Source organism: Mercenaria mercenaria, chromosome 8 (assembly GCF_021730395.1).
Source record: "Mercenaria mercenaria strain notata chromosome 8, MADL_Memer_1, whole genome shotgun sequence".
In the NCBI taxonomy this organism is placed as follows: domain Eukaryota; kingdom Metazoa; phylum Mollusca; class Bivalvia; order Venerida; family Veneridae; genus Mercenaria; species Mercenaria mercenaria.
Window position 1 is genome coordinate 80021699 of NC_069368.1, and position 288358 is coordinate 80310056.

At 34.6% G+C, this 288358-nt stretch overlaps 2 protein-coding genes across 4 annotated transcripts; both read right to left on the reverse strand.

Annotated features, from left to right (window-relative positions):
• Positions 1–1321: 1321 nt before the first annotated feature.
• LOC128558913 (keratin, type I cytoskeletal 9-like) lies at positions 1322–24924 on the reverse strand. Its single transcript, XM_053549207.1, has 2 exons — positions 24743–24924; positions 1322–1922 (listed from the first exon to the last, which is right to left on the reverse strand). The coding sequence occupies exons 1-2, from the start codon at positions 24922–24924 to the stop codon at positions 1322–1324; spliced, it is 783 nt and encodes a 260-aa protein (XP_053405182.1).
• Positions 24925–63368: 38444 nt separating this feature from the next.
• Positions 63369–232794, reverse strand: LOC123565995 (mesotocin receptor-like). Of its 3 annotated transcripts, XM_045359791.2 has the most exons (7): positions 232657–232794; positions 230458–230542; positions 197101–197149; positions 180537–180589; positions 78000–79529; positions 73775–73789; positions 63369–66079 (listed from the first exon to the last, which is right to left on the reverse strand). In XM_045359791.2, the coding sequence occupies exons 5-7, from the start codon at positions 78483–78485 to the stop codon at positions 65366–65368; spliced, it is 1215 nt and encodes a 404-aa protein (XP_045215726.2). In that variant the 5' UTR covers positions 78486–79529; positions 180537–180589; positions 197101–197149; positions 230458–230542; positions 232657–232794; the 3' UTR covers positions 63369–65365. The 3 variants fall into 3 exon arrangements, with proteins under 3 accessions (XP_045215726.2, XP_045215725.2, XP_045215729.2); XM_045359790.2 differs by lacking the exons at positions 230458–230542; positions 232657–232794 and adding an exon at positions 197653–197782; XM_045359794.2 differs by lacking the exons at positions 73775–73789; positions 230458–230542; positions 232657–232794 and adding an exon at positions 197653–197782 and having other exon boundaries at positions 63373–66079.
• Positions 232795–288358: the final 55564 nt, after the last annotated feature.

The window sequence follows — 288358 nt, forward strand, 5'->3', positions numbered from 1 at the left end:
TTCAGCTACTGTTTTTAATCACTGTTCCAAGCCACTTCAGATTTGAAACAACGGTTTGCAAATAAAGAGAGCCAATGTATGTATGTTGATGTCGAAAATAAAGCCCAAGGCACAAATAGGGACTTTCTTTATCATGAAACCGTCATAACTGTAATCCAAATCCAAAAAAGAACTAGAGCGTAGTATGATTTTGGTCAGATTAACTTCATTCTATGCTACTAATCTTCCCTTTCTATGAGTCTAAGTATTTAAAATGAGAAGAAAAATATATTACGAATTTTGATAAATTTTTCAGTGTCACGTGGAGAAGTAGGTAATATTGAATAGAAATATATCAGTGACACTTGAACTGTTACACTTGAATAGTCTGTGTTATTACTTATCAGCTCAGCAAAGGTTGCTGTTTGCCTCATTAGATTGTAAACCCCGATTAATATGAACTGATTGACAAAATAACTCATTTCAATACTAAAGATCTAGTTCTTCAGTTAAAAAACTCAAAGCAATGCAAACATATCATTTAGCTTTTTTATTTCTTTTTTTTTTTTTTTTTTTTTCATGCATTAATATTGGAGTAATGTTGTTTTTTCATCAAATCATAAACGCAAGTAGCACTGAGATTAAAGAGACAAAACCACAGAGTGATGCTAAAAATAGTGGTAATCAGCTTACGTATTTGGAGTCTTCCTGTTCTTTGAGATCATTGAGTACATTCAATTTTATTGTTATAAAATTCCGCTTAAGCTATTGCAAGTGGATCTGAGGTTTATAGCATATTTCATTGTCTTTCATGAACTGATGCAATAAAACCGAGTCTGCTATTATTTTGATTAGTTGTTTTCTATGCTTTCTAAGGAAGCTCAGTGGTCCCGAGTTATTAAAAACAAGCTTTCTCGTGGCCACATGAAATAAAAAAAAAAGTTATCTCGTGGCCACGAGATATAAAAAAGAAAAAAAGCTATCTTTGTGGTCACGAGATATAAAAAAAGAAAAAAACAAAAAGCTATCTCGTGGCCACGAGACATAAAAAAGAAAAAAAGTAATTTCGTCACCTCGAGATATAAAACAGAAGAAAAAAAAACAACAAAAAAACAAAAAGCTGCCACGAGATAGAAAAAAGAAAAAAAAAGCTATCTCGTAATCACGAGATATAAAAAAAGAAAAAAAACAAAAAGCTATTCCGTGGCCACGAGATATAAAAAAGGAAAAAAAGTAATTTCGTCACCACGAGATATAAAAAGAAGAAAACAAAAAGCGGCCACGAGATATAAAAAAGAAAAAAACAACAAAGCTATCTCGTGATCACGAGATAGAAAAAAAATCAAATGGTTCTACTCTCACCAATATCAACGCTACCACCACTACCACTACCACCACAACTACCAGCACCACTACTACCAGTACTAATACTACGACCACAACCACTACCATCACCACTTTTACTACTACAGCCACCAACACTAGTACTACCACCATTACCAATACTACGACTATCACCACTACTACTACCACTACCACCATCACTGTAACTACTACCACTGACACCACCACAACAACCACTACTACAACGACCACCACCACTACTACTACCACTACCACCATCACTGTAACTACTACCACTGACACCACCACAACAACCACTACCACAACGACCACTACCACCATCACTACTACCACTACCACCACCATCACTATTACTACCACTACCACCAACACCAATACTAAGACGACCACAACCACTACCACCACCATTACAACCACCACTACTTCTACTACCACTACTACGACCATCACCACTACTACTACCACTATCGCCACCACTACCACCACCACCACTTCTATTACTACCGCTGCTACCACTACCACCACCACTACTACCACCACTACCAATACTACGACAACCACCATCATTACCACCACCACTACTGCATATTTTTGTTATATTTCTTTTTTATATCTCGTGGCCACGGGATAGCTTTTTTTCTTTTTAGCTCACCGACACGGTGAGCTTTTGTGATCGCGCAGCGTCCGTCCGTCCGTGCGTGCGTCCGTAAACTTTTGCTTGTGACCACTCTAGAGGTCACATTTTTCATGGGGTCTTTATGAAAATTAGTCAGAATGTTCATCTTGATGATTTCTAGGCCAAGTTCGAAACTGGGTCACGTGCGGTCAAAAACTAGGTCAGTAGGTCTGAAAATAGAAAAACGTGACCTCTCTAGAGGCCATATTTTTCAAAAGATCTTCATGAAAATTGGTCAGAATGTTCACTTGATGATATCTAGGTCAAGTCTGAAACTGGGTCACGTGCCTTCAAAAACTAGGTCAGTAGGTCAAATGATAGAAAAACATTGTGACCTCTCTAGAGGCCATATTTTTCATGGGGTCTGTATGAAAGTTAGTCAGAATGTTCAACTTAATGATATCTAGGTCGGTTTCGAAACTGGATCACGTGCGGTCAAAAACTAGGTCAGAAGGTCTAAAATAGAAAAACCTTGTGACCTCTCTGGAGGCCATATTTTTGAACGGAACTTCATGAAATTGGTCAGAATGTTTACCTTGATGATATCTAGGTAAAGTTTGAAACTGGGTTACGTGCCATCAATAACTAGGTCAGTAGGTCAAATAATAGAAAAACCTTGTGACCTCTCTAGAGGCCGTATTTTCCATGGGATCTGTATGAAATTTGGTCTAAATGTTTATTCTGATGATATCTAGGTCAAGTTTGAAACTGGATTAACTGTGGTTAAAAACTAGGTCAGTGGGTCTAAAAATAGAAAAACCTTGTGACCTCTACAGAGGCCGTATTTTCAAATGGATCTTCACGAAAATTAGTCAGAATGTTCATCTTGATGATATCTAGGTCAAGTTCGAAACTGGGTCACGTGCCTTTAATAACTAGGTCAGTAGGTCAAATGATAAAATAAACCTTTTGACCTCTCTAGAAGCCATATTTATCATGGGATCTATATGAATGTTAGTCTGAATGTTCACCTTGATGATATCTAGGTCAAGTTTGAAACTGGGTCAACTGCGGTCAAAAACTAGGTCAGTAGGTCTACAAATAGAAAAACCTTGTGACCTCTCTAGAGGCCATACTTTTGAATGGATCTTCATGAAAATTGGTCAGAATGTTCACCTTGATGATATCTAGATCAGTTTCGAAACTGGGTAACGTGCCTCAATAACTAGGTCAGTAGGTCAAATAATAAAAAACCTTGTGATCTCTCTAGAGGCCATATTTTTCAGTGGATCTTCATGAAAATTGGTCTGAATTTTTATCTTGATGATATCTAGGTCAGGTTCAAAACTGGGTCACATGAGCTCAAAAACTAGGTCACTCTGTCAAATAATAGAAAAAACGACGTCATACACAGTTCAAAACTGGGTCATGTGGGGACAGGTGAGCGATTCAGGACCATCATGGTCCTCTTGTTTATATCTCGTGGCCACGAGATAACTTTTCTTTTTCTTTTTTATTATCTCTTAGCTTTTTTATCTCGTGGCCACGAGATGACTTTTTGTTTTTTTTCTTTTTATATCTCGTAGCTACGAGATAATATAAAAAAAACTAACATGTCCCCTCTAAACTTCCGTAGCTTTCAAACTTTATTCATTACCACATAAGCAACCTTTAAGTGCAGAGCAGTAGCTACAAAAAGTACAAAAGCCTCCTGGCATTTGGATTCAGTTTTTTTGTCGTTGTTGTTTTTCTAATGGCTCGCATTCAATTTTACTACAACGGAATTCCGCTTAAACTGTTAGTGGGCGTGGGGATGGGTTGTTCAACATTGCTTTCTCTCTCAAAAACATACTCAATAAAACCAAGCCTGCTATTATTTTGCTTGATTGTGTTCTATGCGTATAACAGAAAATGAGTGTAACATTTTTTGTTACAGAAAGCTTTATCCGGAGACATGTAGTTTTTGGCGCCATATAACCTATACTTTGTTGGTGCGCCGTAAAACCCAAATAAACAAATAAATACATTACTAAGGCTGAGTGTAATTATGGTTAATCACCGATATCACATTATCATATGTCTGTCTGCGTGAGCTTTGCTGAGCAGTGGAATATGTATAGATATTTTCAATCATTTTGCTCTATATATCCTGATAATGGAGGACAGAAGAAGCGTGATTTGCATTCCCGATGGACAGAGACGAATCAACAATCATTCAAATTTGGCAGAAACCATGAACGTTGTATAGCAACAATGCTGTTCAGATAAGAGAAGTGAGATTTACTATTTGGAGGCTTTATCTAAGATTTATCTATATACTCCATAATCCTATATACTATTTGTGGCGGGTTTGCAGCTGGCTATATACAGGATCTGCAGGTATAAAACTTTATTCGAAAATTGTGACACTTAAGTAACGGCTCCGAGTAACATATACAGGTGTATTTATTACTATTTAAAAAAACGTCGTATCTACATCAGAATTTTACACTTCAACGTAGTTATCTGCTTATCTCTGACAGCCTATATTAATAGTTAAATATGATTTCCTACACATAACAACATTATAAATAAACTAATATAACATTGACAACATATACTGCAATTTCTTTCCTCTCCGTCTTCTTATTTGTGTATAGGCGTCTCTGTTTCATCCTTTCCCTTAGATAGAAACCAATCTGTTTGCTGGTTATCAACTGATAACTCCACACCTAGTTGTTTTGATTATGTTTAGTGTTCGATGCCATCCGCAACTATTCAACTTTATAGTCAACCCCAAGAGGATACTCAATAAGTTACAGACCGGCAACTGCGTTGAAAGTTGCACAGTAACATCTCCCGGAAATGTCCTTATCTTTTGTGAATAAATTAAGTTTTTCTAGAACATTTCAAATGTGCGAGTACAAGACATATCGAAAGTTCATTTCAATCTTACTGTAAGATAAACGTTCCGGTAGCCTAGTGGTAGAGCGCCCGCTTCGAGTTCTTGAGGTCATGGGTTCGATCCCCGGCCGCGTCATACCAAAGACGTAAAAAATGCTATTAGTAGCTTCCTTGCTTGGCGCTCAGCATTAAGAGGTCAGATCGGTGTCAGTATTATGTGACTGGGTGGGGTATCAAGTCACGTGTCTACGGCGTGATATTCCAGAGAAGCAGCACTATAAAGTTGGGCACTGTGCTCCCTGTTACATTTTATATGACTGGAAAATTGTTGAAAAAGACGTTAAACCCGCACACACACAGACACCGTATATTAATCAATGGTTATATTATTCACATAATGCGAATACTGATTATTTATTTATGCAAATGAGTGAATTGAAGTATTCATATGACTTAACCTCCTGTTTAGCTACACTGTGAAATTTCCATTGTTATTTGTTTTCTTGAAGATTTGGAAACCCAAACAGTATTATTGTATTTATGGTAAGTTTGTTTTTACATGTTTTAGAGCATTATTTGTTTTCTGTAATGGAGCATTATTTTTCGTCGCATATTTATTGCAAAATACTGGCGTCCATTCAAGTTGAATGTTAAATTTATTGGTCTTTTCATTTACTATATAGAGGAAGTTTATAAAAAAAAAACGAATATTATGGACACATACATTCCTTTTCGTCAGTATGAAGTTTTTTTTTTAAATTATTTAATCGAAATATCCATTTGGTTATTTGACGGTATAGGAAAATGGAAAAATTGGAAACTCCACAGGTCGTTCAACACGACAAAAACGAAAATGTTGCAGGCAAAGTTTTCATTTTGTTCCATGAAGGGGGACCGTTAGGATCTTGGGAACTAGGTATTTCGTGTTTAAGATCAGGCGTTGGAAACCCAAACAGTATTATTGTATTTATGGTAAGTTTGTTTTTACATGTTTTAGAGCATTATTTGTTTTCTGTAATGGAGCATTATTTTTCGTCGCATATTTATTGCAAAATACTGGCGTCCATTCAAGTTGAATGTTAAATTTATTGGTCTTTTCATTTACTATATAGAGGAAGTTTATAAAAAAAACGAATATTATGGACACATACATTCCTTTTCGTCAGTATGAAGTTTTTTTTTAAATTATTTAATCGAAATATCCATTTGGTTATTTGACGGTATAGGAAAATGGAAAAATTGGAAACTCCACAGGTCGTTCAACACGACAAAAACGAAAATGTTGCAGGCAAAGTTTTCATTTTGTTCCATGAACTAATTAACATAATCAGCAAATGGTCGCATTTTGCTATCGTTTTGATAACTGAAAGAAGTTAGCTTTTATTTTTCATCGGTATTACGTACAGATAATGTCTTTATATTAGCAAATTGACAAGTCTTTGGCGTTGTATATTTGAATATGAAGACATTTAATAAACAACGCCTGATCTTAAACACGAAATACCTAGTTCCCAAGATCCTAACGTTTCCTTACAAGCAATGAGTTGTAACGGTCCCCTGTAACTTAAGAGCATTTTGACACTACATTAAACTAAAACATTATTTGATATGATTGTATGGACACGTCTGCTTTTTCTTATGTCGCAAAGAGGTAATTAGCGTTCAGTCCAATATTTTAAAGTTCCTACAATAAACATAATCACGCATGTTCACATTTCCCTCGACATTAAAATTATATTTATTTCTATCTTTGTAACGAAAACGAATACACGTATAAAACAGAAACCCATTCATTTCGGTAGTTTTCCTAAATGTAAATTAAACACGTATGTTCAATTCATCTTTTAAATAAAGTAAACGATAAAATGTCAGGGTAGATTTCCCGGAAGCACAGAGCACCCCAAACACAGCCATAGAGCCATGCATCACAAAGTAGGCCAACAAAAATAGAAGCTGTAACGGAAAAAATGTTGTAGGCGGGTTGCTTCAAAAATCCAACAACAAGTACATTATAATTATATGCAAACTACAGAAAAAACAGGGTGGGGTGGTCAGGGGTAGATAAAAGGTTTGGATGTCGGGGGAAGGTGGAGCAAGGATGAATAGTCAACAGGGAAACAAAGAAAAATATCAAACAGGGAGTGCCACGCACCAAAAGCGCAGCCTCCTCAAAACGAACCCCCAGCACGCAAACGCGTGCACCACACACACACTCAAAGCTTACACATCAAGACAAAACGAACAACACACACACACACACACCCAAAGCCAACACAGCCACGTTTCCTAAATGCAGTATTCCTACAGCGTAAACCACGGCAGCGCAGACAGGCACGTACAAAAGAAAGAAAAAAACACACACAATTAACATACACAAACAAACAGACAAGTAAAAAGAAACTCTGTGGGGCCCCGGTCATGACAAACACGCACTAATACACATATACACACATAAGGAAATAAACAACAGTCGGGCACCGACTAAGCACGGCTGGCGGTCAAAATTATGGTGGGCACGATAACTTACAGTAAAGGAGAGAGGCAGTAAATGCAACGGACGGGGGGGGGGGGGGGGGGGGGGGGGGGGGGGGGGGGTAATGGTGGTAGTGAGGAGAAAGAGGAAAGAAACGAGAACAATAAACCAGACAACATACATAATCTCGACGATGCCAAAAAAAGAGAAAAATATTAAACAGGGAATGCCATGTTCTAAAAACGCCGCCTCCCCAAAACGAATCCCACAGCACGTAGCCGTGCACACCACAAACAAAACAAAGACAAATATCAAACAGGGAATGCCACGTACCAAAATCGCAGCCTCCCCAAAACGAAACCTACAGCACGCAGACGTGCACAATAAACACACACACACACACAAAGCCAACACGCGAGGAAAAAACGAACAAACAAAGGAACACACACACATACAAAGCCTACACAAGAGAACAAAATGAACAAAGGAACACACACACACATACAAAGCCTACACAAGAGGACAAAACGAACAAACAAAGGAACACAGTGGAGCACGGTTAGTGGCAAAAACACCACTGGGGAGCTTAAACCGGTTTATGGTGCGCACCCAACCTCACTCTTACCCCCACCATGTTCCAAAGACACGAGACAGTGTAAATAAAAGTAATCCCCAGGTGAATCTCTAACACACGTAATGGAAACAAAAAGGCATGGCATGTAAAACACAAAAATGCTCGTGTATAAAAATATAAAAAGCAAACCTTTAGAACCAAAAACGTATGTACTCAATGCCTTTTCAGAAGACAGAGAAACAAGAGAAACACCCTTAAGGGCCCGACGAAACAGGCCAGAAGACAGATATCAAAACAGTTCAGTCCTGGTAGGATTTAAAAACTCACACACACACACACACTCGCATACAAAGCAAACACACGAGGACAAAACGAACAGATAAAGGAACACAGTGGGGTACCGCCTTGGAACGGTCAGTGGTACAAACACCACTGGGGAGCTTAAACCGGTTTATGGTGCGCACCCAACCTCACTCTTACCCCCATTATGTTCCAAGGACACGGGACAGTGTAAATAAAAGCAATCCCCGCCATTTGGATCTCTAACACACGTAATGGAAACAAAAGGCATGGCATGTAAAACACAAAAATGTTCCTGTATAAATATATAAAAAGCAAATCTTCAGAACCTTAAACACATGTACTCAATGCCTTTGCAGAAGACAGAGCAACAAGATAAACACCATTAAGGGCCCAAGAAAACAGGCCAGAAGACAGACATCAAAACAGTTCAGTCCTGGTGGGATTAAAATCTGCTTACCTCTTTTAATAAAACGTTTTATAATTTTACTAAATACAGTTGGAAAATTACCATGGCCCAAGATCTTACCAAATTTGTAACCCACATCCCCATAAAAACAGGGTTTTGAAATACTTTCTCGCAGAAGTGTCTTTAAATTACTATTGAAATTTAAAACCAAATCAAAATTACGATAGTAACATTTAGCAAAATATTTACGCTATTTGTGACAACGGTAGCCTTGCTGAAAAAGTTTACTTGTAATATATTGATTGCGTTCATTGAAATCCTTGACATGACTACACGCTCTGGCAAAACCGAATTAATTGAGAAATATATACCCCATAAGATGTAGCCTGAGGTACATCCCCATCCAAACTGGGGAAATTTACACTACTGAAATTAAAATCATCTCTCTTGTCATAAATTTTGGTATGTATAATGTTGTCATAAATAGAGAGATGTAAATCTAAAAATGAAGCATCGGTATCCGAATTGTTTTAATTAACTAAAGCTCCCGGGGATAAATAGGATCCACCAATTGACCAAAAAAAATGGATTATTCATATTAAGAATATCATCCAGATAGCGTGATGTATTATTGAATGCAGTTGTAATGTCTGCCTGCGTATCTAGAGAAAGTCTCAACGTAAAGTCTCTTTCATTACAATATTAAAACAAGTCTGCGACAAGGGTTGCACAATTTGTTCCCATTGGAATACCAATTACTTGTCTAAAAACTGCATTCCCATTTGTTGCATTTTCCATTACTGCCCATGAACAGACTCAATCAAACCGAGTCTGCAATTTTCACTGTTTGCATTGTTTTCGGTGCTTCCGAGGGATCTACTTTCCAGATCTTATCAAAATTGCATGCGAGAAATGTAGCATTCTCCCTGGCAAAAGTCTTTTGAATAAGAGCAGTTAGTTTGTCATTTATTAAATCATGTGGTAAAGTGGTATGTACTCAATGCCTTTGCAAAAAACAGAGCATCATGAGAAACACCCTTTAGGGCCCGACGGCAAGAAGACAGAAATCAAAACAGTTCAGTCCTGGTGGGATTTGAAAACTGCTTATCACAGTCCTCACCCTCTTCCGTCAGACACAATCAAAGAGAGAGGCGTAGTGTCCAACTGTAAACGGGTTGAACACTAAACATGCGGTATGTCTCAAAACAGTTGGATCGTAACCTCTTTTAATAAAACGATTTATAATTTTACCAAATACAGTTGGAAAATTACCATGACCCAAGATCTTACGAAGTCTGTAAACCACATCCCATAAAAGTCGGGTTTTGAAATACCTTCTCGCAGAAGTGTCATTAAATTACTGCTGAATTTGAAAACCAAATCAGAATTATGTTATAAAATTTAGCAAAATATTAACGCAATTTGTAATAGCCTAAACCTTAAAAGAGTATCATTCTTTTTTCTTTTTAATTCTCAAGTCTTAAGTATTACCCCCTAATATGACCGAAACCTAACGACAAAACACTAAATAGATTCAGAAATCGTATCCGATATTCAATTTGAGATTATTAAAAATACAATGACTGAAATTTCTTCCATGCCAGACATGGTTTTCCCATGTTTTTGCTGGTGCAAGAAAACCCGGGACGTATGATGACTCACGTGCTGTTATTTATCAATGAACTCGTAAATTCATCGCTACTACAATAACAAAGTGCTTCAGGGAACGTGCTTCTATTAATTGAAGAATACTGCATGCAAGAAAAAGAATCTAACACTAGTTGAAGGTGCGGATAGAAATAAATGGCTCTCTGGTAACTTTATCTACTTTCCGGATTTTATTTATTTTTTTTTTTTGTTACCGCCTAATTACTTACGCTCAAGCAAGATATTTCTATCCGCGTGTTCCTTTGTTTGTTCGTTTTGTCCTCTTGTGTAGGCTTTGTGTGTGTGCGCGTGCATTTGTGTGTGTTCTTTTGTTTGTTCGTTTTGTCCTCTTGTGTAGGCTTTGTGTGTGTGCGCGTGTATGTGTGTGTGTTCCTTTGTTTGTTCGTTTTGTCCTCGTTTGTTGGCTTTGTTTGTGTGCACGTGTATGTGTGTGTGTTTGTGGTGTACACGTCTTCGTGCTGTAGGTTTCGTTTTGGGGAGGCTGCGATTTTGGTACGTGGCATTCCCCGTTTGATATTTGTCGTTTTTCAACCAGTGATAGATTTTTATATTCACGTACCACAACAAAGATGTTTTAAAAATCTATGCATATTATGACAGAAAATCTTGAGGGATTTTTTCAAATAAATGAAATAATCTAGTTCAGCATAATACAACAAATCTCGTTGCGTAGAAATTACAGTTGTTTCATATATTCCTTGTATCTTAACTTGATTAAATAAATATAGTTTTAGTAGTAGAGGTAGAAATTAAAGTAGTAGCAGCAGCGGCAGCGACAATAGCAGCATCGGAAGTAGTAGTAATAGTTACTGTAGTAGTACAATGTAGCAGCAATAGCAGTAGAACATTATCAGATACAGGCTAACAAACAAAACTGCCAAACCAACAGTATGTACAGTTGAATATAATATGAAAGATTCCATTGGAAGAAATAAAAAATAATCAACCACGTTTATCTTATACATTTCTTCATTTGCTCCAAGGCACCATGAGATAGGTTGACAAGGAGAGTTACCTTCAACAATTTGCACTACAGAACACTACAGAAATGGTATTTTAACAGACATTTCCAAATATAAAGCAGAGAAATGGAATTGTTGTACAAAGAATTAGGTTGTAAGATGAATTAAACCACTTGAATAAAACATAAACGATGTTTGGCGTTGATATCCTTTACATACTTAAGCGATGCAAATAGTTTGGGTGGTTTACAAACTTCGAAAGATATTGGGTCATGGTAATTTTCCAAATGTATTTGGTAAAATGATAAAACGTTTTATTAAAAGAGGTTACGACCCAACTGTTTTGAGACATACCGCATGTTTAGTGTTCAACCCGTTTACAGTTGGACACTAGCTTCCCTCTTTGATTGTGTCTGACGGAAGAGGGTGGGGGGGACTCTATGATAAGCAGTTTATAAATCCTACCAGGACTGAACTGTTTTGATATTTGTCTTCTGGCCTGTTTCGTCGGGCCCTTTAGGGTGTTTCTCTTGTTGCTCTGTCTTCTGAAAAGGCATTGAGTAGATACGTTTTTTTGTTCTTAAGGTTTGCTTTTTATATATTTATACACGAGCATTTTTGTGTTTTACATGCCATGCCTTTTTGTTTCCATTACGTGTGTTAGAGATTCACCTGGAGGGGATTACTTTTATTTACACTGTCCCGTGTCTTTGGAACATGGTGGGGGTAAGAGTGAGGTTGGGTGCGCACCATAAACCGGTTTAAGCTCCCCAGTGGTGTTTTTGCCACTGACCGTTCCAAGGCGGTGGCCCACTGTTTTCCTTTGTTTGTTCGTTTTGTCCTGATGTGTTGGCTTTGTGTGTGTGTGTTCATTTGTTTGTTCATTTTGTGCTAATGTGTTGGCTGTGTGTGTGTGTGTGTGTGTGTGTGTGTGTGTGTGTGGTGCACGCGTCTGCGTGCGTGCTGTGGGTTTCGTTTTGACGAGGCTGCGTTTGCTTCCCTCTTTGATTGCGTCTGACGGAAGAGGGGGAGGACTCTATGATGAGCAGTTTTTAAATCCTACCAGGACTGAACTGTTTTGATATTTGTCTTCTGGCCTGTTTCGTCGGGCACTTAAGGGTGTTTCTCTCGTTGCTCTGTCTTCTGAAAAGGCATTGAGTACATACGTTTTTGGTTCTTAAGGTTTGCTTTTTATATATTTACACACGAGCATTTTTGTGTTTTACAAGCCATGCCTTTTTGTTTCCATTACGTGTGTTAGAGATTCGCCTGGAGGGGATAACTTTTATTTACACTGTCCCATGTCTTTGGAACATGGTGGGGGTAAGAGTGAGGTTGGGTGCGCACCATAAACCGGTTTAAGCTCCCCAGTGGTGTTTTTGCCACTGACCGTTCCAAGGCGGTGCCCCACTGTGTTCCTTTGTTCGTTTTGTCCTTGTGTGTTGACTTTGTGTGCGCGCGTGTGTGTTGTCCTTATGTGTTGGCTTTGAGTGTGTGTGTGTGTGTGTGTTGTTCGTTTTGTCCTGATGTGTAAGCTTTGAGTGTGTGTGTGGTGCACGCGTTTGCGTGCTGGGGGTTCGTTTTGAGGAGGCTGCGCTTTTGGTGAGTGGCACTCCCTGTTTGATATTTTTCTTTGTTTTTTTGGTGCGTAGCATTCCCTGTTTGATATTTGTCTTTGTTTTTTATGCGCACAACCGTGTTGTTTGTGCCGTGTGGCGGCCGTAAAAAGTTTCCCTGTACATTCTATCAATGTTGTTATATTTTCATCTTTCAGGGATTGTTATTCGTTCTAAACTTTCGGCCTCTGTCAAGATGAGAAGTATCTTATACCGCGTTGAAGGTTCTGTGTTCACTGACATTTGGGGCCATGCTTGGGACCTCCAGCGCCTTCTTTAACTGTCGCTTAACATTTTCACTTAACGAATTGAAACTGATGACTGATCTACCCGAACGCCACTTTTCACAGAATGGTATTACAATTATTACATTCCATGAGAATATATAATAGAGTACCGAAATTAATTCTTTCACCTCTTCGGTTACATTCTGCATCTTCTGTTCATCTGCCTAAAGATACCAGTACTTTTTAAGACATACACCATCGATCAGCCTTTCTCCACTTAAGCTACATTCTGTTCAATCATTTTATATTCCACTTACTAGTTTAAATTATCCAGCTGTTTTTCGTAATAATCTACGTATTTGTATATCACCTTTAACTTCTACTATACTGAAGAAATATAAAATTAAACATACGAATTTTCCACAGAGATGTAGAGAGTACCGTTCTATTTACAAATGCAATTCTAAGAGGTGCGGTTGTTGCAATCATTTATCGCACAGGTCTACAATTACCTCAAACGTTAACAGCAGAACTTTTAATACGGTACTTAACTCTGACGTTGATTGAAATACGTCCCACATGATATATGTCTTCACTTGAAACGCACCCAATTGTGGTATTCGGTATGTTGGCCAAACTGGGCGTTCTTTAAAAATTTGTTTCCGTGAACATTCATACAAAATGCGAAGTCGGAACAAGTTTACTACATTTTTATACCAAACAAAAAAAAACAAAGAAAAATATCAAACAGGGAATGCCACGCACCAAAAACGTAGCCTCCTCAAAACGAAACCCCCAGCACGCAGACGTGTGCACTACACACACTCAAAGCCAACACATAAGGACAAAACGTACAAACAAAGGAACACAGTGGGGCACCGCCTTGGAACGGTCAGTGGCAAAAACACCACTGGGGAGCTTAAACCGGTTTATGGTGCACCTAACCTCACTCTTACCCCCACCATGTTCCAAAGACATGGGACAGTGTAAATAAAAGTAATCCCCTCCAGGTGAATCTCTTACACACGTAATGGAAACAAAAGGCAAATTTTATTATCGTAATTCTGATTTAGTTTTAAAATTCAATAGTAATTTAAAGACACTTCTGCGAGAAGGTATTTCTTAACCAGTTTTTTATGGGGATGTGGTTTACAAACTTCGTAAGATCTTGGGTCATGGTAATTTTCCAAATGTATTTGAAAAGATTATCAAACGTTTTATTAAAAGAGGTTACGACCCAACTGTTTTGAGACATACCGCATGTTAAGTGTTCAACCCGTTTACAGTTGGACACTACGCTTCCCTCTTTGATTGCGTCTGACGGAAGAGGGGGAGGACACTATGATGAGCAGTTTTTAAATCCTACCAGGACTGAACTGTTTTGATATTTGTCTTCTGGCCTGTTTCGTCTGGCCCTTAAGGGTGTTTCTCTTGTTGCTCCGTCTTCTGAAAAGGCATTGAGTAGATACGTTTTTGGTTCTTAAGGTTTGTTTTTTATATATTTATACACGAAAAAAAACAAAGAAAAATATCAAACAGGGAGTGCCACGCATCAAAAGCGCAGCCTCCTCAAAACAAACCCCCCAGCACGCAAACGCGTGCACCACACACACACTCAAAGCTTACACATCAGGACAAAACGAACAACACACACACACACACACACATAGATGTGTTCAAACATACCCCTTCTTACTGCGAATGTAAAAACTCAAAATTTTGCTATTCAGATGCGGGTCATGTCATCACTGGTAATTTTGATATTATTAAATATAATCTGAAAAGTAGATCCCTCGGAAGCACCGAGAACAATGCAAACAGTGAAGATTGCAAACGTAAAAGAACGTTTGAAAAAGACAAACGTATTCGTAATTTATTCTTTAAAGGACCTAAATATAGAAGTTCTTCAACTATTGATTTTAATGCTTGTCGTGGTCCATCGAAACCTTCTGTGTTAAATGGTGCCGTCGTGAGAACGCTGATCCCAATGCATTAACGTCTTGGAAACGAAATATTTTTAACATTGTTGATTCTCGAATAAAATTTTATCAAACTAATGAACACCTACTTCCACCAAAACCCAAGTTTACTTTAAGACATTTGAAAAAAGAAATCCAAGAATTTCATTCTAAGTATGTCTTAGTTCCAGCAGACAAGGCGGCCAACAATATTATCATCATTTGACGCCTACATTATATTGACGTTTTACAAAAACGAACTAATTAGCACTAAAACTTATACATTGAGTCCTTCTGTTGAAAATAAGTTGGTCACTGATCACATCACTGAAGTTTCTAATTTAAAAGTTCGTATAGACGATCAACAAATTAAACTACCGACAATGTACTGGATTCCTAAATTGCATAAACAACCATATAAAGCTCGCTTCATCGCTAATTCAAGCTCTTGTACAACTACAAATATTTCAAAACTATTAACATCATGTCTAACTGCTCTGAAAGCCCACGTGGAAAGATACTGCGATAAAGTATACGAAAACTCTGGTAAACACTTATTTTGGTCGATTAAAAATTCTGGCGAAATCTTGGATAAGTTTAAAATTAATAATTACAAGGTTTCTACAGTCAGTACATACGATTTTTCTACTTTGTATACCACTTTACCACATAACTTAATAAATGACAAATTAACTGCCCTAATTCAAAAGACTTTTGCCAGAGAGAATGCTACATTTCTCGCTTGCAATTTTGATAAAGCCCTTTTTTACTAGCAATATTATTAAACATTATACAATGTGGACCTGTGACGAAGTTTGTAAAGCCCTTTCCTTTTTATTGAACAACATTTACATCAGGGTTGGGAATGCAGTTTTTAGACAAGTTAATGGTATTCCCATGGGAACAAATTGTGCACCCTTTGTCGTAGATTTGTTTTTGTATTGTTATGAAAGAGACTTTATGTTGAGCCTTTCTCCAGATACGCAGACAGATATTATAACTGCATTTAATAATACATCATGCTATCTGGATGATATTCTTAATATGGATAATCCGTTTTTTGGTCATTTGGTGGGTACTATTTATCCTAGGGAGCTTCAGTTAATTAAAACTAACAATTCGGATACTGATGCTTCATTTTTAGATTTACATCTCTCTATTTATGACAATATTATACATACCAAAAATTATGACAAGAGGGATGATTTTAATTTTAGTATTGTAGATTTTCCCCATTCGGATGGGGGTGTACCTCAGGTTACATCTTATGGGGTATATATTTCTCAATTAATTCGGTTTGCCGGAGCGTGTAGTCATGTCAAGCATTTCAATGAACGTAATCAATATATTACAAGTAAACTTCTTCAGCAAGGCTACCGTTATTACAAATTGCGTAAATATTTTGCTAAATTTTACTATCGTAATTCTGATTTAGTTTTAGAATTCAATAGTAATTTAAAGACACTTCTGCGAGAAGGTATTTCTTAACCAGTTTTTTATGGGGATGTGGTTTACAAACTTCGTAAGATATTGGGTCATGGTAATTTTCCAAATGTATTTGGTAAAATTATAAAACGTTTTATTAAAAGAGGTTACGACCCAACTGTTTTGAGACATACCGCATGTTTAGTGTTCAACCCGTTTACTGTTGGACACTAAGCTTCCCTCTTTGATTGTGTCTGACAGAAAAGGGGGAGGACTCTATGATAAGGAGTTTATAAATCCTACCAGGACTAACTGTTTTGATATTTGTCTTCTGGCCTGTTTCGTCGGGCCCTTTAGGGTGTTTCTCTTGTTGCTCTGTCTTCTGAAAAGGCATTGAGTACATACGTTTTTTGTTCTTAAGGTTTGCTTTTTATATATTTATACACGAGCATTTTTGTGTTTTACATGCCATGCCTTTTTGTTTCCATTACGTGTGTAAGAGATTCACCTGGAGGGGATTACTTTTATTTACACTGTCCCGTGTCTTTGGAACATGGTGGGGGTAAGAGTGAGGTTGGGTGTGCACCATAAACCGGTTTAAGCTTCCCAGTGGTGTTTTTGCCACTGACCGTTCCAAGGCGATGACACACTGTGTTCCTTTGTTTGTTCGTTTTGTCCTGATGTGTTGGCTGTGTGTGTGTGTTCCTTTGTTTGTTCGTTTTGTCCTAATGTGTTGGCTGTGTGTGTGTGTGTGTGTGTGTGTGTGTGTGTTGTGCACGCGTCTGCATGCTGTGGGTTTCGTTTCGAGGAGGCTGCGTTTTTGGTGCGTGGCATTCCCTGTTTGATATTTGTCTTTGTTTTATATTAAACTTTTTGAGAGGTTCCAATAATTGCATAGTTACTTTAGACGATTTCACATTAGACAAAGAAATCTTTGTTGAAAACCACACTGCATTTCATCATTTTTTCTCATTAACAGTTTTCACAAAATTCATAATCACATGAACAAATGTCTGTGAAACTGACGTTGTATCGTTATACTTCTTAAGAGTGCAATCTGGCATTAAATTCCTTGGTGCCGTTTACATGTTAAAGATTGTAAAGTTCTATCATCAAGGTACGCAATGATACCAAACAAATGAGAAGGCCTAGCACACTCATGAGAGTACCGAACTTATAATCAGGGCAGTTAGAAACAAATGCCGACACCTGACCCCTTGCAATGTGTAGATATACCGAGGTGCGAATACAGACTATGAGGATCAGTATCTGATTTACCGCATGAGCGCGCACACATACAGCACTTCATACCAAGCGTCATAGGAAGTGTGCATATGCAAAATTGATTGGACAGGGACATAAATATTTTGATCAGCCTACTTTTATGAAGAATATGAGAGGGACAGAACCAACGACTCCCATTTTTAATACACAAAATACATTTGTGAATGTTACTGATGACGACAACATTTCTATTTTGTATACATGTATTCTGAATTGAACAATAAACGTATCTTGTATGTCTGGTGTTGAAGGATCAACGGTGGTGGCGGCTCGTAGGAGAATATTGTCATTCTAGGGAGAACTGCACTTATGACTTTGAAATCCTATTAAATAATTTTCTAAATGAATGTGTATGGTTTTCTGGGTTTTAAATGATACCTTTTACTTCGCAAAAGTGACATGTACGTCGTTTTCGGAGTCATGATAAAAGACGATGAAAATCGCTTAATTTAAAAAACAAAGAAAAACATCAAACAATGCCACGCACCAAAAAAGTAGCCTCCTCAAAACGAAACCCCCAGCACGCAGACGCGTGCACCACACACACACATACACACACACACACACACACACACCCAAAGCCAACACATAAGGACAAAACGAACAACACAGACGCACACAAAGCCAACACATAAGACGAAACGAACAAACAAAGGAACACAGTGGGGCACCGCCTTGGAACGGTCAGTGGCAAAAATACCACTGGGGAGCTTAACCCGGTTTATGGTGCACCTAACCTCACTCTTACCCCCACCATGTTCCAAAGACATGGAACAGTGTAAATAAAAGTAATCCCCTCCAGGTGAATCTCTTACACACGTAATGGTAACAAAAAGGCATGGCATGTAAAACACAAAAATGCTCGTGTATAAATATATAAAAAAAACAAACCTTAAGAACCAAAAACGTATGTACTCAATGCCTTTTCAGAAGACAAGAAGTATTTCAAGTAATCTCTATACATTCTGCTAAACACCCACAAATTACATGGATCATCATTGTAAACAGTTGAAGGCTATGGTCATTGTTAATCTTGGAGAAGGTTTCATACCTAACAAATTCATGTAAGCTGCGCTTAACTAGCGATTTCCATTGTGATAACTATGGAAATTCAGCCTTATATACAAACATATGGAGATAGCGCGATAGTCCTTATTTTTAAAAAAAATCACATTATTTTATACAAATCTGGAATAAACCCTGAAGAACGCCGCGGGCAGTTCATTTACGAGATCAATCTATTTATAAATATGATCTTAATCATATGCGTAGGAGCTGGGTTTAACTTGGGGGAGGTGGGGGGGGGGGGGGGAGGGGAAACCTTTTCGACAGGGGGCCCGGGGACTGGCAAGGGATCTCCGGTACATTCATGACAAAGCCTTGTCCAGGGGCCAAATGGGTCGCAGGCCCCCTCAAGCACCTATGTTTTAGCAATCATTGAGTTATTCTGAAGCATTTCTAATGAACCATTGTGTTCGTTTTAAAACTGAAATGTAGGCCTATTTTATGAAATGACAAATTCATTGTAGAACTGACAGATAAACAACTTTGAAAATGACATGTAGGCTGTTCCTAATTCCGGTACAATCAGCTAAAGAGAATTAGATTGTTAAGTCTCTGTTGCGTCATGGTTGAACGCAAGTAAGTTTTCAATCTGCGCAGCGCTGCAAACGATCTTTTTGTAACAGGAACAGTTCAAAACGGGGCGGTGGGGGTGGGGGGGAAGGGAACGGGGCATAGATATATCAAAACTTTAAAAGAAATGTTGGTACCGAGAGGTCGATACCTCTATAGGCGTATGACTACGCGCTAAACTGTCTGCAGTGAACTTAAACAGTCAACATATGTATTGTTCTAATCAAGCGTGCCATGTTTTACAGTCTTCGGTTGAAGCCCTGGATATACAATTAAATAGTGGTGCACTTGCCTAATTGTGATATAATGTTGTGGAAATATTATTTCCCTTGAATAGACAATGAAAAATGTAAATACATAATAATAATACTTAATCGTTTTTTGCAGGCGCACAAACCGGAACTGTAGTGATGCGCTCGATATTATATTATTTTTATAAAATATAATCGGACAATCATCGGCGCGTACGAGGTTGCAATACTTACCTTACGGAAAGAGACAGGTTAGAATGCAAGGAAGGTCAGATGCAAATTCAGAAATCGGGTGGGGGGCAGTTCCCCCGGCTCCTACGCCTATGTTAATACTCTTTGAATTATCAACCATGCTTAGTTGTCCAAAGAATAGTTTCTTCTTGTCTGTGGGTTTCAATCGAGAACATTCCGATGAATTTCAAGGCAATTAGTTCTTGCATGTTTTGCATACACTGCGTATGTTGTATGCACTTTCTATGTGTCTTTTTTTTGTTTGGTAGAGATGGTATGTCGTGCGCTAGAGCTAAGCTGTTGAGCACTGGAGATAAAATGTATTGCGTTGTAGACAGAATGTTGGACGCTGCAGATAACATTCCGTGCATTTGTGATAATATAATCCTAACAGTTAAAAATATGTCTGTGTCTTCAACTCATTTAGATTTGAAGATTGAATACTGCTTAAGCCGGTGCTAGGGGGCGTGAGCAGTGTTGCATATTCCATTACTGCTCATGAACAGACTCAATAAAACCGAGTCTGCAATTTTCGCTGTTTGCGTTGTTCTCGGTGCTTCCGAGGGATCTACTTTCCAGATTTTAAACATACCATCGCAATAAATATGGAAATGCATGCACCGTCATTATATTCATATATGCATGTTTGTATTTTTATCCACAGATATAACTGCTTCCTTGTTTATTTCAGATATATAAAAGAGTTTTGCAGATGAAGGACTTGGTACTGTTTAGTTTCTCAACATGACCATTTCGGCCTGGGTGGTTCCAATACTCCCGCTTTCATAGCCTTGGGTCTAGTATAATCACCCCTTGGATATGGTGCCTGCTTTTTAATTTTGTCTTTTGACAGTTCCTGTGATATGCAGGCTCCATAACCTCAGATCCCCTTTCTAAATTCCAGTTTGTTTAGTTCTGTCCATTGTTTTCTCGTTTGGGGCAAACCCATTACTTTATCTGGGGACCAAACGCCGCTTTTCATGGAATTACACACCACAACCCGTGTATCATTGAAGGTTCCATGTTCATCGCCGTTTTAATACATCTGCGGATGTCTCTAAATTGCTTTTTGTACTTTTAGCATGTGTAAATGTTGGTTGAGTTTTGCTCAACCCGGGGCTAGAGGGCGTGGACGGTGGCATGCATTTCCACTACCGTCCATGAACAGGCTCAATCAAACCGAGCCTGCAACATTTTCGTTTTGTCGTGTTGAGCGACCTGTGAAGTTTCCACTTTTTCTATTCCGTATAACGGAAACATCTTTATCTATTTATTTATATTGGTGGGTTAACGTCACGCCGACACAATTTATAAGTCGTACGACACAATTTATAAGTCGTATGGCGACTTTCCAGCTTTGATGGTGGAGGAGGCTCGGTGAGGGGCAAGTGAATTGAAGTCGGCGACATTAACCACTCGGCCATGGAGGCCCCCAGAAACAATTTTAGCGCCTTGATAAACATTCACTTAAACCAAAGCAGTCTGAAAGACAGCTATATTCCCCGCCGCTGTTATGAATAGTGAAAGGGTTTATGGTATTGGATGGAAGCATTGGCGTTGTTTATTATACTTTATAGCCCATGTATGACGATATCAATGAATTTGAAAATCCTTCAAGGGGTTTACGAGATACAGTGCGGACACAAAATGGAAGGCTCAAACCTTCGACCTTGAGTTGTGACCTTGAACCAACATTGCTGACTCATGATTTCTGCACATTGTCTTGATGAGATGATCATTTGACCAAAAAAAAACAAAGAAAAATATCAAACAGGGAATGCCACGCACCAAAAACGCAGCCTCTCCAAAACGAAACCCCCAGCACGCAGACGCGCGCACCACACACACATACACAAACACACGCACACACACCCAAAGCCAACACATAAGGACAAAACGAACAACACAGACGCACACAAAGCCAACACATAAGACGAAACGAACAAACAAAGGAACACAGTGGGGCACCGCCTTGGAACGGTCAGTGGCAAAAACACTACTGGGGAGCTTAAACCGGTGTATGGTGCACCTAACCTCACTCTTACCCCCACCATGTTCCAAAGACATGGGACAGTGTAAATAAAAGTAAGCCCCTCCAGGTGAATGTCTTACACACGTAATGGAAACAAAAAGGCATGGCATGTAAAACACAAAAAATGCTCGTGTATAAATATATAAAAAAAACAAACCTTAAGAACCAAAAACGTATGTACTCAATGCCTTTTCAGAAGACAGAGCAACAAGAGAAACACCCTTAAGGGCCCGACGAAACAGGCCAGAAGACAACTATCAAAACAGTTCAGTCCTGGTAGGATTTAAAAACTATTTGGACTCGGTGTTAGAAATGTATCTTATTACAAGCTTTTCAGTGAATTATCGAAATACTGCAGTGAAATATACCTGGTATTTTGACAGTGAGAAATCATCAAATATATTTTTCACTGGTAAGAAACTATAAAATGGATAAATTCAGTTAAAACATGAAATAAAAAGAAAATTTGTTTGTTTTACATGTAACATCAAACTATCTTCTACTCATGAACACCATACCTTACATTTTTACTTATGGCTATGCCTCTCGTAAAAATATTACATCTGACGTTCACTCGTGAAATTTACACTGAAACTAAGAAATAGCCTATATATAAAGGAGTGTTGCACAGTTCACTACCCTCTCATGAACAGGCTCAAATTGAGTCAGCTATTATTTTGCTTGGTTTCGTTCTAAGCTTCCAAGGAATTTTCTTACGTTTCCTTGTCTTTTACCAAACTAAACCTCGTGATACCGACTTGAATGGTAGAGCCATTTACGGGCAGCACAATCCAAAGGATGAATACCGCCTATGGAAAGTTTACTAGTTAGAAATGACTCGCAAACACATTTTTGTGAAACAAAGTTAAGTTGTTGTCGATTAAATGTTGATAATTGATAAAGGAGTTCTCAAAGCATCCCAAGAGTCTGGATCAGTTTTACTTGTTAATTGAGCTGTCTGAAATGGTCATTTGCCTTTTTCAATTTGATAATTGATAAAGGAGTCCTCAAAACATCCCCAGAGTCTGGATCAGTTTTACTTTTATTCCAAATGGATGGAAATACTGAAGGTGCTTCAGTGTTTTTTGGTGATATTACAAATTGCGTAAATATTTTGCTAAATTTTACTATCGTAATTCTGATTTAGTTTTAAAATTCAATAGTAATTTAAAGACACTTCTGTGAGAAGGTATTTCTAAACCCGTTTTTATGGGGATGTGGTTTACAAACTTCGTAAGATATTAGGTCATGGTAATTTTCCAAATGTATTTGGTAAAATTATAAAACGTTTTATTAAAAGAGGTTATGACCCAACTGTTTTGAGACACCGCATGTTTGGTGTTCAACCCTTTTACAGTTGAACGCTACGCTTTCCTCTTTGATTGTGTCTGACGGAACAGGTGTAGGACTCTATGCTTAGTAGTTCTTAAATCCCACCAGGACTGAGCTATTTTGATTTCCGTCTTCTGGCCTGTTTCGTCGGGCCCTCAAGGGTGTTTCCCTTGTTGCTCTGTCTTCTGCAAAGGCATTGAGAACATGCGTTTTAGGTTCTTAAGGACTGCATATATATATATAAGAGCATTTTGTGCCTATTCTTCCTTGTTTTTCTGTTGCCTTTGCGTATGTTAGGGTTTCACATGGTGGGGATAACTTTTATTTACACTTTCCTGTGACTTTGGAACATGGTGGGGATAAGAGTGAGGTTAGGTGCACCATTTATAGTTCTTTGTTGCTTGTTGCAAAACGGTGTTAAACCATAAGTTGTAAATATTTTTGGTTGGATTTAACGTCGCACCGACTCAATTATAGGTCATATGGCGACTTTCCAGCTGATAGTGGAGGAAGACCCCAGGTGCCCCTCCGTGCATTATTTCATCACGAGCGGGCACGTGGGTAAAAGCACCGACCTTCCGTAAGCCAGCTGGATGGCTTCCTCACATGAAAAATTCAACGCCCCCAGTGAGGCTCGAACCCACATCGATGACGGGCAAGTGATTTGAAGTCAGCGACCTAAACATACTGCATACTAGCTTAAACGGCAGCTGAAACAAAGTTTATCTATACACTATATTGTACGGCTTGTTAACCCTCGCTGATAAAATAATCACTACAGCAGAGGGAGTGGGCCAATTAAGAGAGGCGTTGACAAGTATAATGGAATTTTACACAATTTTATGAGAATTTATCAATTTTGTACGCACTTTAGCGAGAGAAAGTCGCATGTTATACATGCAGTTTAATGTTGTTTAGAGTCAGCTGGTGGCTCTATTAACGAAGGAAAGTTTTGTTTCTTGATTTGGTTGTTGGAGATTGGTGGCGCACATTTCATTGTACATAATTGTTGATTTGTTTGGTGAATATTTTGGTTGTTTAGTTGCGGTTTTGTTTGAAGTTGATACTCCGGTTATTGGCGGTTGGAATTGTTAGTTATGTTGCGAATTTAAAGTTATAATTTGGTTGGATGTTTGAATTCGTGTGTTGAGGGTATGTTTTGAGTTTCGACTCGCTCGAGACCGGCACGCCCCAATTTTTTAGACGGAACAGATCGTACGCGGACTCCTCTCCGACTTGCATTTTCATGGTAATCCAAATTTTCCGACCCCTAACTAGGTGCACGAGAAAGTAAGACTGCCTCAGATGATAATTTGGGTCAGTAACAGTGAACTGAAACTGCTGGCCGAAGTGTTTCCGCACACTCATCTGGGTGTTTCCATGGATGACTCAACTTTTGGCGTTGGTTTCTTATAGGTCGGACACGATGTCCTGGACCGTAATGAGAGATTTCGGAAGCCTGCCATTGATGAGCGCGTCGATGGCCGTACCAAATAAGGTTTTGCTCATACTACCAATCAACGCCAGCGGGGTAGAGCGCTTGCCTCTTCTGCGGACCACCTTCAGCTCCGGCTTCGGCAGGGCGTTGATATTCAGCCTGGCGTACTCCACTAGTTCCTGAGTCTTTTGTAGGATGTCCCTGTGAGCCGTCTTCAGTACGGCTGCCGACGTGTTAGGAAGCTTGTCGTAGAGGACACGAGGCATAATATTGTTAAAAGAAAAATAAAATCGAAAAACATCCAGCGCTGGCGAGACAGTCCAATCGGAAAGTGACACAATAATAAGTGTATAAAAGGTAATTAAACTGATATATATATTGTCATGAAAAATATGTCGGCGCGCGAGAAAAATTGAGGGGGTGGGGGCTGTTTTTTTTTTTTTTTTTTTTTGGTTTAAACATATTTTATTTTGCAATATTTTTACAACATGATTATAGATATACAATAAAGGATCGGACAGGAAGCTTTATAAGCTTAAGGTTGTCCTCTCCGTCTTACAACAATTCAGTTGCATTGGAAAAAAATACAAACGTTTACTAAAGAATATAACATAGTTGTAAAGTAACTATCTATAAAGATATCCGTAGTTGGAGATACTAATATAAAAAGAAAGAAAAAGAAACAGAAATAGTAAGAAAATGACAACAAAACGTGAGGCAATTACAAGTTGGAGTTACTATCACTTAACACAGTTAAAAGGGTTTGATATGCTATTTTTCACGTAAGCTATTTCTGATATATTTTCCTCTTGTAGATCAAAATCTTTTGGATTAACAATGTAACACTGAACAGCAGTAAATATTTCTACGTTGGATTCATCTGCTAGGGTAGGATTACCTTGTAAGATAATATTTAATGTTGGAGTACAAAACTGGGATATGATATTGAACAATTGTATTCTTAAGTGAGAATACCTCCGGTATATGAAAAATAGTGATAAGGCGTTTCTGCATCCCCGGAATCACAATTTGGGGACTCAATAATGTTTTAGCATGGAGCTCAGAAGATAGAGAGCTGCATTGCGTACGTAGCCTTGTATGAAGTATTTGAGACTTTCTTACTCCTGTCAGAAAGTACTTTGGAGCAGTAGGAATGTCATTATTTAACATACGCTCAAAGGACGCTAGAGAACAAGCATTACGTATTTCGTCTGGAAGAGCGTTGAAGTCCCGTATGACTGATGGAAGGAATTAATTGTAATAAAATGCAGTATGTGTGAATAAAGTCTGAATATTTTCAGCATTTCTAAGAGGGTACCTGTGGTGTCTTCCTACATTAGATGGAACAAGGTCTGAAAGATAGGATGGTGTGAGGTTATTTTTCATTTTATAAAACAGTACTTACTTTTTTTTTTCCTTCTGTAAGCAAGGGTTTACCAACCAACTTCAGATAAGAGTTTGTCAATAGAAACGAGTTCCGTTGTTCCAGTTACTATTCTTGCTGCTTCATGCTGAATTTTTTCAAGTTCCAGTTTTTCATTTTGAGTGCAATTGTCAAACAGTACGTCACCATATTCAAGAATAGGTCTAATGAATGATTTGTAGATTACCTCAAGAATTTCTGCCTAGCTGAAATTTTAACTTTTCATGACATATATTCGCAGCCAGGCTTTCTTTGTTATGTACTCAATTTGTGTAGTCCACCTAGGATCATTTGATAGAAAAATACTTTAAATGTTTATGATTATGGACTTCGTTTATTTGTTGACCCTGCATTAATAGTGGAGGATGATAAGCTCTATTTTGTTTGCGGGAAAACAATAACGACTCAGTTTTAGAAGGGTTAAAGTTCACTAGCCATCTTGATACCCAGTTTGAAATTTTATTAAGATCTGAATTTAAGATAGCAGAAGCAGTATTTGGATTTTCAACTACAAAGGCTCGTATCATCTGCAAATAACCTTATATGAGCTTGGATATCTAGGACTATGCCATTGATCTAGATTAAAAATAAAAGGGGCCTAGGATTGATCCTTGGGGAACCCCTGCAGTGATTTCTTTTTGAGATGATTTACAGCCAGGGAGTATAACACATTGTTTTCTATTATGCAGATATGAGGAATACCAGGATAATAAGGATCCAGAGATTCCAATAGACTTAAGTTTATAAATGAGACCCATGTGCCAAACACGGTCGAATGCCTTGCTTATGTCACAAAATATAGCCCTTATCTTTTTACCAGAATCAATAGCTTGTGAAAATGAATTGTGGATATATGTAAGTTGGTTTACTGTACAGTCACCCGGAACAAAACCAGACTGCAGGGGAGAGAGGATGTTATGTTCATGAAGAAAATTGAAAGTATGTTTGAACACAATTTTTTCAAACACTTTATTGACAGTACTTATGAGAGAAATAGGACGGTAGTTATTTACAAGAAAAGGATATCCAGACTTAAAAATAGGTGTAACGTAAGCGTTTTTTTTTCCAACTGTTTGGAACTGTAGAAATATGCAATGAGTAATTAAAGAGGTCACACAATGGGCCGGATAGTTCTAAAGAAAGCTCACGAAGGATACGATTATTAATACCATCAGGGCCTGCAGCTTTACCTAGTTGAAGAGATTGTAAAACAGATATTACTTCATCTGGGGAAATAGTAATACTAACAAGGAGGTCGTGATCAACAGCTTGTAGGTGTGGCAGCGGGGGTGCTGAGTTCTCAGCTATACATGTCTGACCAACAAAAAAAATCATTCAACAAGTTGGCTTTACCAGGCATATCTTCAATAATTTTATCATCATAGGATGTAAGTAAGCTGAGTCCAATCTTATTTTGTTTATTTATTAATGAATTAGCATCAGTAGTAGAAAATTGTGGGTCACATGGTGTTCAGTTGAGTCCAGATGTGGTTGAAGTATTTACATTAATGTTTGCAGATGATGTTGCCCTTGTTTCCGACACAGTGGTAGGATTACAGAAACAATTAAATGCTGTGCATTAATATTGTATAGATTGGCATCTTTCTGTTAATATTAGCAAGACAAAAGTAGTAGTATTTAAAAATGGTGGTCAGTTGTCAAAAAATGAAAAATGGTTTTATGAAGGTACTCGTATTGAAACACAAAATTCTTTTATGTATGTAGGTTTACATTTCACATGCCGTATGTCATTGTTTAAAATGGCTGATTGTATGGCTTCAAAAGCTAAAAGGGTTATTGTTTCCCTCTTGCAGAGTTTTAATGATGTATTACCTATGTCACATAAAACATATTTTAAGATATTTGATACTAAAGTTGTACCTGTACTACTTTATGAGTCTGAGTTGTGGGGAATCCATATGATGGAAAATACTGAAAGAGTACATATATATGCATGTAAACGTTTCTTAAATGTTTCCCTTAAAGCATGTAATGAAGATATTATGGGAGACTGTGGTCGATATCCTATGTATATTGTAGCGCAAAAAAGATGCATTAAGTACTGGATCAAGATTTTAGAAATGCCAGACTGTCGATATGTGAAAAAAATGCTATAACATGTTATTAAACGTAATTTGTACAGTAATGGATTTGGATATATTTGGGAAAGTCAAAAAGTAAACAATCAAAATGTTTACATGTATACTTATTTGCAACGTCTTAAAGACCAGTATCTGCAAATGTGGAACACAAAATGTGCTGAGAATAGAAAATTAACATATTACCATGTATTTAAGACAAATTTTGATGTCGAAGCATATGTAGATGCTATAGACAGAGTTAAGTTTAGATCAAGTCTCGTCTCTCTAAGATCATCATCTCACCAACTGTTAATAGAAAAAGGAAGAAATTTAGGTATACCTAAAAATGATAGATTATGTTTTTATTGTAAAAATTATGTCGAAGACAAGTACCATTTTATACTTATTTGTCCAATATTGAAATATACGACAAAAATATCTGCAAGGAAAATATTTTAGATACCCAAATGTTAATAAATTTTGTATTTTGATGTCAAGCACCAATGCTAATATTATAAGAAACTTGGCAATGTACATATATTATGCATTTAAGTTAAGAGCGGAATATAGTGACAATAGGTAATATGAAATTTGTATAATATGCGACGAACTGAATAATTACTATATTATTTTTGTATTATATTTAATAGAATGTCAGCTGGGTATCACACAAGTACAAACTGTATGCATGTATTGTATTAGCTTAGCTATGTAAATATTGTGTATATGGGCCGGATGCCTTCATGCTTGTTGAAATAAACTAAAAAAATAAAAATATGACAGGGGAGGAATAGAGGTAGATGTATATGCTTTTATGAAAAATTTCAAAGAAGACCACCAACTTCTGTTGGTTTGGGATTCTGATTTTAACCTTTTAGAAAGAAGATCCAACTGTTGACTCTTTGCAACACGGATTTTATTATCTATACTATTGCGGAGGTTTCGAAATTTTTCCCAGTGATATGGAGTGTTTCTTTGTCTTGCCTTTCTATAGTAACGTTTACGTTTCCTAATTAATAATCTGATTTCATTCGTGAACCAAGACGGTTCACCCTCTATGATCAGTACTTGTTGATTTTTGAAAACGTAAGGCAGATATTTTATATATAAACTTCTTTGACTGTCAAATAATACCGTGGTACAGCCAGACCACACGCGCAAGAACTAACTAATTTAACCCTTAATGTGTATGTTAGTTTCTGCTACTATTTTGCTTGGTTGCATTTCACCGATATGGGTTCGAGCCTTACTTGGGGCGTTGAATTCTTCATGTGCTGGCTTACGGAAGGTCGGTGGTTCTATCCAGGTACCCGCTCGTGATGAAAAAATGCACGAAAGGGCACTTAGGTCTAGCTGAAATGTCGCCATTTGGCATATAATTGTGTCGGTACGACGTTAACACCCCACCCCCTTCCATCTCCCACCAAAAAAACAACAAAAAACATAATGTACAAAAAAGTTAACATTATCTTCGTCATATTCATTCCGTTGCTCCGGGGCAATAATTTCTATACAAGTTCCATGAAACCATTCGTTGCAAAAGTCGCACTGAATCCAGCCGATTTCGTCTTCCTCGACTTCACTTTTTCCTGTTTTCTTCTTCTTTCAATTTCTTTTCCTTGTAGTACCTGATGACCTTTTACAATTACTTTTTCCCTTTTTTACTGCCCGCTTAGCTCAGCAGTTAGAGCATAGATCTACGGATCGCGGGGTCGTGCGTTCGATCCTCGGGCGGGCCGTATGTTCTCCGTGACGATTTGATAAAAGACATTGTGTCTGAAATCATTCGTCCTCCACCTCTGATTCATGAGGGGAAGTTGGCAGTTACTTGTAGAGAACTGGTTTGTACTGGTACAGAATCCAGGAACACTGGTTAGGTTAACTGCCCGCCGTCAGGGCGGAGATCATCACTAATCGGTGTGTTATCTAAATATCTGTAGTTAAAGCATCAATCAATACTTATCACTAACTACCAATCTAAAAACATTACACGAATCACGAAAGTTTCATTTTAAACGTTTTCATAATCCGAAAAATGTCTACCAGTGACGAAGACGTATCTGAGGTAAGTTTACAATAATATGTGTACATTTAATATGAACAACGAATATAACAGTTACAAAAGCTGAAACAAAATTGTCCTTTCCTTGTTGATGGCATTTAACTTGTAAAATAATTGAACAACAAGTTATTGTTTCAGTTTTTTACACCTTGCATTTCACATTCCTACTCGTTGTCCGCCATTTGGTAAAGTAAAGAATGTAACAAGGCTCGTGATTGGCTACATTTACCGATTTCATCAGACTCACATCAAAAGATCGCCAAACTACGGAAAACCAGTAGGGACATAATTTGGCGATTGAATTATAATTTAATCAGTGTGCACATTATATAGATTTTAAAAGTTTTGACTTGTACCATGGTCATTATTTTTTTTTCTTATTATTGAAGTGTCCTCTAAAGTTGTAGTGCTTTTTTATATAAAAAAAGTAAATTATTTTATCCTTACTAATGTCTGCATGAATTTTAAACAATATTCGTACATAATATGTAAGAAAATGAAACACGACAGATCATTCAACACGACGCCAAGGAAAGTGTTGCATGCTAGATTGATTATGCCTGTTCGTGGAAGCTGGTGGAAATGCAGGCTTCTGTCCGCACACTGTAGGCCTAACCCCAGAAATCAACACACAATTTATTGAAATACAGTTTAAACAAAATTATAGTATGCAAAACTTGTTAATATAAAATAAGCTGAAAACTACCTTGCGTCAATATATTTTTGGACGTTACTTTAATTTGGTATAAAATTTACAGTATTTTTACATAAAGCATACGTATTATATATATTCAACGTATATTTATTGTGCCTATAGGCCTAACTTACAAATATTTTCTATGTACCTAGAGTATTGTTGAATATGCTGGCAAGAGGCCTAGATGCCAAAGCTCAACTGCAAAGCCCGAAGAGGCCCTAAAAAACATCACCGTGGCAAAATGAACACTAGTGTATTTGAGAAAGATAAAACCAAAAGATTGGGAATCTTCAACAGAAGAAAACACAATTAAGTATAAACTGCTAAAAATAATAAGTCTTTCATGTTTTCTTTAAAAATATGTTAACGATGACACAACCACAATACATAAAGGGAGTAATAATAATATTTTTTGGCAAAATTTGTTTACTTAATTATACGTACGTTACATTAGCACAATGTTGGTTGGGAAGCCAGGATAGGAACATTATTTTTTCAAAATAATTCCATTAAAAATGGTACATGTATTAGAACAATGTGAACATAAATAAGTGTAAATGATCAGATGCTTATTTTTGGAAAAAACATGTATGACTTTACTTAAATGTTATTAACCACCTTAATTCGATATATTATTTTCCATTATCTTTATATACGCACCAGTACAACACTATAACATAAAGTCTTATCAATCTTACACCATTTCTTATAACAAACGCACTACATTTTATGAAATAGATGTTTGACAAAGTCATATTATATGTCTATATTTCAGGGAGACTGTCTTTCAAAAGTCTGTGGTTCCACAGTTGTTTGCTGTATTAAGCCATATGATGGAGCATTTACCGAGGTGTTTGACCCCAAAGAGAAAGCTGAGCGTATACTTTCGGCAGTGGTCAATAAAAAGAGAAAAATGGTATGTCAATGTCATTCTCACACTCTTTCTTAACGTAAATGGGTATCATTGCCTGTTTTACATTTTTAAATGTAATAAGAACTGTCAACTTGGATGCTGTTACGACATACATCTCATGTTTAGAAATTACACACAATTTAATAAGTTATGCTTGTTGCTAATACCTAAAAATATTTAATAACTGTTTTAAAATTAAATAAAATAACGGTCGCTCTCAATATTAAATGTTTCTTTCCCAATTTGTTAATATTGACATATGAATTGTATTAATTCAACTAAATGAATAATTGGAAAGGATGTATCTGTATATCGTGTGATAATTATTCTCACTGCTTATTTCTTACTTATGTGCCATTGTAAAGAAACATATAATCAGGTATGAGTCACATTTCAGGAAACGGTACATACCATGTTTTGTATAAAGACAATAACGGACAATATATTTCATTTATAGAATGCATCTTCGGCGGATCAGGTTGCAGGTAGTTCAACTTCCACACATGTACAGGTAGCAGGTGAATCAACTCCCACACATTCCATACAGGTACAGGAGGCGAGTAACTCAACTTCGACACAGGTATATCTATTCATAAACAAAGTTAAAATTGTGACAAAATTTATAATATAAACAAAACTTTAAACACCGTTACAGTTATAGTAAAAATTTACTACGTAGGCTACTTAAGAAAATTATAATTAATTCTTTTCATTAATATATTAAATACTATTTTCGTTCATATTTGATATCATCATTAAAGACTTTTAAGACCGATTATACAATTTTTTTCTTTCATTTAACAGCAATCATTGTCACCAGTGAGAGAAATACCGCAGTCTCCCAAGTCGTTCGCCGTCATACACGACAATGAAGAACATAAGGGTATCCAGTGTCAGATACCCGGGGAGACATTACCATTTGCAGCAGATAATGATAAATGTTGCCGATTGTGTATGAAAGGAGAAATGCCTAAATATGGAATGTGGGTTGGATGTGTTTACGAAGATAATTGTATACCAGGTTCTTTTTGGGTGCATGAAAAATATTTAGGTTTCAGCGGCCTTACAAAAAGTATCTTAAAAAAGTTGGGATGGCTATGTCCACAACATAGAAAATATTAAATATTTCACAATGCATACATGGTGCTAAATGTCACATTGACGTGATGTGACATAATATTGTTATTATCTCATCATTCATAGTCTTATTATATATTAATATGAAATAGTACCAGTCTATTCCAAATTCTTCACAGACTCGAACATCTGTAGCACTTCTTTATGAAAAGTCAGATAGGGCTTTTTAGCTCACCTGCCACATAGTGACAAAGTGAGCTTTTGTGATCACCTGTCGTCCGTCGTCAGTCCGTGCGTCCGTCCGTCCGTCAACAATTTCTTGTCTGCAGGATAGTGGTTTCATGTGTGACTTCACTTTAACCAAACTTGCACACAACTTGTATCACCATAAGATCTCGGTTCCTTTCTTGAACTGGCCAGATCCCATTATAGGTTCCAGAGTTATGGCCCCTGAAAGGGCCAAAATCAGCTATTTTGACCTTGTCTGCGCAATAGCAGCTTTATTTATAATTTGATTTTTACCAAACTAGCACACAACTTGTATAACCATAAGATCTTGGTTCCTTTCTTGAACTGGCCAGATTCCATTATGGGTTCAAGAGTTATGGCCCCTGAAAGGGCCAGAATTGGCTATTTTGACCTTGTCTGCACAATAGCAGCTTCATTTATGACTTTATTTTAACCAAACTTGCACACAACTTGTATCACTATAAGATCTTGGTTCCTTTCTTGAACTGGCTAGATTCCATTATGGGTTCTGGAGTTACGGCCCCTGAAAGGGCCAAAATTAGCTGTTTTGACCTTGTCTGCACAATAGCAGCTTCATTTATGATTTGAATTTAATCAAACTTGCACAAAACTTGTGTTGCCGTAAGATCTCAGTTACTTTGTTGAAGCGGCCAGATCCCGTAATGGGTTCCAGAGTAATGGCCCCTGATAGGGCCAAAATTAGCTATTTTGACTTTGTCTGCACAATAGCAGCTTCATTTATGATTTGATTTTAATCAAATTTGCACACAGCTTGTATCACCACAAGATCTTGCTTCCTTTCTTCAACTGGCCAGATTCCATCATGGGTTCCAGAGTTATGGCCCCTTAAAGGTCAAAAATGGGCTATTTTGGCTTTCGCAGCCATATAGAGACTTCATTTATGATTTTATTTGATACAAACTTCCAAAATATCTTCAACAACAATAAATCTTGGATTCCATGAGAAATCAGATCCAATCGTAGGTTCCAGAGTTATTTTATATCTGATTACCTCCCCTGATTGTAATCAAAATGGATTTATATCAGTAAGTACTTATAGGACTTATTTGAAATTTCATTATTGTCATTGGTTGGACTGAGCCAATCAGGGTAGATAACTATGGACTGATTTTATGTCAAATTACCTGTCTTTATTTCAAATAAAAATGGGTATATATTCGTTACTAATGAAGATACTGATCTGAAATTTCATTTATGTCAACAGATTTATTTGGCAGATCCTTCTTTTGTTCACTTACAATAATTTTCTTTTTGATAATTCCCTTTTACGTTACTACAAAATTTTTATTTTTAGCAACCTTTTTATTATTAGCCGTAGGGAAATACCGAGGCCACTTTTCTGTGGTTCAACATGGATGGTACCTCCAATTTTTAGGTGTATTTTGACATATCTGTACCTTGTTATAATTTTTTTCTTTTTAGTTAAATTTCCTTTATTTTTCCTGTTCTTTGGACTTAGATATTTTTCTGAGGAACTCCTTGTCCTCAAGTGCAATGATAACAGGTGAGCGATATAGGGCCATCATGGCCCTCTTGTTTGTTGATTTCCTTTTGCCATTTTTTACTCAAGTGGTCAGCCTCGCTATCTTTTCCATTCTAAAATTTAATGAAATACATATTTTAATAGATTTTACTTTTTTTTGGATATTAAATAATTACATAACATTAAATAAACACATGATTTAAAACTATTTATATATTAATTTATTTCTTGTTTGTCATTAAGGAATTTGTTAATAAAATATTAATATGTAGATGTGTTACAAGTTTTACATAATTTTTTATATAATCGTATTATTTATTACAATCTAAAGAGTATATTACCTCTCTCATTTGGTTGATCAGCTGTTCTATTTCTGCTGCAATGAAGTGTTTTCTGTCGATCTATGTCGAAATATTTCGATTTGTCTTCAGGTGTAACAAACACCTTTTCGCACTTGTAAGTGTCAGGAAAATTGTCGCAATAACTAGAATAAAATATTTTTTATATGATATATCTATAATTTATAATACTGACATTTAATTATTTAAATTCAACCAATTTTATATCATATAGGAATTATTACAAAATGTCAGTTTATAATTATTTAAACAGGTAATTCTTATTAAGCACTGTGTATTATTTTACTACATTTTTGATATATTAAAATATTACTTAAAAACTAGTTAATGATTTAAATTAATGATATGTTTGTATACTTGTAATCGACTTTCTGTTTTCTTCACATTTTTTGTCATAGTTTAATATGTCAGGATCCAGTTTTTTCCCAGTCATTGACATCAACGTTTCTTTTCTAAGAAAACCTTATTCTCTTATTCCGCGCCTCCATTGTTGTATTTCTAAATTGTGCTTCCTGTTTCTGAGAGAAATAACATATATTCATATATCTGGCGACTTAAGGTATTGGACCCCTAATAGCAATGTTTAAAAAATGGCATTTGCTTGGTATATTCTTAAAGTTGACCATGCTTCATACTCTGTGTTGCAAATTTTAAACAACTTACCGTGCCGTTTTTTGTAAATTTTGTACATTTATGGTATTTCTTCAAACTCAAGAAGAGATAATTCAATGTGATGGCACACTATTCTAAAACGTTTGCAGAGATTCATTACAGCATAATTTTGATAAAAGAAACATCAACTATTGTTAAACAATTATAAAACACACAAGTGTTGGGTGCTCAAGTAAAACATCTAATGAGACAGATTTTAACTCTAACATTGAAAAATTAAGGTCGAATCCTGTGGGTCTATTTGAATTTTGCTCACTTCATTCAAAAATAACCTTGGGGCAATAGTAAAACTACATGACATTTCTTCCACTTATGTAATCTAAAGAATGAAGGCCAAATAGAGAACTTTACGCACGTACTCATTATTTTTAAGATGTCTAACTTACCCCTCCTGATTCAGAGGTAAATTCACATTGAACAGCAAATAATCGCTTATAAAATGAAAATTTTCCACTTTTGTACAATTGATTCATAATTAGTCTTGAAAGAAGTAAAAACTTACTAGAAAAAAGGAAAACATGGGAAAAAAAATTTTGGTCCGAGTGGGTTTGAACCTACGCCCCCCTGAAAATTGCAGTCAAAGAAGGTTTATGGTAGGAATTGAATACTCTTCAAAAAGGAGATACTCTATTACGGGTCCAATATCTTAAGAGGCCAATATCAGTGTGATAAGTAACTTGTGCATATTTATCTGTACAAATTTAGAAATTCATGAATATTGGAGTTTCAGGCTCTGTTACAAATTTAATTTGTAATTATTTCCTTAAGGACTGTTATAAATATATAATATATGTATACAGAAGGATCATATATGATCAATGATTAATGAAATAAAATACCTTATGTTATCTACACTGTTGTCTGCGAAGTCTGTTAACGTCCTAAGTTCTTTCATCTGAAAATAAACAAAACGTTTTCCACTATTAAATGTGTTACATTAAAGTATTTACAGTAATATATTTCATATCATTTACGTGTACAGCAGTGTTGCATACACGTAATTATAAAACAATTTAATGTAAACATATCATTATTACAAAATGTATCGATCATATACATTTGTATTATGCAAACCTTAGCTGCAAAATTACTGAGAAAGTTTAAATAATAGGTACATATCGATGTATTTGTAATATCTTTTATGAAATATAAATCTCCTGTACTATTGTATTGGTTAAAACAAGGTTTTAAATATAATTTATTATGTATTAAAATATATAAAAAATTAAAGTATTGGACATATGAATTTTCATTCCATTAACAAATGCCATGACATAGCGTCGTAAGCAATATAGCATTAAAGCTGTATAGACCAAAGTTCAATATCCGTGAAATAAAAATTAAAATTATAAGCCGCGTCATGACAAAACCAACATAGTGGTTGGTTACCAGCATGGATCCAGACAAGACTGCGCATCCGCGCAGTTTGGTCATGGTCCATACTGTGAAATCATTAATATTCCTGGGTTACTATTTTTCGTTGATTTCGTGGTTGAGTCAATCCACAAAATTTTATCACAACGAACAAGTATAATTCCAATTAATTTTCTGTTTATTAGTTGAAATCCACTGTTTTATATCCACACGAAATTGCCGATTTCAACTAAACCACGAAATTTAAAGTAACGGTTTCTGTACTTGCAATAGCTTTGAAAGCGAACAGCATGGATCCTGAACAGACTGCTTGGATTCACAGACTGGTGACCTGGATTCCATGTTTATGGCAAAAGCACTTAAAGTTGGTTCCCTCTTGGCGTGGCTCATATGTATTAAGTGACGTTACTCCCAACACCAACATCAAACGAATACATTGTAGAAATTTTAAGCATATAAGAAAATACTGAAAATGTAACAAATGAATAATATAGAAGTTATTTTAATTCGTAGTAACAGTGGTGATATAATTGATGGGTTTTCGTTTGAATACTATAATGTGACATCCATTTTCCATTGTTAGCAATAACAATTCGCCTGCATGCAACTAGTTAAGAGCAACAGATTGTTTACAATGTCTCCCAGATTATTTCTGTAAATATAAAAGTGCACCAGTATTTGTGAAGGTTTAGTGAGTGACAATATATTTTCCCTATCCACTGTCATTCATTATAAACCTTTTCCATACTAGGCAAATATCTGTATACTCTTAGCCAACGCCCTTCGCTCGCAGCTCCAGCTGGCATCCACATTTTGGTTAAACGATTTTTGGCTTCGAGTATGAAATCACCTCCTTCTTCTTTGCTGTCTTGACCAGTAACAGACATGCAGCTCATGTCTCTAATAAAAGTTTTTATTTCACTTGGACAGTTCTGAAATACTCTTCTTCTATATTCAATTTCTTGGTACTGTGTCATATTTAACCCATAGAATAATGTAGATAATTTATGCATAGAGCATTCAATAATGTGATGATTGTTTCGTCTTACTCCTATTCGGAATAGATGAAGGGCAAACAGATGTCCAAATATAAATTTGTACATAAGCACGTAAGTTGGTGATTTGCTGTTGGATACATATGAGAAAAATCCAGATACTGTACATTCTATTTTATGTTTCAAGCAGTGCCTTACGTATATTACTACTATTTCTCGAGCAAATCCATGGAGACATATTTGTAATATGCTCCAGGACTTGTGGTGATTGTTTGCGTCTTCACAAAACGCAAGCGCTTTTGTTAAAACAAATCCCAGCATATTTGCCAACTTACATAATACAACGTTCCACATCAGTTTAAACATTGCCTTCACATAATTAATTTCATAGTGTCCAAGACCAGGGATTAATAGAATATTTTCATAAACTTTACATTCATAAACGTCAATGTTTTCATGATTGTCTTCATCATGTATATGTTCAATGAAAGAATATTTTTTGGAAAATTTTTGAAAACAAACACAACATTTAAAATGATTTTCAATTATTCTACTGCCAAGTGTAAATGGCAAGCCATCGCAGCGAACAGCTATCCAACTTCTGGATGATATTTGTTTCACATGATCAAAGACGTCAGAGACTGCGTCATAGCTGCACGGGTTGACAAAAAGGGGCTCTAACAGAGTTGTGTCACACAAACCTTTAACATTAGAAGGTACAGAGTCGTACGGATTGAATTTTCTTTCAGTTTTTAACAACCCGTGCATTAATTCAGGTGACTTTTCGTTTTTCTTTAATACATCTACGTTGTCACTAATATTTTCAGATGTAACAGTTTGGTCTGATAGAACTTCTTCTATAATTGTTTGTAAAAAATTATTTCTGTCCTGTCGAAAATCAGTTTCACGTGTGGTATTGTCTAAAAATATATCAAATTTAATTTGGATATCGGTAATCCATTTTACTGGAGACAAATCTGGATTTTTTTGGATTTCATAATCCACCGGGGGACTTAAATATAGTAGAGTTATAACAACACTCACAAGTGCCTTACAATTATAAATGACATCCCATCTACGAGACAATATTTGATTATTATCAAAAAATATTACACCATCACCATTTGATGGAATACATACATCCGATGAAGTGTTTCCATCAATAAAACGCTTCATTGTTGAATAAGAACCACAAGAAGAGAAGCTAGAAATGAATTCTATCAATGTTCGTTTTCCAGTTATATAATATGCCATCAAAATTAGGCAAAAATTCAAACATCTAATGTACTGATCCAAAACCAGTCCTAACACATTTTCTATCACAAATAAACATTTATTATTCACATCTTTTTTATTTCCTGACAAAGATTGGAAAAATTCGTTAAAACATTGTCAAATGAATTTATTTCATCATGTACATTTAATTTTTCCATATTTTCCATATTTCTTTCTTTACTTTCATAAGTATTTTTCACCCGCCTACCTAGGCTCTCTCCAAATGCAGTAGCTAAAAGCAGCAAACTTTCACAGATACTACAAATACTTTTGGACCAGGTTTCTATCATTTCTAACTCAAAAAGCATTTCTCTAACTTCTTTGGAGACACTTTTACCGTCCTTTAAAGATTTCATATTCATGGGCATGCCCTGATATTGTTCTTTTTTACTTAATTCCTCATGCCCTTTACAGCTGCAAGTAAGCTTTCTTTTCCCCATTGTATCTACATGAAAAAAATAACAAACAATGATAACATTAACCTGTTTACTAAAATTTGTAAGAGTTATTACGCACTTTCACATACAAATATTATATATGAGCCTTGCCAAGAGAAAAGAATCATACGGGCTTTACGACTATCATGGACCCAGACCAGCCAGCAGCTCCGTGCAGTCTTATCCGGATCCATGCTGTTCGCTTTCAGAGCCTTTTTCAATAGGAGAAACCTTTAGCAAAGCAAACAGCATGGATGCCTACAAGACTGCACGAATGCGGAGGCTGGTATGGATCCAAGTCGGTTGCAAATCCACTATGTTGGTTTTGTCATGACGCGGCTCATATATTGTAATAATCTTGGTTAATTACATGCTCTAATTTATTTAGAAAAGTGAACAGTTCTGTCTGAAGTTGATTTTCGGTCCACGAAGTGGAAATATGGGTATTTTGCCATAACTTTGTTTTACCACTTCCCAAATGGCCGTGCGCGCGCGCGTGTGTGTGTGTGTGGGGGGGGGGGGGGGGGGGGGAGGGGGAGATATCCCTATCAATCTGGCCTTACGTGTTACGAATTTAGAGAAGTGGTTCTATGTTATAAGGTTTACAAGTATACATACATCATAAAACATGCATATTGTACAACAGAAAAGTGCTACAAACATTAATAAAGTAGAATGTGTCTATAAGACACATAGTGTCCCCACTCCCTTCCTATTAGAAAATTTGTCACAAATAAGGGGAAATAATTCCAATTTTTGCAGTCTTATGGGGATAATATACCCTTAAGTAACATTTTAAGAGAAGGATTCACTATTTTAGGCCACATATTTTCTGACCTATGAGCATCAGAAACCCCCAAAAAATTACTATTTCGGTTATTTCAAGACACGTAACTCTTTTATAAGGACTAAAATTCTCAAGAATAATGCCTAGTCTGCAAGATCACATCATGATAATGACTCGAGCAATGTTTCATGAATTTACATCAAAAGCTTTTTTCCGCTAGGGACATTATTGCGTGAAAATATATCGCTATTTAATTGGTTATAACTTTAAAAACAGGGTACGGAACCTGCCAAATAATAACAGGTCAGCAAGTTAATATCACGATAAAGACTCATGCAAGTTTACATCCATTTATATGATGTTTTTTTGAGGTACATTCATCACAAGATGAAAATGTGCATATTTAAGTACTTCAGGGACAATAAATATAGAAATAGGGATCGCAGGCAGAACAAAATATGAGGTGCGCAAGATCATATTATGATAAAGACTCATGCAAGGTTTTATCCATTTATGCCTTCGTGGGCACACAAAAAGTTACAACATAAGCTATTTATAGTATAGTTACAACAAATGGAACTAATTATAGTTTCATGTGAATGACACTCCGTTTCTTGATTGTGCATAGTTACTTAGAAGTCCCAGTATGCATGAAAAATAATTCCTCCGGACAAAGTAATTATTGTATTTGAACTTTTACCTTTAAGTGTGACCTTAACCTTTCACCTAGGGACCAGGGTCTTGCACGAGACATTACGTCTTGTAATGTTGAACATATATACCAAGTTACATGAAAATACCATCATGCATTAAGAAGAAATTATCAGGACAAACTTCTATTTTACCTTAGACCTCATGGTATGACCTTGACCTTTGCGACATTGTAATGACACCCCTTCTTATTGAAGTTAACATCATGTCAAAAAAAAAAACAAGATTGGTCCATCCATGTTAAAGTTATGGTCGGAACAAAATTGGACGGATGCACGGGCGAACGCACAGACGGACGAACGCACAGTCGGACACACGCACATACACAGAGCCCGAGAGGGCTCACCAATTAAAAAAAATAAGATTTTGACTTTAACCTTGTAGTATAACAGAAAAGAGTTTTTTGTTCATACTGAAAGTTTAATAAAATAATTTATAACAAAAGAGTGTTTTGTCAGTATTTATGCACGATGGGCGGTTATACGTCGGACGTAATAAAATTTGTACGACGTATTGCCGCCCAACTGCATAGTGTTAAAACACGATTTTGCTATGGACAGGCTACGACGCCCTTACGGCTTCCCAGCAGAAAGGAATAATGAAAAAATGAAACAGATGGCCAATCAAAGACCTCTTTAAGGCGATACATATTATCATCTGAAAAAAAGGTCTTGCCGATATGAAGGCTGCCGCACGGCCATGGTGCGGCCGCTGTGCACCTGGGGTTTCGTGTCCGGATTCATTCAGTATTGTAGGAGTTATGGCCCCTGACCTAGGAAAAAATTGTCATTTTAATGTTTTGCGCGCATTTTGTTTTCCCAAAGTTGATCTGTGTCTTTTGTCATGTAGTGGGGGCATCTATGTCCCATGGACACATTTCTAGCTTCATCAACAGTTTCATTTTCAAGAGAGTTCACACATGCAATTAAATCGTCACTTTGTCGAAATATAGTTTCGAGATTAATGTGACGCGTCAAAGCGCTACTGAACGATCCGATTCAAAGCAATATTTACCAGCTTCTCCTTACAGTTCATCTGGAACTAGGAGAAGCTGGAAAAATCACCCTTAAATATTACCTCAATAACCCCAAAATACCTTTCATTTCGTCTTACTGACCTACAAAATAAATCTACAGTTTCAAACATTTTTCGCTAATCATAGAACATTCATCGACAATAAGGCTATCACAGGACGTAATGCGCTGCCTTGCCTGTGCATATCTCTCATCACTACAGACCTGCTTAACGAGCTCCTTTGTCTAAATACCACCATCCCCTAATCCACACCATCTATGTTGTGCCAATGCAATACGTTAATTAGTTGCAGCAATACCGGTATTACACGTAACAGAAACGATTTTCCCACGCTTTCTCATATCCGCAAACGTTGAAAGAAAAAACGGTTTGCCAGTGCCACCCTGACCAGTTAAAACAACGTTCGTTATGGATGCGGCCGCATAAAAACCTTGATTCGTATTAAACATTATTAAATCAAAAATAAAACTTAACACTTACTGTATAAATATTACAGTAGCTACTGTAGCGAAAATATAAACGTGGGAAATGACCGTCCGGTGCAGCTTTTTATTTCGTTAGTATAATTATGCACCGTCTATTTCCCGGCTAAATGGGCAGCGCAACGCAGTGCCCAGAACCATTCTCCTATTGCGAAAAACTGTAAACGAATCAATAATGGGTTTTCCTCATATTGAAGATTTTGAATACAAACTCTTACCCCGTTTGAAAGGGAATGCAACTGCCTATTGACTGACCCTAGAAAGTTGCGGTAAGTGTTTTATTAGATACTTAATCGATGTAGAATTGTTTTGTGTACATTTCGAAGTAAGTTGTCTTGCGTTTTTCGGAGCATTGATAGTATATGGGAGTTTTTTTTAAACATGTTGAAATTGTAACAGAAGTTGTTGTATGATCGAGACATGTGCTCAGTTAGTTTAAAAAGGCAAAATAGATTGGCTGATGGTTCGCAGGGGCGGATTGGGAGGGGAGGGATGCTAACCCCAAGGGTATGTTCTTACAAATTGAATATAGAACACAGAAATGAATTTTTACAGGAAATTACCTAGACTTGCCTTAACTGAAATACTGTTGCAAAAACGGTGTCAAACCCAAACTGCAATTCTCTATCAAGTACTACTAGCACAGTCATAAAATTCTTAATAAGTAATTGAAACTTTAAGGTACTTCCGTCATCTTTAATTTAGAATGACCTTCATTTGCGGTTTGAAAAGATAGTGAACCAAAACTTTCAAACTTTATGCAGCTGTTCCATAGCACAAAAATAGTTCAGTTTGCAAGACCTCAACAAAAAGTAGTTGTATAAAAAAGTAAAACTGCATTTCGGAAATAAACAAAGTAGATATGTTACATGTAATTTTCCAAATTTTCGGTAGCGTTTATAGATCCTTTCTAATTACTTTATTAAAAATTTATGAATGACAAAAGCTAGTTCAAAGTTTCAATTAATGAATAGGAGAGTTGGCTTACTGAATAGAACTAAACTTATTTCAAAATCTGTTTTCAAATCTAGCCATTGCATTTAACGAACAAATATGTTGCCATTCTGAGCATACATAAAAGTACAAGGTGTGGACAAGATGATTTTCTATGTATGGTGTACCAAACTTCTTAATATTGTAAGACAAGTCTCAGCCACAAGGTGAACAAGATTTAGCAATGATCCAAAATTCGTTTTAAGGATTGTGCTTTAATTTTATACTGGAATTAATGAACTTAAGCGCTGACTGTCTCACTGAAAATTTGGCGGAAAATAGAACTTTCGGCACTTTTTTGCGATAACTACCGGAAATGCTAAACGTAACTTTTACATACATAGATCTACGTAAATGTATATTTATACTTATATATACAGTCTTTACATCGCCTTCAAAACATTTGCTATATCATGATATATTGAAATATTTTTCGAGAAAATCTTGAAACATCGGGCCAGTGTATTTCCGCATACTGGTCCGGGGACAAGCTAGGCCGTACTTTAAAGCCAGGATAGTATGGTTATCAAAACTTTTAAGCCGGGTGTATATAGGAATCCAACATTAGATGTTTTAAGCGTCGTAAACTAACCCATTTTGATTTATCCATGTTTCGTAAAACTTAAGAATTTATGCAGGATGTTAATACACAGTGAGAATACTTAGCAGAAAAATGTGCAACCCAATATTGGAAATGGTAACACAGTTTGTGTTAATGTGTAAATCTAGATAACTATGAACAATTAATAAGTTTTGAAAAAATATATTTGCAATCAGTTGAACCTTTCGCACGAAAAACCTGGTGATTAAAATCAGAAATAATTCTCATTATAGCCTCAATTTCTTATCAAACTGTTTTTACTTCCATACAAATGCTGCTTGACATCATAAAATATACATTTGTTACCTAGTCTTGCTGTCGGCTGTTATTTCAAACACACAATATAAAAGTCATTAATAAGCTGTCATATAATATGAATATGTTGGTGTTTAGATACGTTTTAGCTTGTGGCCATTGCCCTGAAACAATTCTGGCATGTAGCAGATAACTGGAATCCTCTTCTGAAATATAAACATGGTAACATACATTGTAAGCAGAGAGGTTTAGTTAAAGTGTAAACGAAATTATCTTCTCAAAGCTATTATTATTGAAGGAATACTTTAAATATAATGTTAAAGTACAGTTATGTTTACATTTAAGCAACTGACCAATATTGGCATCAAGATATTCTGTTCCCAAGCAATTATATGATATTTGCAAATATAATTATAAATGAATTCAAATTGATGCATACGAAATTTAACATTTTGGTTACTTGTTAAACACTAAATATTTCTAGTTTTGGTACCAATAACAAATTAGCTCAGGGGCATAGCATACTGTGAAACAGATCTTTTTGCCGTGTTGTTTCGAACTCAAGAGACGTTCTTTCTTTGTTAAATATATTTACGTTAGTTTAAATGTTTTTCATTTACTCTAAAGTTCTAAAGACATGGATAATGCAAAAAGTATAGCTGTGAGACAAATATAATATAAGTTAATTGCAGATAAACATATAAAGAGGAAGTGATATATGAAAATATGTTAAATGAAATAAAATCTGTTAGAAGATCCTTTGGAAGCATAGAACGCAATCAATCAAAGCAACAGCAGACTCAGCTTGATTGAGCCCGTCCATGACAGGCAGTGTAAAGCCCATGCCCTCTAGCACCGGCCCAAGCGTAACTATATTACATACATATATATCTAAGTACAAATTATCAAAAAGGAAACGAAGAAAGAAATGGGAATAGGAAGGAAAAGACAAAAAAGGAGATCTTTATGAGGACTCAATCTATAAAAGAACGTTTTGATGATGTTGATGTTTTGCTACTTGTATCTACATAACACCCTCCTCAGCTACTTGCAATATACATTCAGGACAGTTAAACGGAACGAAATACTGAAATATACCTGTCAAGTAATACAGAAGTAATGGTTGATTTATCAATTATATAATATATAGCTTTCAGCTTGCCCTGAAATCAGACTTTTAGAAAGTCTGAAACAAACCTGAACTATTCAAGTCCAAATATAATGAAATCAAGTCAACTTAAAAGGACTATTAAACCTACTCTAGGAGAATGGCATCAAGGGAACAACTATTCGCAGGGAGGAAGTTGTTCTTTCTCGTTGCCGAATAGGTCATACTCGTTCAACTCATTCTTATCTTTTGGATAAAGAAAGATCAACCTGAATGTGTACCATGTCAAACACCGCTATCTATTAAACATATTTTAATCGACTGTGTGAACTGTGCTTCACAGCACGGTACATACTATGACGTTCAATCTTTGAAAGAGTTATGCCCCCCTTCGAAGAAAGAGGGGTATATTGTTTTGCAGTCGGTCGGTCTGTAGACCAATCCGTTTCCGAGAACGCTTGGGCCTTGAAAGTTGAAAGGGAGGTTGGTCATGACCAGCAGATGACCCTATTGATTTTGAGGGCAGTATGTCAAAGTTCAAGGTCACAGTGACCTGGAACAGTTAAGCGGTTTCCGGATGATAACTCAATATTGCTTGGACCTAGGATCAGGAAAATTAATAGGGAGATTGATCATGACCAGCAGATGACCCCTATTGAGTTTGAAGTCATTTGGTCAAAGTTCAAGGTCAGATTGGCCAGGAACAGTTTAACGGTTTCTGGACGATAACTTGAGAACGCTTAGGCCAAGGGTCATGAAAGATGACAGAGAGGTTTATCATGATCAGCAGATGTCCTCTATTGATTTTAAGGTCAGGTCAGTAGGTCAAATGATAAGGTTACAGTGACCCGTAACATTTAAACCATTTCCAGACAATAACTTGAGAATGCTTTGGCCTAGGATCATGAAACTTGATAGGATGGTTGGTCTTGGCCAGTAAATGATCCTTGTAGATTTTGAGGTCTGTAGGCTAAAGGTCAAGGTCATATTGACCCGAAACAGTTAAACCCTTTCCAGACAATACCTTGAGAACGCTTGGGCCTAGGATCACTAAACTTGACAGGGAGGTTGATCATGACCAGCAGATGACCCCTGTTGATTTTGAGGTCAATAGGTCAAATGTCACATTGAACCAGAACAGTAGAACTTTTATTTACAGTGAGCAAATAATTTCTGTTTCTTGTTTGTGCAATTGCTGAATGCCTCAAGGGGGGCATTTCGTGTTCGACGAGCTCTTGTTTGAAAAAGTTTTAGTTGGAATATTTTATCCTTTTTAAAGCAGATAAGGATTTATCATAAATCTGAACATTTCACATCTTTATTCACATTTTTTGCACTATTATTATGTTTGCAACTGATATATATGTATATACATTTTTACGTAAATGATTAAAGATATGCTTTACAATTAACGTTTTCAATGTACCTTCTCGGCGATATATGACCTTTTTGTTTCGATTCGTCGTAAAACCCAACTCACTAACTCACTCACTCACTTTAGGAATAAAAATACAAAATCCTAATGTAATACTTTATATTTGCTGATAAATATACAACACTCTTATGTTCCATCTGTTTGTTTTCATTAGGTGATTATCTACATACCCCATCATAACATAAAATGAATGCTAAAAGAAAACTGTATTATAATTGGTCGATATCACAGATTGTTGTAAAATTGCGTTGCTTCGTTATCTTATTTAATAATCGCTGCTACTGCCTGCGTGCATAGACATTATGCAAAAAAAAACTGTTCGCCGTCTTTAACACCATTGTTTTTTTTTTGTATATGATTGTAAATGTATGTTGGAAACAGGCGTAGTATAGCTTGTACGCTTGCTTAGAAGAGTACACCTATAATCCTCCGATATAATGCGTATTTATGAAACATATTGTATGTCAGCGAGTGTGACGATATTCCTCAGAGATGTACATTGATCTAAGAAAACATGTCGTGTGTCGTTCTGGTCTGAATTATTTTTCAGCGTTGATGTCCTTTAATGTTGCCATTATTTGTTTTTATCACCCGCCGAAGGCGGAGGGATATAGTTTTGGCGTTGTCGTCCGTCCGTCTTTCACTAGGCATAATCTTGGAACGGTCAGTGGCAAAACCACCACTGGGGTGCTTAAACCGTTTAAGGTGCACCTAACCTCACTTTACCCCTACAATGTTCCAAATCCACAGGATTGTGTAAATAAGTTATCCCCACCAGGTGAAACCCTAACATACGCAATGGCAACAGAAGGCATGTCAAGTCTGCTATTAGTTTTTTATGTTCCCTAAATCTGCTTCTGAGTTTATTAACTATCAAGACAGCAGTCTTTTAAATTCCGTTAGGCGGCCGTAATAAGTCGTCCCGTACTTGAACTCAGTGTGATTATATTTTCTGTTCCTTTGGGAAATCCGGGCATGTATATATGTATAACAAACCGGTGCTAAGGGGTGTAACAGGTATCGTACATTTTATAACCTCTAATAAAAATACCACGTCTATCTGAGTATTTCATTACTTTGCTTGGTTGCATGAATTCTCTTCAGCTTTATTAGCTATCAATACAGCTGTTTTAATCACCATTTGGTTGTCGTTACAAAATTCCCTTTACTTGGTGCTATTTGTTTCTTTTCTTTTGGAACAAGGATTTGTTACCAGATTTTATTTGTAAACCTGTATAACAGTATTCTGATTAAACCGGTAAAAGCAGACATTTTCGCGAGGGTTTAAATTTTGCAATATTTCCGATGCCCTGCATCTGGCGAAAAATAATCTTCGCGTGCGTTAATGTTTACCATTTCTATAATTCAGATAAAAGTAGTAATTGACCCAGCGAAAATATGTGTTTTACAGTATTTCAGTACCTCTCATTAACAGACATGTCATACCGTACTGTTTTATAGTACCTTGCTTTTATTATTCTCTTCGTCAAAGGATTTTCTTCAGGTTTTATTTAGAGCGAGTTAATTTAATCTAAACGTGATAATTTTTTACAAGGCTTAGCGTAGATTTGAATGTATTTAGAATTGATCTTACACAGCTTTTGCCAGATGCTTTCTTTTCTAATGTGATATGCAAGCCTACCGGTAGTTGACATCGAAAGGTTGCTGGATTCTGTACGAGTACATACCTGTTATCTACTTGTAACTGCCAACATCCCCATAAGAATCATACGCCCCGCCCGGGGATCGACCTCGGGACCCTGCGATCCGTAGATCTGCGCTCTCCCTATAGATCTAAGCGGGCGGGCTAGGAGTTGTGTGATTGGACGAATCCAATCATTTAACCGATATACAAAAGGGAAAGAAAACGGCCACTTTGGTCAGGATTAGTTGTGAATGGTTAAAGTATTGGTATGCATGTCCATTTTGTAGTTAAAGAATGATTTTTTCTTAAATATAAGGAATAGTGTGTTTATGTAGTTAACAGCTGGATATAAAATACATAATTTATGACTGTTTAAGCGTCTTAACACATGTCTAATAATCCGATGTGTTGTATACCCAGTCGGTAACTTCATTATTACAATTTATTTCTTATATTTAAAGACTTTTTTCTCTTTCTTTCACTTTGATCTATTTGGTCTATCTTTTAAATATACAGATTTCTGGAACCACAAAACCGTCAACTGTACAAGACATCTTTCCTTCTCTAAGTAATCAATACATCAGGGCACTTGCTTTTCCTTCTTTAAGTAAGCAGTGCAGTCAGGGCACTTGCTTTTCCTTCTCTAAGTAATCAATGCAGACAGGGCACTCGCTTTTCCTACTTTAAGTCTCAATGCAGTCAGGGCTTGCTTTTCTTTCTCTAAGTAAGCAGTGCAGTCAGGGCACTTGCTTTTCCTTCTCTAAGTAATCAATGCAGACAGGGCACTTGCTTTTCCTACTTTAAGTACTCAGTGCAGTCAGGGCTTGCTTTTCCTTCTCTAAGTAAGCAATGCAGTCAGGGCACTTGCTTTTCCTTCTCCTCAAGTAATCAATGCAGACAGGGCACTTGCTTATCAATCCTCCCCTTTTGTATGTTGTTCTTTTTCATTCGGCCTCAGAATGTTAATTTTGCTGCTAATGTAAATGTAGTTTTATTAAAATTATTTACTTGTAATTTTAAATCCATAAATCGACGAGTATTATGAGAGACATGTCGGGACTTACATTCAGATACCTTTAAAGTCTTGTTCTTTAATAATAACCGTATACAAGGATTGAACCCTGAAAGTCCTATTGAAGGATAGATATACGGTGTTTTAACACACTATCTTGTATAAAATATAGACTGGTAACAATACATCATAGCACTCCGAAGGTAAGCCGTACGCTAATTGTTTCCACAGGGACTAGTATTTATCAGAAATTGCTTAATAGGTTTGCATAAAATGATGATACAGACTTATATAACGCCCCAAGAGAACAATTAATATATGATAGCAGTTATAAGTCTGGAACGTTTTCCATTTGAAAATGGTTAATTTATAATGTGATACAATATATAGCAATATACACATAGGTTCAACTCTTTATTCAAACTTTTCGAGCCTATAAATATCATGTGTATGCATGCATGTTTAAAGTAGATATTTACCACATAAAACTTGACTTGGGCTACAACATTGCGAATGTATTATCCGTCCGTATGGTCTTTTTTTTTTCTCAAAAAAAGCAACGGCAATACCTCAGTATAGACTATTCAACGGAAAATAAAACTTAGATGTATTGACGAATTTTGGGTCCATTTTCATCAATTTTTATTAATGATGAAAATTATAATGGTCAATACATTATGATCACGAAATAGAACGATTTTGATAATTGTAAAGATTATAGTTCATTATTATGATAGCTATAGTTCTATCAAAAAATCTTAACAATAGACTTTTTGGTGTGTGCTGCAAACAATTTAAGTTATTCGAAAGTAGATAGTTACCTTTCTGAGGCTTAAATTTAACTACTTGTCAAGACTAAGTTATGTTGATCTACACGTGGAACCAATATATACTGGCATGATGGTCAACTTGCTAAGTTTCTGCATGACTTAATATGGAACTACAACTTCTACACAAATGACACGTGGCTTCCTGTTTGTCTTGAACGTAAATTAGTCCCTTTCTGTTATCCGCCGTTAAATCTTCAACGCCTTCATCGCATGTTTAAGCTCGCTGTTTAGTGCTAAGGACTGCTCAGAGACAAAACTGGTGTCAATAACCTTTAGTAATGTAAGGCATTCGCCGGTATCTTGTTTCCGTAAGTGTCGAAACCACTATAAAAAGCAATATATTTGTGCGATACTTTCCGGAAGTAAATACATTGTTTGATGGCAAAAATACATTAGAAAAACGTTCTTTACTGAATATAGCGTTTTATTTTCCATATTGTTGTTTTGCTTTGTACAAAAAAGTCAACTTGAACATGTTTCGTTCCTTAATATTCAAACACAGGTCTACCAAATCTTTATGTCTAAAGCTCTTATCAAATATAACACATGATCTGATCGTTTATGATTAAAATAGATGACTGTGTTCATTTAAATTGTGTCCGAGCATAACAATTCACAGATACGCAGTTGATCATACTTAGCGGCAGGAAAACAGTAAATTACAGGCATATCTATTACATTACGAATTCTTTGTTTTTATTCTTTGATTTGCTTGACACAAAGATTTAGGTACGAAACAACATGGACACTTAGTGATTTTAAATTTAAACAATAGTTTAAATCATACTCCTCAGCACTGTTCTATAAATACTAGTATCTAATCATAAAGAAGCAAAATAAATTGCCCGCTTTGGTAAGCTTACAAAGGAAATTAAGGAAATTGAAAATTGTGTTGACTACATACATGTATATGAGAAAGTCCGCTTTGACATTGTACTTAAGAAACCCGTTTCTATATGAGCTAGGCGGTGGAGGAAATTGACTGCTATCTCGATACATTGTAAACAGTAAGTGAAAGAAGTCATGAAGTTTAAGTTACTTTACAATTCAGCTTGTTCGAGGCTTTCTTATATATGTAATGAAATAGTACTGACATGACTAATCACAAACTTCTGATTTCATTTATTCTGTGTATTTGTTCAATTATTGTTTTAAGTATATGTATTTTCTTTCTAAGTAATTTTCTTTCTGAGTATTTTTTTTTTTACATAAATGAGTTTAGATATGCTTTACATTTTTACATAAATGATTTAAGGTATGCTGTACAATTGGCGTTTTCAATATAACTTCTTCTCGGCGATTTTGTCTCGATTCGCCGTAAAACCCAACTCACTTACTCACTTTCTGAGTAATAGAAAAGTGCAATCTACTTCAATCGTAGTATTTTCAAATGTTATACTAATGTGATAGCCAGGCGATATCATTTTCATTAAATACACTTGAAAATGTCGGATATGAAATCATTTTCAGAATAAACCATTTCATTTACAGTAAATTGTAGCAGAAATTTATAAAACACTCCCGACTTTCAAAACTGCTCAAAGGTTTAAAAATAGGTGATACGATTATAGTTGTAAATCAGTAGAGTAGCGTTTTGATTAAACGTTATATATTATAAAGTCAGGGTTAATGCCTAGTTCACATTTGGCATGCGATACGTCTTCGGAGCCCGTAGACTGCCCGTATCCTCCTTTCCGTGCGGAGACAGGAGGCGGTAGTCCGATTTTCGTACGGATTCATGGGCTCCGCAGCCTCTACAATTTTGTTTTGCGAAAAGTTATACAAATTTGAAAAAAAAACGTAAGCCCGTACACATGACGCAGATGCCATTGCACAATATCCGCACAGGCATCGTTAGGGGGCCGTGCGCTGATCGTGCAGCAAACGCACGATTATTCGTGGACATGGAACCCAAAAGAAATCGTACGGAGATTGTAGACTCGTGGGACCTTCGCACGTCCCTCGCACAGCTGACGCAAGGTTGCCGCTCGCTGCCCGAGCAGTAGCAATGAAATCGCACGGATATTGAGCAGTCGTCGCGCGGCAACCTTACAGCCGCCGCACCATTGCCGTGCGGCGGCCTTGATATGGGAAATACATTTTTCAAATGGTTATATATATATATTGGCCATCTCCAGCATGTTTTTATTATTCGTCTCTTCAGAGAAATGATAGTACCACTAAGACTCAGAGCGGCATACCAGCGGTTGCAGTTTTGCAGTTTAGGCAGGTCAGGAGAAGAGAGCAGGCAACCCTGGCCGTCCTTGATACTGTAGGCTTACTTATTTTAGCGGTGTACTAATAGCAGCGCTTTTAGCGCTATCGCACGTGCGCTAATTCATGTCCGCGCATTAATTTGTCCAAGCATTTTATGTACATTTTCATTTGATGATGCTTTTGCAAAATAAATACTCTTGAGAGTTTGCACTAGTTACACTGCTTGCTAATATTTTAAGTTTCGTATGATATTCCTGTTTATTGTTCATATTATTATTTTAAATATATGATCATACGAAATAAAAAATTTAAGCTTGTAGTTTGTGATCAAGTTGTTATCGATTTCCGTATCATCTTCGGGCATGTCCGTTGTTGCAGTCGCTCGTTTACGGAAAGGTGTGAACGTTTGTATTAAGACACAATGCATGTAGGACAAAGGGGATTCAATGATTAAAATGTGTGACAATCTCGTTTTATTTCAGCAATTATAACTAGTATACAGAATATAAAACAAGCAGATTATTATAATTAAATACAAGAAGATATTTACGGTATTTAAATAAATCGTACTTTCTATAGCCCGCTAACAGTGAAAAAAAGTTGATTTCATAATCAATATGACGTATAATTACAGCAGAAACACATTACATAAAAATTGCCGACGGTTAAGTTTATTCCGAATATTTTCGTGAATCTCCTTAAATCTCCGAGAGCCTCATCTCGGACAGCGCTAAAATTAGAAATTAGCGGTCTCGCGAGAGCGCTAATTCACGGCCACGCATTAATTAGATATTTCACCAAAAATTGCGTTTGCGCTAAATTTTTGCCGCGCTAATAAATGTACGCCTGCAGTAAGCAGCAGGCCAGACAGAGGCACCTTCACTATGTCTTCTCCGCGCAGTCTCTGCACGGAAGCCGTACGGGCGTCGTACGATTTCCGTGGAAAGCTTGTGGAGACTGCATGGCAACTGCACTGAAATTGCACGATTTCTGTATAATCCCCGCGCAGCATCCGTATGGATTTCTCCCGGCCTTCCCCCAAGAGCCTGTACAAGAAATGACACGATGCTCGTATATAATGTGAACATATACGCCGTAGCCAATAGCAACCTACGATGCCCAAAAGCACCGCACTAATTTATCGCACGGTGCCCGGGTGAAATGTGAATTAGACAAAAGTGAATGAATGTGCATTTTAATTAATAGGAAAAAAATGATTTAGCTCAAAATATAGATTTTCTTTCCAAGGAAATGTCATAAACCGACGTCAAATATACATGTATGAGGATATAAGCAGCATATGTCATCAAAATGCTAGTGACCAATGATGACTGCTACTTGTTTTGTCACATGCAGAGGTAATTATAAACAAAAGAAAGCTCTACAAGCCCAAAATGCATTGAAAGTAAGAATGCGGGGAACAGTGCCGTAAGATATTTAGCTGCAGCCCCAATGTCTTTAAATGAGAAAATTAATCTATTAACCCGATAATTTCATCCACGGCCGTTAATAGCTACAAACATTAAAATGGTTAAAGCTAAAAGTAGTATAGGGGCCGGTTTGGGGCAACGACTGCGCATGCGTGAGAATGACGTCATGCGCGGCGGCCATTTTGAATTCTATTTTAAGAATGACATCATCTTTCTATTTTAAGAATGACTTCACTCTGCTATTTATATCTCCCAGATGTATATAGAGCTGACTTATATACTAGGGCGTGATCGCGCACATTGAGGGTCAGGTGCTCAGCCCTAGACGGGGAGATGAAAACAAAAAAGCTATATATTAATAATGTTTAATTAATAATCATATAGATTTATCTATAACGTAATATACATAGTATGGTAATCAAAGAACTTATTAATGATAAGCAAAATATTTATTTTATTTTTAATTAAAACCATTAAGCTTTATTTAAGATAGCTACGTTAGAAGTAACATTAACTGAAAATAAAGTATTACTTTCTTGCTTACGATGTTTCCTCCTTGGCGTCTACTGACCAAATGACTCCAATCATAAGCGTATTATTCCTAAATGCGCATGCTCGGATCTATTTTTACAATGACTTCATAAGCTATATTTAGATAAGGTCATGAGTGCATCAAACGTGATCATGGTCAGAATGTCTAGCGTGTGTTGATTTAAGGCCGGATAGACGGACAATAAAAAGTAAACATGTCAAAGTTAATCCCTTCAAAGTCGCCACAACGTCTGGCGTGTTATTATTTAAGAGCGGATACGTTAACAATAGCCTATTCAACTGTCAAATTTAATCCCTTTAAAGTCGCCACAATGTCTGGCTTATGTTGATTTATGGACGGATGCATTAACAAAGGCCTATTGATCTGTCCAAGTTAATCCGTGTATTGAGTACGGGAAGGGAGGTGACATCAGGTCTGGGTCGCATATGGACCGAAGTGCCTCTTTCATACCATCAATGATATGATGTTAAAGAACATTTTTCTTAAACAATTGCCAACATTTTTAATGACCATCCAGAGTTTTAGAACCAGTAAAGGGCTTTTTTAAGAAGGTTGTAAAATCATTAAAATAAGACGTTTTACGGTCCATTTTTACATTTTGGGTATCTGACATTTTTGAAAAGCCCAAAGGGTGTACTTTACCATAAACTAGGAAATGAAGTCATTAAAATTTCAAAGTCATAGTACAGACTCGGGACCGGTACCGTTAGAAAGATCTTTTTGAGTACGTTCAGAAAATATGTACAATTACGGGTCTATCTCTATCCGTTTTCCAGATATTGAGGTTTAAACCAGAATCATTCATCCGGAAACACCCGGCTTCATGCCTTTATTATTAAAGATAACCTAGGCATGTTGGGTATCTAACTGAAGGTCTCGACTAGTACTATAAGTTGGTACACTCAAACCGGAAGTGAAATCAATCACGCGTAAAATTCACATTTTCTGCGCGTCCCTAGACTCGAACCTGGTCAAGTAAGGTACCATTGGAAAGGTCTTTACAAGACGATTCGACACACAAGTACACACACACACACACGCACACGCACATACACACACACACGCACACACACACTAACACACACACGCACACGCGCAAACACACACACACAAGCACACGCGCACGCGCATACATGCACGCACGCACACACGTACACGCCATTAAACAATATATGTAACATCATCAAAATATTCAAAATTATCAAAATCTTTCGTGCCTATTACCCTAGTAGACAGCCCACGACGTAAGAAATATCGCCAAAATATGACCCAAGATACTATGGAATGGAACACCTATACATTTTAAAATGAATAACTATGAACTCGAGGAAATGTTAAAAGAGTACCCTGTGACAATATGTGCTGCGGATCAACTTCAGATACGTAGAGGACAATACGTCATCTCAAATACAGACACGAGCCAGGGATCAGGAAAACATTGGGTGGCCTTTTATTTTCCAAAAAAGGGACACGACGAATTTTTCGATTCACTAGGTAATAGACCAGAGCACTACAAAGTTCATTTTGAGCAAGTGTTAAAAAAGCGTTACTGGATGAACTTCAGTCAAATACAGGATACAGATTCAAACATATGCGGGCTGTATTGCCTATATTACATTATGAACCGATGTTCTGGACGAAAAATGAAGGACATTTTAAAACCGTTTGATGTGTATTGCAAGAAGTTGAATGATGACTTTATTTTGTCTTATTTTAGTTGATACATGTAACCTGTATTAGTGATAGAAGCTTTGGCAATAAAAGATTGAAAGAACAATATGTCTTTGTTATTTATAACCCATACTTCTGAATTTGATTTGAAAGAAAAGATGAAGCGTTAGTAGGTGTGATGGTGTACACAAATAAAACAACAAATTCTTTTATCTATTTTATTTCTTCAACATCGTTTCACAAATTGATATCATGCTTCGCAGTAAGCGTCTCTAGCAGTTCTAAATGAAGAATTGCATCAATAATATCTACAGATTTCGTAAGTAAAATAAGATTATGTTTATTAATTTTCTCTTGGACTGGAAACCAATCGTATAGAAATTCTTGGCCACCACCTCGTATCGCATCGTTGACATAAAGCGCTATTTCCTCGTTCTCAGGAATATAAGTCATCCAGTTACTTTCACTGATCGCCTCAATACTCAAATTCATTATATGAAATCGAATCATGTCGACTAAAGTGTCTTTAAAAGATATAAAAGTGCTCTTTTGCTTTAACCACTGTTTTGTGCCTTCTTGGGGAAACTTTTGTGCTGTTATTTTACTAAGAACCATTCTATACGGCTCATAGTCCAACATGTAATATAACGGTATGTAGGGTGTTTCTGCACAGTCGGAAAATATTTTTCTACAGAGATCCGATGATAACACATCCATCATTTATTCTTTGTAAAACTGTCTCTTTAGTCTGTCCTTCATACACATTTTGATCAACACAAATCAGCAACGAATTCCAGTCAAACACGCTTTTAAATCTACCAATTTCTGTTTGCATGATGATCACAGAGCATAGTAAGTACATCTATGTAGATATTTTCGGGTCCTTCAGGTTCCGTACTGATGTTACAGGAGCAATAGGAATTTGGTTGCAAGCTATGTTCGCATCACTTGAGTTCTATTTTCGGATGATATTTGCTCATGTAGTTTCGAAGCATGTACATCCATGTGGAGTAATTCATATCGAATTCGATTCTCGTTTTTGTTATGTCCTTGTACTTAACATAGAGACACCCTTTCGCTTCCAGAAAGTCGCGTAAAGCACACTCAATGTCTATCAAATAATGACCGCCAGGCAAACTTTCCCACATGTCCCTATATGGATCATCAGTGTGAATGATGGAGAAGTCTACATTTAAATTCGTCCTGTTTCTTATATAGGCTGTTAATAATTCTACAAAAGTGTCTGTGGAAATCCCAAGATGCACTTTACTGAAATGCGCTTCATAAATCCATACTTTGTGATGTATTGGACACACTTCCTTTAGGTCAGCAGCGAAGGAATTCATAATATTCTCGAATACTCAGGAACTATTTTCCATGATTTCAGTTCTGAGGTCAGAATGATTTTGTCTGATGAATGCGCTATTATATACTTTTCATTTGAGGTATCTTTTAGTAACAGTGGTCATTTCTATTGATTCTGATTGGTCAATTAAAAATAGTAATACTGGTTTAAACTAGTCAAACGTGAACCGTCAAAGAATGGACAAGTTGCAAAAAGTACCTTTGTTAGAGGATTAAATCTTTATGTCAATAGTTCTATTGATAAATTCAATATCCATTATACTGCGTCCGGCCTTAAATAAATACACGCCAGACACTACGACGACTTTAAAGGGATTAACTTTGACAGTTGAATAGGCTATTGTTCACGCATCCGCTCTTAAAAAAATAAACGCCAGACATTGTGGCGACTTTAAAGGGATTAACTTTGACATGTTTACTTTTTATTGTCCGCCTATCCGGTCTTAAATCAACACACGCTAGACATTCTGACCACGATCACGTTTGATTCACTCATGACCTTATCTAAATATAGCTTATGAAGTCATTGTAAAAATAGATCCGAGCATGCGCATTTAGGAATAATACGCTTATGATTGGAGTCATTTGGTCAGTAGACGCCAAGGAGGAAACATCGTAAGCAAGAAAGTAATACTTTATTTTCAGTTAACGTTACTTCTAACGTAGCTATCTTAAATAAAGCTTAATGGTTTTAATTAAAAATATAATAAATATTTTGCTTATCATTAATAAGTTCTTTGATTACCATACTATGTATATTACGTTATAGATAAATCTATATGATTATTAATTAAACATTATTAATATAGCTTTTTTGTTTTCATCTCCCCGTCCAGGGCTGAGCACCTGACCCTCAATGTGCGCGATCACGCCCTAGATAGGTATATAAGTCAGCTCTATATGCATCTGGGAGATATAAATAGCAGAGCGAAGTCATTCTTAAAATAGAAAGATGATGTCATTCTTAAAATATAATTCAAAATGGCCGCCGCGCATGACGTCATTCTCACGCATGCGCAGTCGTGGCCCCAAACCGGCCCCTATACTACTGCTAAATTTTAAATTTGTACTGCCTCGCAGATTTATAAATGAGCATAATTCATTTTCCTTACATCTGAGCGTTAAAAGATAATCACTTTTAAAAAGCGATCAAAACTATGTATTTACATAACCTAGCGCCTAAAGAAAACTAGTTTAGATAGACAATTCCGTGGTCGGCCTATACGATTCTATTCGGTGCAATGGATAAATTTTCATAGGTAGACTTTGACCAAGGTTGCACGTGCCAATTGGCACATACCAGCTGTAGTAGAACATACAGTACATGTACATGGTGGGGGTAAGAGTGAGGTTGGGTGCGCACCATAAACCGGTTTAAGCTCCCCAGTAGTGTTTTTGCCACTGACCGTTCCAAGGCGGTGCCCCACTGTGTTCCTTTGTTTGTTCGTTTTGTCCTCTTGTGTAGGCTTTGTGTGTGTGCGGGTGTATGTGTGTGTGTGTTTCTTTGTTTGTTCGTTTTGTCCTCGTGTGTTGGCTTTGTGTGTGTGTTTGTGGTGTGCACGTCTGCGTGTTGTAGGTTTCGTTTTGGGGAGGCTGCGATTTTGGTACGTGGCGTTCCCTGTTTGATATTTGTCTTTGTTTTTATGTACTTCTCAGAAGTTTGCAAGAATAAGTCCGCTCTAACAACTTCTAGGTCAAAGAGACATTATTACACTTCGATCTGTTTTATCAGATTAATTTCATGCTGCAAACAATGTAATTAATTAACATCGACAAGTCATCTTTTCAAGAGCTTCCATAAGCATTCTTAAGAGCAGCTAACTAGATAAGCGCAGTCTACTGAAGTAAACTTTAAATGATTTTGTCACATGCAGCTAAATATTCTAGTGTTTTCCCTCTGAAACAGAACAAAAATGTCGACAAAGGCATCACGTTAGTGTTGTCAGTCACTGCAGATCTGTTCAATTAAAAGTTTCCATTTGTATCGTTAATGTGCATTAATTTATCTGACAAGACAAATCTCAATTAATGGAAAACATTTTTTTCTTTCTAATAGAAACAGCTAACGCTTTGAGCCAGAGATGAGATGTCAATTATATTGTGAAAGTTTCGGCGTATTCTTATTGCTAATAATTTTAAAGTATTTCTCAAGTATGTTCAATACAACATCAGTAAAGTGGGTTAATTATTTTCATTTTCCCGCTTTCGCTCATTCTTTCAAAACAATATACATTTTTATTTCTCGGGGTCTCCGTGGCCGAGTGGTTAAGGTCACTTGCCCCTCATCGATGTGGGTACGAGCCTCACCCGGGGCGTTCAATTCTCCATGTGAGGAAGCCATCCATCTGGCTTACGGGAGGTCGGTGGATCTACCCAGGTGCCCGCTCGTGATGAAATAATGCGACGTTAAACCTAACAAAATAAATACATTTTTATTTCTCACACATCACATGTATTATCACGTATTTTCTATGCAACCTCTCTAGAGCGTTATGCAGAGGCTGCTACTATAAAAAGTGAACGTCCACGGAACAAAGTGTTTAAAATTTTGGACGTAAAGAATTGTATTCCTGTTAGAATATCTATCGACATGCGTCTGTACGTCAATAAACCAGTTTAAACCTCCTGAGTCTTAAAATGCAGAGGCTGCTACTATAAAAAGTGAACGTCCATGGAACAAAGTGTTTAAAATTTTGGACGTAAAGAATTGTATTCCTGTTAGAATATCTACCGACATGCGTCTGTACGTCAATAAACCAGTTTAAACCTCCTGAGTCTTAGAATAAATCGGATTTATTATTTTGTATTTGAAAGCTTTGTTTCTTAGACAATTCATGACAAGAATATACTTTTGGTTAGGCAAATAAACACAAATTACAAATCAGACTGAATACCATATAATTTTACAAAATTTGTGGCTAAAGTTATACTTTGATAAAATTTATCTTATCATTTTTATTAATATAATCTTGGTATAAAATGCAGACAATAAAATTATAATTTGTTTATGTTTTAGTGAAATTAAATATTCGGAGTCCAACAGCCGCAAATGGCAACCAATAGGTATAACCCGATGTAACTTTTGTTTTAATACCAAGAACTGATCAATCTGATTTTTTTTTAAAGAAATATGCGTCAACAGTGATAATGAGTAGTGTGTTTATGGTCACTTGATAATTGTAATAAATGAGCAGTATATTACATACTATATTTTTATTCAAAAGTCATGTTTATTTTCATTAAAGGTTGTGTCGCAATATTATTAAGAATCGCACAAACCGTCCTTAAACAAAAAAAATGATGGCACTACACGAAAAGGTATTCTTTTTTTTTTAAATGTTGGAAAAATAAACTTGTTATACACATTTTTGAACATACTAGTCTTTGCGGCTAGGCAAAAGCTTCTGTAGTTTTCCCGGAATGTTGGTCTCTGGATTTAAATCGAGGGAAATGTAACTAAAAATCGTAGGATATATTCAGGGCATATTGCAAAAATAGTACTATTTTCGTATAGTGTCTGCATATTTGTTTATGTACGATTCAATGCGACCCCACTACTCGACCTTTTATAACCTCATTGTCTTGTTTGAATATATCAAACCATGGTTATGATACATGTACATGTATGATGTTTTACATAATCAATAACCAAAATAAAACAATAACAAAAATAAAACAAATGTCGAAGGAATGTTTATTAATACACCTTTGACCAATCTTGCTACGCAAATAATGGTAATTAAATGTTTCTGTTTGTCAAAATTCAAGGTTTTTTTTTCTCACCAGTTGATAGGCAAACATTAAATCATTTCGTTTGCTTAACTTTCTTGCGCGGAAGACACAAAGGTTCAGAACATCTCGAATACGTCCAAAGATGTAATTCAGACGATAGAAGTTTCTGGCGAATATAGCAGCTAGAAATAGTCAAGGTATAAAATTGCACGACTGTGTTTCAGAATGACTCGTACAACAGAATTACCTTCAGAATGAACAATTGCATGCATGGGCATCGGCAACAACTGAAACACTGATTTATTTTCGTGCTCGTTTCCATGTTTCTATTTCCACGTTTCTAATTGTGTTGGGTCTCCTCGGCTGAGTGATAAAGATTGATGACTTGGAATCACTCGAGTCCACATGGTTCTGAGACGAAATCATGTCACTCTATGAAAAGCACTGGAACCACTGCCTTACCCTGGTTTTATTTTAAGAGACGACTAATAAGGTGTGAACACACAGTTCTGCTGTATTGAATGCTGTATTCCACCAGGTATAAATTTTGATTCCGTAATAATTATTCAAATCTTTATTTCAATTAAGATGAGATGGTGGTTCGAAACAATCCAGCTGACTTACGAAAGGTAGGTGGTTCTACCAGGGACCATCCTGTGCCTGAAACGATGTCCTCCTTCACTACCAAGGTCTGAAACAATCGCCATATGTCCAGAATTATCCCTTTCCCCCACCCCACAAACAATTAAAAAAACAACATTAGTCGCAAACCTCCGCTAATAATACATAATCATATACTATATGAAATCATTTGTAGGCATAGAATGCAGCAAAACAGTAACATACGCGGTATGATTGAGTCTGTTCATTTAGGCTAATTAAGCACAGGTTTAAATTCTGTTATACATATGCATTGAATATACTCTCAAAATGACTGGAAACTATTAAAGCTTCTAGGAGTCTAAGTATGTGCTTTCGAACGATGTGGTGTCCTATCTATCTGATAAACGAATGATGTTGCGTTACAATTATTCAAATGTTAAGTGTTTCTTTACATGCATCTAAAGGCACCGAAAGAATAGATGCTCATATATTAATACATTGTAGATCGTTCTCTGTTGAATAAGCCACTTATTGCATACCCTTTTTTCACATTGTCGATAATTATTTCAGATTGACTGGTGAATATACCTGTCTACCTTTTATCAAGGTTTATTGAATATCTTTAGCTAAATTTGGCAGTATATACTAGTACCTAAAGTAAATCCTTTTACACAACAAATAAGAGGCTGCGGAAAAATGTCTCATGTTATGGTAGTTAATAATACTTAGCAAATGTTTTATTTACGTTGCAATATTTCTGCTCAATTGAAGATTTAAATATGGACAAAAATCGAGACCAATTAAATTTTTACGAGCTCTAACGTTTAAGAGATAACAGACATTGGCCAAAGATACACTACTTCAAGTCTAGAGGATCGTTACTCGTAAACCTACACGTTTTAAAATATAGATATTGTTAAACACACCAATGGCTTATTTCTTTGTTCTGAATTTTGACAGTACAAGTGCTCATTTGAATACAGAATGAAATCTTACATGTACCCGTACAAGTATGAAACTGACACGTCTCTATTGCCCGTAAATACATATCGAAGACGGAAGTGCAATGCTATAAACCCATCATGTATGCGACTAAAGAAATGAATATCAGTACAAACGCTACCAACAACTAGAATTTATTTTATCAGCATGTTTATCTACATGAACATATAATTGCGATGAAATTCTTAGGGCCTGGCCTCCATTTTGTATACGACAGAAGAAGAAACGTTTAAAATAGATATCAGGACATCATTGCTATGTTTCTAAACCCTTACCCTGCTATATTCTATAATGAACTTGTCTGTTCATCTTTCAATTTGGACAGTACCATTCACTGTTAAACGGGATACTTACCAAAAAGATACTGACTGAATGGCGAACAGTGCATATCTTTCCGTGCAGTCTGATCATGATCTACATTGGTCGCAAAGGCAGAACCAATCGTGTCCATCATCATAAGGGTTAAGAAGGTTCTGAAACTTGGTTACTAACAAATTATATGCTTTAGAAATACACTAGAACTAATTTGTTTTACTAATTTTTGTATTCAAAACTGAAAAGCGGTTGTAACAGGTTACCGAATGAAAACGCCTAAATTTTAAAACCTTATATAAATAGTCGTTAAGTACGAGTTCCTCCATTGTGTATGTGTGAAAGTGGTGGGAAGGGTTTTATTATATTCCCACTGTGAAATGTTTTTGTCTTGATTTATCATTTTGTAAAACAGAAAATAGTTTACAAGCAATAAATTCATGTTCTAAGTTTCATGATATGAACAACCTTCAATTTTAAAGAAAAATCATGTCTAGCCAAAGTATGGAATCCAGTCGATTTAAATCATATATTTTGTTTTAATACTTAACTTACTATGTATCAGATAAAAAAGCCACTTTAATCATTAGCTTTTTTATTCATTCATGCCTCCATTACACATTTTTATAACTACCATAGGCTAGACATAACAAACAAACAAGTAGTTTACATATTGACATAATTAAATCAAGCTTTGCGAAAATGAAACTCAGCGAAGTGAACGCAACAACCAAAGACAGTAGTGTGATCTATGATCTGTTTATATGTCAACAAGAAAAAATGTATGCAATCATTAGCAACCCCCATATTGGTCAAATAAATGATTTACTTTCTTAGTGAATTCACCTAATAGACATAGTACGATCTAGTCTAGTATCGTACAGGTTAGTGAAATAAAATTTTGCAAATCTTTGGCTGTTTATTGGTTGTTAAGCTTAGCATTGATAAATTGAATAATTCGTTAAAGAAAACACTAACATATTCGTCAATAGTAATAAAACTTTAGTGGCTCTAATTGTTTTTTTAACTGTTTCATACTTTTATTTTCACACAGGTATTTGAAGACCTTGGGCAGTTAGCAGTTCACCTGCAATCTAGTAGTCCCAGAATTTGCATACACTGGAACAAAATTGTAAAAACAAACAGATTGGTAAGTATACGAAAAGCAATGCGAGAAGAGTTGCAGTTTTTGTGTTACATTTATTATATTTGCACAATATTCATTAAACCGGAGTACTTAATCTAAAAATAATTATTAGACTGGTTCGTAATGAAACCTAAAAACAATATGTAACGTGATAATAAATCGTCGGAAAGACCGAGATCAGTAGCATTTTATTAACTTATCGTTCAACATAATGTTATAGTTTAATTGCATCCTAATGTTACATTGCAGTTTTAGAGATCACTAAAGGAGCATAATGTTTGTTTCATATAAAAGCAATAATTTTCAAAACTAAGGCTTTGATTGCGCATTAATATATCAATAGTTATCAAGTGAGCATTTTCCTCTTCGTTAAAACAGACATTATAGAAATCGGATCTCGGATCATGAGCACAGACATCTTTGGGAATTCTTATCTAGATTAGGTGGAAAATGAACATGACTATAAAAGAGACGGCGTTGCAAGCTTAATGATACCGTATTCCCTTATTTCATTTTGCGATCTAATTTAACGAAGGAATAATTTAGACACTTGACCTCTTTGCAAAAAAATGATCTTAAGCCTCAAAAGCAATTAAAGTAATTTGAAATATGCACTCATACTATTTTCCCTCAGTTAATGTTTGATGCACGACAACACCATCCTTATCTACCATGACACATAACTTTCATCTCTAGTTGGCTATCGGTCGTGTCTTGACGGAAAAACGGATTTGGGTTCACATTGTTTTTACGAAAAGTTGAATGTGAGGTAACTCCTGTTGTACCAGTATTACACGATTGTTGGTTCCTATAAATTGGACTTCCGGATTTGTTGCAATTACACAACATCTTAAGCTTGTTAAACTGCACATTAAAAAGTAAAAATACATAGGGGTTTGTGGCCGAGTTACATGCTGCCATTCCTCCTAGAAGTGCATACAGTTTCTTTGATATAATACAGTGATCTCCATAACTCATAATCATTTCAACAATAAAATATGGCATTGTGCAAATTATAAATGTCAAAATGATCACAAACGTCATTTTAAGAGTCTTTAGTTTCGCTTTTGGCAAAGAGCTCGAATGTGTGCTCTGCAGACAAACCTTTCCTGGCTTGTATTTGACGCTATTTTGGTTCGCTTTTCGTGATATCTTCATAAATATTCTCGTATAGCAAACAATAAGCATGATTAAAGGAACAAAGAACACGATGATAAAATTCCAGGTCACCCATATCTGTCTGTGTAAAAGCGGAAGGTTGCGAAATATATTTTCGCAGTATGTTTTTCCTTCAACAACGTTTGTATGGAAAATGCCCATGACTGGTAATGACATCACAAAGGCAAGAGCCCATCCCGCTCCTGCCATTTTCCAAACCTGCAAATAATGAAATATATGTTTGTTAATGGAAGTATTGGACTGAAACATGTCAAAATACAGTCCATGCTAGACATATGTTGAATACTACTTTTGCCTTATCAAGTACAGAGGACTGTGCTCATTTCTTTCTAGAAAAAAAAGTGTTTAAATTCTTTTTATTTATAATTCATCAATTTTGACATTGTATACAATTGTTAAGTCGAACTTGTCGACTATAGAATAAAAGAACGTATAAAATCGGTCTATGTGATAATTAATTGCACATGGCAGTTGTCCGTAGTGTTCTCAAAAATGAACTTTTCCGTGAACTTTAAACTTAACAGGTATCACTGAAGGAGAATAATACCCTCAGACGCCGCTTTGATAGAGGGAAAGTAAAGTGTTGTGATCTTTACTTTTGACCTTCAAGTGTAGCCTTACCCTTGGACCTAGTTACCTCATGTCTACCTTTGTCTCCTTTAGATGAAGTCAACAGTTCATGCTTTTTCTATAAATATCCTTCCAGTAAATAAAGATATATGGAACGGACACGAATTTAAGCTCTTTTACCTGTGACTTTGACCTTAAACTGCGTGATTCAGGTCATTTGCAATGCATATCGTCGCAATTGTTATTTGTTTTATAAAATAATTCATGCGATTTATAAGATAAAGAGCGGACCTGGAGTTTAGCTATTTGAGATTTGACCTCCAAGAGTAATCTTGGACCTAGTGACCTGAACTGTGCACTCTGCACATCGTCTAAATCAGGTAAATAACTGATGGTACTTTATAAAGCCTTTCCAGCGGCTTCAAAGATTTGGAGCGGGTACGACGAACGGACAGACGGACGAACCGAAAGATCCGTCGACATGCGGGACTCCAATAAAGTCCCTATATACTTTGTAACTAGAGTATGATACTTTTCCAAAACGTTTGCTGCTCTTATAGGTCTTACGTTGTCATTGTTTTAGTATGTCATACACATAACTACAAAAGTGGTAAGGCAGATTTTTAAATCCGTGATTTTAACTAAGGTGAGGGCTGTATTTACATTTCCATCTAAAAAGAAACGTCAAATTTGTTTTGTCGTCACATTAGCACAGTTTTGAAAGTCAGCATTGTACCTACGATATATTACTAATGTTTTCACTGTATTTGAAATTTATGGTTTTCTCCAAAATCTATGTAAAATCACAATTTCCGGGAAAAAAATATAACAAGAAACACTGCGACCAAGCACTAAGCTTAATTCAATAATAAAATTCAGTTTAAATGTAATGGAAAGTATATTACAAAAAATATCACAAAACTACTGCGATGCTACACAACAGTTTGATGTAAAATTAATAAAAATCTGTACCGCAGATATATCTATAATAGCGTGAACCAGAGATGAATACCAGCTAACGAACTAGTCTAATAGATTTCTTAAATATTTCCCTAAAATAAAGTAAAATCATTTGGATCCAAAAAGATCAACAATGGGCAAAGAAACGCTGAAGTCAAGCCTACAAGTTGAGAAAATGAATTCTTAATTCGTCGCGCGCAATATAAAGTATCCTTATTCTTATTTTGCAAAACACGTTAAACTATTCGTAACACGTTTTCCTTATTTTTTCCCCAAATGTGATCTAACCAAAGACTTGTGGTGATTGGAAGATTTCACTTAAAATTACCCTTTTTAGATTAGAATCGAAAGCATAATGAATCTCAATTTAAGCCCTTTGTAATTGTATTATAACATTGTTAGTTTGAGTATCACTGTGGTGACATCTAGCAGTTTTGAACTACTAGACAAACCTTCCAAGCGATGCATGGCTCGAGTTTGAGTGGAGTCGAAATATTGAAACTCGCCTTTTTTGCACTCGTGTATTACTTCGAAACTGGAAATTAACTGTTATATTTTTGAGTCCTTTAATAAAACAAAACATTTTTGAATTTATTAAATGCCTCACTTATATACAGAGCGCAACTGAGAACACAACACAAACACACCCACCCGCTTAGCTCAGTAGGTAGAGCGTCGGTCTACGGATCGCGGGCTGGGCGTATGTTCTCCGTGATTATTTGATAAACGACATTGTGTCTGAAATCATTAGTCCTCCACCTCTGATTCATGTGGGGAAGTTGGCATTACTTGCGAAGAACAGGTTTGTACTGGTACAGAATCCAGGAACACTGGGTTAGGTTAACTGCCCGCCGTTACATGACTGAAATACTGTTGAAAAACGGCGTTAAACCCCCCCCCCCCCCCCCCCCCCAAAAAAAAAACAAAAAAAAAAAAACAAACAAACAAACAACACAAACACAAAATAAACGAAATTTGTGCAACAAAACGAAATCCAACGGAATAGAAAGCTAACTAGCAACAATGACGTCACAATTGATTTTAGGCGATTGACAGCTTGACAACAAGCTTATTACATTTATTGTACTTACTTTCAGATTTTCCTGATCAAACAGAAATATCACTGAATTGAAACAATGTACCACATCATCATTTATACACTTAAGCATTTTTTAACCAGTAATGAAATAAGTTCTCAGTAAATTGGTAAATCACACATTTCATAAACATTTACCCAATTCTTGCTTAAATCTACTTTCCTTCATTGGATCCGCCCATGTATTAACGGAAGAAAAGTCGTGTATTAACAAGACAATTCAAGTTCTGTTTATACATGATTTTTATTTTTGGAATGCTGTGTCAGGCCCGAATATTTATTAATGCGCCGCAGTTTATACTCTTTAAAATTGGCGTTAGGAAACCGTTCGTCGATATTCGTGTATGTATTCAATCGCATGTAATGTTTATTTCAGGAATCAAATCAACGATTTTGGGAAGTGTCGATTGACATTTTTTTATTCAATACCTCATATATTTTATATAAATCTTGGAGGCATGTCAACACGTTGAAAACGGTTCGCACTCAAAATAACTTGAATGCAAAATTATTATTTTCGAAATCGTGTTTTTGTTTACCGAATTTTTAAGAAATATGCACAAGTATGGGTAATTTCATGTGTATAAAAACAACAATTTTAATATGCTTCTTTCTTTTAAAACACGCTTACGCTTACATGACGTCACGTTAACGGGCTATGACGTCAACGTTTTTGTTGCGATCAAGAAAGAGCGGGCTACTATATTTTAGCTTCTGTTTTTGGTGATGGGCATATTAGAATCGAAATAATGTATAGAAAAATCGTGTTTTACTTTAATACACTCAAAGTCGGATATACGTCGCCAGAATGATTATTCCGCGGACGTAAAACCTCTTTTTCGTGTATTTATAACGTTAAAACACAAATTTTCTATACATTATTACTCAAGTACAAAATCGTTAAAAATCTTGAACACATGCTTTTGGTATGTTGTTGATTTGTGGGCCCCAGTTAAGGATATTTGAAACATGTTCACTTGACAATTTGCATCAACAACAGAATGGTAAATAAAAATTTTGTACCGGTTTCGTAAAGTCATCACATATGAAAACAATACATTTAGTCTTCGTGGCATGTTTTTCATGCAAGATTAGCGACAATAAACATTTCCCCTTGTGTATTAACGTTTGCAAAAGCCTTTGAGATATTTGTGACCTCGAACTTCGGTCTCAATAACACACTTTCCCACGGGCTTCTGTAATTGTTGATGTACAAAAAAACCTTTATTATCCTTATAAAAAGACATCACATTACGCTGAATTAATCCTTATCCCAAATGGGAGTAGACAATTGTTACGTAACTTATGCTGACAAACTGAGTGTCAAAACCCCTATTGTTTATTTGTTTCAGTTTCATTAGGCGCCATTACCTAAGGCACCCTTGTCAAACAATAATTGATATTGATAGATTAGTTCGAAAATTATACAGAGAAAAATATCCAGTGATACAATTTACTTACAAGTGCGAAAGATATTTTCCCAAATGAAAGGTTTTCAGGAAGTTTCAATTAATAACAGAAACACTAGATGGGCCTGTTAGTAAATAAAAGCAAGAACTTTACGTTTGAGCACAATGCAATTACGTTTGCTCGTACAATAAAAACTGTCGTCGCTTTTGATTATTTTTAATTGAACAAATCACAAGACCATTAAAAAAATCTATAAAACATAGAGCGCAATCAGGCAAAATTAATAGCAGACTCAGTTTTGCCGTGTCTGTCCCTGAAAGGTCATAAAATGTGCAACACTCTTGACAGCCCTAGTTTCGTTTTAAGTGAAATTTTATAAAAGTAAAAATGAGTGTGCTCCATGATCACAAAAGACTAAAAAATATTACAACACTGAGTCCATTATAGTAAAATAAATGAATGTATTCTGTGATCCCAAAGAACCAGAATATGTTACAACACTGAGTCTAAGACAGAGCGTCTAGGAATACAGACAAGAGTGCATGTTCCCCAACAAATCCACTATCTTTCAAAGCTGCTTTATATGCAAGTCAGTCTGCAATACGCGTAAGATAATAATATTATGGTACTGGGCCGAAATTTGCATATATGCTGAAATCTCTGTTATCAAGTCTTACAAATCAGCAGTGTCATTTCAATTTTTTAACTGACTGGGACCAGAGAATCTATATAGTTTCTCTTTGAAAGTTACTTGGCTTATGAGGGCGCAAAGAATTTATTGAGGTAAAGTAGAAATAAAAGGAAATAATTAAAATAAAATGTGTTTGATCTTATATTTAACTGGCATGTTCTAAAACGCAGTACGCTTATACATATGCGTGATTAATATAAGAAAAATGTCAATTATAGTTGTACACAGGACCTTAATAAATGACTGGCCTTTCTTTTGTTTTAATTGTTTGTGTTAATGTATTGAATTTACAATAATGATTGCTTCAGCCGGATATAGGCCGGTTATATTACTAGACAAAATGTCCGAACCTTAAACTAATTCCAACATGAAGTTTTATTGTGTGATTTATAATCTTTAGTTAAGTGTTCAATACAGGAAAAAAAGTCCTCAAAGAAATCCAAGCCACACTCTGAAAATTAGGTGATATTTAAGGGCAGCTTCCTTTAGATTTTAATTGTACAAAGTATTGCAAATTTATCGACAAAAAATCAATTAAACAAAATATTAGTATCATTTCTTTATTCACATGGATGCATTGCATAATAAAAGAGGTTCAAGAAGCATAAATAATTGTCGTAACTGTTTATGAATTTCGAGCAAATATTGATATGATCAAGTCTTCCACCCATCTGAAGTAACATTGTGAATCCATTTTTGTTTCACGAATCCCCTATGAATGTGTTTTTCTTTCTTGTTTCTGACTTTGAGATACACATGTTTGGTGTTTAATCTTTAAACTCCAATACCGACGAGTTTGTTTAAGAAATATGTATGTATAATAAATTTGGTTAGATATTATGTTCTGAATTTTGACACCTATGTTCTGAATTTTGACACCCCAGCGCTTTATGACAGTAAATTTATTTATTTATTTTGTTGGGTGTAACGTCGCACCGACACAATTTTAGGTCATATGGCGACTTTCCAGCTTTAATGGTGGAGGAAGGCCCCAGGTGCCCCTCCGTGCACTATTTCATCACGAGCGGGCACCTGGGTAGAACCACCGACCTTCCGTAAGCCAGCTGGATGGCTTCCTCACGTGAAGAATTCTACGCCCCAAATGAGGTTTCGAACCCACATCGATGAGGGGCAAATGGTTTGAAGTCAGCGACTCTAACCACTCGTCCACGGAGGCCCCTTATGACAGTAAAGATAGGCTACCAGTAAGTGCTAGAGATCTTAAATTATCTTCTTTTTTGTGATATTCAAGGAATACATGTATCTGTAGTTTACCAGTAGAAGAACAATACTGCATATGGTCCACAGTAACGGCAACAGTAAGTATTAGATGTAGTCGTTACTTCAGAATTTCAGATGCAATATCTCAAAAATGTGCTTTGATATTTTTGAGGACTTTGTTCTATATTCCACACCAAAAACTTTATTTTGGAATTAGTTTTACCCTAAAAGTTAAAATGACCAGCCAAATATGTTCTACAGTAAATACCGTGTTCACACAATCAACTTTTAAACGATAGTGTGAATTTAATCAAAAGGAAAATTAAAAAGGTTTTCTGTTCTTCAACGTATATAAAAATGAAGCATATCTGAAAAATGCAAACTAGTGTTATCTGTTTTTGTTTTGTTTTAGAAATTGCTCAATTAACAGTCTATACATCTCCAGGATATATTATGTAGCCTGGATTACGTTTCAGTTAAGGTAGCTTTATACGTTTGAGATATTTGATAATGATTAAAGTGAACCGCACATTTTACGCTAATTTTAAGACATTATTTTGAATTATTTTACGTATGGGATGTTTTAAAATCATATTTTAGCTTTAGAAAGATTGTAACAATGCGATTGTAATAAATTTATTCAAAGGCTGCAATTAATTCATAAAATGATTTTCATTTCCGAACGCCGAATCCAGGCCTTACTCTACGTTTTCCGGATAATGACGTTACGCTATCTCTTCCGGTTTATCAAACGTGCAGAACTACCTTAATTCTTTTTAAACCATGTAAACTACCTGCCTAATCTCAAATAAAACCAACAAAATACAGTTAATTTTATATTGGTGTCAACTGAGTACAAGTAAGAGGTGAGAAACGTCCTGCTCTACGGTACTCCAACTCTAATATTCAGAAAAGGGAAACTAACATTCAATGAATTGAAATAAGGTAAAGAATTTATAGAAATAACTGAAATGAAAAGGAAGCATTCAAATGTAGGTGCATACAAATAAACATTTATTTTCATTTGAGGTTGTTGACTGATAACATGAAAACATAACAAAAGGTTTCATAATCAATTCATAAGAAAAAGCTATCCGACTGTTAGAAAAATAGATTCACGGGCGCAGCCAGCGTGTATTTGCTACATTTTTTGGATCTGGTTATAATTAAACAACAAAAATAACCCCTTTCAGATCAATAAATAAACGAGAAAGAATACATATAATATGATTCCATAGTACTTTTTCAGGAAAAACATTAAATTTACAGTGAGCATTTATCATGAAAAATCGTGAATTTTTCTTAATATATATATAGTGCTGAGGCAATTTAACCTTTGACGTTTTCTTGTTTATTCTCGTTTCTATATTATCATTTTACAAAAATAAATAGTTTTGATAAACTTTACCTTAAAATAAAATTTACAGATTTTATTACACATGTACAATTAGTGTATATATCTGACACGTTCTATTTCTATTGAATCAATGACCTATACATTTTAAATCTGTATTTGATATGGCTACAACTGCACATTGATAGATGTCACAAAGCAATAAGAATAACCTAGTTTAGAAGGAGTTATTTTTTCCTGCGATTTTCCTAGGGTAATGTGTTTGATTCAGTTCATCAACAACATTCAATTAAAGTAGCCTTTTGATTAAATATATTTTCTTGTGGTGGATAAAAGCTAATAATTGATCTTCTTTTTTCTAAAGCAAGTAGTAAACACGATGTTAAACCCAACAAATTCACTGTTTGCTTTGACAATGGGTTGTTTAGTTTTAATAACACTCGCATGCTTTATAAAGTGTAAGGGGTTTATAGTCTAAACATATTCAGTCTAAGATACAAAAAGGCATATTTGTCCTGAGAGTATGCTCTAAATATGTCAGTGTTAGCTAGTACATGCATATAGTGCAATGTTATGATGCCTTGTACTTACATACGCTCGCTTCCGCTGAAATGTTTTAGTAATACGTTAATGTACTAAACTATCTTCATTTAACATCCATTATATTATGTATTACTACAGGGGGCGGCGTGCAGAAATGTCATTCTTAAAATGATCAGTGTTTCAATTTCTACAGAGCGACAGGGGTTTAAAATATGATTTTAACTGTTCTTACTGAAATTAAACTGAATAGAAATATATCAAGTTTCTGCGAACGTTCGGCAAAATGCTGACCTTTATCTTGGCGTATGTAGTATTTTTGTAGTGATGGGTCTAGGTATATTTGCGATGATAAATATTTGTCTTGCCGGTAGTTGTCATATTTCGACAATAAAATCTAGATGTGTGTTTGTTTTGTTGGGTTTAACGTAGCACCGACACAGTTATAGGTCATATGGCGATATTCCATCTTCGATGATGGAGGAAGACCCCAGGTGCCCTTCGTGCATTATTTCATCAAGAGCGGGTACCTGGGTAGCACCACCGACCATCCGTAAGTCACCTGGATGCCCTCCTCACATGAAGAATTCAACGCCCCGAGTGAGGCTCGAACCCACATCGGTAAGGGGCAAGTGATTGGAAGTGAGCGACCTTCATCACTCGGCCACGGAAGCTCCAGAAATCTAGATGAGCAACAACGTGAGGAAGTAGTTAGATCCCCTAAATGGTCTATGAAATGAGTACCCAACTTATGCGCACATTTGTCAAAGTACAAATGTACTTAATGCGAAGACTGGAAAGATTTTAAAGATAATTAAGAAATGGAAGTTTTAGAAAACCTTGAATATTTCATAATCAATATTCTTAATATCAGCTGTCTTCTATGTCAGTCTGGACATATTATTCTTCTATGACAATCTTGACATATAACGATTTTTCTGCTATAAGATATGGAGATAAGACGAACTGACAAGGAAACAGACAACTAATAAAGAAACAAAACAAACAAAATGCAAATAAGGCTTACTAATTTTTTTATTTTTTAAAGAAAGCCTAGTCAACCTGCCAAACATAAATTCATATAAAAAATATTTGAGTTATATTTTACAAGTATATAACTGTTGTATTCATTACAAAAAGAACAATTGTAAGACTATAAACGTTTTGAATGAAATGATTATTTGATACAATGTATGTCGTTTATTTTCCCTAATACGCAAGTGCCCTCAGACAGAATCTTATTAATTACGGTATTTTTTCACGTTTGATAAACCGAAAGTGATGCCGTAACGTCAATTATCCGGAAAACGTAGAATAAAGTCTGGATTCGGCGTACGGAAATACAAATCATTTTATGAATTAATGACAACCCGTGAGTAAATTTATTACAATGTCGCTGTTATTATCTCTCTAAAGTTAAAATATGTTAATTAAAACATCTCACATGTTAAATAATTCAAAATAATGTCTTAAAATTAGCTTGAAATGTGCGGTTCACTTTAATCATGGTTACATATCTCAAAAATAAACACACGGACCTATATATTTTATTTCACCACATTATAGACCATATGTTTATTTACGACTGTGAGAAGTTTCATTAAAATCTGCATTGAAGAAAAATTTCTATCCGCGAAAATGTTATGAAAGTTGTGAATTTTCCAAAGACTGCCATTATGAAAAATTGCGCGATGTTCAAATTTTTCAAATCAGTCTAGCAAAAAAATCAAGCACATTACCCGATCTTTTTTATTTGCTGAATGTTCTAAGTGTATTTTGAAGTTTTGAAAAATAAGGGTTTAATCTAATTTTACATTGTAGCAAAAATTTCTACCCAAAACGTGCAGAACTACCTTAAAATGAAATAATATTTTTTTTTTCTTCTACTTTTACAATTACAAGAAGTACATTAAAACATGGGGTGGTTTATACATTTCAATTTGCATCTCGCGTGAACCACTGTTGTTAATTGTTTGGAATACACACGAACGTGAACAAATGGTAGACAAAAGGTCAAAGACTTCAATTATTAACAGCCATTTTTGTCCAGCACTTATTTAAGTACAGCGTCAACTGATTTTAAATAATCTGAAAAAAATGTAAATTAAATAGGGCGATCTTCATAAATCACTTCATTTTCAAAACACTCTTTTGCAGTTTGCAGTGACTTAAAATTCGTTTAACTAAATGCGTATCTTAATTAACGATAACCGCTATTGAATATTTCTAAACAGATATACATGTATTTGTAATGATGTGATGTTTCTGCTCAAAGTCCATATTTCTGCAAGACAACAAATTCAAATCTTGAACTTATTTTTGAAATACTGAACAAGTTGTTTCAAAATTGTTAAGAAATAATATATCTCATTCAGTGATAAGTCGTTTGGACTTCAGATGCGTAGGAATTATATATAATATATATTAATACGCATTTGAACGACAGTGATTTTATTCAACGGCAAATCACTGTTTGAGATAAATTATTTCGGTTCTTACATCATCTACATTTTTGAAGTTATTGATCAAATATTTGGTTTGTGTGGTTTTATTTTCCTGTAGCGGCATAATTACAGTTTCTGTCTGTTTTAATACGGAAATAAATAGGGACATTGTTAAAAGGATGTTTGACAGATAATTGCTGATTAGTATCCTTTACATTTTTACATACAACAGAGTGTAAGTTTAAAAAGGCTGACTGAAATTAAATTCAGTGAGGGATTTCATGCTTCAGCCATATGAATACAACAGCTATTATTTGACTGGCAAGTAGTTTAAGGATTGTTTGAATACCATTAATATAATTATATATAGGGGTCGTTCCATGACAAAACCTTTATTAGTGACATAAAATCAAATTACAAAATATTCATGAAAACATTTTATTACAGTAACTTTAATTTAAATAAATTATCTTCATCATTTCAAGAATTACAACGCTTTATTGTAAGCCAACGAACTAAGAGATGTGACCTTTACAACGTCATGAAAGCAATATGACGTCGTCGATCATGGCGTGTATATTTTAAGCCATTTTTGCGACAAACTGAGTGTATCACTAATCATTATGTTTCGCCATGGGCCCTTTATTTCTACACTTTTATATGCTCATGCTACATGTCTGCTTTGGAACTTCGGCTGTCATGACAACACAAGAATTTTATTTTTGTCTTAGATAACTGAATTATAGTATACTATGTTTTAGGTTCTGCATGAACAAAAGAAAAAAATATTTAATGATTGTTTTTCGAGTATTTTGAACTATTTGTTATGCAAAACTTATATCAAACCAGTACTACAGGTTTTCTAAAAAAAAAAGACCAATACATAATTTATGTAATACTTATGTTTGTTTAACGTAACCCAGTTCTGTTTGACGATGAATATGCAACAACAACGATTGATGCAGGACAAATATAATGGTTATTTTAACAGTAGCCTGATCTAGGATTTTGTATTCGACTTGAATGGATTTTGCCGGACCAGCAATCAACAATCAGGATCAAACATAAATATTTGTTGTAGTTGCCTTATATACCTGCGTGTACTTTATTATATATTAAATGTATTTTACAAAAATCAAACCTCACCGCAACGTTACGGGTCATATTTTGAATTTGAAGTCTTTATGCCTTTTGAACGTCAAAATGTCATTTTGCATTACCGTTTCTCATTTGCAGTATTCTACAATATTTTGACAGAGAACTTCTAAAAATGATTTTCGGTTCGAACTACTTACTGACATGGTCCGGATACATGCAATGATTTGGGATTGGATTTCAAAATAGTGCTAAAAGGAGTTAATATTTACTTGTAAAATTCGAGCCGTATGTTTTTTAGAATTTCTAGCGGTATATAATAAATAAGATTACACCATCCACATTGGAAGAATCTTTATCTTTGATGAAGGTGTTTATATCTATTAAGACCTAGTACTTCAACACTTCGAGAATACAACAACTGTGTTTAATGGATAGAAATCAAACACACGGGTCAAAATTATAAATATCATACAGACGTGTTTTCTGTACTTTACGTGAAGTAAGTGACTCGTCACAAAACTAGCAGGACGTTTACTATACATGCCAACAATGATATTAATATAAAACGTTGTGTATTTTTATACTAAAATTTGTTTTTAAACTATCATTTTTGCTGTAATTATTGTCATGGTAAGATAAGTTGGGTTGCATTATAGTTATAATTCAATGCAACATAAAACGTTAAGCAACTGATACAAATCTCTACGAGGATATAGTCATTTAACAACACTTACCGAGATGCTTTCCTTAAGTGGTGATCTAATAGCCTTGTGCCTATCCAGCGCGATCACAACAAGCATGTAGTTACTTGACACCATCGAGAAAATTTGCAGAAACTTGACTAGACGACACATAACGTCACCAGCTACCCATTCTCTGTCGACATATTCCCATACAAGCTGAGGGAGCACAGCCAGCAGTATGACCAGCACATCCGCTAATGTTAGATTCAAAATAAAAGCATTCACTCTGGACAAATGGTTGAACTTTTTTGAAATTCGCCGGTTACATACCATCCAAAGCACAACAAGTATACTACCCACAATGCAAAGTGAAATTGTAAGGTAAAGTACAAGCAAGCGATATTTCAGGTCCAGCTCAATGTCATGTACGGAGTTTGGACACGGCCCAGTTTTATGTGTTTGATTTGTTTGTTCAATTTCTACTGTCACATTTTCACTACTTTCAGCAGTATATTCAACTTTCGTCCCGTCTGCCATGTTAGATAAACTCGTGTTTTCTAAGTTCCAGAAACTGTGTTAACAAGTAGTTTATGCTATGTTATCATAATAAAACAAATTAACAAAACAATTTTTCATAACTAATAAATTTCCAATCTTCTAAATTAATTAATATTAGCGACTTTTTTTCTAAATAAATACCAGTCATAGAATACAAAATTGTATCTCTGGCACCAATGAATTTTAATTGCGTTCGCCTATTCCTTATCACGTTTGTCCGCTTATTGTACGCCTCTATTCACAAACGTGAAAACACTTTAACAAATGAGCAGATCTCTTATATCACAGAGATTCTAAGACTTTCTTCCGAAACTTGAATGTCGATTCCTTTAGATTTAGTTCTAATAATATTTTTGTACTTTCAAACAAGATATTCCTTTATCTATGTCCATCGATTCGATTCACAGTACTATAATTATGCACTTCTTTATTTTTTTTCAAGGCTCCGTTTTTATTAAATATGTGTACATTTAAATCCAAGCTCTGCAAATATATTGCTATCTATTATTATGATTAAGCAAAACATCCAGTTCACGGTTTTATTAACAACATATATATATATATAATGTAGTTGGCAGCACAGCGTAACAAGTGAAAGAACGTACTTTTCTTGTATCACAGCAATAACTGTCGGAGTAATTATTCCCGAATATTTGCCTCTTGTTAGAAGCCAAAAGCTCTATAATACTGCCCAGTTACACTGCGCGGGCGTTCTCCGATAACCTTACTGATTCTTTCAGTTCGCAGAATAAGCACCGTTTTCAACGAAGTCAAATAATCACACCCACATGTAATTATTTCTAACAATATGTAGAATTTTCATCTATTTTCACAGCTACTCCGTCAAATGAGACGGTAATTCACTAGCTAATATTCCATGCTAACAATCTGTCATAAGCTTATATACTGTTGTTCCCTACAGACGTGTTGTTTTTCAATTATATTTAAGCTGGTGGCCATCATTATTCAGATAGTTTTATCCCCTATGATGATTCCAGCGTGTGACAGATGCTCAGTCGTCAACTGAAAACATATAAAAGAGGAGATATTACAATTCAGGGACATTTTAAAAACGTAGTCAATACAACGGAAACACCTTTCTGGAACACCTTTCTGGTAACAAGGTAAACATTTTGAGAACTTACTTATAATTATATAATGATCAATATATTAAACTTGCATGCTCATATTTTTTTGTTTTATTTGCGTTTAGAGACATACAGACACAATTTATGTCAACTGGCGACTTTTCCATTTTTTATGGTAGAAAATACAAATACAAATACATGGCATTTATATAGCGCAAAAATTATAAAATATTCTATTGCGCTTTACAATTACATAACACACATTTAAAATATATACATACAAAATATGAACAGGATTCTAGAACATAGATTTAGAGATTTGGACATGTATAAATACCATTTTACACCACTTCTGATATTTTGTATTTTAACAAGACTACATTCATTGTTCATGAAACTGCCTAAATAAATGTGTTTTCAGTTTTGATCTAAAGCTTCAGACTGAATGTTTTTCAGATAGCTAGGTAGATCGTTCCACCATTTGGGATCAACGACTGCCATAGATCTGTCAGAAGAAAATCCTAGATGCACAACCCGGGCATTTTAGCAGTTCAACTGCTTTCCAGTTCCTTGAATGAGTGTAAACATTTGAATCATTGGGTAATTATAAGTATAAAGATCTAAATGATTTTCGAATTTTCAAGGACCGCTTTCATTTAAGTGAGCACAGATTTTTCCATGCTGCCAAATGGTGTTAAGTTTGATTGTTGTTATTTCCGAATATTTTGTAGCAAGAACATATTAAATATTATGCCATTTATAACCAATTTTTAAGTTTTGCTTCAGTGAGGGTTATTAAGAAAAATGCCAAGATTAATCTCCCCTTAGCTGCATAAAGAAATACAATAGAAATATACTGCCATATTCGTCATGCGTCCGTGTTTATGTCCACCAATGAACGCCGGAAAGGTACAAGATAGCAGTTCTCTTATCATAAGAATTTTGAATCCTCATTTACTGTTATATTATGTAACAGCAGCATAATATTGTCATACTGTATTTACAAATATATTAGTTTATTACACCTAATACACAGGACCATATATAAACGCAAATATATATATATATATATATATATATATATATATATATATATATATAGTTTTCACTTATTGCTCATACTTTTTAATTAAAAGATTTAGCGTATTATTAATTAATTAATTAAACATGTCTTTTACCAGCAAACATATTCAATGTGCTTTTTTTTCTTTCTTTTTTTTTTATATAAATTTTACAAGTACATATTATATTGATAAGAACTGAAAAGCAAAAAAAGGCTGTAGAGCAGTAAACATCTTCTTCGATACAGCAACACTTTCTGTGTCTAAAAACTCTTTTTTTCTGGAGGTCTCGTGAAAACTAAAACAAGGACAACTATGAAAGTGCACACTAGATTGCAATTTATATCACGAATAGAAACGTCGATTCGGAAAAGCTTGTCTGTAATTGAAATGTTAAAAGGAGTTTCTTCTCTTTGAATGTGGAACTGAGTACAGATATATGGCCAGTTCTTTCAAGTACTTCCGTGATATACAGTGGTTAATGGCTTTTTCGTTGAAAGCATATTTTCCCTTCTACTTGACAAGTTTATCTCCTTAAGGTGTTATTTATGCCTTTGATGGATAGATATTGTCCGGATATCGTTGAAAATAATTGTTTTTTAAATAATTCCACAAAAGCTATCATAACATGTCATTTGAATTGTGGGTTGTAACTTCCGCAGTAAGTGTTACACACATAAAGATACGTAATTCAAAATCCATTTATTTAATCCATATTTGGATTATTAAAATTGATGACCTTTTGGACCGTAGAATAAAAGACTTTGCTTGATTTTACTTGTTCGTCAGACGAAATGAAATACGTCCCTTAGCGGAATCGCTAACCATGCAGATATTGTCCTGTTTCAAGACATTACACCGCAAAGTAGGCCCGAAACGAAAAGAAACTGCAGTAGAAAGATATAGCAGACGAATTGTTTCAAAAATCCAACAACACGTACATTTTAGTAGATACAGGGGTATGGTGTTGGGGGAAGTGGAGAAAAAACAAGCCTTAGGATAAACTTTCAACAAGAAAAGGCACGCTCCAAATCGGTCTCTACACCGCAAACCACAGCAGCAGCAGCGAACCATGGACACACAAAGGCACACAAAGCAAAGCAAACGAACAGGCAAGCAGGAAAAAACAACATAGTAGGGCACTGTCCCGGGACGACCGGTGGCCAAAACTATGGTGAGAACCTAACCTCACAGTGAAAGGAGAGGGGGCGTAAATGCAAAGGGCCATAGGGGAAGAGTACAGAAACACCAATAACAAAGAAGACAATATATATTGTACGTAACATGAAATACGAAACGAAAAAAAAATGTTGAAAATAGGGGCACCGCCTTGGAAGGGAGCCATTAAATTGAGTAACTTAAAAATACTAACGTAGAAGTATATGTTTTCCTTCCAATATGCATTTTTTTCCTCAAGGAAGTAATTTTAACAGTCCCTAATACTGATGTACCACCTTTCATATACATGTATTAGACTTTGAAAGTGACAAAATGTCCGGAGGACCACCTGGGGTCTTCCTACACCCAGAAAAAAGACTTATAATTGTGTGGATGAGACGTTAAACCCAACAAAAACAAAACAAAATAAAAAAAAATTTAATATAGGTTGTAGACGGTTTGGTATACACACATATGGCTATATCACTGTAGTAAAAGCGTGACACCAAAGAGATGATAACGATAAAATATAAAAATGCCCCTTTGTGATTTCGATAATCAAACTGATATTAGGAAATCGTAATGCATTCTATTTGTAGACGATCAGATATATATGAGAGTGAAAACCAAGGAAAACTAGAGCTATCACTAGAGGTGATGAGTGTACCTCCCGCACGCACTGACACAGTACATTGCAATTTGACGCACACAAGATTGCATAATTATGTGAACGGTATGTATATAGACTCTATGTATATAGTATAGTAACAAAAAAAAAAAAAACAAAGTCCCATAACTCTGCTGAATATTTTTCTGAGAGAACCTAACATGCACAAGTAACGTTGGTACTGATCAGTTGTGTGATGTTTCATTAAATTGTGTGCAAGGGTTAGGGAGATTAGATGCGCACAAGATTGCATATGCAGACTATGTATATAGTATATTAACAAAAAATAATGTCCCATAACTGTGCAGAATATTTTTCTGTTTTTCCGTTTATATTTAAAAAAGACTAAGTTTCGGCTGTACGGAAAATTTATTGTTGTTGTTTGCTTGTTGCTTATTCTAAACAAACGGCATTTTCACTCTTTTCTGTGGATGATAGACATAATATTCAAGTATGTTGTATTAATTTTCATATGATTCGGCCTAAGTAAAAAACAAAGTCATGAAAAAACTTTTATATCCTCTATATATCGCCGTTCAACACTGAGTGTCAGGCAATGACCAACATAATATGCCTGCGTAATATATTAATAATGTCACATTTATATTAGGCATTTTTAGTCTATCCCGATGACGAGTTGTATACCGGATTAAGGACGTATTTACCAGTTTACCTGTGTAAGGGGACGTCTCAAAATATTCATCTACATTTCATTTCAACAAAAATAAAGGTAAAAAAAATCAAACATAAATGTAAAATAATGGATAAACGTACTAGAATAAATAGATAAACTAATTTTGCCTACATTACACGAAAGGGCATTGATGCCAGTTACGTATTATTTAATAAAGTATGTAATTCTTAATTAATTTCGAGTTTCTACCTTTCTAACTCTATATTTTGAAAAGTTTGATATACCTTACTCGAAATTTCGTCTTACTACTTCGGCATTATGAATTAAATAACACGAACATTGGATTTCTAATATCAAATACTCAAAATTTCGACTTAGTATCTCGAGATTTCATCTAAACAATAACTGGACTGCGATAACAGACAATGCAACTTCCATCTCCAGATTTCGCTCTGTCCACGCAAAATGCCACTTATTATGTAGCTATATGGTGACCGCCCGATACTTTGGTCGTATTTTGTATTTGAAAAACCATATGGCTGATCGACAGACAGTCTGTATTTTCTTCTTAAGAAGTCACATGACAGGCCCACGCAAGTTATATAGCTCAAACCCATGCTAAATATTTCGTATCATGCCCCGACCGTATATCATTTCCGGATTCGCACATAAGGAAAGTGGAATCACTGTATCATTATATATCACTGTATTTTCTACTACCATTCTTTTTGTATTGTGTTTACTCTGTCGCAGAGACATAACAACAAACGTATTTATGTCGACATGCAAAATGCCGTCCCGCAGATCATCGTTATGGCGCTTAGTGAAATGTCGCCTCTCCAAACGTCTCGTCCCGCAAAATGTGCTCTGCTGAATGTTTCCCCACCAAACGTCGCCCTGTCTAACGTCGTTTTAGCGCCTCGTCAACTGTCACCCCACCGAATGTCTCACTGCCTTACTAAATGTCGCCCCGCCTGACTTCAGGGCCTGTGTTTTGCGTAGCACTAGCCATAAAACAGATTTCTCTACGAGTGTTAAACTCGCATAACTCGATGGCTTTCCATAATCTTTGCCAAACCCACTCACTCAAGTGTAACACTGACATTTCGAAGAGGGATCTAGTGCTCGCACGAAATTTCATCTCGCTGAGGTAAGCGTAAGGTGCTCGTCCAATGTTAGACAAGTTTTTAATCAGGATAAAGATAAGACGATCGGACAGATGAATGCGCGCACGTGTAATTTATTGTGTTGGGTTTAACGTCGCACCGGCACAATTATAGGTCATATGGCGACTTTCCAGCTTTAATGGTGGAGGAAGACCCCAGGTGCCCCTCCGTGCATTATTTCATCAAGAGTGGGCACCTGGGTAGAACCACCGACCTTCCGTAAGCCAGCTGGATGGCTTCCCCACATGAAGAATTCAACGCCACGAGTGAAGCTCGAACCCACATCGATCAGGGGCAAGTGATTACGTGTAATTTAAGATCGTGGGGTGGGAAAGTTTGGGGAGGGGAATGGTCGTGAGATTGTGCAATATTCTCTGGTAACACTTCATTAAGGATATACAGATATTCAGATATTGCATCAAAATTAAAATCTTACAATCTTTTATCTCGAGTTAAATTGATACGTTTATGTCATTCCGGTAGGGCGGAAACGACGTTTGGCTGGACGACATTTGGCGGGCCGACTTTTGGCGGGATTAACATCTGTAGGGACATTCAGTGGGGAGACGTTTGGCAGGGCACCATAACGGCGTTCGGAGGGGCGACGTTTTGCAGGGCGACGTTCGGCGGGGCCCCATAACGACTTTCGGCAGGGCGACATTATGCGTGACGACGTTCGTCAGGTCGCCATAACGATGTTTATCGTTGTATCATTGCGGTAGATCGAAATAACGAAATATCACAAATCAGCCACCATATTTCATTTCACGTCGTTTTTTCGATTTATAAATATATAAATCCTAAAAGTTTGATAATACTAACAACAACTGAAGTCATTTAAACATACATTTGTTCTAATATACATATAAATGCAAACAATATATTTTTTTTATATTATGTACAAAAGTAATGGAAAGCACCGAACTTTAAACATAGGTTGAGGCACCCTACAAACAGTGAACGTACGTGTGTCTCTTAATTGTTTGCAGATACGAACGCTGAAAAGAAATAAAAAATGCTGTATTTTCAATTACATACAGTAACATATCTATCTGATTTATTTTCTTAAACAATGTTTAATGATCACTGGAAATAAATTACCGCTAGCTACAGCCCTGTAATCTTTACCTGCGTGTACTTAAATGCATTTGAGAAAACCCAATATCTAATCGGCATACGACATACAAGTCAGCATCGGGATAGGCTAGAAATGCCTAATATGACGTACTGGCGTAACGCTTACATTACACATAGATATCTACCCGATTAAAGTAAACAAAGCTTAAAAAATGAATAAGTGCCAAGAAATGTTTAGTGAATACAAAACGGTAGAAGCTACAGAACTTAGTCGGGTGACGTCACATGACGATGCAATGGATCTAACGTTACTTATCACATTTTCCAGAGAAAATAGGAGTTTGACGTATCTGCCAAAACATCCAAATGTTCACATTATTATTACAAGTTTTGTCTTTTCGATGTGTTGTGATATATGAAAAAAGTACAGTACTTTCCGGGTATTTATTGAAGACATCTCATATATTTGAAGTTTTAATTAACAAGCAAACATATAAGGCTGTTTGTCAATATACTGACTTTACTAAGTATAATTTTGAATAATCACTTTATGCTATATCGCTAACAGTTCAGGGTAAGTCCTCTAGGAGACAGAAGAAGTTTCAAAGGTGAATAAGAGCTCTGCAGAAATAGAGAATGAATTTCCAGTACTCTTCAAAAGCCATTCGTCCTTTTTTATCATCAAGTTCGCCCGTATTAACGCTTGTAGAATAAGACAAGATTAAATACTGGTAGGAAAATATATACCAGACTTTGCTTAATTCAAGAAACATCAATCGTTAAGGTCACAATAACATAGAAACTATAACCGATAAAATCCAAAGAGAAACAAGTTGATTTTTATATCATTATATGATTGTTTGCCGGCAGCCAACTATATCTCTTCGATTCAGATCTCGATCAAAAATATTCACGGAAACTTACAATTGGTTAGAAAGCCAATTAAATATCTTATTACAAATAGCAGTCCATGTTGATGATACTATAAAGGTATGTTTAGGAACAAGTAGTCTTCAAAATCCAGCAGCATATATTTCCTGTTAGAAAAGTTTATATCATGCAACTTACTTTTTTCCGGTACTGTTTAATGGAACTAATATGACCCATTCTTTCATTTTTTACTATTTATATTTGTCATATTTGCTAAACAGTGTGATTTTCATGCTGTTTTCTTTCGGTCATAATAGCATATAAATGCTCGCATCAATTCGATCATAGAGTCATGAACATGCATAGTTCTAACAACTTATCCTAAAATTTGATTGGCCGGCCATGTTAGTTAAAAGTTGCAACATTTTCAATGACCGTTAGTATAAAAAGGTATTTCGGAATTGTTTAACAAAAAATTGTAGCGTATGTATGGATACATTCTTTTCCGTTATTTTCAGACTGTTAAGTAAATATCACTTGACAGATGCTTTGTATTCTAATTTCGCACTGTCTGAGTACTTGAATGTATAAAAGCGGGCAATGCAAATCAAGATCATTCGTTATTATTCAGAACATTTTAGTCGCAGACTGTATCTTCATTCTGCAGGAATTGGTAATCAGGGTAAATGTCTTTGCTTAGCATTGATATAATTTTTCTTAACAAAATATAAAAAAGTGAGCAGACGGTTACGAATTCATCTTAAAAATAGCAAGTTTAGCTTTCTGTATGCTGGTCGGAACGTTATAGTTGTCTAATTTCGCTTTGTATCGTGCGGCCGTGTATCATGCGCTTCTTGTATCGTGTAACTTTTTTTATCGGTCGTTTCAGGAAATACAACGTACAAAAATGCTCCAAGGTACTCGAAAGCTCTGGTTCTGTTTTTGTTGTTTTCAAGCAAATATCCTATCGTAATACCGACTAGTCGAGACGGGTCGGAAAAAACACTCTGAACAAGTCTGAACAGCGAATAATCTGTAAATAATCAAAGAGTAATAGCAGCAGTCAAGCCAAATGTATAATATTTCTATGTTGTACATTTTAGAACTAATAAATTTTTGCATGTTGAAATACAAAGAAAACACATTCTAAAATGTTGACATATAACATGGATGGATTGGTGCCAACGCTTACCGTCGACATGGTACAAAGACAACACTGCCAGTATATGTAGGCATAGGAAAAAGAGATCAATATAATTGCATCTTTACTAATCCTACCAAGAGTTCTGTATTACAAAAGTGCTTCTATTGTGACATTTTGATACAAGCAAAACTGTACTATCTGCACTATAAAATACTTACTGGTATTTCGTTTTATTATCGGCTTGTTAAAAGTTAATTTTTACCATAAGTAAGTTGACAAAATCATATGAACCAGTGGTTCAGGTGTAAATCAAACACATATTAATAAATTCTAAACGATTTTGTTGTGCAAAAAATGTATAACATTGTGTCTTAAACCGTTTTCTTTTTCTACTTTATTGTGTAATTGCAATGGAAGTAAACTAATAAATATCTCTGCTTTAAAGTACTAGCCCAAGGCAAGAGTTGACATTCTTTGCGGATCACAACTTTGAATTAAATATTAAAATTTCTGTTATTGATATTAGCAAAACTATCATACATTGCACATTTGTGAAATCATTTTTGTTAATTTCAAGGACTTGGAAATCAATTTCTAGACTTTATTTAATGTATTTCTATCAATGAAAATGTTAGGGTCTATCTCTAGTATATGAATTCTTTGCAGCAACTGTTAAAACCTTAAACGATATGGTTAATGATTGGTAACTCGTTTTACGTTTTAACCGCGTAATAGGCAGATGTCACCGAATTAGTATATTATCTGAAATAATATCTAGGGTGATATATCGCAATAACATATTGGTAACAGAAGTTGTTGTAACTTATTATGCCTCTGCGATGTCTGTTATTAAAATATTGCAACATGTTGACAAAGTGTTAAAATAGCTTATCCATCATTTAATAAGAGAAAACACAACGCCCAGGATTATCGAACAGTACAGTAGAACGTTACTTTTGATAACCTGCTTTTTGGCTTTGCAAACATGTTACAAAAGGTTTTAAGCTATTTCATGTAACTATTTTATAATAACGGACAAGCAGTAAGAGTAAATTTCTGTTCTGTTCAAGAGAAACTTTCCAAAAGTATAAACTTGTATACGATAGAAAAACAATATGAGAAGTATTTTGATCAGTCCATATACATTTGAAACTCGGTATCTCGAATCCCCAAAGTCTCATAAAGGTATCATTACCGAAATTCGACTTAAAAATGTCTTCGAGATAGCCGGAATTTTTAGACAAGCGAGTTTGAGATATGGAGTTTCAACTGTACAACAATACGTTACTATTTTATTAATCAAATACGACGTTACAGAATAACAAAGGGCATGTACTGTCAAAATGTTAATTGTGTTTTTGATATTGTCTTAAACATTGAATACTTTTAAACACATAAGATTCAGTATTAGAAATGAAGCGCCTTAGTACAAGAAATAAGAAGCTTTCCTCGGGTTGTAAGAATGTGATCGTATTAGTATAATGTTTAGTTTGGAGGCACAGTTTCGGAGTGCAGCATTGCCATTGATAAATTTCGAGACTGAGAAAAACATCAGCCTTTCATATAATAGAATTTGAAAAGATGCTCGCGACTTGGCTGAACGATCTTGAGCACATATATCTTTTTTTCCTTTCCCTTCAATGACAAACAAGGCTGTGTAACCGCCTTGCAGCTCTGCTGGATGATACGTAAAGTGTGTGTATATGAGAAACCTTTTAAAACTTGCATGCATATTGTTATTATCTTTAGGGTTTTTGCGTAATATTGTGTCTAATATTCTGTAGTGAATATTTCTGAATACGTAGGTCTCAATACTGCTGTTATTTCAAATAGGATGAGACATCCTCAATGTCAAGATTATAGTCATGAAATATGTATGTTAGTCTTTCTGTCATTATTACATTACATTTGAAGGTGGTGGATAATTACAAAACCTATTTTTTTCTGACGATGCCTCTTTCATCAGACAACCCCCTTCAATATATTTTTTATTCTATGATTTCATGATGCTGTACATAATACGAAAAAACATATATCTAAAGTTTAAACAGAATTTAGTATAGAATGGTGCCTATCAAACAACAAGACACGGAACAAAGTCGAAATAACAAAAACAGGGAAGGGCATTCATCACTGTTGATGGGATCTGTAAATAGAAATAACAGATCGAAGCGACAAGGAATATATTAGAAATATCCTGAGAAATGTGATAAACATTTTGTTGTTATAACAGAATGGGGTTTCATGTTTAAGCGGTACGAAACGATAAGTCTTTACAAAGTTGCCAGTATGCTTTTTAAAAAAAAAAACTTGTTATATTTCTGTCTACAAACTAAATGCACATTTATCATTTCTTTCTGTGTTTAAATTGCAGTACACCAGCCATAAGTGCAATCTACGACAGCATGCCTTTGTATTAGCCATAATATGAATAAAGTTTCATTCCAGTAAAGATCCTGGGTCTAGCCTGTTGTAGCATTGTGAGTTAACCATTTCCACCTTTTAAATTATTTAAATTATTAATAAGCAAATCGTATTTCGCGGGTATAACTGATTTATATAATGGACGTTTCCACAAACTGCTAATGCCAAGCAATTCCTGCTCAGTGCTTTAATCACTCCTTTAGGTTATACAGCATTACATTATCTAAAGCTATAGCAATTGCACAGAAGGGAATTTCAGTGAAAAGTATGGCGTATTTATTTTTGTAGTAACGCCCTATCTAATATCTATTACTAAGATGAATATTTATTTATATTTGTTTATTGTATGGCTTGTTTGATTTCCGTTTTGTTCTTCAATCCGTTAAACTAACAAACATTTTTGGTCCTAAACATATCCATTAGCAGCGTAGATTTCACCTTTACCGTTATCTGTAAGCACAAGTTTATTGTCGAAATAAAACACTTTATACCAAGGTCATTGTCATATATCAACTGAAGACATTTTATCATGCTGTTTATTATTTTCCGATATACGAGGAAAAAAAACTAGTTCACGCTAGTTTTGCAGTTTGTATCATTAACAAGAACCGTGAGGTGTGGAGTAAACTGGTATGATATTTTTTATTATGAGGGTACAACTTACAATAGATAAAACACCCTTCTTTGCTGTAGATCGTCCTGACATATTAAAGGGTTTAGATTTTTTACTTTGGTTTGGATTCTTATTTTATCAATATATGGATATTTTGTGCTATGAACTATATTGCCAGCGTCTTATTTTCACGGGAAATATGGCAAAAAAATGCAATATTTCTTTTACATTCAATTTAGATAGCTACCGGATTGAGTTTCATGATCACTCTCTCTCTCTGATACTGGTTTTCATTTACAATGACACATGATTTTTGTTTACAAATTTCACGTTGTAAAATTGCTCAGTTGTAAAAATTAAACTTAATTTATCGCGTCAAATGAAAATGTTAATGGCGCTTCTGACTATTTTTCAAAAATGATATATTGACGTATTAGCTAGTTTCTTTATATGTTACAGAAGTATTCATATATCTATGTACTCCTGCCTGACACAAGACACATACGATCAAATTCATTTTGCTTACGGATGCAAAAATTTCAACGATATTGTATATTTAAAAATCGTGCAGATTGCTTATCATGTCATAATTATGACGTTACAAGTCGCAAGAACTCGTCGTTTACCTATGGAAAAGGTAAGATGATCTTCTACGGAGACATCTATGCCTTCCACTCATGGTAATCAAGAAATCTGCATCGATATTGACACGTACTGTGCTAAAAATCTTGAAAATGGTTTCTCTAACTGTGCTTTTCTGCTAAAATGACCAGTTTAATTATAGACAATATTTGATAGGAAATTGGAAACTATTTAATTCTTGTTATATGAGATTTTGGAACTTATAATGAAAATGAGGTGAACAATTCCTAATTCCCAGACTATATATGGAACTGAAAAATGAAAAATGTAACAAGGCAAGCGTTACTCAATAGAGACTGATACAATACTTCCCTCAGGAACTAGTATATACCAGAAATCGCTTGATATATTTGCATTAACGACGATAGAGAAATCTCCAATGCCTTCAGAGAATAATTAATATATGATAACATATATAATGTCAGAGCGAATTGCTATTAATTGCTAGTTTTAGAGCACTTATTTTGATATTCTGTTATATTTGCTTGCAATTTTTGCTGCAATATATCTATATTAATGCATGTGTCTGCAAAGCTAAATGGTTTTGTAATATTTCTGCTTTATATTGCTTGTAACACTAAATGGTTAAGCAAGTATGTAAATACAAAGTATATTATTTTGTCAGTTAGAAACCTTTGTTTTAAGATCTGTCTTTGCTCCATTAATTTCCTTGAAATGGAATGTTTGTTATCAGTTGTAGCTAGCTTTCCTTTTTCGATTCCAGCTTTAATATCTAAAGCCATTGACGTTATTTAATTCCCTTTAATTCAATTTACAGAATAGAGTCTGAAATCAGTTTGTTGTGGAATTTAGTGGTCATGTGGTAAAATCATGTAATACACTAGTAAATGGAACCCGTCTGCATTCAATACGACTTATTTCTTCTGTATGTTTGCGGGAAATTTAAAAATCCCCTTTGTACCATTATATTTCATATACTACTTGAACATATTGTAATGGGAAATATTTGTCTGTGATTAACAGTAAAAGTTGCATTGCCACAGACACAAAAATAGTGACAGAACTAAGTACTTATACATATAAAAGGTTGTAAAATGGGTAGGAGTCAATAAATCGCCGCAATTGAAACTTTCTCTATTAGTAAGAAGAAAAACTACAATTTCAGATCATTTATGGTTAAGAACAGGCACAGTTATTGTACTGTTCTAATATTTCATCGGCCATGTACCACTTTTTCTGCCATATTACTTTTTATCACTCAGTCTTAACTAAAATGAAATGGTGTCATTATTGTTAGCAACTTGTAACGCGCCGCTCCGTAGAGCAGAAAGAACTTGAGATAATGAACATTAACTTCGTTATTTCTGTCTCGAAAATCATTTTATCTGCGAGGCGTTACTAATTCATTGGAGTCTGCGTGCAGTTAATCATTAACAGGTGCTTCCTTATAATTCAGGAATATGAGGTATAACTATCTAACACTAGTATGCTTAAAATCCAGTTTAAAATGTTACATTCACATGCTATGGTCAACGGATTTTAAATTCCGATCAAAGTTACAAGATAAAACGACGCATTTTTACCAAATTTGATTTACTGAATATTTTACAGTCTGTATATAATTTGGCACTGTCAACAAACTTTGTTGTAGAAAAACTTGACATGAAATGGCGACACCAAATAATGTGTAATCAACATTATCAGACTCTTATGGAGATACATTATATAGAAATCTAAGAGAGTGATGTCGAGCTGAATTCATCAGTTTTGGTAAAATTCATTCTGCAGATGAATACGACAGGGTGTATTCACAAGGGATGCTTATATTAAATACTTTCACAGCCGCCTAATTGAAATGTGAAGATGTAATTCTAGCAGTGCTGGCAAAAGTTTGATTGTTCTGTTTTATTTATTTAATAATCAATCCCTTATGTCAGGATATTGCTAAACTACGTCATATACTTCTATTAAAACGTATTATTTTAACTTAATTATAATTTTTATGTAACATTCATTGACACTCGTATCTTTAGGACCATATTGCCAATAGTATGAACTATACTGACCAAATTGCATGTGACAAGGCTAGGGAGATGATCTAAACATTAGTGAGACAGTTATTGTAAATCAAAAACGAAAACATTATTCAGTATCTATCTAATGCATACAATGTATATCAAATTTGAAGTATGTATGCAAACTATTAGCATTTCTACAACGGTCGGAAATCGGTAATTATCGGAAACGCGGAACAACATCATAATGACGTTGCAGTTGCCTTCCTTGAAAACGTAAAAGCAATTATCATTTTTTCGGCGCCATCATTTGGTTTTCATTGAATATGCAAATTAAGCATGTCTCTCTGGACCTATAAAAACTCGCCTTATCGTATATGGAAAAACGCGCGGGAAATCCAGAGTAAACAAGAGCTGTCTCCGTAGGATGACACATGCCCCCGATGGCACTTTGAATGAATAGTTCTGGCCGATGTTAGAGTTTAGGACCTTTGACCTACGGAGCTGGGTCTTGCGCGCGACACATCGTCTTACTGTGTTACACATTCATGCATAGTTATTTTAAAATCCATGCATGAATGACAAAGATATGGACCGGACATGCCCATCAATGCACTATCATGAAAAATGATCTTTGACGTCTAAGTGTGACCTTGACCTTTGAGCTACGGACCTGGGTCTTGCGTGTGACACGTCGTCTTATTGTGGTACACATTCATGCCAAGTTATTTGAAAATCCATCCATCGATAACAAAGATATGGACCGGACACGCCCATCAATGCACTATCCTTTAACATCTAAGCGTGACCTTGACCTTTGAGCTACGAACCTGGGTCTTGCGCATGACACTTCGTCTTACAGTGGTACACATTTATTATGCCAAGTTATTTGAAAATCCATCCATCCATGACAAAGATATGGACCGGACACGCCCATCAATGCACTATCCTTTAACGTCTAAGTGTGACCTTGACCTTTAAGCTACGGACCTGGGTCTTGCGCACTGCACGTTGTCTTACTGTGGTACACATTCATGCCAAGTTATTTGAAAATCCATCCATCGGTGACAAAGATATGGACCGGACACGCACATCAATGCACTATCCTTTAACGTGTAAGTGTGACCTTGACCTTTGAGCTACGGACCTGGTTCTTGCGCACTGCACGTCGTCTTACTGTGGTACACATTCATGCCAAGTTATTTGAAAATCCATTCATCGATGACAAAGATATGGACCGGACATGAAAATTGCGGACAGACCGACAGACTGACAGACAGACAGACGGTTCAAAAACTATATGCCTCCCTTCGGGGGCATAAAAATCACAGGTTCAGGTTCATATTTTCATATGTAAAATATTGTTTGGTTCACATGCAAGCAATGTCTACTTTTTAAGGTTCTGAATTTACACATTTACAAACGATACAGGAGATTAAAGGTGGGTGTTGCTCCTTTATTGTAAGGATTCTGTCTTAACTGATCCGCGAAAATAATGTTTAAATAACATCAAAATACATAGATTGTCGAATCGATAGAGCGAGGCAGAGAAGCGAAAACATAGAATTACTTGGCCCAGGTCGAAACACGAAACATGACACAACAATAAAGACGCTGACAATTGGAGGCCCGTCTGCTAAAATACATTAATGCGCACCGGAGTATTGTGTTGTGACAATTCAACTGAATAGAAAATCTAAGCTTTATTGTCACAACTGAAGAAGAGGGCCTCAAATACCCCGGGTTAAATCCTAACAGTAAATATCACAGTTTTAAGCACGCATGCACAGGGCGGGCAAGAAAAGCATGTATAAGTGCCACTGATATTATATATATATTGAAAAACGGGACGTATTATGGGAACGCCCCTGGCGGGCGGTTGGGCTGGCGGATGGATGGGCGGGCGGGCGGCATCCACAGACTTTTTCCGGAGCATGTCTTCTTCATGCATGGAGAGATTTTGATGAAACCTGGCACAATTGTTCACCATCATGAGACGGAGTGTCATGCGGAAGAACCAGGTCCCTAGGTCTATGATCAGGGTCACACTTAGAGATCAAATGTCAAATTCAAGAATGACTTTGTTTGGAGCATATCTTCTTCATGCATAGAGGGATTTTGATGTAACTTGTCACAATTGTTCACCATCATGAGACGGAGTGTCGTGTGCAAGAAACAGGTCCCTAGTTCTAAGGTCAAGGTCACACTTAGAGGTCAAAGGATACAAGGATGAAAAATTTGTCCGGAGCATTTCTTCTTCATGCATAGGTGAATTTTGATATAACTTGACACAAATGTTCACCACCACGAGACGGAGTGTCGTGCGCAAGAACCAGGTGCCTAGGTCTTAGGTCAAGGTCACACTTAGAGGCCAAAGGTCAGATACAAGAATGATTTTGTCCGGAGCATTTCTTCTACATGCATGGAGGGATTTTGTTGTTACTTGGTACAATTGTACACCATCATGAGAGTGTCATACGCAGGTCCCTTCTTTAGAATCACTTCCCTTTGTTGTTACTATAAATAGCTTATATTGTAACTTTTTCATTACAAGTCGTAGGGAAAAATCGAGTCCATTTTTCTGTAGTACAACATGCATGTTACATCCAATTTTGAGGTGTATTTTGACCTATCTCTGCCTGGTAAGAATTTTTGTGTGGACTTACATTTTTTTTGTGGGTGGGGGGATTTCTTTTTTTTTGTTTTTGTTTTAAGATTATCTTCCTTTAGTTGTTACTATAAATAACTTATATTGTAACTTTTTTATAACTGACCGTAGGGAAAAAACAAGACCACTTTCTGTGGTACAACATTGACGTTACTTTCAAATTTTAGGTGTATTTTTGTGGACTTAGAAAAACAAAAGAATTACACTAATTACTAAACAACCACAAAATTAAAATTCCATTTGCAAATTCAGGTGCAAATGTAAAGAAATATGTTGTTACGGGCGTATATTGTGATATTCTGGCACTCTTGTTTGAATATACCAAACTAATGTCTTTAACGTAAATGCGCCGATTATCTTTTTAAAAGATATTTCTTGTTTATTTTGAAAATATCAGAGGCGAGTCATACATGTTTGTGTCAGTTTCTAAGTCATACTAAATTTTGACATATATACTGAACTACTGTATAATTTTACACAATTATATTTTAGCCTGTTTCGAACAATTTACAAACATTTACGATTCATTATAGAGTCATTTACATTCCCTCATTCGTTTAATTAAAAACATTGACGTTTATTTTGTATGAAACGCAAAAGGAAAGGCATCAAAGTTACGTTAACGCTGCCTAGTGATAACGTGCCGCTATTTTGAAGACGTCCACGTGTAGTCAGGCAGAACGTTCCCTATATGACGTCGAAGTTATGTCCTGTGAATAATAATATATCATATATAATGTAAATATAAGATTTAAATTCATTTTTGTTGGAGTTCATGCGAAATGAACGACATAACAGAAAAAGGTAATTTAAACATGAACCGCAAGTGCGGTTCATGCATTTTCCTATCCAGTTCAATCGATCATTTCGTATGAACTCCGAAAAGATAATCATTTCTTAATGATCTATACCAATAGTCAATAGTCTGAAACACATATGGTGCATATGTTGGCCCAAAGATTGTCATGATGATGAAAATTTGAAGGAAGTACATATTTATGCTCCCCGAAGGGCGACCATATAGTTGCCGCTTTGTCCGTCCTTCCGTCCGTCCGTCACACTTTTGTCCGGAGTATAACTTGAAATGTATAAATGGCATTTGATTGAAACTTCACATAATCCTAGAGGCCATTGAGACAAAGTGCAGTGTCAAAGAATCATAACTCTATCTTACCTAGTTTTTGAATTATCTCCCTATAGTTACAAATAAGGCTTGTCCGGAGCATTGCTTGAAAAGTATTAATGGCATTTCATTGAAACGTCACAAAATGATAGAATCCATTGGCGAAAAGTGCAGTGTCAAGAACCATTACTCTATTTTACCTAGTTTTTTTTAAATTATCTCCCTTTATTATACAAAATAATGCTTGTCCGGAGCATTACCTGAAAAGTATTAATGGCATTTCATTGAAACTTTACAAAATGATAGAGACCATTGACGGAAACTGCAGTGTCAAGGAACCATTACTCTACCTTACCTAGTTTTTTAATTATCTCCCTTTGTTATATAAAATAAGGCTTGTCCGGGGCATTACTTGAAAAGTATTGATGGAATTTCATTGAAACTTCACAAAATGATAGAGGCCATTGACGGGAAGTCCAGTGTCAAGAACCGTAAATCTACTTTACCTAGTTTTTGAATCATCTCCCTTTATTATGCAAAATAAGCCTTGTCCGGAGCATTACTTGAACAGTATTAATGGCATTTCATTGAAACTACACAAAATGATAGAGGCAAACATTACACTTAATGATATGTCCCTTGCTTTAATTATCACCCTTTATTCAATTTTCTTCTTTTTATTATCTCCATTTTTCTCTGTTTCTAAAACGTTATTCCCATATTAGGAAAAGTACATGCATCGGGGAGCATCATTCTTATTTTCAAGTCAGTTTACACATTGTCAAGACCCTATCTGTTTACTGGCTGAATATCCTTAGTATATCTTTATGTTAAAATCCTGGTTTAGTCATATTCTACGTTGAGAAAATGAACTTATTTCGTATACGAACGTGCTGTTTTATTAACTTTAATTTTTTAGTAAATTTGTATAAGAGTACAACCACAAACGATGTGAACTGCAGTTAGAATTGAAATAAACAGTAATGGAAGAAAACATTATAATTTATTTTTGTTTAACAATCTAAAACATAAGAATTATGCATGTATGAATGTAATGATGTTTGAAAATCAAATGTAGGGAATTACCGAATGTAACATTAAAGCTTTGATGTCGCAAAGCGTGCACAAATCTGATAAATTTTGTCGTAGACGTTCCAAAGAATTACGGCTGTGACAAATCCCAAATGAAAATAACTATTGATTTCAGAATGCATCTTATTAAGCACCAACTGCCAATCATTTGATCATGAATATTGCACAACTTAATTGAAGAACATATTCAGTCGTTTTCCAAGACTTCACAAAGTATTCTGAAACCAATTTAACGTTCTGATATCAATTTATAGTGAGAAATAGGTTAGAAGTGTTAAAAATGGAATGTTCAGTCAATAGCTTACAAAAACATAGTATATCTTTATTTGTCGGTTTTCAAATTGTCATTTGCCCATTTTTTTATATAGAACAAAAATGGACATTTGCTAACGATAGCAAATTTACTCAGCAGTAAAAAAATATATATATATTTCAATTCTGCAAACTGAATCTCAAACAAATTCAAGAGCTACTTCCTCAATTCAAACACTTTCAGTTCTGATAAAATGTTAAGCGTTTCTTCCATAAATCAGCTATATCAGTTTGTGTTTATGTATGGAAATATAACTATCTCATAATTTGATAGTTCCAAAACCGACATTCAGATTTCTTCCTCCTTAAAATACCAAACAAATTTATTCACTACTTCCGTAAATCAAATCAAATCAAATCATTTTTTTATTTTAAATGTTGTATGCACATTTGTCAACAACGTTAGCATTTGAGAAGATATTTATTGAATGAAGACACATGAAGGAAATAAAAAGAAAAATAATAAAAAAACCCAGAAACATTAGAAGGTCGTGTATGGCCAGTTTCATAACACATTTTGCAGATAATTGTCAGATTGCATTTCATTGATATCCTAGTTGTGGGATTAATCATAACAGCGCTTAAAGACTTCTGATCTGAGTTCCATCTTAGAGCTTAAATTGCCTTAAATAGCCGATTATCAAACTGCTACATTTGCATTTACAGGAAAATTTGGTAGTTTAGGTTTCTGTGAAAAATAATGAATTAGACCATTAGTTTAGAACATTTAACCAAAACGAAATAATAACAAAAGTACGCGAGCCACCAATTCTGTATAGAAACGATTGTGGTAAAAAGTTTAGTACTGGCTTGATTTCGTAATGAGGCGCACCTATTTGACATGTTCACTTGATTAATTCATAGCCTACACTTGAAGTTAGGAACGCAGTTTCTTCTGTTAAGACATCCGGCTTAGGGCATATTGACAGAAAGTACCGCCAACATTAATGTTTTAATAATATACTAAAATCGTTAAATCTATCGGATAAAAGTACGTCATTATTGATTTTATTAAGTTTATGGTAAGCATCCTACGTTACAATTGCCTTAAATAACGGCTCGTAGCACTTTGATCTTAAGAACAGTATTTATCCATTCCAAAGAGAAGGTCATGGTATTTTTCCCAAATTGTTATTATCAAATTTCTTTCAAATCAGTGACTTAGTGTAATATAGATATAGGAACTTGCTTCTGTTTAAATCTGATATGTAAGAAAGATTGTTTTGCTACACTTTCGACTATTTGGTAATAGCATGTCTTTCTTTCGTATTCAGATACATCTTAAAAGCAGTTATTTAGATACACAACGTACAAGGTGAATTATCGTTGATATCTTTAAATGATTATGGAAACGATCGGGATAACGGCACCACAAATTTTTTTATATCAGCTCATCCAATTTTGCTTCTGTTTCCACACACTTTAATTCTAGTGGGAAAGATGTCAGAAGCCTGTACTTTTGGAAAACACGTAACTAGAATAGTATTTATGCACTATGAATAAGCAAACTTGCATATGAAAGAAACAAGTAACAGTAGCAAACAATCCTTTTGTAGCATATACTCAGTTTCAAAAGAAAGTGTGCACTTTTTAAGTTTAAATATTTCAACAAATTCCCCGACGTTTTTGTTTCATTTTTTCATACACTAACTCTCAGGTATAACTAAAAATCTAAAATGCACACCAATTTGTTTACGAACTGATTTAAATTTTGGTACCAAACATTATAAGTTTTCATGAAAATAACCAAGAAAAAATAACAGAAAACTAAGTGCACACTTTCTTTTGGAATTGAGTGTAATGTTTGAATTTGTTTTGACCGTAAGAAAGATCCTTTTAACTTATTCAGGGCAACATGTTGTTTAATCCGTTTTAAAGTATAACAGAACACTCATTCTTAAAGTCTGCACAATATGAAAATATATGTGCTGCAGTATTGTTCAAGGATTTGGTATTGCCTGACACAAACAGGGGTTGTTTATAAATATTAAGTAAAACATACTATTCCAAAAGGAGTATGTACACGAGATTTCAAAGTGTAGTCAAATGTTTCAGAACGTTATGGGATTTCTCAGAATATTGTTGAAATAATATGTAACATCAATGCCGTTAACATATTACTTGAACTATTATATAAGAGAACAACTATGTTAGGAGCCTGAAGCATTCTATTTGTGTTATCATTCAACCACAAAATTATGTTAAAATATTCATAGAAATTTTGCATCTTCTTGTTGCATTTTTCTGTTCAAACTTGATAACGGTGCTTCAAAGTAAATCCTTCATTTCTAAGATACTCAGATGCTACGGAAGAGAATAGACATGTTAATGTTAGACGAAAGTCTAAAGAACTATATACATGTACTCAGTACAATATTCAGCACAATTACAGAAGCCAGAACATTAAGGGAATACTACGAAATACCCAAAAATACTTGAGAACTTGTGAAGATACCAATTTGATGCGAACAGAAACAAGTTAATAATAGGTTTTCGTTCACTTTACGATATGATACTGGTGTTTTCTTTAGAAATGCGAATTACAGCGTTATCTGTTAGAGAAAACTATAGTTTAATTTGAAACGTTTTACGAGAGAAACTGAAAACATGGAAAGTTACTTGCGCTAATATTGTAATGTGTCAAGACTGAACATATTTGCATTGCGTTCGGTGAATTCTGTCTGGTAAAAGACGTACCAGATTTGTAAATTTATGCTGAAAATGTAACTGTTAAATATCTTGAACATTGAGATATAAAATCAAATAAACGCTTAAAATTGAAAATGTGAAAACTTTCATTATAATAAGTGTACAATCTTTTAGATCAAATCAAATATCCATTTGAGAAGCAGTAGAAGGCATCATAGTCATAGCGCTTTGCAAGAAATCTTTGAATCTGCGTATGAACCTAATTTCAATATCCTACACGAATTGCACGGCTAAGAAGGATTAAACATACACATGAAAACTGCCGCTTTCAATGAAATGTCCCTTTTAATAGAAGAACACGAGCGTTACTTGACTTTAATGGCAATATTTGCCCATTCTGAGAACTTTTTATACTTAAACAAATGACAGCTGATCGAAACGAGAAAATACATTTCAGAAAAAAATACGATTTTTTGTTCTCTTATCATTAACTGAAGCAAAGATATTGTTATTTTCAAAGATAGTATTTGATATGTAAAATCTTGATCGTGATTACAATAATTACTCTTCTGTTTTGAAAAGTGAACAAAAAACCAAGACATTATTAGATTTTATCAAAAGAGAGATAAAAATGTCACCAAAAGACTCCACAAATTGCAAACATGGGGTGCCCAAAATCCAAGGTACTGAACGCTACCTAACTGAAATGTGGGGAAATATTACGTTTCTTCGAGTCGAACACATGAATATAAGTGATATTATACAAACTGGACGAACATATTTTTACCTAGATTTCTGTTTTAAATGAAATAAAACGCTTTATTGTCAGGTTTACAACATTTTCACATTCATCTAATACTGAGTTCGTTCTATCAGACACATTCTACTTTGTTGAAACTGTATGTGCGTTAAATAAATTGTTAGTAAATAAATGCAGATGGAAAAGGGTGACAAAACTGGTACATTAACAAAATTTTTGTGAAGTACGAACAAGGTTCAGCAATATATATCATTTTCAGGAACTTATTTCTGTTTACGACATAACTGTGGTCTAATAAATCATTCTTCGTCAATTTTAATATACATGTAGCCGACGACTGAAAACAGATGGGCAAAATTATATCGGTTAGATGTCATCTACAATATCTATCCAAAAAGTAAAATATATTCTGGTCCAGATAAGGCTTAGATGTACTGTTTCTTCTTAGGTTCATTTAAAATAAACCAAAGAAAAATCATATTTGGCGCCTACGTATCTAAGAATCTGTCCATCACCTCGCTGTGATACTTCGTTACTTATAACTGTATGTGTATCTGTGTACGTGTAATTGGCGACTTTTATTATGAAACAGAATTCAGCTGAATGTTTTATATGGTCTTATTGTCATTAACCAGCTTTAGTGTAGTGAAAAGTGTCTAAATGCCATATAAATACTCAACGAGTCATGTAATTCTGGTTTGAAATAATGCGACATTGAAATAGATATTTCAATATAAGTGTAGTACAGGTATATTTCCTCTAGATATTCTCTATTTTGTTATCTCTAAATAGCTCAATATATATTGGTATATTTATTTTCACAACATAATGCAAAAGATTTGTTAGTAATTTCTTCGGTCATTTTCTTGTAATACAGACAGTATTATTGAAAAGGACGGGAGTTCGATGTGTCATGTATGTGTACCTAGAAAATACTAACGTTTATTGTAATTGTAAATGTAATTTCTGGCCTTCAGAATTCAAAAGTTAACATGAATTTATAAATGGGTTACACTTTTAGAAGCAAAGTTAACATCTAAATTCTACTCAAATAGCAATGAATGGAATTCAACAATTAACAAACGTATAAATTATTTAGAACTTGACTCTTACAAATACATTGTATATGCATTTTTTACATAACATCTCAAACTTGACATTTTAATTTCCTGTCGAACTGAGAGGCAATATTTGGAACTATTTTTTCATACATTCAATTATCTAACTGTAAATAGGATTGGGAAGGTCTTATACTTGTACAGAGATGAGGAGAATTTTGCAGCAGAAAAAGCTGAGAAGTTTGTTTCACGACACAAATCCATTTTATAAATGTCTTATCAGAAGTGTTGTAAATACATTGGTAGTTTGATAGTTTACAAAATGTTAAGTGTAATTGGACAAAAAAAATATAGATACAGAAATTTGTATAATTTTTGAATGCTGACCAAGCCTATTTCATCATTCGTCTCATTTCACTGAATTGACAAGACATGTTGATACGAAGCTGGTACAATTTTTTCAGCTGTTCTTATACATCCGGCAGAATTTGAAAGACAATAATTGATATTTTTGCACTGCCACATCACTTCGTTAACGGTATGCGCAACAAGATCCACATTGTATAATATTGTCAGTAGATCTCACTTGTCATCGAAATGTAACTTGATATCTAATTCAAAAAGCTATGTAACTAATCAAAGTACAATAACATGTAACTGAAAATAAGTAAATTTACTTACTACTCTCAATTACACGAGAAAATAAATGAATTGTTGTTAACTTTTATTCATATTTATCATAGTTTTTCGCGAATTCTCATGACTCGAAAGAAATTTGGATAGTTTCATTGTAGCTAAATTTAAAACAATGAATATTCTGATTTCCTTGAGCTCAATTGGAGGCTTTGATTACTTCATATTACTTTGTTTTCTTTACTGTTTTACCATGTTTCACTTATGAAAGTTGTATTGTAATTGTAACAAACACAAAATTAAAAGTACTGATTTTATTACTATATTTGCCCGTCTGTCTGAATTAGTAACCATAATTCATCTACTAAAAGAATTATGTTGAAATGATTTAAAGTTCAATGCATTATACTTGATAATGCTTTAAAGACGTTTATAACGTTTCATCAACGTGATATCACAATGTATAACTTGTTAGTTTTATTTCCAAATTGTTGCACAGTCAATGTGATACTTTCAATACTTTATAAATTATGTAGTATTTGGCTATACCTTTTATGGTGATTCTAATAAATATCTGTGCCTCTTTGGATCGAATAGTATGTGCATGCACCACAATGTTATAAACTTTCAGGGTATACGCTATTCTATATGTGTGAATGTATGAATATTGTTGTTACTGACCTAAACATTGTTGGCATATACACACAATTCCACTTGTTTTATATCAATACAACTAATTACTATTGCGTTTTATTAGATATACAACTACTAATATTGTCTGCATTTGAAGCACAACATTGAAGCTATTGCCACGAGAATAATAAAACCTGTAGTCAGTTAACTGTTCATTTAACACGAGTCTCTAGTGCACACTAAATATTGTGTACATCTGAAGTCCGTTTAGACCTGAAATAAGATCAAACATGTTGATGTTACCACTTCTTTTTTTCTTTTTGGTTTTTATGTTGCACCGACACAATTATAGGTCATATTTCAAGCTCTGATTGGGGAGGAAGAACTCAAGTGCCCTCCGTGCAATATTTCGTCATGGGCGAGCACCTGGCTACAGCGACCGACATTCCATTAGTCACATTAATGGTTGTTGGATATTCATCCTTGTTTTTTCCCTCATATAAAGAATTCAATGCCCCGAGTAAGGCTCGATTGGTGAGGAGCAAGTGATTCGAATTCATTTACTTTAATCATTCGCTCAATGCCCTTTGGTTGCTAGTCAGTTAGTTAAATACAAACATAACGTTGTGAAAAAAAACTTAATACAGAACAAAATATAAAGAAAAATATGTTCCCTTTTTAAAAAAAAATATAGACATAAGTTTTGTAGAATTGAACATGTATTTTCAACATTATTTAGGAAACAAATGAAAAAATGCAAACAAATGTACAATGCAAGGCTGTATATGTCAATTCAAGTAAGATTTTTATTCTGAATTATTTTGTGTTATATATTTCATAGAAGATGATATATAAGAAAACAGATATTTTGATTCACTTGCGTCTATTTGGTAACAGCATGCCTTCCATTCGTATTCAGATAACCCTTATAGAAGTTACTTAGATACACAACGTCAACTAGCGCCGATATCTCTAACTGAATACGTAAGGGCACATAGCTTTATATCAGCTCATCCAATTTTGTTTCCAGACAAATTACTCGGTAATGTTACGCTAAATACAATGTATGAGCTTTTACATATAATCGTTCATTTAGTCAGCAGTCCATTTCAAATATCAGCGTGGCAACTATCTTACTTGGTGCAATTATTAGACTCCAAACGTTCAGTAAAGTCAAGTCAATCAATTACTAACCTATTATTTAAATATTTACATAACAATCAATTACGTGTACCAATAAACATTGTCATACCAAAGATGTAAAAAAATGGTACTAACAGCCTCAGCATTAAGAAGGTAGTGCTAGAACTGGTCAGCCCGGTGTCAGTATAATGTGACTGGGTGGGGTATCATGTCACGTGTCTACGGCGTGATATTCCAGTGAGGCAGCACTATAAAGTTGGACATTGTGCTCACTGTTACTAGTAGACACCGTCGTTTATATGACTGAAAAATTGTTGAAAAAGACGTTAAACCCGAACACACACACACACACACACACACACACACACAATAAACATTGTCATTGCGTCGGAAATTGTTTCTTTCAATGCAAGCGACTTGTTACTCATTATTTTATTGCGACAATCTCTGCAAACAACACATAATTAACTGGCAACTTCCAAGAATGACTGCTGCTGGTAAGGATCAATATGGATGTTTTTGCTTTACCAAAATAGTTGTATTTAGACTTTATTTCAGATACTAGGATCGTCTTCTGCAATAACTGTTTCAACAGCTGCAATGTAGTGTATCCTTGCCATGCAGAATATAAGTAAGTAATATTCAGTCACAAACAAAACAATAACCAGTAATTGTTTTTCTTTTCACGAAAAACCTACGTCTCCAACCACTTAACACGCAAGCATTATTAAACACCACAAATTAAGGACAATAACTCCAGTGAAAGCCAATGACCATAATATTGAAGTGATATACACAACTAGGTTGGGCACTGAAGTTTGTCTCAATTCTAACTACTGGTAAAGGCGAAGTAGCACAAACAACATAGAATTTGAAAACTCATGGGTGACAACAATGCTAAAAACATTAAACCTAGGCATGCCGATGCTTTGCAAAACTACGCTTCGCACTGCACACTCGCGATGTTTGGTAAAATTCAGCCTAGTGGTATATGAAATACAGTGTATACACTGTACAATATTACAGAACAAGGTCCATCATTACACTGAAAATCACTGAACCTAGATATGCATTATCTTACAGTTACACAATAAGCAACACTGACTTAAAGTTACACAATTAGCACTATTTACTACGACAGCCAGCGCATGAAGCAAGCTGTGGTATACAGTCTTTAACTGAATCCTGCACATTACATCATTTCAGATCACCCGATTTCATTTCAAGACCTCAGTCTTATGGATGTTCTTATAATTTCAAAACAGCATTCACATGTAATAATTTATTAACAATCAGTTTCAGTAAAGTGTCAAAGCGTTGAAACTTCACGAAAACCAGCTTTTCAAACTTCTCATCACCAATAGGTTTTGTTTAAACAAGAGGGCCAAGATGGCCCTAGGTCGCTCACATGAGAAACACACCATAACTGTGTTAACATGTTTGACCTTGTGATTTCATGGAAACAAATATTCTGGCCAATTTTCATTACAATTGGACCAAATATGTGGTCTCTTGAGTTTAAACATAATATTCTCTTAGATATGACCTAGTGACCTAGTTTTTGACCCAAGATGATCCATATTCAAACTTGATCTAGATTTTATCAAGGCAATCATTCTGACTAATTTCCATGAAGATCAGTTGAATACAATCTCTATCGCATACACAAGGTTTTTCTTTGATTTGACCAAGTGACCTACTTTTTGCCTCCACATGACCCATAGTCAAGCTCGACCTAGATTGCATCAGGGCAATCATTCTGACGTACATTTATGAAGATCAATTGAACAATACAGCCTCTATCGCATACACAAGGTTTTCTTTGATTTGACCTAGTGACCTAATTTTTTATCCTGGATGAACCATATTCGAGCGTGACCTAGATTTCATCAAGGCAATCATTCTAACCAAATTTCATGAAGATCAATTGAAAAATACAGCCTCTATCGCATACACAAGGTTTTTCTTTGATTTGACCTAGTGACCTAGTTTTTGACCCCAGATGACCCATTTTCGAACTTGGCCTAGATTTCATCAAGATAATCACTTTGACAAAATTTCATGAAGATCAGTTGAAAAGTACAGCCTCTATCACATACAAAAGCTAAATGTTGACAGACGACAGACATACGACAGACAGACAGACGCCGGACATCGAGGTGAGCTAAAAAGGGTCAAGTTCTTTTATACATATTTCACTGCATCAAAGCATAACATTCAGAAGTACAGATTTAACAAAAGTAGATTTGTCATTGTTATGTGTAATTCCTGACTCACGACATTAGCTTGACCTTGACCCTATGGCAAAGTAAGGCCCAGACAAGGATTGGAACTTTGGCCTTTTCATTTCGAATTGAAAAGGTACACTATGCCAACGCTTTTGCCTACTACACCACTGAGGAACTTTCAAAGTTTGCAGATTAATAAGTTGTCCCCAACTTCTGTCTTTGATAAAAGCTACCTTAACTCAAAGTCTGCTGATAACAGGTGTACCCAAACTAAAGATACTGAGCATAAACCATTTTTCTGTTTTTAATAATAGCGACCCCAAAGACTTTTCCATATAAGCTTGCTACGTCAAGCTTTGTGACAGTAAGTTCATTCTCACTGAAGTATACACTGGAAACTACCCTTTTGACGATCATAGTGAAAAAAAAATCATTTTGGTAGCAGTGATCTTGACTTTGTCCAAATGGCAATATAAAGACTTTTATCACAAAAACGTGGGATTAGAACCACGATCCATCTGTTCCACAGCACAAAAGATCTCTTCAGCCCAACGCTCTAGACAACTGACCCACAGAGGAACTTTCAAACTCTGCAGATTAGTTAAGTTACCTGTAGCTGAAACAATCTTTTCTATTTTTAGTTACAGTGACCTTGACTCTGACTCGAGTGACACGCAAATACATTCTTCAACCTTTGTGTTATAAATAAAAGCTACCTACATACAAAGTATCCTATTTCTTTTTTGAGTAACAGTGTCCCCAAATATCATCTATCTAATTTTAATTCTTAAGATTACTTGCTGTACACCAATTTTGGTGACAGTAAGTAAATCCATATTACATTATAAACTGGAAACCATCTTTTTGACGATCACAGTGAACAAATGTATTTTTAGTAATTGTAACATTGACCTTGACTCAGTGGCATTAAAGTTACTTCCTCAGCACGAAACGTAGCTTTAGCCCAACGCTCTAGATTACTGCGCCACGTAGGAAATTTCTAATTATGTATATTTATTACGTTACGCTGACCTAGCACTTGACCCATCTGATCCCATATACGATTCCAACCTTGATTCTTCTATGGGCTACCTATTTGCCAAGTTTAATTTCAATACATCCATGCAAACTACACAGGTTTTGAGCGAAAACATTTGTTTTTAATTTTTAGCAACAGTGACCTTGACCTTGTCCCTAGTATACAATATATATATATACACAAAATCCAAAACTCTGTCTCTATTCAAGTTACTTATATACCAAATTTCATTGCTATAGCTATCACTACGAACGCAAGGTATTGCGCGGAAACCAAAAGTTAAGGCACCCAACACGCCAAACGACGTTTGCCAATCAAATAACCAGTCTTCCCGAAACAGAAGATAAAGTCTAGACAATGCAAAACTAATCAAGTATTCCAATATTTACTTAACAATAGATGCATTGCATCGACAATTGTTTCTTTAGAGTATCAGCATTGTTTAGGCTGATCTCTTTTTATCTGTCAATAAGCGACTAACTATTACATGTTTTAATCTTCTGGTTTTCACAAAGTTGCGTGGATGTTTTGGCTTGACAAGTATCGGGTAATATAGATTATTTGGGGTTCGCCGAGGGACCTTAACCCTTAGTAGATACAATTAAGGGGAAAATATTGAAAGGACAATAAGAAAGGTTGCTTTTTAATCGTATATAACACAGGGAGAAGACAGTATGATACTAGAAAGATCTTCAGTCTAGTTTCTGTTGTGTTGCAATTATTGTTGATTTGTCTATGCCCTAGAGTATCCTTGTCACGCATTTCTCTCGAGATATTTTCCAGTAAACAAATGATAAATCAGATTTATTCTGAGGCGTGTTTTCTAAACATATTCAGAGGAAAACCTGCCTAGTTTATAAAGCCGACGAACCGTCAAATTCATCATTGGCGACAGCTTTTAGACAATTCGACAGGAGTTAAAATATTTTTTCTCACTCCATGCCCTACCGCACTTTTCTCTATTTAATTAGGCTACCGCTTTAACTAAATTTGCCAACACTAGAAGAAGACTTAAAGGTATACATATAGGATCAAATATTTTGTTCTGTAGCAATAAATAATGCCAGGAACAGTCAACGGCAACTACAAAATTTATCCAAATCATTAGAAAATTACAATTTATCGATGTTTCGAAAAAATATCTGACCAATTTTACAAGAACATGAAAAACATGTGAGAGCATCATATTCTCATCATATTTTCATCAGAACAGATATGTCATTTTCCATGAAGATATATACGTAACACGTAGCTATTTTACAATGACCCCTCAAAAGACACGTACTTTTAACAGTGTATATGAATCATTGCTAATGCTGGTATGTATTATTTCAAGCTTTGTTTATTTGTTAATTTGTTGTATGAATTACTGTATTCTAGTACATGTAATCCACTTATATATGTATTCTTTATATAGGTACTAAGAATATTTGCTTAACAATATACGGGGGTATTTATAATTTAATTGTTAGTCTAGTACCTTACTTATTGGTATAAATGTCCTTACCGAACATTATACTTATTTACTTTTTTAACATGCAATTTGCTTTCGAACAATATACCATGTGCAGTTTTGTCTTTGAAATATATACGGTATAAGTTGTGTAGCGCATGCGTCGGGCAGTCACCGTCTCTTTTTCTTCCGGCACAACAAAACTAATTTTTCACTTCTTTTCAGGGCCCAAATCACTCTGTCTCTCTTTGGTAAACAGGTAAAACAGTGCCCAATTAATCGCCCAATATAACAAATAACAAATATACAATATAACAAATCCTACTAATTTACATCGTTCTCTTAGTCTTAGGAATTCTATGGAATTTTAGGTAGTACTTCCGGTTTCACTTTTTTTCCGTCACTTCCGGTTTATCCGAATAAGACTCCAATCGGGTAAACAATTAGTTTTGAGGACTTTCCAGGGTACAACACCGGGTTGTCTTTAATTAGAGACATCGTGTCTGTTTTATACAGTCCCTGCCAGTACTGTTTACCCACTGACTGATCCAGGTAACTTCCGCTGAACCAAACATGAGACTTTTCATAACCCTCGTGTTTTTATTCATATTCTTTCTTGGTTCTAGGCTAACAGCACAGTACCAGATCCCAGACTTGGTCAGCACCAGCAATATTACAGGTTTGTCAATGAGAGTCCAAACCAAGAATGCCAGTGTCATCCACGCTATTAGATCTGTTAAGGGCAGGAGTAGACCTGTCCTAGGTAAAACGACCCTGGTATTTTTACACTGCTTGTTGGTCTGTCAATGCCCAGATTTTGAACTAAATCCTGGACCCAGTACTTCCAAATCGCAATACTTATGTGGTCATTGTGAAGAGGAAGTCACTTGGACCCAGAAGGGCATTCTGTGCGACACCTGTGAACAATGGTACCACACAGACTGTCAAGGTATCGGAGATAGCACGTATGATCGTCTTTCTGATTCAAGGTTTGCCTGGCACTGTCAATACTGTGGACAGGCAAACTATTCCTACTCCCTTATTGAATCCCTTGACTCCCTTAATGTACTCCCAATTAGATTATAGTTCTACCTTTTTAGATGCGAGTCACCGACCAGATCGGTCAGTTAGGTCAGTCTCAGACACCCTAAATTTCAAACCCTCCCCAAAAGATACTTCTACTCCCAAAACAAAGGTCAAAAAACCCTCCAAAGTCAAACATGACAAAAGCGAGAGAATAACCATTCTTAACATTAACTGTAGGTCCATAAAAAATAAAATCCCAGATCTCCATCAATTAATACAACAGGTCAAACCAGATATCGTCTCTTGTACGGAAACCTGGTTGAAACCAGATATCCAAACCTCTGTAATCTTCCCCAAGGACCTAAACTTCCAGGTTTTCAGGGATGATAGAACCTCAGGCCAGGGAGGAGGTGTCCTTACTGCAATCTCCAAACACCTCATTTCTCAAGAACAACCTGAACTGAAAACCAACTGCAACCTGTCCTGGGCGAAAATTACTATCAAAGGGGCTAAGGATATATACATTGGCACAAACTATAAGCCCCACGAAAATGATGAGGACTCCCTCACAGAGTTATGGTCATCCTTCTCTCTAAAGTACCACAAGATAGTACAATCTGGTTACTCGGTGACTTCAATCTGCCTGATATAGATTGGTCATCTGAGGCCCCCAAGTCCAAATGCAGATTCAAGGAAATGTATGAGGACTTCATTGATAGGATTAATTCCTTTAATCTACAACAAATGGTCAAGATCCCAACCAGAAATGAGAATATTCTGGACCTGTTCCTCACTAACTTCCCTTCCCTAGTTCAATGCACTAATACAATCCCTAGTCTAGGTAAATCTGATCACGACATTGTCTGCCATGAAATCAACAGAAAGATAGGCCGTCCCCTCCAGCCCAAAAGGTCAATAAAATGTTTTAACAAAGCAAATTGGGATGATTTCAAAAGGGACCTATCGGAGTTTGGAAAGAAATTCACTGATTCTGACCACTCTGACCCCGCCTCCGATTGGAATTTGTTTTAAGATGAAATAAATCGACTTAGTTATCTACACATTCCAACAAAAACTACTAAAAACAAAGACAAATATCAAACAGGGAATGCCACGCACCAAAAACGAAGACACGCTGTGACCTCCCATGGTTAACTCCCAAGATCCTTAGGCAAATCCGCAAGCGTGATAAAATGTACACCAAATTGAGGAAATCCAACCAATCCCTATGCAAAAGTAACACTTTCAAAGCCCTTAAATATAACATCCAAAAACAGCTAAGGAACTCGTACTGGTCTTACCTAGAATCAGTTATATTCATGGACGATTCACAGCCAGGTAAAAATAAGAAGTTCTACTCCTTCATAAAACATAAGAAAACAGAAAATTGTGGTGTAGCACCTCTTAAGCATGAGGGTCTAACATATACTGACCCTGTCACCAAGGCCAATATACTAAATAGGCAATTTGAGTCGGTTCGAAGCAACTTCGCAAAAAAGCTACTACAAACACTTCAGCACCCAATATGCCCGTTACAGAAGAGGGTGTTGATAAACACCTGCAGGGGCTCTCTCCAACAAAGCCTCTGGCCTAGATGAACTCTCACCTAGAGTTCTAAAAGAGCTACACTACGAGATAGCGCCTATCCTTACAATAATATTTAGGTCATTCCTGGACACTGGCTGTGTCCCGCCAGATTGGAGAAGTGCAGTTGTCGCCCCTGTGTATAAGAAAGGCCCGAAATCCAAGGCCAGTAACTACAGGCCAATATCTCTCACCTGCATAGCTTCCAAATTATTGGAACACATTCTAGTCTCCAACATCATGACACATTTTGACACTAATGACCTCCTAAGCCAGTACCAGCATGGCTTCAGATCTAAGCACAGCTGTGAATCACAACTGATCAGCTTTACACAAAAAGTTTACGACAACCTTGAGCAAGGTCAACAAACAGATGTAATAGTAATGGATTTTAGCAAAGCATTCGACAAGGTTGATCACAATAAACTGATATTTAACTTAATTAAACTTAATGAGCTGGGTGTCCACCCTCTGGTATCACAGTGGATAAAGTCATTTTTGAAGGGCCGAACCCAAAGAGTAGCTGTAGACGGCTGCACTTCTGACACCCTGCCTGTCCTGTCCGGTGTCCCTCAGGGATCTGTCCTAGGGCCCTGTCTCTTCCTGGCTTACATTAATGACCTACCAGATTCTATTAGAAGTAAGGCAAGACTGTTTACAGATGATATCATAGTATACCTGACAGTCAAGTCCTCATCTGATGCCCAAACACTACAAAAAGATTTGTACGCCCTTGAAAAGTGGGAACGGGACTGGTCAATGGAATTTAATCCAGACAAGTGTGAAGTGCTGAGAATTAATCGCAAACGAAACCCTGTCATGTTTCCTTACACCCTGCATGACAAGGAACTGAAATCTACCGATACCGCTAAATACTTAGGTGTTACACTAACTAAAAACTTAAACTGGTCTGAACATATTAATACTATTTCCTCTAAAGCAAACAACTCTCTTAAATTCATCAAAAGAAATGTTCAGACAACAAACAAAACGGTCAAAGAGAAAGTCTATAACACCTATGTCCGTCCACAACTCGAGTATTGCTCATCCATCTGGCACCCCTGGCAAAAGTCCCTCTCATACGAAGTCGAAAAAGTGCAAAGATCAGCTGCACGGTTTATCTTTAACGACTATAATTATACAAGCAGTATAACCCAGATGATTAACACCCAAAACTGGCAAACTTTAGAACAACGGCGCATACAATCTTCTCTCATCTATTTTTACAAAATCCGAACGAATCATGTATGCGTCGACCATAACCATCTAACTCCGACCAGAAACCTTAACTACCTAATTCCACAGTCCCGTACTCAATACCACATGAACTCCTTCTTCCCCCGTACAATCAGACTATGGAATGGCCTTCCTCACTATGTACAGTCCAGCCCCAGCCTCAACATATTTGCTGAGCGGCTGGCTACTGTACATCTGCAGTAACTTCCTTCACTATGTTTTTAACTTAGCACCTGTAGTAATTTTTATTCTTTGCACCTAATGAGTTTTCTCATTCTTTAACACTGCCCAGACAAGCGCCTTCCAGTCATAATCGCTAATGATTGTTGGAAGTATCATGTAGATGTAGATGTAGATGTTGCAACACCGAAACGAACCAAAACATAAACACTTAGTTACCATTTCATTATCTGTTTTTCTATTGTATAAAAGTAGAATTGTTTTCATTCAGTCAGACCTGTTATTGACAGACAGTTCTTTCCGGAGGAGAAGGGCATATTATGGAAAATCTAATCTTTAGTTTATACGCCTGAATTATTTTTTTTATTTGCTTCAAGAAAGGTATGCAATTTTAAAACCTTTTTTGGTCATTTAAATTCTGCATTCTTTCTTGACGGTATTTACCGTCCCTACAATTTCAGAAAATTAGTTCTAGCACATCGAACTGGCGTTTCCGTTGATTTTACCCATTTCCAAAAAATCTGGCACCCCAACGCTAATATGACTCTAGTGCTGTTAATGACAACTAACGATTCGTATGCTAATTATATATTTTTGTAAATTGTGGTAAAAATCAAAAAGCTCGTTCCTGTTAGTATTTGTCTGAATTGAAAATAACTTATTTTAAGGGGAAAAAATAACGTTATACTTTAAATGATAAAACCAGTCCGGACCTTTGTTGTTGTGCGTCACTGAAACATCCCTCTATGGACGCTTTGTTTAAATATGCTACTTTAAGAAAAAGTGCTACAAAGTATGCTTTTCGTTTTGCTTATTATAATTTATCCTTAAAAAGTTATGCAAGAAAAATGCTCTACCACCGGTTGTAGATGCAGGTGGGAATATCCGGCTCTCGCGGTAAGCTGTTACCCTCGAACGGGATATTCCTATCTGCATATATAGTTAGTGACAAATTATTATATACCGGTCATTTTACCCTTGCCGGCAAATTGGCACCCCTTATGCAAGATGGCACTCTTGCTGTTAATGACAATTAACGACGAATCATGAAATATCTGTAAAAAGGGTAACTGCTTTTGCGGTAACTCTGCAGAGCCTCGTTACCGTCAAAACAGTAACAAATAATTAATAGTTAGTATAAAAGTGCCTGACTATAGAATCAAGGTGAAGAAGTTTTAACTATGTAAGTAAAGCTAATAACTTATGACTGTTATGTTTTTTTAGACTTTATTTCAAGAAGGATCAGTGTACATAAAATATCAAGGTCAGCAATTACCCGACCATTAGAAATGATACATTTCGTCGAACTAGACAGTCGTCATTTACTCAAATCTCTCATCTTTTCCCTAAATTCTAATCAGACTAAGTTTAGATTTTGTATGAAAATATTTCAATATTCATGTTATTTCTTGACTCACTAAATTAAGCAACAATGAAAACAGTTCATACATTTATTACCACGAATCACTTGCAATAATTTAATATTAAATGATAATTATCGTAATATTGTGGAGATATATGGCCGCTATATGGTTCACTGAGTTCCCAACGGTGGCTACAGTTGAACTGATTTGAAAATCCTACCAGTCTGGAAGTTCGGGCCCGCCTGTCTTAAATAGAAGTACCTGCCTAATACTGGTGCTATAATATATTAATAATATATTAACGTTATCATTACGAAAACAGTCAGCACTATATTTTGTTAGCAACTGTACGACACTCCAAAGCACTAAACGCATAGCAACACCATTTCAACGGTTTCAGAAAAACCTGCATACGGACACGTGCATTTCAACCACTACTGCATACAGTGACACGTGCATTTCGACCCCTACTGAATACGGACACGTGCATTTCGACCACTACTGCATACAGACACGTGAATTTTGACCCCTACTGAATACGGACACGTGCATTTCGACCACTACTGCATACAGACACGTGCATTTCAATAACTACTTGAAGCAAACATAACACCAAAATAGCAATCATGTAGCCAAAAATTTAGGGGGTACACAGGATACGCCAAATACTATGACTATGCGAGCGAAATCCCTAGCCCCTAAATTGCGTTTTAATGAATTTGAATTTTGAAAAGCACCAGTTATAATTTACTTTTTGTAAATGATAATGTTACACATTATTTGGTAATCTAATTGCAACCAATGTATGCACGTATGCATTCGATATTAAGAGAATAAGGCAAATTCTGTGTATATAACTTAACGATCTCTCACCCTAGGTATCCAGTAACTTAGGACTTTCGTAGTGAGAGGTGCAGTTAGTGGAAGGACCGAACTCCCATACCGCTAGAATTTCCGGACACATTTATAGCGACGTAAAGTTCAAGTCCTTTTATTCCATGTAGATGCAAATCCAATTTGAAATGTCATTGTCTATATAGAATCCATTGCATTATGTATTCCGATACGAATTGTCTATATAATTTGATATAAAACACATTAATTTAAAATATAAAACAGGCACAATGTTTGTCATGGCACTTCCCGTAATTCAGCACATCTTTAGAAAGTCAAGTTGAACACAATTTCATTTTCGGGAGTTGTCTATATATTTTAATATAAAACAGTAATTAAAAAACATAAAACTGGCACAATGTTTGTCATGGCTTTTCCCGTAATTCAACACCTCTTTAGAAAGTCAAGTTGAACACAATTTCATTTTCCGGCTCTTTTGACAGAACGAGGGTTTTTCGTGACGCCGTGAAGTCTGTTGCCAATAGATCTACTTCTGAGCACGGGAAACTGCCATCACACAAGCTTCACCAAACTCTGAAATGTGTGAATAACTACGCCAGAAGACGGTAAAATCATCAATAAACTGGATAATACGGTACTTTCTGCATAACATATATAAAACATTATGTATCAGAATGGCCTTTTTGTTTAAATTGAATCAAGAAATGATTGCATACATAAATGGGAAATTAGCTCTATTGCCTATTTTTTAATTCAAATTTATAACAAATTAATTATATCCTAACCGACGACCATTATTGGTCTATTATATATACTGGGTGTGGTGGGTGGGATGAAAATTTTTTGGTTGGATGTCTGTTCAAGGAATCTATCTGAAAGGGCGATGACGTCACAATGCAAACGTCATATTCGCTAGACTCGACAATTTCCGTAAAATGATCTTACGGTTATGGTCAAGGGGAGATAATAACTCTACACGCCTTCCACGAAACAGCTAAGCCCATCTGGATAACAAAACTTGTTCGCAAAATAATATTCGTTATTGGCATATACGCCATAACGATAATTATTTCTTGACTCACTAAATTAAGCAACAATGAAAACAGTTCATACATTTATTACCACGAATCACTTGCAATATATTTAATATTAAATGATAATTATCGTAATATTGTAGAGATATATGGCCGCTATATGGTTCACTGAGTTCCCAAAGGTGGCTACAGTTGAACTGATTTGAAAATCCTACCAGTCTGGAAGTTCGGGCCCGCCTGTCTTAAATAGAAGTACCTGCCTAATACTGGTGCTATAATATATTAATAATATATTAACGTTATCATTACGAAAACAGTCAGCACTATATTTTGTTAGCAACTGTACGACACTCCAAAGCACTAAACGCATAGCAACACCATTTCAATGGTTTCAGAAAAACCTGCATACGGACACGTGCATTTTAACCACTACTGCATACAGACACGTGAATTTCGACCCCTACTGAATACGGACACGTGCATTTCGACCACTACTGCATACAGACACGTGCATTTCAATAACTACTTGAAGCAAACATAACACCAAAATAGCAATCATGTAGCCAAAAATTCAGGGGGTACACAGGATACGCCAAGTACTATGACTATGCGAGCGAAATCCCTAGCCCCTAAATTGCGTTTTAATGAATTTGAATTTTGGAAAGCACCAGTTATAATTTACTTTTTGTAAATGATAATGTTACACACTATTTGGTAATCTAATTGCAACCAATGTATGCACGTATGCATTCGATATTAAGAGAATAAGGCAGATTCTGTGTATATAACTTAACGATCTCTCACCCTAGGTATCCAGTAACTTAGGACTTTCGTAGTGAGAGGTGCAGTAAGTGGAAGGACCGAACTCCCAGACCGCTAGAATTTCCGCCACAATAAATTTACATACATGAAATTTATCGGCCAAATTCTAGCCCATATAATTAATTAAGCCGTCCCTTAGAGAATCTAAAAACATTTCCAACCCGACTTCTGATAAATGTATCCCATCTCCCCGATAAAACCCCGCGGTTGCAAAATCAATTTGTGTCTCTAATGTTCTACCCTGGGATCTTGCCGTTACGGCTTTACGGCCAAAATAATTAACCCGCCGACGTTTCTTTTCCATGGCAACATTCTCTTTATAACAGCTACCCCAGTTACGACGCTGTAATATGTCATACCAGATAACTATTGTATCAGGGAAACACTCATACAAGTACTTTATTTCCTTGTTAATAACTCGTCTAAGTTTATATAAACTCCAAGTGCGTAACTCGTTCCCACCTAAATGGAGTACAATTGCTTTCGGTGGAGTACAGAATAGTCATTCTCTCTGTATTACATGGTGGAAATCCTGCCACTTCATTCCCCGAATAGTGAGCCACCTAACCGTCCCAATCGTCCATACATCTGCCGAGAATACAATGTAAAACCATTATTATATGTTATTTGAAGTTTTTAATTCCGAACATACAAACGGCACGCATTTGATCTCCATCTACCTAAACGTTTTATAGTATCCATTGAAATTCCGTCTAAAGCGAGTTGTGTCGCTCTTCCTATGCGGAAACTATGCGACCGGAAGTGACAATTTTCAAAACCGCACATGCGGACTGCCTTGGACAATACATATGAAAATTGTGCTCGAGTAACGGGCTTACCATTCTTATGAATGAATAGAAAACTTCGAATCTTAGGACGAACTATAAGATAATTTTTGAGAGCACACACTGGACACAAGTCCGAATCAGTCTCGCATGGCAATCGTAACACAATCGGTGGGCCAGTTTGACTAGTTTTTGAGTACCTTATAGTTATCCGTGCTACTGAATTATTATTTAAGAACGACACATCTGCATCTTGTAATGGCCGCATTGGCTGTGTCACAGTTGTTCAAACTAACTCACTTACTCGGAAAAGCCCAAAATAAGCTAAAATAAAGGCTGCCCTGAAAAGAGTAGCCTCAAATTCATCAAAACATACTACCGGTAAAACTGAGCACACGCTTTTAAGCCTAGGTAACGTGATAGGTGCTCTAATGTCGGTGTTATTTCTAAGCCTACGACAATTTTTTAACTATGAATTATTCTTTAGTGTCATACCAGTTATTTATCTTATGAAAATAGCCGATGCCGGCTATATATGTACTTATTGTAGATGATGAATAACCCCTGTTAGCAAAATATGTAATAAAAAGTACTATCTCTTGGTGTGTTGCCGGCCAATTATTGGAAAAACCATACATTGACCGAAATGTTCTAAAGGCTGTGAGTGCTTTTTTATGTGATCAGTGTATTCTGTGCTAGACTGTGTTCTAAAAGGTTTGAAACCCTGGTTCGAAGATACTCCATAGTTGGGAAGGTATCAGCTCTGGCCCCGCCTTCGCTTCCGGTGCGAGCCTTCGAAATTTGTCGATCTGCAGACGAGACAAAGCGTCACAAATTAAATTCCGATGACCTTCGACATAGGTCGCCTTAACAGCAATATTAAAATTCAGACAACGCATTGTTGCCTCACGGACTAAAATCATTACATGTTCCGATTTTGAAAAAAGTGTATTAAGGATGTGGACAACAGCCTGATTATCACAGTGAAACATGATTTTTTTGTTGCGTAATTCTGTTCCCCAAATGTACAGTGCAACAATTATAGGAAAAAGTTCTAATACAGTGATGACCTTGGTAATACCGAAAGTATGCCATGCAGATGGCCATTCTGCATAACACCACTGACCTTTGAAATAACAACCAAAACCTACGCTGGCAGCAGCATCTGAATACAACTGAACATCCTCGTTTGAAACCCAAAAGCGATCATGAAATACGGATATTCCATTGTATTTCTGAAAAAATTGTCACCACATGTTTAAGTCAGCCTTAATGGTATTGCTTATCCTAAGATGGTGAAATGGTTTTGTAAGTCCACATGTAGCGTTTACTAAACGCCGACAAAAATGGCCTGCCCGGGTAAATAACTCTAGACGCGAAACTCAACACTCCGATTAAACTTTGCATGGATCTTAAAGTGACCTTTTCTTTAGACAGCGTCAATCTGATTTTTTGAACTATCTCCTCGATTTTATTCCTGGGCATACGCACTACCATTTCATCCGAGTCAAGTTCGAGACCCAAGAAGCAAAGCACTGTAACGGGTCCTACCGTTTTTTCATCGGCAATAGGCACCCTAATTTCCGCAAGGAAACTAATGAATTTTTTCATAAGCATTAGAGATGAACTGTATGACCTATCACCACCCAGATAATCGTCTAGATAATGCAATATTTGTCCAGACGACATTCTGCGCTTTATACAAAATTCCAGAAAACAGGCGAATTTTTCAAAAGTACTGCAACTTATAGAACAGCTGAAAGGCATACATTTGTCCACATAATAATTGCCATTGAATTTGAAGCCAAGCTGATCAAAATCATTTGGATGCAAGGGGAGTAACCGAAATGCGCTTTTAATATCAATTTTCCAAATTTTACAACCTCTGCCAAGATCTTGCAACATATGAACTGCTTCGTCAAATTGCGTATAACGCACCGTGCATAATTCCTGATCAATGAAATCATTTAACGACTGACCGCAAGGTTGTGATAAGTCGTGAATTAAACGAAATTCACCAGGATCTTTTTTGGGCACGATACCTATCGGGGACACACGTAATGTTGTAATCGGAATCGTGGGAAACGGCCCTGCTACCCTTTTGAGAGCCAATTCCTTGTCAATTTTCTGCTGTACTACCTTAGAATGCTGTAAGGCCGATTTTAAATTTTTTGCTTCAGAATAACAATGAGGCCCCGAATAATGCAAAGGGAAACCTTCCGTAAACCCCTGTAATAAGGCAAGTTTATCTGGATGTTCATAATAAAGCAATTCTCTTTCAATAATATTTAAATCAATTGGCGAATCAGCAATTTTAAAAAGGTCTTGATTAAACAATTTTCTGCTCGGTTTAGTACCGGTATCCCCTTCTTGCGACCCTTTGTCCCCTGAAAGGCATTCTATCCCTTGCATTCCGAAAACGACTGTTAGGGCTATTGTGCCTATCGAAGTTATACATGGTCTTTGGCTGAGGATAATCAACACGTTGCACATTATGATTATTATCTTGTAACCTGTCAGCTAATTGACACTTCACACGGGGATGAGGCAAACCGCATTTTGAGCATTTGTGTTGATACTTGCAGTTTGACCAGTAGCAGTAACCTTGATTATAATCATTGCATACGTTTGATTTATGTTGCATCATCTGAAGTTGGGGACCGGATTGGTCTTTTAAAGACATGCATCTCAACCATAAATCTTGGTTTATTGACCCCCATGAAGAAGGACATGCGGCCTGTCTTATACGAAATTGCTCATCATATAAACGCCACGAATACCCTCCTTCCTTGTCTATACGCTGCCTCCCTTATAAGTGTTATATACTGCAGCATTTCGCCGGTTTTCAATGGATGCTGTTTAACATAAATTGCCATAAAAATCAGAAACGCGTCTGTCCATTTTTCAATTGACTGCACCTTGTCCCTACATTCTCGTGGCTTTGATTCTATTTACCACCTGCTGTAAGGGACAACGTGCTGCCAGCGCAAATATCCTGCAGCTCCATCGCACCTTTAAGTAATAATGCCACATTGACATATTCGCCCCGACATATTTGTGCCTTTAACACTTTAGGAACATGGACCGAAATGTCAAACCCAGCGCACCATAAAATTGAATTAGCCTGGCCTTCACCAAATGTAAAATTAGAGCCATTTTCGTTGAGACCACCACACCCTGTATTAATGTATAAGTTCCTTATCAATTTGTGACTGATTATTATCATTAACAGAACCTAAAATCTCCTCAAAATCAATGATAGATCTACGATTATCACCTGCATTTTCTCCTATGTCGCCCGACGACAAATCCACATGTTCCACCTGGGCCCGTTCCGCTTCCGTCTGGGTCTGAGATGTCCGCTGTTTCTTCGAATTCTTGGCTCCCGTGGATTTCAAACCAGCTTTACTAGTTGGAGCAGTGTTCCTTGTCCTTTTCCTGGTTCCTTTACCTCTCATTATTAAGATGAATCAAGGATTACTTCGGATTTAATTTATGAAAATTTTTTGGTTGGATGTCTGTTCAAGGAATCTATCTGAAAGGGCGATGACGTCACAATGCAAACGTCATATTCGCTAGACTCGGCAATTTCCGTAAAATGATCTTACGGTTATGGTCAAGGGGAGATAATAACTCTACACGCCTTCCACGGAACAGCTAAGCCCATATGGATAACAACCCTTGTTCGCAAAATAATATTCGTTATTGGCATATACGCCATAACGATAATTATCAAAAAAAAAATTCTGTATCATTATAATTACCAAACATTATTGAACTTAAATTGCTAGTCTAAATATCCAAAGGTAAATGGTAAAGGTAAGCTTTATTTAACGTCGCATATAATCCAACATAAAACACGAGTTACAAAGCTCTTGTGCGACAAACTAGGTATCCAGTAACAGATACTTACCTGTGCTTATTTTACATCCTGGTACAACCCTTTCACTGCTGAGTGCCAAGCAAGGGAGCTACCAGTACCTTTTTTCACGTCTTTGGTATGACGCGGCCGGGGAACGAACCCTAGACCTCCCGCACTCAAAGAGGACACTCTACCACTAGGCTATTGGGGTAGTCTTTGCCCGACAGAAATTCAAGTCGCCTCTTTCATACATTTTAATTTAGTTGACATAGACAATGATTTTCACAGATTTTATGCACAGTATAGTAGAAAAACGCTTAAACTATCATTAACCCTTTAGCCTTGGTATGAAAATTCGGACTGTCGCTCGCAAAATACATCGACTTAGCTGTCATACGTACGCACAATTGCTATTTGTTTTCATTCCAAACTGTAATTACTTAATGGGTTTTCTATCTGTAAGTTTAAGCCTTTTGGTCCGGGCTATTTGTTACGAAAATTAAGAAGATTTATGTGGAAATTTAAAGATGTCAGGCCAATAGCTGTCTAAAGGATGTCCTATATTTCGTCCTGATGGACATTTGATGGGTATGAGTTGTATTGTGTTGGGATACTGAGTCGGTAACAATCTTTCTAAAAGCGCTTTTTTAATTTTAAGTCTTTAGATGTATTTCCTATTCAATCTTAGGAAGCTAATTCAGACAGCGATTTAACGTGTTAGAATAAACTAATAAAGAACAAACTAGTAACAGTCTTTACTATGTTCAACATGAAAACATCTGTTACATACACTAAATTACCCATAAAAGTATTTCGAACTGTACAATTATTTTTCTTACTAGTTATTAATAAGACTGGTATTTACAAGCGGAAAAACATCTCATTCAAAGATATAATAAACACCAGAATTGAAGTGGTCTTTTTCGCGCTAATCCATATATGACTGTCATTAAAGTGTCAAACACGTTGACGCCGTTTAAAAAAAGAGCAAAGAAAGCATCCTCATTGATGAACAAGATCTCATTTGGTTGTCACGCGAGTTAAGAAGACTTCTATTAATGCTTTATGAGAATTTCAAATCTGTTTTATTTTATGGATGTTTGTCTCATTCAAAAATTATGTTACCGTTTCAATACGGCGAAACGGATTTAAAAGCAGCGTTTTGTCGATTGTGTTTGTATGAAAGTGACAGCTTTCGAAAAAGCCCAGCTGTTCTTTATAAGTAACATGCTGACACTCGGATAACACCTGGATGACTCGGATCTCCACAAACCCGTTTCTTCTGAGTAGGAAATGTGAGAAGTCATCGTATGAATTATTTTTACACGCAATAAATGTAATTAATCATGGATTACCATTGAAGACGTAATGTCATCCCCAAGTGCATTAAACAGTAAATTTTTAATAACCGCATGACGATTAACATGTTTATCAGAAAAAAGGTTATCACCTTCATGCTTACTTTGTTTCCGAATAACTATATAACTATATTGCATGTTAAACCCAGATGCAAACCCTACTCTCTTGAAATTTTTCCTTTGTACACTTCCATGTATTGAACTAAAAGAATGGCTTCATGTTAACCTTGCCAGTTTCATGTCCATGTTGACGGACATTTTATTCTGAAACGCAGATTGTGTTTTATCAGAAACGGAATGCAATCAAATCTTCCATATATTGTATTCACAAAGCTAATACAGGCACAATGAAAGTTCGTATTTACAAGGATGAAATCTCGTGGCAAAGCCAAAATGAAAGTTTTTTCGTATTAACAATGATGCCATTATCTCTCTGCAGATACTGGATATGAAAAACAATTTTGACTACAATGAAAAACGTTTTCCTAATTTACGCTACTGTCATCGTGTTGTGTAAAAGGGAAAGTAGCATCGACTTTTTCTCAGAACTTTTGAAAGCGTAATTTGTGGTGGTAGAGCTCTCATTTGCAGATTGTTGCCTGTGTGGCATGTCTACCTGCTGATATTTGTTTGAATGTCAGCATTTCCTGAGTTAGTTGCGATTCCTGAATTAGAATATCAATTGTTCATCCGAATAATTAATGTGTTTAAATTTAGGTTTTTGAATTGCACGGTACTCTTGTGCAGATGTATTTCTTCCAAAGTCTCGTCTCTGGCCGTATTTTCGCTCATCATTTCGTCTCATAAAAATGCGATGATATACTTCTAGGATCAAGTACTAGGATGAATCCTAGAATTTAGGCTGTTATTTGCGTGATCAAGTTTGGAACAGGAACAACGACGACAACGTCGATATTACGAACAAGGGCTTTATTTGCGGCTACAATATATTTATTAAAAGTGTTTGCAACACAATGTTTAGTTTTGATATTTGTGTAATTTTTAAAAGATAAATGTAATGCAAAAATTAGAATCAGTTTTGTATTTCAAACAGGTCTATCACTCTTCTTGTAGATTAAGGCATAATGTACAAGAAATATACCTGTCTAAGGAACGTTATTAGTAAATCGAAACAAGAAACACTTAGATTTAGTATATCGCATTATACAACAAGTCTATTTTTAGAACAGTAAATGTAATTAAAAAAGTGGCGACCGTCTGATTTCGTCTGAACTAGAATACTGATTTGTCTCTCCCCTATGGGAATATTTGTCAAGATTTGTCCATCCCAGCTAGCAATGTTAAAGAATAAATCTTGAATATAAATGAAAGTACAGATATACATTCATTGTTTTGCTCTCTCAGTGAGATAGAATAAATTATTTTATTGTTCACAGTTCACAGAAATGAAATATCGATCTTTTGATTCCTTCAGGAAAACTGTCACACAGTGGTTAAATCATTAATGTAATAAATCGTTCACTGTTAGCTGTTGTGTATGAAAATTGAAGACATTTAGTCGGGTTCTGCACATGTCTATCAGTTTTTCATTTACGTAATTGACATGCGTATTATTAAGCGCAAACAATATCTTAATTTAATTCAGCTACATCTGCAAGACGTTTTAAAGCGTAAACATGCATACACTTGAACATTTCAGTTTCGATACGAACGGACGAAACTATTGATTAGATATGTAATAAATGCATAAAAAACTGTTTCATTTAAAATAAATGAGAAGTTTGAAACTGAAGTGGCACAGTACCAGGACGACAGGCATAGATAAAATCAGCTTATGGCTCAACAATGACTATAAACATATCTTCGTATAAGCATGTTTTGCCAAGTGCATATCAACTGAGCATGGAGCTTAGCTGATTATGTACAGTTATAAACGTAAATCTCGAACATCTATAACTTAAAGGTGGTCAATCACATTTGAGCAACATTTTGTGACATTTTTCAGTTTAGAGATATTCTTAAGGAACAAAAAGACCCAATACATAGGGTTAGATCCCTATTGAAAATGTATGTTTTATTACTTTTTATAAAATTTTGTATATACCTCCCCATAATATAAAAGTACTTAAAAAGTGGTATATTTCTTTTGATTTTGATACAATTTCTAGTTTTACATTTGCGTTTGATAATATTGGGATATTTTAACTACCTGAAACAAAAGGCAAGTTTTGGCACAGGGTGAAGGTTCGGAATTTATCTATTTTCAAGTATTTTGGTTGCGGAACCGAGATAAGTCAAAGAGAGGGTTACGTAATAATATTTTGATAAACTTGTACTTCAAACAAATTTTGGCAAAAATGTACATATCAATGCGAACCTTTGACAACTTTAATACAATATTGCTTATAGTCATATCATTCGTTAGGCAAAATCTGCTGTTTATTTAATTTGTACTTATGCTATAATGACGCTATCTTGGATGGACAACCAGGATAGGAAAATCAAATTTTGAAATTACTTCCAGTGAAAATCTGATGCGTATTAAGAACTTGGTGAACACAAAAAACGTGTAAATGATCAGTTGATCAAGTTTTGAACAAATCAATTAGTTGACCAAAATCTGGTTAACAACCTTTAAATATACAATGCTTTAATGTGAATCAAACAATATTGCCATTAGAAACTGAACATATTCAATTCTTTAGGCTTTTTTCATTCTTTTCTCCAATTTAAATATACTAGTCCATTTGAACTTTTTATACGTAAATATTTTAATTAAACAAGTTTTTGCTACATAAATACAGTTATAATGCAATTATGATCGTTTCAAGTCATTGACCTAGCCCTAATATCGAAATCCACCGTTCGTCATGCCAAGCGACTTACACACATTTTTGTTAATTTTGATCACCGCAGCACATATTATACACATTTTCCTTCACGTTTTAAAAACTTCATTCATGGTTTTAGATTTTTAGATTTATTCTATTATTAACACAACACTGATGACTCTGGATGTGTAGAAGTATAAAACAAGAGGGCCAAGATGGCCCTAGGTCGCTCACCTGAGAAACACACCATAACAGCTAGTGTAAACATGTTTGACCTAATGATTTCATGGAAAAAAATATTCTGACCAATTATCATTAAAATTGGAGCAAAAAATCTTGAGTATAAATAAGTATTTTCTTTGATTTGACCTAGTGACCTAGTTTTTGACCCCAGTCTACCCATATTCGAACTTGACCTAGATTTCATCAAGCCAACCATTCTGACCAAATTTTATGAAATCCAGTATAAAATGCAGTCCCTAATGCATACACAAGGTTTTTCCTTGATTTGACTGAGTGACCTATAGTTTTTAAACCCAGATGACTCATATTTGAACTTGACCTAGATTTCATCAATGCTATCATTCTGACAAAATTTCATGAAGATCAGTTGAAAAATACAGCCTCTATCGCATACACAAGGTTTTTCTTTGATTTAACCGAGTGACCTACTTTTTGACCCAGATGACCCATAATCAAACTTGACCTAGATTACATCAAGGCAATCATTCTGACCAAATTTCATGAAGATTAATTGAAAAATACAGCCTCTATCGCATACAGAAGGGTTTTCTTTGATTTGACCTTGTGACCTACTTTGTCTTGAAACAATACTCCAACCGAGACAATAACACCTGCATTAAAAGAAAAATCAAGCTTATTGATCTTTGCTTCCCGTGATCAATCTCACCTTTTCTTATATAGCACGAAAGCCTTTAAAGTCAAAATATTCCACGAAAGTGGAATATGCTCTCATAAAAAAATTAATCTGATTGCACATTTTCTGATACAACTTCCAGGACCTTGCCCTTGTTTTCTGACTTGTACAGTATTCAGCTGTCTCATTATACATTTTCCGGGATGACCCATAATCAAACTCAACATAGATTTAATCAAGGCAATCATTCTGAGGAAATTTCATGAATATCAATTGAAAAATACAGCCTCTATCGCATACATAATGTTTTTCTTTAATTTTACCTAGTGACCTAGTTTTTGACCTCAGATGACCCATATTCAAACTCGACCTAGATTTCATCAAGGCAATCATTCTGACTTAATTTCAGGAAGATCAATCGAAAAATATAGCCTCTATCGCATACACAATGTTTATCTTAGATATGACCTAGGCTAGTGACCTAGTTTTTGACCCCAGATGACCTATATTCAAACTTGACCTACAGTTCATCAATGCAATCATTCTGACCAAATGTCATGAAGATCAATTGAAAAATACAGCCTCTATCGCATACACAATGTTTTGCTTTGATTTGACCTAGTGACCTAGTTTTTGACCCCAGATGACTCATTTTCGAACTCGGCCTAGATTTCATCAAGGCAATCATTCTGACCAATATTCATGAAGATTAATTGAAAAATACAGCCTCTATCGCATACACAATGTTTTTCTTTGATTTGTCCTAGTGACCTAGTTCTTGACCCGAGATGACCTATTTCGAACTCGGCCTTGATTTCATCAAGATTATCATTCTGACTAATACTCATGAAGATTAATTGAAAAATACAGCCTCTATCACGTACACAAGGTTTTTCTTTGATTTGACCTAGTGACCTAGTTTTTGACCCGAGATGACCCATTTTCAAAGTCGGACTAGATTTCATCAAGGTTATCATTCTGACCAATATTCATGAAGATTAATTGAAAAATACAGCCTCTATCGCATACACAAGGTATTTCTTTGATTTGACCTAGTGACCTAGTTTTTGACCCCAGATGATCCATTTTCGAACTCGGCCTAGATTTCATCAAGGTTATCATTCTGACCAAATTTCATGAATATCAGTTGAAAAATACAGCCTCTATCGCATACACAAGCTAAATGTTGACAGACAGACGACACGACAGACGACGGACGACGGACGCCGGACATCGAGCGATCAGAAAAACTCACCTGAGCAAAAACGGCGTGTTCGTTATACCGAACTTTATCAAACGTTCTTTATGCTTCCTTACAACTGCTGTGAAAAAACAAAAACTTTCACAATCTATTTTATATCGACAAAATGAACAAAATAGATTCATCTTGTGTATGCTTCATTAAATCTGAGATATGGCTATTTTCCTAGACATGACACACATTTCACTCTTCACTTGATACCTAATTTCCTATTTCTAACTTGCTAGTATATTTCACATCCACATGGGGATTTCACAATTCTACAAGAGCATTTATATTGTTCAAGACATAAGGCAGTATTTTCTCTTCTGTACAACTATCGCAAAAGATTGACATATGGATACGAAATAATTCAATGTTCATAGTGCCATCAAAGATATTGATTTTAATATATCATCCTGGTAACTTTTTTCAACATGTTTATCATAGTATATGTATCTTTCAAAAATGAGTTTAAATTCGGATTACCTATAATTGATTATTTGAAATGACTTTGTACAATTGCAATAAATGTACTTTATACGTTTGTTCTTCAATCTAGTTGAGCAAATATTATTAAATTCTGTTTATTATATCCCTTTATGTCAGACCATACGGCTTTTTATTGGCTAGATAGAACTACATTCTCAGTATCTAAATAAAATAATTGCGTGCGAGATGTAATACATCAACACAACACATTAGTGTTCACTTAATTTACAAAAGTATGTTTTGTGGCAAAATAATCCCAATTGATGCTTAAAGAAAACTGGATATAATGTTATAACAACACGTCGTTTTCGTTACAAGGTCTCTTCCTGACGCATGTATTGTTACATGAATGCATATTTCAGGCAACTGGTGTCACTTTGGTACTTTCTGATATCAGAGTTCGAAAATGTTCGGAATTGCTGTCTCTTACAGAAGATAACGAGCAAATTCGACGAATTGGTAGCCCCAGCCGAAAGGGTTTGTGGTGAGGAATGGCAAAAAAATAAGGATGTTACTAAGAAGCAAATAATTTCATTAGTCAAGATCAATTTAACAGAGAACAAATGTTTAATTGAAGAGTACATAATAAATGTATGATACTTTGATCCTGACTAAAGAATTTATTTTGAATGGAATATGCTTACTGTAATAAGCTTAGCTTTTAAAATTAAATGCAGTTAATTGAAATGTGAGATTGAAGTTTAACTGGAACGAAATATTGTCTTCGGGTGGTTTGGCACCACGTGTTGCTGTTTAACACGTACATTTAAACTTGTGTGTGTGTGTGTTTATGTGTGTGTGTGTGTGTGTGTGTGTTCGGGTTTAACGTGTTTTTAAACAATTTTTCAGTCATATAAACGACGGTGTCTACTTGTAGCAGTGAGCACAATGCCCAACTTAATAGTGCGCCTCACTGGAGTATCATGCCGTAGACACGTGACATGATACCCCACCCAGTCACATTATACTGACACCGGGCTGACCAGTCCTAGCACTACCTTCTTAATGCTGAGCGCCAAGCGAAGAAGCTACTAGTACCATTTTTTACGTCTTTGGTATGACGCGTCCGGGGAGCGAACCCACGACCTCCCGCGCTCGAAGCGGACGCTCTACCACTAGGCTACAGAGGCGGTATAAAAAGAACAGATGTCATTAAGAAAACACAATCAAGTAAGATATCTTGAACATGGCTAGGGGCAAGGTTGGGGCAGTTACAACTTAACATGTTGAAGATTTGAACATATTTTTTTAGAAAAGAAAGGAATGGAAATACATATATATGTATACATATAAATATATGTTTATATTTTTTAGGGGTACGGGGGTGTGTGAACAGGTGAGGAAACAAAAATCCACATGCTTGTTATAAATATTGACGGAAAATTAAAAATGAAAAACAAAACAAACAAAAAATGGGCCAAGGAAGGGGGCAGGGGATGCATGATCGGTGGAGGGCATGACTGAGTGGAGGAGCAAGGTGGGGGGAATGGTACAACTTGCATATTGATAAATATTCATGGAAGGTTTGAAAAAAATATAAATCAAGGAATAAAAAATTTTTTTTTCGGGGGGGCGGGGGAAGGGGGGGGGGAGTGACCAAGGCAAGGGGGTGACCAGGTGTGGGTGCACAACTTCACATGTTTATAATAAATGTAAATGGAAAAAAATGAAAGAAATTATTAACATTATGGTGATCTAAATTCTGTTTAAGTTTCATGGATCAAGGTCAATTATGTCAAAAGTTATGATGCAGAAATTGCCATATTTATAGTACCTTATCTAGTTAACACTAGAAACTTCTAAGGGCCATAACTCTGGTGTTACTTGGGCAATCTGACTGAAACTTGACTGGCCCCATAACCTCATAGTGGTGGTCATGTGTGAAGCTTGTTTGAAAAATATCTAAAATAAGAAATGATTTTTTAATGGGTGGCGAGGGGGGGGGGGGGGGGGGGGGGGGGGTCGGGAGGGAAGGGTGTATGACCAAGGAAAGGGGGTGACCAGGTGTGGGTACACAACTTCACATGTTTATAATAAATGTTCATGGAAAAGAATAAAAGAAATTTAATGAAATTCTCCCAAATGGTAAGTTTGTTATGTACAAATTTGTGGATGTTTATACAATTAAAGGGCAATAACTCTGAAGTACGAAATAGTGTGTGCACAACCACATTATGGTGATCTAAATTCTGTTTAAGTTTCGTAGTTCAAGGTCAAATATATCAAAGGTTATAATGCAGAAATTGCCATATTTATAGTACCTTTTATAGTTAACACTAGAAACTTCTAAGGGCCATAACTCTTGTGAAACTTGGGCAATCTGACTGAAACTTGACGGGCCGCATAAGTTCATAGTGGTGAATATGTATATGAAGTTTTATAAAAATATTCCCAACCACTTCCTAGCTATGGCTCCGGACGGACGGAAAGACGGACGGAAGGACAACGCCAAAACTATATCCCTCCGACTTTCGTTGGGGGATAACAAGCGATGTATTGAAAAGGAAAAAGTAAATACTTTATAGGTCGCTTAACACTACAAAAAGAATGTTGCAGGCTCGGTTTGATTGAGCCTGTTTGTTCATGGACGGTAGTGAAAACACATGGTACCATCCACACCCTTTAGCCCCGGGTTGAGCAGAGCTCAACATTTGTTCATGTTACAGGTACCAATAACGATTTAGAGACAAAAGTCAAAGCAGCCACAGAAATGTCTGAATTCACAAGTGCGATAACCGGTTGTGTTTCTGGTCAATTACGACTTATCATACAAGTGGGTGGGCCAAGTTGTAATAACATAACTACCAAAAATTGCTTAGAAATCAGTCAGGTGGATTCTTAATATTTTAGGACACAACCTGGGAACGAATAAAGTCTGTTTGTATGTTTTTATGCAAAAGTCCGCACACTGTAGTTTCAAATAAAATAATTGAGGTGGACAGATTGTAAAAGCTACATTTTTTGTGAAAACTGACGATGCAACCATAACCCGATTGTGTTATTTGAGTTTAGACATTATAAAGTATGACACCCGCAGCATACGTTTACAACTTGACTCCTTCTACCAAATGCATAAAGTCTAATATTTCTTCTATTTAAGGTCATCAAAAGAACCATTTGTGACATTGAAACTCACTACATTATCACAAAACGATATTTTATATGTTTGTTTTTGTAGAAACAACATTTTTTTTAGCATTTACATTTAGTAGAGTTTAACTGGTCTTTATCATATAGATATATAATTTGTTATGACTTATATAATTTACATCTTTGTTATTGCTATTGTTGTTGAGACACGACCGGTCACATTACCTCTCCATTAGATTTTAAGGCATTTATATCCTACTATATTGATTGCATCAGAATTACATATTTATATTAGCAGAAAGTAATATTATTCATGCATGTCATTCAGGATTTCGGAGAATTCACTCATATCAATCAGTCTTTATTTGTCTTCTAGATTCTTAAAGGATTTAGATGACGGACGTATCACAAGATCACAATATATTACTTCATAAGTAAACATTTTACAACTTTTAAGAATCATCGTTAAGCTTTTCAAAATCATATCTAGAAAATAGGACACAAGTTTACAAACAATAAAATCAGGTATCCCACCAGGATAAATACTAGATCCTTTACTTTTTATTTTCTATGTAAATGATATTCCGCTCCATACAAAGAAATCAGGCATAGGCATGTATACTGATGACACAATTATGCATGCATCAGGTTAAAAGGTTGCAGATATTCATAAAACGCTACAATGTGACGATGATAATATAAATAAGCGGTTCAAACTAAACAACATGGCAATAAGTCCAGTCAAACCAAATTGTATGATGATAGCATCTGGAAAGAATTAAAATCTAAATTGAAAAGAAAAATATAAATGTAAGGAAAGAAAAATTACAAATTGAGTTTTTCACGGGTGAAATTAATTTGAAAATTTGTATATATCCTAGAAAAGAACTTCAAAGATTATATTAAGAAAACCAATCAAAACACGATCTTTTCAGTTACTTTCAGAATTAAACTGGATTACGTTTAAAAACAGATGCGATTATCGTATTGCAAATCTATATAAGGATGGACTTATTTCTATATTTCGAATCACCTAGCGCATCATATGCGCTTAGAACAGCTTAAAAAAGAACATACAAATACAAGACTTATCTAAAATACATTCATGCTTTCGTTTTTTTTACTTTGCAAGCCTGGAATGCCTTGACAAAAAACTATCTATAAATCTTTAATGTTTTTAAACGAAATATTAAAACACGGTTTGCATTATTTCATCAAATACATTGTGTCTGTCTAAGGATAATGAACACTTTTGATATTTTATTACTGTCTTATTGGCATTATGTTGGTATACTGCGTATTGTTGTTTTTAAACTGAATACCGTATTGTAAATAAGCTAATGTCTTAAATTAATATGTTACCTTCATAAAATAAAGTGGTTACTTGTATTATTATCATTATAATTATTTACTAAGTTATGTACTAGGTAAAGGTTTCTTTAAGATAGCTATATACACTAGATCTCTCACCTTGACATAATATTATTTATTATTCATATTGCACCACATCCGAGCATGGGTGGTATAATATAAAATATTATACGAAGTAACCACATTGATTTGAACTGGTACGACTGACCACAAAAGTGAATATATTAACATAATAATTAGACTTTTCATCCGAAATATCAGAAGCTTAAAACTATAGTGCATAGCAAAAAAAAAACATAGTGCCAGTTAGAAACGTCAGAACGAAAAAAGCACCAACACAGCAAATGGTATACAGAGGCGCAATACATGCCAGTCAGGCACAATACGTGCCAGTTAGGCGTAAAAAGAAACATAAGCTTATCGACGTTGCACTTATAAATGAGAACACTTCATGCTGATGGAGGTACATTTAATTGTGAAAATCCAACAACAAACAATGACGATTATACTCTATCACCATTATACAATAAATCATAAAATTTGTTGAACGTTATTGTAATGAAACGAGATGTGTAATTTAAAAACAAACTGCCATTCGTTAACATGACAGGCTATTGAAATGTGTTTAGAAATAGCTTTATCAAATTGTCTCACTAGTTTCCGATATACTAGTATTTGATCTTATGTGCGACCGGTATGGAGCTCACAGATGAAGCAATATATTGTGTGCGCTAGAGACTCGTTTCAAATTCTGTTACTGATTACTTCAACTTATCTAATTCTCTTGGCAATATTTTCCAATTTGATTGTCCATACAAAAAGCAAAACACATAAACAATTGGGAAAGTAAAGGATAGAATTTCATATATCTGATAAAACGCAACACTAACTGGCCATATTGATTTATAGGAAGTGGGTTTGTATCTTTATATGGTAATCATCTCAACTGTCAATCCTCCTACATATAACAATATGGTCTACATTTTTACAAATCATTGCTTTATTAATATTAATTAGTTTAATAAACAAACAGATGGTCCTATTGCCAGAAAACCCATTATCTGAAAGCGAAACTATATGGAACACTGTCAAATTAAAAATTATGTAGCAAGGTGGGGCGTATTGTTTTAAAGCTGTTTTCATTATGATGATCCAATGCCCTATACAATAGCGTCACATATATGTGTTTCCATTGCTTGTTTCGTGCAGCTGCACGAGCTACTTATTACGACGTCTGTTACCTATCCCTTCTGTTACAATCGAAGAAGAAAGCTTAGCATTCAATTGTAAATGAGTTGAACACCAAACATGAGCTGTGTCACTAAATAGTTTTGTCGTAACTTCTTACATAAATCTTTTTATATTCTTTCAAAACCCAAGGAGAATTCAGCTAAACCAGAATCTTACAAAGGTTGTAAATAACGCCTACAGGGTTGATTACGTTTGATAAGATAGCATGCATTTATACTACCGTCCACGAACAAGGCTCAATGTAACCAAGCCTGCAACATTTTCGGTCTATCTGCGGATCTCCACTTCTATTTCGACGCAGAAGTATTTTCAGATTGCTATGACATTTTAAAACCTTTTCGTTTTTATTTCGATTAAATACTTAGTTTAAGACAGCGGTGACGCTGTTTAAGTCGCAATAAGTATTTAAGATTAAATGTTAACTTCTAATCTTTGATGGTGGAGGCAGCCACACATTATTTTGCAGCAGCAGATACCTGGGTAGACCCACAGTACCTTCGCATTCTATCGTTGTCAGGTACTTCCGGAAGTAAAGCACAATGGCACACACTACAGAGATACTTATAAGTCAGCGAACTGAATACCGTCTCATGGCGCAATAAAGTTTAAAAGGCAATCAAGTTATATTTTAACTCTTTACAAACATTCCCAAATATAGAGTAATCTGTATTTCATCAAAATAAAAACTCGAACTGAGATCCGCTACAATAATAAATCATTCTGCAACGCTAATACCAATATTTATTGTTTATAAGTCAGATGTATGCCATTTATTCTTTAGATCATGTTGAAGACATTGAAGGTTTTTATAATGCGCTTCCCCAGTCGCCTCTTCAGGATTGCCCCGTTGAGGCTGTGTATTGATACTATGTAATCCATTCCTCTGCAGTTATGTAATAAATTATTGTAGTTATAAAAAAGTCAAATGTATACCTACATGCGGTGTACAGATGAAATATCAAATACTAAGCAAATCTTCCGGAAACAGACTAAACACATTTTGTTCAAAAATTGTCCAAAAATGGTAATGTTATTAACACCTTTTTCTATGTCTTGTTTAGCTCATATTAGTTTGATTATTGACAATTCAAATCCCTGTAATGTCTTGAAACAATACTCCAACCGAGACAATAACACCTGCATTAAAAGAAAAATCAAGCTTATTGATCTTTGCTTCCCGTGATCAATCTCACCTTTTCTTATATAGCACGAAAGCCTTTAAAGTCAAAATATTCCACGAAAGTGGAATATGCTCTCATAAAAAAATTAATCTGATTGCACATTTTCTGATACAACTTCCAGGACCTTGCCCTTGTTTTCTGACTTGTACAGTATTCAGCTGTCTCATTATACATTTTCCGGTATCTTTGCTACCTGAGTTTAGAGCAAAACACGTCTGAAACTACTTACTTGGATGACATCTATCTTAATGTCAGTAGTCATACAGGCTACTGACTCAATAACAGTTACCGTTGCCGTAGTAAGTCATTGTGAAACGTTTCTTGGTTTCTACCGATACTATTTCTATTACACTGTCTATTATCAGTCTTAAGAAAAGTTATATCCGACCTGTTTTATACTACTATAAAGTTTAACCTTCAAAAGCTCAAGCAATATGTGAACCAAAGAATATGATAGTATAATGCTGAAAACAATTGCGAATTTCTCATGCATGTCCCTTTTCCGAGTCTTCAATAGAACATCTCTTGTAATGCCGCTGAACCATGGGAAATGGAATCCGAAAATATTTTGAACAACTGATAATTGTTACTTATTAAATATTGGGCAGACGACAAACAGAGACAGAGACAAATTAATTTTGCTACCAATATTCATCGGTGTTCGCCTTTGATTTCACACTAAACGATCATTATTTATTGTCATTTTCTCTCGATTCATGTAAAGAATGTGCGACACATAAATATCTTGATATGAGCTTTGAGAATTATTTCTTTAAACATATTAGTGGGAGTAGAGACGTGATTTTTGGAGTGTAGTTTTGTGAATGTGTGCTTGACGTGTTTGTGTCATTATATTTTGGATTGCTACATGTGTTAATCCAGAATCAGCATCAGAAACAATCACATATATAAACTTGAAATATTTATTATTGATAAACACTTTGTGAACTTTCGTTCACCATTGTAGTTTTCAGTCATGGATTTTATTATGTATGACAGCAATTTTCTACACAAAATTGGACAATCAACAAGGTGTAGACTTAATCCTATTGTGTTATCAAGGTTAAAAGATTTGAGAATATTGAAACAGTACAGAGGAAAAAGAGCTGGTCGCCTAAAGGCACAATCCTTGAACAATAGCAAAAGTGGTTACGGTAAACCAGTGGTTTTCAGAGGTGTAAACTTAAGCAACCTTATATACCCTAAGAAAAATGGAAATAAATTGAATGGACAAAATGAACAGCTAACATGTTTGACGCTAAATTGTCGCTCGGCAGTAAACAAGGATGTTCTTATTGGTCAATTATTACGCGAGGAAAAGATAGATTTTGCTCTTCTTACAGAGACTTGGTTTTCGGACGACAAACAGTACCAATATGAAACGTCTGATCTCAATCAAAATGGCTACAAACTGAGTGTTACGAACAGGCAAAAAAGAGTGGGTGGTGGTGTTGCACTGACGTGTAGATCTGCTGTAAACATGCGCAAACTTTCGGCAGGAAATTCTCACAGTTTTGAATATGGTATCTGGCAGTTGATTTTCAAGAACATTACTATGCATATAGTTGGGATTTACAGACCTCCGTCTTTATCCACTTGTTCTCAGTTCGTCACAGACTTCTTTCAATATATGGAGGGAGTACTATCGCAGTACTCAAATGTAATGGTCATGGGTGACTTTAATCTTCACATCCACGATGACACAAATGCAGTAATAGAATTCAATAATTCTTTGTACGCCATGGGTTTACAACAACATGTTCAATTTAGTACACACACTGGTGGTAACATTCTTGATTTGGTCCTTACGGAAGTCGTAAATGGTGTTGAAGTAGTTTCTTGTGAACAAGGTCCATATATTTCTGATCACTGTGCAGTCAAAATTGTGACAAATGTTAGAAAGGAAAATATAACCAGTGAGGTTGTGCTCTTTAGAAATTTCAAAGACATGGATACGAACACTTTTTCAAGCGATCTGAGAAAAATGACAATCGAAAGTGATAATGTCGACCTTTCTGTTGAAGAGTTTCAGACAGCAGTAGAAAATATTTTGAACTCACACGCACCATTTATAGAAAAAACAATCATCCATCGCGCTCCAAAACCCTGGTTCACAGAAAAACTTCTTCACCTTAAAAGAGTGGCTCGCAAATCTGAACGTTTGTGGAAGAAACATAGACAATCACATCTGCATGAAGCCTTCAAAACAGCGCGTAAAAACTACGAAAAAGAACTCAAACATGAGAAAAAGTCATCTCTGAGTGAAAAAGTTCTTAATGCAAAAGGTGACTCGAAAAAGCTTTATAGATTTGTATCTGAGACAACAGGCACTAGGTCGGAGAACCCTATGCCAACTGGACATGACAGTACACTGGCTGAGAAATTTGCAGATCATTTCATGAATAAAATCGAAAAAATTCGAGAATCGTTGAAACATTTCGATAAGTTTCAACCGTGCGAAAAAGATATTCCTTGTTTTGACAGATTTAAAGATCTGAGCGAGGAAGAAGTTAGAAAAATTATAAACCAATTACAGACAAAATCATGTGAACTTGATATTCTACCAACAAAAGTGCTAAAATCATACTTGGATGAGCTGTTGCCTGTTATTACTAAATTAGCTAATTTGTCGTTGCGCGACGGCATCTTTCCAACAAACTGGAAACAGGCAATTGTAAGACCTTTGTTGAAGAAAATGGGACTGGAACTTGAATTCGCAAACTACAGGCCTGTTAGTAATCTATCGTTTCTGTCAAAATTAATTGAAAAAGCAGCTCTGTTCAGGCTCAATGATCATGTAAACAAACACAATCTTCTACCAAAAAACCAATCTGCTTACAGGAAAAACCATTCTTGCGAATCAGCACTGTTACGTCTTGTAAATGATTTACTGGATGCTATGGAGAAGAAAGAAGTTACGGCGCTAATTGCCATCGATCTCAGTGCCGCTTTTGATACTGTAGATCATGACATTCTTGTTGATGTGTTAAACAAGCAGTATGGCGTTCGTGGAACAGCATTGAGCTGGGTTGATTCCTATCTGCGCCCCAGAAGTTGTCGTGTAAGTGTCAATTCAACCATGTCATCTCCACGCCAATTAAACTGTAGCGTTCCACAAGGGAGCTGCTTAGGACCGTGGCTATATTTGACATATGCAGGGACACTGTTTGATGTTGTTCCGCCGTCGATTTCAGTTTACGGCTTTGCGGATGACCACACTGCTAATAAACGCTTTAAACCATCATCTCCAACAGTAGAATCCCAGGCAATACGAGAACTTGAACAATGTGCTAAAACAATCAGCAACTGGATGAATGAAAATAAGCTGAAAATGAACACTTCCAAAACCGAGTTCATCATGTTTGGTAGTAGGCAACAGCTCTCTAAGTGTTCAACTGACAAAGTATGTATTGTAGGTGATGAAGTGAAATCAGTGAGCTTTATTCGATATCTAGGTGCATTCCTGGATGAAAACTTGAATCTAAAAGAGCATGTAAAACGAAAGTGTAGAACAGCAATGCTCAACTACTTCAGAATAAAATGTATCCGGAAATATCTTACCAAAGAGGCTACCGAAACCCTTGTACTGTCATTGGTGATATCCCATTTAGATTACTGTAATGTCATTCTATATGGTATTGCTCAAAGCGAAGTAAACAAAATGCAACGAATTCAGAACATGTGTGCAAAACTTGTCCTAAATCGAAGAAAATATGACAGTTCAAAGCAAGCGCTGTATGACCTTCACTGGCTACCAATCAAAGCCAGAATTACATTCAAAATGCTCACCTACATGTATAATTGTTCAGTTGGAAACTCTCCAGAATATCTTTCTGAACTTCTCGTAAAACAAACACAGACAAGGAACTTGCGTTCTTCAAATTCCGTTACTGGGTGTTTCGTTGTTCCTTTCAACAAGCGCAAAACGTTCAGCGACAGAAGTTTTGGTACTGTTAGACCTAAACTCTGGAATGAATTGCCTCTCGAAATAAGGAACTCAGACACAATAGATGTTTTCAAAAGGAAGTTGAAAACTCATTATTTTGGAAATTACTATGCACTCTTTTAGAAACTGTGACTGTATTTTTTAAGAGATTGAAGTAACGTGAACTGGATGATTTTATTGTGTAAATACGTTCGAATTCTTACTTGATAACAAACAGCTGTCTTATCGTATCTTAATGTTCTAATATTTTATTAATTTTATCTGATGTCTGATCTTTTTTTTTTTTTTTTTTTTTTTTTTTTTAATGCTTACTAAATAGTTTATTCACAATGATATTTATGCTCATTTATGTTATATGTCATTAAGTATCTTATTTTTTGTCGTATTTTTATGTATTTGTAAAACGCCATTGAATATGTTTTCCGTAAAAATAGGCGTTTAATCAAATAAAACAGTTTCAGTTTCAGTATTCCCATTGCATGGAAATAACCAGTGTATATGTATGTTAAAGATCAAAATCACTTAACCATTGTATCAACATTTGGTTCTCCTATGATAAGATGAAATTGTGTTATATTAAGTTTGTTTCCATAACAGGTTGAACACATTATAAAGGTCGCATAAATAAAAGGAAGCCATTCAGTGTAAAACAAACACTGGACAACATGTACCCCATGAGCTATTATAGCACATAAATAATACCCACAGAATTGCACACGCATTATGACTAAGACAATTTGTTTGTTTTTATTACCAGATCTATTGTCAATTATCAATCACTTCATGCATATGTTTGAATGTCGGACCCTGTGAAGTGACCTGTGTTTTCAATTGCGTTCTGTAAGGGGATTACAATCAGAAAGAAATATGATCAATCAAATACCAATATTCACTTACGTTTTGTATTGTTCACCGAGAAATGAAAGAGTATTCATCCTGTTTATTGGGTCTGTGGTATTGTCATTTTCGTAGATTCACTGCTCACTTCACAGCTAACTTTCTAGAGCTACTTCGAAATTATTTGTATATTCCAGATAAACATACCATTATTCCACTAGTAAGGAAACATTTTCATTGAATTAACAATTATGACAAGCTTATATGTTTAATTCGTTGCGAAAAAGCACGTAGAAGATGAAAACACATTGTCTCTCATATTTCTGAAAAAAAAGAAGATTTATATACTTATCACAGTAATTGTTTTTTTTTCTTAATTTTGAAATATGTAACAAGTCAGTTTATAAGTTTTTAAACTTGTAGCATCTGTACATTCAAAACCAGCATGAACAGATATCCTTTATTAAATCACCAGAAAGCCTTAGTGAAAATGCAATACAAGTTCTTTGTACTGCTGTTCTTATTACACATTACTGAGACAATATACTTCAGTTCTATTTATTTATCACATTTCCTGACGTTAGGACATACTAATTTCATTTGACTACACTGTTACGTAAAAACATCTTTCTCAGTATCTAAATAATTATATAACTAGATGCAAATGGTGTAAATCTAACTCATCAGGGTGTAATTATTTTTGTGGCATATTCCAAACTTTATGATGATACTAAACTGTATATTAAACTGCTCGTTTTGTTGCAATGTCTCTTCACACCTGTTATATGTAACATGAATGCAAGAATACTTTCTTCTTAATGGCGTTTCTTTCTGTAATACACATATCAGCCTAAATTGAATAGCATATTTTATACAATTTCAACAGACTTGTGTAATATATTTGCTCCGGATATAGCATTAGTGTATTCTGACACAAAATTGCGATAAACGATAGAATCTTACTCACCAAATTCAATACGGAGAATGCATAACATTCAAGCATTCTCAGACGAGATAGGAGAAATAACGATTAATTTCTATTCAACAGAAACACATTAGTTAGTTTGATTACTAGTATGCAGTTTTCACAACGCACCTGACGTTACATTTACGAAAATGATGCATAAAAGCAACAGTATATTTGTTTGATAAACAATCAGATCCGTCCTTGTTCGCTGGTATTGATACAGAAACAAATATGTTTTGTCATTTCATGTTGATTTCTCACAACGTTTTAAGATGAAAGCTCCAAAGAATATCTATTTCACCAAGTTGTCACATCTTATGTTGCGTTAGAACATAATTGATTTAACTCTGATGGACCTTATGTCAATCATAAGCTTAAAAATAATGATTTTACATTAAAAAAGAAATTCATTCAATATATTAAATGACTGGTGGGATTAAAGAAAAAGACGCAACTCCTATCGCAAAGTTTCACAAAGTCGGCGACAGAAATTAATTCACTCATATGTATATGAAATAAAGGTAAAGACTTTTTTCCAAATGGACCGTACCGAAATACAGTTTGTCAGACATTTATGACACTATTTGCGTGCCCACTGATTAAGTGATGCACACATCTGTTAAGTAACAGTAACGAAAATATTCATAGTTTGACGGCGAGAAATTTGCTAAAAAGCGGACGGTAATGTAAATGATACATTAAGTCAAAACTGTTCCATGAGGGGCACAATAATAATAACTTCAAAACAATTTAATTTTTACATGAATAGATTGAAAATATTGCGAGAGAAGTTCAAAAAGTCACAGTCAAGTGACTATAATTTCTGGTACAAGGTTCGGTACATTCAATATCTAAGTCTTAAATCGACACATATCACTTTAGTGGGGTTTTTTTTATTTATTTTCATAAATGCGTAATCAGTATATACACCGTATATTTAGTAAGGAACCAATACATTTAAAAACAATCAAACGAGTCTTATTAAAACTTTTCTTCGATTTATTTTAAAAATTATAAATTAAAATACTTAGATAGCTTTTACGCGTTATATAGTGACACTTTCCAATATGGAAGTTCGAAAGCGTTTGCATTTAGACTACATTTTCCTGGAGGCATTTATCATTTAAATCAGCTGCTGCTCGTTAACGACAAGATTGTAACATGTGGTAAGTACCATCGTCAAGAATTAAGCAGAATAAATGGCACTTTTTTGTGATAACATTAAATTACAGGACTATGTTCTTAATATTTCCGGTTAGGAAATGATTACACGACATAATAAAGTAATTTATTCTGGCGGTTTTTTTTTTGTTTTTGCTGAATCACTGATCATGTTTCCATAAACACGTTCTGCATATTTATCAGTCTAGATGTTAGAGTACAGGCATGTGCATGTTTGCTTGTCTTTAAACTATAAACGGAAAAGGGAATGTATGAAAGAATGACCATGTTCTTTAAAAAACAGACTAGCAATCACTTAGTATTCCGCAGTTATCGAACACTCAGAATGTATAGTAAACCCTCGCTTCTCTATTTAAAATTACTCAATTTTAATACCAAATTTCGTCGTATTTTATCAAAATGCTATTGCCTGATTTTATAAGTTGTTTTTCTCTATGTTTTGGTGAAAGTAACCATCAGTTTTTCATATTACCTTGTTTGAACGTATTTGCATTTAATATATTGATTTTATTTTCGAAATACACTTTTTGAGGTTCTATCACAACTCATTTTGTATATCTCAAATAAAATGTTTCATAACAAAAATAGACTTAATACATACTATTTCATTCCCAATCGGTGAATATATTGCCTTTGGTCAAGTAGCTTGTAAAGTTAATATAGCCAAGACATACAATACTATGACAATACTATCACAAAATGAAAAACGAACATGACATTGTATGTTTTAAGAAACAGTAATACTATCAAGGGTATAATATATTTCTACGATAGCAACTTCTTTTTTGTTTGATTTTTTAATTTGTACAACATCTGTTGACATAAAAAGCATTAATTTATTCAGATTTCGACATAATTGGCTGAAAATACTTTCGGCGAATTTCAGAGTAAAATGGACAAAGTAACAAAAAGTGGTACTCGCATTCAATATTATTTTGATTATAATATCTGCGAAAGTGATTTCTCTATCAATTCCGTTCTTCTTTGAATAATAGATTTGCAGGTGCACCTAAATTCAGAAACTTGATAGCTCTTTCTTTACATGAAATAGACGTCGGAAACCTACCCAGCTCCCCATAGAGTGCCTTGTTTGGTGTTTGTTCACGCACGCTTTTACAGTTCCTAATCCTCAGTTTATTTCTTTTCCTTAAACTTTTTTTCTGAAGTCTAGCGTCGGAAAAATGTCTGTCGTGTAGCCTAAATCGTTCTTATCATAGTGTATCGCTTTATTAATATCAACAAAAATGATTAATTTGTTGCTCTAACAACGTGATGTTATTTAGAAGAACCATGTTTTAATGTATCAAAACAGTGTGATGAGCTACCGGAATAATTTCCCTAGAGCGTAGGCCAAATGAATTATACACAAGGCGTATAACTGATTCGTACAGTTTAGATATGTTACAACATGGATTTCGATTCTAATATGTCTTATATAAACAGCTATATAAAACAGAGAAGCAGAGTTTTAATGTCACTGTTTAACAGTGCTAAAATTATTTCCTCTAAGGCTAACAATTGCTTTTTATTACAATAAAAGAAAACAACTTGAAAAACAATCCAACAACTATTAACAATAACAAAGATTATCATGACATGTAACAATTTAAATGCCTTGAAAATGTTAACTATCCGTACAAAGTCCTATTATAATAAACAATGATAGTCCAATTCCTGTCCTGGTCAAATTTAAATCCGTCAGCATTTATTCCAAATTTCTAGCACAATCCAAACTGATTTAAGTATATTAAAAGAATATGAAACCTCTCTTTAAAGATCCACAATGCTGATGTAAATCCATCAAATGTTAAATGTCCAAACTGGTAATATTTTTGTTATTAAGAAATACAGGAGAGTTTTTCAATAAGGTCTTAAATTAGGTTCTGCCCTGCCTCAGACAGATTCCTATTTAAAGTATCATGGAAGGTTCAATCACTTCCTTGTATCACCAAGAATAAAAAGCAGATTCTGGCAAAATCCAGAATAACCAAGAATTAAAAGTAGTGTAACACCCTGTTAATGGAACCGTCATGAAAACCATACAATATAAATAACTTATTGTCATACATGGTGTCCCAAAACTAGACTTTACAGTAAACAATGAATCATCAATATAAAAACATAAAATAAAGTGAACATTATTGGAAATGACATGTGCGTAACAAAATAAAGGAAGCAAAACATCCCGCTGAATAACTAGTAGCATATACAGTGTGTGAATCAGATGTACAATCATTCTGTTATATCATTTCCATCCTGAAACGTCTTTCACATAAAATGGTAGGTCAAATGCAGATGCACACATTCTCGGTGCCTGTATGACGCAAAAGAAATCGGCGACATGACGTCAGATTTCTGCGTTTTAACGGAAGTGTGAATGAATTTTTCTATTTTAGAATAGACAATAGTAAGACATTTTTTCCAGCATCATTCAAATTTTAAAAAATGGAGAACTGTACACGGCCTCAAAGCTTTTAGGCTGCTACTTATTGATAAAATTGCTATTAATTATTCTATCGGACATTATAACAACACCAAGGCCAATGCTAAATTTAATTGTCTAAGGAGTGATATTATCTCCTGAAAGCGGCAAAATCCGAATGACATTGATTTATCCTTTATCGACATGCAATAATGTGCTAAGACATAGTCATTTATTAGAAACGTGTAAGAAAATTCGGATGAAGAATATAAAAAGAGCTGTATTATGACATCTATTTAAAAGTTTATCTGACTTTCACAGGTCAGTTGGAAAAGCATGTTATTACTTCATCCCATAGGTCTATTGTTGGTGTCTTACATGACGTTCAGTTTTATCACCCGGTTCCTTTAAGAGTGTTGTATTTCATATTTGACAACATTTTTAAAGATATTATTGACCAAGCATCTATCTAATCTAGAACGAGAACTTTTGAGAGAGCTCACTGTCTTAACAAAGATATTTTTGTTAGAGGAAGAAGTAAATGATTGACTGGTAACGAGGGAATAAATGTCTGTTGTTAAGCGATATTTTCTCTAAGCAAAATCAATATCAGATGTATTAATCTTGACAAAACGTTTTTATTGACTGTAAAATCTTACACCAAACGTTTCCCAAAAGTATTATAGAACTGCATGATTCTTTCGATATCTTAATAAGTTAACGATACAATTCTGTTGCTTATCTCAATAATGCATGCAGTTTTGTTAGGCTAATTGCAACATCGTTCTTTTTTCTATGAAAGAAATACAAGATACGTTTCACGTTTGGACAAAATATGTGTTGTTTCTGTTTGTTTTTGCTCTACGCTATAAAATAGTCTGCATTAAAAGTTCCGTATTGAATTATGTTACCTTTGGTACATATATTTCTGTGCAGACTAATTTTCGTCAGTGACTATATATATTTACGTTCATTGTTCGTTACTTACTGACTTTTAAGGGCTAAACATTTCAACAGTTGATACTTGCAGCGTTTCTGCTTTACGATTAAATAAATAAAACAGGTATTTAGTATGAAAGCCTAAAATTGTATTTATATAATTTGAAACAAATTTAAAATAATGAGCCCGTTAAGTTGTCCTTATTTAGGTAAGGTAACCATCATTTTTAAATTCGTCTTCGGTCGACTGAGAGGTTATAATTGCTAATTAAAGTTAACATATAAAAAACAATGACACAGAAACGCGTTCCCTTTTTAAAACAGTTGTCTGATAGATATCTTTATAACAGTCCCTTTGTTCTTAATCTATTGAAGATTTATTTTTCTCTAATGGGTCATAATTTCACGATGTTTCAAATTATGTGCAGGATGATTAGTTGGATGATAGGAATGGATATGTCTCTCTGGAGACGTTTCAGTTACACTTCCACAGTTAACATGGAACGTCTAAAAATCGATGCAGGTAGGCATGATCATTTTAGTATTGTTTTGATTTCTATTGGCTCTGATTCGTAAAATAAATAAGCGACAAATGAGTTTGATTATTTGAATGACATATCAGGAAAAAAATAAATTACATACTAAATATTAAAGGGACTGGCCTCCAGATCGTTCGGCAACACAAGTTTTTAAATTTTGTTTTCAGATATCTGGAAATAAATGCTATATTTGTTTAGAATGGTTTAAAACTTAATTTTTAACAAACTGTATATTACGAAAACACATGAGAATTTGCTGTTTTTACTACTTTATACGATGGAAATTGTTTGTAACGCTTTTTACTAAGGTAAATTGTCTCGATTATAAATATCTCTATTTTGAAGTCATAATTCACTAATTCCGCTATAGCACTTTTGGTTACGACGACGGGAAAACGTCTTTATTTTCGCGATGGTCCGGGGTTCGATTCCCGACGAAGTCAACTTTTTTTCTTGATTTGGATTTTTTTATATTTTAGAAACAAAAAACTCATATTCTAATGTTCATAATATGACCAAACTGCAATTTGAGAGAAAACATATTTTTAGGCAAATCTAGAGGTCAGTGCCTTTAACAAGAGCAGGACCATGCGGATAGCAGTATACGCCCGAAGGTATGACCTATGATCGCTAAGTGTGACCGAAGGGTTAATTCAGAGGATGGGAGCAAAATTTAAAGAGTTTGACTGTTGAATCCCAAAGGACAGGAACAACAAAGGGAAGAAAGACCAAAAAAAAAAAAAATCCTTAAACTTTTTTACAAGGTCTAGATATGTAAAAATACATTTAAAATTAGAGGTACCATCCATGATGTACCACAGAAAAGTGGTCCCGGTTTTTCCCTACGGCCAATAATAAAAAAGTTACAAAATAAGCTATTTATAGTAACATAAAAGGGGAGTAATTATAAAAAGGGATCTGCCAAATAAAAAACAATAGCACCTCAATGCAGAGCAATATATACATGAAACAAAGTCATATGAAATTTGACCCCTAAGTGTGACCTTGCCCTTGAAGTGAGCCATCCGAAACATGCACTCTGCACGTCGTCTTGATGTGGTGAACATTTGGGCCAAGTTTCTTTGAAATCCTTCAAGCAGTTCAGGAGTTACAGAGCGGACATGAACCAAAGTCATATTACCTTTGACCTCTAAGTGTGACCGTGACCTTGACCTTGACCTTGAAGCGAGCCATCCAGAACATGCGCTCTGCACGTCTGAATGTCATCTCGATGTGGTGAACAGTTATGTCAAGTTTCTTCGAAATCCTTCAAGAGGTTCAAGAGTTACAGAGCGGACACGAAATTGCTAAAGGAAGGACGGACGGACGGATGGACACCGGGATGTAACATGATACGTCCCTTCGGGCGTATAAAAATGGGTGCGGTTTGAGGAATTCTGTATATGTAAAGAAAACCAGACAAATGATTAAAGTGTTCCGCTCATGACATAGTTTCTTTGAAAGGCTGCCTCTTCTGCTTGCATCGACACAAGATAATACAAAGGGTTTTGTGATTCTTTTTAATTCGTGTCATTTCAATAATTGCCGGTATTCAAATTGTAAGTTATCATTTGTTCTTCTCCAATAACAGCTCAGACTTGTAAGATCATTACACATGCAAGGCACAATTTACCCTTCCCTGATTGTGTTGTATGTGGTTTCCCTTTCCATGTCTTTGTACATACATGGACGTGTCATGTTTGTATGTTACATGTACATATAAATTACAAATACAAATACAAACATACAAATTATTGTATCATGTACTAGAAACGTTTTTATGTTGATGGTGGATCTTGAATCTTGTAAGCATATTACACCTGTAAGTCATAATTTGTTTGTCAAGAATTTTAAGCCTATTACACCTGCAAATCAGAATTTGTCCGTCACCAACCTCAAGTCTATTACATCTGCAAATCAGAATGTGTCCGTCAGCAAATGCAAGTCAGAGTTTGTCCAACACCAACTGCAAGTCTATAAAACCTGCAAATCATATTTTTTTCGTCACAAACTGCAAGTCTAATACACTTGCAAATCAGAATTTGTCCGTCACCAACAGCAAACTATCACACTTGCAAGTCAGAATTTGTCCGTCACCAGCAACAAGTATATTACACCTGCAAATCAGAATGTGTCCGTTACCAACTGCAAGCCTTTTACACCTGCAAATCAGAACTTGTCCGTCACAAACTGCAAGTTTATTATACCTTCAATTCTGAATTTGTCCGTCACCAGCTGCAAGCATGTAACACTTCCAAGTCATATTCTTTTTGTTTCGAAAAATCGGAATTCAACGAGACAAAGAAGAAAGACGGACAGACAAAAAAGAAAAATATACCAAAGAATCGTAAGAATATACCAAAGAATCGTAAGAATACCAACTCATCACTGTCGAGATTGTTTCAAAGAATAAATGTCGATACTACATGAAGCTAAATTCGGTGAAGATATTATTTCCACAAATTTAATATACAAAAAAAAATGTTCTTACAGTTTACTAATACCACGTAACTGCGTCTTCATTTGTCTAAACATATCGGAATCTTTACATGAATATAAACCTTTAGTCAATTTAGAAGTAGTGCCAGGAACGGGTATACTCTGATTTCAACAAACCATTTAACATTCAGCTCATCAAAAATATCCATGAATGGACCGAATCTGATGCCAATAACAAATTAAACATGTCGTCAGTTTGGAAAAAATTCTGAACGGGCATAACATGACTTGTGGAAACAACCTTTTATTTAACGTTTTATTTATCAATCTAAAATTCATGAATTGTAACCATCCATTACACATTCAGTTAATTTGAAACACACTGGATAACCGGCTATCCTGACGTCCGCTGGAAATGTAACCCAGCTGGAAATGTAACCCAGCTGTAAATCGGTAGGTAAAGTTTTTCATTTATTTCTATTAAAACGAAGCCAATTCTTGCAAATCAACTTGACAGTTTTGTCAAGGAATGACCATGGCTTACATTTACAATTTCTGGGCCAAAAACGATCGTTATGTTTTGAGATATTCGCTAACAATTTCTTCAGTTTGAAAAATCGAGCAAAAATCCAAAGTTTTTCGCAAATTGTTTTGTTTATGAACAACCTGTGAAAACTGTTATCATCTGGTTTAACAGATGTGTCCTTTCGGAACACCTATGTGAAGTTTCCGGGTTCTACGTTATTCTTGAAAACGTATATTAGCCGTTTAATAGGCATGGTCGTGAAAAAAAGACTGTCGAAAACGCCCGCTGTATTTGAAATAGGCAGTCATTGAAGTCAGCTGCCGGCTATCGAGAATACAGCTGTATAAAAGTAAAAAGACTGTCTTGTAGACATGTTATATGCCCCGTCGTGTCTCTTTTTTATGTATATTTTGTATCTGTTTAGTCTGTCTGTGTATACTTGCAGTCAGTAAACAGTCTGTATATACTTACGTATGGTCCTTATTGCCATGTCGAGTAATTCTGGTTGATTTCATTATCACTGTCCTTTTGGTTTAGATTCTAGAAGTTGCTTTGTTCCTTTCGTCCGTCCGTCTGTCTGCCCGCAGTGTCTTGTCCGGGCTCTGATTCTACATGCATGGACTGATTTTTAAGTATTTATTTCTAAACTTCAAACGTGTGTTACCGATGATACAAGTATTAGTGAGGCCCATTCATTAATGACCACCTCCAATGTCAGTATAACAAAAAAAATCTGTAACACAGAGCTATAATTAAGTATTTTCTGTCAGGCTGGCAATTCCTACATGCATAGACAAAATTTCAAATATATTGTGTCGTATAGTAGAACTTTTATTTTCATGCGGTTTTTTTTTTTTGATAGCTGACTGTGTAAGATCGTAAACAAGCAAAGAAGAGTTCCGATCTACCTTGATATATGTTAATTAAAGCTACATATGGCTGCCATATTAAGAAATAAGGCCTAACTAAACTAAAGGAACCAGCGTGGGAGCCATCTAGTCTAGTCGCGTAATGGAATGCCAGGTATTTGAACACTAATTTTCCACTTGGCATGGCAACAGAGGTCTAAATTAAAGCTAGTTTCTGTTTAAATTTCATTGTGGATGTATTTGTGACATTCTGGTAGGAAAGATGGGACAGCAGGTTGTATTTGGTGAAGTGAATCTTAGTTGTAGTATGAGTAGTACTTCCAGGTCACAGCAGTGTGATTTTTATGTCAGTTTACAGTAAGCAAATGTGACCAGAGAAATCTCTCTTAGAAGATACATGACCCCTACTAGCTCTTTAAGAAATGTCAGTTTTATATAGAATATATACAGAAAACTATTTAACTGGTTGTGACCAAAACTGATTAACAGTCACGTGACATTTTGCAAAGTCCTGCTTATTCAGATTTGAAACAATCGTTTTTAATCGTTTGACTCTATACATCAACAACTTGCAGTTTTAGACCATGAATAAACTAGTATTTGTTGAAAAGGTATTTATGAATAAAACAAAATGGCAGATTCACATTAGGAGCAATTACATATTTATGTATAAGCAAATAAGATTATACACTTATCAAGCACCGCACTAAGAACACTTTAAAACAAGAACAGGCATTTGAGATTCATTAAAGATACTGAATTCTTCAAACGAAATTCAAAGGACTGACGACCAGAAGCAATCATTTGCACTTGCAAAACCCGAGGTGAAATTACTTCCTGTAGTAGACCGGAGGCACCTGTATGGGTTTCCTCCACCATCAAAAGCTGGCAAAATGCCAATATGTACTATATTGCTTCGGTGTAACTGCAAAAAATATATGGTTGGCTTTCGCATAGCGAAAAAATGGCAAGAACGCGTGAATTAGGTTAAAATTCAGCCCGGGTATGAAGGAATATAGTCCTAAAGCCTCTTGAAATGAAAGTGCCATTTTAAAAAATAATTACGTTTCCGTCAAATCACTGCCAGTAATACTTTTTACATACAAAAGTATTCAAAATCATCGGAGTTAATGGATAGTCTATAAATGTTAACATCCGAGTTCAACGACAGCACTAGCGGCCGTTTTCGACAGTCTTTTTTTCTTGACCATCCTTGTTTAACGGCTAATGTACTTTTTCAGGAATAACGTAGAACCCGGAAACTTTACACAGGTGTTCCGAAAGGACACATCTGTTAAACCAGATGATAAAAGTTTTCACAGGTTGTTCATAAACAAAACAATTTGCGCAAATCTTTGGATTTTTGCGCGATTTTTTCAAACTGAAGAAATTGTTAGCGAATATCTCTAAACGTAACGATCGTATTTGGCCCAGAAATTGTAAATGTAAGCCATGGTCATTCTTTGACAAAACTGTCAAGTTGATTTGTAAGAATTGGCTTCGTTTTAATAGAAATAAATGAAAAACTTTACCTACCGATTTACAGCTGGGTTACATTTCTAGCGGGCGTCAGGATAGCCGGTTATCCAGTGTGTTGAAAGAGACCAAATGCACAAGGGTGTGTACATGTACATCTGTACATTGAAATGCCTTTCGAATATTGAATGTCCATGCACCAATCACCGTGATATCTGATGAAATTGCATTGTTTAGTCTGCTACTAATATTTAACGTACGTTTTCGTCTTCTCGAAGTCTTATTATAATAAAAGATATACATACTGTACAACCTGAATACATCATACTCCATTAATGTAGGCTAATGAAGTGTATTAGTATAAACAAGCATATTTTATTGAAGTGTTTACCATTACAATTAAGTATCTGTATATACCTGTCACAATACACACTTTCTTAAATATCACTTCATTATGTTTTATAAATTGTCAAACCGGTATTTCATCTTCATTAGATAAAACATTTATGATAATGATTTAAATTCACAACCGCATGCGTTTTAAAATACTGGTGTTATAAAAACCCTGTTAATTTGGTGTAAATACTAAGTTATATTCAAAGCTTTCTACATCAAAACGTTTTATATTAAGTCTATATTAATATAAAATGTAATATTTATAACCCCCGCACTTAATTTAAATCAGTCTCACTAAAGTACTTGATCTTCTATTGAAAGCATATGTGTAGCGTTAATAGGAAATGATTTTAACTAGACTTAATTTAAACAGTATTCATTTACTTAGTATGAATACAGTGATCAAATACATGATATTAGTGAAACACAAAAATAACAAAAACAAAACAAAAACAAACAAACCTACGAAACAGAATTTCTTTATGCTTGCAGTTCAGTTAAATGATAAACGCATTCAAATACAAACAAAACAAATTAAATGTGAAATGTCGGAAATTCAAAACATCACTATAATAGATGTATAATATAATTATAAAAATTAAAACAGAAAGAATTAGGAGGCAGAAAATGAGTAGAGGAGTTATCGTAACACTTGTTTAGATTAAGGAGAGAATGAAAGGATTGGTCTCTGTCCTTTAATTTGATACATAGGTCTGAACTAAATGTCAATAAATATTATTACATGGCTGTATTCTATTGTTTCTCTGATTGGCTGAAACGGTTCGAAAAGTAATGAGTACATATCATATCAACTTATCTTGGGTTATAAATAGTACGAAAATAAAAATAGATCGAAGTAGGTGCTTGGAAAACCAAAATCAACTGGATTTGGTCTAAATTTATTCCTTTATTAAAGTTACAATTTTAACAACAAGACTGACTTTACATTTATTCATGTAATAAAACAATTATTGACTTTTTCATAGGTTGATATCAATATTTTTATCAACCCTCAAAAAATTATATATAATAAATATAACTCTTTCGGGTTGATAAATCCTGATACCAACCTATGAAAAAGTCGATAATTGTATAATACTGAAGCCTTCTTCCTTGTATATGAAGTTGTAAATATGTTGGAAAATGTCTTTGGTAGTTTCATGTGAAAGCCCGTGTCTTTAAATAAGTATAAGCATAGAGTGACATAGAGTTACAGTGCTTATTTTAATAGATAATGACAAGTTTCTTTGATTTCGGGAGGAAAGCCATCACATTTCTAGTAAATGGACGCTCTTTACGTAAATGTAATGGATTCTTATGCGTGTGTGCTGTATATGTTCCTCGTGTGTACCTGTATATATAACTTAAAGCGCATTCTGTATGCAGTATATTCATATATCAACATCACAGACAGCGTTGTGCGAAGTTGTAACATTTTTCTTTTATAAATATCAGAATGATATTTTTATAAACTATTTAAAAATATTCACTATAAAAGTTTGAATTCTTATAGCTTTACAAAACCTGTCCATTCCAAGCTTCTTTAATAGTTGTCCGTCGAAATTTACTGTTGCAGATAGGTCAGATGTAATAAAATGAAATACGAGAAAGTCTTTAAACTGTTATGTTATATAAACCATGGCGTGTTTATTTAAAGTAACGCTGACACATCACAACAAGAGATACTAATCCCCAGCGATAACGTGGTTCCCGCCGAAACGCGAGGACGAGTCTAATTCATGATAACTGATGAAATAACCATTCATAATGCTTGCACATTACTTGACAAATAAATATTAGTATTTCTTTCATTTCAAATACACACTACGTATATGGCAACATAGCTCAGTTGGGTAAAATGCAGATAATAATTAGGTTCGAGCAGATCGTTTAGTGGGTTCGAATCCTCACGAGGGTTTTTTTTTCAGATATTTTTCCTTTTTGTTTTCCGTATTTTTGTTCCTTTCTTTGATGAACGCCACTTTCGGTGTATGTGCGTGCGTCCGTACGATTTTGTCCGGACCATAACTTTGACATGTATGGACCAATCTTGTTTATATTTTGCATTAATGTTTAACTCAGTTAGAAGAAGTGTCATGCGCAAACCCCATGTTCCTATCTCAAAGGTCAAATTAAAGTTTTTCCGGAGCATTTTTTCTTCATGCATGGTAGGATTTTGATGTAACTTGGCATGAAAGTTTACCATTATAAGACGGAGTGTCATGCGTAAGAAGTAGGTCCCAAGGTCAAGGTCACAGGTAGAGGTCAAAGGTGCTGGTGGGTTCGACATTCTGCCCGTTGGCATACTTGTATTTGTATTTATGTCTTTATATAGACACTAACTATTATTATGTTCATTATTTGCATGGCTTAGTGCATGCATTTAATAATATCATCTTTGTTATGTAATACACTATTCCGATCTGCCATCTCGCCTTTAGATACCTCTGTCGTGTTGTCACAGAGCTCATGAAGGAATCTTAATTTTTATTCTAAAGTGAAATAAATATTTAAAAAAAATAAATGCTGATGCTGAGTTTCGAACCCACACGGCAAAACATCTGTTGAACATGGACTGTATGCTTTACCAGTGAGCTAATTCTTAACTGGTACAAAACCTCGAAATAATTAGATTGTAATATGTTAGTAAAATGTTGAATTCCCTATGTTCCATTTTAATCTATTTATAGTCATGTTTGTAAATATCAAGTTATCGTTGGGGCATAGTAGTGATTTACATCTCATAGGAGTTTAATAAGAAGATATATTTCGGAAGTGTGTCGAGATTTAAGACATTTTTCTTGATGTGTAAAAGAACTTTAAATAACAACTTTATATAATAACATGAAACAAACACTTCTGTTTCTTGAAAACAATAGATATCAAACTTCATTAAAAAGAGAAAGAGAAAGAGAAGGCGAGAGAGAACGAGAGACGTTGCTGTCATGAATTGCCTTGTAGCAACATAGTTCTTTGCTGTCTTAATTCCGTTAACAATGGGTCTATGTTTGTATTTTTTTAACCACAAACATATCAATAATCTGCTTCGTATGTATTGTTTACACTGTCCTTACACGAGCGATTTTGATGCAAACATGTTTAGCATGCATCCTCAATAAAAGCCATCAAAGCATTTATGGTTGGAACTACAAAGAGCAGTCATGAACAGTTTGTTTCTGTTTTACAAATTTTAATAGATTTGCGCATTTCATTTACCACTGACCACTATGTGTAGTGTAAAATTAATGCAAATATGCAGGTTTAACGTCACACCGACACAATTATAGGTCATATGGCGGTTTTCCAGCTTATGATGGTGGATGAAGACCCCAGGTGTACTCCATGCATTATGTCATTACGAGCGTACCTAGATAGAACCACTGCCTTTCCGTAACATTCAAGATAAGTTGGAATATTTTGGCCAAACATATCTTTGAAATCATTTTCACTGAAAATGAGAAAAAAATACACGGAAGAACTACAAACTTGTAACATGAAAACCGAGTACGCAAGTTTTAAAAGGATGAATAAGTCGTGATACCGGAAGTTTCTAACATTTAACCACTAGCCGTGTATTTTAACAGTAATATTTTTAATATGAAATCGGTAATGAATATTTTCAGCTACCATCTTCCAACAAATATGAACATAAGAGAATATTGAGTTATTCATTAAGTTCAAATGTTATTACTGAACGCCTATTTATGTTAATTATTTTTGCACCTTATATGTGTAATTTCTGTATAAAATCTTAGATTGACAGCATTTAAATTTCTAAATCTAATTTAAATACAATAATTTGATCGATTCTGAAATTGCCTTGCAGATTTCGACACTTACTTGCGACTGCTTAATGAAATAACATACCCAAAGGACAGAATTCATTTTGCGGCTAATGTTATTGTTGTTAAAATTTGACACTTAAAATGCGTTACTTATATGAAGCTATACAGCTAATGCATACAGAGAAGCATCTTGTACAGCTAATGCATACAGGGAAGCATCTTGTACAGCTAATGCATACAGGGAAGCATCTTGTACAGCTAATGCATACAGGGAAGCATCTTGTACAGCTAATGCATACAGAGAAGCATCTTGTACAGCTCATGCATACAAGGAAAGCAACTCTTAGCAAAAGTAATTGCCTCAACACCGCATCAAGGGAGAATTTAATCAAGATACAAAATTATATTGAACGCCACAAAAGTGGATATACAATATCTATTAATTTATAATGTGACATTTCCTCAACATTGAAATACCATAGTCCTTATTTTCGCTGATATGGTCTGTTTTGTGACCTACTACCATCCAAAATTAGACACCCGATATAAAGTCATAAAGAACAGCCTGTTATAACAAATGTTATTGTCATCAATTAATGTATTTTCACATCTTATTCAGACAATCACATTCAGTGTAATTTCGATAACATAAATGAATAGCCATCTTACACTGTAAAGGCAAAGTGTGATCTAAACTCAGCTTAATACATCAGATACTCGGCATACTGCTACATTCATTCAATGAAATATTTAAATATTAAACACATTGTCTTGACCTACTATATCTCACTGTCAATTTGTAACTTCATACTTGTATTTCTCAATATAATTCTATGCCAATCATGTTTAATTACCATTACAAAACTACAAAAGAATACAGCGTCTTTAACAGCGGGCTACATCGGTTTAAATTTAGAAAAGCTATTTCTATACGCCCGTTGTGGGAATCATGTTATTGTGCATGCGTACGTCCGTCTGTCCATCATATTTCGTGTCAGGAGAAAAACTCAGTAACCATTGAAGGTCTAGACTTTAAACTTGGCATACAGGTAGGAGGCGATGAGACGATGTGCAGAGCGTATGAATCAGGTTTGTAGGTCAAATCAAGCTAACAGAAAGGTCAAATCTGTCTAAAGTATCATATTATGTCTCCAGAGCATCGATGAATAATCTTCCTCTGTATTGACTTCAAAATTAGCGTGTAGGTAGATGGCTACAAGATAATGCACAGAACGCATGCACTTTGTTGGTCGTTTAAATGTCAAGGTCACATACTGGGTTCAAATCTGCCCTTTGTATTTCGTGTCCGGATCACATATTCAAGGTATTGACTTTAAATTTGGAATGTAGGTCGGTGTCGACGGAGGGATTTATGGAGCAAAACAATCCATGTAACTCCTCCCCATTTCCAGATTAACCTCCCAACTCCGCAAAAATAACTTTTTTTCTATTCTTGTCCCCCAGTATTCAAGCGCATGAACCAGGTCAGAAGGTCAAACGTTATGTTTAAGACAAGGTCAAATCTGTCCGTCATATTTTGTGTCCAGAGCATGTAAATCAATAAGCAAGGTCATATACTGCGTTCAAAGCGGCCATTTGTACAGTGTATCCGGAGCACAACTTCAAAACTATTCCAGGTAAAATTTGATTATAGGTGGGTGGTGATGAGGTGATTTTAGGAGTTCAACAATCAACATTATCCTCCATCCCCAAATTGACACCCACACCTTCCACCGAGAGAAAAAGGCTCGCTTTTATGTTCTTGTACCTCAGTATTCCAGCAAGTCAGTAGGACATATACATAAATCTTCTGATACGTAAACATATCACAATCGCCTACGTTTAAATTATAATAATTTGAGTGTGTTCTAATACATTAAACACATAGAAGACATTCACGAAATAGAAAAGTGGAGAAATGTTAAAACTCAACCTTCTAAAATTTTATTCCTAAAAGTGAACACGATTATTAACCAATTCAAGAACAATTTATACTATCTCACATCTATTACATTTCTTTGGGACAATCCTTACATTAGGAAAAATAACTGTTTTATTTTAACCTTTAATCAGTGTATAGTCTGTGCCTATTCAGTAGTCACCTAAAACAAAACTGTATCATAGGGACTCATAAAGATACATTACTCTAACTGCCAGCGAATGGATTAAAGCAGACAGAGTGTAGTGTTTATACAAACATGTGATAATTACTTCAATAACACTGAGACAAACGTGTTCGCAGCCGTTAAATTACAACGATTTTATTAATGTAATAAACTTGTTAGAATCAGAAAGCGTAGCAGCAGAATATTTGTTTGTTTTTTTTTTTTTGTCTCATTAAACACACTTCTCGTATTAGTTTCATTCTGTGTCGTGTAATAACCGACACTCATAGTGAAACTAAAGAAGGAAAAATATATTTCCCTCACTTTATAGGATATCCATGAATTTATAAATTTTGAAATTAAAAAGGATACCTCGGGCAGATAAGATGGCACAAGACAAGACACAAAGTAGGCACAAGACATGCAAACACAGGTAACAAGCGTTTGTCCCAGTACGGCGTTTAAAAAAGTCAAAAAAAAAAATTATTCTGTCATTCCATTAATTTTCTATTCAAATAAACAGGCATTTTATGACTTTTTCCCTTTTTCGTGTAAACTGCTTAAGATTTATTGAAGAAACAATTAGTCCAACGTCAAAGCGTTCTTGATAATTTAACAATAGCTCCACAAAGCGTGTCAATATACGCCAAAAGTTATATTCTAGAGATGGGGAAAGTAAAATAAAAAAAACGGGTCGCATGTGAGTGTCAGAGCTGGGTAGGGTGTAATGTTGCAGTTGGGGAGAGTCGATGTGATAAATGCGGCAGAGGTTACGTAATACTAACGCTTAAAAATATATATGAAACTAGATTTGTGTAATAGGACACTGGTGTCCCTCCTTCCTGCCACTGTACATGGTTTCAGGACTCTAGGTCAATTTGTTTATGAATGCCATATAAACTTTAATTACTTCACGTGTATTTTCAACTAAGTAAAAGACTGGCTTGGTGAAATCCCAAACAGAACACCAAATGAAACAAATCACCAGCTAAATACTTTTTGAGATACATGGGACACAAACATTTATGCCCTAAATGCATATTTAACGCTAAGTGTAATCCAAAACAAAACTCAGATGCCAAAATTCACATGCTGAATAATATTCCTACATGGATTTAATGGTTTATTGATTCTAGGTTAAAACTCTTTAAAATGTGTGCAATACCAACTCAAACTTGCATTTCTAATGATTTTCAGTTAGAAAACTAGTTGTTAATATAAATCTTCAACAAAGATAATGAAATAAGGTTTAAATCTGCATCATTCATTGTGAAAAAAATTGCTCGTCAAATTTATACTTAAATACCTCTATCTTGGGTTTGCAACTAGGATTATAAAAGCGCCACTAGTAAAGTTCTAACTTGTATTAATACGTACAAATGATCAGATATAAATGTTTCGAACAAATCCACTCCTTGACCAAAATCTGATTAACCACCTTTAAATCAATTTAATCGAGTTCTGTGATAGCATTTGTCTATCACACGGTCTGCTGTTGTACATATCGCCAAGGAATTAGAGACAAAAATGTCTTGTTCTATATACTTTTCTTGACTGCACCATTTTTACAGAAGCTGCGGTTCAGTCTTAACATTCACAATTCTAATGTTGGAAGGGGTTTAAGTAATGATTCACAAGTAATATAATATAACATACAATATTCTTAGTAACAAAAGTGTGATAATGCAAACGCTGAATTGCATGCAATATATATCGGAAGCTAATCAGCTAATGCAATGTCTTTGCAAAGGTGTAAGTCTTTTTCATAACTGGAGGTGTAAGATTAGTATTATGTAAAGTTTATTCTCTTGTTAATCTGACTTCTGCAAAGGCATTGAGGACATATAAGCTGCTTATATAGTTCTTTGTACCTGCTTCTCATACATTAAAACGAGCAGTTTCGTGCCCTATTACGATTTTGTGTGTAATAGATTCACATGGTGGCTTATATTGTTTACACTGCCTTATCACTTTGGAACATGATGTCCGTTCCAAGTGAATTTCAGTGCGCATCACTAATTTGTTTGAGCTCAAAGCACAGTTTTCGCCACTGACTATTCTAAAGCGGTGCGCAACAGTCTGTTTGTTTCTTCTGTCTATAGTGTCTTATTCGTCTACTTTGTGTTTGCATTTCTTTAAGCAAATGACAATCATATTTGCATGCATGTCACCACTGCTGTAAGGTTTTGTTATGAGAACACTGGATCTCTTGGACGTCCTTATACTTATTATATCCGTATCATTGTTGTAGTCTTTACAGTACAATTTTAAAGATAAACACATGGCATAAGACATCTTTTCCGTTAACAGCATGACGTCTGAATCTTCTTATAGATAACTGTCAATTAAATATGATAAAACGTCTTGTATAAGGAATAATATGTATCCTTGGTGCTTACTTAAATTGATAAAAATATAGATAAAACATAAAAGCCAAATAAACGCCTGTACAGGAACCAGACATAAAGGTAATTTTGAAATTATCCACATTTAATCAACGTAAATGTAAGAATTTAGAATTCTACATAAAAATGCTAGTAAAGCATAATATGAAAGTCTGGTCTCATAAAGACAGCCCTGTTTTAATGCATGTTTCATTAACAATACCTTACGTATATGCATAAAGCTCAAATGTTGCAAGATTGTAAATCGCCTTGCCGTTTGAGATACAAGTAATTTTGCATGGATATTTTATGACCAAACAGTATTTGACATTCACTGACATAACTACGACTGTATGTTCACATTTCTACTAAGAATTTTCCTAAAATCGTTATAACCTTTTACTGTTTGCAATAACAGTCAAATACAATGCATCAGTTAAACAGCTTGTATAACATTTGAATATCCTATACATGTCACTTAAGCTCTGGTCCAAGTAAACACAATTGTTGCAAGGTCTGTTTTACTTTCATTTCGACGGGTTTTAGATGTATTACTCAGAGTGAAAAAGTATGACTGATTATCTTTCGTGTTCTGAGAAAATAATTCACACATTTATGTAGTATTCCAAGGGAAGGCGGCAAACCCAGTACGTAGTCATAGAAGACATGAATAAGTTACAAATCAAACTGTGAAACATAAATGTTACAATATATATTTTTTATAAAGCATCATTTCTACGACTGCTTTCTAAAGTTAATAAAAAGGAAAACGCAACGTTACACAACAACATGCAATGCATTCTAGACTTTTTTGTTTTAACATGGGTTGCATGTAAATCAGATTTTCAGTTCGAATTCGTTATAATATTATGTTAATACTTTACCTATTCTAGTGCTAATTGTTAAATTTATTTTATTCGTTATATCAAGATAATAATTCCCTGTATTTTGACTAATTCTATGACGAAAGATATAATTGATTTTGTATTTTATGCCAACCATTTAGTAGCAATATTATTACTTTGTACAGAGAGCGTAAATTTCTTTTTGTATTCACGAAGATTATACGTAATACAAGTGTACAAAGGATAGCAAAACATTATACTTGTTACTTGAAAACTCTTAACGGTTTATGATCTTTAGTAATTAAAAAGAAGTATCCTTATATTGTAAATAGTTCGTCAAACAATACATTCCATTATTTAACATACTAAACATTTAATCATCTTATTTACATGTCTGTAGTTCTAACTATCTCTGCAATATAAAAATTAATATACCTTCTAACGCAACATCAGGCTTTTGACCAATATAGTTAAAATTACTGACATGCAATCTTTTTTAATTTTTGTCTTATCACTATCATATCTTTGAATTTAATAACAGTTAGCCACGTAACGACATCCTTAACCAGATACAAAAACAACTGGTTCATAGTTATAAAATGAAAAAAATACTATTAAATAAGAAAACATTGGTGTAGATTTGATGTTGTTCTTAGCTATAGAGCGACATTGACGTTGTCAAGTGAACGTTGTCATTTTTTGTTTCTGAAACTTATAACGTTTTTATCAATCGTCTGTTTATTCTCTCATTGATTTTACGTTAAATAATCACAAGAAGTCGTAACATGAATGAGTTCGAATGACGGCTAGTGCTTATTTATTCAAATTATACAATGTTACTGAGTACGAAAGCTCTACACAGTATAGTAACGTTTTCTTGAATTGATTTAACTCCTCGTAATGTTTAAAAAGAATTATTTGCTGTTGTTAATAACCTAGTATACATATTTACAACATTATCTATGATTTTGACGCAAAAACGTTTTAGAACGTATTTAACACTAAATTAGATTTCCGCTTGGAAAAAAAAATAGATTATTTGTAAACCAGCAAGTCATTATGCAACGCAAACATTATTGATTGGTAGCCAGTACGTTTTTTGTGTGGAAATGTACCATTTAACATCCATCACACACGTTCTTTGTACTAGAAAAATCTTAATCTTTCTCATCAGTAACAGGTGAGAATGTTTTAAAACTGGATTAATTCTTTGGTTTAAGTGCGAAGATGTAATAAGATCTTAAATATCAAATTGAAATAAGTGTATTTATAAAACATATTTAAATGAAAGAATGAAAAAGACAGATTAAATATTTAAAGTGATGAAATATTTGTAATAGTTTCTTTGAATATAAGTTTTTATCTGAACTGTTCGAAGAAAAGGTAGACCTGTTGGTCTCGCCAATTCGTCGGCGTCCGCGTTGGAGTCTGCATCGGCGTCCGAGTCGGCGTCGATGTCCCGATTTGGTTATGTTTTTGTATGTATGCTAGTATCTCAGTACCCACATATGGGAATAGATTGAACCTTCCTACACTTATCTATTGCTATTATCTGACTTACATTGCACAGGTTCTATCAATCTCTGTTGCCTTTTAACAAAAGTATGTCCCTTTTTGACTTAGCAATTTTGGTTTAGTTTTTATGCAAGCTGGTAAGTCAGTACCCACTAATGGGAATGGATTGAAACTGCATACATTTATTCACTGTGATGAACAGACTTGCAATGCCAAAAATAAATAACACTGTTTGGTGTATTTATTTTACAAAAGTATGCCTTTTTTTCGTCTTTGCAAGTTTTGGATAAGGTTTTGTATGTAAACTGGTATCTCAGTATCCACTTTTTGAGAACAGCTTGAAACTTCACACACTTGTTTACTGCGATAAACTGAACTGCATGGTACAGGTTCCATTACTCTTTTTTGCTGTTTTACAAAACGATTTCCCTCTTTCGACTTCACAAAATTTTCTACAGTTAAACTGGTACATTAATACCCGCTAAATGGAAAGGATTGAAACTTCTCACGCTTATTGACTGTGATGCGCTAACTACACTATTAAGTTTACATAGCTCTGTTTTGCATTTTTCAAAATTATGACCCTTTCCGTCTTTAATATCTATTCAATTGACAAGGCTGATGAGAAGTCGAGCGTTGCTGTCCTCTGGCAGCTCTTGTTTATTATTTAGGGAAGTTACATGTACATCATTACCTCTCACAAAAAGAATCAATTGTATGTAGTCTGATGATACTGTACTTTGTTGTGTTCTAGGTCAGTTTAGGATATCTTTGAACATTTTATTGCTTTTCAGTGACTTAGAGAACAATGAAGTGAAATATTTTTCATAATAATATATAATATGAAATAAGGATTCTTCTAAATTTATATACCTTGACAATGCAACGGTACTGTGCTTCATCTGTTTGCTAGAGTGATTAAAAAAAAATGACACCAAGCAAAAGTTATAATGGGAGTCTTTGGCAAAATCCAATTATTTATGACATTTCCGCAAATAGAAATTTTTCTACAAAGTAGATTCAAAAACATTTTTCTTAGTTGTAGATTAACATAATATCTATGACATAGCCATATAAAATGCTTAATTACAATAATAATAACAAAAGTCCCAACAAGAAAAGCAATTGAAATATGTGCACATGATATAAAATATCAAGCAGAATAGAAGACATATTTAAGAATTATTTCATGTGTCAAGATTTTCGTTACCATCTTTAGAAAGAAAGCAATGAATGCACACATGGAACGATACATTCACCATTTCGTATGACGCTTTCCAGACTTAATTCTGTGTTATCCGGATAGCTGACGTTACGTCAAGACTTTCGGTTTATCAAAAGTGCATAACGACCTTAACAAGTAACTTACATGTTTTTATACCTGATAAAGTGATGAGCATCGTCGACTACATAAACGATACAATGATTATGTGACTTAAGATCGCTGGAATATTTCATCAAATCAAAAACTTTTTACATTTTTCCTTTACATTTTTCCATTTTTAAACAATAAAACAGTTACAGTTTGTTATTTTAAAAAAGATCCGACGACATGTCGAATTTCGACTTTTTCGGTTTTACATCCATTTTTGCACATTTCCGACAAAGAGATTGGAACGAAATTATTTCAATGTATTTCAACACCACTATTGCTGGCCATGCTTATCACACTGATTTCTTATTTACTTGTTATTTTTGACTGTTCGGACTTTTGACAAAGTCGCATATCTGTTATTATAAAACAAAACAAGAACAAAAAACCTCAGGAAAGTCATCTTTCGAAGAACAGAAGCCACCTCATGGAAATCGTGGTGCATGTTAATTTGCATAATATGCATACCGGATGAGCACTTGTGTACATATAGATGGCTTCAATAATAAACACTGAAGTAAAAAACAGACACAAACATCCATGAAGGAACATAGTGGACAGCGCATTGGAGTAGTCAGCTGTAAAACAACCCTTAGAGGTTTAATATTACTTACTCTGTCTTGTAACACAGGAACATGTCGGATGTTAAAAAGCAAAGCTAGGTGCCAGAGGCTTTGCTTTTTAACATCCGACATGTTCCTGTGTTACAAGACAGTGTAAGTAATATTAATCCCTACCAGATGATTGTAACACACTCGTAACTCTTATCATAGGAAGGCATTGTTTAACTATAATATGCTCGAATAAATACAAAGCCACCAACTTACGTTAGCATCAATATACGCAACGAAGCAGAACAAGTGCCAAATATGAAATCAGTATTTCATTTCAGTAGGATTTAAGAACTAACTGTCATATTATCCCTACAATCCCGTACTCGCAGAATGAAAGCGTATTAATAAACAGTAAAGGCGTTGAACACTAAACATCATTTGTGTCTCAAAAGAATACGGTCATAAACTATTATGATTTTACTATATGGAAACATTATAATCACTTAGGATTGTACTACATGAGAACATTATGTTGACACTTTGCATCAGATAATCTCCAAAATGTAATAAATGCATTAGGACGTCAACATTAATAAAATGCTAAACATCTAATCCGAAAATCTCGGGAAGCAAAAACAAAAAGACCCTTAGATAACTGTGATCTTTGCCGATAGTGGTAGCTTTAATGGGTTGGTCGCGGAAGTGTTTAGATTAGCACATGTATCACATTTTGATGTTAGAAACTGTTCCCCTCTTAGACTGTGCATATAATAGTCATTTATGTCATTTAACAAGGAGGCAAGACTTAGTGTCATTGGACTTATTTAGTGCTTGTCATATTGGATAAGAAATAATATTGGCATTCTTAAGAGAAACACATGGATTACGTTCTTAAACTAAGAATATATACTATTAAAGATATAAAACCTGTGCTGTGCTGTTTCTTTGATATAAAAATAATAGTAGATACAATATTATAGACTTAAAGATCTGCATTGATGTCTGCAATAACATTTTATTTCTTGAGTCGCCTCCAAAATCAAAGAAAAACTGATATTTTGCCTATTTGGTCAATAGTTAAATTTTTCAGTTACGAGTTTCAGAGATACCGATGCCACTTTAAAGTTCTGGAAGAAGTTTTATATTCTCCCTTTACACGCACAATTGTGCTTTTTATACATATATTGGTAGTTAGTGAGTCTATTTAATTGTAGTAGTTGAAATAAATTCTAAATTTGTACTGATACAGGGCATTAAAATGTTGAATCCATCAAGCAATTATTTACAAATCTTAGTCATGTTGAGTCCGATTCAAAAGTATTGTTCCGAAAAACGAAGGCCATAATTCAACCAACGGCGTTTGTATTGAATGCTTTTAAGTGCTTATTAAATATTTACGTGGTATTTCTTTACAATTTGCTTGTATTGATATAGAGGGTTCTTTTTTAACGTACACTAATATTTCACTAACTTCCTGACCTGTTTCGTTAATACATTTGATCTGCAAAATACCGAGTTTTGTGAAGAAATTCACTAAATCAAAAGGGCAATTTAAAGACGCATTTGAAATCAATCGGCGGTAAAAGTAAAAAAAAATAAAAAAGCAGTATGCTTGAACTCTTATTTTCTGATAATTGCTGATTTGGCAGTTCTTGGTGTCCTTTATGCATAATTTAGATTTTGTAATATGTAAAACCTTCTGGTAAACGAAGATTGCATTTATAGGCATGAAAGTAAACAATTTATGATGTGCAAATAAAGTTCCGATTCTAAGTCCGACAGACTGTTTTCTGAGAAAGCAAATTGATCCCAAGACAATATTATTCAAACCGAATGACAAATTTTACTCGACTAACGAGACTCTGGCTGCATAACATTCTGCTTAAACCATGGAAATAGAAAGATAAACAGAGTATTATAGACAGCTTTGACATTAAATGCGTGCTTTATGATTGGTCATCCTGTATAACTGTCAATTTATAATGACGGAAAGTTTTCTATATTTATCAGCGGACATGAAGCTATATCATCGGTTAGTAGAACTGTAAGGGCACATCCGTTTAGATGCAAAATTCAGTACTGTCATAAAAGATCAATTCGGCGTTGCTGTCTAAATTTGACCTTCTTAAAAAACGCACGAAAGTTGAAAATTCTAATTCTTCTACCAATAAAAACCACGGGATTGGACAGAAGTGAATACATGCATACTTTTAATTGGCAGAAATTAATATACTGTTTCATAAAAAGTTTCGTCACATTTCAAAAGAATATTACATAGATATAGTAGATACTGGCTCTAATGTGTTTATCGAAGAAGCACAAAAGATTACTATAGACAAGAGGTATCTATACACGTGACACTTGACTTTCACCTGAATGATGATCGGTGTTTAGTACACGAATCTTGGGAATGCAATTTATGTAACTATTAATGTGTAGTGTAATTGACAGTCGTGGCGAGCACGGCAATTTCCACAAACTCTGTAAATTGCTTGCGCTTAATTAAACTATTGGTAATAAAAGAAAGTGTTTGAAATGACTCTGAATCACAAAATGCCGTCAGAAAAGCAGTATTAATTTTTTGCACAGTAATATTCGAACTCTTTTTGTAGAATCCAACAATTACAATACATTAAATTCCCTTCGACGCCGAATATGTTTTAAAGATATGTCTTGTTTGTAAATAAACCTATAAATATGAAAACAAATTCACACTTTCCATACGTGTATATATATTTCAATTGTATAAACACTTTAAAGTACAATTTAATATACTACTGAATTACTTAGTAATAATTGTCTATTTCTTGCAAATTTTATCTGAAAATTCTGCAACATGGGTTAACTCAGATTTTACTCTTGTCCTCATTAATGCTAGTTAAGTCAAGGTATAGTATGAATTTTACCTCATTATATCATGTTATAATGAACTAAGAGACTAAACGAATTGAAAAAAAAATTGTTCTGTAGAGACGTTCACATAAACAGAGACGGACACCTCTTGTCAACACATTAATCGAGCATTATTACATAAAACGCTTAAAGGTACTGTTTTATTTTAAGATGATGTGTTTTATAATATGGACTATAAAACATGTTTTTAAACAACCAGAACTATTGTCCTTAAGTTCCGAGGATCGGGTAGGACGAGAGTTTTGGAGTTGTTCGTGCTACCTGGCCGAAACAGGACATTTTCCAGACCACTCATGATATACCCTTTCTAGAAATTTATAAAATGTAGGTGGGTCGGTGGTCTAGTAGTAACACGTTTGACTGTCAATACAGAGGTCCGGGGTTTTAATCCTGGTCCATGCACTTGATATATCTGAGATGCTCTTAAATGTCTCCCACCTAACTAAGAGGCCAGTAGTGGTTCTTCCCAGGAAGGACTGTCTATTCGCAATGAGCTAGGCTAAGTTAGCCGGACATGCCTGTATCTAAAAGCTTTTCTCTCTCTCTGATCTGGGGGCTTTGTCTCACTCTGTCCCTTAAAAAAGTGATTAGTCCAATGACAAAAATCAAAAATCAACCAACATGAGTAAAGGAGTAAAGCAATGTTTCTTCGAAAGGGCATGGATTGTCTGTTGCAGTTGTACTTTTAAGTAATTATACAATGTACCAGTTGATGAAACAATTTCCAGATAAATGTGACATTCAATTGTCTAAGGGAACCGTTCTCTGTTGACGGCGGAAATGGCAATCCTGAGTCCATTATTACATTGATTTATAATAACTGCACATGATATATTCTGTTTAGATATGGTCATTACCACACTCTTAATGGGAAAATCCGGAAACCGAACGTAAAATATGGAACAAAAGTCTCATCATTAATTATCATGTAAATGCGTTCATAACGTGGCTAATGGTAAAACGTGACACATTTAAGGTTTCATTAGTGTAGAGGACCTGTACGGTTTTAATTTAAGTACTCACGTGCTTTGAGCTGAAGATTTGCTAATTAGCAAAAGACTGCATTATTCAATTACGCCAACTTTAAAAGGTAATTGTAAATAAAAACAGTTTAAAAAACATATACAAAACAGTTTAAAAAACATATACAAATCAACACTTATTTCAAGAGAAATCCTCCACTGAAATTTGTATTCATCTAATAGTTTAATCTGTTGTACAGCGGAATAGTAACTCGAACAAATGCAATACATACGTACTTCAAGTCTTTATTGGAGTTTGAATCAGAGGTCTTATACTGATAATTGAAAATGCTTTCGTTATATTACTCTACGGTCTTTCGAGCGTAAGAAAATACATTAAGCGGTTTGTTACTGACTCTGTTATAATGAATGCTTTTATTACTAACCTGCCGGAATAAACATTATTTTTCGGCCATCATGGTCTGATGAAAAATTGAGAAATCTTTCCATTTTTTTTACCAAAAATATTTTATAAATTATGTTGTTTCTTTATGTACAACGTTTTTTATTTCTGCAAAGAAATGGCCAAACAAATATCAAATTCCTCAATTATCAATGACTGACAATCCATGCATCGTGATCGTTTAAGTAATATATATGAGAGGATATGTGTTTATTTCAATGTAAGATGACAGTAATTTTCAACTGTAAAAGTGTCATATATTTTCTCGCGGGACAGCGTTTACAACACTAACATAATTATTCTACTTGCAACAAGATTGTGTTTGAAATATATTGCTACACAAGTTTTATATTTACCACACAGTGCGGCAATTCTCCTCTGATCTTTGAAACATGATAAAGATGACAACATCCAATTTGTTTGTCTTTAGAAGGAGCTAGACCAAAATATATTGCAATTCCATTAAAAAATGATGGTTTGATTTTTGAGTTGGCCCAGACTAGTTATCATTGTGACGTCATTTTTTTAAATTTTTTTATAAAATTGACAAACTAATAAAACGTAAACTCAAATGATTTGGCATATCCAAATATTTATACAGCACGTATTGTGCAGAGTCCAGCTAGTAGTTTTGTTAAGTATATATATTTATTCATAAGCGCAAGGAATTCTAGAAAATTAACTTTCAAGTATTTGTGTAAAGCATGAGATTTCATTTGAATGCTGTAAAAAGTTCAATGGTGCTTTAACTGATATATTTTCAGTCGTAATTCTCTCCTTTTCCGTTTGGTTTGCACCAAGGTGGACTGATTTAACTGGTTAACTGGTTATAGTTCAAACATCTTAACTAGTGTGGGATTTATACAAACAGCAAACTAACTGCAATATTATTTATATTGTAACCTTATTCATAAACTGGTTCATTAAGACATCCTGTGTTAACACTGACTTTTACTCCTAACAATAGGTCAATGTTATATATAACTTAAAGATAATCACATTTTAATGAATTACTTTCTTACTACACTTCGTTTCGTTACTGCTGTGAAACGTTATTGCATCAGAAGTTGTATAACATATGAGGGTCTTTCACAAAATACATAGTGCCATACCTTAAACTCTCGCCAACAAAGACATCTTAGAATTGTATCATTTTGAAGAACAATGTATCTGCTACAAATGAACCAAATCTTAAAATGCTAAATTGCATTTGATTAAGTAAAGGGTAAACACAGCGACACATGTCAACGACGTTTTCACAACGTCATCTTTGTTTTAGATTTTGTTTTTATTTGTAATCTCTTCCTAATAGTATTAGTGCATTATTTGAAGAGAATTTTCATTATCAATAAGACATCAATCTCGTTTAGCGTATAAATACTTTTAGCCGTGTCTACCCAAGTTCTTTGCACCATTCAATGTTTTGCTAGGATTTCTAGATGTTTTTGTGACGTCATTTTTATGTCATGCCACGCATGACTGCCCTAGACAAAACGTGTTTATTTCGGGCTCAAATGACTAATAGACGTACTATTTTAAGAAGGACGTCATTTAAATGTTATAAATTGTATTAACGGAGTTAACTTTTTTTTTTTCAAAAATCTTTGAAATTCAATTGACAGTTATTGATGACGTCACAATGTCGACTTGGATGCTAGCGCGTTACTATGTTTATTAAATAACATTTAATTTTGCACTGTGTGACGTCATTTTGTTTTAATAAGTACAGTAATGTTACTGGTTATAACGGTACCATTTACCCTAAATAGGGGACAAAGATGTACAGCTAGTCTACGTATTCACTGAACACTCCTCGTATATTCTTAGCTCATTCTAATGTCGGCATCAGTTCATACAACCTTCAGGATAAAAAAAATACATCCGAGAATAATGTAATGTAATAATGACATACGCGTTTATTTCGGCTTGATTTATTTCAAGTTTACTGATTTGTAAGACGTTGTTATTAAAAAAAAGATATCACTCTTAATTTTTCTCGTTTTGCACGAACGTTCTTAATTCTTTTATAAAAGACATTTATAAAATTTACACAGGATCGGCTGTTAAGACACTTTGTGGAAGTTGTTTTTTTTATCATGTACTTTCCTGTATTACACTGGTAATGTTGTTTTAATGCTAACAGTACAGACCTAAAATTGTCTTCTTTTTTTGATATCTTATTTAATTCATACTACATTTAAATTTTTCCTCATTTCAGATAATCTTTTAAGGGACCTCGATTTCGTACAAGTTCCTCAGATATATTCCCCCAAAATTCATTGAAACAATTTAAATAATTCATTGACTACCTTGGGATAGAATATACTTAAAGTTTTGTTTGACGTATTTCCAATGGAGTCTCATAATATGTAAATTATAGGAACATATAACAGAAAGTAAAAGCAGGCATTCGTCATCGTAAACGAACCCCATAGTTACAAACTCAACATCCTCCTTCGCTTTTGGCATTAAAACAACCTGATACAAATTATTTCAGTACGATCATCAGGAAAAATGACAAGACAACTACAGCATAACACTTTCGAGTAACTTGATATTATGGACGTAATTATCAATTATGGAGAAACGATAAACAACAACGTCTGTCACATTTATGGTTCTAAAGAGTATACAAATAAACAATACAGGCTTAAGTGTTATTACGATGTCACAAAATGTGTTCATATGCGTTAAATAACAGCGACATTATTGGGTAATAAACATGTGCGAGACCGCCAGGGAAACATTAATTCCGTTGCCCGGAACAGTAAACACATTTGTCGTCTATGAATTGTATCTAAGATAATGGTATATATGTTGTTAGGGATATGCACAATCTCAAGATTTAGCAGGTACAATTTAGGGAACGCAATCTAGATTGCTCAACAGATAAGACCCTGTTGTCCGTAGATAATCATGCTGGTATCTCTGTCAGTAAATGACTTAATTACGTTGAGGTTACTGGCGCTGGATTACGCCTTCGTAAAAAATACATTTGTCCTGTTTTGCTCGTATTAAATGCAAAATGTTTAATAAGATTATTTTTTGAAGTATTCATAATTTTAACATGACATTAGCATTTCTAACTGACCACAAAGAGTGCTGCATTTTCAAGTACCAGCATATCAGACTTCAAAAGCAAGTTTCACACTCAATCAGAAATAAAAATCAAGTGTTTCTAACATGTGCTACAAAATACGAAACTTTACTGTTTCATTTAAATATTGAATTTATTTAATACTTTTAATTTAAAGTCTGAGATTTTAATCAGAGTGTACATGTAAGTAGAATGTTATGATACCTCAAGTGAAATTAGTACCATTTCATTCTAAAAGTGAAAAGCTACGAATATTTTTTCTCCACTTTATATGATTAAGACATATTAAAGTGTATTCATTGTTGTAATTTATTAAAGCATGTTGTTAAGAGTGTAGTCTCCGAGCTAAGGCGTGAAATAAACAAAAGTTAATTTAAAGATATGAGATTTTTTAAAATCATTTTTGCTAGCATTTTTATCAATATCGCGAGTAACGATATTAATATTATTATCAATATTATTACCCCTAGTGATTCAGATTATTCGGTGATTACGACCACATCATAATTACTACTGGTAATTAGCACTCCCGTGCTGTGCAATCAGATTGTTATAAACAATTAACCATCGAACAGAACCGTATTTTCCAAATATTATACAAAGATAATGTTGTTTTTTATGCCCCCGCAGGGAGGCATATAGTTTTTGAACCGTCTGTCTGTCGGTCTGTCGGTCTGTCAGTCTGTCGGTCTGTCCGCATTTTTCGTGTCCGGTCCATATCTTTAGCATCGACGGATGATTTTCAAATAACTTGGATGAATGTGTACCACAGTAGGGCGAACGTGTCGCGTGCAAACCCAGGTCCGTAGCTCAAAGGTCAGGTCACACTTAGACTTAAAGGTTTGCATTTGGGCGTGTCCGGTCCATATCTTTGTCATCGATGGATGGATTTTCAAATAACTTGGCATGAATGTGTACCACAGTAAGACGACGTGTCGCGCGCAAGACCCAGGTCCGTACCTCAAAGGTCAAGGTCACACTTAGACATTAAGTGATAGTGCATTGATGGGCGTGTCCGGTCCATATCTTTGTCATCGATGGATGGATTTTCAAATAACTTGGCATGAATGTGTACCACAGTAAGACGACGTGTCGCGCGCAAGACCCAGGTCCGTATCTCAAAGGTCAAGGTCACACTTAGACATTAAGGGATAGTGCATTGATGGGCGTGTCCGGTCCATATCTTTGTCATCGATGGATGGATTTTCAAATAACTTGGCATGAATGTGTACCACAGTAAGACGACGTGTCATGCGCAAGACCCAGGTCCGTAGCTCAAAGGTCAAGGTCACACTTAGATGTTAAAGGTCTTTTTTGATGATAGTGCATTGATGGGCGTGTCCGGTCCATATCTTTGTCATTCATGCATGGATTTTAAAATAACTACGCATTAATGTGTGACACAGTAAGACGACGTGTTGCGCGCAAGACCCAGCTCCGTAGGTCAAAGGTCCTAAACTCGAACATCGGCCATAACTATTCATTTAAAGTGCCATCGGGGGCATGTGTCATCCTATGGAGACAGCTCTTGTTTTTTCAGTTTTCGTTTTTAATTATTTACTATCATGCAATGCTTGTCCCCATGGGCTTCTTAGCCTAATGGAATGAAATATAATAAACTCTTTAACTCTTTTAAAATACAATTTGTATCTAATTCAGAACACATAATGAATACAAGTGGGTCATAGAGCCCTAAGTCGCTAACCTGAAATATGGCACACTGAACCCTGAATGGTAACAACAATGGCTGTTTTCGATTCATCAACCCTGGGGTAGAGCAAGAGTTTTTGTGCGCATGCACACTTAAATTTCGAATCGAACGCATCGAGTGACTGGATGTAAACAACAAACGTGGCGCTGAAAGACATGTGTTTATGTCTTAAAGTTCCATACATGACAACACCTTTGTTTTAAACAGATGAATCAAGTTTTAACAAATAAATACCTCGCGCTTTTTCCACCGGCTGCCATATTCTTTGAGTTCTTTTAACGACATAGAACTTATCATGCACCGCTTACTCGATCTACTCCGGATTTTTCCGAGATCAAACCCTTGACCTTTGACATCGACGCTAGCGTCAAACCTTGGCGTTCGATTGGCTGTCGAGTCTTACTAGAGTCGCTCGAGTGGTCGAATCGAAAACAGCCTATGAGGGCTTCTAAGTAATGTTCCTATGTCAGTCAGCTGACCTTGACTGTTTGAACTTGAATGTATTTACGACACGCTGAACCAAGAATAGTAATAATTATGTGTGTATAAACTAGTTGCCCCTGGAAAGAGTCAAGTGCAATCATTTGAACACATTTTTGGAGATGATCTTATTTTAATGCTACAGACCGGGTTTCTTGAAGATTCATAAAGCAGTTAATGGGAAGAAGTCATTTGATTTGATTCCTATTTTTAGCTCTAGCGACCCCTTAAAGTGGCCAAGCGCGCCCGTTAAACAAAGAGGACATTATATTGATGCTACTGTCCCATTTTAATGAAAATCCATAAAGCGATTCATGAAAAGAAACTGTTTAAAGATATTTATATTTTTAGCTCCAGCGGCCCCTTAAAGGTGCCGAGTGCTCCCATTTGACGAAAATAAGGAGAAAACATTATAATAATGCTTAATGCTAAGTTTGGTAAAGATCCGTGAAGTGGATCATGAGCAGAAGTCGTTTAAAGGTGTTTTGTTTCTATTTTGGGTCTAGCATTCCTTAAAAAGGGGCCAAGCACTCTATGTTAAACAAACTTTGTAAAGGACCTTACAATGACGCTACAGACCAAGATTGCTGAAGACCCATCATGCGGTTCATAAGAAGTCGTTTAAAGGCTAAGCTCTCCCGGGTGTATAATTTTTGGAGAGACTCTTTAAAATAATGCTACAGATCAAATTTGAAGAAGTCTTTTAAATTTATTTCTATGTTTAGCTATTGGGGCCCCTCAAATTGGCCGAGCGCCCCCTTTTGAAACAAGGACCGGAGAGGACCTTATGATAATGCCACAAACAAATTTTGATGAAAATCCATCAAGCGATTCATGAGAAGAAGTTGTTTAAAGGTATTTCTATTTTTAGCCATAGCGGCCCCTAAAAGGAGATAATCGCGGCCTTTTCAACAAAATTTGGAGAGGACTTCGTAGTAATCTGGAAGACCATGGTTAAAAGATCCATTTAGCGGTTCATGAGAAGTTGTTTAAAGGTATTTCTATTTTAAGTTCTTATGACACCTTAAATGGACCGAGTTCTCGTATTTCATACAAATCGAGAGAGGCCTCTCAGGCAAAGTTTGATGAAGTTCCATGAAGTGTATTTTTATTTCAAGCTCTAGCCTCCGCCCCCTACGATGGGTCCTAGTGCCCCCATTTGAATGAAATGGAAAGGACCTTGTCATAATACTACATATAAAATTTGATGAAAATTCACGAAGCTGTTCTCCAGCAGAAGTCGCTTAAACGTACTTCTACCTTAAAAATCTAACGACCCCTTAAAGGAGCCAAACATCCCCATTTTAACAAAATTGGGAGAAGATCTTAGAATAAGGCTACCGATCAAATCTGGCGAATTCGTTTAAATGTACTTCTATCCTTTAAGTACGCATACTGAGAAGGCTTTACGTGCGCACACGGTAGTCTTTGCGTGCGCACGCCTTAGTCTTTACATGCACACGTGTTGTCTCAGCCAATAAAAAGACGGACAATATATGTTATTGCTTTCAGAACTTAGAAATTTAGTACATAGAAAATGGCTACTGTTTCTCCTCTTCTTATTGGCTGTAAAAGCGTGCGCACGTAAAGACTACCGTGTGCACACGTAAATCATATCTTGTACGCATGTAAAGGGTATCGCGTGCGTACGTGAAGACTACTGCGTGCGCATGTAAAAGCTACTGCACCAGCACTTAAAGAAAACTGCGTGCGCATGTGAAAGCTTAAGCGTGAAGACTACCACGTGCGCACGTAAAGACTACCGCGTTCACACGTAAATACTACTGCGTGCGCACGTTATGACTACCGCATGCGCACGTAACTGTTTCCACGAGCGCACGTAAAGGTAACCACGTTAGCACGTAAATACTACCGCGTGGGCACGTGAAAGCTACCGCGTTCACACGTAATTACTACTGCGAGCGCACGAAACTGGTTCCACAAGCGCACGTAAAAACTACCACGTGCGCACGTGAAAGAAAACATCTTCCATATCCGTACGAAGCTGAACTAAAGCACTGAAATTCATCTTTTATTTATGCCATGATCTGTCTGATTACTACGGCATACTGTCTTGTTCATATCATACCGTCGCCGATGATAGAATAGTAGGATGACAAGATCGCATAATGGTAGGATGATAGGATGAGCGATGGTACGATAGAAGGATAGCGATAATCGGATGGTAGGATAGCTATGATATGATAATAGGACTTACTATAGCTTTATCCTGCTATCGTCTCATCGCTATCCTGCTATCCTACAATTCTACTATCCTACTAATCGCCATCTAACCATCCTACCATCCCTACTATCCTGCCATCCTACCATCGCCCTTTGATAATCAAGCGATGGGCGATGGTAAGATATGAAATCAACAGTATTCCGTAAGAATCAACAGAATGCAACTGTAAATTTAAATAATATAACCCTACTTTTATTGCTGCTAGCTGCCTTTTTCAGTGTTTTTAATCCGAGTTTATAGGTATTCATATTTTTACAATGTTATGGTCTCTAAAGCTTTAGTAATATATGTAACTCCTAATTATCAAACTGCCATGATAGGATGTTAGGATAGTACGATGGTAGGATAGTGATGAAAGGATAGCGGTAGTAGGCTGGTAGGATACCATCGCTATCCTACCATCCTACTATCACTATCCTACTATCCTATCATCGCTATCCTACAATTCTTCTATCCTACTATCGCAATCTTACCATCCTACATCGTGCTTTGATAGTTAGGCGATGGGCGATGGTAGAATATGAAATAAACAATATACCGTAAGAATCAACCATCGTCATCCTATAATCCTACCATCGCCATCCAACAATCCTATCATCTTATCGTCCCTATCCTACTATCCTACCACGATTTATACACTGAATGCATGTTCTCGGAGCTGTGTCACGGGTTCTAAAAAATCCCAATCAATTTAATTCAAATCATTGTAGAATGCGATGGAAACAAGATACCCGGCTGAAATTTAGCTGACTATATTATCTAAATTCCTGTCAGAGGAATATGAAAATAAATTGTCCGTACGGAAAAAAATGCTGAAATTACAATTTTGCCTTTAAAATATAGCCATAAGAAAATGAAAAAAGACATATGAAATACTTAACTGGAATCGATAAATATATTCCAATTTCGAAAATAAAATATCCGCTAGCTTTATACAGATTAAAAGCTGTGTTCATGCCATTTGCCGTAGAAGAAAAAGAACATTCGTGTCTTATATTTACAGAATCTTGTTCAGCTCATGTCGTGTGCCGTCCGACGCACGACACGACAAGCAACAGTATGATACGACACACGACGACGGGCGACAATACAAGCTTAACATTGCAGCCTTAAAATCCAGATTTCCAGATGAATCCGGACTTTTTTCATCACTGAATGATGATAATGCTACCTAACTGTCCACCAGAAACTGGTAAGGGCAAAGCAAAAACTCATGAAAACTATATGAATCTGCCATTATGCGAGTTTCCTTTTGTTCGCGCCATTTCCATATTTAGTGACCACAGACCTTTACTGCAAAGACCAACATATTAAAATGCAGATTTTCTGCTAATGATAAACAAATACATATGTTCACTCATACAGTACTGGTTCAACTTTAAATGTAAAACATTTTGTATGAAACTAAGAGCCTCTCCTCCACAGCAATCCATCGAATTTTACGAGATTTTGCAAACATAAGTTTTTATAAGACGCTCTCAGGCTATCAACGGGATTTATCTACAATTTACGATACTTGAAAATATAACTAATGAGACAATGCAATACATTTAGGCAAAATATTGTTTTTAAAGAGAACTGGACATCTTTTCCCTGATCTTGAAGTCATAAAAGTATTTTCATTAAAAAAGTTACAAAATTCTACAAAATTCTATATTAATTTACACTTGATTACTTTTTCGTCGATTATCACCGACTCATTCCAATGGTATGGGAATGATAGCAGCTAATTAGCGATCACATATTTATAAGTTTACGCAAGTCTCTTCCATTTACATTTACATAAATATACATATAAAAGACAATAAAACTACATGTAAATGACCATTCATATGGATAAATTATTAGAGACAATACATATATCATATCACAGTGTAACTATACAATAATAACACTGCCAGAGTGTCTTGATGCGTTGCAGCGCCAAGCAACCCCCAACGACACCCCGCCAAAGAGTCCAGCGACTATCGATGACACAGCACAACAACTGTTTTTGCTATGTCCTTTCATCGACAGAAGCATGACCCCTAGCAAACCACCACAAAGCCCCATCCCACGCTGCAACACCACAGGACAAGTGATCTTTACATTAATTAAAAGTCAGGCAAACTGTTAATCCTACCATTGATTTCATGGTTAGAAACGGCCATAAAAGAATGTACAATAAAACACTGAGATGAAAAGATAAGACTATTGCCAAATTAAGAAACGTCTTTAGACTTTTATCATTTAAGACCAGGTCTAAAATGAACTGATTAGTTCAGCCTGCGTGCATTCTTATAAAACATACCATTCATTAAGACAATATTGCATTATTCATATTTACGGATTTATATAAAAACTATACCATTATTTAAAAAAAAAACCTAAAAAACCCTCGTTATTTACACATGTTTGAGATTTCTGAGGTGCAGAACTTCCTTTTTTAGTTCTTCTTGTATAATGTGTTATTTCTTGTACTAATATGTTTGTCATTATACAAGAACAACATCTACTGTTTATACATATAAACACTATTTTACAAGTGGTGATTTACGCAACCTCTTTAAGCGGCTCAATAAGCACACTATGATATATAGATAATAATCATTAGTTTCGTTACTCAAACAACAAGGAATCAGATTTTACATAATTTAAATAATAAGACAATAATTCTTTACGGAATGCCATAAGGTCTTCTATATTCGAATGTGCAAAACAGGTAATAAATGTTATTTTCATTTAACACATATCTATATTCTGTCTATTTATATTATTAATTGTTATGTTTCTTAGTTACCCTCCACGGAAATATATGGGGTCATTCTGCGGGGGGGGGGGGGGGGGGGGGGGGGGCGTTGATCATACTTATTTCCTTATACTTATGGAGGGTCACTAAAAACCCAATAATTGTTTTGTTCTATCTACCACCTATTTTAGGCCTAGAACGACATGAAATTGATTGATCCTCCACAGAAATATAAGAAGTCACCACGTGACCACCTATTATCCAATGAAAATGGTAATATCTTACGGGAGAGAGGTAAATCAAAACATCTTGATTGCGTGGAGAACTCAGTTTGGAGATGTTCTACATATTTGTGGACACCACCAGTGTTTTGTAATTACGACAGGTACCAAACTGATTCTCCAGCAATTACTAACATATAAGTGTAATTAAAGTCTTCGACATATCTGATAAGTCAAACGTTCAGAAATACCTGCTGAATCATACATATCGGTGTTGGCTTTAGCTTTCAGCGTAATGACCATATATTTTTAATAACTAAAACCATTTGTGTGCATTTACTTTTTGCATCGGTGTCACAACATTGTGAGAAGTCTTATATATAAATTTCAATGGTACTTACAGTTTGCTTCAATGAAGTTTTCAAATCTTGTAATGTATTCTTTTGTTATAGACCTGTAAATATAGAATGCTAGAAATCGTAATCTGCTTCTAATGAAATATAGCAGAACATATCTAAATCTAAAGGTCCAAGGGTTTTCTCGCGCTCTGTCGTTTTGGTCAGATCGCTGGTCAGGGAGGATGAATTTGGCGCCCTTATTAACTATCACCGTTGTATGAAAAGCAATTTTGTTCGTGCCTTTCATCATGAAAAGTGTGCTTTATTAATCTGGTATAATATAGTTTTTATTCGGATCTCAGAAAAGAATATATCTATTGTCTGTTTAAGTAGCCATACCGTTAAGAACAAAACAAATAAGACTAACTGGTAAGTGGTGAAGCTGATGTTTACGTTGCAAAACGCAAATTTAAGTTTAAATTAAAAATGATCACGCGGTCGTGTGAACGTGGAACCAATGAACTGCAGCTTATCCAGCATGATTTCAGTGAATCTCCCATACCAGAATAACTAGTGACAGCGAGTCTTACAGCACGAGCTGCATGTGCACAGAGGATGACGACCACGCTCCAAGTGTCACAAATGAAGATTAATTTCAAATGAGATTAAATGCATAATGACAAGAGAATATCAATGTATTTTTAAGAATGAAACAATTGTCATATATCGATGATGTGTTTTAAAAGTCCTTGAGTGTATCCGTAGCTCAAAACTTTTAAATATCGACAAATACCAATTTAAAAGATCTGAACTGAAAACATTGCCTCAACCTTGTCAAAAATGATTGAAGAAAATGATTGATCTAAATAAACATATTTGTGTAATCTAACTCACCGCAGGCACATCTGAGCCGTGAGATTAATTTTATATCACAAAAATTCAGCACATAAATATATAATAACGTTGTTAAAGATAATTGGAACTCATTATTTGCCTTTGAAAAATTTACATTTAAAAAGCATTCCTTGATACCAACGAACAGGTGAAATACCATTATCTTAAGATGCAAATTTTGTATATCGTTTGCAAAAATTACAGGTTAGTTAAAAGAATCTTATTTTAGCATTACCAATTTCTTATAATCAAACGTAATATGTGAATAGTTTGGTCGCGCTATGAACTGATTTTGCTAAGCGTATGTACACCAACATTTTCAATTTGAATGGTTCATGTGAATAAAAATTGATATTAAAAACTCTTTGATTATAAGGCTCTAACACAATGAAGTAAAATAATATCAGACTACATGAACATTTCTGTGATTTACAAACCATGTCTTCTGTAAGCATTGCGTGAGTATGGAATTTACCTTTTATTTGCACAGACATGATGCGTATAAAAAGTCAATTTAGGTCCGCACTAAAAATTCGTAAAAGCTTCTCATATATTGTTTTAGTTTTGTTTTGCACGGGTTTTAATATGAGGTTGTGATTTGAGGAGGCTGCATTCTTGGAACTTGCCTGTTCTCATTATATATGTATCATTGTTTGTATAGTGTCTGGCCCTGGGATGTTTTGAAATGGGCAACACCTCTCGTAACGGCTTAAGCGAACCCCTTTTAGAATATAACACTATTAAATGACTTTATGATCCTTAAGGAAGCATACGTGAGTGTTGTCTTTTTTAAGAATGATTGTTGTTATATTCTCTGGTCCTTTGGGATCATGGAGTTTATTCAATAGATGTGTAATAGAGTTCTGCTTAAGCCGATGCTAGGGAGCGTGAGAGGTGTGGCACATTGCATTACCTCTCATGAACAGACTCACTCGAACCGAGTCTGCTATTATTTTGCTTGGGTTCAGAAGCATATTTTGTGTTTTTTCTTAAGAATACTAAACTACATTTAGTGGGATGCCGTTGCCTTCTTTTCTTTGTAGTGAAGACAAATCAAAGATTCAAAAGGTTTTTATTTTTAAACAAATAAAAGAACTTATTATAAAACGTTCCATTCTTTATAGTTTACAGTTTGCACTTTATTGTTAGAAATTTATGTTTGACAATGCTAAATTTATTCGATATTTTACAAATTTTCATTCAAATTTAAATGTATAGGAAGAATGGACATAACTTAATATCAAATTCAAAATAAGTATATATATCAATGTAAGAATGAAATAAAACATATAACCATATAGTGCATAGTGGCTTCTTTAAGTTCAGGTTAACTGTTCGCCATCTTCTGGACATAGCGAAACCAAATAGCTGAAAATATTGCGACGGAATATGGTCTTATTTATTTGGATCCATAGGGTTAAAACGATAGCTCTCTTAAAAAAATCTGATGGTAAAACTCTCAGAAATATTGAAAATATTCATACATCTCTGTAGACTCAAGTGACTATATTTAAATTAAGGTTGGAGAGTAATGATTTTACTTTATTTCTCTATTTTCCCCACTTGCTCCAACTTCACAATGGAACATCTTAATATACTAGCTAATATAGTGTGTTTTATGGAAACTTTATCGTTTTCCCAGTAGATATTTTGCGAATAAAACTTGCATAGCTTTTATTTGAGACAGATTTGATTGAAAGTAGAAACTACTACACTATTACAGTAAATCTACTGCATTTTTACTCTAAGTGTGTAGCAGACACTTTCACCAGTTAACGGCTGTAATACAGTGCTACGCTCCTGCATATTGCTAGCCTTAATTGATAGTTTATCTGAATTGCAATGTCTATAGATATTCGGGTTTCTTGAAAAGTTCAAAAGGAAATATGTCTGCAGACAGACACGCTTTCTTTTTGAATTTCCTATTTCTTAGAAACTTAATTTGCGAATTTTGTATTTTATACAGTTGAATTTGATTGTGTTCTGAAAGGGTTAAATACATGTAGAAGTTAAGAGAATTTTATGACGTCTGTCAAAATTCTTCCCTTGAGAGCATCTCCAAAACGTCAAACCATTGTAAAAACTGTATATAAGATTTATATGGGAGACATTGTCACTGATTTGTACCGGAAGTATCATAGGAAAGGTGTATAGAATAAGACAGACAACTACAATCAATTTGTATATTTGTTGCTTTTAGAATACAAGGAAATCAGATTTTAGATGGGTGTTTTGAATAACGATAAAATATATTTTTTTCTATATATTTAATGTTTGTGATTGTTAACGTCACAGCATATGTGTTTTTATGTGAACTGTTCTTATAAAGCTGAGATGTCGATAAAATCTTGTTTTAAATGTGCAGCTAAAATACGTTGAATATGAGGCTTTAACCAAGGTTGTAAAATCGTCATTAAATTTCTACCTAGCTGAGTATGAGTTAATTATTCTATGTTTTCGTCGGATAGATTAGCTGTGCCGACTTATACATTTTAAATTTTTCAACTGTTAATAGTTTAGCTAATTTTACTTTCGGATAAATATTTTTAAAAATCTCTGAAAATAGTTGTGTATGTGATGTACAATGTAAGAGTAAATATAAAATTGTTTCATCATTGCATTATAAGGCTTACACTAAGTGTGTATAAGATATTTGAAATGGGTACATTCTTATGATCAAAACATCAATATTTGCAAGAAATATTTTCACGTGATTAAAAAAAATGGAAGTACTTTTTACATGAGAATTCAAGATACGCCGATCCAAATATTTCGTACATAACAAAGACTTCTACATCAAACTACGTTGTTTGTTTGTTTGTATAAGAAGACAAAGACGACTTAACACAGAAATTTCGAAAACATATCTGAGAAATGTGTTACATATATTCATTTTTATTTTATGCTCTTCAGTGAAATACTAAAATTTATAAGTGAAATAAAATTTCAAAGAGTGAAAATATAATTTTTATTTTTCACTGGTACGAAACTTGACTACATTTGAATGCGAAAGAATATAGAGGATATTTGTTTGTTTTAGTGTAAGATCGAAATATATTTCACCGAGTGAACACTATAGTGCAATATTTTCACGAGCGGCGCACGATATCAAATATCTTACTGCCTTGTTTCACTTAAAATGTATTTTGCATAATTGACAGATTACACGATAAAGGCACATGCATTTAAATATTTTCTATGTTTTCTATTTTGTTTGGTGTATATGGTTTTTACCCTTATCAACTTTTTGTTTTGCCTGTTAATGTTGTTTCTAAATCCGGTGTCAGAGTTTAGTTAATCTATAAGTAGATATTGATTTTTTAATTTTTTTAAGATATTTAGATATTTTGAGATTAATTATCGGTTTTTAATAGTGCGAATGCGTTAAGATGGCTGGTGTTTTTTCCAGGAGATAAATAAACTTAAATTGCATGGATTATAATGTTTTCAATTAAAGTGGTAGACTATTTGTAACAAATTATTATTCTTTACAATCTGGTGTTTAAATAAATCAATGAATGGGAAGAAATAAAAAACAGACTAAATCTCAGGCATCACCTGACTCGGACAGTATTTTACCTGTGCAGAAACGATCCGCCATGAACGAGAGTGATCAGTTGTCACCTTCGCTTTTATCAGGCGCGGGTAACGATAATGGAATTTCAACAACCCTTTATTCCCAAATTAATCGAAATAGAGGCAAGCAGAGCCATTGATACACGGGTTTGGGGCGAGATCAATACTAAGCAGAAACAAATTGATATACTCATTTCTGATGAAAAGTCAAGGTGCAAATATTTAGAGAGTGAATTTGGTTCTCTAAAACAGGCCGATATTGTAGACTTACAGGCACGCTCAATGAGAGACAATTTGTTGTTTTTCAATATATCGGAGGCCTCGCTTGCTTCCGACAGAAAGGAGGAAAATTGTACAGCAAAAATTCTAGATTTTTGTGAATCAGTTTTGAAAATTCCTGATGCAAAAAATGTCATAAAGTTTGACCGGGCTCATCGCATAGGTAAATTCTATAACAATAAAACACGCCCTATTGTTGTAAAGTGCAGTTATCCGCCGGATAAAATCATGATAAATCAAAAAGCACGTGATTTATTGAAAGACACTAAGTACAGGATCAGCGATCAATACCCATCTGCCGTACGTGAGAAAAGAAAGGAGTTAATCCCCGCTTTAATCAAAGCACGAAAAGAGGGCAAAGATGCCGTTATATCCTATGAAGCAAATCGAAGCTGGTAGATGGAATAGACCTCAACGTACACCCATATCTGACAGAAAATGCATACTCTGTGGCAAATTAGAAGATGAATATCACTTTATTATTGAATGCACGTTATACCAAGAGATAAGGCAGCGAGCGATATTTACCTCGTATATTTTGGATAAGACCGAACATGTTTAAATTTACTGAACTTATGATGTCAGAAAACAAAGCTTTAATAAAAAATCTTGGTATTTATACACATACAGCCCTTAAGACAAGAAACACACTTTTGCATAGGTAATTCTTCAAGGACTCATCATAAATATGTATAACCTATATTTTCTATTGGCAAAGTAAAGTATCTTGATTGTTTTCCTCTAATTTTACGTTTACTGACCAATGATACGATACTATATTACAGAACTTGTACTTTCTCTTTAAAATTTTTATTTAGGGTATAAATAATTTGACCTTATTTTTCGCTGATTTCGTATAAGGTCTTCCAAAGCTAAATGTTGTTAAATGTAAATCATATGTAGGATAGCTAGTCTTGTATTTTTATTTTCGACAAGGCTTGGCATTCATATTGTAGTACATAATATTAGGTACTGTGTATTATAAGTACATTTATATAGCTAATGTGGCATTGTGTACTTGTTGTCTTTTTGTAGTTGTTTCTGTTCAAATGTGGTTTTCAAATGTGTTACATAATAACGAGTTAAACTGATTGTGGAACTACATTTTGTAATCGGCTTACCAGCCTCGTTGTTATCACGCTTCATGGTAAATATTAAACGAAAAGGTGAAATGTCGCTGTAATGTTAATATATTTGAATGTATTCTTCTAAGACATTATTTTGGTAACTTCTTTCTATCTTCTAGCGGCCTTCTCCGGATGAATACATGTACTTACCTCATCTAATAGGGTTTCATTTAAGGTATTAGGCCCCTAATAGTAATGTTTAAAAAATGGCATTTGCTTGGTATATTCTTACAGTTGACCGTGCTTCGCACTTATATGCAAATTTTTAAAAACTTTTACCGTGCCGTTTTTTATAAATTTTGTGTAATCTATGGTATTTCTTAAAGCTCAAGTAGAGACAAATTTCAAAGTGGTGGCCTTTATCCAAAACGTTTGTAGAGAATTCATTATTCCATTATTTGTTATGAAAGAAACATCAAACTATTGGTAAACAATCATAAAACTTAAAATAAAAACTTTCTATATCATTTTTTCTAGGGTGCCTCAAGTAAACGGATTTAATCAGACAGAATTCCAACTCCAATATTGAAAAATTAAGGGGCTTGAACCTACGCACCCCTGAAAATTGCAGTCAAAGTAGGTTTATGGTAAGAACTGAATACTCTTCAAAAGGGAGGTACTCTATTATGGGCCTAATACCTTAAACGCAATGTCAGTTTTGCTAGTCGTATATGTTATATATGTCATTGTATATATATTTCTTTTGTACACTGTCCGCTGTTGTATTTGTGACTATGTATGTCATCATGGGCTTTTTAGCCTATTTGATTTTAAATAAAATGTCTGTCTGTAAAATCTGTCTATGATCGTCTTATAATTAGAGGTAAACTCCAAACAAACGATGAACTCCGGGAGGCTATTGATGTTTAGGAAGCAAAGGAGAAGCAGTTATCGTTTGTAGTATGGAATGTGCAAGGTCTACAGTCTAAAATTGACGACACTGACTTTTTAAACCTTATAAAGCAGTATGATGTTATTCTTTTAACCGAAACTTGGACGTCTTCAAGATCGAATATGTCTATTGACGGATATGATTGTTTCCATTGTGCAAGACCAAAAACTAACAAAAAAGCAAAACGTTATAGCGGAGGCTTAATTGTTTACTATAGGATGAAACTTAACGGAAAATTAGAACTTGAATGTATATTTAGCAATAACCAGTTTGGTTTTAGAGATAAAATAAGTACAACAGACTGTATATTTCTACTTTACTGTATCATTCAGAATGTGTTTTATGATAAAAGAAAATTATATTGTGCTTTTATAGACTATGAAAAAGCCTTTGATACAGTAATTAGAGAAGCACTATGGTTCAAGCTAGTGGCCGAGGGCATAAGCTGTAAAATGGTTAATATGATTAGAACAACTTATAATAAAGTTTCATCATGTGTTAAAACTGCCTGTAATTTTTCTGACTTCTTTGATATATCTGTTGGACTAAAACAAGGGGAACCACTCTCCCCTATATTGTTCATACTTTTTATAAATGATGTTTGTACCAATGTTGATCTAAATAATCTGTCAGATTACGATCTGAACCAGATATGTGTATTTATGTTACTCTTTGCAGATGATATGGTAATATTTTCTACTGATGCTAATACTTTACAGGATCATCTTAATTATATTAATGATTACTCTAAAAAATGGGGCCTAAAAGTAAATGTCAATAAGACTAACATTTGTATATTTGAGAAACGCAAGTCCCAAGTTCAGCGCCAATGGCACATCAATAATGAAACTATCGAAGTTGTTGATAGTTTCTGTTATTTAGGTATTAATTTTGTCTCAAACGGCAATATGTCTTAAACAGTTAAAATTCTTTCGGATCAGGCACTTAAAGCTATGAATAATCTTTTAAGTCTTTTCAAAAGAATTGCTACAGATGTTAAAACAAAATGCAAGCTTTTGATGCATTAGTATTACCTATTATTCTCTATTCATCTCAAGTATGGGGCATCTATAGTCCCAAAGAGGTTGATAAGTTACATTTAAAATTTTGCAAAACTATATTAGGTGTAAAGTCACAAACATCAAATTATGCAGTTGTGGGTGAACTAGGGAGATTCCCCCTTTCACTTATTTGTCAAGACAGAGCTCTTACGTATTACACTAAAATTAAATGTAACCCTGATTCTCTTATGTACAAGCTATTTACTATTCAATGTGAAAGTGTCAATAATCAAAACTGGGCTCAACGTGTTAACAAACTGATAGACGATTTAGGATTCAGTGAATTATGGAATAACTTTAACAGGGAGTAGCTCTAGAACTATTTTCCCATTTTGTCAAGAAGATAAGAGATCAATTTATTCAACATTGATATACCACGATTAAAGTCTGTTCCATTCCAAAGGTTTACCCCAACTTTGGAGTCATATGACAAAACTACGACACTTACCGGCAAAGTAAACATGGTTTGATAAACTAAAAAAAAGTCACCCTCGAGAAATTTAACGATTTTTTTCTGCTTTGCCAAATATCCAAATAAATGACAAATTTATATTTTCAACGGCAGTCTCCCATTGTAATTTCTCGTCGCCATTGGAGTTTGCTCTCTAAATTTGAAGTATTAAGGGAACATTCACGTGAATTTTATCAGGAGCGACTCAAAACTCATTTCGTTTACAATTCTCTACAAGAAAATGCATGAGTGAAATGAAATTTTATGTTTAAAAACATGTTATTTAGATCTAGAAAAAAATGTAAATTGACTCACTTTTAACCTATCAAAGTTGTAAACACTCCAAAATTCTTCCGAGTCTTCAGTAGCTCTATCCAATCTTCAATGAATCATTTGTAAACAAACAAGCTCTTTTACACATCGATGAAATTCAGGCATCAATCGCACCATGCCCTTGAAACGATGACTTGTTCAATTTAACATCATTTCCAAACACATGGTTCAAAGATAACCTGTATTTTAGCATCCTTACTGAAGTATTTTCACTCCGCCACATATCCAATTTCTTTCACAATGGTCAGTTTTCAAAAAACAATACACGGTTGTGTATGCTTCTTTTTCTCCAAAAGAAACCTATGACGTATGAGATAAATGACGTAGTATTGCTGACACTATGCAGATTTAAATACGAGGTGCACAAGGGAAAATTACATTGGTGTACAATCAGCCGATAGAAGATAGAAATCTTGACGTATGTCATACAAGAATATACTTTACGTTTTGAAATATATATTTAAACAATGATTAATTGTTTATCATTTCATCAACCGTTCTGTTTTATATTTTTAATGTTGCTGTTTATATGGAAGCATCTCCTTTTTAAGTCAGTTACTTAGATTTAGGGGCTCTTGATCCGAAGGCTGCTAATTTAGATTTCTTTAAAAGCGAAATCGGATCGCGAACCCATTCTCTCTATTTATTAAATTATTATTATTACTACTTTTACTATTATTATTATTATTATGCCAGATTTATATTTGACTTAAATAAATGGTAGATAATGAAGTCCAGAGAGCAGTCATAGAGCGTAGAATATTGTTAATTATAACCGCCGATTTCAATTATAAAAAAAATATTCCCGAATTATCATTTTATCAACTTTTATTGTCCATCAGAGCTACGATGTCCAGAAACAGATTTAAACATTTAAATACTATTTTCAAATCATTCATGCGAGCTGAAACTTGTTTTCTTTCCGTTAAAGTTTTATTTTAGTCTTACATTACTCCAGTCAGGGTTTTTAACAAAGGTGTGATATTTTCTTTTTGTTTCTGTTCATTACTTTTATATATCGTACAATCGTCGCAAGTGTTACGTAACTTCAGTTTTCTTCTGGATTTAACGAGCACAGATTAATTATTGTCTCTGGCACAAAGTCTTGTTGATAAAGTCCATGGAGACAGATTGATAATTCTTTTTTTTCGGCCGGTGCTCGCATGTGTAATATTTGGCATGTGACGAGGCGCGCGATCGAAGAAAATATGATAGAATTATCAAAATGACAAGCAGAAAGTGTAACATAGGCGTAGGAGAAGCGGGACCTGAAAGTCACCTCACATCTGTGAGAGTTGGTGTACAGCATGTATTTTGCCCCCCCCCCCCCTGTCGTTCCCCACACTTTTAATTAAAAAAACAAGAGATTTTTTTCCCTAGAATTTACAGAAAAGCCCATTTGAGAGAGCATTTAAATAAGAATTTGATGTAACGCAAATAGTCCAAAGATTCAAGAAACGTATTGTTTTAGTGTAATGAACTTTGAGAGAGAGAGAGAGAGAGAGAGAGAGAGAGAGAGAGAGAGATTGAACATAACTATGCATACCAAAACTGAACCTGAAAGAAATAGAATGCTTTATAGCTGACGAAGGTTTTCATGTATACGCCGAAACCTAAACCGAAATAAATAGGAAACCGAAACAAAAACATGCACGTTGGGGGCCTAAATCGGACTGAAGATGATTAAAAAGGACAGTTTTCCTGCTCATGCAAAATGTATGTCAAATAATAATACAGGCTTTTTTCCGTGCAATTCCGCGGGAATTAATCTCTCTACGTATATGTATTTGTTATGTGTTATATGATATCCATTCCTTATTTTGGCGGGAAAACTGCACGTGTTTTTATTGCGTTCCACCGTTCATTAACATAAAGTTTCATGTTGCTGTCATGGTTTCATATCAACAGAAACGTTTCTGATTTTATTGTAGAACGTAATCTTGAATTTTTCTGTAAGTTAACCAAATGAAAATGCGCGATTCTGAGCGTGAATGAATTCCTGATTATGCGTTAAACTTCAAAAAGGACGTCAATTGAATCACAAAAAGACCTTTCACTTATTCTGGTGGACAAAAAAAATTAATGCCAGCTTAGCAATGCTTAATATATCCCTGTACATCTCGTACTCTTACAAGCTCATATACTCTCCGTTTTCAAGCAAAAGCATGTACAAGGTGCGGATCGAAATGGATATGATTAACCAATATTGCTTTTAAATATTATTTTAATACTAAAAGTATAAAACGTTAAATTGCTAGCTTTGAAAAAGAGGCCATGGTCCGTTCTACATTTTTTATCCACAGTGGTGACTAAAGGATTTTACATGCAACATAAATATGGAGTCTTAAAGAAAATGTGTTTAAGTTATTATTGTTCTGTATGTTTTCCGAATATTCACTGGTCCGAGATAAAATTTTGGCTTTTCAGTGGAACATTTACATAAACTGGTATTTCTTTATTAGATCTTGGTCCTAAATATAACTTAAAAATACAGAAATATTAACAAGAGATTATTTAGGAAAACCCAATATTTCTATTTCTAAACGGTCAAGATAGTTTTTCTAAGTATGAACATATTTCAACGCAAATATTTCGGGTAGTAGACATCTAACCATTTAATGTTTAAAATAATTTTTTCCTTGCCCTGTCCGATCAGATTAGTGTGACGTGATTGAAAGGGAATATCCTGACGGACTGCGAAGTTTAGTTTCCACTTTTATTCATTAAATCCATAAAAATACTTCCAGGAAGTAATATCTATTCAGGTAATATCAACTGAAGTCAAGTTATATATAATTTTCTTTCAACGACAGAAAACATAATATAAGAAGAATGCTCATATGTTATTAAAATATCGAGACGTTCGCACGCACATTTGTTTTTAGACTGTCCGTGTTTGTTTGTTTCTATTTTCTTATTTAATTATTTATTTATTCGTGTTGAGGTGGCTTGACATGAATTCCCCCCAAGAATTAACATAATACGATAACAAACACAGTCTTTTCAAATATTAACTTGGGCGTTTTAATTTTGAGTTGACCCCTTGTTTGTTGCGCTACGGGTGCCGCCATATTGGAAAGTCGACGTAACATCATATAGCATTACGGTCTATGGGGCAAAAAGAAAAATCCAAGATTATATCTTTAAAATACACTTTATTGAAAAAATGAAAAAAGGTCTAGAGATATTGATGTATGGTATATAAATATGTTTTTTGGACGATTTTACCGATACTGACAATTCAGAAACGAGGTAAACGTAATAGGTGGAACAGACTTTAGATATGTCTAAGCTGTCATATCACATAAACTATTTAAAGCAGTTTGCGTCCTTTAGATTAAGTAGTCACAATTTAGCAATTAAAACTGGTCGTTACCATTGTATTGAGAGACAAAATAGAATATGTGAGTATTGTAATATGCATGCAGTAGAAAGTGAATATCATTTTCTGTTAATTTGCCCTAAGTACTCCAATATACGCAAAAAATATTTTACAAACACTTCACGGCCTTCTTTAGCAAGGTTTAACAATCTAATGTCAAGTAAAAATCAGTCGACTCTAGTAAACATTTCAAAATATCTATGTGAAGCTTTCAAAGTAAGAAATGATAATGTAATGTAATTTATCTTTATGTCCAATATTTAGCTGTTTCTCCTCTTTAAGACGTACATAGATGTATAAATGATTGTTCTTTGTCATGTTATGCATGTGCGTATGTATTTTTGTGTGATTATTTTAGTAATGTATTAGCCAAAGGCATAGTGTATGCTGATTTTGCTAATAAAGTTTGTTTGTTTGTCTATAAATATTTTTTGCGTAATCATTCATTACAAATTTATTTTAATGGTGACAATGTTTTTCACACTCATCCTGTTTACAAATGACAAAGAAATGAGATATGTAACTCATGACAGGGATTCATCTCACGCATACAACGTTTATTTTATCCTATCGGTAATGGTGGACTAAGAGTTGGGTTTGGTGCACAACTAACAAAAAAGGAGAAAACATATGAGAAAAACGGAAACTGATCTCTTTTCTTTTGTCGTGTGAAAACAATTCAGATATATTATTATATTCTAGAACATTTTATAAATCGACATTTACAGATTCCAAATTCTGTGTTACACAGAAGCAAGCACGAGGTCTCTTTCAAACACAGAACCCTAAACACTGTAAGTTCGAATCCACACTTTTTATGTAATATGAACACCTTCACCAGCAGGCTTATGGAGTGAATGTTGCTCTATTACAATAAGAATCTTCTGAGGGATATTAGGATAGATCAGCTGACATTTAAGCTAAAGATATATATACAAAATTATACCGGAGTGATTTAAAACCCAGAAAAACAATGCTAAAAAAGGTAGTCATTTTGTGTCGATTGCAGCAAAACTTCTGTTCTCTCCAGTCACTGTTTCTCACTCAGACAAATAATAATGTATTGTAAAATAAGTGAATATATGTTATAAACAAATAGCGTATTACACAACACTATTTTCAGTTATTCGATTCCAGTCCCAGGCTATTTGATTTTAGATATAGATCTGAGAGAACAATATCTGATAAATTATATGTCTGCAATTGACAAAGTCTATCATAGACGTATTTATTATATTTCAAGTAATCATTCGATTTAACATTTTGCAGACAAACAGGGATTTATTCTTTATACTATATGTCTAGAAATACCAGTGTGTAATAACTGTTTTCCTTGTACGCTACCGGTTGTTACTTGTATTAGGTTTCGAAAAATCAAGGCCCCATACAGATATGCTTTCCAAGAAATTGATCAGGTGACTAAAACGCCCAATAAAAAACTGAAGAGTTGCCCCTATGGATGTGTTATATCATGCTTCTAAACGTTGCTATTTATTTATTTGTTTATTCAAGTCTCATCAGTGTACATCATTTAAAAATGCACAGGGATGTATATTTAAAATAAATTATTAACATATATATGCACACTGCCACTCTGTATAGAGTTACAAGAGCTTATATTAGCATAACATAACTACACAGACATGTGACTATCACTATACACTGGGTACTTTCCAGACCATTCCCATATATAGTAAAATGTATACTACAGTGCAAAATAAAATGAATGATAGACTGCCTAACTATACTTACATATATTTAGGTATACAACAAATTAGATGGTACATCCATATACTGATATATTATTAGAGAAACACTCGAATCTATAAACATGTATCAAAGATTTAAATTATCCACACCATGGAAATAATATTACTATGAAAAACCCCACTCTACAGCAATCTGAGTACAATTTGCTCCGCTATACTTATTCAAATACATATTTATACATTTTGGGATCTCTGTTGCTCATGATAACGACAATATATGGAGTTGTCTAAAAACTTGCTAAAACTGATTTATCTAAGAAACTGAGATGATCTGTCACAGGTGAACAAAAGGTACTCCAGTAAGAAATGCTGTAAGATACTACGTATCATCTCTCATTAGATCAGAAATGAACAGAGTAACAAATTTCTCCAAATATCTAGTAAAAAGATTTTCTTAGAGTAAATACAGTTGTACAGTTATTAAAAGCAACAGCTGTGTGAGGAAAGGTTCTCACTTTTTTATTTTTCTTTGGCAATAAGCTAAGGATGTGATTTTCGGTATGACAAACAATTAACAGCTCGCCGGGTAGTATAGGATATTTTCAACTTTTGAGAAATGATAACATTTTTGAGTAGTCCCAACCTTTTCTAATGTTGACAATATCCCATACACCCTCGATCTTATTTTCATAACATCTAAGTTTCGATTAAAACATTAAGTGGCAGTAGATCTTACCGCTGGTAAAATTTCGATTCAAAATAGAAGTCTTGGTGGGAAACAATAATGTTATGTTTTGATTTTGCTGTAGAGACTTTTTAGTGTTCATAATCCTTCACTCCTACATTTGATTGAATCGTCTAAATTGTCGAAAGATAACCCGAACCGTTAAGCGACAGTTATCTAATTTCGAACATCTGGATCCAGTAGTACGCAACACTTATTCGTGATTAACCGATCTGTATTTTTCTTGTAAAGTTCTGTATGTTTTTCTTTTACATTAACGATTATCACAAATTTTAAACAGGTAAATATTTCAAACAAATCTTGTGGTTATGTATCATTAACCTAAAATATCTTTGATTTACTTCCGCAAAATCATCTTATACATCTTCCCATAGATTTAATTATATCATAGAGAAATCATAATGATGGTTGTTCTTTTGGTATTCAAAGTAGATACTGAAAAAATACACCTGCCTGCTTCCGTTAATTGCAAAAAGAATGGAACACCTGTGTAAATATTAGGGCAAATTATTGAATATATAAGAAAATATGATACAATTTAATATAACGACTTAATAACATGCTCAAAAATTATGATCAAATTCTTTATACGAATAATTAGACCGGCGTATGAAATCCTTTTTTTTTGTAGACAATTTGAGAATAATTTAGTTGTAGTGGCTGACTGATCTTATTCTAATGTATGATATTAATACGCAACACCTTAATCATGACGAATTCGCCTCTCGATCTGTACCTAATAATAGTTGTCATTTAGCGAGAATAGGTCATGTCAACCTCAGGATGGTCCATATGAACTGCACATGTTTTACAAAAGATAAATACAATTTATTTGCGAAATAATGTTAAGCTACACGCCTCCAAATTTATGTCATTTTTCGAAATGAATTTAATGTTTTCAGCAGCTAGTAATTGCAATAAACAATAGGTTTATGACGAACCTGGACTGCTCGCCTGAGTAATATAAGCTACATATAGCTACATGTGTCAAATGTCAAACTAATGCTAAAATATTAAGAAAGTAGGTCAGTAGGTCACATTCGTGGTCCCTAAAAGTCAGTGTTAAGATCGGTGTGCAAAACTCTATACATATGTCATCCAAATTTCAAGGCTATATCTTTAAAAACAAGGAAGTAGATCAGTAGGTCAAGATCACTGTCAAGTGACCCCTAATTACTTGGAGCCATCAGGTAATTATGATTAAACAGTCTAGGAAATATGATCAGATAATTTTGAAGTATTTTTTCCTATATAACCCATATACAAGTGACCCCTGGGGCAGGGCCACTTTTCACCCCAGGGTAATAATTGAATTATTATGGTAGAGGACAACAAGACAATGCTTCATACCAAATATCAAAGGCCTAGGTCTTGTAGTTTTAGACAAGAAGATTTTTTAAAGTTTTTTCCTGTATAAGTCTATGTAAAACCCCGGGGCGGGGTCTCTTTTCACCCCAGGAACATAATTTGAAAAATCTTCATAGAAGACCATTAGGTGATGTCACATGCCAAATATCGAGGCTTTACACCTTGCGGTTTTGGATAAGAAGATGTTTTAAGTTTTTCCTTTCGGTTGCCATGGCAACCAGAGTTCTGTGTAGAAGTCAACTGTTTCAATAATTTTGAAAGGGGGCTACCCAAGTATCATTCCTGGGAAGATTCGTATAAATCTGCCCAGTGGTTTTTGAAGAAGAAGGTTTTTTTTAGAAATTGTTGACGGACACACGGCGGACGACGGATGACTGACGATGGACACTGAGCGGTCACAAAAGCTCACAATGAGCCTTTGGCTCAGGTGAGCTAAAAAAGAAGTTTGTGATTCTAAGCATCTTTGACACTATAAAAAAGTCAGAACAATCTTTTAGTCAGAAATAAATGCAGGAAGCTATCGAAAGCGTTAGCCACTCAATTGAAGTTTTATAGAAAATTAAAAGACTTTAGCAGTACATTTTAATAGATATATTACAATATCAATACAAATCAGATTACTTTATCATTTTTGTTGATACCTAGCGCCAGATGGTGTCTAGTTTTTTTGTTGCTGAAATTTTGATATTCGTCTAGAGGCCAAAATTACACTTAAAAGCAGTTTTAGTGTGTTTATCACAGGTGTATTACTGTTTCCATATTAAAGGCGTAAGATCACTACATGATGTAATTAATGTCAAAGGTACTTACTGTGAACTATAAAGAAGTTCTAAAATTCTGTACTGTCCTCTTGTTGTACCTTCAAAAAGAAAGAAATAGAAATCTTAACTTGCTTCTATGGACCAACACATTTGCGTATATTCCTATTCATCTGCGGCGGAAAGCTAGTTTGCCATAAACATACATGCTGTGACTGATCTATGCAAACAGATTAAATTATGCATGTGTGCCAGAAAATGCTAATGTTAAACTATCCGCACGAGCATTGCAATTCTTGAAATTTTTCAAAACTAAGGACATCAAACTGAATTTCTAGTCCAGCATCTCGCACATATGTCAACGCTGTAGTTTAAGACTGCACTCCAAACTTATTTCTTTACTTGGATCCGAGATTCACCGTTCCATTAATTAAATTTCTTGTATGTTACACACACGTTAAAAGTCACATATGTATTTCATTCTAATTATATATCAAAATATTCATTAATGACATATGCTAAAATCACATGTTTTACTACTCAATATACGTTGAAACAAGTTTTACACCTGATAACAGATCATTCCTGATTAAAGATTTATTACCTATTGACAATACCTGTCACTATAAGCACATACAGATCACTACATTGTATTTTTAACATTTAACTTTTAACATCCTTAATTCAACAAACCATTTATGGTAACGATTTAAATCGACACAATGTCATTATTTAGATACCTACAATGGTCTAATAGAGACACCATATATCATTCTATAGTAAGTGAAATTAAAAATAATACAGGTTATCCTATATCCACTTTTGCTTAGCTTCTACTGTATAGATGATGCATAAAAAGTGCTCTACAACTTTTTTTCTACTTAGTGCTCTTCTGACATATCGATTAAACAGAAAATCAAAGAGTGAATAAGAAATTAGATAATGTTGTTTGTAAGATGTAGATCTATAATAAAACCTAGTGTACTAAATATGGTAAATTATTTAAAATCATGAAGCGTGAGATGTCGTTTATTATGCTATTAGTGTCGAGACATGAGGGAAATTAAATTGTACACTAAATTATTTATATGTGTTAATGAAAGACTCATAAAGATCTTAAAAGCTACATATTTCGTTACTGCAGCTATTTTTTTCATATATGATACAATTTATTACACATAATTTTATAAAATTAGAATTGGTGGGCTATATGCGATATATTTCAAAACAATCGATAAACAAAATTGTTCACGCGCGCACGCACGCGCATGCACGAACGAACGCACACATGCATGCAGCTTATATATGTGCACATGTGAAACAATGTATTACGCATAATTTTAGAAAATCAGAATTGCACGCAAATATGCACGCCCATAATGCATAGAAAAAGCAGTTTCTCCTTAATCTTGCACGGGAAACCGCCTTTTACACTGAATCTGGGTATGTATAAACGTGAGAAAATACGTGTATAAACAATGCAAGTACATGTTGTGTTTTTTTTTTTTTTTTTTTTTTTTTTTTTTTTTTCAGATGCTGTGAAAGGACCAAATATATATCCTTGCGCAAATGAACATCTCTTTCAAACTCAGCGGTTAGGAAAAGTAGACATTAGATCTTTTGTCGACAACCGTGAATATTTTGGATCGCACGAAACTTGTACGTTTGCTTAATTATAGGCTTAATTTCAATGATACTGGGAAGCATTTACCAATGTATTTTATATAATATCTCACAGATGCATATACGAGGTTGATTCAGTAACTTTTGTCACAAATGGTCTTCCACAGAAACCATTGTACATAACAGGAGTTTCATGTACTTAATAACGGATGTTTCTCAACAAACCTGCGAAATATTGCATAATATTCAACTTTACACGAAGATAGAAATGGACGATAAATTATCGAAGATGAGGACATTAATTTACGAAAGGACGACACACTTCAGATTTGTCGGGTTCTTCGTGTGCTCGTGGCGAAGACACGGTGACACGAAGGAAGACAAAATACCGATACCAGTTTGTTGTGTCTTCGCGTCCTCGGGACGAAGACACGGCAAATAAAGGGCGACGACACGACGATTTTTATTTTACCCGCTGACACGACAGTTTGCCAGTATAATAGAATGTTTGTCCGCCCATGAAATTTCGTCATTTCGTCTTCAATATTTGGTAACCTCGTGTATTTGCCCGAAACGTAAGGACACGAAGGTTCGACTAATCAGCAGTGTTTTGTCCTTTCATGACTTCGGGGTGACAACACGAAAACACAAAATGTCAAATATCTGCCAGCATAGACAGAGTCTGTTTACTTCTAAAAATAACAAGGCAGTCTGAAAGACAGCTAAATCCCTCGCCACTGCTATGGATAGTGAAAGGGTAAAACCTTTGATTTCAGCTGTGACATTGACCTTGAACTGACATGGCTGACTCATGAATTCTGCACAACGTCTTGATGAGGTGATCATTTGACCAAAGTTTCATGAAAATCCTTCAAGGGGTTTAGGAGATACAGAGCTGAAACCTTGGACCTTCAGTTGTGACCTTGACCTTGAGTTGACATGGCTGACTCATGAGTTGTTGATGAGGTGATCATTTGACCCATGTTTGATGAAAATCCTTCAAGGGGTTAAGGAGATACAGAGTGGACACCAAATGGAAGGCTCAAACCTTCAACCCTTAGTTGTGACCTTGACCTTGAGCTGGCATGGCTGACTCATAATTTCTGCACATCGTTCTGATGAGGTAATCATTTGACCCAAGTTTAATAAAATTACTTCAGGGGGTTTAGGAGATATAGAGCGGACACAAAATGACAGGCTCAAACCTTTGACCTCGAGTTGTGACCTTGACCTTGAACGGACAAGGCTGACTCATGGGTTCTGCACATCGTCTTGATGAGGTGATCATTTGACCCAAATTTTATAAATTTCCTTCAAGGGGTTTAAGAGATATAGAGCGGACACAAAATGGCAGGCTCAAACCTTTGACCTCGAGTTGTGACCTTGACCTTGAACCGACAAGGCTGACTCATGGGTTCTGCACATCGTCTTGATGAGGTGATCATTTGACCCAAGTTTCATGAAAATCCTTCGAGGGGTTTAGGAGATATGGACTGGACACGATTTTGTTACGGACGGAAGGACGGACGGAAAGACGGACGGAAGGACGGACAGACGGACGGAAGGACGGACGGACGCAGACCATTCCTATAATCCCTCCGCCACGGCGGGGGATTAAAAAAGTATCTGATGGAATCTTAAAGCCTTTGTCACTACGCATTCGAAGCATATTTTTAAAACACTTAATTTGACAAATGTTGCAATATTACTGTAGAAACTCCCAGCTTAGAACTGTAAAATGTTGGTACCTTTTATAATTATTCTAAACATCAATAGTCCGAAACGTGTATTTAACAATAAATGAGTACTAAATGATGTAAAACCGTGCATCAATCTTGTCATAACGAATTTTCCGCGTAATCTAAATCACCACAGGCACACCTAACACGTGCGATTATTTATATATCAGAAAAACATAACGCATTTAAATATAATTGCATTCATTTATGTTATTGGTGCTCATTATTTGCCTTTGAAAAACTCGTTTCATTCATTTGTAGTACCATCTTTTAATAACCGAACTGATGATGATGGTTTATATAGGACAGTAATTGTAATTATTATAAGAATATCTTACGAGCTTTTCATTAAAAATGGTTTCTTTAATAAGACATATTTTTCATATCGTTTACAATATTATGTCATAACCTAGCTCTAATAGTTATTAGCAGTGTTTCCTTCAGCTGATATAAATCCTCATTTTTGACAATATATTAAGTGTTTATAAAAACCCATTTAAAGATAGGTTAAGAAGTATGACTGATGTTGTAAAAGCGCAAAGTACAATATACCACAATTCCACTTGGACGGTACGATTCAAGGTAACAAGTTACAAAGACACTGAAGAATAATTTTAAACGGCATTTAATGACATGTAAATAATTTTACTGTGTGTTTTCAATTGTTTTCCGGTCACTGAGATTTCGATCAGAAATACCCATAGATACAAGCATATCATTTAATTGAATTTAGTTAATTGTAACAAAACTATTAACAGTAATACTGTTATAATGTGTGTGTTTGACTTTTGAAATGTCGGTAATTCCAAATCAGTTATTTTAGAAAAAAAATTAGCCGGTGTAGGTAAATGCATACGATATCAAAATAACCTGATGCAACTTGGCTGATAATAAATGCTACTATTGTAGCGTGCACGGTCTAGCTCAGTATATTCAATATCATATAATTTTCCTATGGGCTTCCTTGCCGAATGATTGGAAAGCAAATGATTCTTAAAATGATTGGTGAAATATAAAATAATTAATGCTAATCAATCTATCTCAATTTAACTGATGATGAGCACTCAAAATTCGTGGATGGGATCTTGTAGTATGGCGATGCACAACAAACAATGCCTGAGGTGAATACCATACATTAAGACTTTACCTAAATACTACCAGATGTCGAGTTCCTATCGTCGTGGAACTTAAACGGAACGCAATGTTCTGAGTAAGAACCCAGACTATGACAGGAGGTCAAGAACCCAATAGTATTTGGCAATTTATTATATTATTTATTATTCAGCGATGTTATTCGGTCGGTAGCTTGGCAGATTCATATAATATATTTACTTTGACGTTGTTGACTCCTCGGTAGCCAGGCAGGTTCTGATCTCTTCGTGGCGCTGTCCCGGTATTTATAAGCTTTTATCCAATTGTAATTAATGAGCGCTCAATGATTATGACAAAATCAAGCTCCTTAGTACATTGATAATGGAAGTGCGTAATTTGACTAATCTTTGTATATTTTCCGTAATTAGAGCCTAAAACTATCGTAATTAACGTGTCAGTAGATAGAACTTTCTTTTCTAGGAATTCATGAAAGATTAGTGCTTATTTCATTTAGTCTATCATCTAAAATATTGAATTATGACGGATCATCGGCGGTTCGAATATGATTGGGTCTAACTATTCTAGGTACGAATCATAAGGTATGCGGTGACTAAATTACATCAAACATCCTGATAGAGGCATCTCGCCACACTATTCAGGATATTGCTTGCCTTAATTGAAAGCTATTAATGTCTGACTTTTATCTAAATTGCGATGTCTTTAGACACTGTAGCTGTTATTCAAAAGGAAATATTTCTATAGAATGATGCTTGCACATAAATCGTAAATTTCCTACTATTTGTGCGAATTTGCTATTTCACTTAAATTATATATTCTTAAAAGGGGAAAACTTTTAAGTTTATAGATAAATTTATACATAATGTTGACAGAAAAGACTAGTTTCATTTCCGAGTAAATTCGCAATATTACTATCAAACTGGTAAAACAATACTCCGATTTATACTGGTAGGAACAATCATTGGGAAAAATATTGCAGTGGGTGTATTAATATATAACCAAGTAGTAATTTCTACACATGCTCTTCCTTTCTCTGATGCAATCAGTTGATAATTGAAACCATTGTATAGGTACGTTACAAACGTTTGGAAAATAGACTTGTTTACAACTTGAAATTAAATGTTAACAGTTCTTGTTACAACATTTAAAACTTCATCTGAGTGTGCATTACAATATGACTAAATTATGATAGTAAACAAATAAACATAAGATTTTTTTTTTTAAAATAAGGAGCTACTTACATAAGAACTCAAGGTATAAAAGTTCCAATATTTTAATATAACATATTAGGAAGGAAAAAGACTCAACACTAAAGTAACGAAAACGTGTTTATATTAATGTTTATAAATGTCTATTAGCGGCTATGATATCCTTGTGATATGAAATATCTTTCGTTATCAATTATTTAAAGTCGAACTGCATTTACGAGCCTGTTTTACATCATTATCAGATTGAATCTTTTAGATAGTTATGTTGTGCTTCATTTCACTTTATGGATATGCTTAACCATGGATTGTAGCTGTTTAAGGTGTTACTTAATCCGGTTCCGGAGGTAATTATGTAATTATATATTAATAACAGGCGTATGTTGCATTTCAACAAATTTTCAGCAGACTTATACCGTCTGCTTGTTACATGTTAATTTGCGTATTTATTTGTGACATATTTAGTATCATTGATTCTGTTCCTGTTGCCCTTATCTTGCACAGTTCACGAAGGAATGGAAAGAATATGACCTCCTTCCACCAAGCATAGGCCAACACACGGCCCCAAGCATTATTGTTTTGAAATAGTAATACGTCATACTGACAAAGTTTAAGCAGACTTACATAATGTTGGTAGTTTCGTTATAGTATTCGAAGAACGTGCTGAAAATGGTAAGGGCATGTGCCCCCGCCCCACCGTCCAAATAAAGCCAGACACAAAGAAAACAAGCAAATTCAGTGAATTTATATCCCTCGCCGAATGAATTGTTTTGTGAATGAGAAGAGAATATCTGAAAGAGATGTAGTTTCAAGATATACGCATGCTTTGTACAAAGGGACTGTGTAATTGTTTGTTCGTTCCTATGTTTTACAAAATCAAGGGAAAAAAGCTCCGTATTTGTATTAATTTTCATTAAAATCAATCGATGGGTTACTATGTTATTTAGGAATGTATGGATTGTGAAATAATTAAAAGGCAATTACTCTTGTTTATGAAGTGACCTGACTACATTTCGCATGCACTACCACCATATAATGACCTACATATGTTAAAGTTTCACGAAGATCTATCTACAGGTTACTCAGGTGCAGTCAAAAATCCCTATTCATTACCAAATCAAGGCGAAAACATTTACCTTTACTAGGTCAAGGGGGATAATGCTAAATATGTGCTAAAGTCATGTGCTAATTAGTTATTTTGTGAGGTTTGGTGATTCTAATTAAAACACTTTTTGAATTTTAAGCATTTCTGATTTTTGTACCATATTAAGGGGAAAACTCTAGTTTTAATGAGACCAAGGGAAAAACAGTATATAAGCAAAGGTCATGACATGTACTAATTAATAGTTATGAGATGTTTAGTGATGCTAGTTGAAATAATTTTTGAACTATAAGCATTTTCAGGGTTTGTTTTCATGTATCAAGGGGAAGAACACTGCCTAAACTTGGTCAAGGGGAAAATTCAACATGTGAGCAAAGGTCATGTACTAATTAAGAATTATGTAAGGTTTGGTGATTCTATCTTAGTATTTTTTTAACTGTAAGCATTTTAAGTTTCGGACAGACGGATGGGCGAACGGAAACACGCACATACAGACTTACGGACAAACAACTCCAAAATAATATACCTCCGCCTCCGGAAAGCAATATATACCTAATTAACACTTCAACACAGTTTACTGCAATAATTTCAAAATTAAGCGATTTGTATTCTCTTGCTCGGATTTTAGAATGTTTATATAATATAAAGGTGTAAACGATTCCCTAAGTTGTACCTAATAATGTAATGACACGATGTATCATCTCCGACTCAAGCCTTTAGGAGGATTGCCGTTAAACATCCCGCTCTCTTGGTGGTAAGATTACCTTGTTTCAAAGTAATGCTGGTGATCTTTCATTTTGTTTATTGGAATGCATGAAACACGCTTCTACTATTTATATAACTCTTTTTAATTTTTTATCATATCTTGTTTTGATATATTGACTTTTGGAAATAATTTGCAAAATCACAAAACAGAAGAGAGTTCGAGATAGATATACTTTCATACTGGGAAAAGTTTACTATTAATCCTTATTTGTTGTGCTCAGAAATATCAGAACTTTAACACTGACTTAAACATAAAACCTATCAAAATCAACTGAACCTAAAAAATAACAAGCAAATTCGATAAATCGGTATCCTCCGCCGAAAGGGCTTGAGGTGAGGAATGGCAAAAAAAAAATAGATCTGGCAAAAATTCAAGGATATTACTAAGAAGCAAATAATTTCATAAGTCAAAATCATTTTAACAGAAAATGAATGTTTTCTTTTGGGGGGGGGGGGGGGGGGGGGGGGGGGGGGGCAGCGGGGATGACCGGGTGAGGGTACAAAATTTCACATGTTGATTATAAATATTGATGAAAAATTAAAAAGACTGAGTGGAGAGTGAGGTGGGGGAACGGTACAACTTTACATGCTAATAAATATTCATGGCAGGTTTGGAAAAAAAAATAAATATGGAATGAATTTTTTTGTAGGGGGCAGGGGAGGGGGTGTGATCAAAGCAAGGTGGTGACCAGATGTGGGTACAAAACTTCACATGTTTATAATAAATGTTCATGGAAAAAAATGAAAGAAGTTTAATAAAATTCTACTGATTTGTTGGTTTGTTATGTACAAATCTGTAGATTTTCAAACAATTAAAGGGCAATAACTCTAAGGAAAATTGACCAATTGCAAAACAAAATGACAGGCATCATCGAAGTATGTTGGTTCGTATTTATTTCAAGTTTCATGAAATTCTACCAGCTTGTTACTGAGAAATGGCTGCAGACGTGGATTTTTCATTAAATCAAGGACAATAACGGGAAATTGACCAATCCAAAAATAAAACTTGACAGGCATCATCGCAGTATGTTGGTGCATGTTTAGTTAAAATTTTATGAAATTCTACTTGATAGATACTGAGAAATGGCTGCGGACGGATATTTTTTTGGCATTTTTCATTAAATCAAGGATGATAACTCTAAGGGAAATTGACCAATCCAAAAAAAACTTGACGGGCATCATCGCAGTATGTTGGTTCATGTTTATTTCAAGTTTCATGAAATTCTACCTGCTAGTTACAGAGAAGTGGCTGCGGACGGACGGACGAACGGACTGACAGACTGACGGACGGACAATGCCATTTCAATACCCCACTCTCGATTTCATCGGCGGGGGATAATAACTAGGCCCGTTCAATGATTATGTTCATAATATTGGCTTGATTGTTTTCAAACATTGGTCTAGCAATATTTTCTGCTTTTGGTATTTAAAGGCTTTCGTGAGTTTTATCAGATTTATAAACGTTTGCAAAACGTGTGCGCCATTAAGTAAAAGTCATAGAACAAAAACAATCGTATTGAACATGACAAAGCTAGGCATGTGTATTATTGGGACACACGTATTTACTAGGTACGAAACTTTGGACAAAAGTTATTTCGTCAAAAAAATAATTAACATACGAAAGTATACCGACTCCATATCTTTAAACCTATCTTACTATCCGGAATTAATATCTTCTAACCTATCTTACTATCCGGAATTATCACTGAACAGGCTTCCTGTCAAACATATGATACTACTGAAAATCTAAAATATACATGAATGGGAAGGATCTATAAAGAAGAATGATCAATCAGCATAATAACTCTGTCTCTTACAACCACTAAAGCTGTTTTGTAGATCCAGACAGATACACTATACATGTCAGCTTGTGCGATTTACTAATGAGTAACATATCACAAATTGAAAAACAACTCAAACCCTGATTGGAGATTGATTAACCAGTAATGAAATGGCAAACTCGTTTCAGATATCATCCCATGGAGTCAATTAGGAAAACAAAGAAAAGTAATAGGTTCTGTTCCATATATATATTGAACTGATTGCTACCAAACTGATCAAATAATAGCTTTCTCAATGACGTTGACGTATCTAATACGGAAAATTTATTACACAATCTTTCATTAAAAGATAACAAGTGTGAAGGGTTAATGACTTTGGTTCCGAAGTTAACTTTGGAAAATATATGGGCCGTTCAATAAGAAAACCTGTATTAGTGACATGGCATTATTATTGCATAACAGAAACTGGAAAATCATTGTTCTTCTTATGTTTACGCAGAAACTAGAAACTTGTATATTGTAATTCAATTTTCTAAAAAAAAAACAAAGAAAATATCAAACAGGGAATGCCATGTTCCAAAAACGCAGCCACCCCAAAACGAAACCCACAGCACGCAGACCTGCACACTACAAACACACACACTTACTCGCATACAAAGCAAACACACGAGGACAAAACGAACAAATAAAGGAACACAGTGGGGCAAAAACACCACTGGGGAGCTTAAACCGGTTTATGGTGCGCACCCAACCTCACTATTACCCCCAAAGACACGGGACAGTATAAATAAAAGCAATCTCCTACAGGTGAATCTCTAACACACGTAATGGAAACAAAAGGCATGACATGTAAAACATTAAAATGCTCCTATATAAATATATAAAAAGCAAACCTTAAGAACCAAAAACGTATATACTCAATGCCTTTGCAGAAGACAGAGCAACAAGAGAAACACCCTTAAGGGCCCGACGAAACAGACCGGAAGACAGGTATCAAAACAGTTCAGTCCTAGTGGGATTTAAAAACTGTTTATCATAGAGTCCTCCCCCTCTTCCGTCAGACACAATCAAAGAGGGAAGCGTAGTGTCGAACTGTAAACGGGTTGAACACTAAGCATGCGGTATGCCTCAAAACAGTTGGGTCGTAACCTCTTTTAATAAAACGTTCTATAATTTTACCAAATACAGTTGGAAAATTACCATGACCCAATATCTTACGAATTTTGTATACCACATCACCATTAAAAACGGGTTTTGAAATACCTTCTCGCAGAAGTGTCTTTAAATTACTATTGAATTTTAAAACTAAATCAGAATTACGATAGTAAAATTTAGCAAAATATTTACGCAATTTATAAGGCAAAACAACTTCTACAATATTTTACAAATAAATGTTATTTGTGTTGTCATGGCAACCGAAATTCCAAATGTGATTTCCAGAGATTTCAAAACAGTCTTAACTAAAAATAAAGGACATGCTCCTATCTTTTCATTTGCCGAATTTTCTAAGTATATTCTGAAATCATTTGATGAATGTGCAGAACTATGATGGTTGGATGGACATGGTTATGTCTGACTTCTTCTTTCTGGCAGTATTTTATTCTGTTTGAGAGACTTTAAAGACAACCACATTCTCGACCACAAGTGAATTTAGGTTTTTGACAGATAGATCCATTACAACAGAAAAAGTATTTTATCTTAAACAGTCAGATTGCTAGGCAAAGTCATCACAGGATAGATTCACAGACATAAGTCTTACGAATGTAAGTCTGCAACATCAATCAGTGAAGTTGGTGTATTGTACTGTCCGAATCAGTATTTTCGTTCATTCATACACTTAGTCATCAATAAGGTTTCATCGAAAACATCATGTAGTTAATAAGAAATGGTAAAAACACTTTAATCACGTTGTCGAAACAGGCGTTTTAGCATCTATATATTGATTACCCCAGAATTAAAAAGTCTTAAAGAAATGAAATCTTTCATAGAGGAATAATTTGACTAATGATGAGATAAGGCCCACGTGCCTTTGATTTTGTGTTTTGCTGTAGAACAAACATTGCAATAAAAGCGAAGTTAGCAACCTTCTACTGTTGTAAAACCGATGTATTTAAAACTGTGGCACCTGTTTGTCTTTATACCTTTTTCAGAGGTTCCAGTTAGTTCGACAAAAGCAATCAAACAAAAGACTAACGTAAACTACTAGTAACAACAATAACCTACTATACTATTTTTCTGCCGTTTCGTTACAAACCATTTAAAACATTTTTTTCAACTTTGTTTTACTTGCAAGTTTAATGCGTCATTATGACTTTTACATCGAAAAGGTAAGCTGGTTATCGGAAGCCAAACAAACATTGCCTTCTGCTGTCGACTTAAACATGTTCACAATCGTAAACATTTGAAATGTTGTAAATTTAGTAAGATCGAACATTTATAACCTGCAGAAAACTTACTGTATGCTATAAGAAGAAGTGAAAATACATTTATACGCTTATGCTCAGCTCCCAGCTCCTGAAAACTTAAAGACTGGCTGAAAAGGGAAAATATTCGATCTCAGATAGAGCAATGGAGGCAGTAATTCTCGTTACATGACACATGTCAGTTTAATTTATTTCTCTTTTATGATGGCGATAATGTTCTTCAAATCTCAAATGCCTGATGGACAATCTCAAGAGTCAGGAAATAATCATTGCTCATTTCCAATTCAACCAAAGGATGGATTAATGAGTGGGCACTAATCAATAACATGCCAATTTGATTCTACAAATATGTCTGTTTAAGCTGCAGTTGCAATGCAGATATATCTAGATTCTGCAAAATAAGAAAATAATCTGATCAGTTAACTAGCCGTATTTTCTTTTTAGCGTATATATTATGTAGAGATAGACCCTAAAAATTTCAATGATTGTATTACATTAAATAAAGTCTAGAAATTGATTTCCAAGTCCTTGAAATAACCAAAAATGATTTCACAAATGTGAAGTTTATGATAGTTTTGTTAATATCAATAACCGAAGTTTTAATTTTTAATTTAAAGTTGTGATCCACAAAGAATGACAACTCTTGCCTTGGGCTAGTACTTAAAAGTAGAGATCTATTAGTTTACTTCCCTTGCAATACACAATTGAGTGGAAAATGAAAACTGTTTTAGACACAATATCATACTTTTTTGCACAACAAAATCATTTAGGATTTATTCATTTGTGTTTGATTTACCCCTCAAGACATGGTTCCTATGATTCTGTCAACTTACATATGGTAAAAAATTAACTTTTAACAATCCAATAATAAAATGAAGTACCAGTAGGTAAATAATAGTGCAGATAATACAGTTTTGATTGTATCAAAATGTCACAATAGAACCACTTTTGTAATACAGAACACCTGGTAGTATTAGTAAAGGTGCAATTATATTGATCTCTATTTCCTATGCCTATATTATGTCATAAATCTGCGTCTAACTTAAGATGAAAATAATAAACAGGACGACTCTGAATCGTTCGACAGAATTTCACAGCTCAAACAGATTTAACAGCAAAAAAAATATTTCTACCAAACAATTATGAAAACTGGCCTCCATGTCCGGAGGGGAATATTTTCAATGTTTCTCACAGAGGCAAAACAAGACCGCACATGGAAGTCATATTTTGTTTACCTAAATCAAGATGGGGTTTAACAACTATTGTAGAGGGTCACTCACGAAACAAAACTCTGAAATTATTTCAAAATTAGATCAGTGTTTTAGGAGGAGATGGCATTTGACAATTTTTGTCTATTTTTGGCTCTTTCGACCAAGTTCTTTTGAAATAAAATGGAATATTATGACCACTTTTCGTTGATAGACATCCGAGAATCATTTGGATAAAATCATTTCAAAATTGCAACAACAATTTTGACAAGAATAATTTTAAAGCTCCCACTATACTTAGTATACATACTGGAAACTGGTGGCCATGCCTCTGACGAATCAGAATAATAAAAATCCTGGCAGGGTTGACTGGCTACAGTCCCTATGTTTGTCATGTCATACTTCTCACATGTAATGTCTGTTCATTGACGTTGGAAGCTGCCCCAGCGGCTTATTTTTCTAGTCTTACATGACATTTTATTGCCGTTTGCTTCGACGACAGGAACTGAAGCTGGCTTTTAAAAGCCTTATTCCCATTAATATCACTCAGTGATAATCGAATCCCATTACCATGACTTGTTATCTATGAGCATCATGCTTACAATCATTTGATGACCCTAAATTTATTTACGGTCTACGGACGGCACCTAATGGCCTATCACGCAAGTACTTCTATACAAAAGAATACATTTATCGGACATATTTATGTATTCATTCATTAGACGAAATTTAATAGCAATTGGTGAAGAATATATCAAAATTGTAAAAGGTTGGAGACCTGTCCTACGACTCATCTCAAATATTTGAAAATTAAAGTACATAATGTTGTTTTTGTCATTTGCGGTCTAGATAAATGTGCTTAACGGTTTTGTTTTAAAGTTTATGTCCGGGAGTAATTATTCGAACCTTTTAATTGACTTTAATTGGCTTTGTATCATGTTAGTACTTTTTCTGAGTTTTACGCAGTGGGTTAGTAAAGTTTATTTGCACAAAGTCAGCAACGCATTTTACTGTAGTCTACTTTTTAAATGCTTATTCCTAAACATCTTTCAATTACACATCAAAATGTTGCTTTTTCTGCGACAGGAAAAAGGTCTGTCGGTCCTCAGTTGTCCGCTAAGATGCACTTAACTGTTGAGGTTATTTTTATCTGTACTCTTTGGTTGGAGTGTCCCTAATTAAAGTTTAATTTAGATTTCATAAAGGAAACTTTTGATTTCAAATTACTCTCAGATTACATCATACATACATTTTGTATCCATATTACTTTTAAAATGCTGAATAAATCGATGTCATATTCTGTACCTCTCCTCCCACATACAATAAACAGCTGCTAATGTGATGCAGTCTCTCTAATGACGTTTATCGCTTTGTCATTCTTGAATTTTAAATGGAAATATGCTACCACTTTATATTCTTCATATGCAAATGAGTCTAAAACTTGGATTAGTATACGGCATATCTTCAAATCGATATGTTTCAAACATCAGAAATTAGCACAGTTACGAGTAACATGATCTATTGGCAATTTAAGAGAAATAATGTTTAGATTTTGTCAACGGTTTCAAAGTACACCAGATTTGGAGCACTTACGGTATGACCCACCTAATGGTGAATATTTCAAATGTTCAAAACAATGTTACAGCAACATACTGCATCCACAAAGAGACTTGTATGTAAAATTTAAACAACTTTTACCGTGCCGTTTTTTTTCATATAAATTGTGTATAATTCATGATATTTCCTCAAGCTCAAGTAGAGACAAATTTCAAAGTGATGGCCACTGTCCAAAACGTTTGCGGAGATTCATTATACTATTAATTTTGATAAATGAAAAACAAACTATTGGTACACAAATCGGGGGCTCAGAGCGAAACTAGTCTAAGTGTATATAGAAACAGAAGCAGACAGACTAGTTTCGCTCTGAGCCCTCGATTATTTTAAACACAAAATAAAACTGTAAATATCATTTTCCTAGGGTGCCTCAAGTAAAAGGATTTAATTTGACAGACAGAATTCTGACTCCAACATTGAAAAATTAAGGTCGAGTCCTGTGAGACTGTTTTAAAATTTTGCTCACTTCATTCACTTCATTCAAAATAACCTTGGGGCAGAAGTAAAACCCACCTACATTTCTTCCACAATATGTAATCTAAAGACTTAAGGCAAAACAGAGGTTTTACCGCATGTAACTCAGTATCTTTAAAGATGTTTAACCCCCACCCCCCGCTTATCAGATGAAAGGTTGTCACTTTTGTCCATTAAATCAATAATAAGTCCTGAAAAAAGTAAAAACTTACTAGAAAAAAGGAATATAAGGAAAAAACAATTTGGTCCCAGTGTGGCTTGTACCTATACCCCTTGAAAACTTTAAGTCAAAGTATATTTATTGCAGGAATTGTATACTCTTCAAAAGGAGGTACACTATTACATGGGTCATACCTTGAAGATACATTTGAAGTGTAGTATTCATTATCGAAACGGAAAACCTCATTTCGCTAGATATCTACTGAATTATAAAGCTCTAAATACAACATAATGTTCTAAAATGTTGTAAACACGCTTTGTTGTAAAGATAAAACGACAATCAACGGCAACGTGAACAATGAAAGCCTTAATTATTAAAATTAAACGATTAAAGACTTCATAAATGTCTGTAGTTTAACATTACCAATGTGGTATTTCGTTCCCAGTCGAATCTCTTTTTAATAATGTAGATGAATCTACTGCTTATCCTACATAACATTACCTAATTAGGTACGTTTTATATAATTATTTGTCTATGCACTGATTCAATTACCATTAGACACAAATCAAATTAAATTTGCACATAACTCGTAACTGGTATACATTTGCAATTATGACAGACACATTCAACGAACGCTACTCTTAAATTTGATGTGGGATTTTTTGCCTACTACTTAAAGATTGCGTTATATATAGTAACACATCTTTGATCATTTATTCGCAATACTGCTCTGTAACCAAGGTAGTATGAAATAATGAAATAGTTGAACACATTGTAAAAGATGTTTTTTTTTAACTTGACTGCATGTCTTATTTTAAATGAGGCATACATTTTCATTATTAAAACTCATTGTATACTCTAATGTAACAGTTTTATAGTACACGATAGAAAATCATTTCCAAAGTACATCTAGATATTAATCTAACTACCGCATCTTAATAATTCACAAATATAGCTTAACGAAAAAGACAAAAAAAAATACTGTGTTTTGGATATGAACTTTCTTGATTGAGTTTGTCCAAGAATTCTATATAAAATAACTTCAATCAGTCGCATTGGCTGAAGTTTTCACAGTTAATCGTTTCTTTGTCAGAAATTAGAAAACATGTTTCCACAAAATGAAGACTGAAGGCATCAATCAACACTTGACGTGAAGACTTTAGAACTGAAATAACATTAATCAAACTAAAGTTCATTTAGAAACTGAATTTTCATAGTGTCTGCCCTAAACATTAGAAAAGAAATTCCTGTCGCGTGATCGCTTGCATAACCCAAGTTATAAGCCATATACTTTTCATATCACCAGGATTATGTAACACGTGTTACTCCTTTTGTAGGAAAATCAAAGTTATATTCAACGTAAAATTGTGTAACGTATTAAAGCGTCAGTTTGAACACGATTTTCTAAACTGTCGTAAGTTCAAGGTGTAACGGGCAAATAATTGTGTATTTCACCCGCAATATACCATTTACATATGCTGCTTTCTTGTTTTAAAATGGCAGCAGTAGCAAATGCCTCATGCAAAAACACAACACAAAAAACTATGAATATTATGCAAAATGATCTAGGTAATTTCTTTGGCCTAACACCTAACATGTTGTAAAAATTAATTACCTATGAAATTATATATCAAAATACGAATCGTATAAGATACTTATTTGGGATACACATAAATGTGGCGAAACAATTGAAGCCGTAAATATTTCATCTGCAATGAAATAACAATACGTTGACCATCATTTTCTTTTCTAACAACAAGGGATCGTGAAGTCTGTATACCAACTTACAAAATTAGATAATGATGATACACTTGACAGAAAAAAGACAGGCTTAATTCACAGACAAGATACGTATGATGCTTAAGATGCTAGAATGGTGAAGAAGCTGGAAAGTTAAGTATTTAAGTACAAAAAAACTATTACTACATTTGTCCCGACCTTGAAAACTAGCACAAACAACCACGTACAAAAGGCAATTATTTCATTTGCCATGGACTGCTGCCATATCAGAAGAATAATAAACAAGAACATTAGCAACAATGATGGTTCTAGATAATATACAAAAAAGTCTCAGCCTATTTATTCAAATCTCAGATAATTGCTTCCATAATGTTGACGCAATATACATGTATGTCCATTTCAGTTATTATTGAAAACATAAACAATTCTGAGCCAGACGACGTGACATTAATCACTTTCCATTTCCTTCTCAAAAGTAAACAAATTCTCCGTCCACCAATTGTATCAGATGTAAATTAACAATGAAAACAAATAAAGGCTTTCAACAACAAAAGTGATTGAAAAAACTTTAAATTTGAAAATAAAATATACTCAAAAAAAAACCCCACAAAGACAAATATCAAACAGGGAATGCCACGTACCAAAAACGCAGCCTCCCCAAAACGAAACCCACAACACGCAGATGTGCACACCACAAACACACACACGTGCAAACAGGACAAAACGAACAAACAAAGGAACACAGTGGGGCACCGCCTTGGAACGTTCAGTGGCAATAACACCACTGGGGAGCTTTAACCGGTTTATAGTGCGCACCAAACCTCACTCTTACCCCAACCATGTTCCAAAGATACGGGACAGTGTAAATAAAAGTAATCCTCTCCTGGTGAATCTCTAACACACGTAATGGAAACAAAAAGGCATGGCATGTAAAAGTCGAGTCAAGTCAAAATCTTTTTTTTTTTCACTCATTTCATGTATACATGAATCAGTGAGGTAATATATTAACAATATATTTGAGACTCTTACTTAAAGTTAGTAAATTATCAACAAAGTTTTAAAAAAGCTAACATGACAAAATGCAAAATTATTATTTCTAGTTAGCACAACCAGTATATATGTATATGTATAAGTGTAATTCTGGTATCTACTACTCGTTTGATACCAAATAAGGGCATCGGAGAGTCACAATAGACATTAATTTTAATGAACTTTCACAAATTCACATATTCTTTTCTGTTACTGGTATTCAAAAGTTGCTCTAATTTATATACGTTTGGATGTTTTATGTAGTATGAATTTTTTGCGATCATTTGAAAAAAGGTTGCATTCATACGAATAATGATACTCGTCCCCTAACTTATTTTCACAGGTGTTACATGTCCTAAGGTTTAGTGGTATCCTTGTCCAATTTCCAGTTTCCAGTTTCGACTGGTAATCTATGATTTCGCGTGCAGAATTTTATCATAAATCGCAATAATGACTTCGGGTTGTTGCTTAAGTACTTTTCTAAGCCAAAAGAAGTTTTATACTGGACTAACTGGTTGAAGTAATTGCTAAAATGTCTTGCGTCTGTTTCACAGAACTCCACGAGGTACAAAGAATGCAACTTTAATGCACATTTCATATTACATCAATTTGCTAGTAACATTTTAAAAAGGCGGCCTTAATTCAACATTAAAATATTTGTATCGCGTTTTCCAGGAATATTCGAAAAAAATAATTTAAATCTACATGAAAACGTCTTACAATTTTATATAATTTTTTCCTAATTAGGCATCGTGAAACGGGTCCCAATGCCTGTTGTCTTGTTATATATATATATGTGTTGCTGTGATATCAATTGTTCTTCAACTGTGTTTTGATAATAATACAAAAGAGAATAACCACTAAACAAAATGATTGCAATGTCTAGCGGTGTTTAAAGGGATATGCCTCAAACATATAAACAAATACAATGTCTTAATCTCATTAATCAGAAGTGTTTAGTTGCTATTGTATAACTAACATTTGAAGTGAATTCCCTAACTTATCTATAAGCAGTTCCTTACATATTTTAATCAAACATGAATATAGTGTTTAGCATAATAAGAAATCTCTTTGTTTGTACATAAATGTAATAACAAGGTTTTGAAGAGATTGATAAAGAATTGAAAAACTTTTGCTTTTAACGCTTACAGTGCTAAATTTCTATAATGAACTTGTACATCTTTCAATTTGGACAGTACCATTTACTGTTAAAAGGGGTGCTTACCAAAAACGTACTGACTGAATGGCGAACAGTGCAGATCATGATCAGGCTGTACGGATGTGCAGGCTGATCTTGGTCTGCACTGGTCGCAAAGGCAGAATCACTTCCCGCCAGCAGACTAAGGTTTAAAGAAAAGATATGTGAAAAATATACATTACAAATTTTATTACACATATTTTCGGAAAGAAAGAATAAAAAGTAAAGCAACAATATTTCTTTTTGGACAATACCATGAACATTTAGTTACAAGGTTTGTCAGTAAAGGATACAATGTAATTTGCTTAATGTATATTGCTTTAAACTACATTATGGCAATGTAATAATCATTTCAATATACATCACTCGAATAGTATGCTTTGGTTTTAAATGCTCATCAAATTGGGAGAAAAAATTTACTACTAAATCTAAATAACCATAGGTAAAAACGCCTGACCCTTGATATTGTTTCGTATATTAATATCAGAAAAGAATGAAAAGTGCTGCTATAAAATATTTTTAATACATTCTTAAATTTATCACACTGAATGGTAAACTGCAGGTCAAAAAGCATCGATAAAAGCATAATCTTGTCTTCATTAACCCTTACCATGCTGAATTTCTATAATGAACTGGTCCATCTTCCAATTTGGGCAGTACCATTTATAATTTGAAGGGGTGTTTACTAAAAATTTACTGACTGAATAGCGAACAGTGCAGACCATGATCAGACTGCACGGATGTGCAGGCTGATCTTGGTCTGCACTGGAAGCAAAGGCAGAATCATTTGCTGCCAGCAAGCTAAGGGTTAAATAAGTGATTATGTTCATGAATAGGAAATTGTGAGTTATTTCTACAAAAGTATGTAGATTATATATGAGCAATAACCAAATCAACCACAATCCTTTACTAGTGGTAAATTACATGCAACAAACGTATAAGTATGTGGTATGGTAATGTATACGAAATATGATTCATTTACTCTAAAAGTAAAGCCCGTCGTCAACTGTATGTTAACCATATATGTTTTCTGCGTGCCGTCACAGCATATTAATATAGTGACTTTTCTGAAATGTGCAGATGTACAGTAAAATCAAACAGACAGGGAAAACTATGCTAAGAACAGCTGCGTCTAATTAGTAACGACCATTCCTGTGTTCTTAGTCTCTCTTAAAAATTTGTTATGAATGACTGCTTTTAATAACCAACACAAATATTCAGTCACTAAATACAGTTGCTTACAAACAACTGACTACGCTAAAAAAAGAAACAAATAAATAACTGATTACGAGGACTGAAATCACAAAATCAATCTATTAAGATAGTTTATCACACCGTACTTGTAATAAATATAATTTCAGTTACACTGTTGTCTACTACGTTCACTCTTAAATGGTTTTGTGTAGCTAGCGGTTGCGTGCATACAAAATCTCTCATTTATCATATTTATTTTGTAGCACACACATTTTACATTAAGACAACACCACCTCAGGAAAGGCATAAAGTGGTCTATTAACTTTCACATTCTGTTTGCTGTTTGACATAAACAAGAACTGAAAAGGAGGCCTCTTAATGCAAATGGTCTCTTAATAGATGTGGACGTTCAAGATATAGACTGAATGAACACCATGTTCCCAAAGGATAAGGATACGAGACTGTAACAACGCCTAGCCTAGAACAATCCTTGTATGTGATGAAGGGACCAGTAAAGTAAATTGCGTGTCCTATGTTTAAAATGACCATCGGTTTATATAGGATTCTTCCTATAATGTGTATCAAGAGTTGAGTTACTATAATGCTGACGTGTCAAAGCTCCAAAGCTCTTTGTAGTTTGATTTTATGCTATGCTTCCGCTTTGAAAGCAACTGTTAATGTTTAATCGCTGAGTAATTCTTCTTTACGTCAACAAAGAAATGACAGGCTAAAAAGTAATAAAGACACATTTTCAAATGACTGGAAAAAATCGTGCCAGATATACTGCCTGAACAGCGTATCCTTAGTCTAAATATAAATGACATTATGACATTGTATTTGTAGTATTTTCCATTCATTTAAACACAACTGATATGTAATGAGAAAAAGCCATTTTGACTATTGGGCGACACTGTTATCAAATATGGACCTGTGATAATACCAAACTGTCCAAAGTATCTGGCTTGTTTAATATGATTATCGTAAACCACGTCCTTATTTAATTGTTAGTTCAAAGATAAATTTGTTTTCAATAGAGTTCACTATCAGACTTCGGTTATGAAAAAACATAAAAACAGGTCGTATATCATCTATTTTTAATGTTATTTTATGAATATTATTGTGCTTTAATATGTAGAGATGCTAGCTACCTAAGAGGATCTAAAGGAAACAACTCTGAATTGACCAATAAACTGAGGCCAACATACAGACAGTGGTCAAAAATAAAAGTAAAACTATATAGGTCTTTCTACGACATTGATCAGGCAGGTAAAACATGACCTACATTTGTTTAAAACTCTTTGTATTCGATATACAAAAATTACATTTTTCTCATGGCTTACATTGCCTGTTATTTTATAAGTTATGCTGAGGCCATGCTAGAAAGTGTAGTAGTGCATCAATATAAAAATATGCATGAATTCCCTTCAAGAAATTTTACGACTTTAAGAAACGTCATCTCAGATATTTAGGTTTGGGTTTTTAGCTAATAAAAGTTATTTTTTGTACTCAGTGATGATCACTTGGTTTACACAAAGTTTGATATAAAATGTAAAATGCATTTTTAATAATGAGAACATAGATAGATTGTTGTTATATTCATCATTTCAGTTAATCATTTTGGAAGTGTTTCTTATGCTTTACTCATTTTAAAGTATTCTCTCACTTTTCAGGAGTACTTTGCTGCAAATAGTGTAACAGAATGTGTATGTATGTATGTATTTTAGCTTATTTATAGTCGCCTCCGGTAACCCATATGGGCAACTCCTCCAGTTGACTGCTAGTACTGTTAACCGGAGGATAGTGCAAGACACAGCAGACGCTCCAATTCCACAAGCTTCCCTTGTTCGTTAGCGTGCAAGGTGTAAAGCACCCATACACGGTACTCTTATCCCAGTCCGAGTATTTTTTAGTTGGAGGAGAGGGGGCTTGAACTCACGACACTGGGCCACTGTGTCTACTCTGGTGTAACATAAAGGGTCACTGTCATCAAATGTCATTCTATGGTAGAAGATCTGTAATCACATTCTTCAATTTACGTGTGACTATGTATTTGTAAGTAATTCGGCATTCTCTGGACGTAACTACAGCTCAACACGCTCATTGTTTTTCGTAAATATGATAAATGCTAAAACAGCATACCGAAAATTCGTAATTTCCGATTTTCGTTACGGGTCCACTAACTTAAACAAATTGTAACATGTTTAATTAAATGTTGCAAACAATGTAAACATGTAAGTTAAAAGTTAAAAAAATTACATCAATTTACAACTTTAACTGTGTACATAACTTGAAAACGACTTTTGGGGCCTCTCTATCAATCATATCAACATTTTTCACCTGCATAGAGTGCATTCATGGTGGAAAATGTTGTATAGGTTTTTTCGCATTCTCAAACTTTTAATAACTTTTTTCCGGCCAAGTTTTCGAATGGTTTTGGTAAGCTTATTATAAAGAGCATTTGCCACTCTTTCACTCAGATTTTTTTTTCATAAGTTTAAAACTTTTGGCTAGTCTTGGATTTTTAATTTAATAAAAGACAAAAGGAAGTTCAGTATAGCCTCTTTCTTAGTGTTGAAAGTAGACTAAACTTACACTATACTATATTGTATTTACTTACCCGTGTAGACTTTTTATGTTGACGACTATAATTGGGAAAATCCTAAAGTCAATGAAAAACCGTCAATACATGAGTTGTCCATATTGCTTCAGATATTTTTAGAAGGTCGTGATTAAAATATCAAATATTTTTGTTTTTACATTGAGGGGAGAAAAAACATAACTATTTTTTTTGTAAATTGGTGCACTTAGCTATCATTTCATCCTAAATAACTGTAAAGACGAATTTGATTTTTGTATATACTACCTCTATAATACGACAATTTCTTAGGATCTATGTTTCACTATGTGTTGCCACGAACGAGATTGTTCAATCGGTTGCTAAGAATATAACTGGAGATCATTGCTTTTGTACAAGGAGTATGTCTCCGTCATACCGCTTTGCTATCATGGAAGATAAATCGGATGTTGCCTAAGTACACAGACAGGCAGAATGATTAAAGTACAAAACGTACAATGTTTGTGAAATAAGTACTTTAGTGGGAATGTATAAAAATTGAAATGTGATGGTGTATGTAAACACAAAAAAAACAACCAAAACAAAAACATCTATTAAAGTACTACAGTTGCTCTTAAAGACATGTTTTGAACATTACAGGCTATGTGCTGCGGCACCAGCATGTATATATTTCATTTTCACACGTATTGTTTGATGTTATTCAAACTCTATAATGATCAGGCATTACGTTTCAATTTCAATTGTACGTATTACATGGACCAACTGAACCTTTATAATGACTGAGCGTTTTGTGTTATTTGTACGTGTAACATGGTCTAATTTAGCTTTTTTCTCGAAAAGTGAGATTCATTTCGAGACCACTGTAAATATCAGCAAAAACTGCAAAGGCCGGGTATTTTTGCCATACTTACGAAATGAATTTGATTCAAGAAAGTTGTAATGTAAGGAAATTGTCGATATGAAGGGTGTGCTCATAACATTCCCTTGAATCTTACTCAGAAATATTGAGTATGCAAACCACATTATAGGCAAGTCTATACATACTCATCACATCTGCTATCAGATTAGTGTATTTCATACAATTGCTTTGAGGTATAATACTTCTCTTTATTTCATATAAACTTTATTGCCACGCCAGGTATTATAGGAATTATGCTCCATTAGTAAGATTTATTTTGAAGAATGAGATAAAAATCCTGTTCTAACTATAAATCAACTCAAGAATATGTAAAGTTGCGCGGTTCCAGAGGTGGGGTTCGGGGGTCCGGAACCCTCTGGAAAATCCTAAAAAAGAAAAGAAGAGAAAAAGGAAAGACAATGGTTTTTCGAAAAGGCAACATTAAAGGACCGCATTCAAAGTGTATGTGGCTGTTGTTACATACGACCCCGACATAATTCATATTTATGTTAATTATCTCAAAGAAACTAAGAATTTTACCTTTAAGAAAACTGATTTTTATTATTTTTCCCAAATTTAACAGGTTAGCTCATAAAAATATGAAAATAAGGGGTATTTAGTATAAAAAAATTGCAAAGGAAAAGGTGTTCTTAAACGATTCTAAAATGGCCCAGAATGCAGGAAATGAAGCGCTGAATTTCAACATTTTCCAGGGAGGCATGTCCCCGGACCACCCTAGCTGAGCGGCTAATTTTCTATTTCAGCCTTTTCAACAAAACCTTATTGAGGCAACCCTGTACTTGTAAATGGCTAACATCCACAAAAAATGCACATTCAATTATTAAATGTATAAAGACACGTGTTTCATAGTTCGGTCGGACCCCCTCTGACAAAATTGGCTGGATCCGCGCATGTAAACTTTGCTACGTTTACTAAAACACTCTTACTGAGACTATCAGGAAACGGTTATTCATTTCACTTTAGTCTTGAATAAAGCCTCCGGCTATTGTATCAATAAAATCTATGAGAAGATCATTTAGAAGCATATATCATATATATCGATTTAAAAGGTATCATTAATGTCAATATGAATATAACTGCCATGGGCATAATTGTTAAAGTCTTAAGAAGAAATGAGGAAAACACTCCTTACGGTTATGCATTTCACGACCACTGAAAAACTTTAAAATGACACTCAATTATGGGAAGACATTTCAACCTCTCCTAGAGCAATTGAGGTGGCTGGTAATTCTCATTACTTGGCTTGTCAATAAGATCTTTTTCTCCTTTAGCATGGCATTGATGCAATTGAAACAGTAAATGAGAAATGGATTATCTCAAAAGTCAGCACAAAAATATAGCTTTTACCAAGCATTCATTAGAGAACAAAAATCAATGAAAATACACATAAATTTTAGTAATCTGTCGGAGTTAACTACAGAAGCATGACAAATATATTACGACCCTGAAAACAAAACAAAGAAGTATATCATTTAAGAAAAAATATTTCCTTTGGAAGCATAGAATGTAACCGAGCAAAATAATAGCAGACTCGGTTTGATTGAGTCTGTTCATGAGCGGTAGTGGAAAGTGCAACACCCCTCACGCCCTCTAGCACCGGATTAAGCGGAACTCTATTACCCATGTAAATTGAGAGCACACCATGATCTCAAAGGGCCAGCAATTACAATAACACTGAATCAAAGTACGGGGCATTACTTCTTTTTAGCATATATATAAAATATCAGCATTAAATATCGTTACTTATGAAATACAAGTTATAATTAAGACGATAGTATTTTGTTTCTATTGTAAGCCGGATAACATTTCTAAACACACTGATTTTAAAAAGTCATTTAAACAACTGTTAGGGCGCCAGAAGTACAATACTGTGTAACTCTTTCGGCGACAATAACGCTATGGCTTATTTAGTCTCAACATGACAATTTAAGAGACGTCTATTCTATTGTTTTTAATATGCATTAATATTGAGACAGACAATAAATATTTTGAAATATTTTTTGAACGAACAAGGTAAGATATATCAACCATACTGTTTTAACATAAAGTACCCAAAATGAAGTAAGTTATTAAATGATGTTTCCTTATCTAAAATATAAAAAAAATGCGTGATAGGAAATCTTCAAGGGGATCCCTTAGACGCAACCTATCGGAATAACGACATACCTTGTTTGAATGAGTCTGTTGATAAGAGGTAATGAAATGTGCAACCAGCCTGAAACCACCTACTAACCACCGGCCAGTGGAATTTTAATGTAGAAAAGAAAAACAAATGGACTGCACGATCCCAAATGGCTAGAAAAAAGTGGCACTCCATACTGAGTCCAAGTACTTGGAGACTTTTACAGCCGCCACAACACACTAATTAATTACTGCCTTTGTCACAGCAGCAAAATGAAGAATAACAGAAGATAAGTCAAGTTTTTATGTTACTTGTATTTCAATTCCAATCTCTCATGGCATTAATATCAGATTTTCATAACGGCATTGTAAAGCAAATATGCCTTTTATAAGTTAATTACTCAAGATGATATGTTTCAACACTAGCAACTACTTTTATGTTTCATTTAAAGACATAATGCCCCGGATGCAACACAAAACATACAAATAATTTCACTTGGTGGATATTAAAATATAACGCTTACAATACAAAATAATGTCCTGAAATACAGTTAACACGATTTGAATTAAATTAAACAACAATCTAATGACAACATAAACAATGTATCCTTACATATTACCATGATCAATGCTGTATTTTGACATTATCAATGTGATTAGTATTTTCGAATAAAATCAGTTTCTTTTCCAATCAAATGTTAATAATTGAAGTATGTACAGTTATTAATTTAATTTATTTTCATATTTAAGACGAGGATGTAGCTGCCAGTATTGCCTATCCTGCTTAATACATGTTATTAGATAAGTTTTAGAATGAAATGTAATGATTTAGTTAGCAGAAGACTCGAATCAAATAAAAATCACACATTACTCGAACATGATAAAGATGAAAATCCAGTAAAAACAGCGGCATTCCAAGTATGTCGCCGTCAAATTGATAAACGATTAACTGTCTAAACTTAAAGAAACAGTAATATTTTGGTCATTCATTTGAAAAACTGACAAACGCTTATGAACTATAAGTGGAAGCCCTGTCATATCTTATAAACCAAGGCAAATATTAACTTATGAAAGAGTATAGAGTATTTTAAAAAATACGTTCATAATTTTTACACCACACTTTAGATTATGTTTTATTTTGTATTCTTATGTACTACTGAGTTTTATCATTTCCACTCATGGTGTATTTAAATTAAATCTAGATTATAATTCAATGTTCAAATACTGATATAAAACTCAATTAATGTTAACATTATTTTAAAAATCAGGTAAAATGTCATTAAAGATACTACCTTATATCTCCTTTAAATCTTCTAACCAATCATAAAACAAATGCAGCAGTTGTTACACACGATTCAATTGAAGAAGTGCCCTTCTATTAAAATAAATTTACTCATGGTTGCCATTTATTCATAAACTGATGTTCATTTCTGTACGCCGAATCCAGGCTTTATTTACCGCTTTCCGGATAATTGACGTTACGCCATCACTTCCGGTTAGCAAACGTGCATAACTACCTTAATATCTTATGATTACGAAATATGGTTTGATATAATACAAATCTGCCATCACTACCAAAGTACATTTAAATGATAACCAAACTACATTAACTGTAATCATCAATGAAACCAGTTCAACAAAACATGCCTGCATCAATGTATCACAGCATTTATGCAAAAGTGCATTGCAATTTAAGGAGGAAATGTAAGGTGATACCGAGGCTTTACGAAGACATTTACACATCAAACAGAAGCAACATTATTCGAAAATACTGACACAATCGTAGGACCATGAAATGGTAGCTCTGTTGCCAAGGTAATATGAAATAAATAATAAAATAGCACGTTATTTTCTACTTATGTTTTATTTCAAATCAGGCACTCATTTTTATTTTTAAAACGTATGGTATACTTCAATGTTTTTCATAATACACGATAAAATACTATTTCCGAAGTACATCTTGATAATATGAAATAAGGCACTGCCTCAATTGGGAATTGATCCGACTTCAACTCATCCCATAACATTTGAAAAGAACTGTCTAATGACAGCATGGAAGGATACATTTTTTAATTCGATAGTAAATATCTCATTCGGTATATCGCATGCTACCGTAGAGGGATCGATCCCGATTTTTGTCGTTACGCGTAGGATCGGGTTCCTCTACAAAGGTAGATTTTGGAATAAAAACAACACTGCCCATATTGTATTGTATTACAGGTAATCTCTTGGATAATCGCAACCTCCGGAGAGGTATATTTATTTGTATGAACTGTGCTCACTAGGTGCTTTTATTTACAAGTGCACACTACGTGTATATACCATATATCCATATTTGTACTGATGTGTGGGGGCCTCTGTGGCCGAGTGGTTAAGGTCGCTGATTTCAAATCACTTGCCCCTCACCGATGTTGGTTTGAGCCTCACTCTGGGTGTTGAATTCTTCATGTGAGGAAGCCATTCAGCTAGCTTACGGAAGGTCGGTGGTTCTACCCAGGTGCCCGCTCGTGATGAAATAATGCAGGAGGGGCACCTGGGGTCTTCCTCCACCATCAAAGCTGTAAAGTCGCCATATGACCTATAATTGTGTCGGTGCGACGTTAAACCAAACAAAATAAATAAATTGTATTGATCTGCCAGACGTTGCGGTTCAGACATGTTATGTGGACGCTTATTAGGCACAAGGAAAAAACGTATTCTTCCAAAAAATCCGAAGTCAGACGCTCTGAACACGTGCCGGAAGTACACAGTCTTTAATTCGATAGTATATATCTCATTCAGTATATCGCATGTTACCGTAGAGGGATCGATTCCCTATTAATCAATCTACCCGATGGTAGTATGAACATACATTGCTTCACAAGAAAGACAACAAGTAATATTAAGTTTGTTGATTGAGTTGTCCACTGATTTTATATATATAAAAAAACTTCAATCCATCACATTAGCTGAAGTTTTCACAGTCAATCGTTTCTTCGTAGAAATTAGACAAAAATTGAAAAAGTGGAAAACCACAGGTCGCTCAACACGACGCCTAACCCTAACCCTGAAAACAAGTTTCAACCAAAAGAAGACCGAAGGCATCGACACCTAACGTGAACACTTTAGAATTCAAACTAAAAGTTATTTAGAAACTGAATTTTCTTACTGTCTGTCCTAAACATTAGAAAACGAAACAAAAATGGCAATTCCTATCGCGTTTTTTGTTTGTAACATGCATTACCCCTTTTGTGGGGAAAAAAATAGAATTATATTTTCAACAAAAAGTGTAACGTACAAAAGCGTCAGTGGTTTGAATACGATCTTCTAAATTGCCGTTCGTTTAAAGGTGTAATGAGCAAATGAATGTGTCTTTCACTTGCAATGTATCAGTTACATATGCTGTTTACTTGCTTTTAAATGGCAGCAGTTGCAAATTCCTCATGCAAAAAGCACAACACAACAAAATATGAATATTATGCAAAATGTCCCAGGAAATTTCTATGACCTGACCTATGTTCATTGGTCTAAAATATCGCGTGATATGCAAATACAATCTCGTCAAGATACAACATGTTACAAAACTCATACCCTACGTAGTTTTGTATCATGATAAGCATAAAATGGGTTACACATAAACATGCTGAAACAACTGAAGTCGTAAATTGTTTATGCTTGTTGGCATTGAAATAACAACACGTCGTCCATCATTTTCTTTTCTAACAACGAGGGATCGTGAAGTCTGTTTACCAGCTTACAAAATAAGATATTTATGTTAAACCTGACAGAAAAAAATCCAAGGTCAAGATACGTAAGATGCCGAAGATTCTAGAATAGAATGCTGGAGGCGCTAGAGTATTACGTATTTAAATATAAATTACAACATGTATTACATTTGCCATTAATTATTTACATTAGCCTGACACTGAACAAAAGCTACAAACAACAACGCACCAAAGGAGAATATTTCATATTGGCATAACAAACCATAAAGGAGGAATGATAAACAAGAACATTAGCTCATCATTCTATTGTTCTAGGAAATATACAAACAGTTTGGTTAGCATGTTTATTTAAATCTCAGATAATTGCTGTTATAGTACTGATGCGAAGTATGTCCAAACTCGTTATTACTTAAACAGAATAATTCTGAGCCAGACGACGTGACATTAATTCCTTTCTCAAAACTAGTAAACACATTTCCAGTCAACCAATCGTATTTGATGTATATCAACAATTAAAGAAACTAAAGACGTCCAAAGAACAAATGTGTCCAATGGTGCCTGAAAAGGGTTAAATTTGTAAAATAAACTGGACTAAATGATATGAATAATTGCTTAACATTTCTGGCATCCGTTTCACAAAACGATTTTCAACCTTAGTTCTCTTCAAAGATACAACTTTAAAACGCATATAATATTACATTGCTAGTAATATTTTAGAAAGATATCTGTGATATTATACCGTATTTTCGATGTGTTCAGGCTCTAGGAATAGCCGGATAATTAAAAAAAAATCTGCCTGAAACGCCTTACAACTCGCTTCATATTTCACCCTAAGTAGGCTCCGTGAAATCGTGAAATAACTGCTAACGCAACAATCAATGCAATATACAATCACTGCAATATCTAATGGTGTTTCAAGTGGTATGTCTCAAATTCTATGCAAACAGACACAGTGTCTTAATCTCATAAATCAAAAGAGTTTTAGCTGAATATTTATGAGTAACATTTGAAGTATTTTCCCTCTTTCAATATATTCAAAGTCATCGGGAAACTTATCTATAACCGGTAAATAACGTCCCGACATATAAATTAAACAGCATTAGTGTTGGTAAAAGTAAATATAGCGTTTAGCATAAGAAATCACTTTGTTTGTACATGCATGTACAATAATAACACGATTTTGATATACTGTTAAAGCATTATAAAAATTCTGCATTTTATAGAATAGAAATGTGAATAATATAATTTTATTATTATATTACTTATTTTATCAAACATATTTTAGGAATTAATAATGAATATATCAACAATATTACTATATGGGCAATTCAATGAAAATGCAGGTGTAAGTACAAGTAGTTAATTTACTTCGTGTTTATCGCTTTAAACTGCTTTATAGCAATGTAATATTCTTATCAATATGCATCCCTCGGATTTGTTTAAAATGCTCATCAAATTGGTTAAAATCGTTAAACAGTGCTTGAAATCTAAATAACCACAGGCACGAACACCTGACCTATGATATCATTTCTTGTATTAATATCAGAAAATGATAAAGGATGCTTGAAAATGTTTTCAATAAAAAGGTTATAATGTTTTATAAATAGGAAATAGTGAGTTATTTCTACAAAAGTATGTGGATAATAAATGTGCAATAAACAAATGTTATTCCTTAGAAATATTAACTTACATGTAGAAACTGGTTGAACTGACTTTATAGTAATGTATACCGGGTAGGATATATTCACTCTAAACAAATCTGTTTTTGCGTTTCACTGTTTCGATAAAAAGACTGCAAAGCCCCTAGTGAGGCTCGAACTCACATATCTATGTTAGGAACTGTTGCGTTTCAACAGTCTACTTTAATCGCACAAACTGTTGTGTTACTTAGTCTATCAGAAAGCAATAATGTACTTTACTTGATAATAAAATTGCTTTCAATAATAAATACACATTTTCAACTGCTTAAGACTGTCGCTTACAAGCAATTGATTTACGATAAAAATATATACAAGTAAAAACTGGATATGAGGACTGAAATCACAAACAAAACTATCTAAAGAGTTAATTTGTTACAACGAACTATCAATAATTTTGTTTAATATAATTTGAAAATAAACTATTCTCTACTGAGTTCACTCTTGAATGATTTGTGTTACCAGCGCTTTCGTGTATACAGAATGTCTCATTGATCATATTTATGTTGTAGCATACAATTTTTACATTAAGATACCAACTAAAGGAGGGCAAAAAGTGGTATCTTTACTCATATTCTCTCTTAATAGAATAACGCCGAGCCGAGTCCTTTCCTTGTATTTTGGTTTATACTAATTTTTTTAGCTCGATTATGGTGAAAGCTTCAAGTTTATTAGAACCACTCTCGAGTTCGCTTCCTGGAAAATCCAGTACTGGTGTCATATGAGAAGTCATGGTCGGGACCCCAGTGGGCACGAACCCACGACCCCTGGATTGAGCGGCCGACACCTTATTCACTAGACCGCCGCTCCCATTGTATTGTATGAATTTTTAATAGGGACTTGCACAAGGAAATCTCGTGACCGCTGATCTATATTCAAAACAATCACATATTGTCTATTAAGGGTTATTTGACTTTACTGCAAATTTGTAAACGCTCTTTGTAGTTTGATTCTATGCTTTGCTATGAAAGCATATAGCATTATTTCTTAATTGATTAATACTTTAAAAGCAGTTGTTAAATCGCTAAAGACACGTACGACTTTAAATCATAGTCATGAGATTCTTTACGTCTATAAAAAAGACATACTAAAGGTTACAGGAAATTTATTGGTGACAGTTTATTCTGTGAGTATATTTTATCTATGTGTAACATATTCTCTGAGTGTATATTTTTATGTTCTTATGCCAGTTTAAGGCTTTACATTGAACTGACAAACTTTGCTTATTTTACGCTATTATTATACGTTATTTTTATGAGTAGCGTTGTGTTTTAACATGGTACTTTCTTAGCATTTATGTTTAACTATGTGTTGCCACAAGCTAAATCTTTTTGTTGATCAATCGGCTGCTAAGAATATAACTAGAGATTGCTTTTGTACAAGGAATACCATTTTGATAGAATGGAAGAGGAAATGGATATGACCCAAGTAAACACATATTGAGAAATAGGCAGAATTATTACAGTACTATGTTATATAACTTTTCTTAGTTGAAGTGATGGTGTATGTAACCACAAAAACAAAACAACTAAATACCATAGCTCTTCAAGACATGTTTTAAGAATTACTAGCTAATATTGTTACATCAATTGACAACTGTATAATGATCGTCCATTACGTTTTACTTGCACGAATTGTATCATGCAATTTGATCTCTATATTAACCAAGAAATAAGTTTTAATTGTATGCAATACATTGTCCAATTCAACTTCCATAATGACCGAGAGTAACGTTTATTGGTCCAGCTCGGCATTTTATTCCTGGAAACGTGAGATTTTTTCGAAACCACTGCAAAGGTGAGTAACATGCAAAGGCCGGGTATTTTCCACACTAATGAGGTTATTTATGAGACGTATTTGATTAAACATGTAAGTTGTAATGTAAAGACATTTTCCATACAAAGGGTGTTCTCATAACATTCATTTGAATTTTACTCAGAAACAGTAACTATGTATGCCTCATTATATACACATGTATACATACTATAATCAAATTTATGTGCAATTGCTGTAAGGTATAATACTTACATTTATTTAATATTAATTTTATTGCGACGCCAGGTGCTCTATGAGTTGCTGAGAGATCGGTCCGTGTTCCATCAGTAAGATTTATCTAGAAGAATGAGATAAAAATTCTATTAAATAGGGAATGTGTATATTCTAGTTCTATCACTAAAACACTCCTACTAAGAGTATCAGATACTCTATTTACTTTAGTATTGAATTAACCCTAGGGGTATTGTTTCAATAAAATATATTAGAAGATTATTTAGAAACAAGTGATGCATGAAATTAGTTTAAATGAAATGATAATAAACACTATTCTTTTAACATCAATATTTATTTACTACCAGAGGTGTAGGAAACTATTGCACCGAGAAGCCAGTGATTTAAAAATGAGAAAAAAAGTCTTACGGTTATGCATTTCTCAACTACTGAGAGATTTAAAAACGAAAGACAATTAAGGCAAGACATTTCTACTTCTTCCAGAGTAATTCTCATTACTTGGCTTGTCAATTAGATCTATTACTCCTTTAAAATGGCCTCGATGCACTTGAAATAGTAAATGACGAATGGATTATCTCACAAAATTATAGATTTTACCAAGGGTTCATTAGAGAAAATAAATCAATAAGAAGGTAAGTAAATTCTAAATATGTCTGATTTAACTGCAGAAGCAAGGCAAATAAATTACGACCCTGTAAAACAAAAAAAAGTAAATAATTTAAGAAGATTAATTATTTTTAGTACAGATATCATGTTACTAAGGTTACTTATGTTTATATGGTTATTTATACCTGATATGAAATAATTGTAATAAAGTACATAATAAACAATGATAAATAAAGCAATAAAATTGTTCGAGTTTTAACCGGGTAACACTTCTATACACACTTTGATTGAAAATAAATCATTTTAACTATTTTTCTTTTGCTTTTACAAGAGATATTGAGAACATCAATGTTACTGAACAGACAAGGTAAGATTAATAAAGAACATCAAAGAACCCCAAAAGGAAATATGTTATAAAAGAATCTTTCCTTAATGCCTGATAGGAAATGAGATTATCAAAGAGATCCCTAAGAAGCCTAGAACGCTACCAAACAATATAACAGTTTAAATGTAAGGTAATGAAACGTGCAACATTCATCAAGCCAACTAGCCCCGTAAAATTGAAAAGACTTTTACAGCCACAACAATACCCTTAATGACTGCCATTACTTTTATTTCTGTAAAAGAAGAGTTACAGAAGATAAGACAATTCTCTATGTTACTTCTATTTCAGTTCTAATCTCTCATGGCATTAATATCAGATTTTCATAAAGGCATTGGAAATATGTATTTCCAGGCACAGTTGTTTACACAGCTTGGTATGTTTCAAACATTAGCAACTACTTTTAAATTCCATTTAAAGACAATATGCCCCGTATGGAACATAAAACAGACAAATTATTTCACTAGGTAGATATCAAAGTAATGTCCTGAAATATAAAAGACATTATTTGAATTAAATAGAACAACAACCTAATAACAACATAAAAAATGAAACCTTAAGAATTACGATGATCAATGCTGTAATTTCATATAACCAATGTGATTAGTTTTTCCATATGAGACTTGTTTCTTTGCCAATCATATTATGTCAAGAATATATGGATGTACAGTACGTAATTCAATTTCTTTTCAATATTGTAGACGAGATTGTTACTGCTGGCATTGCCTATCCTGCTTAATACATGTTATTAGGCACTTTTTAGATTTTAGAATGATTTGTCTATTCAATTAGCAGACTCGAATCAAATTAAAATCACACATTACACAAACATAAGTTAGATAGATATCCAGTATCACCGACATTCCAAGAATGTAGCCATCAACTTGATAAAGAATCAATTATCAATAACATTGAACAACTGTTCAACTCTAAATAAACTATGAAACGGAGCTCTATCATATCTTGTAAAGCAAGGCACTGTTATATCGTGAAATAGTTGACTTTTCCTAATACATTAAGTTCATCATTTTACACTACAATATTCTAATGTATAACTTCAAAGGTTCTAATAAGTTTTACCATTTAAACTCTTTGATTCAATATTCATATACTGACATAAAACATTAAAATTATTGACTTACTGTAATATTATACATCGTATGCCAAAACATATCATTTCTTTAAACTTTGAATTTTAAAAAAATCTGATAACATGTCATTAAAAATACTACCTTATATTTCCTTTAAATCTTCTAACCAATTATGGAACAAATGCAGCAGTTGTTACACACGATTCAATCGAAGAATAAGTTTGTTCTGAACCGTATGTTCTACAAAAGCAAAATCGTAAGAACTTCAGTGCAGAAAACTCTTTTATCCAATAATGAAAATAATGTGATGCAATGCTTATTTATACTATCCAGCCGCTCGTGTTATTTCTGTCTCTAGCTTAATATCTGATAACTAAACATTACTAAATACAGTTTGATATAGTTCTAATCTGCAGTATCATTTCGAAAGTACATTTAAATAATAACCCCATTGCGAGCAATACAACAGCGAGGAGAGTTATTTTCTTTGTATACGAGTTGATTATCAACAACATACGTGCACATTTAGTAACGGAATCACATAAATTAAACTAGTTCATTTCGAAACCGATTTTTAATTTCATTAGTTCAAAGCAAACTTACTTAAAAACGCAACATATTGGAAACATATAGACCCTATACTCATCTATATCCTTTATTGTATCCTTAGATTTAGTTTTGATTTATAACTTCTTTTATAGCAAGTAAAGCACATTAAGACAGATATTGTAAGGTACGAAAGGTCCTGAAAGAATTTACAGTCTAGCAAATAATTACATCATTTGTCAGAAATATACCATTTAAGTATTTCGAAATATCATCTGTTAAATAACTGTAAATGCCGTTTAAAAATTAAAGAACACAATAAATCATGTTATGCAAACTGTCCAAACAAACAAGAATAAATATCAAACAGGGAATGCCATGTTCAAAAAAACGCAGCCTCCCGAAAACAAAACTCATAGCACGCAGATATGCACACTATCAGCACACACACACATTCGCATTGCATACAAAGCAAAATATACGAACTCATAATCCCACGAAATTGCCGTTTTGACCAAAACCACGAAAGTTCATGCCCACGAAATTAAATGATTTTACAGTACTTCCCATCTTGACTGAGGCCGAGAGTTTAGAACGAGTTACAATCCCTAAATGATGAAAATACAACATCATTGATTGAATGTACGGGGAGACTTTTCCAAGACAACACATTTTATTCAATTCATTACCTACTTAGTTATATATATGTATGGGCTTTGCTGGAGGCATTGACGGTAACCTGGGTAGAGTTATCATCCTTCCATAAGGCAGCTGGATTGCATCCTGATAAAGAATTCAAAATGTGATGTTTCAAACCCACATAAGTGAGAAGCAAACGTGACATTAACCTTTTAGTATAATAGAAAATAAAACATTCTTCATGCTTGCATTGATGAAACAAGCACTTTGATCATAAATAACTTTCCTAACGACAAAACAGTTTTCATGTCTTCATGTCAGCTTATGATATAGGCGCAAGAAACCTCATAAGATTTGTTATTATAACGAAAATAAGATATTGATTTTAAACTTAAAAGAAAATGACAACATTCCTATTAAAAGACAAACGGATTGTCATAGACACAACTCATATCCAGCTTCACGGGCTATGTGTATGTGTGTTCGGGTTATACGTCTTTTCAACAATTTTTTAGTGATATAAATGACAATGTCTACTTGTAGAAGTGAGCACAATGTCCAGCTTTACAGTGCTGCTTCACTGGAATATCACACCGTAGACACATTTTCAATGTTCAGATCCCTGTGACCTTGACCTTAAACCCAGTCGCCCCATTTTCACATTGGACCAACTAAGGTAATAAGGGATCATTCTGATCAAGTTTCTTCACGTTTGGATAAGTAGTTGTTGAGAAAAATGAATCAACATAAAGGTTAACATGAGACACATTATTCCATCCATACGCCAGGACAGTTGGATTTTTCTTCGAAAACCCGGCTAAAAAAAAACTGACTGTGACCAATTGCCACAAACAATCTGGTACAAGTTAAAAAAACGTTTATATTGTATGGTCTGCTTGCATAATACATAAATAGTAGAGGTGACTAAAAACAAGAAGATTAGCAATATTAATGGTTTTCTGAACTATATACAAGATGTTTGATAACGTGTTTCTTTTTATTTTTTTAGGTTATTGCGTCCGTAATGTTGACTAATATGTATCCATATCCGTTTGTTTACTGCGACATAAACAAGCGTAGGCCAGTTGACGTGACATTTTCTCCTTTCTCAAAAAGAAATAAACACGTTTCTCATATATCAGCAGTAATCAGCACGGATGTAAGGAAGGACTTTTAACAACAAGTCTCCAATAGTTCCTGAAGAAATACAAATTTTTAAAGATATACTGGCTTAATTAGTTTAAGTAAATGTTTGAAAGTATGCTTTGTTGTTTTGTTACATATATATGTCTGAGATATTTAGTTACGCGTTTTGCAGGTCAGTTGTGTTTTTATAATATAAAACGTTAAACACAACAACACAAAATATCTACAATGTTTACAGAGAATAACAGGCTACTGTTTTTTTATATCAATGTTATTAGGTCGAGGATGATTGGGCTGGAAGGGATGAGGTTCACCGAACCACTTCTGCCCATATCTACAGAGCCTGATAAGTATATAATTCTATAAATTAAGTAGATTTGTTCTTTAGCCTGGGCCAAGTTAAAAATATCGTCATTAAAAAACTTTTAAACGCAACGACATGCATGGAACAGACGTCACAAATGACGTCACGCACCCGATATTGACGTTTCCGGTTTCATTGTAACTTAATTGAGTTTATAATTGAGTATGTACAGTAATAAAAACGGTATATATCCTTGTTTTATAACAGGACTCCGACACGCCTGCATTTATACAATGAAAATATTTTTAAGTTGATATTTCATAAGTAAAATGTAAGGTGATATCACATTTTTACGTTGACATTTACTCATCAGCAGTACTGTGAATACAATTCCTAAAAATTAAATAGACAACACAAGTGTTAAGGCTAACATGGCATAGAATACAGTTAACCTCTCTATATGTGCATTTGTTTAACTAAACGTATTATAGTAATTTAGAATGGATGAACTGTACTATATTACCCTTCACGAAAATTCCATTAATTTAGGAAACGCCTTTACTTTCTAGATTACGATTTAGTTAATACTGATAACATTGCACAAGTATATGGTATATGGTGCTAGCTGATTTAAAACGCCCATCAACAATGCAAAAATAAAGTCGCAACCAAATTTTTTCGTGTAATCTAAGTCACTGTAGTTTATATTTGGGGTTGGAGTGCATGATCAGTCACATTCTCAAATGGGTTTTAGAATATCGAAACTGACACTTAAAACATAAGCATAGTTACATTCTTCAAAACGGTGTGGATCACAACAGAGCCTTAAACATAACAATTGCTGCAAAAACTATTTGGACGTTTTTCAGTTCATTAGATATAATAAGAATACTTTAATACATAACTCGGTACCAGCCTAACTGTTCTGTCTAAGTGAGAACGTAAAATCTATTTGATTATCTTGCTTTGTTGAGAATATGCACGCAAGTTATGCCCTTATATAACTAATTTTTAGATGTTAATTAACTGTTTTATATATTAATATTTCCAGTTTTCTTTCAGATAAAATTTTGATAATTGTAATATTTTCCTACTTGATTGCGTTCATTTATTTTACTGTAGACATATTACAACATATATTAGGATAAATCTTGAATAATGTGAAAGCCTGTATGAATAAAGATGTTGTCGCCATTGCGCTGGGTGTATGGTGCAAGACACTGAAGCTATAAAAATTAGTAGGTGCCAAATGAAAATAAAAATGGTTGTGACATAAGTATTGTCATAGAAATATGTAATACCTTAAGGCAAATTTAACACTTTTTGTAAAAGGTATATACTTTTTATAACTTTGCTTTAACGACGTGCAAACGGATACCGCTAAATAATTACGTTATTTATGTGATGACCTTATATTCCAAAGATTCGCAAGTAAATCAAATAAGAATATTTTTTTCAGAAATTAAGCTTCTCTCCTTTATATAGCCAGCTTAAAGATTTAAGATGTTATGTCTTTGAATCTTTAATGCACTTGATAATTTCACAAGAAACAGCTTACACGTAATTCGTGCATTATCCTGTCCTTGGAGTAACTACAAATGCGAAATTTACATTACTTTCCTACGATATTGACAGTGTTTTCAAACTGAAGAGGAAACTTTATCTGATGATTCATTGATTGTATTGCGAAGTCTGATAGGTTTGGCTTCAGTAGAGAATAGCCGCTTGGAAAAGCATCTTTAAACGGTAATGAAGTATATAGTATCTATAGGATCGCAAACCCACGAACAGTGTTTTTGCACAAAAGACGAAATCTACGACTAAGATGGTGATGTGTTAAGTAAAAGGACAAAATATTTGGTATGATAGTAAATATGTTACTGATACGTAATTATAACTAAGTTAATTATCATTTCTGATATTGTATTACGTTCTGCACACCTTTAAAGTTCATAATGGACCAGATGGTATAGTAGCGTTTGTCACGGTACGGTCCTAGTTTAAAAGCTCGTATTATGGGATCATTAATTTTCCATATTACCTTTTGATTCAATGTATTTCTAAAATGATAAATGCAAAAAAGGCCCAGACCGACCGTAAATGGCTTTCTTATAATTTCTTAATTTGTGTCTGAATATAAGAATTAACATTCTTATATGATCGGATGCCCTTATAGATGCATTGAATAAATTAAATCTACTGTAGTAATCATTTTTCTCATCATTTAAACTTCTAAAGACTGTTTTTGCATTCTCTGCTTCTTAAAATATGCAAAGCACAGAGTATATAAAGGATATGTGTTGACCTTATTGTAAATGTAAAATATCTTTCTCCGCGAAAACACCAGATGCAATATTTTTTTACATAGCCCTGAGTAAAGTTTAAAACATCGTGTTCATGAATAAAAATGTTTCTAAATTACGTATCAAACAAACTCATTTTCTATTTTTTTGCAATGTATTTCTAACAGTTTTAAACCAACCTTTAACCATTGTACCGGCGCAACATCATTTGAATTGCGTCATGACATCACAAATAGTATCATGTTCATTAGTTCTATAACGGTTTCTCATACATCCAAATACGGTGAAGTGTATGTCTTTATGTTCGTGTGTGTACTTCTGTACCTCTATATGTTTTGGGGAGAACGAATTTTCGTTAACACATATCTCATATTATTTCACAATTCAGTTGTAGTTCAGTACCATTGAAATATAAACAATTTATTGTCACAGCTTTGAAATAGTGAAAATGTTATTTTTTGTTTATTGAAATGTTCTAGAATTTCACTATATTTTTTGTAGTAAACAATGATGAAATGAATAAATACCAATAATTTCGTTTATACATTCATTTTGTTAGACATTGAAATATTCATGAACTTTAAAAGGAATTCATCTTAATAGTGATCGGGGAATCCCAAAATTATGTTACAGCCAATGAGGAATACAACTGTTTTACTGTCCTAACGGACGCCTTATATTAAATGGTTTAAGACAAATACATTCTTCTGGACAAATCTGTTACTAGTGGGATGAACGACTGTGCAGGTATTTGAGATGGCTGTGTAAGAGAATCAACAAATATCGTTTAAAGCTCTGTTGACGCAAATATTTTAGGAAACTTTAAAAAGTCCAGTTGTTTGTATTTCATTATATAAGCTTCTTTAATCGCTTTACGTATTATCTAAAGGATATCATTTGCCAATCATGCCTGGATATCAAGATGAATTATTCCATGTTTGGAAGTCACTGGACAGGCTTGACGAATTCCATGGTTCTATTATACCTATGTAAATATTTGCTAATATAATTAAGGAAATTACTTTTAAAATGCAGTACCAATTATCTCAGTTGTTCATTGAAACACTTAAAGAAATGATTGCTTTTCAAAGCAATAAGTATGGCTTAATTAAAAAATTACCACTGTCAAGTATGGGTGCGTGTCCTTGACATTAAGAACAATTTCGAGTTTACTCACTAACTATCGTGGAGAGGTATTAATATTTAGCTATTATTCAGTGAAAAGATAAAGAACGCTGAAGGTGATTCCAAAACTGTATGGATTAGTATCTGAACTACCTGGTACAGAATCTGAAAGCTCACTGTCTCGTGGAGAGTCTAATAAATCATTGGCCAAACAATTTCCTGACTATTTTCATGGCAGAATCTCAAAAATACGTCATGTGAATACAAAACATTTGACACTCAAGTAAGGGATGTACAAAATTTAGAAACAATTGCTGAATTGACTCAAGAGGAAGTGAAAAAAATCAAAAACAAGAGCTGTCACTAATGGTGACAAACGCCCCCGCAGCAACTTGACCTTTGACCTTGTGACCTTGGCCTGGTGACCCCAAAGTCAGTAGGGGTGGTGTACTCAATAAGTACTATCAGCATCAGCATGTGAAGTTTGAAGGTCCTGGGTGAAGTGGTTCGCGAGTAAAGTACCTTCACGCAAAAAGTTAACATTGGACCGTCACCGTGACCTTTGACCTGGTGACCCCAAAGTCAGTAGGGTTTTTGTACTCAATAAGTACTATCAGCATGTGAAGTTTGAAGGTCCTGGGTGCAGTGGTTCGCGGGTAAAATGCGTTCATGCAAAAAGTTAACATTGGCCCCTGTGACCTTGACCTTCGACCTGTTGACACCAAGGTCAGTAGGGGTGGGGTACTCAATAAGTACTATCAGCATGTGAAGTTTGTTTGAAGGTCCTGGGTGCAGTGGTTCGCGGGTAATGTGCCTTCATGCCGAATGTTAACGTTGGCCCCTGTGACCTTTACCTTTGACCTGGTGACCCCAAAGTCAGTAGGGATTGTACACTTAATAAGTACTATCAGCACGTGAAGTTTGAAGATCCCGGGTGCAGTGGTTCGCGAGTAAAGTGCCTTCATGCAAAAAGTTAACATTGGCCCCTGTGACCTTGACCTTTGACCTGGTGATCCCAAAGTCAGTAGGGGTGGGGTACTTAATAAGTACTATCAGCATGTGAAGACTGAAGGTCCTGGGTGAAGTGGTTCGCATGTAAAGTGCCTTCATGCAAAAAGATAACGTTTCTCCCCTGTGACCTTGACCTTTGACCTGGTGACCCCAAGGTCAGTAGGTTTGGTGTACTTATAAAGTACTATCAGTGTGTGAAGTTTGAAGGTCCTGGGTGCAGTGGCTCGCGAGTAAAGTGCCTTCATGCAAAAAGTTAACGTTGGCCCCTGTGACCTTAACCTTTGATTTGGTAACCCCAAGGTCAGTAGGTTTGGTGTACTCAATAAGTACTATCAGCATGTGAAGTTTGAAAGTCCTGGGTGCAGTGGTTCGCGAGTAAAGTGCCTTCATGCAAAAAGTTAACGTTGGGCCCTGTGACCTTGACCTTTTACCTGGTGATCCCAAAGTCAGTAGGTTTGGTGTACTCAATAAGTATTATTAGCAGGTGAAGTTTGAAGGTCCTGCGTTTAGAGGTTCGCGAGTAAAGTGCCTTCATGTAAAATGTTAACGTTGTGACGAACGGAAGAACTAACTAACTAACGAACTAACGAACGAACGGTTGGACAGTTGAAAACAAATATGCCTCCCTTCGGGGGCATAAAAACTCATCTGTGAATTGAATATTACTTCATAAGAGCTAGATATTTTGCCAACACGTATTCTGAAATTACACGTAGACGAACTTCTCCCTAATATCACTAAATTGATGAAGCTGTCATTGCGACAAGGTGTTTTCCTGTGAAATACAAACAAGCTGTTTTAGACCTTTGCTTAAAAAAAATAGCAGGTCATGAACTAGAGCTTTTCACCTATTGCCCTGTGTGTAACTTATCGTTTCTATTAAAACTTATTTGGAAAGCTGTTCTTTACAGATTAAACAATTATGTAAATCAAAACAATCTTTTGCCTAAGAACCAGCAGGCATGTAGGAAATATCACTACTGTGAATCTGCCCTGCTTCGGTTGATTAATGATCGTCTAAGTGGTATGAAGAAACAGGAAGTCACGGTCCTTATTGCAATTGACTTAAGTGCGGCATTTGACACTGTCGACCACGACATTCTACTTGAAGTCCTAAAAGCACAGTATGGCGTCTGTGAAACAGCTCTTCAATGGCTAGACTCCTACTTAAGGCCTCGTACTTATAAGGTTTATGTCAACAATGCATATTTATCAGACCGCCAGGTTGAATGCAGTTGCCTCGGTTCATGGCTGTATCTCACGTAGGCTGGAACTCGTTTTGACGTCATTTCCAAATCCATATCAGTTTGCGGTTTTCCTTATGACCATATAGAAAATAAAATATTTCACCCCACATCTGCTTCCATAGAATCACAAGCGGTCGGAGACTTCGAACGGTGCGCAGTTACAGACAACGACCGGATGAATAGAAACAAACTGAAAATGAACTCTTCAAAAACTGAATTTATTATGTTTCGTAGCAGACCTCAGTTGAACAAATGTTTTACAAATTCGATTAACATTGCTGGTGATGATATCAAACGTGAAAGCACAGTTAGATATCTTGGTGAATTTCTTGATAAAACCTTGCAATTTAAAGATCATGTAAATTGCAAATGTCGTACAACCATTTTGAAATATTTAACCAAAGCAGCCACTGAAATTTTAGTCGCTAGTTAGTTCTCACATTTGGATTTCTGCAATGTCATACTGTATTGTGTAGCTAACGGTAAAGTGCGTAAGATGCAACGTATTCAAAACATATGTGCAAAACTTGTTCTTAACAGCAGGAAATTTGACAGTTCCAGACAAGCATTGTATGACTGCTTATACTTGTAACATGCGTAAATGTATCATGCATTTCCACTACCGCCAATGAACAGGCTTAGTCAAACCGAGCGTGGACTGTTAGTCTAAAACTGTGGAATGAACCGCCGTTAGCTTTACGCAAACGTAAATCACTTGATATATTCAAACACATCTTAAGACATTATTTATTAGAAACTTTATGGCATTGTTTATTTATTTATTTATTTTCTTGATAATTGTTTTATATGTGATAACAGCAGGTGTTGCTTTTTAATTTCACGTGAGTTTTTACATTTCATCATTAATATTTTAAAGTTTTTAGCATGGCTACCGTTATTACAAATTGCGTAAATATTTTGCTAAATTTTACTATCGTAATTCTGATGTGGTTTTAAAATTTAGAGACATACCGCATGTTTAGTGTTCAATTCGTTTACAGTTGGACACTACGCTTCCCTCTTTGATTGTGTCTGACGAAAGAGGAGGGGGGACTCTGATAAGCAGTTTTTAAATCCCACCAGGACTGAACTGTTTCGATTTCTGTCTTCTGTCCTGTTCCTGTTTCATCAGGCCCTTAAGGGTGTTTCTCTTGATGTTCTGTCTTCTGCAAAGGCATTGAGTACATATGTTTTTGGTTCATAAGGTTTGCTTTTTTATATAATTATACGGGAGCATTTTTGTGTTTTACACGCCATGTGTGTGTGTGTGTGTGTGTGTGTGTTTTCGGTATTAACGTCTTTTTCAACAACTTTTACACGCCATGCCTTTTGTTTCCATTGCGTATGGGGATTACTTTTACTTACACTGTCCCGTGTCTTTGGAACATGGTTGGGGTACGAGTGAGGTTGGGTGCGCACCATAAACCAGTTTAAGCTACCCAGTGGCGTTTTTGCCACTGACCGTTCCAATGCGGTGCCCCACTGTCGTGTCTATCTTTGTTTGCTCGTTCTGTCCTCATGTATTTCCTTTGTATGTGCGTGCTGTGGATTTCGTTTAGGGGAGGCTGCGTTTTTAGAATATGACATTCCTTATTTCATATTTATCTTTGTTTTTGTAAATTAAATGCACCACGCCATAGAATTTGTGATTGTATAATTTATAATAAGCGTTTGATCATATTAATCAGTTTCAGTTGTTTTTATTAAAAAAAAAATAAAACAAAACCTCTTTCCAGTTCTGCGGTTAAATTCTCATTCAAATCAATTTATATATTAAAAGTATTTTGTTTCTGTTACATGTTTCTATTTCTTATGGGTACAATATTCAGGACGAGTTTCAGTTAAAGACGTAATGTCTTTGAAACTTCAATGCACTTGATAATTTCACTGTTCAGTGTGTCCGTTCTAAAGGTTTGCTTAATAATGTGATGATTATACTTTCTGAAACATGGGCCTAATAGAATGCCCGGATTTCCTGGTATATCGTTATAATTATGTCTGTCTACTGCAGTTAGACAATGTATTTTGTCATTCCTGTAAATCAAATTCAAAAGATAACTATGGTCTAGGACACGAGTGGATATCTGATTTTGACATATTGAAATATTACAAAAAAACGACCTTTTCTCTGCCACGCTAGGCGCGGTTATCAAAAATAGAGTTTGTGAAAAGCATCTTAATGACTATAAGTCTGCAAATTACAACATCAGTCAGTTTATCTATGAAGAATTATCAAATGAAACCATGCTACAAGCTGTTAATATTATAAAAGTATTGCACTATGTTGTTTAAAGGCTGAATACCGCATTAAATGCGTACACATAGTAAGGCTAAGTATTTTTACAATTATAATTATTACATGACTCCTTATATAAATAGCCGGTCAGAAACTTGGGCTATTGACCGATTCATAGTTCACTACTAAAGTTTATGATGAGCTTTGGTGAAAACGTACAGAAAATAATTAAGAACATTTATATTTGATGTCATGTAAAAAAACATTTATTGAATGGCTTGCCAGGCAAACAATTTAAATATTGTTAACCTTTATAGCGGGGAAAACCTATAAATATCGCACAAGAACCATACATATTTCAGAAAGACAATTGATTCTACACATGTATAAAAAAAATATTATATTGGTATATTAAGGTATCTTATGCCATAACTCCTTTGAGTGTTTTATAAAAAAAATTCAAATGTAGATCATTCTCATCGGATAAAATTTGATTGGCTAAATATATACACTAACTGTATATGTAAGTACTGAAATCTGCGATTAGATCATTTGGAATCATAAACCGCAATCACGCAAAACAATTGCAAACTTTGTTTGGCTGGGCCTGTTCATGTGCAGTAATAAAATGTGTAACACCCATAACGCCTCCTATGACCTGTTTAAGTGGAATTCTATTACAGAGACCTTGAATATTTCCCAGCAGTCACAAGCACATTTTGTGAGGTAACAACCCTATGTGAGAAAAGACTAGCGGTCTGAAAATACAAGTCCGTCCTCATGTCGGTCAAAAGCTATACATAGCTTATGTTTATAATGTTATTTTACCGACAATAAATAAATATTGACTTGACTTGACTTGACTTGTCTTGCGAATTCGTAATTTTCATGAAGGGACTGTGTACTACACTTACATGTAACATACTAAACAGTAATGTTTATACACTGGAACACGTTTAGTTAGTGCTGTAATTGCCATGTAGTGATTATTGAATCTTTTAACATGATATGTAGATTTAGGATTGCTTTAGATGGCAGGTTGAAAATTTTCTCTATGAATGAAATCATTTCGCGTTGATTCAAAACACAGACGGGTACAGCTCTTGTTACATTTAATTATCATGTAGACAGAACAGTATACCGTTTTTTTTTAATAGATTAGATCAAAAGAAAAAAAATAAGTGTGCTTGTTGAAAACATTTTACCAGTATTTAATCTAACCAGTGTTCCTTGACTTTGTACTAACTTTTTCTCCGTTAAGTACCTGATAACTTTTTTTTCCTATTGACATAAAAGGGGTTTACAATGTCTTCTATCACATCGGCACGTAGAACATGCGCCACACCCTAAGATCCGCTATCACTCGCTTTACCTACCGATCTAATAGAGCTATCCAGGGGAGGTTGTAAACTATATTTGTAAACAAAATCTCCGACTGTAAATCATACGATTTGCTTTCTGGAATACAACAGTTACTGTCAGCTACATATGCAAGCATCTGCAAAATTTGATTATATTATAATGATATACAAATATTACATTTTGAGAAAGAAAAAAAAAACACTATTATAGTTTGTTCTTCATAAATGTCCTTGTTTCAAAACTGCCTGTGATGTTTGGATTACTTAATGTAGAAATGTACATGTCACATCCTCTAAGTAACTTCAAAGACCTCCCGCTTATACCAGCATAATAACTGGGCTAATTTCACATCTTAACCTGGATTCATTAAGCCCATAAGAAACGGCAAATTGCCTGGTTTGATGTCTTGTAATTTGGATATAAAAAGTAATTATGTATTGTGGAACAGACACAGACGATGATAGACGCAAATTATTTCTTAGTTAGTAGTTAAATGATTAGTGTCTAATCTGATTACTCGTTTCTCTTTAGAAAATGAAATTCTGACGTCAAAATAAGTCAATTAAATCACCTTCAACAAAACCTACTGGAAACCATGTCAAAATTACAGGTTACTGTAAACCTTATAATGACGATTTAAAGCATGGAGAAAAGTCTCAGATTAATAATTAGGAAGTGAAAAGATATAAAACACGATTATTTTTAACAGGAAATAAAGGTACATTATCCGATTTATCCTATAGTCGTTTCTAAATGATCCAAAAATGTCTTTACTTAAAACGTATGTCCATGGATATTATACAAAATATACCAGGCAGGTAGGTTACCGGTGATGTAAATCACTTGAAGCGTTTATTCCATAGTAAAACTACAATTCAGTTCTTGGAATTGTCGACCGGAAATAATATTTACATTTAATAGTGTTGAAAATATCTCAAACATCACAAGAACATACTGAAAATTCATAATGGTAGTCAATGTAAAACACACTTAACCAGATATTTTTAATCGAATCCGTTCATGCTGGAAATAACTGGCAAAAATATGGATTTACATGTACCATTTACTCGTTATTCACCTCCACCTACAGCAAAAAATATAAGAAAGAGAAATCTTGGAGCAAAACCCAATATTTGGAGAGCCAAAAGTTTCTTTTTTATGCGAATGGTCTTTCATTCACAGGCTAACACACACTCTGTAACGAATATAGTGATGTTTTTTTTTTTATCCAGTGATTTCTGTTCACAGGGGGTCTATTTGGCCAGGCGGTGCCTGTTAACAGGTGGTCCCTGTTCACAGGTTTGACTCTACGTTACCAACAAATACGACGAGAAACTGTTGTTTACTGCACAATTTATACTGCCAAATAAGGTAGAAATACGCGTTACGTTTACATTTTACAAAATCATGAACATTGAGATAATGTCTACTATATTTCTAAAGGTATGCATCATATTAATATGTAACTCAAAATAATAAAACAATATCAAGTTTGCACTTTTTACTATGTGAACAAGTAGGAATAATTTGATGACTGTGAATGTGTGTACTGACTTCCATTCTCCTCACAATATGAGGTGTAATATTCTAGTGGTTTGTATTCTCATTAGTTGCTTCCAAAATTACAAAACTTTACAGCATTTGACATGTTCGCTTTTATTGATAGAGTAGCAGCCTCAGAAGTTGATGTAAGTCAGGTTTATTTAATGATATTCTTCATTTGGAGACTTTTTTATTAACTGACTCTGTTACAGACAGGCAGACAAGGTAACGATCAGCAAGTTGCACCAAATGACAGCTAAATTATAAAGCAGTCGTCAGTCACTATCTTATACAGTTAACACTTGAGTCGAATAAGATAAAAATCAAATTATACGTTCTGTACAAAGGCAACATGCAAATGAGGTTACGAATGCGATTCTAATATGTAATCACATAGCTATATTGAACAAGCGAAATTTTTAGTTTTAGTATTGTGGACAAAGCTTATATTTTTTAGCAAATATCATGTGAATCTATCTGCTACTTATACAGGTCATCAGGGTAAACTCTCACAAATGCTGAAATCGGTTATATATTTGCAGTAATCAGTTTTATTAATCCTTCTCTACTGAATAGTAAATAATAATAATCCTTCTCTACTGAATAGTTTGTTATAAAATTCTCGTTTTCGTTACTTCCCATAGTGAGGATAACGGTCTCGCTTTATAAACAACTCAGTACACCGTCTACACCAATCAAACGTACCCTGTCTCACAGATGCTTCTTTATACACCTTCAAGCCGCATTTAATGCCTCCTCATTGCCTCCTCACTGCCTCCTCATACCTCCTCACTTTAGAGAAGTGCAGCATGGAGCGATCAACTGTGTACAGGATATCATATTGTAACTGTAACTGTTTACACAAAAAGTGCACTTTCAATAATATTGGCTGACATATAAAGTTAAATTAAATAGAATGCACATTGAGATGATTACAACCGAAAGAAAAGAAGGTGAAAATAATTGTTGGAAATGAAATATTTATCAAGAGTGTTTCCTGATTTTTTGTTCTCAAAATTAAGTTTAAACACAAAAACTTTGAAATAGACAAGTTTTGGCATTTATGGAACCTCCGGAGTCCATTAAGCTGGTCTGCGACTGTTTCTGGTACACTTGCAGACTTTCAGGAATCTTGGTACCAACGGAGTAAAGACTAGTTTTGGCATTTAGGGACCCTCCCGAGTCCATTGCACTTGTCTGCGACTGTGTCTGGCTCTCTCGCAGACTTTCAGGAATATTGATGCCAATCGAGTTAAGACTAGTTTTAGCATTTAGCGACCATTTGGAGTCCATTACACTGGTCTGCGACTGTTTCTGATACACTCGCAGACTTTCAGGAATCTAGTTGCCAACCTAGTTAAGACTAGTTTTGACATTAAGAGACCCTCCGGAGTCTATTGTTACAGTAGTGGTCTGCGACTGCTTCTGGCACACTCGCAGACTTTCAGGGATCTTGGTGCCAGTCGCGTTAAGGATTGAATGCAAGTTATTGTCACATTGCTCTCCTCTTAAGCTTGCTTCTATGAGCAGTGTAGGGCAAAAATATCGGTATGGGCAAAAATATCGGTATGGGCAAAAATATCGGCATGGGCAGAAATATCGGTATGGGCAAAAATATGGGTATGGGCACAAACATCGGCATGGGCAGAAATATGGGTATGGGCATAAATATCGGTATGGGCAAAAATATCCGTATGGGCAAAAATATCGGTAGGCGACCACTCCATTTATACCTACTACTAAGTAGTTAGTAATAATCATCGGTCTCTACTAAATAGTCTGTTGTATTTTACCTTCTCTTCTAAATAATAAGCACTACCGAGAATTGAGCCATTTAGTGCATGCTAATATGGCTCTTTATTATTACTGTTGAACCAGCATATTTGTATTTACGATATATTTCTTTTGTTTACCTTTTCGCGAGTTTGATTGCCTTGAGTTTCTGAGTAATTAACCGATTTAAGGTAGTTCTGCACACGTTTGGGTCCATTTGTTTCTACAATGTAGAATATGATTAAATCCTGACTTTTCAAATCGTCAGAATATACTTGGAACATTTGGCAAATAGAAAATACAGGGTCGTGTGCTTGATTTTTATAGGCTGATCTTACACAAATTGTCATAATGGGGCCCTGTGGGAATTTCACCGTTTTTATAACATATTCGCGGATGAAAATTGCTCTGCAATATTTTCTCACGGTTGTAAATAAAGATATGCTCTATCATACTGTGAACCGAAATGTATAGGTCCGTATGGTTTTCAGATATTTGCCCACGAGATTTGCACTTTACAAGATATAATTTGGAATTACCTTTGAATTTACATATTTCTCTCCTCTGATTTAAACTGCCACTGACTTTAAGAAAAGTTTCGATTGAAATGTAATGACAATCGGGTCAACTTGTTTGTAAAAATATAACAGGCTGAAAATACTTCAGCCCTGACCGGGAATCGAACCCGGAACCTCTCACACCAAAGGCGGACACTCTACCACGTCGCTATAAAAGCTAGCTCAATAGCAAGGAAGTATAAGTGCACCCTTATACACTACTGCATACACCCCCTCCATTTTAGAATTCATCTTCGAATTCCAGGAGTTTGAATCTCTGCGGGACGTTCCAATGCTCCATTCATATCTACTCGTGAGTTATTTACGTTAGGCGCCAAATTTAACAGGCTGAAAATACTTCAGTCCTGACCGGGAATTGAACCCCGAACCGCTCACACCAACGGCGGACACTCTACCACGTCGCTATAAAAGCTAGCTCAATAGCAAGGAAGTATAAGTGCACCCTTATACACTACTACAGAAATATTCTTTGCAAATTGAGATGACGTTTTTTAGCTTAACATCAGACAGGTATAGTCTCGCAATATTATAGAGGTATGGCAAAACATTACAATTCTTCAATTTGTAAAACGATTTCCTACCTTTAACAGTAAAATATAAGCTAATAAATTTGATCTTACCTTTATATCTTCTATGTAGGCTCAAAGAAATTGATAAATGCAGCGCCTGATTTGATGATCAGCCTTTTCCCAAAATATGTTACCTATAACGGCAAAGATTCTAGAACAGAATGCTTTTGAACCCATCAACTCGTTTATCCAATATAATAGCAAATGTAAGGTTATGCAACTCATAGTTTTGCTCTCCAATCACTAGTAGATATTTCCGAAATAAGATAGAGTATTTTAGGATTGCATTAAAAGAGTATTTTAGGATTGCATTAAAAGATGGTACCATGTTTTACAATTCCGCAGCGGTACTCCGAATGCTACCCAAGGGATTTAGGCCAAAATATCCTTATATAGGAATGAATTAAACGTCACATAATACATTTAGTAATGCTACAAATCGTTTGTGTTGGCGGACAATGCCGTTAACACGTGGATTTCTGTGTCGTACCTGTGACAGGACATGCAGACATTTGAAGCAAACTAAATAGACGTGTTACAATTTAAGAAAACAATCACATGTTTCAAAGTTTATAAAGACCCCGTTTCATACCCTAAGTTTTCACGCTCCTTAATTATGATCCACTTGTATTGAAGGGAACAATTTGTTTTACATGAGAAAGGCATATATATGAACAGTCCAATTAAGAACGTATATTGACATTTGGAAAGGTAGTTAGTTCAAAGGTTTATGCAACAAGTATAATAAACGGTCAATTGTTCAACCGATTTATATAATTTTTACAAGAGGGCCATGATGACCCTGGATCGCTCACCTGAGTAATATGAGCTACATGTTTTAAATCAAGCTGATGCTAAAATATTAAGAAAGTAGGTCAGTAGGTCACATTCATGTTCACTGAAAGTCAGTTTTAAGATCGGTGTACAAAACTGTATATGTCGTCCAAATTTCAAGGCTGTACCTTAAGAAACAAGAAAGTAGGTCAAAACATATAGAACTACAATCTGGTATACATTTTGAGCTTCTTAATCCAAACAGAGCGCAGATATACAGATCACGGGGTCGTGAGTTTGATCCCCGGACGGGGCCTATGTTCTCCTCGACGATTTGATAAAAGACATTGTGTCTGTAATCATTCGTCCATCACCTCTGATTCATGTGGGGAAGTTGATAGTTACTTATAGAGAACAGGTTAGTACTGGTAAAGAATCCAGGAACACTGGTTAGGTTAACTGCCCGCCGTTACATAACTAAAATACTGTTGAAAAACGGCGTTAAGCACAAAACAAACAAACAAATATTATCCAGATGTAATACTCATTTTGCAACTCCTGTTTCCATGTATGCTATCTAGCTTCAGAAATGGCATTTTCTTTTCTATTCTATATATTTCAAAATTTTGTTAACATTTCGTATGGTGTATCACGTTCATTTCTTAAATTCAATCTATACATTTTAACTCTAAACATCCATATATAAACGTGAACTAAATACCACGCAATAACGTGAAAAATGTAATATCTCGATACTGATTCGCAATTTCATACGACGTCATTTAAATACGTCTTATTTACTGACGCATTATGTGAAAGGAACTGATGACTTTTGGTTAAGATCGACCTGCAGCAAATATCAACAGTACCCATCAAAATTTAAGTAAGGCATCAGATGTGTCAAATGTCATCAGAAAACCCATTTCTTTCCTAAATCGTTCTCAACAAACGTAATTACATGACGATACATTATAGGAAATGTCAGTTGCTGCTTCCCTTTAATTAAATCTCGTGCAAATGTGTTTTTTCTTCAATATTTTTGGTGATGTTCAATTTGAAACGAAAAGAGGATTTTTACAGATATAAAAGACTTCTAAAAATGAGAACTATCAATTTTTACGTACAAAGATTAAATCATAAAATTATTCTTTTACTTTGAACCATTTTATATGTTTTATGTGCTTGTTTAAAGTCACTAGTGTTCATTCTTTATCACACGAAATAATTAGAATTTTGCAACCATATTACATTTAAACATTTACACAATGCAAAATAACACAATATTGCTTGCTAGAAAGGAAATATGATATATAGTGGCACTTTTGAAAGTGTGTTCAACTTCGAGGAAATTCAAAAGCAAGAAACTGTTTTTTATTATGGTTGTTTATCCATTGCGTATCCACCGATGCTTAGCAGTTATAAAACAAATTAACATTGCGTTATGCAATAATGTTTATTTGTTTGTCTTTAGTGAGTTGGCGTCATTTTTTAACAAAACTAGTACCAACCTGTTCCCCGTAAGTAACGTCCAACTTCTCCACGTGAACAATGTCTTTTTATCAAATCTTCGTGGAGATCATAAGCCTCGCCCGGAGATTGAACCTACGATCCTGCGATCCGTAGATCTGCGCTCTCCCCAGTGAGCTTAGCGGGCGGGCTCGTTATTTACTATGGAATAACATTATGTAGCAAACGTGTGTATATATACACGAAGGCTATAATGTGTACTCTGATATTTTTATGAACAAGTCTCATTGGAATAGAACGCCATTATAAATATGCAGAAGAGTCTTGGCGCTTATCTGAAGAACTGTTATTACATTGAACTCACCTGACATAGAATAATTTCGAAATAACTGTTTTAATATCATCATTACGAATGCTACTTACAAAATGAAATTTCACAGGTGTGGTGATGAAAACTAATGAACACTAATAACAGATTATGCACTTGTATGTACAAGTTCAATAATAAAAGTAGTTTATATAGATTATTTTACCGGTAGTTTGATTGTTATTTAACTTTACTACAAATTTACAGTTCGTAAATATGATAACTTTGCAAACAATTTTCAGTTATATATTTTACCTGATATATCGTGAAAACTATTTCTTTAAGCGGCTTGATAAGAATGCTGGATGGGTGGCTGTGTTCTCTAAGTGTGCTTTTTCCTGTTGACTACTTACACGTGAATTATTTTCTGTTTCGCTCTGACAAATAACTCAATATCAAAATGTCTTAAGCAGAAAGCAATGCCTCCAAAAATGCGAAATATCACTTAATGTTTACTTCTGAGCATCATATTTAAGTCCAAATATAATGAAATCAAGTCAACTTACAAGGACTATTTTGCAATTTACACAGAAGGTTCAAAAGATGAATCAAAGGTTGGGTGTGCTGCTGTAGCCACCTTCATCAATCAAAATAACGTTTGCCAAATAATGCAACAATATTTTCAGCCGAGGCAAAAGCTATTGATTTAGCCCTAAATGTTATATCAAAATATAATAAAGAAAAACTTATTATCTTTTCTGACTCGGTTTCTGTTTTACAGTCAATTCATAACCGAAATATGGAAAATCCTTTTATTCAAAATATTCTTCTCAGGGTTCATGAACGATCTTTAAAAAGTCTGTCATATTTTGTTGGATTTCCAGTCATTTTGGTAATTTCATGGAAACGAGGCTGCTGATACTGCAGCAAAGATTTGAAATTACCACATAACAGCCACCAGGATATCTTTGCAAAACCAGGATTTTGGCAAACTTCACTACCTTCTAAAATTTCTGTTTTAGCTTGGATGGTAATTTAGGGGCCAAGGAGCAATAAATGATATAGTTTTGCATTATTTTTAATTTTCTTATGTACAAAAAATATGATTTAAAAAAATTGTCCAATTGGATTTTTCCAATTTCCAATCGGATATATGGTGTATTTTAGCAGGCTGGATTTTTTTCCGGGCGGAAAACATTAAATTTTTTATAACAAATTTAAAGGCATATTTGTATTACTTTTGTGTTTTACTGTCTTTTTGTCTGGGTTTGAGATCTATACTATGGTAAATAAAAAAATCCCATTTAAAAAGCTGGAAAAAAATTCGATTGGACATTTTCAGAAAAAAAATCAGATTTATTGTAAATACTTATAAACAGGATCAATGAACACCCTTAAATATAAAAAGTGAATAACGATGTTTTTAGTCAGTTAAAATGGTTTTTAAAAAAATCGAAATCCAATTGGATTTTTTTCCAATTTTAGGAGTTGGATTTTTTTCCAGCTTTTAAAGTTGGAAATTTTTCCAGCTTTAAAAGTTGAAAATTTTTCCAGCTTTAAAAGTTGGAAATTTTTCCAGCTTTAAAAATTGGAAAAATATCCAGCTTAAAAGATGGTACTTTTTTCCAATTTTGAATGACTGTGGTCATTTTAAAGCTAAAATACTTCTTTTCTTAGCATTTTTGAACTGCATTAATATAAATTTACTGACGGATGAGCCATAAAATACGGTCTATTATTTGATACTTATCTATAAATTATTATGAGTTCCAATGAAATCTGAAGCGTCAATAGTTTTCTAATATAATGTTAACGTCCAAATAAATATCATATAGGACGTCATTTGTGACACCAGTTACATGTATGCCATTGCGTTTAAAAGTTTCTATAAACAGTAATTTGTACCATTCTTACAGAAATAATATATATACTTTTGAAAATGTAACAAAATATTTGAACTGCATCTAGAAATGGGCACTCCATATTTTTCGGAATAATATACCACCCATTACGTCGCCGAATATATGAAGCATATTCCCAGCGTATTTTCTCAATTCTTATAGAAATCTAATAACCAATAATTATTCCAAGATAGAGACTAAATATAACTTTCTTCCGTTTTATGCTATAGCGCAACAATTGTTTATCATACCGTATAAAGAAATAAATTTTATTGTTGCGCTTCAACATGTGACATTTTTGTTTGTTTGTTTGTTTGTTTGTTTGTTTTGGGTTTAACGCCGTTTTTCAACAGTATTTCAGTCATGTAACGGCGGGCAGTTAACCTAACCAGTGTTCCTGGATTCTATACCAGTACAAACCTGTTCTCCGCAAGTAACTGCCAACTTCCCCACATGAATTATCAGAGGTGAAGGACTAATGATTTCAGACACAATGTCGTTTATCAAATAGTCACGGAGAACATACGCCCCGCCCGAGGATCGAACTCGCGACCCCGCGGTCCGTAGACCAACGCTCTTACCTACTGAGCTAAGCGGGCGGGCTTTGTGACATTTTTAGCCTGCCGAACGGATTCTGTTGTTTCTATGATAAAAAGAGTGAAACACCAGTTTCAGGACACTAAGTTTTGAGACAAAAATAGTCCAAAATACACTCCTTGTGCGACCTGTACCTTTTTATCTGCAAATGACTGGCCTAATATAAAGCGTGCGACCATATTTGTAACCATGCACTTTTTCCACAAATCTGAGCTAAATCTTGGTGGATGGATGACCGTTTCCATTTTATCTGAGTTCAGGTATCTCAGGTAAGATTTTAGACCCGGCCATCTACATGGAGCTTCGAGCATTAGTTTATTTTACACAGTAATTACTCGTCCGCAGTCCTTCATTCTATATAATTATTATTAATAACCATTTGAATATAAATGCCTTTACAGTACATCTACCTGTTGTAGTAAAAAAATCGTACTAGACCATAATACGGCACAGGCCCCTGCCACTTAACTTAGCGCAGGTTTTAATTCACACAAAGCGATAACACGCATATCTGTCAATTCCTGGCGTAGTATTTACAGAAATATGAGGAAATGGCCTTAATGTCAATCACTTAACTTAGATATTTTTTAAGAAATTCATCGATTTGTAATTGAATGACAGGTCATGGACATGACCAAATTGTTTGTTTTTATTTTTTATTCCATTTGGCGCATTTATTTTATCTAGTAGAAACATTAATAAGACGTCAGTATCTACTAGGAAAGCAGGGGTGAAAAGGCTTTTTGCGGTTACGGTTGTATCAATAAAACCCGGTCCGGCCCCAAACCACGATAATAGCCGATTTCGATTGTACGGAAACTACCAGAAACTTACGGATGCAAGGCTAATATAATTACGATATTAATGATATCGTGTCGATATCAAGTTACGTTCTGTCACATATATATTTAGAAGTTAAAGTCATTTGTTTATTTTTATATTCATAGCTTTAAAGTCATGTTCTCTTGTAGACCAATAGCCAAAATTTCTAATTTAACTGGTATTTATCAAGGTCAACGATTTTCACCTGCTTGAAAATTATAGGAGAGTTCTTATTTATATTTTCTTTTCCCTCTCGCCAGTTTGTGAAAAAGTAGGACGAAAAACACATGCAGGCGACTGTACCGACACAGTAAAGGCCCCTTCGCCGTAGTACCAAACTTAGTGCCACACAGTAGTTGTGAAAGTAGTTCATCATGACGTAACATTAACTAGCATGTCAAGTTCTGTTGAAAGTGTCCAGCCATGTGCCATTTCATGTCTGCCCGTTATACAAAATGACATGTCGATTGCCGAGCTCCATTGAGTTTAATTGAAACACCTAACTATCTCGTTATTTTAAGTATTTGCTTGTGTCAAGTAAAAAAAAAAAAAAAAAAAAAAAGTGAAACTTGTGTCAAGTGAAATACCTCATTGAACATACGTTGTACTTGTAGGTCTGTAATGATGAAGAAAATTACACATTTGCATTGACTAAGATGACGGTATAACCATTCGTAATTACATTAGCCTTCCGTCCGTAAGTTTCCGGTGGTTTTCGTATAATCGGAATCGGTTATGCCTGTTGTTTGTGCCGGGCCGGGCTGGATTTTATTAATAAACCCCTTTTTGCTGGTCATAACCTCGGATTCCCCCTATTTCCCTGCTCTTATATAAATAATATTATCACAATTTGGAGTTACGGTTGGGGCAACCGGCTCACAGCATAAGATTAAAATGTCTTTCTGTGAAATTAAAACAGAAGAAAACACATTTCGTTAATTCATAACGGTTTCTTGAATACGGAAAATATCATAACTGTAAAATATTCTTACCATCCCTGCAATATATTCATTAAATCACACATTGTGCTGCATGTCTATCTAAAGCTTAATGGACACCTAACCCAAGTATCTCTGTTTAAGTGAAAACAATGTTTTATCAAATGACTCTACAAAACGTCAAAGATGAAACATGTTTTGACCGGTTAATTAATATATAGCTTTCTTTGTAGAGAGTAATTACAATTGGAAAAGCGCGTTTATCTTACAATGAATGACTGTGAAAAAATACTGTCACTTTATTGACATGTTTCGATTTAAATGTATAGATAAACTTCTTAGTTGTAAATTAACGTATTTCCTATCAATCTTTTTAAAACTGATTTTGTTCATGTGTTATATTCGAGACACAAGTATGTGCCCTTGATAAAAATTTAAAAAAAAATATTATAAATTTATTTTTATCATTTTTTTTTTCTTTAAGTTTCAACACGTTACCGGTAATCAGTGTTTTCACTACATCTTGATGTGACACTGAACATATCTTCCAGGATATAATTTTCCAGAAAATGCTTCCACGTAGAGGTTCGCAATTGCTGTCATTTTTTTCACGTTGTGAAAGTAGTAGCTTAGCTAACTTCCTTTATTTCGGGCCTGAGGAGAAGTTGAACACATCATCGTATTTGCATGAGTAGCTGTTTACGCTACTCTTCATGTCATCCCACTACTAATTACCACAATCATACCGATTTTAGGCCAAATATAAACAAATACATTTTATCTAAATGGCAATCGGCATGGAACAATGCTTCATTCAATAAACTTCATGATATTAAACCTACTCTAGGGAAATGGCACCGAGGGAACAAATATGTTCGCAAGGAGAAAGTTTTTCTTTCTCGTTGTCGAACAGGTCATACCCGTTTGACTCATTCTTATCTTTTGAATAAAGAAGATCAACCCGAATGTGTACAGTGTCAAACACCGCAAACTATTAAACATATTTTGAAACCATTACATTTTCTGTTGGTTGTACACGTGCCGACAATCGAATGACCAGTGGTCACACACTAATGATTACTGGTACGGAAAAAGACGAGTGTATCCAAATACCAAACTTAGATTGGTAACCTGGGATACACACCAAGCTTGATGCGCCAAAATAAACATTATTATTTCTAAATAAAATAACAAGAATTATGTAAAATGTATATACGTATGTGTTAAAATATCAGCTGCAAACATAATAAAATTGCAAAAGATGTTAATAAAAATATGTTCAGAGTTTTTGATCAATTCCTTTCTGCTTTCAAAACGATAAAATATTTCCGACTGAAACGTTTTTTTTTTTTTTTCAAATAACTCAAAGATTGAACGTCATAATATGTACTGCGTTGTGGAGCAAAGTCCACACAGTCGATTAAAATATGTTTAATAGTTTGCGGTGTTTGACACTGTACACATTCGGGTTGATCTTCTTTATTCAAAAGATAAGAATGAGTCAAACGGGTATGACCTGTTCGACAACGAGAAAGAACAACTTTCTCCTTGCGAACATATTTGTTACCTCGGTGCCATTCCCCTAGAGTAGGTTTAATATCATGAAGTTTATTGAATGAAGCATTGTTCCATGCCGATTGCCATTTAGATAAAATGTATTTGTTTATATTTGGCCTAAAATCGGTATGATTGTGGTAATTAGTAGTGGGATGACATGAAGAGTAGCGTAAACAGCTACTCATGCAAATACGATGATGTGTTCAACTTCTCCTCAGGCCCGAAATAAAGGAAGTTAGCTAAGCTACTACTTTCACAACGTGAAAAAAAAATGACAGCAATTGCGAACCTCTACGTGGAAGCATTTTCTGGAAAATTATATCCTGGAAGATGACAGTTAAGTTGGTAGGCAGTTGGTAGTTGGTAGTTGAACATTCGAATAACCAACTACTTACTAGTTGCCAGTTGGTTATTCAAAATGTATAAGCAAGTCTGATTACCTTTTAAAAGATAATGATAAAAAATTATTTTAATCCATGTTTTGTTCTTTAATATTAATCTTCATTTCTTAAAATGCATTCAGCAGTCTCAAAAAGTACCTTGAGAGCCAGTTGCCAATTCGCGAAATGTTTCAGAAAAGCTTTTTTTTCACTCACAAATGGATAAAATTATTCCATATGACATTTTATATCGTTTTTCATATCAATATCTGACACTTTCAACATAAAGATCAGTCGTGGAAACACTAAGGAGAGCCAGTTGCCAATTCGCGTGCGAATAACCAACTGCCTACTGGTATGCAGTTGGTTATTCGACATTTTACATACAGTCAGTGTTTTGGTAGAACATGATAAAAATTTTATTCTAACCCTTGTTTTGTTGTTGTTTTATGTTAGTGTTTGTTCTTTTAAATGCATTCAACAGTCTAAAAATGCACCATGACAGCCAGTTGCCAATTCGCGATATGTTTCAGAAAAGCCGATTTTTCAGACACATATGAATAAAATAATTCAATTTATTATATATTTTGTTCTTTTGTATCATTACCCGACACTTTCAACGTATAGGTCAGTCTTGGAAACAATCAGGAGAGCCAGTTGCCAATTCGCGTGCGAATAACCAACTGCCTACTGGTAGGCAGTTGGTTATTCAACATTTTACAGACAGTCATAGTTTTGGTCGAAAATGATAACAAAATCAGTCTAGTCCTTGTTTCGTTCTTTAATGTTAATATTTATTCTTTTAAATGCATTCAACAGTCTAAAAATGCACCAGGAGAGCCAGTTGCCAATTTGCGATATGTTTCAGAAAAGCCGATTTTTCAGACACAAAATGAATAAATAATTCAATTTATTATATATTTTGTTCTTTTGTATGATTACCCCGACACTTTCAACGTATAGGTCAATCTTGGAAACAATCAGAAGAGCCAGTTGCCAATTCGCGTGCGAATAACCAACTGCCTACTGGTAGGCAGTTGGTTATTCAACATTTTACAGACAGTCATAGTTTTGGTCGAAAATGATAACAAAATCAGTCTAGTCCTTGTTTCGTTCTTTAATGTTAATATTTGTTCTTTTAAATGCATTCAACAGTCTAAAAATACACCAGGAGAGCCAGCTGCCAATTCGCGATATGTTTCAGAAAAGCCGATTTTTCAGATACAAATGAATAAAATAATTCAAATTTACATATATTTTGTTCTTTCGAATCAATATCCGACACTTTCAAAGTATAGATCAGTCTTGGAAACAATCAGGAGAGCCAGTTGCCAATTCACGTGCGAATAACCAACTACCTACTGGTAGGCAGTTGGTTATTCAACATTTTACAGACAGTCATAGTTTATGTCGAAAATGATAGAGAAAAATCAATCTAGTCCTTATTTCGTTTTTTAATGTTAATATGTATTCCTTTAAATGCATTCAACAGTCTCAAAATGCACCAGGAGAGCCAGTTGCCAATTCGCGATATGTTTCAGAAAAGCCGATTTTTCAGACACATATGAATAAAATAATTCAAATTTACATATATTTTGTACTTTCGTATCAATATCCGACACTTTCAACGTATAGGTCAGTCTTGGAAACAATCAGGGGAGCCAGTTGCCAATTCGCGTGCGAATAACCAACTGCCTACTGGTAGGCAGTTGGTTATTCAACATTTTACAGACAGTCATAGTTTTGGTCGAAAATGATAAAGAAAAATCAATCTAGTCCTTGTTTCGTTCTTTAATGTTAATATGTTTTCCTTTAAATGCATTCAAAAGTCTCAAAATGCACCAGGAGAGCCAGTTGCCAATTCGCGACATGTTTCAGAAAAGCCGATTTTTCAGACTCATATGAATAAAAAAATTCAAATTTACATATATTTTGCTCTTTCGTATCAATATCCGACACTTTCAACGTATAGATCAGTCTTGGAAACAATCAGGAGAGCCAGTTGCCAATTCGCGTGCGAATAACCAAAGATAAATCAATCTAGTCCTTGTTTCGTTCTTTAATGTTAACATTTTTTCCTTTAAATGCATTCAAAAGTCTCAAAATGCACCAGGAGAGCCAGTTGCCAATTCGCGATATGTTTCAGAAAAGCCGATTTTTCAGACTCATATGAATAAAATAATTCAAATTTACATATATTTTGTTCTTTCGTATCAATATTCGACACTTTCAACGTATACGTCAGTCTTGGAAACACTCAGGAGAGCCAGTTGACAATTCGCGTGCGAATAACCAATTGCCTACTGGTAGGCAGTTGGTTATTCGACATTTTACTGACAGTCATTTTTGGTCGAAAATGATAAAGAAAAATCAATCTAGTCCTTGTTTCGTTCTTTAATGTTAACATGTTTTCCTTTAAATGCATTCAAACGTCTCAAAATGCACCAGGCGAGCCAGTTGCCAATTCGCGTTATGTTTCAGAAAAGCCGATTTTTCAGACATATATGAATAAAATAATTCAATTTTACATATATTTAGTTCTTTTGTATCATTACCCGACACTTTCAACGTATAGGTCAGTCTTGGAAACAATCAGGAGAGCCAGTTGCCAATTCGCGTGCGAATAACCAACTGCCTACTGGTAGGCAGTTGGTTATTCAACATTTTACAGACAGTCATAGTTTTGGTCGAAAATGATAAAAAAAATCAATCTAGTCCTTGTTTCGTTTTTTAATGTTAATATGTATTCCTTTAAATGCATTCAACAGTCTCAAAATGCACCAGGAGAGCCAGTTGCCAATTCGCGATATGTTTCAGAAAAGCCGATTTTTCAGACACAAATGAATAAAATAATTCAAATTTACATATATTTTGTTCTTTCGTATCCATATCGGACACTTTCAACGTATAGGTCAGTCTTGGAAACAATCAGGAGAGCCAGTTGCCAATTCGCGTGCGAATAACCAACTGCCTACTGGTAGGCAGTTGGTTATTCAACATTTTACAGACAGTCATAGTTTTGGTCGAAAATGATAACAAAATCAGTCTAATCCTTGTTTCGTTCTTTAATGTTAATATTTATTCTTTTAAATGCATTCAACAGTCTAAAAATGCACCAGGAGAGCCAGTTGCCAATTCGCGATATGTTTCAGAAAAGCCGATTTTTCAGACACATATGAATAAAATAATTCAATTTATTATATATTTTGTTCTTTTGTATGATTACCCGACACTTTCAACGTATAGGTCAATCTTGGAAACAATCAGAAGAGCCAGTTGCCAATTCGCGTGCGAATAACCAACTGCCTACTGGTAGGCAGTTGGTTATTCAACATTTTACAGACAGTCCTAATTTTGGTCGAAAATGATAACAAAATCAGTCTAGTCCTTGTTTCGTTCTTTAATGTTAATATTTGTTCTTTTAAATGCATTCAACAGTCTAAAAATGCACCAGGAGAGCCAGCTGCCAATTCGCGATATGTTTCAGAAAAGCCGATTTTTCAGATACAAATGAATAAAATAATTCAAATTTACATATATTTTGTTCTTTCGTATCAATATCCGACACTTTCAAAGTATAGATCAGTCTTGGAAACAATCAGGAGAGCCAGTTGCCAATTCACGTGCGAATAACCAACTACCTACTGGTAGGCAGTTGGTTATTCAACATTTTACAGACAGTCATAGTTTATGTCGAAAATGATAGAGAAAAATCAATCTAGTCCTTATTTCGTTTTTTAATGTTAATATGTATTCCTTTAAATGCATTCAACAGTCTCAAAATGCACCAGGAGAGCCAGTTGCCAATTCGCGATATGTTTCAGAAAAGCCGATTTTTCAGACACATATGAATAAAATAATTCAAATTTACATATATTTTGTACTTTCGTATCAATATCCGACACTTTCAACGTATAGGTCAGTCTTGGAAACAATCAGGAGAGCCAGTTGCCAATTCGCGTGCGAATAACCAACTGCCTACTGGTAGGCAGTTGGTTATTCAACATTTTACAGACAGTCATAGTTTTGGTCGAAAATGATAAAGAAAAATCAATCTAGTCCTTGTTTCGTTCTTTAATGTTAACATGTTTTCCTTTAAATGCATTCAAAAGTCTCAAAATGCACCAGGCGAGCCAGTTGCCAATTCGCGTTATGTTTCAGAAAAGCCGATTTTTCAGACACATATGAATAAAATAATTCAATTTTACATATATTTAGTTCTTTTGTATCATTACCCGACACTTTCAACGTATAGGTCAGTCTTGGAAACAATCAGGAGAGCCAGTTGCCAATTCGCGTGCGAATAACCAACTGCCTACTGGTAGGCAGTTGGTTATTCAACATTTTACAGACAGTCATAGTTTTGGTCGAAAATGATAAAAAAATCAATCTAGTCATTGTTTCGTTTTTTAATGTTAATATGTATTCCTTTAAATGCATTCAACAGTCTCAAAATGCACCAGGAGAGCCAGTTGCCAATTCGCGATATGTTTCAGAAAAGCCGATTTTTCAGACACAAATGAATAAAATAATTCAAATTTACATATATTTTGTTCTTTCGTATCCATATCGGACACTTTCAACGTATAGGTCCGTCTTGGAAACATTCAAGAGAGCCAGTTGCCAATTCGCGTGCGAATAACCAACTGCCAACTGGTAGGCAGTTGGTTATTCGGCATTTTACTGACAGTCATTGTTTTGGTCGAAAATGATAAAAAAAATCAATCTAGTCTTTGTTTCGTTTTTTATTGTTAATATGTATTCCTTTTAAATGCATTCAACAGTCTCAAAATGCACCAGGAGAGCCAGTTGCCAATTCGCGATATGTTTCAGAAAAGCCGATTTTTTCAGACACATATGAATAAAATAATTCAAATTTACATATATTTTGTTCTTTCGTATCAATATCCGACACTTTCAACGTATAGATCAGTCTTGGAAACAATCAGGAGAGCCAGTTGCCAATTCACGTGCGAATATCCAACTGCCTACTGGTAGGCAGTTGGTTATTCAACATTTTACAGACAGTCATAGTTTTGGTCGAAAATGATAAAGAAAAATCAATCTAGTCCTTGTTTCGTTTTTTAATTTTAATATGTATTCCTTTAAATGCATTCAACAGTCTCAAAATGCACCAGGAGAGCCAGTTGCCAATTCGCGATATGTTTCAGAAAAGCCGATTTTTCAGACACATATGCACAAAATAATTCAATTTTACATATATTTTGTTCTTTCGTATCGATTTCCGACACTTTCAACGTATAGGTCCGTCTTGGAAACACCCAAGAGAGCCAGTTGCCAATTCGCGTGCGAATAACCAACTGCCTACTGATAGGCAGTTGGTTATTCGGCCTTTTACAGACAGTCATAGTTTTGGTCGAAAATGATTAAAAAGTCAATCTCGTCCTTGTTTCGTTCTTTATTGTTAATATTTATTCCTTTCAATGCATTCAACAGTCTCAAAATGCACCAGGAGAGCCAGTTGCCAATTCGCGATATATTTCAGTAAATCCTTTTTTCAGACACATATGGATAAAATAATTCAATTTTGCATATATTTTGTTCTTTCATATCAATATCCGACACTTTCAACGTATTGGTCTGTCTTGGAAATACTCAGGAAAGCCAGTTGCCAATTCGCGTGCGAATAACCGACTGGTAGGCAGTTGGTTATTGAACATTTTACAGACAGTCAGTGTTTAGGTCGAAAATGATAAATAATTCATTCTTATTCTTGTTTTTTTTTTTTTTGTTTTGTTCTTTAATGTTATTTTTTATTCTTTTAAATGCATTATAAAAAGAACACAAAAAAAAACAACAACAAAAAAAAAAAAAAAAAAAAAAACAATTCATTTTACGCCTTAAAAATTGCATCAACAATCTTACTGCTACATGTGCGCGTCAACATTAAATCGCTCCTATTTAATATACGCACTATTGTGTGTTCTATATACTGACTAAAGGTTGGGGTTAGGTTCAATCTGACTAAAGTACATCTCCTATTACGCTACGCTTAGGATCTGACAACGAGCTACTGATAGCCTCGTTCTGACGGCCCTTCCGCTAGCCAATCAAAAGCTAACTTACAACATTCTGCAAGCTTTAAAAAGCCTTGGTTTTTGATATCTACAATTTTTATGTCGAAAGATGCCAGATAGCCGGTTAGCTCAGTCGGTAAGGCACTTGCTCTGTAAGCGAGAGGTCCCGGGTTCGAGCCCTGGAATGACTGCAAATATTTCTTACTCTTTGACATTCGAACAAGTTGTCCGAGATTGGGGTTAGGTTTTACATAAGTTTTACTAGTGTACATTTAATGTATGCGTAAACTCAATGCGTGAGATTTAATGCCGACTACAAGTAGGTAGTTATTTTTTTGCACGCCACAGGTTCTCCTGAATGTTTCCAAATGAAAGTGTCAGATATTGATGTGTAAGTACAAACTAAATGTTTAAATGGATATATCTAATAATATTGAATACTTCTATGACTTTCGATCGAAATAGTGAATTTTTGACAAATATGAAATAACCAACTGCATACCATTAAAAATATTCACATGGCAGCAAGTCACCAATGAAAATCCTCGGGGAAAACAAAGCTGCAGGTCAAGTTCAATAACACCGTTCATGAGATCGAGTTTCAAGAAGTTTCAAGTCATAAATCAAGCTGGACGAGGAATCTTAGGTCATAAATCGGTTGTGCTAATGGGGATATTACGCATCGGAATTTAAACAATGTGCAGAGTTCGTCAGAGCTGAACATCTGACTGGGGTTAAAATGCCTAAGTTCATTTCAGGACAGGTTCAAAGGCATTGTAAAATTGAAAGATTTTCAGTTAAAGGCCGACCAAACCAATTGCTCAACCCACGAGAAAATTAACCTTCCAAATTGGAAAAAATGTTGAAAACGGAAAAAGACAAAAAAAGGATAAATAAACAAAAAACTGGTCTTCCTGATAAATGCCGAAAAACAACTGTTAGTAGAATTTGTAGTCTCATATTGCTAATATCCAGCAATATGTAGACTACAAAAGAGAAAAAGGGTTGTATATTTTTCATTGATTATTAAAAGAATCAGTGCTTTTGTTGTATGTATAGTATATTGTAAACAAATCTGATATGCAACATTCATTTGTACGTCTGTTTCATTTTTAACCATAATTTAAATGTGATTTAATTCACAAGTTTTTGGTTATTGCTTTGATATTTTCAATAACTAAATAGTCGAGTTGAGGTGTTTCAAATTCATGATTTATATATAGTCTACTATATCATAATGAGCCGCGCCATGAGAAAACCAGCATTGTGGGTATGCGACCAGCATGGATCCAGACCAGCCTTGCGCATCCGCGCAGTCTGGTCAGGATCCATGCTGTTCGCTAACGGTTTCTCTAATTGCAATAGACTTTGAAAGTGAACAGCTAGCTTGGATCCTGACCAGACTGTGCAGATGCGCAGGCTGGTCTGGATCCATGCTGGTCGCAAACACACTATGTTGGTTTTCCCATGGTGCAGCTCATATAACAATGTTTTTGTTTTACACATTCCTTCTAATTATTTCACACACTGTCTAGTGTAATTACAAAAGTTGACCACTGCCGTAATCTATAGTCCCGCTGCTGAGTGTTAATGTCCATTTTATTGACTTGGGAGTAATATTAATGACATGCATCGTCTTAGCAATCCAGGACCTGATATATGATGTGATAAATGCACTTCCGCATTTGACCTATTTACACAAAGACATAACTACTCTATATAATGAACAATCCACTACGCATAATGACATAATGATTATATTATCAAATATCCTCTTCATATAATTTAATAACGACTCTATTATACGGCATCGCAAGCTTCGTATGAGGATTTAGGGGCCGTTTTCTTCTTTTTTTAAAAGTATCCGCTTTATATAAAGAATTCCCAAACAAAAAAAAGATTGGAATGAATCGGTGTAATAAATGGTAAACAAATCGGGTGATTTGTTCACGATTTGATCACGATTCAAATGGTATGCAAATGAGCTAATGAATCGGTAATAAATCGTAAACAAATCGTTTAATAAATCGGTAACAAATCAGGACTTTAAATTGTTTTGCTAAATAATGAATCGGTAACAAATCTGGTATGCTGAAGTTGAAATGAAAGGAATTTGAAAATCAATGGCACTAATGAATCGGTAATAAATCGTGCTAATGAATCGGTAATGAATCGTACTAATAATTCAGCATTATTTTTAAGGGACGAAAGCATGGGTACAAAAAGTTTGAGGACGAATTGTAATTCTCTAGAAAGGGTAGCATTAACTATAAAAATGGCAAACTAAATGTTCTAGTAAGGAAAGAACAACATGAAATATATAGATTCTATTTACAGTATAGCAATTGCAAAATTCAAAAATATGATACATATTAGAACATATACATCAGATCTAATTTATAAAATTTCTTTAAATTTGTCATGAAAACATATGACAATCTTGTAATTATTTCCTAAAAGGTTTGCAGCTTCAAATATAGTGTAAAGAGTTAATGTATGCACTTAAGCATGTCCTTTTACAACTATATTAGACAATTAAACATTTGCACTTACTCCATAACAGTTAAAATTCCAGTATTTTAGAGGATGTGGTGTCTCTGTGTATTTCAGTTATCCCGCCAAAATGCATTAAAGATGGCTGACAATATACTCGTGTTTCCCGCCCAAAAAGTCACAACTTTACTTTTTAATGAATCGGTAATAAATGGTACTGCACAAAATATCTGTTTCTAATGTATGGTAAACAAATCAGTTATTTGCAATGAATTGGGGAGGGACTTTCTCTGCAAAACCCGATTTGCTTCCGATTCATTAAATGAATCGTAAACAAATGGTGTTAATAAATAGGCAAATCCCGATTTGTTCACCATTTATTCACGATTTTGATACCATTTGTTACTTGATTTTTTTTGTTTGGGAAGTACTTACTTTATGTAATGGTATTTGAACAAACTCCATGTAAAGAATTATATATAAGGATGAAACCGCTTAATATAAAAAAGTTTGCACTTTAAATAATGCCAAATATGCAAGCATTTCTTTGTTGCATAATAAAATTTTAGTTGCTATTTATATTTTTCTTGTTTTGTTGCTTCTGTATAATAAAGTGAATAACGTGTTATTGATATTGTCAACCCAAAAACTGAATTTTCATCCGAGCCGATGCAGTGAAGGTGTCATTGATATTGTCAACCCGAAAACTGTATTTTCACCCTGAGCCGATGCAGTGAGGGTGTTATTGATATTGTCAACCCGAAAACTGTATTTTCACCCTGAGCCGATGCAGTGAGGGTGTTATTGATATTGTCAACCCGAAAACTGTATTTTCACCCTCAGCCGATGCAGTGAGGGTGTTACTGATATTGTCAACCCGAAAACTGTATTACACCCTCAGCCGATGCAGTGAAGGTGTTACTGGTATTGTCAACCCAAAAACTGTACTTTCACCCTCAGCCGATGCAGTGAGGGTGCAGTGAGGGTGTTATTGGTATTGTCAACCCAAAAACTGTATTTCACCCTGAGCCGATGCAGTGAGGGTGTTATTGATATTGTCAACCCGAAAACTGTATTTTCACCCTGAGCCGATGCAATGAGGTTGTTATTGATATTGTCAACCCGAAAACTGTATTTAAAACCGAGCCGTAAATATCAATTAAACACTCACTGCCATGTATTATTTAAATAATATGGGGCGTTTAAATTGAATCACAGTTTTCTAGCACATAGTATGTTTATTTAGCTATATTAAAGCTCGTCATTCCGCTGAGGTAAAATGACAAATCTTTAATGTGGCTAGGTAAAACATATTTCAACTAAATATATATATGTTTCAATTTGAGACTGTTGAATGAATTTAAAGAAATACATATTAACATTAAAAAACGAAACAAGGACTAGATTGATTTTTTTTATCATTTTCGACCAAAACTATGACTGTCTGTATAATGTTCAATAACCAACTGCCTACCAGTAGGCAGTTGGTTATTCACACGCGAATTGGCAACTGGCTCCCCTGATTGTTTCCAAGACGGATCTTTACGTTGAAAGTGTCGGATATTGATACGAAAAAACAAAATTGTGTAAATTTGAATTATTTTATTCATATGTGTCTGAAAAATCGGCTTTTCTGAAACATATCGCGAATTGGCAACTCGCTTTCCTGCTGCATTTTGAGACTGTTGAATGCATTTAAAGGAATACATATTAACATTAAAAAACGAAACAAGGACTAGATTGATTTTTGTTATCATTTTCGACCAAAACAATGACTGTCAGTAAAATGCCGAATAACCAACTGCCTACCAGTAGGCAGTTGGTTATTCCCATGCGAATTGGCAACTGGCTCTCTTGAATGATTCCAAGACGGACCTATACGTTGAAAGTGTCGGAAATCGATATGAAAGAACAAAATATATGTAAAATTGAATTATTTTATGCGTATGTGTCTAAAAAATCGGCTTTTCTGAAACATATCGCGAATTGGCAACTGGCTCTCCTGGTGCATTTTTAGACTGTTGAATGCAATTAAAGGAATAAATATTAACATTAAAGAACGAAACAAGGACTAGACTGATTTTTTTATCATTTTCGACCAAAACTTTGACTGTCTGTAAAATGTTGAATAACCAACTGCCTACCAGCACGCGAATTGGCAACTGGCTCTCCTGATTGTTTCCAAGACTGACCTATACGTTGAAAGTGTCGGGTAATGATACAAAAGAACAAAATATATGTAAAATTGAATTATTTTATTCATATGTGTCTGAAAAATCGGCTTTTCTGAAACATATCGCGAATTGGCAACTGGCTCTCCTGGTGCATTTTGAGACTGTTGAATGCATTTAAAAGAATAAATACTAACATAAAACAACAACAAAACAAGGGTTAGAATGAATATTTTATCATGTTCTACCAAAACATGGACTGTCAGTAAAATGTCAAATAACCAACTGCCTACCAGTAGGCAGTTGGTTATTGATATGAAAGAACAAAATATATGCAAAATTGAATTATTTTATTCATATGTGTCTGAAAATCGGCTTTTCTGAAACATATCGCGAATTGGCAACTGGCTCTCCTGGTGCATTTTGAGACTCTTGAATGCATTAAAAGGAATAAATATTAACATTTAAAAACGAAACAAGAACTAGATTGATTTTTTTTATCATTTTCGACCAAAACTATTACTGTCCGTAAAATGTCGGATAATCAACTGCCTACCAGTAGGCAGTTGGTTATTCGCACGCGAATTGGCAACTGGCTCTTCTGAGTGTTTTCAAGACTGACCTATACGTTGAAAGTGTCAGATATTGATACGAAAGAACAAAAAATATGTAAAATTGATAAAATTGAATTATTTTATTCATATTTGTCTGAAAAATCGGCTTTTCTAAAACATATCGCGAATTGGCAACTGGCTCTCCTGGTTAATTTTGAAATTGTTGAATGCATTTAAAGAAAAAATACTAACATAAAAGAACAAAACCAGGGTTAGAATGATTTTTTTATCATTTTCGACCAAAACAATGACTGTCTGTGTAATGTCGAAAAACCAACTGCCTACCAGTAGGCTGTTGGTTATTCGCATGCGAATTGGCAACTGGCTCTCCTGAGTGTTTCCAAGACTGACCTATACGTTGAAAGTGTCGGATATTGATACGAAATAACAAAATATATGTAAAATTGAATTATTTTTTCATTTCTGTCTGAAAAAAAAATCGGCTTTTCTGAAACAGATCACGAATTGGCAACTGGCTGTCCTGGTGCGTTTTGTGTTGAATGCATTTGAAAGAATAAATACTAACATAAAACAACAAAACAAGGGTTAGAATGAATTTTTTATCATGTTCTACCAAAAGAACAAAAAAAAGTGTTTTCAAGACTGACCTATACGTTGAAAGTGTCAGATATTGATACGAAAGAACAAAAAATATGTAAAATTGATAAAATTGAATTATTTTATTCATATTTGTCTGAAAAATCGGCTTTTCTAAAACATATCGCGAATTGGCAACTGGCTCTCCTGGTTAATTTTGAAATTGTTGAATGCATTTAAAGAAAAAATACTAACATAAAAGAACAAAACCAGGGTTAGAATGATTTTTTTATCATTTTCTACCAAAACAATGACTGTCTGTATAATGTCGAAAAACCAACTGCCTACCAGTAGGCTGTTGGTTATTCGAATGCGAATTGGCAACTGGCTCTCCTGAGTGTTTCCAAGACTGACCTATACGTTGAAAGTGTCGGATATTGATACGAAATTACAAAATATATGTAAAATTGAATTATTTTTTTCATTTCTGTCTGAAAAAAAAATCGGCTTTTCTGAAACAGATCACGAATTGGCAACTGGCTGTCCTGGTGCGTTTTGTGTTGAATGCATTTGAAAGAATAAATACTAACATAAAACCACAAAACAAGGGTTAGAATGAATTTTTTATCATGTTCTACCAAAAGAACAAAAAAAATGAAAGAACAAAATATCTGTAAAATCGAATTATTTTATGCATATGTGTCTGAAAAATCGACTTTTCTGAAACATATCGCGAATTGGCAACTAGCTCTCCTGGTGCATTTTGAGACTGTTGAATGCATTTAAAGGAATAAATATTAACATTAAAGAACGAAACAAGGACTAGATTGATTTTTTTATCATTTTCGACAAAAACTTTGACTGTCTGTAAAATGTTGAATAACCAACTGCCTACCAGTAGGCAGTTGGTTATTCGCACGCGAATTGGCAACTGGCTCTCCTGATTGTTTCCAAGACTGACCTATACGTTGAAAGTGTCGGGTATTGATACAAAAGAACGAAATATATGTAAAATTGAATTATTTTTTTCATTTGTGTCTGAAAAATCGGCTTTTCTGAAACAGATCGCGAATTGCCAACTGGCCCTCCTGGTGCTTTTCAGACTGCTGAATGCATTTAAAGGAATAAATATTATCATTAAAGAACAAAACAAGGGTTAGAATAAATTTTTTATCATGTTCTACCAAAAGACTGACTGTATGTAAAATGTCGAATAACCAACTGCCTACCAGTAGGCAGTTGGTTATTCACACGCGAATTGGCAACTGGCTCTCCTGAGTGTTTCCACGACTGATCTATACGTTGAAAGTGTCGGATATTGATATGAAAGACCATATAAAATGTCATATTGAATGATTTTATCCATTTGTGACTGAAAAAAAGAAGCTTTTCTGAAACATATCGCGAATTGGCAACTGGCTCTCAAGGTACTTTTGAGACTGCTGAATGTATTTTAAGAAATGAAGATTCATATTAAAGAACAAAACATGGATAAGAATGATTTTTCATCATTATGTTTTAAAAGGTAATCAGACTTTCTTATACATTTTGAATAACCAACTGGCAACTAGTACGTAGTTGGTTATTCGAATGTTCAACTACCAACTACCAACTGCCTACCAACTTTACTGTCATTCCTGGAAGATATGTTCAGTGTCACATCAAGATGTAGTGAAAACACTGATTACCGGTAACGTGTTGAAACTTAAAGAAAAAAAAAATGATAAAAATAAATTTATAATATTTTTTTTTTAAATTTTTATCAAGGGCACATACTTGTGTCTCGAATATAACACATGAACAAAATCAGTTTTAAAAAGATTGATAGGAAATACGTTAATTTACAACTAAGAAGTTTATCTATACATTTAAATCGAAACATGTCAATAAAGTGACAGTATTTTTTCACAGTCATTCATTGTAAGATAAACGCGCTTTTCCAATTGTAATTACTCTCTACATAGAAAACTATATATTAATTAACCGGTCAAAACATGTTTCATCTTTGACGTTTTGTAGAGTCATTTGATCAAACATTGTTTTCACTTAAACAGAGATACTTGGGTTAGGTGTCCATTAAGCTTTAGATAGACATGCAGCACAATGTGTGATTTAATGAATATATTGCAGGGATGGTAAGAATATTTTACAGTTATGATATTTTCCGTATTCAAGAAACCGTTATGAATTAACGAAATGTGTTTTCTTCTGTTTCAATATCACAGAAAGACATTTTAATCTTATGCTGTGAGCCGGTTGCCCCAACCGTAACTCCAAATTGTGATAATATTATTTATATAAGAGCAGGGAAATAGGGGGAATCCGAGGTTATGACCAGCAAAAAGGGGTTTATTAATAAAATCCAGCCCGGCCCGGCACAAACAACAGGCATAACCGATTCCGATTATACGGAAACCACCGGAAACTTACGGACGGAAGGCTAATGTAATTACGAATGGTTATACCGTCATCTTAGTCAATGCAAATGTGTAATTTTCTTCATCATTACAGACCTACAAGTACAACGTATGTTCAATGAGGTATTTCACTTGACACAAGTTTCACTTTTTTTTTATTGACACAAGCAAATACTTAAAATAACGAGATAGTTAGGTGTTTCAATTAAACTCAATGGAGCTCGGCAATCGACATGTCATTTTGTATTACGGGCAGACATCAAATGGCACATTGCTGGACACTTTCAACAGAACTTGACATGCTAGTTAATGTTACGTCATTATGAACTACTTTCACAACTACTGTGTGGCACTAGGTTTTGTACTACGGCGAAGGGGCCTTTACTGTGTCGGTACAGTCGCCTGAATAAGAACTCTCCTATAATTTTCAAGCAGGTGAAAATCGTTGACCTTGATAAATGCCAGTTAAATTAGAAATTTTGGCTATTGGTCTACAAGAGAACAAGACTATAAAGCTATGAATATAAAAATAAACAAATGACTTTAACTTCTAAATATATATGTGACAGAACGTAACTTGATATCGACACGATATCATTAATATCGTAATCATATTAGCCTTGCATCCGTAAGTTTCTGGTAGTTTCCGTACAATCGAAATCGGCTATTTCCGTGGTTTGGGGCCGGACCGGGTTTTATTAATACAACCGTAACCGCAAAAAGCCTTTTCACCCCTGCTTTCCTAGTAGATACTGACGTCTTATTAATGTTTCTACTAGATAAAATAAATGCGCCAAATGGAATAAAAAATAAAAACAAACAATTTGGTCATGTCCATGACCTGTCATTCAATTACAAATCGATGAATTTCTTAAAAAATATCTAAGTTAAGTGATTGACATTTAGGCTATTTCCTCATATTTCTGTAAATACTACGCCAGGATTTGACGAATATGCGTTTTATCGCTTTGTGTGAATTAAAACCTGCGCTAAGTTAAGTGGCAGAGGCCTGTGCCGTATTATGGTCTAGTACGATTTTTTTACTACAACAGGTAGATGTACTGTAAAGGCATTTATATTCAAATGGTTATTTATAATAATTATATAGAATGAAGGATTGCGTACGAGTAATTACTGTGTAAAATAAACTAATGCTCGAAGCTCCATGTAGATGGCCGGGTCTAAAATCTTACCTGAGATACCTGAACTCAGATAAAATGGAAACGGTCATCCATCCACCCAGATTTAGCTCAGATTTGTGGAAAAAGTGCATGGTTACAAATATGGTCGCACGCTTTATATTATTTTATTAAGAAATAATAATGTTTATTTTGGTGCATCAAGCTTGGTGTGTATCCAAGGTTACCAATCTAAGTTTGGTATTTGGATACACTCGGCTTTTTCCGTACCAGTAATCATTAGTGTGTGACCACTGGTCATTCGATTGTCGGCACGTGTACAACCAACAGAAAATGTAATGGTTTCAAAATCCCACCCACCACACCCATTTAGGTGCCATGCCGTTTAGGTGCCATGTTTTTAATGATACATGTCAGTGAATATCTAGTATGTCACCATTTGTTACTTATAATATATATATATATATATAAAAGATGCAGAATTGATCTATTCTAAATAGTTCTTGATTACTGACGTTTTGCAGGTACATTTCTTTGTATAGATGGAGCATATATAGTCAAGTTGTTAAGTTTCACAGAGAAATGAGAACAGTTATACAAGTTTGTTTTTTGTGGTGTAGCTGGTACATGTATGGTGACATTTTTTGCTTCTTACAATTTTATCCATGTGTTTGGTAGTATACTGCCGGTGGAGTTTTATATGTTTGCAGGCTGTCGATGCAGTAAAGGGAGGAACATTGTGTACAGATAGTAAATAAAAATGAACAATATACTGAGCACAAATGGTATACCAAGCAAAAATGGAACAAGTACAAACAATATTTGAAGACATAATGTGACATCAGTCGAACATGTATATACATACAAGCCAGAAAAACTAAGCGGCCCAGTCAAGTGGACTGTATAATTTGAATTTATCCAAGGCCTTCGTGGAATAGAAACTTGAATGTAATGAAGTTTAGAAAGGAGAATGACTTTAACTATAAACAGCTACAAATGTTACAATAATGGTTTTAACATGAACATTTAAGTACCTTATGATGAGTCATTTGATCAGTTACCTTCTGATGAGTCATTTGATCAGAAAGCAGGAAGATTCACAAACTCTGGAATATTTAAACTTTCGTACAAATTGTACTTGCTTTGTCTACTGGCCGGCCTTGTCACAGGCAAACAGTAATTTCCTGTAACAAAACTAGGAGACATGCAAACCGGGATTCAGCTGCAGTGGCACACTTAGCAAGACATAAGCTTAGAATGTCACGACAGTAAATAAGATGAACAGTATTACAATAGCAAGTGGATAATTATAAATATACTCTCTTGTAGTTATATACATTACTTTAAGACAATTAAGTGTAATTAGTGCTTAAATACTTACAACACTAATATATAGAACAGAAAACACTAAATTTAAATATACGTAACAGAAACTCTTAAGCCTGGAAGCACGTTTGTTCAAATGTAGTTTTATCAACAGACTGGGGCAAATTGAAACTAAAAAGCGGCCAGCTCCTTTAACATCGAATAATATTATTCAATGGATGTCTCAACAATAGTCTGAACAGGAACACAAGGTACTTTTTCAGCAGAGTGAAAGATATATTCCATGATTCATTTCAGAAATGTTCAGTTGCAATGATACTTTTTGTTGTGTGTAAATTAGCCATTGTTGTTTTTACATGTTGAAACTTGCATAAATAGTGCAATGAACTTGGATCGATATGAAATTTGAACAGTCATTGTTTTGTAAATACAATTGATGTACTTTTGTTGTTATATAAATTGTATAGTCATCCAGGTCATGTAATCCAACGCTTTCCCGTACTTTTCTCTCAAAGAGTTTTTAGGGTTTTAATGCGCGGATTACAAATAACACTTGTACATAATTTTACCATGTTTAATCTCTGTTCATTGCACTATTTACTGTTATGCCACAAAGAACTAAGTTGTTTATAATGCTTTTTTCTGATTCATGTCTTTCACTTCACCGTCTATGTTATGTATCTAGGATGAATATTTTACATCATGTTAGAGGACCATATGTTAGACGGGCTATAGCCAGTTATGTTATCCTTATCCTATTTTTAAAAAAGGAAATTTACTATTTGAATATGAAATCAATCTCATATTTACTCTTTTTGTGGAAAAATACATTATAATGTTTCTGTTCAGTTATATGATTGGAAACATTTCTTAGGATTCTGTCGTTGCCTCTGAATGTACAGTATTTAGTAGAAAACGAAAACATATTAATGATTTAATAACCTATTATATACTTTAATTTATAGGATTCTGTCGCGTTGATGAGGATCTCCAACTGACATCGAGTAAGCATGTGTATTAACATCACATATCCAATTCAAGTCTAAATTTATTTCAGTGATATGTGAAATCTTGTAGATTTAAGCTTACTATACTACGGGTGACTATGGTCGCAATGCTCCTTGTCTTTGGTAACTTGGGTGGCTGTGGTCACAATCTCCTTAGGTAGTTTAGGTTTTTCGTCTACATGCTAAATTTGCCCGTGTTACATTACATTTGTCTAAATCAGTTTAATATTTGAGTGAATAAGGCAGTTTTTGCAGTGATAATTGAGATCTTGTATAGATTTCAACTTGCTATACTATGGGTGACTAAGGTCACAATGCTCCTTTGGTAGTTTGGGTTATCATCTACACACTTAATTTATCCTAACTGCTTTTGCCTATATCCAATAAACATTTTAGTTAATGTGTTATTCTCATAATATAACTAAACGGGGATAATGTTTCAACACACTGGTTGGTTCCCTGTAGCAGTAATGATGTAAGCTACTAGGGTAGTTGAAAGTGTAACAACTGTTTATACGGTTGTATGTTGTTGTTATAGTGATGTATTCCACTAGGTCGGTTGACAGTTTAACGAACCATTGGTTGCTTGTCTGTTGTTAAAGTGATGCTAACCGCTAGCTCTGTTAACACTTTAGTGTGTTAACCGCTAGGTCAGTTAAATTGTGTTAACCGCTAGGTCGGTTAAAGTGTGTTTACCGCTAGGTCGGTTTAAAGTGTGTTAACAGCTAGGTCGGTCAAAGTGTGTTAACCGCTAAGTCGGTTAAAGTCTGTTAACCGCTATGTCGATTTAAAGTCTGTTAACCGCTAGGTCGTCTGTTAACAGCTAGGTCAGTTTTCAGTGTGTTACCGTTATGTTGGTTAGCGGATAGGTCCATTTACAGTGTGAACTAGGTTTTGCCCATTACTACGTAGCGTAATTCCTAGATTCACAAGCCCGCAGTCCGCAGTTGCTATTTAAGTCAATTTATTGATGAAAACATGTGCTTGCTTGCTCGTCAGTCAGTGGGCCTGATATCACGCGGCCTTTTCTGCCACTAATTTATACTACTGATAATTTGATATACAATATTGTTTGATATCTTTGGCATAACTTGTTTGTATAGAAGTGTTGACCTGGAATAAAGTGCTATTGCTTGTATGCTGTTGTTAGTTATTGCCTTGAGAAGTCCTAAAATAAATGACTTTAGATATGCTTTACATTTTTACATAAATGATTTTAGATATGCTTTACATTTTTACATAAATGATTTTACATTTTACATAAATGATTTTAGATATGCTTTACATTTTTACATAAATGATTTTAGGTATGCTTTACAATTGGCGTTTTCAATATAACTTCTTCTCGGCGATATATGCCCATTTTGTGTCGATTCGCCGTAAAACCCAACTCACTCACTCACTCACTTTTGTATTGAGTGGCTAAATGTGTTCCATACCGACCTACCATAAAACGTGAATGCTTTCTTCATGTTCAGCAAATATTTTCTGAATATCTGAAGTAAAAAAAATTAAAACAAAGTAAACATAACCCTGTTATCTGTAATGTTTAAAGTTTAATCGTTTAATCTAAACTTCATTCTTGTGCGAAAACGGATGATTCAGAGTTTATATCAGGATTTCCACTCTGCGATATATTCGATGCAATGCAGAAGATGATGATAAACTCTCTCCTTTTAACTGTCAGTCCTATCTTAAAACGATTTAGACACTGGTTATGTCAACTTTTTCCATTTTAAGGCACATCGGGCTAATCATACGACACAAACGGATGTTCTGGACTACAACGGTTAACACTAAATAACACGCTATTTTGTTAAAATGTTTCTAGTTATTCGACATTGTTGACTCATTTTCGAAACAAATAACGAAACAGGCTTAGGGAAAGGTCTTTAGTTTACACCAGAAACTCGAGTGTTAATACAAGTTTGATCTCAGAATTTTTCAATAGACAGCAAAAAATATATTTAAATAATTTGGATGAAAATGTTAGCTGATATGGTAAGCATTAGACGGAAATCCTTATTTTAAACGGATTTTGTATCATTTATAACTCGTATGTCTATAAATGTAGTCTATTTAAACATGCTGTTTGCGTACAGTCATTGCCTCATCTTGAAATTGTTGTCAAGTATGAATTACATATAAATGTGACGTTCTTAAAAAAAATCGAATTGAACGCTTTTATGCTGAACTGATATATTCTGCCTTTGCAACCAGTGCAGATCATTATCAGCCTGATAATGATCTGCACTGTTTGAACATTACCAACCACCGATTTCGTGCATTGAAAGTAAGACAGTGTGCTTATAAATGTCGAGAATAATTTGTTTTACGTTTGTATTGAAGATGTCATACGGTGTTTTAATAAGCAAAATTGTTTGAAATATAAATTATGCCCACATTCATTTAACTGTAGCCGAGCAATCTTTCTTTTCATTCCTATTTGATACTTCCGTCTACACATTTGAATCTTAATGTTTATGATATTTTCATATATTATATTCAGAAGTCAAATTACCGTTGCTTCTATTTTCCCTCATCAAACTGCAACATGTTGAATTTTAAAAATTCAAAACATATTAGGGTTTCCTCTTATTATCTAATATATAAGTAAAAGTTAGGTACCATTTTAAAATCATTGCAAATGGTTAGATTTCCAGTCTGATTAACTGTCTCGAGTTAATTCGATTCGACATATCACTTCAGGAAGGCAATTCTCAAATGTTGTAAACATTTATATCAGAAATTACACTTTATGAACACATTTTTGTGTACCAGCACAAACTAATCGTAATAATTAACGCAGTCTGTTATACCTGTCATGCATGTTTTATTTTCACGAATCCATTTTGATAGTCAATTTCGACTATAATATTTTGTTTTGTTTTGTTGGGTTTAACGTCGCACCGACACAATTATAGGTCATATGGCGACTTTCCAGCTTTTATGGTGGAGGAAGACCCCAGGTGCCCCTCCGTGCATTATTTCATCACGGGCGGCCACCTGGATAGAACCACCGACCTTCCGTAAACCAGCTAGATGGCTTCCTCACATAAAGAATTCAACGCTCCGAGCAGGGCTCGAACCCACATCGGTTAGCAGCAAGTGATTTGAAGTCAGCGACCTTAACAACTCGGCCATCGTCCACGGAGGCCCAACTTCGACAGGTGTATGCAGTACCTCAGAACTTAAAAAGATATAGAAGCTGACTATCTATCATATAAGAACTTTGAGGAAGGAATTATCACTTTGACCTCTGAACAAATATTAACTTACTGAAGTTTTGATCATTTCCTTATTTTCTTAAAACTTTATTGTTTGATATCTGTTTAGCTATCAGAACGACATAATTATAGCATATATTTTTTCATGCCAGCCTGTCTTTGTATGAGGTCTTCACATATATTGGACATGAACGTCTTAAGAGCTTTTTCAGAATTTGATTTTATGTTCCACAACAACCGGCATTTCTGTGGCATATCAAACATGACAGTATAATTAATTTCATATCAGCTGATCATGTGATATTCTTGGAATCAAGTGTGATATATAAAGTATTAACTTCATTTCAATTCATGTTCTTTGTTTACTTTCACATGAACTTTGGCAAGAAGCAGATCGCAAAATTCTTCATATTCGCAAATAAAGTTATTGGTGGGGAATACATTTTTAATATTCTTGCATTCAGATATAACAGATAATATCTTTATGAACAGAATCAGGATGTGCAGTTGTAAATGCAGCGATAAAATAGACAAAAATGCTGGAATATCTGTTTTGCGGTAATGCGCAAATTTGGTACACTTGTATCATAGTGTAACGACGTCTATAACAATTTACAGCATGCTGTTGCAGACCGTATCAGATTAATACGCCGATTATATTTTTTACGGAAAGGCAAATCACCATACAGCAAATATTCTAGGCATGGTACAGCTATACATTTTGATTTACTGTCTTTAATTTGCACCATTGCAGTCCGCTGGAAATAATCTGTTATCCCTTCATTTACAATTTACCAGAGTTACAAATCTCATAAAATATCAACGACACTAAGGCGCAAAGGTGGAGCAATTCTAGAATAAAAAACTTTTTTTTTTTTTCTTTTCTTTTTTTTTTTCTTTTTTGTTGTTTTCTTTTTAATTTTTTAAACCCCGATTTCTCTCCAAATCTTTGTCCTTGAGTTTTGGAATTAATAAAACGTACTCAGAATAACTTTCGTACGAGTTTCTTTAAATAACCCCAATTTTAAGAATAATGACACCCTGTCTGACGACATAATGTAATTCTAAATTTGAAGTAAAATTTGATCAGCAAGAGAAAAATATAAACCAGGCTGATGAATTGTGTTGTAACAAGTAAAGGAATTTATGTCATTAAAATTGGATTAGATACTGGAAACAGAATAGATTCTGTTCCGCAAATACAATGTAGATAGATAATTCAATATTTCAGCGGTAACGTTTGTAAATTATCTTTGGTATTACTTGTTTTAGCAATACCTGTATGTTTCCAAAATAGAACTTCTTTGATCTTCATGTCATCGTTTAAGATCAAGACCACATTGAAAACACAATTTAACAAATATATTTAAGAACATATTTGAAATATGTGTCAGGCCATGAATTGCTCGAATGAAAATTAGATCCCTGTGAAAAAATATCACATTTGCATTGACAATTAAAGAAAAATACTTGTCATGAAGAAAAACATGACATACACATGTATCTTATGTAAATAATTAGAATACAGTAACACTATGTGTAATATTGGTAAGCGCTTATCGTCATATAGTTACATTCACTACAATTTTAAATATATTAAATCATATCTAAAATGTTTTCTTTTTGATGGTAAAATCAAATTGAATCGACACGACTATATGCTTTTTAACTGGATTTTACGGTTTAAAAGGGGATTTTTTTATCTGAAGGCAAATTACAATTAATCGTGGGCGGGTCTGTTTGACTGACAGTGTTCTATTTGGATGTTGAAAAAGATAGATATCCTGACTTTTTTCTTTGCTTTTCTGATACTCATGGAAAGCAGATCACTTATTGTTGTAGCAAGCTACTGTAAAAATATAAATATACGGAATGAATGCTATTTAATTTGCGCATTTATAAGTGCTTCTTGCATATCATCCAAGAATCGCTAGCGCGGGTAATTGACTTACAAGAAGTACCACAGTAGTTTTATCTCGTATAAATGCACAAAATACTATTTAATTCTTGATCAAAGCACGCTTTACTGTATATCTCTGGATGGCACTGGGAAAAATGTAATGCTTCATATGAATTTTCTTTCTAATTGAGATGGCGTAAAAAATTTATATTATTTTAATGTTGGCAAACTCCTATGATAGATTTCATTGCATTGTAATATGCAAACTGCGATGCCCCGAAATTGACACGAGACACATTTATTTTCATCCGGAACATTTTTTTTATTTCGTAATGATGCAATATTATTTCGTAAAAACGTAATATTATTTCGTAAAACATAGTATTATTTCGTACAAACGACTTACTATATTATATATTACGTAAAAAACGTAATCTTATTCCGTAATAAACGTACTTTAATTTATTTCGTGAAAACTTAGTATTATTTCGTAATTACCAATACGTAATATTATTTTGTAATTCCAAAAATGTAATATTATTTCGTTTTACGAAATACATTTCGTTTTTACGATTTTAAGAAAAAAAATTTACTTTTACGAAATACATTTCGTAATTACAAAATAATATTACATTTTTTACGAAATAGTATTACAACTTTACGAAACAATATTACGATTTTACAAAATATTATTACGTTTTTTATGAATTACATTTCGTAATTACGAAACAAGATGACGTTCTTACGAAATTCATTTCGAATTACGAAATAATATAACGTTTTTTACAAAATAGTTTTTCGTTTTAAGAAATGGTACTTTTTTACGAAATGATATTACGTTTCTATGAAATCCATTTCGTAATAATAAAATGATACTACGAAATAAGAGAACATTTTCCAGATGAAAATAAATGTGTCTCATGTCACTTTAGCGGCACCGTAGCAAACAGTTATGGTATACACAATGTTTAAAATAATGCTTTGCCTGATAACAAAATGAAAGCTGTATCCAACTGACCTGATGTTTCCATGGCAACGAAATTGATTTTTTTTAATTCGATATAATACAACAGTTTGACAGAGTGTCGAAAATACGGCACATTTTTGTCAAAATGTTTGAATGCGCCTTCTATTTGAACAAGTCGGTATTAAAAACATACTATAATTGTTAAATGTTCATACAAATTTATCATTACATGAAGAAAATATGTGTTTGAAATTGTAAATATAAAATTGAATTAGCACTTACTCAGGTCGCTTTACCTGAAAGTATTCACCAAGTATAAAGGTAAAGTATAATTAAATATTAATGTTCGCAAAAACAACTCCTACTTTACGACTAAAGATATCACCTTTAAAATAGATCTTACCCGATATCTTCTTTGTTTCTTCTTGCAAAAATGGTTAACACTCTGACTGCTACGAGTAAATCATTGTTAAAAATTGTTCAATATCACAGGTTATAGCACTAAAGTCCTGAAAACATATCAATACTTTCTCCAATGGTAAATGTATGATTATGCAGTTTCCAGCTATGTTCTCTTACCGCTTGCAGAGATTTCAAAGATGAATTGCTTTTTTATAGCAAATAGTACTTCAAGATTACATTTAAATTTGTTATTGTTTAAATCTAATCCACTGCGGTTCTTCTTAAGTAAATCTGCAGATCTCAAGCGGAGGGTTTTATATCTCAACATTTTATACATGTCTTAGCATCAATTGAATTCCATTAAATAAAAGTGAAAAAAGATATATTTGGATACAAACCTCCCAATGTTGGTGACCGATGTTATTTTAATACATCGCACTCGCATTCATGCTCTGCAACAAGAAATGAAGCACCTGACACAGGCAGATATGTTTAACATGTTTTCGTGCGTACCATTATCTCATTACAACATTTTCATATAAATAGTGCATACATATTACATTAATATGACGTTAATGGGATAAAATGAGGTGATATCGCCCACACAACACTGCCTTTCTTTGCTTGGTAGGCAGATTCTTTCTTCAGGGAGTGGAATTCACATTTATTAGAAAAGAATTAAGTATGAATACTGAAGTATTTCCTTTCTCAATCATAAAAATCGTTCTATTACTTCAATGCAATAATGTTCAAATTTAATACCAAAATTCTGAAAATATTTTCCAAAATGTATTTAGTTCAAATGTTTATAGATCAAGATCTTGTTATTGGCCGTGGAAGAAATTTCGTCAGATTTATGTAAGATGTTAGCAATTTGCTTGAAGCTGCATTTACTAATTCTTTGTTTAATTTGTTATAACAAACACTTGCTTGTTACAATATGTACGATAATCTGAAACAAATAAACATACATCAGTTGAAATGAATATGTCATTTCAGTAAGTTTTATTTCTGGTTTAAAAATAACGGTACAGCAGTTTGTTTAGATTACTGAAATACTTTCTTATTATGTTAAGTAGATGGAAATAAACGGAAGTGTTTATCATATCTTTCGTCATTTAATTGGCCTTAAGATCATATTGATATATGTATTAATATCAAATCTCAATATTTATTATTTAATTTCTTCTCTGCAGTCTTTTAACATACACAGTATGTACAATTACAATATAATTATGTTTAGAGAAAAACAAATATGAGAAAATATTGAACTCATGTTTTTTTTCTACGATGAATTTATAGGATAGACTTGGTATGATTATTCATGAAATAACAGTGTCTTTTTCTAGGTCACACTTTACCTCGTCTTCATAGCCACGATACTAAATGTTTCTATTTATGACAAATGTTGACATTTTGCACTGTGACAGTTCTGTTTACAAGTAACTAAGTTGATGTCTACAGGCGAACTAATCGTTCTAGTACTTGAGTTTTGATATATTCTCGGCAAATCTCGGATTTACAACAACGGAAAGAAAATCCAATTAATTGCTCGTTATAATTATAAATATATTCATGATTCAAATAAAGTAAGGCATATGCTGGTATAATTTTTTTATGATGGTCGTAGATGTTTGAAACTTACTGGTTTCTTAAAACAACATGCACTTTTTGTTTTTGCCTGTTCTCGCTTGAAGGTGGTGCGAAATTTTGTTCCGGGTACATGTATATTGTTCGTGTACTTTGATCTTACAGTTCTGGCACCGGTTTCTTTTCCGCAAATACATTCTCTATTCCAGAACTGCTCGATGACCCTTACTTCACTCAAGAGAACAAGAAAGGAACATATATAATATAAAAGATGCCGAGTTTTTGTAGAAAGTGCATAAATATATATCCAGTCAGACATTTACACTTGGTACATAACTGCTGCCATGGTTGAAACTTTATTACCTTTGAAAAAGTACATACATAACAAGTCATAGAAAATGTATCGTTTCACTGTTAATACAAAATTAATACTGACCTTCGTAGGTGTTTACTATAATTGACAAACCTTGATATTCTTATTCATTCTATATATAAGCATGAGAAAGGCATGTATACTAATTGTATGTAATATCAGATATAGAAATAAAGTACAGATACTGACATAAAATGGTAACTAATAGACAAAATTATCTTCGAACGTGTACGTTCTTGAACAAATTGCTACACTGATGAGATATGACAATAATTGTACTTTTCGGAACTTGATTAATGAGTCTAGATATAACATCTGGATGTTCATTGTACCATAATTTTGCTAAAATACTGATTTTATCCTTTTTATTTTATTTGTCCAATAATACTGTGAGCACACCCTTTAAGTGGAGTGGCTCTTAACATACATATAATGTAAAGGTATGCAATGCCTACCTGTAACTAACATAGTTTAGTTTCAGATACAGACTTTCAACTCAAATGAATTTATTTTGACTAAATATTTTAAGTAATTTTATTTGTAGAGCAATATTCACAATTAAATATGGTTTATAGCAGCTTTTTGTGTAATAGATTTGGGTCTATTATATATATTAACAACATAAAATGTAGTTTCTTTCAAGTAAAATACTTGAAAACACATGCTAAAATTTATATTTCATCCTGATAACAAGTTGCGACGCCAGGTGCTCTTAAAATTTGTACTGCAATCCAATCTTTATAATTTTTCCACTTTTAACAATACAATGAATGTATATATATATAAGTGAAAGAGTGTGCTCCATTAAGAAAAACATTACAATTGCTTTGTTTGGCCAATTTAAGTTAAAGTACGTACTTGAGCTAATGCAACCTATGGGAAATGTGTTTTAAGTAGCAGACTGACTGTTTACCTGATACGGATATATAGCATAAGTAGTGGAACCAGTTTACGGAATCGGACGGAAAATAGCACAAGCTACTCGATGTGAAACAAACGCCCAGATAAACACACAAGATTAATTTTCCTATTAGAAATTACATGTACATACCTACAAAAGTGTACCCTGTCAAACTAGGGTGAAACGGGTTCAGAAAAGTTCGGGTTGATGATGACACAATATTGTGATTCAAAAAAATTAACAAAAGACCGAGTTCTGCAGCGGTAATACAGAAGTCCCCTACTGGTTGAAAACTTTCAATAGTGGCCTTGACCTTTGATCGACAAGCATAGTTCATGTGTTGACGATTATCCGTCAATGCATATAAAAGTTATGGAGCGGAATCAATTTTTACTTGACCTTCAATAGTGACCTTGAGCTTTGATCTAAAATCATACGTTATGTACGTGCCAAAACTTATTGCCCTCTACTCACATCAAGTTTTATGAACCTAGCTTGAATACTTTTTGAGTAATTGCAGGATCCAGATTTGCGGACGGATGACAGACGGAGACGGCATTCCTATAGTCCCATCCGGTGTCACCGGTGGGGGACTACTAACGCAATAGAAAAGTGTCTTAAGAAACCCATGCTTATGTTGATATAATTCTTATCCTTACAATGCTCCTTATAATGTTCCCTTATATGCAAACGTACGTATGTGTAAATGGTAAGTTATTAATGCATATATGTCTATTATATGTAGATACGCCAAGAAGAAATTATTCTAATTGTCAGCTAATAGTCTACTTGTTTACTCTATAAATATAAGTTAGCTAATAAAGCATCTGTTTTATATCATATGTTAATTGAGGGGAGCGGTGTTCTAGTGGTTAAGAAGTCAGCCGCTCAACCCGGGGGTCATGGGTTCGACTCCAACTGAGGTCACGACCACGCCTTCTCATATGACACCAGTACTGTTTTTTTACCATGAAGCGGACTCGAGTGTTGTTCAAATACGCTTGATGCTTTCATAATTGAGCTAAAATAAATTCTTATACACTAAATGATCATCTAGATAAAATCTATAAATATTACCATCACCCATTAGAATCCATTACATGAAATAAAAGCTTTCTTGATATAACTTGAGTTTATGGCAATTTCAATTTGTACATTAGAAGTTCTAAATGCGCATCATTTATAGGATTTCAAAGACACGTTTTAGGATCTAGAAATTTCAACGGTAATATTTGTAGTGCTTGACTGTTTTGTTTGCAATAAAACATTATTTTCTACTATTCCATCTTCATACTACACACAAAATGTAAGACTGCCCATCATTTTCAATATTTTCATTCAGTACAACTGGACAGTGTGGCTGTAATATTTGTCTCCGAAATATTATCAACAACATTTTAATATGTTTTATTATTTGGTTATATATTAATGTTAATTTCATAATATGTATTGCTTCATTGAGTATGTCCCTCGAAATAAAAACATTATATGTATTTGTCAAAAAAAGTTCTGTGTTACAGTGTTTGCTTGTGTTGACTACATTAGAAGTAACAATACAAGCATGGATAATCGACTTGTGAGTAATAAATGCACGTGCAAATCGTCTCCTCAATATGAGTTTGTTGTATCTGTCTAAACATAAAGAAGAAAAAAAAGTTTCGCGCTGAGGCAATAGTATATCAAAGTCAGTTACCTTTCAAGATAGCAGACAGCTTTACATATAGAATAGCATATCTAGGATGTTTTTATAAAGTATTCATTACATTGACAGGAAGAACTCTTAACAAAAAACTTTTAAACACGAATAAAGTGCATTAATGGAAACCAAATTAAGGTATTAGTATAATGAGCCAAATAGCATATTTCAAAGTAAATTACATAAAACACAGAAAAGCATTCAAGCGAATTTGAGACCATTACGGCAAGTATTCGGCGTATACAAAATAACATTGGAATCCGTGAAGGCACTGCATACTTTAAATACAACCAGAGACTCTTTAAAGGAAATGAAATTACATTAAATAAATGCAGAATGTCTTCCCTTTAATTCCAAGATGAGAACTGATCTGGCAAACAAGCAAGAAGTAATGGAATGAGAATAAAACTACCGTCAGCCGGTAATGGAGTTCACAACAAGTTATGTAGTAATCTTAAACAAGTATACTGCTACTTAAGGGAATATCTTTCTACTTCAAACAGAGAAATGCAGGCATTAAATGAAATGTAAATTGGTTACATTTCCCCTTAGAATGTCAATTATGAGTTCAACATTGCATCGATGCTTTATGGATTCTCTCGAGAGCCGACAAACAACCTAGTCTTTTTCCAATCTAACCACAAGTAAATCCGTGAGTGGGTAAAAATACAAAACACTGAAATTGGCAGTAGCAGTAGCAAAAAAAGCTGTAGTAACTGTCAATTTCGTGATTTTTTCTACATTTTCTACTGCAACTGCTTATTCTTCTGCTGCTGCTGTCACTTTAACGTTTTTTTTCTACAGTAACTGCTACTGCCAATTTCACATATTTGATACTGCTGCTACTGCTTCTGTCAATTTCGCGCTTATTCTATTGCTACGTCTTCTCCTGTTGCTGTTTATTCTTCTACTGCTACAGAATATTTCACGTTTTTGCTACTGCTACTGCCAATTTTACGATCATATTTCTTTTGCAACTGTATCTACTGCTACTGCGAGTTTCACTTTATTTCTTCTGCTACTACTTATTCTTCATCTGCTACTGCTCTTACTGCTACTTCAAATTTCACATATTTTGCAACATCTACTATTGCTACCTCTACTGCTACAACCAATTTCACATTTTTGCTACTGCTACGGGTCATACTGCTACTGCTTCTGCTGCTACTGTTACTGTCAAGTTCACATTGTTGTTACTTCTACTGCCAATCTCAGAATTGTTCTACTGCTACTATTGCTACAGCATCTTCTGCCTCTGCCAATTTAACGATTTTGCTACTGCTACTACTGGCAGTTTCACGATCCTTCTACTGCCACTGCGTCTGCTTATTCTTCTACTACTACTGCTCCTACCAATTTTACGCTTTTGTAAGTACTACTGCTGCTACCACCACTGTCAATTTCACGAGTTTGCTACTACTACTGCCACTAATTAATTTTCTACTACTTCTGCTGCTTATGCTATTGCCAATTGTACGTTTTGGTACTGCTGCTACTGGTAATGCCTCTACACATAGATAGTCATGCAATATACCAGACGGAGAATGTATTCTGTAATTACCGCAGGTTTTACCACCTGTTATGTTTACGGTACTTGAAGATAAGTAATAACTTCTGCCATGCACCACTTTGAAACAACTTATTCTAGTTTACCAACGTGAAAACAACAAAATGCCTCATTCATTTGAGCTTACTTTATGCGGCTCACACCTTCATTTCTGCATGCTCAGTAGGGAGACCGCAAATCCACGGATCGTAGGGTTTGATTCCTAGGCTCCATAATATTTATAGGTATTCCTTAAAACCCACACGGTCTGAGCTGCATCAGTATTCATTATTTGGTTTGTTTCATCGGGTGCTTAAGTCAGTTATCCTACTGCTTTGATATCTGCACAAACATTATGTACATGCCCAAGTAGTT

Excerpts from the sequence above, each read along its gene's own strand:
- LOC123565995 (XM_045359791.2), bottom strand. The coding sequence starts at position 78,485 with ATGGCAGACGGGACGAAAGTTGAATATACTGCTGAAAGTAGTGAAAAT.
- LOC128558913 (XM_053549207.1), bottom strand. The coding sequence starts at position 24,924 with ATGCCTCGTGTCCTCTACGACAAGCTTCCTAACACGTCGGCAGCCGTA. Across the intron at positions 1,923-24,742 it reads AAGCGCTCTACCCCGCTGGC|TGGTGGTGGTAATGATGGTG; the intron begins GTTGATTGGTAG and ends AATATGCAGTAG.